Source organism: Oreochromis aureus, linkage group 12 (assembly GCF_013358895.1).
Source record: "Oreochromis aureus strain Israel breed Guangdong linkage group 12, ZZ_aureus, whole genome shotgun sequence".
NCBI lineage: Eukaryota > Metazoa > Chordata > Actinopteri > Cichliformes > Cichlidae > Oreochromis > Oreochromis aureus.
The window spans coordinates 10,422,778-10,711,135 of NC_052953.1; the positions used below are offsets into that span (position 1 = coordinate 10,422,778).

General features: G+C 38.7%; 11 protein-coding genes and 1 long non-coding RNA gene across 21 annotated transcripts; 6 read left to right on the forward strand and 6 right to left on the reverse strand.

Moving 5' to 3' along the window:
- Positions 1-620: 620 nt before the first annotated feature.
- On the reverse strand, positions 621-40,761 carry aacs (acetoacetyl-CoA synthetase). The gene is made up of 18 exons (XM_039621253.1): positions 40,623-40,761; positions 39,484-39,587; positions 38,670-38,790; positions 37,308-37,421; positions 30,040-30,137; positions 29,298-29,412; positions 28,968-29,049; positions 28,728-28,881; positions 26,216-26,296; positions 25,069-25,193; positions 15,313-15,377; positions 11,614-11,736; positions 5,417-5,530; positions 3,333-3,458; positions 2,997-3,066; positions 2,752-2,810; positions 2,236-2,438; positions 621-2,118 (listed from the first exon to the last, which is right to left on the reverse strand). Exons 1-18 carry the CDS (start codon positions 40,759-40,761, stop codon positions 1,981-1,983), a joined length of 2,031 nt encoding a protein of 676 aa, XP_039477187.1. The 3' UTR covers positions 621-1,980.
- Positions 40,762-54,092: 13,331 nt separating this feature from the next.
- gak (cyclin G associated kinase) lies at positions 54,093-82,254 on the forward strand. 3 transcript variants are annotated; one of them, XM_031729684.2, is made up of 30 exons: positions 54,093-54,434; positions 58,924-58,985; positions 59,907-59,966; positions 60,383-60,497; positions 60,920-61,062; positions 61,276-61,401; positions 63,573-63,662; positions 63,831-63,966; positions 64,464-64,576; positions 66,349-66,427; positions 68,259-68,376; positions 69,199-69,207; positions 71,275-71,324; positions 71,474-71,622; positions 71,864-71,986; positions 72,096-72,229; positions 72,335-72,529; positions 72,639-72,756; positions 72,847-72,926; positions 73,115-73,308; positions 73,495-73,656; positions 73,780-73,946; positions 74,089-74,350; positions 74,447-74,641; positions 74,788-74,925; positions 75,041-75,127; positions 75,228-75,500; positions 76,448-76,596; positions 79,527-79,703; positions 79,908-82,254. In XM_031729684.2, the coding sequence occupies exons 1-30, from the start codon at positions 54,293-54,295 to the stop codon at positions 80,007-80,009; spliced, it is 3,948 nt and encodes a 1,315-aa protein (XP_031585544.1). In that variant the 5' UTR covers positions 54,093-54,292; the 3' UTR covers positions 80,010-82,254. The 3 variants fall into 3 exon arrangements, with proteins under 3 accessions (XP_031585544.1, XP_031585545.1, XP_039476542.1); XM_031729685.2 differs by lacking the exon at positions 69,199-69,207 and having other exon boundaries at positions 54,293-54,434; XM_039620608.1 differs by lacking the exons at positions 54,093-54,434; positions 58,924-58,985; positions 59,907-59,966; positions 60,920-61,062 and having other exon boundaries at positions 60,405-60,497.
- An 859-nt stretch (positions 82,255-83,113) lies between these two features.
- Positions 83,114-96,428, reverse strand: LOC116312301 (calphotin-like). 5 transcript variants are annotated; one of them, XM_031729679.2, is made up of 13 exons: positions 96,290-96,428; positions 96,140-96,195; positions 93,408-93,821; positions 87,970-88,017; positions 86,940-86,984; positions 86,179-86,559; positions 85,899-85,931; positions 85,698-85,748; positions 85,472-85,576; positions 84,558-84,656; positions 84,346-84,459; positions 84,092-84,191; positions 83,114-83,960 (listed from the first exon to the last, which is right to left on the reverse strand). In XM_031729679.2, exons 2-12 carry the CDS (start codon positions 96,182-96,184, stop codon positions 84,129-84,131), a joined length of 1,398 nt encoding a protein of 465 aa, XP_031585539.1. In that variant the 5' UTR covers positions 96,185-96,195; positions 96,290-96,428; the 3' UTR covers positions 83,114-83,960; positions 84,092-84,128. The 5 variants fall into 5 exon arrangements, with proteins under 5 accessions (XP_031585539.1, XP_031585540.1, XP_039476545.1 ...); XM_031729680.2 differs by lacking the exon at positions 96,290-96,428 and having other exon boundaries at positions 85,899-85,928; positions 96,140-96,279; XM_039620611.1 differs by lacking the exon at positions 96,290-96,428 and having other exon boundaries at positions 84,106-84,191; positions 96,140-96,279.
- Positions 96,429-103,804: 7,376 nt separating this feature from the next.
- On the reverse strand, positions 103,805-107,454 carry si:dkey-283b1.6. Its single transcript, XM_039620529.1, has 5 exons — positions 107,383-107,454; positions 107,138-107,303; positions 105,638-105,734; positions 105,172-105,436; positions 103,805-105,055 (listed from the first exon to the last, which is right to left on the reverse strand). The coding sequence occupies exons 3-5, from the start codon at positions 105,664-105,666 to the stop codon at positions 104,942-104,944; spliced, it is 408 nt and encodes a 135-aa protein (XP_039476463.1). The 5' UTR covers positions 105,667-105,734; positions 107,138-107,303; positions 107,383-107,454; the 3' UTR covers positions 103,805-104,941.
- A 4,309-nt stretch (positions 107,455-111,763) lies between these two features.
- erap1b (endoplasmic reticulum aminopeptidase 1b) lies at positions 111,764-122,289 on the reverse strand. The gene is made up of 19 exons (XM_031729678.2): positions 121,957-122,289; positions 121,140-121,650; positions 120,657-120,795; positions 120,328-120,462; positions 120,023-120,143; positions 119,534-119,688; positions 118,972-119,085; positions 118,629-118,760; positions 118,266-118,397; positions 118,051-118,134; positions 117,763-117,920; positions 117,110-117,189; positions 116,804-116,987; positions 116,386-116,542; positions 114,565-114,749; positions 114,315-114,476; positions 114,071-114,211; positions 113,692-113,773; positions 111,764-113,539 (listed from the first exon to the last, which is right to left on the reverse strand). The coding sequence occupies exons 1-19, from the start codon at positions 121,991-121,993 to the stop codon at positions 113,369-113,371; spliced, it is 2,880 nt and encodes a 959-aa protein (XP_031585538.1). The 5' UTR covers positions 121,994-122,289; the 3' UTR covers positions 111,764-113,368.
- Positions 122,290-125,245: 2,956 nt separating this feature from the next.
- On the forward strand, positions 125,246-134,370 carry naaladl1 (N-acetylated alpha-linked acidic dipeptidase like 1). The gene is made up of 19 exons (XM_031729709.2): positions 125,246-125,587; positions 125,751-125,923; positions 126,340-126,461; positions 127,981-128,100; positions 128,542-128,734; positions 128,882-128,975; positions 129,070-129,174; positions 129,442-129,527; positions 129,614-129,733; positions 129,811-129,896; positions 130,041-130,104; positions 130,361-130,428; positions 130,833-130,921; positions 131,501-131,594; positions 131,876-131,957; positions 132,223-132,396; positions 132,614-132,701; positions 132,805-132,897; positions 133,550-134,370. Exons 1-19 carry the CDS (start codon positions 125,388-125,390, stop codon positions 133,731-133,733), a joined length of 2,235 nt encoding a protein of 744 aa, XP_031585569.1. The 5' UTR covers positions 125,246-125,387; the 3' UTR covers positions 133,734-134,370.
- A 1,581-nt stretch (positions 134,371-135,951) lies between these two features.
- LOC116312298 (protein FAM214B) lies at positions 135,952-164,282 on the reverse strand. Of its 3 annotated transcripts, none has more exons than XM_039620914.1 (12): positions 163,887-164,282; positions 151,694-151,873; positions 148,059-148,247; positions 145,556-145,734; positions 145,085-145,315; positions 143,356-144,664; positions 141,879-141,937; positions 141,052-141,151; positions 138,936-139,094; positions 138,116-138,184; positions 137,734-137,939; positions 135,952-137,423 (listed from the first exon to the last, which is right to left on the reverse strand). In XM_039620914.1, exons 6-12 carry the CDS (start codon positions 144,508-144,510, stop codon positions 137,270-137,272), a joined length of 1,902 nt encoding a protein of 633 aa, XP_039476848.1. In that variant the 5' UTR covers positions 144,511-144,664; positions 145,085-145,315; positions 145,556-145,734; positions 148,059-148,247; positions 151,694-151,873; positions 163,887-164,282; the 3' UTR covers positions 135,952-137,269. The 3 variants fall into 3 exon arrangements, with proteins under 3 accessions (XP_039476848.1, XP_039476849.1, XP_039476847.1); XM_039620915.1 differs by lacking the exon at positions 148,059-148,247 and having other exon boundaries at positions 163,887-164,050; positions 164,163-164,280; XM_039620913.1 differs by lacking the exons at positions 148,059-148,247; positions 151,694-151,873.
- Positions 164,283-165,982: 1,700 nt separating this feature from the next.
- On the reverse strand, positions 165,983-171,629 carry cenatac (centrosomal AT-AC splicing factor). Its single transcript, XM_031729673.2, has 11 exons — positions 171,374-171,629; positions 169,951-170,117; positions 169,293-169,391; positions 169,145-169,211; positions 168,764-168,826; positions 168,392-168,459; positions 168,168-168,282; positions 168,020-168,050; positions 167,424-167,525; positions 167,065-167,197; positions 165,983-166,347 (listed from the first exon to the last, which is right to left on the reverse strand). Exons 1-11 carry the CDS (start codon positions 171,488-171,490, stop codon positions 166,239-166,241), a joined length of 1,071 nt encoding a protein of 356 aa, XP_031585533.1. The 5' UTR covers positions 171,491-171,629; the 3' UTR covers positions 165,983-166,238.
- Positions 171,630-171,755: 126 nt separating this feature from the next.
- On the forward strand, positions 171,756-176,245 carry LOC116312296 (zinc finger protein 180-like). The gene is made up of 2 exons (XM_031729672.2): positions 171,756-172,496; positions 173,066-176,245. The coding sequence occupies exons 1-2, from the start codon at positions 172,325-172,327 to the stop codon at positions 174,001-174,003; spliced, it is 1,110 nt and encodes a 369-aa protein (XP_031585532.1). The 5' UTR covers positions 171,756-172,324; the 3' UTR covers positions 174,004-176,245.
- Positions 176,246-177,415: 1,170 nt separating this feature from the next.
- LOC116312295 (zinc finger protein 37 homolog) lies at positions 177,416-183,331 on the forward strand. Of its 2 annotated transcripts, XM_039621188.1 has the most exons (3): positions 177,416-177,681; positions 178,340-178,421; positions 179,305-183,331. In XM_039621188.1, the coding sequence occupies exons 2-3, from the start codon at positions 178,400-178,402 to the stop codon at positions 181,782-181,784; spliced, it is 2,502 nt and encodes an 833-aa protein (XP_039477122.1). In that variant the 5' UTR covers positions 177,416-177,681; positions 178,340-178,399; the 3' UTR covers positions 181,785-183,331. The 2 variants fall into 2 exon arrangements, with proteins under 2 accessions (XP_039477122.1, XP_031585531.2); XM_031729671.2 differs by lacking the exon at positions 178,340-178,421.
- A 1,979-nt stretch (positions 183,332-185,310) lies between these two features.
- On the forward strand, positions 185,311-235,457 carry LOC120443159. The gene is made up of 3 exons (XR_005615199.1): positions 185,311-185,677; positions 226,629-226,725; positions 235,335-235,457. It is a non-coding gene; the product is annotated as an uncharacterized LOC120443159 (long non-coding RNA).
- Positions 235,458-247,183: 11,726 nt separating this feature from the next.
- On the forward strand, positions 247,184-249,397 carry gas1a (growth arrest-specific 1a). The gene has a single exon (XM_031729670.2). The coding sequence runs from the start codon at positions 247,774-247,776 to the stop codon at positions 248,548-248,550; it is 777 nt and encodes a 258-aa protein (XP_031585530.1). The 5' UTR covers positions 247,184-247,773; the 3' UTR covers positions 248,551-249,397.
- Positions 249,398-288,358: the final 38,961 nt, after the last annotated feature.

The following is a 288,358-nucleotide window of genomic DNA, read 5'->3' on the forward strand; positions in this document are numbered from 1 at the left end:
AAGTTGTTTCTTACACAAATATTCCCTTGGAAAACTCAACAAAGACAAGGTGTGCAAATAGCGTTCACATTCACACAGCTCGAAACCAGACCTACAGTGACCAACGTTATCCTGTTATCAAAAAGGACATAAAACCTAGAATATCGTCCAAAACATCTGTCATGTTTGATTCTTGTATTCTCAAATGAAATACACACAGTAAAAATGCTTTATCATAAGAAATATTTGATGCCTAAAGAACATATATATTACTGAAAAACAATGCAGATCTCCAATGTTCCACCTGATTTCACTCAAGTGCAAACTGTCCAGTTATTTATGATTCTTGTCTCCTATAGGAGTAAAAGGACTTGTGCATCTTTATGAGATGAAATAATTAAATTAAATTGTCTACATACAAAATAGCAGGATTCCAATCAAAACTTTGCTTCCTGGAGCTTTTGTTCGATCTAGGCAGTGATTGTCAGCTCAAAGATTAAACGCACATGTATCCAGTTAAATGGTTTACAGTTATACCAAATATTTAAAATAATCATAAAGAAAAGAAGCTTAACACACCAACTTATACAGGAAACCACACACACACACACACACACAATAAGCCCAAGGAGAAAATGGTCCCTATTTTTTCATTTTTTCAGTTTAATTCTTATCCATAGATCAAATGGCTCTCTGACATCTGTTCCTTTGCACAATTGACACTCTGGTCAGGTATTTGCTTCTCATGGAAAATGGAAATCAAACCCAAAGGAATTGTGTTTTTTTGCTCAACAGAGTTACTAGTGACCAAAACCACTACAGTTAATAGCATCAACTAGGCTACAGAATTTGTTATTATAATTAGGAAATTTTAAATAAATAACTAAATTTTTCTATGTACAAAGTACAACACATGCTTTTCTTAGCGTTGTAACAATCATGGAACATAGATACAAATGTATACAACAGGCTTCTGCGGTGAAATGAACATGTGCATCTTGACTGAATTCTTGGTACAACAGATTGATAGATAACGACCTATTCTGGTTTTGGATGGGGGGACAACACTGAATAGAGGATTTCGAAAACAAAGGTTCAGAATCAAGTATGAAATATGAGATAGCTTTTTAGGCAGAAAAAAAGCTATATTACTTATTAGTAAGCTATATTAAATTATATTATATTAGGTTAGTTTTCTAGGCTCCCTTATTCAAGAATTAAGCAAACTAGAACTGTTACACCAACATAATACAACTTCCATGACTTTGGTTAACAAGTTTGGGTGGCTATCGTTAAAGGCATAACTGTAAAGTCAACACAGTTTCACAGTCCCAAAATATATATTGATATACAAATATATCCACATTAAGATAGCAAGCCACACCACATAAAAATGATTTTGTGATATGAGCCAAAGCTGAGGCATAACTCCAAGATGCGTGGGTGTATTTATCTACACACCTCCATGGATTTTATTCAGGGACCCACTCAAGGTTACAGGCAGGTGACAAAGGGAGATATGGTTCTTCAGTAGCTGATAACAATCAAAGTGTGAAGCCGAAGCAAAGCACTTTATGCTGCGTTTCATTTCTTCAAGGGCTTCAAAGCATGATCTTATTCACAAGCACTGCTAAACACACAATATTATACCCAAAGCCTCCTTCAGTGTTCCATTTCCAACACTTAATTGTGCAGTATGGTAGACTATGAGCAGCTGCTTGATGACTTGTGGAACACTGTGTCTCCCTGTCTGCCTGATATCATCAATTTATTAATATAATACATCTTATATGGTATTGTTATATATTATTTTGACACACATCATCACCTTTTTGCCCTGTATGCAGCGCATGGTGCCTGTTTAGGGAACCCATGCAGTGAACTTTGCACATCACCCTGTACCTGTAAATTTACATAAAGTTAGTCTAAAAATCAAAGCTAAAATCTTTTCAGGCTACGTGTCTTTGCAGACCCTCTCTTCAGCTCTGTGAAGCCACATCTCTAATAGTTTTGCAGTTCAGGAATGTTTTTGTAGAGGTCCAGTGAGTCAGGATTGGAGAATGCTCCTCTTTGTGTCACCTCCCGACCAGCAATCACTTGTTTTACAGCTACCTCCACCTTCTTACCGCTGATGGTATACTGCAGAGGAATGAAATAAGGGCTGTCATTCAAGGAAAAAATGATTTTTCTATTTGCAGCCTGACAGAATAATATAAAGTTTTTTCATAACTAACTGATAGATTTTTTTTTTCTTACAGGAATGTCTCTGGTCTCCAGCAGCAGGGCGGGTACGTGTCGGGCAGACAGAGCTTTTCTAATGGCTCCTTTAATCTTCACCACCAACTCTGGACAGAAGGGCTTACCAGGTGCCATCTTTAAGAACAAAATAACTCTCTCTTCTCCGTCAGCGTTGTACTGCGGAACACAAAGACTGTCTGACACTTCCTCAAACGCCTCCACTGCATTGAGGAGAGGAAAGGAGAGGGCAGAGGGCAAAAAGGCAAACCAAAAAAGATGAGACAGAGAGAGAAAAAGATGTGAGAGGTGAAAAGAAAATGAGAGTAAAGATTAAAAGAACAGAAAAGACAAAAAGTGTCCAAACTAAGCAGCGTGAGTGCGTACGGAGAATGGCAAGTGGGCAAACTTTAAAAAGTGGACAATGGGATGGCAAAATCGTATTTTTCCAGGAACATAAAAAGAACCATGACTCAGAACCATTTTCTTTTATTATCTTACACCCACACCCTACTCCATCTGCAGATAAAGACTCACCAATGTTGTAGATCTCTGAGCTGCCGAATCGGACTCCGTTGGGGTTCAGCGTGCCGTCACTACAGAAAAAACAGACTTTCTAAATTCAGAGCTAGCGTTCCTGTAATTGCGAGCCATTTTGCCACAAATTTCCACAGGAAAAAATTACTCTACAGCCTAGAGTTGTGACAAAATATCAGGCGAAAGTACATTTAAGCCTGTCCTGATGAATCAATAAAACTTATTGATTGCAGTTAATGGCTGACCTTCTGCCCAGCATGACAATGCCCCCGGTCTTTGGATTGATTTTACAGTAGTCTCCGTGGGCCCACACCCCTACAGAATGAGAAAAGGAAAAATTAGACTGAAACTTTGATTTTTTTTTTGTGCATACCTGAAGAACACATACTGAAAACAAACATAAAAAAATGAAGGAGCAATAAATGCAAAGAAAAACGGTTACATAATATAAGCACAGATAAATTTAAACTGGGCGATATTCCTTAAAGGGTAACTGTACAGCAGGGGTATTACAGGTGTCTCTTTATGTACATGTAAACTGTAAATATGTTTCTATTTTTATACAACATTTGTGTGGTTACCGGGATACGTAGAAAAGTATGCTTTATGATATTTGCTCCGATTCTCGTCATTCCAGAAGTGTGTTGGCTGGCAGGGGATTGGCTTCAAGCAGACAAGCTCCCCACTCTCTCCCCACACAGGCTTACCTGTTAAAACACATATTTCACAGGAACAAAAAGTTACGGTGTGTGTTTTCCTGCAACACATATAAACCTGGGCACACATCCATATGCACAAACACAAAAGCGTATAAGAGACACAGTATAAATCCTTCTCTGATAAAAAAAGAGAAAAGAATGTATCGCTCTCAGAGAACCTGATACCTTTTAGTGTGTGGTTTCACACAACCCTAACAGCCTCCCTCAGGACGGTGTTATAGGCTTAAAGACGGACTAAAATAATCCCAAACTCTTTCTACAAAACTGCCTTTAAATTATCCTTCAATCCACTCTCCTTTGAGGTGGTGGAGACATGCCAGTACAGCCTGCAGCAGGGAGCTGGGGAAAGAGGGACTGAAATCAATGACAGAAACCTAGAGGGCTTTGAAGACTTCCACCATGATAAAAAAAAAAAAAAAAAAGAACAACACCCTTTTTATTTGGATTAATAATTTTAAAAAATGTGTTTCCCTAAAGTTGGTCAGTATATTGTTCTAGGAAAGTTCACAAATTTCTTCAGTTACTTTTTGGCCTGACATATATATATATACACACATATAAGCTTATATATATATATATATATATATATATATATATATATATATATATATATATATATATATATATATATATATATATATATATATATATATATATATATATATATATATATATATATATATATATATATATATATATATATATATATATATATATAGATATATAGATAGATATATATATATATATATAGATAGATAGATAGATATATATATATATATAGATAGATAGATATATATATATATAGATAGATAGATATATATATATATATATATATATACAGATATATATATATATATATACATAGATATATATATATATATATATATACACATATAGATATATATGTACTGAAAGACAGCACAGAGGCACTAATCATGGCAGCACAAGAACAAGCTCTGAGTACAAGATCCATAGAGGCTGGGGTCTATCACACCAGGCAAGACCCCAGGTGCAGGCTGTGTAAAGATGCCCCTGAGACAATCCAGCACATAACAGCAGGGTGCAAGATGCTAGCAGGCAAGGCATACATGGAGCGCCATAACCAAGTGGCCGGCATAGTGTACAGGAACATCTGTGCCGAGTATAACCTGGAAGTCCCGAGGTCAAAATGGGAGATGCCCCAAGGGTGATGGAGAATGACCGAGCTAAGATACTGTGGGACTTCCAGATACAGACGGACAAAATGGTGGTGGCTAACCAACCGGACATAGTGGTGGTAGACAAACAGGAGAAGACGGCCGTAGTGATCGATGTAGCGGTTCGAATGACAGCAATATCAGGAAGAAGGAACACGAGAAGCTGGAGAAATACCAAGGGCTCAGAGAAGAGCTCGAGAGGATGTGGAGGGTGAAGGTAACGGTGGTCCCCGTGGTAATCGGAGCACTAGGTGCGGTGACTCCCAAGCTAGGCGAGTGGCTCCAGCAGATCCCGGGAACAACATCGGAGATCTCTGTCCAGAAGAGCGCAGTCCTGGGAACAGCTAAGATACTGCGCAGGACCCTCAAGCTCCCAGGCCTCTGGTAGAGGACCCGAGCTTGAAGGATAAACCGCCCGCAGGGGCGTGCTGGGTGTTTATATATATGTATGTATGTGTGTATATATATATATATATACACACACACATATAAGCTCCACCTTCAGTGACACGTAAAATAAAGGAAAAATTTCTAATTTCCTTGGTAAAAATGTTTAAATGTGCTTGTGATTACTTTTACTTATTAATACAGCCTGAACCTGAAACTTATTTAAAAGCTGAGCACAATCCCTTGACTCTGTTGCTCTATTGTCCCCATACAGTAAATCTCTTAATTGCTACTGAGGTTGAATGAAACAGAAAGTGGTAGGAGGGATTATTAAATTCTGAAGAGATTCACCCAGAGTCTTACCGTCAGGGCTCCAGGCTTCCACAGCCATGCCGAGATTTCTTGATTGAATCTCACCTCGATACACTGGAACTGTTGGGTTCTGGCCCATGAAACACGACACTATGTCAGTGCCACCTGGAGTTGAGAGAAACAGGGAAGTTTTCCATTATATTTCTGCAACAGACATGTAATTTTTCTAAGAAGTTAAAACTGACCAGCTTGTGTCTTAAGTTTTTGTCATTAACGCTGTCGGAGGAACCTTGACCTACAAATAAGACCGAGCAATGAGAAGTCTGTTAACTCTGTAGCATCTTAATAAATTCATTGCTTTGGTTTTCATTGTACCCTGAATAAAGTCAGTGAACCCTATAACAGTTATAGCAAGGTTTTCCCATTATAACAGAGTACCATCTGTGTTTCAAAGAGGTGTTCTTTTCTTTAAAAGCAATTCTTGTTAGTTTTTTTTCTTATTCCTCAGTGAACACACAGCTGATGAGCAATTCTAATTGTGATTTCTCCTACAAGCACTGTTGCTCGTCTACATGTATTTTAGCAAACTTTATGCTGGCTTTTTTATTTCTGTTTTAAAAGTGGAATCTCCTCAGCTCTTCTTACAAAGAACCTGGGCCAAACATTACTATTGCCCCTGTCCTCTGGATCTTAAACTTTATAAATAATAGTAAGAGCTGTGGTAACAGGAACAGGAAGTTGCTTTGGTGATTCTTCTAGTCTTAACTTTGACCATGTTTGGCATATACTTATGACACCTATGATAAAGACAATCGTTAGTTTCCATATTCTACTTATTTATCACCATTTCTGAGGGGTACCAACAATTTCCTTTACAAATTTTAATTTCAAAAACTTTTCATGAAGGCGTAGACCATTCTTTAATCCTTTGGAGTCAATGGATGTGCCAGTTTAAGATGACCGAGCAGCAAGACGCAGCCTCACTGAGTCTCCCTTTTAACTTATATTGAAAGTGCAGACAAAAATAGATTGAAGCCAACAAAATAGTGACTATTTACACATTTTACTGTAAATAGTCATAAGCCTTTTAGATATTTTATGATGTGATAATGATAATGAATCACATTTAGTGTTATATTTTATATAATTTCAATATATATTTGGGATTCAGGTATTTGTTTTTGTTTGATATTGCAAAGCACCATTTGTGAGGAAAGGTTGTCTCCCATACTGCGTGGTAGGACTAGGGTTAGGGTTAGCACATATGATGACTTAGACTAAACAGTTAAACTGGTTCAAGGGAGCCAATTTGTACATTTTTACCTTATTTCATTTAGTTTGGAGAATGTACAGAGCCATGCCCATATCAGGTAACTACGTAAAATATGAGCAAACACTGACCAAGAGACATTATTACAATTAATACCAGTGTCTTGTATTTTTTTCCTCCACACACAGGCAGCATTAGCTTGCTGCTCCACCTTTGTTGACCTATATAGGAGTTCCTTCCCTTTGCAGCACTTTCCTAAAACTGTCATGAAGACACACACATCTATTCATCTCTTTCTACCTTCCAATCATATACCATTTCTGACACGTTCTATTCATCTCTCTTCTTATTGTTTGTTCTCTACCTCCCTATTTCGTTCCACTCTGCGTGACAGATACCATCCATCCATCTTGTTTGCTTTCTCTCAGTTGCTCTATGCCCTTCTACTGCTCCTTCCTCCTTTCTTGCATTTCTTTGTTCTTTACACTCGTTTTCTCCGTCTCTCTTTCTGGCAGGTTCTTTATTGAGCTCTAATTGGCTCCCAGGAGGAAGTAGAAACTTTGTCTTCTGATTAAACACACACACTTATAGTGGGACGATACGCAATTAGATTAATATTACATTTACCTTAATAGGTGAGTACAAACACACAAAAATACATACATACACACACACACAGAAGCGCATTTACGCCAGAAGTCAATGTAGTTTTCTTGGGATGCCTTCCATCATCTGACATTTAGTGTGCATGTGTGAGTAAGGTGTATATACACAAGAGTGTAACTTGTCACACTGATCTGATGCTCCTAACAGCAGTGACTATTTTGAAGTGAAGAAAAAGATTTTTTGAACTCCCCAGTTAGTTTTCATAGATTTTTGCACATGTGAGTGCGTGCACGCACATCTTCTTTCATTTGTGGAGGTGTTACTACTTTGAAAATCTACCAGCACAGTTTGAGGTCAAACAAAGCCACCAACTGAGACAAACCAAGCAACCTACACAGCTAACCTACGCATGAATTCATATATCCAAAAATGAACTGAATTGAAACCAAAAATGAAAGGAAAATTTAACCAAAATTGAAAAGATGACTTGGTAAATACTTCAAAATTAACACACAGACACACAGAAGAGAAGAGAAGAGAAGAGAAGAGAAGAGAAGAGAAGAGAAGAGAAGAGAAGAGAAGAAGCAAAATGGGTGTGGAGAACTGACATATGGAGAGTCAGATGGAGGTATATTAGGATTGAGTAAATCCAGCAGTGAAAGTGTTAAAATCACCCACTGAAGAGCAACAGGGGTCTGAGGTCCCTGCTGAACAGAAAACAAACAAACACTCTCCTGATATACACAACAATCTCCATTAAAAGTTCCAAAACCCCAAGTACACTTTAACTAAAGCACATGTTTATGCACACACAGTGACACAGGGTAAAATCAGCAAGGGACCAGCATATATCAGCATTTAGAACACACACACACAAACAGCATTGACCTCATGGGTCAAGGTTAGGTCGGTTGGCAGCCAAAAGGCTTGCAGCCCTCTGTTGCCCTTGGCAGCAAGATGGAAAGTGACTGGGGCAGGACCTGCTGTTCCGAGTCACACATACATTCACAAAGAGGCAGCGCTATAGTTCCAAAAGTCCAGATGAATAACAAATTGGGTCTTCTTCACAATTCACCACTTTAGCTATCATTTTGTTCAAATATTATAACACTATACTGTCAGAAGAACAGGACAGGAACAGGTTGAGCTCTTTGGAGAGAAAGTCAGAGAGGCAAAGCTGAGATGGTTTGCACATTCGAAATAAAACATGTTTGATGGCCAAGCAGCAAGGTGTACAGGCACCTGAAATCTTCTACTTTTTCCCCTCATACTTCTGCTGTGGGAGTATGGCAGTCCCAAAACCTTATGGTAAAATATAACGTAATTTGGCACAATGGCTGAACTGATGCACCTCAACGGCACTGTTGGGCATAAACTCATTTTTCTAATGCCAAAAGCTACAACAGTTACAGAACCACTGTTTCCATAAGCCATTTGACTCATTAAAAAAACCTTTACAAAGTAACTATAAAGGATCTTTAAAGTGGAAGAAGAAAACTGTTTTATCTGTTCAGCAAACATGGTTTCTCAGTGACTCTCAGTGCCTCTATTATGTGATAACATTTAATACTGAACTTGTTTTATTGACTTACTAACGCAATTAAAAAGGGGATGGATACAGCATTGTATTGACATGGAGCTAAGTAAAAACCTATTTTTCCTTGATTCGTTCTATGTGTTTGTCTCATAAAAGTTGTTGATGTGTGTCACAAAATCGTATGAGTTGCAAAGGATAGACCCTAACAACCTATAATGCAAACAAACAAAAATGTGTAATTGCCATGACCAACTACTTTTGAAGTTTTCAGTAGCCATAAACATTCTTAAGCCTACAGCAAATTTTACACAGACCACCTTCCTCACTAAACAGATTTTTTTCTTCACTTATCTTACAGACTCTGCAGAGACACAGATATTTACGACAAAAATAACCTAAGAAAATCTGCTTACAGATTTCTTCTGTCTGTTTACTTTCCATCTCTCACCAGATTTCTGCCTGTGATTGACATTTCAGTTGACGCTTGTGTCCAGCATTTCGACTTACATGTCATTGTGAGCATGTGCAACTTTGCATATGTTTGCTTGTGTATTTGAGGCTATATGCTGTAACCATTTGGGCTGTCATTCACAATGGCTGCCCGTATGTGTATGCAAGCGTGACACTCCAAGCTGCTTCTCAGTGTGCGTTTGTGTGTGTGTTTTTAATACGTCAGTCACCCGAGCTCTGCTAAATGTTAAACGTTTCAGGACTCACAGAAAGAGACAGATAGCATTCTACTGGCCTGACAACATCACAATGGGCTGAGAAGTACTGTGTGCGTTAGACCCGTGCGTGTGTGTGCATGTGCGACAGTTGTGGGTGGTGAGGAATATGTAGCCTTCTATACAATTTATTGTTTTATTATTATGCATCAGTCCTTTTGTGCTTGTGTCACAGATGCTTTTCTGTTTTAGCTTTAAAATTTCAAAATACAAATACAGTATATATTTTAAATGTTTTAAAATAAGTTTTTTAAAGTTTAAGTATCCGGTTTCTGTCATAAAGACATCAGAAACCAAACAATTTGTTGCTCAGACATCACATTATGCACCAGAATCATCTTGGATATAAATATCTCGATTTGTCAATATATAAAAAAATAACATAAGTTTAAATATAAGTAATCTTACATTTACATAATCCTTCTTTTCTTTCATTTTTGTCAGGGATTGTCCGTTTTAGGCTAACTTATTAGTTGTTTAAACACGGGAGAAAAAAAAATCAAAGTGGTCAACCAGCCTAAATTAAAGAAAATGCTCAGAACACATCTAAAACTAAACAATCTAATGGACAAGGCTAGACATTGCATTTGTATTTTGGATCAACAGTCTTGCTAGTTTTGCTAGTGCATGTGTATGTGTGTGTTCTAATGTGCTCTTCTTCAGTTTTGTGAAAAGCACTTTAGGGGGAATTTCAAAAGGTCAATAAAGCTCATGTTTCAACGACACTGAAGTATTGTACAGTTATGATAAATGTTAAACTGGCCAGTTCACACATTAATGTTAGCTGTTAGCTATTAGCAATTACCCGTTAACCAAAAACTTCGCCTTAGGGTGTCACAAGCTAGTGCCAGTGTTGGTCCCAAGCCCAGGTAATTGGGAGGGTTGTGTCCGGAAGAGCATCTGGCATAAGATTTTTGCCAAACCAAATATGTGGATCCAGCTGCTGTGGAAACCACTGGAGAAACAACAGAGCAGCTGAAGTTACCTTTATCCAATAGCCACATTAGCCATCTGTTATCATTAAGATAGTGGTTAGCAGCTATGGCTAATATTAAAATGATAACATTAATGTGAGAGCCAGGCAACAAACACCATCAGTCCTGTCTGCAGAGTTGTAATGGATGGTGTTAATTTAACAGAATAAAACAATTACTTAAGTTTGTCAAGTTTCTCTTAAAGAACCAGACTGAAACTGAGAAAAGTCTAGACACAAGATAACAGCCTACCTGACCAACTCTATTTGATCAGTAATTAAAATGTGGAGCTAAGTCACCAGATGCACAGAACCACAATTTTTTAAGTAACTTAGAAATAGTCATCTCTGATAATATTTTTTGAATCATTCTAATATTAATAAAATGCACTAAAAAAAGTCTTGTAATATAACCCTGTAGTTAAAAAAATGTTATCAAGTATTGAGTAGATTCTTGGGTATCAGTATATTGGTAAATTCAAGTATCATGCCAACCCTAATGCAAACTTAATGCTAAAGCTAGCATATCACAAGTTATCCTCAATGTAGCTACAATGCAGCTATTACTCCTAATCAAAAACAGGAGAAAGCTGAAATGGAGTATAAAGGATACTCGATGGCTGAATCAAATTAAAAATAAACATAACTTGGTTTCATTTGTTAGTGAACAAAACAGACAATAGGTCTTTAGCAATAACTGGAGGAAGAAAACAACAGCTGGCATGATTAATCTTTGCTTACTGCGCAGGTATTTCATGCATCATGTTCCTGGTTAAGTAGCTATTAATTTGAAGCGCCAGAGATTGTCTGTCAAATTTTTATAAAGAATATATTATAGACAATAGTTTTTTTCAACCACAATCTGATTAGCATAAAATGCAGTAATATGCACCTGTTGAATATTTCATTCATTAAAAATGTATACTATAAATTGTTCTCATTGAGTAAAAGTTTGACATTTTTAAATCAATTAAAACTGTAATATTAATGTTTAAGACAAATATTTAGCTACAGTGCTTATTAATGATTAAATGATTTTGTGTTATAATTCTAAAAAAACAATATGTTTTTCTTAAATTCTTAAGTATTAGAAAAATAATATAATGTGTCCTAGCAGGGTCTGTGTTATTGAGTCACCTGAAATGGAGCCCAGCAGCACGGTGCTCTTTATGCAGCGGTAGACATAGTCGTAGCTCTGAGGTTTGAGAGGAGATCCAGTAGACAGGATAGTGTGGAGAGACTGGAGATTGTGTGTTTCCGCTAGAGAAGGAAAACACAAAAGATAAAAATAAATACATTGGAAAAAATAGCAAAAGAAGACGAGCAATAGACTATCTAGTTTAGTTACTATTAACACATAACTGTGTTTGAAGTCGCTTGTTGAATACATCCTAAAATGTTGAGTGTTAAAAATTCAGTGAGTTCAGGAAGTACAATAAATTTGGATTGATTAACTGGTCAAAAACAATGTGGGCAAAATGGAAAATCTGAAAAGATTATTTGGGATTCTCATTTGCTTAAAGACTGAGCAAATAAGCTGGTTTTTGGTTTTTGATCAGACTTGATATGCAGTAATATCCAGCTTGTATCGAGACAAGAATAGTCACACTTTTATAGCGAGGCTGCACAGTTTTCAGAAGTACTGGTCTGGGATCAGTTATCACACTTGTTAACAAAAAAATAAATAAAAATTTTTAAATAGATAAATAAATCAAACCTAACCAAGTTGGGGTCACCAATCATTTGAAACAAATTAGTAACCCAAACACATAAAATGAGTGTTCACATTTGAACAGCTGTGGCTTACTGCACCCCAACTTGTTGTGTTATTGCAGTTTGCCACCCTGATGTGACAGAGCATGCAATGCACCGCACACATCGCTTTAGCCATCCTCAAGATCCATGTGCATGTTCTCTGTCACACACATATGCCCAAACCACAAGCCAATAACAGTCTGGGAGCTAATAAGCTTCCAGCAACTGCCCCTTGTTCTGCGCACACACACACACACACACACACACACAGTTGGGCTTTTGCTGCCCCCCACCATGCCTCCAGGTGTCCAGTCCAAATGTCATCCTAGGGAAAAGGGCCTCTCCGCTGGGGCAGCCAGTGAAGAAGCTCCCACTATCCTCCTCGGGCCAGTGGAGGCATGCGCGCACACATGCACACCAACACAGACACCAACATCTCCCTTTGCCACGCTCTCTTTCTCTAATAAGCATCCAAATGCACACACACAGTGCCAACTGGATCAAGTGGCTGGCTGACTAATAGGGGTGGGGCAGCGAGCGAGAACAAGAGAGCAAGACAAGCACTGAGACACAGCAATGTTTTATTTTTTTATGCCTTTCTGTTTAGTATTAGAATTAGGAATGGATTCAGCTCATTTAAAGTTAAAGAGAGATGCACAAACAATGGGCAACAAATGCAGATTTGTGGCTATTATTAGGGTACACTGAGCTACATGGTGACACTTGGTGTATGCAATAAATGTTGGGTTTAAGTGCTAACATTAAGTTAATATTAAGGGTGGATAGATAACTTAAAACCTTTTCAGATCAAAGAGTTATAGAAACTCCCCAAGGGGAACGGACCAATGGGGAGGTCTCTGAGAACTACATACATTTTTTTCCTGTTTGCACTTCTGGCAGAAAAATTGTTAAGTCTGGTGGCTGCAATTTATCCATACACTACAAATGCTATTACTGTAATGTGTGTGGATGACACACACAGAGCTCTTCACACACACAGCTGGTTTGGTATTTTATTTTCTTGAAATCCTATTTCAGTATCCCACTATTCCCTGTACATTGCACTCCTGAGTGTAGATGAACAACGAAGTAAATTTAGAGTAAACTCACATTAAAACCATTATATTTTGATTTGTTTAACATCATGTAATGTTTCTGATATGCCATAGAAGCTTAATAAATCCTGGACTTCACTGTCAATCCATTTCTTTATGTTTGTTTTAATCTTTCCAGCTGGTAGCTGATGTTTACATCCATCAATTTTCTTCCACAAATTAGGATAACAGTTGGGCTATAGCCTATCCCAGCTGCCATAGGACAAGAGGTTGGGTATGGACCCTGGACACATTGCTAATCTACTGGAGAGTTAACACAGAGAGACAAACAGCCATTTCCGCTCACATTCACACCTATGGCCAATAAGAATGTCTTCAGGCTGTGGAAGGAAGCTGGAGAGAGAATCCACGCAGACATGGGTGGAACTCAGACAGCCTGTGGATTCGAACCCAGGACCCTCGTGACCTGTGAGGAAACAGTGCTAACCACTGTGTTACTTTAGAAGTGGCAAAAAGTCTCCCCCAAAAACACGAGTGACTGTAGTTTTGGTAGAGCAGTTCATCCTAAACTGAAAGGTTGGTGGTTCCCTGGCTGCTCCGGTCTGTATGCCCAAGTATCTTTGCCCAAGATACGTAACCCCAAGTTGCTCTTTGATGCAGCCTTAAGAGTATGAATATATGTGTGAATGGTAGATAGAAAGCACTTAGGCATAAAAAAGTGCCTGTGTGAATAGGTGAATGAGGCAAGCTGTATAAGGTGCTTTGACTGCTTAGTTGGAGTAGAAAAGCACTATATAAGAAGCAGTCCATTTACCATTTACCATATTTCAATGAATTTTGGTACTTTATACATAAAAAGAAGGGACTTCTCCAAGAGACCGCTTTCATTAGTTACCAGTGCTGATTTCATGAAGATTAGAAGGACTATTTGAGAGTCTAAATAATACAAAGAAGAGAAGCGCACAATGAAACGTCGAGCAACTGTAACTTCAAAGCTTTGACATATCTATCGTAGTAGTCAGGAGGTGGACCACAATGTCAAGCTCAATGCCAGCCCACATCGATCGAAGGCTAATTGGAAAATCTAATATATTTATATCAATATAGTTAATCTGCTTCAGGCTGCCTACAGTGAATGCATATCTGCAGGTATCCTTAAAAACCACCTCCACCACAGCTCCTTCTTTTATGCTGTGTTTCACTTAATCAATGTGATATCTGTTTTCATTGGTGCTTGCTCTATTCTGTGCTAACATCTATGCATGTGGAAAGGCTGGGAGGTGTGCAGTCCCAGAATAGAGGCATCAGATATAAATTACTGCAGATGGAAATAACTGTGTCCCCGTGACTACAATGTTGCTGACTAAAATATGGCTGTGGAAAACTATAAAATAAAAAAATAGCTTAACTAATTTAACTAGAATTCCTGTTGCTTTCCCATGAAATGAACACCTACAATAATGCGAAACAGGTATAAAATCTGGAATTCTTACAAATAAGAAAAACCTGATGGAAGTTACTCTATAGCAAAGACTAACAACTATGCTGTGATAGTGTTTTGTTCTAACAGAATACAGTATCTAATTTATTGCTGCACAAGTTCCAAAGAGTAACCACTGCATGAAAGCTAGCAGCAAGTCAAAAAAAAGAACCAGCACAGCTCTGGTTATCTGTCCAGATCTTTTTCTTTCTCTAGAAAGTTGTGTCACTAAAAGCAATTAGGTGGACCTATCCATGACTCATATGAAAAATCATAACAGCCTTTTTATCCTTTCGATTCAGTGTCAAACTCCAGAACACAGGGCAAACTGTTATTTCATCCAGTTAATGGAATAAAGGACATTCAGAGTCAAACAACATTACTATTATAATCATTATTGTGTCCATCTGCTCTTATTGCTACAGATTCCATTCTCATAAAGTAGGTGTGTGTATGTGTGCATGTGTGTTATTGTGTCTATATGTCTGTGACCATGCTCGCATATTTTTTTTTTTTTACTCTTTTCTATCCATGAACACAACTTACAGGGTGTCAGGTTCCTCTCCTGCAGCACAGACAGCCACTTGGCCCCGGTACCAAAGATAGTGATGCTGATGAAGAAAAAAAATAAATAAACATTATTCAGTTTGCCAGAAGTAGAGAGTGTTCTCATATACTTTTAAAAGAAAAAAATAAAGAAGAAAGAATTTGCGTCAGTGTTGCCAACACTGACAGTCATTGCAAAAGGCCTCCTACATACATGTACTATATTCTGCATTGTGACAGCAGGAACTCCAAACAACAGAACCAAGCTAGCAGAGTTTATGAGTGGGGGTGGCATAAATATTGTTGCCAAGTTTCACTGCAATCTGGCTGGCTATTTTGGAAAGATGCTGCTGGACAAAGTGATGGATGAATAAGTGATAGATTCATAAAGCTACCAATGATCCTTGTGACATCACAATCTTTACCATCACTGGGATATTCCTGAGTGTGTCAATCACAACAAAACATACCCTGTTTTAGTCCCTGGATGCTTTTGATTAATATCATTAAACAAGAGACGTGGTGAACGACTGCAAATATTAAGAGAAGCATTTTTAAATTCTCAAGGAGTTTTGTATTTAAAACCCTCACAAATCTGTGACACCTGTTACACCTGTTACATCGACAGGCCAGTGACCACTCTTTCAATGATGAGGATATATACATCCTGGACAAGGATTTTCATTTATGCGAAAAGGGAAAGACCATCTCTGAATTGAGGAGAGGGCCTAAGGGTACATCTTTCACCATCTACAATGCTGTGATTGCAGTAATTCCCCAACTCTCTATGAATGGTACTCATGGCTATTGATCAATGGTCATTGACCAGTGGCCATGACAATTTTCATATTATTGATCATGAAACTGACCTCATGGCCCATTGTGGTGCTAGTTTCAGTCATTATCTAAATGTACTGTTTAAAAGGTTGGGGAAACCTGCAAGTCACTTGGATGAGTGACGGAATGTTTCTCCCACTGAAAATGCTGCGTCCAGAAGAAGAGAATCAATTTTTTGTCTCACAAATTTGAATTCTAAAAATGTGACATTTTAGATATTAGATAGTATGAAGATTATTTAGACACAAAAACACTGTATACTGTTTTAAACCAACATTTCTAGTTAAAAAAGGTTAAGAGTAAATTCAGGTAAAATTTATTAGTCATTAGTCAAGTACTGTTGAGTTTAGTTTCTTCGTAACATTTGCCAGATTGTTTGCCAGTACTTTACTTTTTTTGGGTATTCAAAACATTTTTCAGTTGTCCTTTGAAAACCATTGACAACAAACACATACATGAGTGCAATAAAGCCCCTATATCTGTATTAACATCACTGTACATTACTATTAAGCCAATGGTCAAGTAACTTCTGAATACAACATTTGTGATACTTGAAAGACCTGCCAGCCTGCTTAAGACTTTGGTGCTGAGACTGAACTGTAACGCGGCTTCACTTGTTGCCCTGAATCTATGCCGACAAGGCATAATTTCATTGTATCTGCTCTGAATGCAAAAACATAAAAAAGGGCAACAGTTATTCAGCAGACCTTTGCCCTTAATCCCATCTGCTCCAGTGGAGCTGCTCAGTAGTCTGGTTGGACAAGGAAGCTCCCAGCGGGGGAGTGTGTGCCACTGTGTAAATGTAAAGGAAGGTGATGTTAAAACAGCTTGTGTGCTCATCCTTCTAGACAGATAAAATTTTAAAAAGGAAAGAAAGGGGGAAAAAAACACTGGCAAGGACAACTTTCAACTGGGCAAATACAAAAGAGAGCCGAACAAAATAATAGACAGCCGAGAATACAAAGACAAATTGCTTCATTTTTAGATGTTCCGCAAGAAAATTGTTCAGATGAGTATGTAACAACACAACGGTTGCTTACAACAATCCTGGGAAAAAATAATTTTAGAAAGTTTTGTCTGCGTGAATTGAAGTCACCCTGACAGCTGACAACAGTTGGAAAACATGTGGATGGGAAGAAGCGACAAAACGTCACTTTTGTATTCCCCTGCAGTTTTAATTTTAAAACAAAGGGCCTTTTCAAGCCTGTCTGTGAATGGGTTTATTTGTGTCTCAGTCTGTCTTGCTTTCTTAGTTATTTTTGTTGACATTAAATCAATCAAAATCCATCCATTGCTATGGTAACCATTTATGTCAATCATAAAAGGGCTGTCTCTATAAGAAAAAACAACAGCTTGATGAACAATAATGAGGAATTGTTTTCCAGTGCAAGATCCCCTTTGCTCTCGGTCGCTCATTTTGATTAGTGGTGATAGGGGTAAATGAAGAGAGTGAGGATTTGATAACGGTCTCAAGATGCAACATGAAGTGTGATTACGCAACTGTTGTCAGTGCTGTTTCTGCCAACTCACACTGAGTCAAGTGTTTTATCTTGTTTTACCTTGTGTGTCTAATGTTATATCACACTATGTGTAACATTAAATATTAAACCTATCTGACGGTGATCAGACTTAACCAGACTTGGATGGCCATTTTCTGCTAATCTGGGAAAGAAGAACTGTGACCAGTAACAGTGGTTTATGACATTCATACAAAAACTGTTTTACTCGTCATCTGAAAGCATGCCAGTGTTCAGTGTTTTGTGGACCACCCATTTGGCACAGCTATAATACCTCAAGGGCACCAACTGTACACATGATGGAAAACCAAAATGAATGCTAAATTTTCAAAAGGTCCTTCTCCACCAGCATTTGTACAGATGATTTAACATGGAAACTTACAAGACTTTGGGAAGACAACAGCGTAAAGTATAGAAAGTACAAACGTAGAACTATAGTGTCTAAAGTGCTTACGCCTTAGACGTGTGCTTTCAAGCTCTCCTTCTCATTCACTTACAGTGTGGTTCATAATAAGGTAATAACATATGTCATATTAGAAATCTAAGAAGATTCAAACAGAAGAAAATATTAGAAAACAACATACTTTATAATACTTAGATATTATTTTGTCAGTATTTAATTAAGTTCTTTTAAAAATAGATTTTAATCATAAAATCTGTACTTCATCAAATGAATTTACAAAATAATTTCCAGTGATATGCACTGCAAATGTATTCAAATCCTTTTAATATTAAATATAGTGTGCTTGTTTTAGTGTAAAAGAACAAAACAAAAAAAAGATCACACACCAAGCAATTTAGACATATCTTTAGACTGATGGATGTTTTTTCTGCATTTTGCATGCAGACCCTTTTTTTGTTATCTAAACCTACATACAGACAGTCATTATCCATCCTACCTATCATCTCTGATCCGCATATGAATTTGTTGGTTTCTGGCTACCATGGAAACAGTCGCTCTATTCTGATTGGAGGCAGGTGGCCAGGTGTAGCTGCTAATTGGGTGCTTAGGATGGAGGGTGGAGGAGAAGCTGTGAGTCCCTGTTTGTCAGAGTGTGTGACAGCATGTGCAAATATACCCGTGTCTGTTTCAGGGAAGACATGTTACTGGAAGCCACTAAGTCAATAAAAGACACTCAGGAGCAATCAGACACAAGAGCACCTCTGAGCAATTATCATGGTAATGTGTCCCTACGCGTGTCGTGATGTAGCAATTGAAGCTCCACTTGTCAGTGGAGTTTACAAATTACTCTCACACTTGTTCTCCATCACAGTGAGTTGTTTGAATATGTTGGAGATATGAAGCACTGTCCTCTTCACATGTGCGTTAGACTAGAAAGAACAATAAGTAACTCCTGTTTGACAGTGCATTTGTTTATTCAAATGTGTAATTGCTACAGTTTACAATCTAAAGCTGCTAAATCAACATAACCTGGTAACCTGGGTTTCAAAATTAAAGTTGTGACATTCTTTTTAAGGTAAATATTGCATTTTGGATGTAAAAGCATTGTTAATTATGTTAATTAATTATGTTAAAGATTTGAAGATACCAGAAAATCCCATTACAGATAAGCTTTGAGTGCTCAAATAGAACAGAAAGCTCTGTATATGAACTATTTACCATGTACCATAGATAGATGGATCCAGCTTGAAGAAGTGGATATTTTAATTGTTAAGCCCACATGTCTAAAACTGTAGCTGAGCTGGCAAGATGCAATCTGTTAAACTGTCTGTACTGTACTGAATCTCTTCCAAAGAATAAAATTAATAAATAACTGAGAATTTCATCTGGCAGTAATTAAAGATAAGACTTCCACACGGCAGTCGTTGGCACAAGAGTGGAGGAGGGGTTTTCCCGGACATATTAGTTCAAAACATAATGAACAAAAGATTGAGGGGAAAACCCTTGAATAAATCTTGTGGCCACTTCATACATAGAACCCATTGAATAAAAATGTATTTTTTTGGCTCTCCTCAGAAATACTGCTAATTTAATTTTTACTCTGGCTGGTAAATCAACTAAAGTATGACACCTTACTGTAATACATTTAGTGACTGACTTTCTTCCTTGAAAGATTTGGAATGCCTTCTATTCAATTAAATGTTTGTATTTCTTGCTTGTCTGAATGTTTTAGTTTAGAGATGACATCCAAAGGAACATTTTCCATCACTTGGTCCCTTTAGGTATTCAGATCCCTTCATGGCTTTTGGCAGCTTTTACCATTGCCAAAGTAAATACAGCTTTCTGCTTTTCATCAAAGCCCCATTGTGACCCATTACTAGTGGTAATTTTCCCTTCCCAACTCTAAAAATTCTTGAATTTTATTTCATTTCATGACCATTGATATTCTGATTGGTTAGTAACCCAGCTGCATAACTGCACACCTAGAAAGTTTGATTGCAATCAGAGTATTACCTTTGGATTAAGATAGCAAATGTGATACTAGGCTATGAAGATCTATACTTGGCAAAAGATCTTAGAGCTAATTTTTTTTGTGTGTGTAACTGCCACAACTAAAAGATAACATGAATAGCTTTTTAATAAGAATTTAAATGTCTCTGATATTTGCCTGAATCCCAACACTGAAATTAACTCAGAAGCAGAAAGAGAAGACTTCTAAAAATACTATTATCTCTAATGAAGCTTACAGGATGTTTCTGAGGGACAGCTGCAGGGAAGAAAAGAGGAGACATGAAAACATAATACTGTTTTAATAATATTGTGCGGTGGAATTCAGCACTAGTCTCCCAGCCTTGTCAACCCTTTCCAGTTTATCTAGATGTTGCCTAGCAACACAAACAGAAATTTAGAGGCCCAGAAACAGTTTCATGACATTTAAAATAGGAGACTGAGATCAAAATTGAAGTGAATTAATGACTGATACTTTTATGTGATTTATATGTGGCATTTTGTAGGCATTTTGTGGACTGGATTGCAAAGATGTGGTCCTGAAGTATTGGTGGTAGATTTTTCTACCTCATAACCATAACAATTTACTTGTAAACAAAGAACTAGTAAAATGCCTAAAATTTGTTATGGATAATCTCAAAATCAATATGTGCAACCAATTAAAATAAACATCTCTTCAGAGATGCTCCACAAACCTCAGCCTCCCCTCACCTTTTGTTTTTTTTCTTTCCACATCATCAAACACAGCAAATGTGCTCCAACTGCTAATCTTTTCCTATAATTTAAAATATTTTATTCAGCATAAAGTCAACTGTTAAATCATTATCATGAAACACTAACCAATAAACCTCAAGGCAAAATGGGGATGCTTCAGTGTATGTTCCACACTTCCTGGGGCTCTAGCAGATTTAGTCCCAATTAAAATGTCCACCTTGAATTGAGAAGATCAATCTGTGAAAGAATTCATGTCAGTCTTTCCCAGAGGATTTTTGTTTTAAACATAGCACTAGAAACTTGCTAATAGCGCTGACATCAGCTCTTAGCTGATCTTCACACAGTTTAAAAGGTTCTATCCATCTTTCTGTCATGGTGATAGCCTTTCATTAAATTATGTGGGTATTTTTGCTAACAGCACTCTTACCTTGCTCATTGAATAGTTCCATGACATACAGGGCCATAAGCATCCGGACAATTCTACTTTTTTGTCATTTTGCTTCTTTTTTCCCCAGAACTGTGCGGACACTTTTTGGAGTTTTCTGGCAAATTATAATCTGCTCTTCTTGTTCTTGACTGTAACCAGTGGTTTGCACTCTATTTATAGTCATTAAGACATCCCTTGATTGTAGATCCTGACAATGATACGCTTCAGAGTATTCTTGATTTCGGTTTTCTTAATAAAGGAAATAATTCTGCCATTATCTGCTTTAGTTGTGTTTTTGTAGTCTTTCAGGCCTTTTGCCGTTAAAAGTTTTTCTCTCTCTCTGAGGGCCTTCTTTAATTGCATCAATCTCTTTAAACCTAATTTCCAGTATGCTACAAATTCCACACTTTTGAGTCAACTCCAGATCTTTTATCGGTTTAATTTGTGATGGAATAATGAGGGCACAGGCCTCATCTGGCAATGAAACTGCTTGTGCGTCAATTGTCCAATTACAACTATGAATAAATATGGCTGCAATTTCTAAACAGTTAATGCAATACATTTGTTAAAGGCTCCTGAATTAAAAATTAAAATCTGCACATATACAAGCTATGTGTTGAAATACAAAGGCAACTGCCTCATCAGATACAAGAAACTGGAACAATATCTACGATTTCATCCATTTTACCAAGTAGCCAATCATCATTTGAAGATCCTAATATATTTGATCACTGAAATGACTACTAACAATGAAATTTGGTGTCAGGACCTACATACTGATCCTGTTAATAGTTTCAGCAGGAGTACTTTTTCTTGGCACTAGAGCTACTCCCCATGTGTCAAAATGTTCTCCCCATTATTCCAATTCTTGCTGAAGGCAATATGCCATCTCTGAAGATGGGTCTGCTACCTTAAAGGGTTTTGCTTTTGCTGACCACAGTACATTTCTTTTCATAATTTAACCACAGCTTGGCTGAGCATATAAAATGATGCACAGTTACAGTCAGGAGCCCCACATAACAAAACATACGGCTGTCGCTCGAAATTGTGCAATTGCTCAAAAATGCTAAATACAGGCTAGTAAATATAGGCTACATTGTTTTTTAATTAAATGCAATTCACAATCCATGTAGATGCCAAGTATAAGAAAAGCAAATATTTCTGGTGTAATAATAAACCATGAAGTGTTACTGGGCATTTCTTTGGGGAAAGTTACATAATACAGTTTATTCTATCATCTTTATCATCTCTATATTTCACTTTTTGAACACTTTCTAACTATAATTTCAATTCTTTAAAATTGTGGCAGTAGGTTATTACAGAGAGATCATTATCATATATTATTTTTAATGAATACAATCAGAATCCATCAAAAATACTCCATATCAGTTTTGTTTCTAGTGGATGATAAAATATACTGCTGGTCAAAATAGCATATCATACTACTGCTGGAAACTTGTATATTGTATTTTGCAGGCAATTATCCCCTGCTATTTTCCACTTTCTCACAGACCATTATGCCATGTCCTAAAACTAAAATTTTAATTGGAAATGCTATGAGTATATCTACTGGTGCAGAGCACTTGCATAGCTTTTGAGAAACAGACTACATAGCAAACAATGAGGAAAAATATGTGCTGACCATCTTCTCTATCATATTTGAATCAATTAATTGCTTCTCTACATGCACACTTGAATCCTTGACCATTTGGTCTTTATCCCTTCTGCAGTCAAATGATAACAGAGGTTTAAGGTTGTGCTGGTGGATGATGATGTCAGGGAGTAACACAGGTCAAAGCGATTGGCAATTTATGCACTAAAATAACATAAATATTATAAGATTCATAATAAATTTCATTTGCCTTGCTGTAGTTTCATGTTGCACATCTACAAATAACTGATATGTGCAACACAGATGGATCTCTGTTTGCACAGACACCCGCAGACACCTTAACAACTTCATACCCAGACTTCTGCATGCCTTAAAATCAATGTTTAGAGTGGAGCAGCAACACCGATCAATAAACATCATCATCATTATAATCATCAAATGAGAGAGAAACAGAAGGATATTTCTGACTGCTAGTTTGATTTTTAAATTGGAGTGTAATGTGTTTGTAGATTTGCAGAAACATCTGTTTATCACTCATCTTCACCATTTTTTTTCACCTAGCATTTTTGTCATCAAAAAACTCTGCTATGCATCAGGAGAGTACAATGCAGAGTGGAGGACAGACAGATGACATATTTTACACAGAAAAAAAACTAAGTTGACAATGTAGTTGTTTATGTCTAAGGGAAAAGTAAAGAGCGTGCATAAAAAGGCTTAAGGTGTTAGACTAATCAGTGTATGTTAACGTCTCTGACGCCAATCCTATTGGTCATCACTGATGTCAAAGGCCAACGACAGAGCAACTGAACTACGAAGGATCAATACCCAGTTTAACATTTAGTATTTTTGATTCTGATAGTGGTGGTGGGAGGTGTGTTTAGGACATTTACCAAGATAGAGGATTTGCTGGAAATATTGACTTTGTAGACTAGACAGTTTAAACAATGTCAAACTCTCTAAACCCAGTAGCAAATTCACCTTTAAATCTTGTTTTGCATTATCAATTTATTTAGATGAAGCAAATTTACAGTGGGGAAAAAAACCCACAATCTCTGAATTTGATAAATCTTGACAAGCTAAACCATGTTTCAATGCGGGCATGATATTCAAAAATGAAATGAAATTCCTGTCTTAATATGATCCACATTGTGCATCTTATGAGGTGAACGTCCTCTGAATTGAATACCCAGATCTAGGCTTTGGTATCTGTGGTTGTCTTGCATGGGTTTTTAGGTTCATCCAAATGAACATCACCATCAATCTCCATATCAAAAAGCTTAAAGGACTACTGACCCTGCTGACTTGGAACAGTCTGTTCAGCTGAGCGCAACACTTCACTGCGCACTTTCAAAATGACAGCAAGGCAGCTCATTTGTGGCAATCAATAATGGAGTTCAGGGTGTCTTTTGTAAGTTTGAGCTGGTTTCTTTTAGAGATATGTGAAACTACAATTATGTTCATTCCAAATGCCAATACATCATACGGTAAAACTGTCACATAGCTGCTGCCTGGTAGCTTGTGACATGACAAGTTTTGGGAACTTTTAAAAATCTGTTTAATTTTTTGTTTTTCAAACATATTTCTATTCATATAAATTTGTTTAAAATATTCCAAAAATATAACAAAGTTATCTCAGTTAACCACTATATGTTCCCTTCATTTCTTCCATGTCCTCCTTTACAAACAATCCATCATTTTGATGATTTTCCCTTATCTCTTCTAATTTCATAAGTAATATGTTAATGAGTGAATAATAAATGTCCATTGTATGAGCATTTACAAGGGTCCTAAAAAACAAAACTGTATGATTTTTTCTGATTTTCTCAGCACTATACAGTAAAAGGAAAACTCTAAAACTTATCCCTTATTAAGAATGCTGTGTTTCCCAGACTTCAGTTCCATTAAAGCTACAATAGCTGTCAGTACGATCTATTAAGAATTTGGAGTGTCCATTTTTTAGACAATTAAGGCACAATGGAATATCATTTTAGAAGCCCTGGTGCCAAAACCTAAAGCTTCACTTACTAAAGTACAGTCTCAGCAGGTCAAAACACTGAAAACTCTAGGAAAATATAAACAAACATGTTAAAAACAACTTGTATAATAAGTACAAAGAGCATATCCTCTTTCAGCACAATTAGCCACTGTCATTTCCTTTTTTTATCCTCCCCATGCAGTGTGTGTGTGTGTGTGTGTGTGTGTGTGTGTGTGTGCGCACACGTTTGTGCGGCTAACTCACCCCAACTGGTCTGTCAGGTTCCACAGTACATTGGGAGTCGGCATTAGTGGTGAACCGTCATACAAAACAACAGAGGCTCCCACTGCCAGTGCAGATACCAGCCAGTTCCACATCATCCAGCCAGTCTAAGACCACACGTGCAAACACAGTGGTCAGTTTATCTGGTATAAAACACCTTTCGTCTTAACACGGATAAAGCAGAGTGTAGCAAAACGGACATCTGCAGCAGACTGTGATTCACCTGATTATTTTTCTCATTTTACTGCATGCTGAGATACTGCTTTGGCACCTGTCTTCACATGCGAATAAAGTGAATTTTGGTTCTGCTGCACAAAAACTGTCAGTGAAGAGACTTTTACAAAACCGCTGAAACTGCTGAAACTCAGTGAATTAATCAGTTTAAATAAAATGTCTCAAGAAGTTTAATTTATTTCAGGCCGGTATTGCCAAACATTTGATGAGTTTAAGCTTTTCATGATGTTTATCTTCTGACTTGCTCTAAATAATTATCATTTGTCTTTCTGACTGCTTTTTAGGAATAAAACAAGCTATTCAGATACATCGGCTAAAGTATGTTATGTATATTTCAACAGATTACTTGAATCCAATAGCTGGAACTCAGAACAGAATAAAATCTGAAAACACCCTTATACATTGCAAATGAATGACAGGTTTACTTCTAATTCAGGGAAATTTAAGTTGATGCATGCTTGGACACCACATCAAAAAAACCTGTCAGATTTTCACATGATCCAAGGAATATATTAAAAGAAAAACATGAGTAAAAGAAAGTAATTTTGTAAAAAGGTGTTACAGATATAAATCCACACGTTTAAAATCTTTGAACGAAATCATTCAGAAGACACTTGAGTGGACTTGACCTATTCATCAGAGGTTTTGTTCAAGTAAATCAACTGCTACTATCAACTAAAACTACCATTGGTTAATGCAAAATAGAAGGATTCACTGGTAATCTCAGCCTTTTTACCTGACTTGCAAATGAAAAGTTAAACTTTTAAACATTAAACACCAGCTGGTATTTGAGGTATGGGAGAAAGAGAGTGTGGGGACCTGTTAAAATACATTTCTTAAAAAGGTCTTGGAAATATTCAAACAGTGTGTCACTTTGAACAGGTTGTGAGCCTACCGTAGTGTAGTAAATGATGACATCACTGCTGGTCATATTGCCATGGAGAATGTGTTCTTTCAGATGCTGGATGAGAGAGCCCTAAAAAGACAACAAGTATTAGAGACTGACGAGTAATCTAATGGATTTATCTCATTATTATCTGTCAGTAAAGTTTAGTTCATTTGAGCTGACACAAATTTGACACGTGTCACTCATGTTTAAAAAATTCGATGCAACAGTTCTGACAAGGCTTCGACACATGACACTTTATTTTTAGACTAAAAGGGGAGTTTGTGGTTAAGTGTGAATTCTCTTACAGTCTCCAGCATATCACAGCTGGGTACATTATTATTGCTGGTGAAGGGTACGCACGTATCTGACCGTGTATTTCGGTTTTGAGCCCATCCTTACATAGATACAGGTGCTCCAAGTATTCGTGTGTTTGTGTGTGCATATAGTCTTTAGCTGGACTCAGCTGCCATACCCATCCTTTGGTGCGTGCCATCTTGTTACTGACAGCATGTTAACAGAGCCGTAACAAAGCAGAAAGCACAACAGTACCCAGGCTAATTGGCTGAGCCAGAGAGGACTGCCAGCGTCACAGTACGAAATGTTTTCACCAACGCATTACTGTCCAATTATCGGCTGCAAGGGGAGAAAGGGAGGGGGGGGGACAAAGGAAAGAGAAGGGGACAGAGTGAGAGACAATAAGGGAAAGAAAGAAAAGGAAGCTATACTGTAGGAGAGAGAAGGGAAAGCAGAGGAAAACTAACCTGATGAGAATCTTAAAAGAAGAACTTAGAAAAAGGAATGCAAGTTTAGAGTATAAAACCAATGTGAAAGGAAGGTGAGAGAGTAAAAGCCAAGTTGGAAACAGCAAAAGGAGGAAAGGAAAAAAAAAAACTGGGTGCAGAGAGGCAAAGTATGAGCCCATTAAAAATCAAATTGAATTTTTTTCTTTTTTAAGAACCGCGCAGCTGTGTCTCAGGTGGTAGAGCGGGTCATCTACTAATCGGAAGGTCAGTGGTTTGATCCCCAGCTGTCAAGTTGGCCTTGGGCAAAATACCGAACCCTAAATTGCTCTTGATGCACCCATCAGGGTGTGAGTGTGTGCATGACAGCTAAAAGCCTTTAAAGAATAAAGTGCTGTTGGAATGTGGCCTGTAGTGTACCTGAGCCCTCAGTAAGAATGCTCTTTACCTTTCACATTCTCTCAGAGTATGCTTTCCATTTCTTATGGTCCATATGCTGATCCTAACTCACTGTTGTATTCTTATGTCGCAATTATTTTATTACAAGATAACTGAAAAAGTCCTAAAAAAAAATCTGTTTTTTGGGGGAGACTTCCCTCAGACAGACAGAGTGCAAGACCAACTGTTTAGTGAAAATGCCTGAATGCATTTGTTTGAGTGGGTTAAACCATTTGAAATGGTGAGTGCTCCAGCTTTCAAAGTCCAGTGGTCTTTTTGAAATCAAATATTCTTCTCACACTATCCCTACCTCTGATGTGGTGTGTTGCAGGAAAATGTCATTCATGCACTCTCTGGAGAGCAAGTAACCTTTTCTAGGATCTGCCGATGGAGGTCTGCTGCCATCTTGTGTTGGGAAGCGGAATGAAACAGCAGACCATTTCAGCAGATGTCTTACTGGAACTGCTTTGTTAGGATACTAAAAGTGATCTCAGTAAGATGTTCAACAGCATTAAAAAAAATTAATTAATTGGATTAATGCCCTTTCAAAAAAGAACAATACAGATAAGACCATGAAGTAATCTCCACTCACACAATGGATATCATAACATTAAAAAGCCTTCATATTTTGCTAAGTCATAAAAACAGGTTTTTCTCATATTAAACAGGATGTGTGTAATCAAGGAAATTTTATTTCTATAGCACACATCACAAATCATCCAGCAACTAAATGATTTTTTTCCAACTTCTGTTTTCAAGGTCGGGAATTGGCTTCAAGACTCAGCATAAATGAGAAATGCTTTCAATGTTGACAAGATGGAAATCCAGCAATCCATAATTTCATGACAACTGGGCATCAATCTGCAATCTGCTGACTGATGCGACGATGTTTCACTAATGATGATGTGATGTTTTACTAAACAAATGCTTCCTTAAAATTTTCCCTATTTGTCTTCCTGAAAATATGAATCTAGTCTTTTAGAGAGGATCAGACTCTTTACACATGGGTCAGCCCAGGAGAGCTTTGCAAACAGATGTGACCAGAGTGGGTTTTTTCTAAGTAAGTGAGACAGCTGCCTCTGCCTCTACCCCTTGTGGAGCAGTAACAAAGCATGAGCTACAAAAACAGCAATTATGTTTTATGTTATACAAGGACAAACAAGCATACACAGTAACCCATGGGCTTTAATCAGTGATGGCATTGTGATTTTTTTATTATATAAAGTTATAAGCAGTGTGTGTGTGTGTGTGTGTGCACGTGTGTGAAAAATACTGTGTATTTGTGTATTTAAACTAAAGTCTTTTAATTCAGAGCAAGTGCAAGCCATTGAGTTTCTTACCCCAGCAGAGTGGACCATACATTTAGGAGCTCCTGTGGTTCCAGAGGAATACATGATGAAAAGAGGATGATTGAAGGGAAGCTGCTCAAATTCCAACTGAGGGAACTGGTCACCCTCGCCACGCCCAGATGCCAAGAAGTCATCCATAAATACACTGTGGGGAGAGTAAAATAGACGTAGAGCATGTCTCTTTTTGTTTCTCAGTTTAAAAACAGTGTCATTTTATTTACAGACACACACCTGTTGGGGATTTTGGAAAGGTCAGTTTCATGTTTGGTGCGAGCGTAAGGAATCACAACAACTTTCTGCAAGTCTGGCAAACCTAGAAGAGAGCGCGAAAAAGGCTAAAGTTTTATGTTCTCTTTCACCCTCAAACATAGTTAAAGCCAGCAAGTTGCACAGAGTAATGTCAGTGTTATGATCATGTCATTAATTTCTAATTATTGTCAGTATATATATATATATATATATATATATATATATATATATATATATATATATATATATATATATATATATATATATATATATATTATTTGCTAAATGTCTTTCTCCAATATGAAAACCAACCTTTCACAACACTGATTAGCTTTTCCATGTGGTCGTGTGTTTTCCCATTGTACACTACAGCAGCAACAGAGAAGATCAGTTTAGGCTGAATTTGAGAAAACCTGTCAAGGACGCCCTAAAAAAAAGAGAAAGACAGAGTTCAAAATTAGGAATTTAATTAAGAACAAATATATAGAAAACCCTTATATCTGAGAAAAACACACACCTTCAAGAGAAAACAAACAAACAAACAACGCCCCCCCCCCAAAAAAAACCCAAAAAACTCCACACATACACACTTTCAAGATAAACCTAGAATAATAACGGAATACAATAATAAAATGGAATAATAAAATACATAATAAAATAAAACCATTTTATAACAAAAAGGAAACAAGAGTGGAGCAGAATCCAAATCCACAGGTTATTTCATGGTAGCAATGGTAATTCTCTGATCTGCCAGTAGGGGTAGTAGAAGATCAAAACATGCTGAGACCAAAGGCAAAAAAAGACTCGGAAAGAAATCTTAAAGGCAAAGTCTACTCCCCGATCCTCCAATAAGAGCTGATGAAAGACCAAGAGGAAATATAATACAACAACCCTAATACTACTACGGGTATACTACTACCTAACTTACATCCACAAATATATAAACTACATCTAAGATTAAATACAGCTGGTTTATTACAGCTTTAATTCAGCAGAGGAAAAAAAAAGTCAGACTCAAACATATATAAATTAAGAAATAAAGGAAAGTCCTTACATTGACTCCAAAGTCAACAGATGTTGAGCTCCAAATAGCTCCAATGCTGGCTGCGGCTAACATTGCCTCCACTGCATGGATACCATTGGGTAGGTAGCCTAACACGGGAAGGGAGAGGAGGATAATACAGTTCAGTGCAGAATTTTAAATAAAGGTTTCCTTATTAAAAAATTAGCATGAATATGATGACTTTTAAAAATATAAAGATATAGAGTAGTAAATAATAGAGTATTAATAGAAGTAGTAAAAGTACACAGTAACTCGTTTAGAACACTTCAGAGCCAGAATGCACATAGATTAATCAGATTTCAAAGCAGCAAAAATTTGCTTTATTTGTCAGGCTCTGTAGTCATATGCTATTCAAAAGTAGTACAATAAAACAGCTGTGCTTTTGTAGTCTTATCTGTAGTCATACTGAAAAAGTTCAGTAGGGGGGAAACTTAAATGACAGAATCTTGGAAAATATCAAAGAAACGAAGAAGAAATACATGTAGAGAGAGAGACAGTGAAATAAAACAATCTGGATACAAAGAAGAGCGAGGAAATACTCAGGAATATTTCATTCTTAACAAGTTGAACTGAGACCATAACTACTGTCTTGCAGTGACATATTCCTGGATCAATAAGTGAAATGGTGACCAAGGCAAGCAAGCAAACAGAGAAAAGTAAAGAATAATTAATAGCAAGGTGGGCGATCGTGGCTCAAGAGTTGGCAGTTCGTCTTATAGTCGGAAGGTTGCTGGTTCGAGCCCCAGCTCGGACAGTCTTGGTCGTTGTGTCCTTGGGCAAGATCCTTCTCCCTACCGCCTACTGGTGTTGGCCAGAGGGGCCGATGGCGCGATATGGCAGCCTCGCTTCTGTCAGTCTGCCCCAGGGCAGCTGTGGCTACAACAGTAGCTTGCTTCCACCAGTGAGTGAATGAATAATGGAATTGTAAAGCGCTTTGAGGGTCTCGAAAAGCGCTATATAAATGCAATCCATTCTTATTATTATTATTGGTAATTCTTTCATAGAGTAAACTTAAATTATAATTTTGACCTTGCAATGTTACAATGTCTCTAAGCTTATTATACACTTATAAGCTTATGCTGTGCCAATAACACATATATTTTAGACAATTAACTAATAAGTTGCTAATATGTTGCTGATTCAGCACAGTCAGACCTTTCTAGCTAACCCTGTTTTGTGTTTTTGGGACAATCCCACTGTAAACTGTTCAAATTAACTTCCCTCCAGCCTCCAGTCATCATAAAGGGGCGATTGTGGCTCAAGAGTTGGGAGTTCGCCTTGTAGTCGGAAGGTTGCCGGTTCGAGACCAGGCTCGGACAGTCTCGGTCGTTGTATCCTTGGGCAAGACACTTCATCCGTTGCCTACTGGTGGTGGTCAGAGGGCCCGGTGGAGCCAGTGTTCGGCAGCCTCGCCTCTGTCAGTGCGCCCCAGGGTGGCTGCGGCTACAATGTAGCTTGCCATCACCTGTGTGTGAATGGGTGGATGACTGGATGTGTAAAGCGCTATACAAATATAGGCCATTTACCATAAAAGTTCCGAAAATTACCAAATCTACTGCATTTGATTTTTGATTGATCAATGTTTCATTTGAGCAGGAAAAAAGCTAGATCATTATGACATGCATGACAAAGTCGTAATAAACGCATGACTGGAGCTACCATGCTACCTTTAAACATAGAGCTGTTCATAATGTGTCTTATCTAAACTAATAAAGCATAAAACAACTGGTAGTTCCTGCTAGACAAGCTGACTGGTCAAAGGCAAATAGCAACTATATTGATAATCCCTATGTATAAATTGATTTTTATGGTTATTATGCATACTCTTGCTGCAACAAGGATGCTGATACTGCCTGATAACATCTTGGGCTGACAGATCACCACCCTGCTACGCTGGCTCCTAGACTAATATCTCCTTACCTTGGCCGGGAGCAAATTACGTCACGGATCGTAATCTTACTACCAAAACCTGTTTGACGGCCTCTGTGGCTGTTATTATGAAAGACTAATTTGTTACACTGTGAGAGTATTGCTTACGCATCAGTATAACACACTGCCCTACCAGTTTATTCATGAATGCTAAGGTGTCAAGTATACGTGCATGTTGGCAATGAATAAGAGACAAATTTCTCCTCATGTTGACAGTAAGCACTTTAGTGTGATCCAGTTATTTAGCCACATTGGCTACTATAATTCGATAATGTTTTTTTTCCTGAAACAAACAAACAAAAAATTAAGTAAATACCTACGTAAAACTGAAAACTACATACTGAGCCTGCAAGGTTTTAAATAAGCTGGGAATTACTGAGTGAAGTGATTCCCAGCAATGACCCTTTTTTAAGTTTTAAAGTGCTTTTTACATTTATTTTATTGCATCAAGGCTTTTTGACTTTGTCAGGAGTCTCTATTTAAACTTTATTTAAACAAAACTAAAAAGAAAAGAACAATTTCATTAAATTATAAAATCCTCTGGTGAAAATTAGGACATTTATGTTGTTGGGGTCTGTTTTGAACCAGTTATAATATAACGCTATAAAACAATAAAAGTGCTAAAACTGAAATCATGAACACACTCTGCTTACCAACACTGTCAGAGAGAAGTTAGGGGCTTCTCTATTTACCTGTTTGCCTCCTTCCCTGAACAAACAGCCCCCTTTATCTCCACTGCCTCAATGAAAATGGATTTTAAATGAAAGCTCTGGATCATATCTTCTGCATCAACAGCATAGCAGTATGGATGACCCTCTTTCTGAGAAGGACGATGATATAGATAAATATAGATACATCTGATAAGGAGGTAACAGGTGCTGAAGCTGCTCCTGCTTCTGCTGAAACATACAAATCCAAAAGTGGTTATATCTTTTGGAGTCCAGTACCTCCTGGCTTACATGGCAGGGCAACTGCTGCAAATGACCCCTGGCATTACCCAGTTTGCTGTGACAAGAATAAGTGACACCAAGACGTGTTTTGATCGGTTTATGCCATTGTCACTAAAGAGAGTCATCATTGCTATCACAGACGTTGGAAAAAAAAAAAAGTAAATGGCGACATTTGGAATGACAGTGATGAGGAACACCTGGAGCCCTATACTGGTGTTCTTCTTGCTAGAATGTACAGATCCAGCAACAACAAAACTGATAATCACTGGGACACATCAACAGGCAGAACTATCTGGTCTTTAAGTTTGAGTTCATTATCCGTTTCCGGGTCCAAACTCTGCTTCAGGTCCCAAAGTCAAATGAACACCGCGGCATCACTGAGAGTTACAAACTGTCTAAATTCTTTCATCTTTAATAAAATGATCAGTGTGGCTGCTCTACCAATCAAGTTTAACATCCAGGCATCCACGAAAACAGAATTTATGTAATTTAACAGAGTTAGAAGTTAGCAGGGAGTTAGCTCGCTAGTTTTCACCCAAACATACCATTTTCTGACTGAGGGATTTCTGAAAAAATTAAAACATACAGCTCTGATACTGCTTCCGACATAAATGAAGACAAAAAACTAAACATCAGTGACGTTGTGTAGGGTTACTGAAGTTGGGGTAGCTGGTCTATAATGATGTGCTACATGGTGGATAGCTACACAGCTATGGTAAGCATTAATATAAACACAGTGAAGCATGAGGATGAATGCTAACTTTTTTCCATTCAGTAAAAGTTAACGTGAGGGTTCCCGATGGTTAGGGACAAATGCAATTGCATGGCAGGAAAAAGATGCTGTAAACGGACTAAACTTCAGTCAGGAGAACAACTGAGATAATCCATCCACAATACGAAGTCAGTCATTCATTTACTGCTGCATGGGCTGGGCTGTAGTTACATCGTAAGGTTTTAAAAACTGAGCTTTAAAATGAATAGTGGTAATAAAAACCGAGAGAGGCCGACAATGATTACTGCCTTTTTAGGGGCTTGTTCAGATTAAATAGAACAAGATACAAAGCATTAAAACATATTAAAAACACAACAACCTTAATAAACGCAGAGTAGTTTGGACCCAGAAGCAGGGTTCATACATCATCACTTACAGACCAAATTTCCCAGGAACAATATCACTTCAGACCTTTTGAATAATATCAGGAGTCCTCAGATTTTACAACAGCGATACTAGAGCAACATCTGACATAGGGATATATGGAAGAGATGGATCCAGCTCCTTTCACTGATGTTCAACCCAGGGGCAGAGGTGACAGTAGATGAATGTTTTGCCCCTTTCCATGGAAAATGCTCCTTCTGGCAATACATGCCCAGCAAGTCAGGCGAACATGACATAATGTGATGTGAACCAGCTATGCATGGAATTGAAGAGTACTGGAAGTTTTGGAAAAGGCAAACCTGTGAGTGTCATTCCTTGAGAAAAATAAAGGAAAACGTCTAGTCCTTGATATGACTACTGGACTGCAGGGGTCACAATATCACATGTAACAATTTGTTTGCCATCTATGATGTTGGACAAGATCTTCTCAGGAGGAAACGTACCATGGTGAGCAAAATAAAAACACAACAAAGCAAAAATATTTAAATCTGAGCTGCCCCCTTTTTTTAAACCCTTTTCTTAAAGTAAATATGCATGAGTCAAAACTGATCTGTAAAACCAGAGATGTTACTATAGTTAACAATAATAAAATAAAAAATAAATAAAACAAATTTTATTTTAGAGATGTGATCTAATACTTCTCAGTAATAGTAAGGCAACATAAGAACCTTTTATTTTTTTAATATTAATATTAGTATTAAAACCAACCAAATTAAAACCAAACTTTTCTTGGACAAGGAAGTCTAATGGGGGTAGCCAATAGGTAACAATCAAATTGGATGATAAACAATTTCTTTTTTAAACCTTCTGTTCCTTTTAGCTTAATACATAAATGCAACTACTGCTGCAATTGCTATAACTGAAACACACGTATACTCCGTATACTTAGTTTAGTTTAAGTATGTGTTTAAATAACACAAAAATCAAAAGAAGTAGCGGCTGAATGGTGGTCAGGCAAGATAGAGGCTTCTTAACAAGGTGTAGGATTATGCTGAAGTTAAAGGGACCAAGGAGAGCAATGAAAAGCACGTGAACGGGAGAATACATGTGTATGTGTGTGCGAGTTTGGCCCAGGGTCCACTACAAAGCATGCCAGGCTTCATCAGCTAAGTGCTTATATATCTCCTGGATTACAGACACTGACAAGACATTTCAGCTACAACTTGGGGGACAAGGACGTTTCTGTCTTAAACACACAAACACACACACACATTCGTGTTTAGACATGCGAGGAAAGTAATTGGGATAAAGGAGAAAAAAGGAATGATGTAGCTGGTCTCTCTCCTTTTCCCTGTTTCTCTAGCCCCCCTCTGCCTTTCTCCATCCTTCTCGTCTTTCTAATGAGATTCCCACAGAGAACAGGTCATTTAGCTAATGGATCTCCCTACCGCAATATTCATCTTCCTTCTGAACACACATAGCCAGAACCTTTCATATACACCGTGACCATTCCTCAACAGACCCAGCTCAGAAACCAAACAATAAGCTCATAAACAGTCTTAGAGATTTACCACGTTGTTGCCTTGTAACAAAAGCAGAAACCCCTCCTTGATTTACTTTATGACTTCGGATTCTAGCACCCTACTGACGATGGTCAGAATATTTTTTTATACATACTAAGATCTGAAAAATCTTAGTGTAACTGAACTCCCTGATAATACCACAGTATAGACATGTCAATAGACACTCACTTCATTTGTCACCTGCATGTCCCTGACATCTCCCAGTCTGCCACATCCCAAACATCCCAAAGGTGCTCTATTGGACTCAGATCTGATCTGATGTGAGTACAGTGAACTTACTGTTATGTTCAAACAGGCTTAGATTTTTGAGCTTTGTAATATGGTACAATATCCTACTGGAAGCAACCATCACATAATGGGTACACTGTGGCCATAAAGGGATGGACACAGTCAGCGACAATACTCAGATATGTTCTGACATTTAAACAATCTTCTATTGTCCAATTTTTGTGAGCCCGTGCAAACTGCAGCCTCAGTTTCTTATTCTTAGCTTCCTTCTTAGACAGGAGTGGTACCCACTGTGGTCTTCTCTTGCTGTAGCCCAGCTGCAGGTTCCACATTTTCACAGATGCTCTTCTGCATACCTTTGTTGAAATAAGTGATTATTTGACTTGCTTTGCCATCAGCTTGAAGCAATCTGACCAGTCTCCTCTGACCTCTCTCATGAACAAAGCATTTTCACCCACAGAAGTGACGCTCACTGGATGTTCCCTTTTTCCCCCCTTTTTTTTAAAGACCATTCTCTTTGAGATGGTTGTGTGGGTGAATCCCAGGAGATCAGCAGGTTCTGAAATACTCAGACATTCTCAGGAATACCTTCTGGCACTAGCAACCACGCCATGTTCAAAGTCACTTAAAACAACTTTCTTCCCATATCTGATGCTCAGTGTGAACTTCAGCAGGCTGCCCTGACCATGCCTACGTGCTGAAAAGCACTCAGTTGCTCCAGTGTGATTGGAAGATTGATTAGATATTTGGTTTAATAAGCAGTTGAACAGATGCACCTAAGAAAATGGCAAGTGCCATGTCATTGTTGGATTTTTGTCACATACCACATAATGAAACAGACAGTGACTGATAAGGCTCAGTGTTGTGAACCATGCATCACCTTTAAAGTATGAACCCACTGCAGGTGAAGAAATCATGAACAATTCTAAAACTTTATGGTGGCAAAAAAACCCAAAACAAAACAAAAGGTAATCTCATTATTTAATGATACTCATCTGGATCTTGTAAATGTAATTTTTTAAAATTAATCATAAGTACTACAACAACTATAATCAGACTGGAATGATGCTGATAATAAGTTCGCCACACACCAAGTTCACAGTCTGTGCTTGAAAACTCCAACGTATCTAATCGCCAGATAGCCCAGTGTATGTTTCCGCAGCCAGCAGCAGACTCTTGACTCTATATGAACAAACTTAATGGTGGTGGCTGGAAAAAAACCAAGCACCTCCCTATACAAATATGAACTTTGAAAAAATAAATGGCACCATTCAGAAAGAGGCTGCAACCTGAGCCAGAACAGCCAGCCGACCTTACCAGTGAGTACATGGAACACACTGACAGAAGTAAGGGATGAAGTGAAGAGGTTGTAAAGGACAGGAGTTAAAGGGAAACAAACTAACACATCACAGTGAACTAAATTATGAGCTATTAACCAGCGTGTGGCTACCAGGCTTTAAACACGAGACTCACCTACGACCCTGTCTCCAGTCTGGACTCCCATCTTCCTCATGGCTGCAGCAAACAATGCAACATCACGCCTCAGTTCTCCAAAAGTCACCTTCACAATTTCCTCATTTGCCTCCTCTGATAGATAAAAACACAGAGTAAAATTAAGACACCTAAACAGAAACAAAAATATATTTGTAAAATCCAAAAGGTTAATATGGAAATCAGTAAAAAGGAATTCAGTCACTTGATTTTTCTCTGTTGGTAATCAATTTGTGAATTGACGCTCCTATCTCAGGTTGTAACATAATGTTGTTTTGTTGGATGGCACTTGTGGCTCTCTTATTACACAAAAGATGTGTTTTGATATTGCTGCAATAAAGTTGCAAGAGGAAGGGTGAACATATTGCAGGTTTATCAGCTTCAACAGCATTTTTCTCCCACTGGTTGAGTTTAAGCACTAAAAACTACTTGGTTAGGTTTAGCCCCTTAGGTTAGGGTAGAAGAAGATGATCATATGCCACTTTGCACCTGTTATCCTTCTCATTTAAAAAAAAGCAAGTTGGTAGTGACAGCACAGTGTATCTGATGTCATAACCTGGCATCTCGCACATTGCAGAAAATGAAGTTATATGGGAAAGATAAGATTTTTAACAAAGAAAGAGCAACGTCATCCAGTACCACAGACAGGAAGAGTCCTCTTATCTCTCTAAGTAATAGTTTACTGACATTTAGAGGCTGCACAGCATTGTGACCGATGGGGCTTCTTATAATTGTGTTACAGCTCCTGAGGGAGCTTGCACACAGGAGCAAGGGCCCACTTTGCCTCATATATATACACACACATAGCAATAAAAGCAGACCTATCCATTATTACCTGACAGAGAACCGTTAATCTAATAACAAAGTGACGTATGAAGCCTCATGCACAACAACGCATCAATCCTGTGCCCAACTACTCTCCCAACTCTGCACTAAAAAAAAGCTCAAACAAACATGAAGATTAAATAAATCAGTAAGTAATTACAATCTGTGTGGCACAGGGAAGAAAAACACAAGAGACAGCATTGCACAATTAGTGGTGGAAAAAGCATATTAAAATTCACCATTAAAAGAAGGACTAGTAATAAAAACAATAAGAGCTAAAAAACTGAACAGAAATCCAAACATTATATGAGCGCTAAGAGATATGTTTATGATGGAGAATAAAGAGAAAATGAGTGCCTTGTGGTGTCATTTTAAAAAATTCCCATTAACATGTGTGGAGTTGGCTCCAGGATTAGGGAAGTTATCCCCCATTAAAGCATCATAAAATCAGGTGCAGAACTGTCCTTTTTAATTTCTTATACCTTCATCAGCACAATATACCCTTAAGTATATACATACTTGCAGCGTAGAGAGCCACTTTGTCATGGTCTGCATGTTTGAGCAGGTTCTCAGCGTAGTTGAGCTGAGCCCCTTTAAACCACTCGGGAACATCTGAGATGCGTTTGGATACATCCACCACCTGATAAAAGCACACAGCAAAAACACACAGAGGGGAGTGACACATCAGAGAAGCTCTGATGCTTTCTATCGTTCTCGTGAAATTGCCCAGACAATAATTTTCCACAACTGCTATGCTCTCCTTTTCTGCTTTTTACTGTATTTGCAACAAAATTTAAGAATTAAAAACAAAATTTTAAAAGTAAGATAAACAATTTCCTAGAAAACTCCGAGGCAACACTGGGATATAACAGTGCAGCCCACAGTGCATGACTGTAACAAAATGCTTGATTGACTGGCTAATTGTTTGCCTGTCCTCTATTTATTGTCTGCTTAGACAAAGGAGTGAAGAGGAAACATTAACCATGTGTACAGAAGGGGCGTGTGAACTACACACTACAGTGTGAGACACTATTTATTACCTCACACACCCACGTGAGAGGGTATATCCTGGAACTAAGCAGCATTAGGACGATGAAACAGGAAATTAAATAATTATCGTTATTTAAAATTGCTGAACCCTTCTTCATTTCTAGTTGGGTTTTCAGTTTAGCATAACCATTATATTGATGTACAGTAAAATATTAAATACTATATGTTTTAGTGACCTAAACTGTTTAGAAATGTAGTCTTTGGCTTTAAAACTGGGATAAGAAATACACACATTTCTCTATTCCCATTTTTAGGTTATGACATACATGAAGGTTGGACTCACCTCTTCATATGGCTTTGAGCTCACGACTCCACAAAAGCGCCAAACCTCTCCCCAGAACTCTGGGTAGGAGTCCACTGACCACTGGTACAGGTCACTGTAGTTGGCTAGAAGACAAAAGATTGGTCATTATTTGAGAACAAAAGTTTTCAATTACTATTGTAAAAATAAAGACTGTAGAGATCAGAGCAGACATTAGTATAAGCACCCCTTAGGCCAACTGAAACATTTTGATATGAAACATTTTGGCATCTCTTCTTTCCTAAATCCTTACTCAAAATAAAATTGCAATTTATCTGGGAAAACCTTCAGCAGAGGGAAGTGGTCCTTATTCCTGACAGCCAGATCTTTTTATTTACAGGAAAAGTTTTGCTCTCCATGAGATCTACTTAATCACTATAGGAATGTAGGAACACTGCAAGGATCAGAACACCTGGTGAAATTAGGAACACCAGATTTAAGAAAATAGAAATGTGGATATCAGCACGTTGAAAATAGGATGATACTATTTTTATTGTTTCAACCACACATTCCCTCCGGCTATCTACACTGATGCACCAATCCTTCTATCTTCGTCTCCTCTCTACTTATTCATTAGCCGGCTGACCATGTTTGTCAGCATTCCTTTAAAATCCTGTTTCTTTAAAATGTCACGGTACTAGAAAGACAATTAAAACAGGCCGCTCTCTTCCATCCTGGCAGCTCTGCAGGCGCACAGTCTTTCAGTTCCGAGCTGGAAGTAATCAAAACATGAAACCACAGGCTTGTAAACGGCTAATTACTGAACAGGGAGTGGTTGAGTGGTTGTAAATCATCCTTAATAAAACTCTTCTAAGACAATAAATTCGTAGATTTGTTTATGCTGATTCACCGCCTATACATGTTCTTTACATGTGTTCAAATGGTAATAAGCTAGCTTGAAATGCTCCACAGCAAGCCATCACTACACTGTGCCGATTGCGAGGTATCGTACTGCCTTTAAAACATGAACTGACACATAGCAAAAGGGAGAGATGCTGCTCGTTTCTGTTTTTCTATCCAGCTGAGTTATGCAGCTTCGTAGGCACAATAATCCGACTTGTATTCTCTCCAGCACACCTACTCTGGAGCCTGTCTGGCTCCCTCCCTCCGACCCCACTCACCCAGATTAAGCCCGTAGTCCTGGTTGACCTGTATCCTAAACTTATCCATCTGTGTGTTCCTCTTAGAATCCGGGTACCACAGAACCTTGCTCTCCATATCCATAATTTTCTCACTCTTTCCTTCCGTGTCTTTGGACATCTTTGTCGAGTCCCTTTGTCGCCTGTCAACAACGAGTTAAAACGAGTCCCGAGCGTCTTATAAAAGCTAAGTGCTCCTGAGGTGACTGCTCCGGATAAATTAGATCACAGGCTAGCCTCTCAGATTGAATGGCACCACACTCCAGTGCGTGACAGTTAGCTACGCTCACTGTCAGCGGAGAGCGTGGAGCTGCCTAGGAAAACTGAGAGGCCACGCCCCGGCGTCGTCACGTAGCAGAGCAAGTTCGGTTCAAGATCGACTTTGGTTGACAAGTGTTTGACAGTGTTACGAAGAATGCAAGCAACAGTTCCTAATTTGTTTCTTTCAGACGTCACTATAGGCATATATGCACACTTTTAATCCTATAATCTTAAATAAATAACGATGATTCTGAAGAAGGAGGCCTTACACCTGACCAAAATATAATATTTTTCATCAGTACATGTTAAATAAAATGTTGATATGATGCAAATATGCAACGGTAACAAGCAAATTCTGTAAAGAGCAAAATATTGGAGATCACCTGTAATACATCAACATTAACTGACTGTATTTATCAGACTGCCACGGTCCTTCTGCTGTTGTTCATGTTTAATCATTTACATTATTGTGTTGATATTTTTTTAATAATGCTGGCAGACAAAATTCTGATGCTTAATGAGATGATGAAGGAGGTTGAAGAGAATCAGGAGAGGTGGAGGTATGCACTGGAGAGGAATTTAAGTCACCTTTTGAGAGCCAGCCAAAGATCCAAGGAGTAAAATTAGTAGAAAAATTATCTTAAAGCCATTAATTCCACCATTCAAAGCAATAGACAGTGCTCAAGAGGGATACTGAAGAGACAATGGGCAGGGTGGAAGATGAGTGTCAAGGGGGATTTGTGATAGAAGGATAGCACCAAGGGTGAAATGAAAAGTTAACAAGACATACTGAGACCTGCTATGGTGTATTGTTTGGAGACAGTGTCACTAACAAAACAACAGGAAACAGAGCTGGAGGTGGCAGAGATGAAGATGTTAAGATTTTGTTGGCTGTGTGCAGGACTGGGAGAATTAGAATTGAGTATGTTAGAGGGACAACTCGGGTTGAGCAGTTTGGAGTTGGAGAGGCAAAGCTGACCACCACCACTGGCCCTCTATGCCTGTTTTCATTAAAAGTTATCATTCTTTAACCCGCGCACAAAAGCTACGGTTGCAGAAATCTTGAACATCTCCCGCACGCAAAGCGAAGGCTTTCGATTGGTCCTCAGCGCACTGGCTCCACATCAGCCGACGGATCGCTCTATGTGGGAGGCGCATAGCTGTCAACGGACTGGCGTCTAGGTTGCTCAAGGGAAGGCTGTCTGTTAGGTTCACGGTGTGGTTTAAAAAGCATGTGAGCCAGTCAGAGAGCAAGAATGTAGGGGTCCGGTTTGAGGGGTGTGCCCAATTAGAAACGAGAAATAACGACCCTCCTTATTGCGTGGTGGTGTCATCCAACCTTGTTTTCATTAAGTGATGGAAAAGCTACCATATAGTTGTATCATGTCCTGACTGTTCTAGTCTAGATTGCATAATGTACCAACAGTTTTTTTCCGTTACTACATTAATACTAATTTGTATAATGATATTGATCCCCCAAGCCCAAAATGAATTGTAATCCACTGATATCAATCTATAGCCTTAAAATATCCATGTACACATGATAGTGAGCATGGAGTCAAAACCTCTAGTTCCCTTTGGAGTCACTGAGTCCAGATTATAATACCAAAGGCCTCATGGCCTTTCTAACTAGAGAAATATAGAGCCAACAAACACAATAAAATACTTGAGGAGCTCCAAATAGCCCCACTGTGTCTTTTGATTTGTTGCATTTATATCTCAGTCTCTTAGCAACATGCCTCGAGTATACCTTGATAAAAGGAAAAAACAAATAGGGAAGGACGTATGATACAAATTCATAAGTCTGATTAAAGGATGTGTTGCTGAATTTACACATTTTGAGAAGCATGGATATTCTTTTTTTTTTCATGGCAGTTTACAATTAGCAAATGGACGTTTTCACATACTTTTTCACACAGGCCTGGTTAGGTTTGGATAGATTTTCCCCCTGGATAAATGAAATGTGCACTTTAAAACTGCATCTTGGATTTACTTGGGTTGTCTTTGTCTAATGTTGAAATTTGTTTATTGATCTGAAACATGTAAGTGTGACAAATGTGCAAAAAAGAAAAACTATTTTAAAAAATCAGGAAGGAGGGAAATTTTTCACTGAACTGTATAAGACTGAGATTCGGCCGGCATCGTGGATGTATATTAATGTATTCATAAACCAAAGTGCTTTCTTCAAATATCCTAGCATGGGGAAAATACATGAATCAAAGCAATCACATAACTTATATAAACATTCTGTAATCAGGGGTTGCTATTCAGTTGAACATATTACTGGTTTGGGAGCTTGACTGTAGTAGAATTAAATGCATAAATGTCACTGCATTTGGAGACAATTGTATTTAGATGTAACTTTTTCAATATTTTCATACTACATTGAAAAACTGATGTCTAAAAACCCGTATAAAACATATATGTTCCATAAAAACTTTAATATCTCTCATTCATTTTTTAAAATAAATTATATCAAATCATGACCCATGGCGAACAATTTCATTCAAACTTAAGAAAACAGTCTCCCAACTTCTAGGTAGTTTTCATTATCTTCTTTTCTATTTATTTTTTTCATTTGCTTGTTTTAAAGGTCAAAATTCACCATCAGGTGGATTCTGACTTTGAAGTGGATTTTGTCCATTTGTAAAATATTGTGCCAAGATATGAGATTGCCTTAAAGACTTCAAAAACTTGCCCTTTAGGTAACTTTCTGTCACTGAACTGGACTCCTGTCAGTGTTTCCTTTATCTACGTAATCACATTCTGGCTCTGTATGTCTAACATGATCCAGCCATATTTTGTAACAAGCTATATATTAAACACATATTAAACATATTTGTTTAATATGTGCATTGAAGGACATATCCTGAAAAATGAAAGTGAAAAATAACTCCAAGGTTCCATACAGTGTTACTGGAGGCCAAGGTAATGCCATCCAGAGTAAGAATCTGGTTAGATACCATATTTCTAAGGTTTTCAGGGCCGAGTACAATAACCTCAGTTTTATCTGAATTAAGAAGCAGAAAGTTAGCAGCCATCCAGGTCTTTATGTCTTTAAGACATTCCTGCAGTTTAACTAATTGGTGTGTGTTATCTGGCTTCGTGGATAGATAGAGTTGGGTGTCATCTGCATAGCAGTGAAAATGTATGCTATGCCTTCTGATGATACTGCCTAAGGGAAGCATGTATAATGTAAACAGAATTGGTCCTAGCACTGAACCCTGTGGAACTCCATAATTAACCTCAGCGTGTGAAGAGGACTCTCCATTTACAAGATTTTCTCCATTCAAAGCAATGATTATCAGGGATTGTAACATCTAGTCCTTTTACTGGAACAAATTGGAGTCTATTAGATAGATATGACACAAACCACGGCAGCGCAGTACCTGTAATACCTACAGCGTGCTCTAATCCCTGTAATTGCTCTAATAGAATATTATGGTCGACAGTATCGAACGCTGCACTGAGGTCTAGCAGGACAAGCACAGAGATGAGTCCACTATCAGAGGCCATAGGAAGATCATTTGTAACCTTCTGTTACGTGTGCTGTTGGTTTGTCTGTTTCTTGATGTGTGTATGTAAATTCACCTGTGCAGGGGCTCGGCTGTCATTGGTGGACCTAATGAACGGCCTGATGTGACTGGTTCCTGCGGTAAACGTGAACTATAAAAGGGCGTCTGAAGAGCTGCGCTGGGGATGTGTGGCAGACTTCCCATGCACCTGCCTTTGTTCCAGATGGAGCGGCTGCAGCTATAGTCTCTTAGTTAAAAAGTCGGGCATGTGTGTGAGGTGCGGAGTAAGTAGGGGTGAGCTGCCGATTATTTTGGGATACCTTCTTTTCTCCTGTGTTTTTAGACCAGGGAGGTCAGTCTGTGTTATTTCTTTGTTTTCTTTTCCATGAACAGGTCAGAGGGGAACCGAAGCCTAGGTTGAGTTTTGTTTGTTGTGTTGGCCTTGGCTCACCCCGAAAGTATACACTCCCCCCATTGTGCCATTAGTGTGAATAAATTATTGTTAAAAGTCCAATGCTGTGGCTGTGTCTGTTTGGGCGTGGGAAGTCGCGTGACATCCCGCTCTGGTTACGGTCATTTCGAGCCGGGTCGTAACATTTTTGGGGGCTCATCCGTTTTGTGGTCTGTGGTTTGTTCGGTTGGCTTTTCTTTTGTGTGTGGGGGAGCGGGAGGTGTGTGTGTATGGGAAGATGGAGTTTTCTTTAGATGATTTTGTTACCGCGCCTTCCTGGGATAAGATAGAGTTGTGTCGAAAGGCGGATTTGCTTATTATAGCGAGTTTTTTTTATATCAAAGTGTCCTACAATGCCCGTAAAGCGGAGGTGAAGGCTGCTTTGTGTGCGGGTTTGGTGGAGCGGGGCATTCTCCCTTCCCTGAGGGCAGCTGTAAAGCAGCCTGGCGGGGCCGGCGTGGAGGTGGCTCCGGTGACTGAACCGGAGCCGGCTGCCGAACGGCCTGCTAATGTGTTTCCGGCTGAGGTGGAGTCGGATGCGGCTGAGGTGGAGTCGGATGCGGCTGAGGCGGAGTCTGATGCGGCTGAGGTGGAGCCTCAGGCAGTAGGGTCTACGGCGGACCTCCGTTTGACCCTCCGTATTAGGGAGGTGGAGGTGCGCGCTAAGGAGCTTGAAGTGCAGGCTATGCACCTCCGTGTTAGAGCTTTGGAGCTGGAGCGCAAGCCCGCCGTTGTCTTAACACCTGTGGCCGCTGCCTCCACGCCCGTCTCAAGTCACCCTGACACATCCACAGTTTCTTCACCAAGTTTTGATATCACCAAACACGTTAGACTAGTGCCTCCATTTCGGGAGGCTGAGGTTGATACCTATTTTAGCGCTTTTGAGCGTATAGCAGCTGCATTGAGTTGGCCTAAGGAGTTTTGGGCGCTGCTACTCCAGTGTAAGTTAATCGGCAAGGCTCAGGAAGTATGTACTAGCCTTTCCGTTAACGACAGCCTCCAATATGATATTGTGAAGAAATCAATTTTGTACGCGTATGAATTAGTTCCTGAGGCTTATCGACAGAAATTCCGTAAGAGTGAAAAGACCGCTGAACAAACCTTTGTGGAGTTTGCCCGTGAGAAACTTCACTTGTTTGAACGCTGGATGCAAGCCAGCAATGTGAAGGATATTGAGGGATTGAAGGAGTTGGTTCTTTTGGAAGAATTTAAAAAGTGTCTCCCGGATCAGTTGGTAGTGTATTTAAATGAGCAGAAGGTGACGTCCCTGGCAAAAGCAGCAGTTTTAGCGGATGAGTTTATCCTCACACATAAAGTCATTTTTTCAACCGGGGCGGCACGAGAAGTGAGGGGAGTGCAGGAAAAGAGACACAAATTCCCTAAACAGACCCAAAGGGCGAGGGAGGAGGAAACTGACAGGCGGGAATGTTTTTATTGCCGTGAGTCTGGTCACCTGATCGCCAGTTGTCCTGCGCTGCGCAGAGGGTCTAAGGGACCTGTGGGGCTCTTTAAAGTAGTTTCCCCACCTATCTGTCCTGATCAGATGCAGGGGTGTGACCCAGAAAGGGAGGTAGAGTCACGTTTTAAACCATTCCTTTTCCAGGGCTTCGTTTCGGTGGCAGGAAAAGAGGAGGACAGGGTTCCCATCACTATTCTCCGAGACACTGGGGCGCACCAATCTTTTATGTTAGATGATGTGTTGCCACTGTCGGATAAAACCGCCTGCCACACGGATGTGTTAGTGTGGGGAATTGAAATGAGTGTTCTTCGGGCCCCCCTCCACAGAGTGTATTTACACTCACCTATCACAACAGGACCTGTGAAGGTTGCCATAAGGTGACAGTTGCCGTTTAAACGTGTGTCATTTATCTTGGGCAACGATCTGGCCGGGGGGAAAGTGTTTCCACCGCCTGAGGTGATGGATACCCCTGTGGCTGCCTCAGATGTTACTGATCCAAAAGCGACAGTTTTTCCCGTTTGCGCTGTTACGCGGGCGCAAGCGCGCAAATTTGCGGATGTCGTTAGTATCGCAGATATGTTTGTGGCTGGGGAGCACAAACCTTGTGTTGGGGAGAGAGAGAGTGTGGGGAATAAATGCAGTGTGCTAAATTTAACACCGGCATTAAGTGGAGATGTGAATAGAGAAGCTTTGGTAAGCGCTCAGGAAAATGACAGGTCTTTGAGTCCCTGTTTTGCAGCCGTTGCCACGGCTGGGGAAAGCATCCTTCCCCGTTTTTTCCTGCAGGATGGCGTGTTAATGAGGCGGTGGTCCTCTGATCAGAGTGGCGCATCAAGTGTTACACAGGTGGTGGTACCATCTCAACATCATGATCAGGTGCTAAGCCTAGCACATGATGCCGGCATGGCTGGGCATCTCGGAGTAAATAAAACTTATTACCGAGTGCTGCGTAATTTCTTTTGGCCTGGCTTAAAAAAACATGTGGCTGCTTACTGTCAGTCTTGTGCCACCTGCCAGTTGGTGGGCAAACCTAACAAGCCCATTCCACCTGCGCCGTTAACACCTATCCCAGTAATGAGTGAACCTTTTGAAAAGGTAATACTGGACTGTGTGGGACCATTGCCGAGAACAAAAGCCGGTAATCAGTACATTCTTACTATAATGTGCTCAGCAACGAGATTTCCGGAAGCCATTCCGCTGCATACGGTGAAAGCCAAAGCGGTCATTAAAGCTTTGATTAAATTCTTTTCTGTGTTTGGGTTGCCGAAAATCATTCAAACGGACCAAGGCACCAACTTCATGTCCAGAGTCTTTGCGCAGGTTGTTGATGAACTACATGCTAAGCATGTTACATCCAGTCCATATCACCCCGAAAGTCTAGGTGCTTTGGAAAGGTTCCACCAAACTCTCAAAGTTATGTTACGTAAGTTTTGTTTGGAGTCTGGTAAAGAATGGGATGAGGGGTTGCCCCTGCTGTTGTTTGCCATTAGAGAGGCTAGACAGGAGTCGCTGGGTTTTAGCGCCGCGGAGTTGGTTTTCAGACATGTGGTCCGAGGCCCTCTCCGACTTTTGAGGGGAAAATGGCTGTCGGAGACTCCGGAGGAGCCATGTAGTGTATTCGACTACGTAAGCCGGCTTCGAGACAGGCTTCGCCTGGCGTGGAAAATAGCCGGGGAAAACCTGAAGCAAGTGCAAACTAAAATGAAAGCTCGTTTCAACAAAAAAGCGGTGGATAGGAGTTTTCAACCAGGGGAGAAGGTGCTGATGTTGTTGCCCGTAGTGGGGTTCAGTTTATCAACACAGTTCGCTGGTCCTTACAGTGTTGAATGTAAACTCGACGACAATCATTATGTGATACGCACTCCAAATCGGCGGCGAAAAACCAGGGTTTGCCATGTCAATACCTTGAAACTGTTCTATCCCCGTAAGCAAAATACAACAGTGCCCCTGGTGTGCGCTGTTGCCACCCTTACCGCTTACAAACCGTCGGATGACGGGTTATCTGGGAAGGAAGATGCCTTAGGTAGTGGGCTGAAAAATTCAGTAATTCTAAATGATCTTGAATCATTTGTTGCCGATTTACCTGAATCTGCTCAAACTGACATCATTACCCTGATAAAGGACAACTTGTCACTTTTCTCTGATCACCCGCGCCAAACGACAGTCTTTTGTCATGACATTGATGTGGAGGGGCATAAGCCAATTAAACAACATGCGTACCGGGTGAACCCAGTAAAAAGGGAAATAATGCAGAGAGAAGTTAATTATCTTTTAGAGCATGGCTTGGCCGTTCCAAGTGCTAGTGCGTGGAGCTCACCATGCGTGTTAGTGCCCAAGTCAGACAATACTCCTCGATTCTGCACGGATTATCGAAAGGTGAATGCGGCCACTAAAGCAGACTCTTTCCCATTACCTAGGATGGATGACTGTGTTGATCGGGTGGGGTCCGCTACTTATGTGACCAAATTGGATTTATTGAAGGGATATTGGCAGGTTCCTTTAACTGCAAGAGCATCTGAGATCTCTGCATTCGTTACCCCCGATCACTTCCTTCAATATACCGTGATGCCCTTTGGCTTGCGTAATGCACCAGTGACTTTTCAGCGCCTGATGGCTAAGGTTTTGGCCGGGGTCCCAAACTGGGATGCCTACTTAGATGATGTGGTCATTTATTCTGCTTCCTGGAGCAGTCATCTCCAAACTCTCTCAACTGTTTTTAAGTGTTTCGAGGAAGCATCGCTCACTGTAAACCTGACTAAATGTGAGTTTGGAAAAGCCACCATCACCTACCTCGGAAAGCAGGTGGGTCACGGGTGAGTGTGACCTGTAACCGCAAAGGTGGAGGCTATTATTGAGTTTCCGATTCCACAAACAAGGAGGGCGTTACGCCGCTTCTTGGGAATGTGTGGTTACTACCGCGGTTTCTGTAAAAACTTTGCCTCAGTAGTCGCTCCCCTGACTGACTTAGTCAGTCCAACCAAACCCTTCACATGGACTGCGGCGTGCCAAACTGCTTTTGAGTCAGTGAAGACTTTACTGTGCAGTGCCCCAGTTTTGGCAGCCCCTAACTTTGAATCTCCTTTCAAGTTGGAGGTGGATGCCAGCGCTACTGCAGCGGGTGCGGTTCTGCTGCAGGCAGATCAACACGGAGTGGACCGTCCGATCTGCTATTTCTCGAGGAAATTCAATAAGCACCAAATGAACTATAGCACCATCGAAAAGGAAGCGCTTGCATTGCTGCTAGCCTTGCAACACTTTGAGGTCTACCTGAGGTCTAGCGCTGTGCCCGTTCAAGTTTTCACAGATCACAACCCACTTGTGTTTCTTTCGCGAATGCAAAATTCCAATCAGCGATTCATGCGCTGGTCCCTCCTGTTACAAGACTTCAGCCTACAGATTAGTCATAAAGGGCCTCGATAATGTCTTCGCTGATGCCCTATCTAGAGCAGTGTAAGCGGATAGGAATTAAATAAGCAAGGAATTATTTAATTCTTATGGTGGGGGGTGTTACGTGTGCTGTTGGTTTGTCTGTTTCTTGATGTGTGTATGTAAATTCACCTGTGTAGGGGCTCGGCTGTCATTGGTGGACCTAATGAACGGCCTGATGTGACTGGTTCCTGCGGTGGACGTGAACTATAAAAGGGCGTCTGAAGAGCTGCGCTGGGGATGTGTGGCAGACTTCCCATGCACCTGCCTTTGTTCCAGACGGAGCGGCTGCAGCTATAGTCTCTTAGTTAAAAAGTCGGGCATGTGTGTGAGGAGTAAGTAGGGGTGAGCTGCCGATTATTTTGGGATACCTTCTTTTCTCCTGTGTTTTTAGACCAGGGAGGTCAGTCTGTGTTATTTCTTTGTTTTCTTTTCCATGAACAGGTCAGAGGGGAACCGAAGCCTAGGTTGAGTTTTGTTTGTTGTGTTGGCCTTGGCTCACCCCGAAAGTATACACTCCCCCCATTGTGCCATTAGTGTGAATAAATTATTGTTAAAAGTCCAATGCTGTGGCTGTGTCTGTTTGGGCGTGGGAAGTCGCGTGACATCCCGCTCTGGTTACGGTCATTTCGAGCCGGGTCGTAACACCTTCACTGAAGCTGTTTCTGTGCTGTGCTGAGCTCTGAAACCTGACTGAAACTCTTCAAATAAGCCATTCCTCTGGAGATGATCTGTTAGCTGTTTGACAACTACTCTTTCAAGGATTTTTGATATGAAAGGAAGGTTGGAGATTGGCCTATAATTAGCTAAGACTGCTGGGTCTGGAGATGGTTTTTTAAGTAAAGGTTTAACTACAGTCAGCTTGAAGGCCTGTGGTACATAGCTGATTATTAGAGATAGGTTGATCATATTTAAGATTGAAACATTAATTAATGGCAGGACTTCTTTGAGCAGTTTTGTAGGAATGGGCTCTAAAAGACACGTTGATGGTTTGGAGGAAGTAATTATTGAAGTTAACTCAGAAAGATCAATTTAGAAAAAGACAATGAATATCAGTGGTACTGAAAGTAGCTGTAGATAATGTTACAGTAATGTTTCTGTAAGCCTGGCTACAGTGCTGACGAGAAACCTAGGGTTGTTCTTATTTTCTTCAATCAGTGATGAGTAGTAAGATGTTCTGGCTTTCTTATAAAGCAGCAAACTATTTCTCCAGGCTAAATGATGATCTTCTAAATTTGTGACACGACATTTCCTCTCCAGCTTACGAGTTATCTGCTTTAGGCTACGTGTTTGAGTCAAGACTTCTGATTTGAGGCCTTTTTTTTCACAAGCGCTACAGTATCTAGAGTCATATGTAGTGAGGAGGCAAAGTTATTAACAAGATAATCAATCTCTGTTGGAGTAGCATTCAGATAGCTGCTCTGCTCTGTGTTGGTACAGGGCATTGAAGATGATAACAGTGGGCGGATTATATTCTTAAACTTAGTTACAGCACTTTCAGAAAAGCATCTACTGTGATAAAGTCTACTCTCCACTGCTGTGCAATCAGTTATTGTAAATTTAAATGTTATCAGGAAATGATCAGACAAGAGAGGGTTTTCAGGAAACACTGCCAAATATTCAGTTTCTATGCCATATGTTAAAACAAGATCTAGAGTGTGAGTAAAGTGCTGGGTAAGTTCTTTTACATTTTGAGAGAAGCCAAATGAGTCTAATAACAGATGAAATGGATGTTAAAATCACCCACAATAATTATTTTATCTGAGCTGAGCATTAAATCAGATAAAAAGTCTGAGAAATCAGACAGAAACTCTGTGTAAGGCCCAGGTGGACAATAGATGATAACAAATAAGACTGGTTTTTGAGTTTTACAGCTGGGGTGGACAAGACTAAGCATCAGGCTTTCAAATGAATTAAAAGTCTGTCTGGGTCTTTGGTTGACTGATAGGCTGGTCTGAAAAATTGCTGCCACACCGATGCCGGTGCCTGTGCTTCGAGGTTTCTGATGATTAGAATGACTCAGGGGTGTTGATCCATTTAATCTAACATAATCATCCTGCTGTAACCAGGTTTCTGTAAGGCAGAGTAAATCGATTTGTTGATCAATTATTAAGTCATGTACTAACAGAGACTTGGAAGAGAGAGACCTAATGTTTAATAATCCACATTTCAGTGTTTTACTCTTCGGTTCAGATGTGGATGCTGTATTGTTTTTTCTTTGTGATTTTTTATGTTTAAATCGTTTTTTGCTGGGTTTTAGTTTGTTTTTTGTCTGTTTGGGAGCTGACACAGTCTCTATGGAGATGGGGTTTTGGGGGGATAACAGGAGGAGAGAAGCTGCAGAGAGGCGTGTAAGACTGCAACTCTGCAGACACATCTGCTTACCTGTATCTTTTGCTTGTTTCTCCTCTATTTTTCTGGGGGGGGGGGGTTCTGAACTGAGGACCTGATGGCTTTGACCTTTTCTTGTCCATCTTCCATCAGTAATTTTGCACTCCAGTATCAACACCCACTAAACTAAGACCTACACCTTGTATAGTTTTTTTCTTCTTCTGGGATTTCACACAACCCAGGAAAAATAATTAATACATAATGGGCTAGGATTGATGAAATTATGAAAAGTTGTGTGTGAGACTTCAGCACAGCAGCAGGTAGGCCCTCGCGCTCACTTTTATATGTGTGTGATAGAATTTAGAAAACACATCGGTGCAAATTATAAGTCTATATCATTATGTTAATCGTGATGACGTTGACAGTCCTAGTTTGTTGGTTTGTTTTTATTTTGCGAGCTGGTTATTAGATGCCACTCCAGCCAGCCAGAGAATCCCCCGCCCATCTCCTCCCTGTGTGGCAAGGCGCAGGCGCACCTCGCAAACGGAGGGCACCTTTACTCCCCGCAAATGGGCAATAGAAAAGCGATCGGTGCCCATGCAATCCCCATAATGCGCTGGGATGATGTCGGGGCAGCATGGGTGCGAGAAAAATTTTTTTTGCCGATACCATGATGCCGCCCTGGGCAACCGCCATGTCGGCCATATCAAAAACCGCTACTGACAACGGAAAGTGCCCCTCTAACTGGAAGCATCAAATTCTCCCACCTTTTTCTCAAATGGTAAATGGTAAATGGCCTGTATTTGTATAGCGCTTTACTAGTCCCTAAGGACCCCAAAGCGCTTTACACATCCAGTCATCCACCCATTCACACACACATTCACACACTGGTGATGGCAAGCTACATTGTAGCCACAGCCACTTTGGGGCGCACTGACAGAGGCGAGGAACATAAATGGAACATAAATGTAAAGAAGTGCCACCTAGTGGCCAGAAATAACACGATGACAAGACAACAATTGTCTAAATTACATATAGAAACCAATGGGCTGTAAAAAAGTAACAAGGTATAAATATTGTTCAGTATTATGGAGGAAAAGTGTACATTTTGTAGTTTTGGTTGGCCTATCCCCTTTGATTTGAAAATAAATGACGTGTACGTGCAAGTGATTATGTGTTTTCTGACCTATTACAATTGGCAGCATTTCCATCAATTTAAACGTGATTATTGTTTTGTAGGACTCCATATTAAGACAAAATCGTTGTTAATGTGTTAAAATATCCCTCACATTCCTTTCCAAGTTTCACTTAATTTTACCACATCATTAATTTTCTGCATCTTGTTTAACATAACCCTATGGCACTCTGAGATAAAACAGCGAAAATGCCTTTTAATAAGCCTGTTTCACGTAAGGTTGATTTCGCATAAACTGTGAACGAATACGAAACACTTTATTATCTTAAAAGACATTGCTCCAGTAGATGGCAGACTAATATCATGAAGTTGTATCCAATGATAATCGTATTATTGTATGTGTGAATAATATTTATATATCCCTTCATATTCATGTATATTTATACATTTTCCCCTAAAATTAATTAACATAACCTAATTTAATAACTTAACAAAGGCCTGTTGTGCATACAAGAAGAACATTCTAAAGGAATTACTTAAAATAAGCGTAAATAAGATTATTAATAGTTTTGTTTTAATCATTGTTTTGTTTAACTTTCACAGTTTTTTCGCCTCATTTTGGAGAAAGCTACGTCTTTTAACCTCTTCTCTCCACTTCTCAAAACTGTAATTTCTTCATGCAAGACGTTTAGGGACAGTTTTTTAATTGATTTATACGGGAATCTCAAAACTATATAAAATATTTTTCCATTAAAATTTAAACAAACGTTCATTTTACCAGTTCTCAAAGGTTGGGACATGCTTACGATACTCAAAAGTCAAACCTACCATTATTTTCCTTCTACGTCATATGACTGAATCGTGTCTCGACGTCATCACCGTTCACGGAAGTCGGCGATGTGATGATGGTGTCCCCGTTAATGTAGCAGCAGGAAGAGGATGTTTGGTTCCATTGAAAGAATAATATCACCTGCTTATACATCTCTGTAACGTAGTGAACTGCTGTAGAGTTTTTGTGCGGACCCGGTGAGGATTTAGACAGCTTACTCCCTCTCCCGGAGGCGGCCCGAAAACATGTCCCTATTCCAGTCGGCACTAGATTTCCTAGCCGGGCCCGGCTCCTCCGGAGCGGCCAGTCGGGACCAAAATGATTTCGTCGGACAAGTCGTTGAACTCGGTGACATGAAGCTGAGGATCAAGAGGGTGATCGCTGAAGGTGAGATAAGTGCGCGTCACAACGAGAAATTTCGGTCACGTCTTCAGCGGCTAGTCATGCTAGTTAGCAGAATTTGCTAACATGTTAGCATTTGTGAAATACCTCTACTGGAGTCAGTGATAATATAGTTAGCAAGTGCAGGGCAGTGAGTCACCGAGCAAACGCCAGGAGATAATTTGGTTTCGACTGTATCTAACAAGCGCTAAATCGGTTTCCAGAATGAGATGCTTGAAGGAGACGAATAGGCATTTTCAAAGTTAAACTTGACGTGTCTGCTTTGTGTTACCGCTTTAAATCTCACTGAGGGCTGTGTGTGTGCACGCAGAGCTGCGCTTTACGTGTCCACCTTACAGTCTGTCTTTCTTGGAAACACGGCACTTTTTGCTTAATGAGAAAGACTTGATAAAAGTGTGAGTCAGGCCTGCCCCGAAGATATGAGTGATGACGGTGTCGTTGGTTACCAAACCAATTGATTACCTGTAACAGCGTAGGCTGGAAACGCTTTACAAGTTTCAGTCGAAACAGAGCATTAGAAAAGCTATGCTGGATTGTTTCTTGTGACGTCAACAAGAGCGGCATTCCTGTGTCAGCACTGGTACCTGCGTTTTTAATTCTTTTTGTTAAGTATAAAAATATCCTCCCAGCTTTGTGGTTAGGGCTGCAGTAGAAACAAGTGAATACCACAGATGCCATAAGGAGAAACCGACTGGTCAGGTTTGTGACAGCAAACAAGGATCTTGCTGCATGTATTGTTGCTTTTTGAGTGAATAATAAATGTTTAATATCAGACTACCCCCCAGTTATGTACCAATTTGGATTAATAGTTTGGCATTACAAAGCACTTAATTTGGTAATTGTCAACAGTTTAGTATTATCTGATTAGTCAATCAGTTTTTTGTTTTTTTGTTTTTTCAAAAACTAAATTGAAATTGTCTTCCAAGGCAAAAAGGAAGATGCTGATCTGGTGTTCCTGATTTTTAGAGGTATCACTGATTATTTGCTTTATGCCATGTCTGCAAGTGGTATATTCTGCTTCTTGTGAGCAGGTGAGAAGAGAACATGGCATACCCTGTCAGGTTACACAACATGATCTACTCCAACATTTCACACAAACAATCAAGTAATCTGTGTAGATCTATGATTACTGGCATGATCTCCACCTGGCGTCTTGCAGAAAAGCGCTTAAAAATCTTGGCTGATTATATCTTCAATCTCCCAACTTCAGAATTATAACCTCCAGGTGGAAAGCCAGCCAATTTCATTTCGTCTATAGCAATTTTCCAGACATCCAAAAACCCTTAAATCTACCTAGGACATGTTTTTATCTATATTGAATACACTTTTATATTCTTGAAAGTGTCCCGGAACACATCTCTATATAAGTGTTTTAAAAACCTACTCTAGCTGAGTGGTCATGGTATATTATTGCATTTTCTATTATGCCCCCTGTAAGCTGCTATGAATTCAGAAACTGTAGAAAGCAGTTCACTGTAAGAGTTAAGGGTGGGGTTCAAATAAACATGCTCCACTTTTCCTTTAATTATCTTTTCTTTTTGTCTTGCCTCACGTATGGTGCGCACCAGCATCAGCCAAACATGGCTATGTTAGCAAATAAGATGGCATTTACTATGGTCTACGGCTGACTTTTACATGTTTTGTCACGTCGATTTTAAGTTGACTGAATGTGCAAAGCTAGTGTGATAAAAGACTTTAGTTAAGTCGTGTTTTTTTTTTTTTTTTTTTTGGTTCTTATTGTTGATATTTTTTTTTTAATAGAAAACATGCAAAATTCACACAACCTGGAGTCCTCTGGCTGTGAGGCATCAGTGCTAAACACTGTACTACTGTTCCTTAGATATTCTTTCAACTTTCTCCCTTTATTAGTATAATTAATGTTGTGTTTTCACTTCCATGTCCACAATAGTTCGATTCAAACAGGTTAAAGAAGACACATAAGACTTTCCAAATCAAAGCAAATGGAGTGGAGATCATTTTACACTAAAACTGCCTGTTTCAAACTCCCATCATGCAATTTGAAAGGTGTCTTTGTTGGGACCTTTCGCTGAGACAAAGACAATGAATTGCTGTAACCAGATGGTTCTGGTTTTTGTTTTGTTTTGTTTTTTTTATTCTACCGCAACAGCGATAGTCCTATATTTGTATAACCGAAGCACAACTATTGTTTCAGAGTGAGATTGAATAAATTAGTGTTTGATAAACAAGGATTTAAGGTATTTTTAAATACTTTTCTGTATTTTTTTTTCTTAGACTCATTTGGAAATTGGAGCAGAGGAAATGGAGCTTTTCAGCTTTCAGTCTCTTACCTTCCGTTTCACAAAATAGTGGAAGACATTTGATCTCCACAGGGAGGTTATCAAAATGAGTCTCATAACACAACATAACCTGTAAGAGGCAACACGCTTTGTTGCGGTTTGATAGTCAACTGGAATGTTTTGTGTGTGATAGAGTTGAAGCAGTGTGTAAGGCACAGGCAAAAAAAAGTAGGCAGGCATGAGGTTGCTGGTTGGAGTCCCAGGAAAAGAGTGTTTATAAGAACTAGGGAAGTGACCACCATACGCACATGGGCCTATGCAAAGCAACCTGTTGAAGATTAAAAGGCTGGTAGTTGATTTACTCATCTCTGTGGTAATCTTGGCATTTCCTTGTTTGACTGAGGCTTGGTAAGTAGAAGTATTTGACACACACAGAGCCAGACTAAAGTTTCTCCTTTACTAGTCACAGTGGCTCGGGGAAAAGAAAATCAAAATAATGCAAAAACCGCCCCCCAAAACATTTTTCCATGAGTGCATCTGCTGTTTAGACAGTTAGCTTTTATTAATCCCAGATTGATAATGTTATGTCAGTTTAAGGGACTGGCTTTAAGCAGCACAGAAGTGTTTTGCGAAATACATTATGATGAGAATGGTGTTGTTCCCCATGACATTAGTATCTACAGAGTGATATACTACGAAGGAAGTTCAACACGGTCAGGCTTTCTTAGTATTAGCTGGCTCAACAAAACCTAAAGCCATAGCTGGAGATAACGGGTCTCACAACAGTGGTTATCAACTTTCTCTTTTAAGCAGACTTTCAATTTCAGGCTCCGTGTGGGCTCGCATAAAAAGGAGTGTTTTCATAGGTCATGACTCCTCCACACAGTCAGAGATCCTATCAGATAAAATAGTAATCTATAAAGAACAGCAATAGATGAACAGTAAATGGATAAGATAAGATAAGATAAACCTTTATTAGTCCCACACATGGGAAACTTTAAATTGCAACACTCTTGAAAATAAGACAAGAAAGTATTGCTACTGAAAATAATTAATCTGGTGACTTTGCGCACAGAAAGCATTTTAATTAGTTTTATTAGTTATTAACTAATTATTATAGTGCTCAGCATGCGCTCAGTGCTGCTGGTTATTTCTAACATGAAAGGTGCTCTTTAGAGCTCTAATAGTTTAAACTTGAATACATTTAAACATGAAATGATCTTATCTGACAAAATTAGTTTGTCAGCACATCAGATTAAAATACATTTTCTTGATTGAATAAGTATTCTTGGTGTGTTTTCTGTTTTATAATTGCTGCAATTCTAACAGTGTAAAAGAGAGTTAGCAACAGATTATAATCAAGGATAACAAGGTGCATTTCCTGCATCACCAAATGAGTACATGTTTCAGTGAGAATGCAGGTGTCCAGTCTGCATTGCTTTAACTTTACAGCTGGGCTTCATTTTTGATCTTACTAAGGTGCAGCTTAAAAAACTGCAGAAATGAAACATATTCCCATAGGAGAAAATCTATATTACAGTTAAAACTTGCTGTAAATAAAAGAATAAGTAAAAACCTGGAAGCCAGATAACTTTAGACCAAAACTCTGGATATAACCTGTGCCACTTTTGTAACACAGAAAACTCTGACTCATAGCTCTTAATGTTTTATTAATTGTAATTCATAATACAGCCCTCAGCTGTGTAGATATGGATAGTGCAAGAGCGATTATCCTAGAAAAATGGATTTTGACCACATTATAAGCAGTCAAGGTTTTAGCTGCATCTTCAATGAACACGATACCCAGTAGGGCTTACAGGCGAACCTAAAGTTTAGAGAAGCAAGCTTGCGAAACATAACAAGTGTTATGTTTGTTTTTTTTAGCAGGGAATTTAAGCTTGAACCTCTCCCCTGTGGTTGCAACAGATAGGACTGTGGTTATGTGTGACTTATAAGCCTGATTTACTGTGGACATGCAGAGCAGGGGATTGCTGATGTGTTCAGTATTTTATGTGTTGATGAGTTTATATAATTTAGACATTTAGAAGTTTGATAATAATCCAGGACACCAGCTAGACAGTATTACAATATATCCTGGTCAGTATCACACAATTCTTTCAGTATCCTGAACATCTGAGAATGGTGATTGAGAATCATATACCCAACACTAAATCATGAAAAACTGTAAATTAAATCCTCATCTTTTTTTTTTAAAGGTGGATTTGCTTTTGTATATGAAGCCCAGGACATGAGCAGTGGTAAAGACTACGCCCTCAAGGTAAGATAAGGTGTACTGACCCACACCCTCAACGTTAAAAATGTTCCACTGTTACAGTTTGGCTGTGTTGCTCATCACTGAGCATGTATTTGTTAATGTGCGTGTCATTGTGTGCACTGTATTACCCAGTGCATTAAATCAGGCACATTAGCTCTCCTGACATTGATTTTTGCATTCTTCAGCACATGCTTTTAATATGCAATACAGAGAAAGTACTACAGGTTATTAGTACGTGCACTTCTCAGCTTATGAAATGCAGTATTGTCTGCATTACACCGCTGAATCAAAACATGCAATTGGACGTGACCCTTCACTAACAAACAGAAAGATTTTCTCTTTTATCTATACAGTGCTGTACTAATGAGACAGTAACTGAAAAAAATGTAGGCTGAGGAATGTGGACAGCCGCTTACCAGGTAGTTTGTTGTTCATGTTCAGGAATTATTGCAAGTCATTTTGTAGAGAATGATGAAGCTCCAAGCAATTTTGTTTGCATCATTTCCTACTTACTGAATTGTATTCATGCTGTATCATATATATTTTTATAGGCTTCAAATTTAAATATAAAAACCTCAAATGCTGAGTAATTAAGAATTTAAGCAAATGGATTCAGAGATGGCTGTACCGCTCCACTGTCAAGTTGCTCTGTTAACTGAAATTGAGCTTTTAATGCAAGACAAATGATAAATGCAGAAATCTCCAAAAGTGTCCTGTGAGTGTGTTTATCAGATAACGAGACAAATTAGCTTTAAAGTAATTGTTATTGTTATTTTCTTATCATTATTATTATTTTTTATTTATTTTGTTTGAAGCTAATGCTTTATAGTTCGTCTATTGCATCATGTTAGTTCAGTCCTGTTAGGCTTGTATTATGTTGCTCACAGAACACAACAATGGTCTGTATGTATGCTTTATTTCCAGAGGCTGCTGTCTAATGAAGAAGAGAAGAACAAAGAAATCATACAGGAAGTCTGCTTCATGGTATCCTTTAATTATTTATGAGTAAAAGACAAAAGTGTTTCTGTAAAAAGTTGTTTTTTGTTTTTTGGGGGTTTTTTTTAAACGTCACAGCAAATGTTAATATATAACTGACATGAAACACCCATATATTATCTGCCATAGCTTTCTATTCAGGATCTATTTTGTCATTGTGTCTCTCTTAAAATACATCTGGTTAATTTTTTTCAGATTTTGAGTAGTTCACTTTTTTGACACCTGCTGTTCTTTAAAACAGGATAGGCTAAACAAAGTAGGCAGATATGCGACAGGTGAAACCCAGCAGCATCTGCCACTAGAAACTGGTTATGATTGTGATTTATGAAATGGGAAATTTAAGGCGAGGCTTGTCACAACAGCAGTGTTTATTCTGTATGTTCCTTCACCTGCTGGCTCTATAGAAAAAGCTGTCAGGTCATCCAAATACGGTTCAGTTCTGCTCTGCGGCCTCCATCAGTAAAGAGGAGTCAGACACCGGGCAGGCTGAGTTTCTGATCCTCACCGAGCTGTGTAAAGGTAAAAACACACACTGCTAGACACAGAAAGGCACTTTACTCAGTTTTGTTTCTTTAGTGCTGAATCAGTTCTTACTCATTCATCAAATGCACATGCAGTAATTCGGGGGTGCTGGAACTGTTTCCGAGTAACTCCCACTGAAAGGCATTCGTGATGAAAGTTTCCCGTCTGTAGCCTTTATGCTTCCTGCTCTGCTTCCTTTTTGTGTAGTTACAGCAGACAAGGTTTTTTCATTCAGCAGTTTTTCTGCTTTCTAAGCAAATACCTTACTACTTACCACAATAAGTGTGTTAACAGAAATAAATCATTTGTAGGATGTGTGAAAAGCACCTTTTCTTTAATTTTGTAATTTTATTACTAAATACAAGACTTTTATCTACAGGTTTACGTTCTTTTATATTTTTGTACCTCTTCCACCTCAGGTCAGCTGGTGGACTTTATAAAGAGGGTAGAGCAGAAGGCTCCTCTATCATGTGACACTGTGCTAAAAATCTTCTACCAGGCGTGCCGTGCTGTTCAGCATATGCACAAACAGAAGCCTCCCGTGATACACAGAGACCTCAAGGTTTGTCTGCGTCTGGTATTTAAAGGATGACTGATGTGTCAGAGGGGAGAATAAAGAAAAATGCACAATATACAGTGCAGTTATTTAGTTGGTGCTTTTACTTATGACCACATTTTCATAGTATCATGTGCTGCTGCCCTTGTTCTGTCTCAGAAGTCTTACTTATGGCAATTAAATGAAATGCTAACTCACTGCTTGGTTGATGTGTTGCAGATTGAGAACCTCTTGATTAGTAACCAGGGCACCATCAAGCTGTGTGACTTTGGCAGCGCCACCACAGTGTCACATTATCCAGACTACAGCTGGTCAGCACAGAAGAGGTCAATGGTGGAGGATGAGGTACCCAAGCATGCAGACAGTTCTTGGTGATCTTAACACTGACCTGCTTGTACAGTACATGTGCTGTTAAGCTGTATTGGGTATTATATGAGATGATATTTTCTGAGTTTCATTAATATTGAAATCTGTCTAAGATTATCTAAGATTTTGAACACATAGATGGATTAAAATATGAATTCTGAAGTTATTGGATTCAAGTCACTTATTATAAAGCATATTTAAAACAACAGGAGGAGGAGCCACCTCTCATTTCCTGAAATTTTGTTTCCATGGAGCCAGATTTTCTTTTAATTTTTTAAAGTGATCTTTAGGAATAGTTCTCTACAATAGATCTCCAGGCTTTCTGAAGGCCTGTCTTTGGGAATTGGCTGCTTTCAATTGGAAATATATTTTTATGCCACTTAACACTGATCTATAAGTCATTCATGCATAAGAAATTACTTAAATCAATGGATGAACCAATTTTGTGTCTACACATAACTGACAACTTAGCAAAGAATCAACTTAGGCACTTTGTTACTAGCAGCCTGTCTCAGTAACACATCATTTGTTCTCATTTCTATAGTTGCATCTATGAAAAATTTCAAATATAACACAGTTTGACAAAAAAAGTAAAAAACAAAAAGCTATCTTCAGGAGATGAACAGTATCTCAAAGTTGTGTCCTTGAGAAATAAGAAAAGCCCTTCCACAGGACCTGAGAGATGCATCTGTCTCCTCAGTTGATCTCTCTACTGTTCAATTAAGCCTCATCAGAAATGGTCTCAGTGGAAGGGTGTCTGTCAAGAAGCCATTCTTAAGAAAACCAGGAGAAAATGGCAAATTAAACAAGAACTAGACTGAAAATCAGTGACAACAGATCTTATGAAATGAAAAGGCTAGAGGAAAGGTACAGCAATGAGTGTCATGGTTTGGCCCTGCATGTCAACCAGTGGTGTTAGGGGTCTTATCAAAATTGATGGAATTATGAAGGAAGAACAGTATGGTCAGATTTAGATTCACCATGTAATACCATCTGAAAAAAAACATGCACTATAACTGGAACACTATCAGTCATAGCTTGGCCTCCCCAGAGCCCGAACCTTAACATTATTGAGGCAGTGTGGGATCCTCTTGACAGAGAACAGAACAAAAGGCAGCCAACATCCAAAGAGCTTTGGAATCTCCTGCATGAAGCCTGGAAAACCAATCTTGAAGATTTCCTAATGAAACTTGATAGCATAAATAAAGGTGGTCATACTTTCCATCTAGGTTTGCACATGTTTCAATAAATTGCTATTCAAACATGTGCATTTCCCATTTTCTTAGCAATGCAAAGAAATGACGGTAGCTCAAAACATTTGCACAGTACTGTAAATAAGGGAAGGAATCAAAAGTATCCTTAAAGTTTAAAAAAAAAAAACATGACAGAAAAAGAAAAATGCTATTAAAGATCCTCAGAGTGAACTAAAAGCAAGAGATAAGCAGCGAATAAAAACAGTAAATAGTAATTCCATCACTGATCACAAGATTGTGTTAATACCCTTGAATATGTGATTAGAGATTAAAGGTTGAAATCTGCTTCACAGGATGGCATTTTATATGGTTTTAATTTGTTAAAGAAAACATTAAAAAAAACGCAGCCACTTTGATTTCATTTTATTTCCTTTAGTTGCACTGTAAAACGTAGGATGATTAATTGAGAAGACAAAAATACACATACAAAGACAGAGTGGGTCAGTGACAGTATTGATATGGTGTTGAGCAGAAACCAGAAACCTTTAATTGGATTAATAGCCAGAGGTCCAGGAAGCCCTGATCAATCATGTAAATTATATTTGTACCATAACCACACAGCTGCCCACTTACACACTGGAGCTTTGCCACAGATGAACTTCGAATGCAGAACACCAGAGGTCTTAGCTTGTAAATCTAATAGACTTCTTGTTTACCAGGCACATGTTGCACATAATAGAATAGAATAGAATAGCCCTTTATTGTCATTGTACATGTACAACGAAATTATGGAGATGTGAGTAATGTACTCATCTTGTGCACTTCTTGTACAGAGCACATGGCTTTTTCAGTTCTGTCTAATCGGGAGAAAGAAATTTTACAAAGATTTACAAACATATGATTTAAGCTTGATATTTGCATTGATGTCAAATCATTTTTAAAAATGTTTTTGTGTAGATAACAAGGAACACCACTCCTGCGTACCGAACGCCAGAGATGATCGATCTCTACTCCAACTTTCCCATCAATGAGAAGCAAGACATCTGGGTCAGACATTTTCAGACATTAGTATACCTCCATTTATAATTTAGACACAACTGACTTTCTCTTCTTCTGCCTTTGTTTTGATCGTCTTTTGATGCATGTTTTTGTGTGTTTTTACTGTAAACAAAGGAGTTTGATTATTGTACTCATCATGTGTCGTCTCACATGCAGGCTCTGGGATGCATCCTCTACCTGTTGTGTTTTAAGCAGCATCCATTTGAGGATGGAGCCAAGCTACAAATTGTCAACGGAAAATACTCCATGCCTCAGAACGACGTGAAATACACTGTGTATCACGACCTCATACGTATGTACTGCCCGTCAGGGAGCCAGTCCATTTATTAATCGATACCAGCTAAATACCCACAAGATAAAGCTGATGCTTTAAGCCACATTATACCTTTATCAGACTGCCAGATGTTTAGGATTGCACTTGTAACAATAGCATTCATGTAGAAATGTCATGCAATTCAATGCAGTACAAAATGCATTAGTGATTTAAAAACTTTTAACTGCGTTAGTTTGGTTAAGCAACAAAATCTGTCTGTCTCTGAGTCTCACAACAGTATACAGTTTAAAGTAAAAGTCTGATTCTTTTTCTTTGTTCACCTTGATTTCTGTGTATGTGATTGATGACCAATCGGTTATTAATTAATTTTAACCAGCTTTCTGCCATTTTTATTGATGTTTTTACAATTGTGTTGTCCACAAACATCAGTTATGCTATCATAAATCTTTATTTGTATCTTTTTTTATAATCATACTAACTTCAACCCACATTCTACCCATTCTCCTCCTCTTCAGGTTCCATGTTGAAGGTGAACCCAGAGGAGCGTCTGTCTATTACAGAGTTGGTCAACCAGCTCCAGGAGATAGCAGCAGCACGCAACGTCAACCCCAAGTCCCCCATTACTGAGGTAAATACGTGTTCTAAAAGTACTCTCGTCATTGATGTAAGAAGTTATACTACGGAAAAAAACACTTCACATTTACAGTAGTTATGATAAGGCTTGCATGTCTAATCCTTTAATACGTGTAAAGTAGCTCTTGAATCTTCATCTTGAGTCCATCAGAAGAGTTGGTAGCAGTTGAATCGTTTCTGCTCCAGGTATCGGTTTTGAGTCGTCGACAGCTTTTCACAAGTATTTTAGAGTAAACAACTTGATTGGTTAAGGGCACTGGGGCTCATCCTCAGTTTGTGCCAGCCTGTGAAGAGGCTATTGACAGGCCAACCACACGGCTTCTTCCTCTGTGTGTGTGTAAACGTGCACACATACACACACAACTTGAACACTCTCAAATTGCTGATGCGGTTACATTTGCTAAGCCTCACATACACCACACACAGACGCACAAACACACAAGCACAAAGGAGTCTGTATTCTCTTTCCCAGCGGCCTCTCTTGCCAGCTGGTAAGGTCTTAATGGGCCAAAAAAGAGGGAGAGAGACACACAGAGGTGGAGACTGGGAGAACTGAAATTTAAAGCAAACATGAAGTGATACCAACAGTTCAGTGGTAACACTGTGTTTTTATTGGCATGGTCAGTGTTATGGCAGAAAACAGCTTTTTGTCACCTACCACCCACAGTAGCTAATTGAGCACAATCAGATTTAAGATTTAATCAGGGTTTTGGAACAGAAAATCATTTTACGCTGCATGGTGGCCGACCATGACCAACCTATCAGCCCCATTCTTACAGCAAATCCTTAAAAATCCAGGTACTTATCACTAAATCCTCGGTCATTGTTGTGATTTACATAAAGCTGCTTTCGGTTTCAACATTTGCCAGGTTTACACTGATTTCATTGCATTTTCCTGCAGTCTCTCCCTGCTTGTTTTGTGCTGAATTGGTCAGTGTCAGTACGCTGAACTAAATTTATATTAAAGTACCGTTTAATCATTAGGAAATTAGGAAATCGAGGCAGATAGACTTTTTTTGTATTTCTCCAAATTTCTCACTAAACTGAATCCTGATAAGGCTGGTAAGTGTGTGCAGAGTGAAGGCAGATTTGGCGATTGCTGATCTGATTAGGGTTAAGAAGGGGTTTCCCTGCTGGATGTAAGGAGATTATAATCCTCGGACTTCTCCTCCTCCTCTTCCTCCTCTCCCTGCTGCAGTTCAGGACAGACATATGGAGAGGCTGAGAGGAGGGAAAGGAGAAAACTTGTGAGGGAAGTGAGACACTGAGAGGGAAATAAGCTCGACAGTTACGCAGAGGCTGTTTGGCTGTTGAACACAAACCCCAGATCGACAGCTATCATCCGACACAGCCTGTTTTTAATTTGTTGTAATTTATCGACTTTATGGAGTTACAGATTTTTATTTTATTTTTTTCCTTCAGGGACCTGACGTGTGCTTAACACATTTTTTCCTACTCCTTTGTTTAAGGGGCTCTAACTGTTCATTTTCTATCAAGTTCTATTTTTATTTTATATATTTAAAAATTGTATATTTTTGGAATTTATTTTTTTTTCTCTTTTTGGATATTTTTATTATGTTTTTCTTTCCCGGGGTGGTTTAGCCACTTTTTTTTTTTTTTTTTTTTTTTTTAACTTTACAGACAGTCTAGGTCACAGAACATTTTTTTTCATCATAACTTTTTAAAAATATTGTTGACCTGCTCGTTGCAATGTTAAGTACGTACTACTGTTGGCGTCCAGTGTATGATGGATATGAATGTCTGCAGCTGCTGGAGCAGAACGGAGGTTTTGGCAACAATGGAGCACAGCCATCCATGCAGATCCACAACAGCCATAACAATGCAGGTAAATTGTTTTTTACATTTATTTTCTTTTTGTTGTTGTTGTTGTATGACAAAGGTTTGGGTCAGTGTTTGTTAGATTGTGTTTTTATTGTGTTTATTTGTTTCAGGTGTTAACATTAACGTATAAGAGACTAATACTGAAGTTCTTGAAAACACTATTATTGATATTTTTATATTATAGATATTTCATTCTGTCCTAAATGGAAATGTCACAACATCTTTATTTGCACATTTCATATTCATTATCTGTATAACCAGCTGTGCAGTGCATTTTAGTAGAGTTCCACTACTCATTTACTTAAAGCTGAGTTCTGGAGCACATAATGCAAATCAGTAATGACCTACATACGTCAACATGTAGGCAATCCTCTAAACTACCTGTTGCTGATTTTAAAACAAACACAGATTGAGCACCTGCGTGGTTTCTTTAATTCCTTTTTTTAAAAATTATTTTTAGAAGCAACTTTGGCTGGATTGTTTTTCTAATAGACGTTCACAGGCAAGCCAGTTTATTGGTTTATGTTTGAAATCCCTGCACAAACGGCCCTAGCAAAAATGTACTCAGGTCTTTGCCTGATTGTAGAAGGCTGAGAGAAAGAGAGAGCACCTGTCAGTCGCTGTTTAGTAGAACACCAGTCAAATGTCTATCGGTGAGAAAATGCGTGACTCCTTTTTGTTGAAAAATGCCCCTGTGGGCAAGTACCATTAGAAACTGCTAAATCCACATCTGTCCTATAAAGTTTATCATTGAGCTGTGATTGAACATGACATTTAACTTCTCGACCGTATCCCTGAAAGTCACGCAATAAATACGGTAAGCTGGTATGTTAGTCACCATCCAACTGTTGACACATGTCAGCTCTTGCATATACAAAGTCCTGTGAGATCAGTAAAGGTTTCCTCCTTGTCTGAGCGTGGGCCCACTATGATGTACTGTCAGGAAACCAGTTATTTTTAATGGTAGAACAAATCCTCATATTTGTTACAATTTCTGTTCAGGTTCCTGGCATGATGAGTCAGACAGTCACTATAAATGTTTTGCAACAAATATTTTTTTTCACTCTGTAACACACTAATTTTGATGTATCATTAGCCCTAACCTGCTAAGAGGTTGGCGTGCTTCTTGTGTAGTATAATTAGCAATGTGCAACTGTAATGTTTATTTCACGGCTGATAGCGGTGTGCTCAGATTTCAAGTTTGTTTTTTTTGTTTGTTTTTGTTGTTTTTTTTTATGTGAATCTGTTGCAAAAAATAATTTGATTCAAATGCACCTTTGGAAAAAAATAAACATTGCATAATCAGACCTTGCATTAGTATGCAACAGTGTGACTGTCCCACCATACAGTACGTCTACTTCAAATGAAGTAAATCATGAAGGATATAAAAATAACTACGGTAATTTGTGTGGGTTTTGGGACACACACACAGACCTGCAAGCTGTCTCCTGTCCACTCACTAAGAGGATTTCTGCAGTGCCTGTCAACCATCTGTCGAAAGCCAGAATATGTTTGCTCTTTCCTGTGAGGAGCGGCTCCGACTGCCTGTTGTTGCACCTCGGCATCAGGCAGCTGCATTGCAGCTAAAATAAACTGATTTTATCTGAAACATTTATTGGTAAAACGCTTCCTTTTGAGCCCTTTTGATGAACCCCAGAATGTAATTAAGTATTTATATGTGCATGATCATTTGTCACAAGTGTCATTCCTCTTGCAGCTAATAGGTGCTGGGGGTGCTTTCACCAGCTAAACTGATTGTAAGTGCTTAATCTCTGGCATTGCCTCTAAATTCATTATATTTACCATATTCTTCTTTTCCTCAACATTTTTTATAGGTGTATATGACCCCGATCAGTCTGGCAGTGGCCTGTTTGACATTTTAAAGGGAGGAACAGAACGCTTCCTGACAAACATAAAGGATACTTCCTCCAAGGTCATCCAGTCAGTAGCTAGGTAAGAAGCCTTTTGTTATCAGGAGTATTATTGTTACATTTATTTATTTATTTTGCACTTTTAGTCATATGTCTTTCAGTTAATCTTCATCATTATGTATGTATTTTTCATTTTGGGAGTTAACATACATTTCAGTTAAACTTTTCACATTTGACATTGGTTATTATAACTTAAAATAGTTCCACTGCGGTATTTACTTTGGCACTGACAAATTTGAATTTCCCGTAATGAAAGTATGCACTTTTGGTCCTATAACAAATTTTTAATTCAGACATCCAGCAAATGGCAACCATTTTTAAGCAATACTGTTTCTCAGTCATGTCATCATCTCAGTTATCATGTTTCATCATAGTTGCAAAGGCCTAATGTGAAAGCAGTTGTCTGCGTATGTCTCATTCTCACTCATACCCTGATCCCAGATTTACCTTTAAAAGGAACATTTTGTTGTCTGCTGGTCAAAAATGTGGTTCTACACTCAGATTTCATGTGTATGGTCCCAGGAAATGACAAACCTTAGTTCATCTGTCCTCCTTTTATTGACCATTGCTATACAAGCAAGTCAATGGATTTTCTGGGCCGCTGCACTGGCCAGTGAAAATGGTAATGATTGTTGAAGGTATAGAAAGATTAAACAGCAAAGTGTTCCTTTCATAGTCCCGTTATCCACATCTTTAAAAATTTGCTGTCTCATTTGGTTTTGTCATTGACTTTCTCCTTTTTTTGATGATTTTGTTTTGTTTTTTTGTTTTGTTTTTGTTATTGGTTTTTTTTCTTCCTCTCTGTCTCAAACTCTCATGGTCCCACTATGTGTCCATCTCCTAGCAACCCAAGGTAAATATGGGTCAGCGAAATGCGTCAGTCCATGCGTTACTCTGTGTATTCTGTAGTGTGTGTGTTTGATTTAGTAGGAAAACAATAAAAAAATGTTGCACATCTTCTGTTGCTCAGTGCCCACCATCCTAGCTTTCTGATCCTAACATCGCACATTCAGTAATTCAACTGAGTGAATGCAGAGCATGATGTGAATGGACAAGCTCCCATACCTATTGGTGAAATAACTGGCAAATTATATCAGCGAATGACATAGTAGGGCAGACTCACTGTCCGTGAGTTTTCCAGGAAACTATTTTCTGCAAATGTAAACTCATTTTATGAGAACTTTGTTTAAAGATAACTAGAATTGGTAGCATAGCAGTGATGGCCTTCGATTAAATGGCCTTTAATATAGTAATCATATTTCTTGCTATAAATTTTAAAAAAAATGTATTTTTCTTTTCTGTCTGAGGGAAGCAACAACCTTTTGATTTTTGCTTGTTATTTTTGTCAAATCAAGTGTGATAGCTCATTTAGTTATTTGCTTTCTTACTTTTAGAAAACTGTTAACTTAAAACTGTAACATATCCATTAAAAAAAATTCACATGTTAAAAATTACTTAATAACATATCTGTATAACACTGATGCCATGAACTTAACATTAAGCAATAATTAAACAAACAATATAGAGCTTAAATGACTTGTTAAGCCTTTAAACCTCGTGACAACGCTTAACTATGGACTTGCTAAGTAACTATGTCTGGAACTGAAGATAATGAATCCATACAAAAGTAGGTCAAAAGAAGCATTTGAAATATTCTATTTACTGAAATTTAATGAAGAAATGACATTTAAGGAAGGTAAAGAAAACCGTCCAATAGAACTGCATATCTGCTGGAGAACAAATGCAAAGTCACATGACTGCAGGAAGCTTTAGTTTTGACACTGAAGTGTTGGTGTAGCTTGACTCAGCGGAGCTTTTATGGTCTACATAGAGAATCTCATGATATCCAATATTACTTTTAGTTTAACTTCAACTCAAAATTCAAAAAGGCTGTTTAATTTATGTGTGACTGTTTTCATCTGTTTGACCTTTTTATTACATATTATACGTACTATTATACACCTTTCTCTTTTCAAACCTCTTTTACCCATTTTAACTGCTACATCTTTGAATCATCACATTTAATTAACTTGTGATTCAGTTGCATGCTTTGCTTTTGTTTTTGTTTTTTGGCTGTCTTTTTCCTTTTAGGGTTTATCTTAACTCAGAATGTCCATATTGTTTTAATTAAAGTAGCTTCGGCATGGGTTGAAAATGTAGAATTGCAATCGCAACTTTATATGTAGACTGTGGTATACAAGTATGAGTGACTGTTTGAATGAGTGTTTGAAGTTTTATTATGGTTCCACTACTTACCAGATAATATTTTCAGTTATATATTGTCTTAATTTGCATCATCTATTTGTCCTAATACCGATTAATACAGATTAATGTAATCATCATAGATAGCTCAGTTTCTTTGCTTGGCCTATGGTTTGTGTGTCTGTACTAAACTGTGTGCAGTAGGAATCAGGCTCTGTTGTTTTACCTGTTGTCATTCTTCCAGTATGATTGCATGTGCAGTAAGATCCAATGAAACCTAACTACATAAGTTTACTGCCAGTATTACTTAATACTCACTACTATTTGTAGTAATGAATGTTGCAGTAATGAATGCTGACAACAAGCATCTGCCAGATGCTTGTGCTATAATAAAGACTCAGCGGAAGGATAAACTGGGGACTGTCTTAATCAATTTTGCATAATTATTGAGGCAATATTCATCAAAACTGTTTAAAATTGTGTACTGAATGGCTGCTCTGGCAGAGATGAATATTTTCAGTTGATAATATTTCAACATCTGAGATTCAAAACCAGAGTTGAAAAGTTTTTCTTCAGCTTACATCCGTTGGATTTTTTTTTTCAGTCTCCCAGACATTAATCACCAGTTTAATTTCCTCTATTTTCTTAAATGTATCATTTATGCTTCTAACTTGTTTACATACTGCTTTTATAACGGCGCTTGTCATTTCTGTTACAGCTATGCCAAAGGGGACCTGGATATTTCTTACATCACCTCCAGAATTGCAGGTAAGTAAAGTGCCCAAACACTTTAGGATTCATTGACTATTATTTGATTGTCAAGTAATTTAATATTACAGGACAAGCATAGCATCATCGGTTACCCGATTCAGACATGCCTGTAATGAAAGTGTGTGTGTGTGCGTGTGTGCGTGCAGTCATGTCTTTCCCAGCAGAAGGGGTGGAGTCTGCGATAAAGAACAACATTGAGGATGTCCGTCTGTTCCTTGATTCACGTCATGCTGGCCACTACGCTGTCTACAACCTCTCCAAACGATCATACAGACCTTCTCGATTCCACAACAGGGTATGCACTTTGTGATACAAGGTTGTGTCGGTGTGGGAAATGACTTAAACCAATGCTAAATTATAGCTTAGTGTTATACTTTGTTTACTCTCAATGATAACAGGTATAGTAGTGTTTATCTGTGCTTTTGTCATGCATAAGCTTATTATTGCCACAACAGTAGCTATTGTTGAAGCATGTGTCCTTGTTACGTCACTATTTCAGTAATTTGTATTATTTGTGTGTGTGTGTGTGCGCGCAGGTTTCAGAGTGTAATTGGCAGCTGCGCCGTGCCCCTAACCTCCGCAGTCTCTACAGCGTATGTAAGAACATGCATCTATGGCTCAAACAGGACCAGAGGAACATCTGTGTGGTACACTGTCTGGTAAGTAAGTCAGTCCTTTGTGCCTGCTCTTATAGAGAGGAGTACATGGCGTCAAATTGAATGGAGTGTCACCTGTCATAGCTTTAATGTGTACCCTTTCTGTGTGCAGGATGGCAGAGCAGCATCAGCAGTGGCAGTTTGCTCCTTCCTGTGTTTTTGCCGCCTTTTCACCACTGCTGAGGCAGCAGTCTACATGTTCTCAATGAAACGCTGTCCACCAGGCATATCACCTTCACACAAGAGGTATTGAAAAATATTCAAGTTAAAATGTGTAGAAAAGAGGACTGGTGTGTGTTGGTCATCCTTAGTAGGTCACATATCAAATACTACATGATCTCAATTTTGCAGGTATATAGAGTATATGTGTGACATGATGGCAGAGGAGCCCATCATCCCTCACAGCAAGCCTGTAGTTATTCGCTCCATCATCATGACACCAGTGCCACTGTTCAACAAGCAGCGTAACGGGTGCCGGCCATTCTGCGAAGTCTACGTTGGGGACGAGAGGGTGCTCACCACATCACAGGAGTATGACAGGATGCAGTAAGTTTGTGTTTTTGGTCTCTACAAGGATGGCCTGACAAGTTTCCCTTTATTTTAACAATCTAACATGTATGTTACTCTTTTCCTCTCTCACAATCTCATGTTTCAGGGATTTTAAGATGGAAGATGGGAAAGCAGAGATTCCTCTCAATGTTACCGTTCAAGGAGACGTACTGGTGGTGATCTATCATGCAAGATCTACGCTGGGAGGACGTCTGCAGGCAAAAGTATAAATACAGACACCCTTGCTTAAAGCCTCAAGGTGGCAATTAATATGAAGAAATGCACTTTTCAGAGCATTTATAATTGTCTTTCAGATGGCGTCCATGAAAATGTTCCAGATCCAGTTCCACACAGGCTTTGTACCAAGAAATGCAACGACTGTCAAGTTTGCCAAGTACGTATGTTGCCTTATCCATAACATACTGCTGCAGGTTATATTTTCTTGTTATTTATTAACAGCTGAATGTGGTCTTCATTGTTAAACTTTTACAGCTGCACTGTTTGTAACAAGTAATTTAAACTGAAAATGCTTTCAGTATACTTTCTTCATTATTTCTTTTTTATCTGCTTGTTGTTTTTCAGGTATGATTTGGATGCCTGTGACATCCAGGAGAAGTACCCAGACTTGTTCCAGGTCAACTTGGACATTGAGGTTGAACCCAGGGAGAGGCCCAGCACCAAGACTCCTCCATGGGAGGGCTTTCAAACCAAAGGCCTCAACCCCAAGATCCTTTTCTCCTCTCGTGATGAACAGCAAGAGATCCTCAGCAAATTTGGTACATGGCTTTACGTTGCCTGGATGTTAGTTTAGTAGTGGAGAAGCATTAGCAGAAAGTGTTGTCATCTGTTTATTTTATTTTTATATTAGATATTTTACTTCTTATGTGGCTTTAAGGTGCTTTTAAGTTCTTCCCAGTTTGCTTCTACAGGTGAAATAAACTTGGATCCTTTTATCACTGCAGGTAAGCCCGAGTTGCCTCGTCAGCCAGGTTCTTCGGCGTTTTATGACTCAGAGTCGCCCCAGCCAGCTCAAACCCCAGACACCTCCAATGCAACAGAACCAGAGTCCCCGATGAGCAATGATACTAATTCCAGCAACTTTTTCCAGACCCTAGACTGGGAAGGTAATGCACTGTTATATTCTGTTCCGTTAATCTGTAATGTGTAATTCTATTAATCCGTGTAGCATTTTCTTAACAAACCTTTCTCCCTGGAAAATCTCACTGACTAGCTTCCTGTGATTATAGATGTACGTAGCGCTCAGGATGCCTCAGACAGTCAAGAAGGAGGATATATGAATGAACAGGAGGATCTGAGTGATCAGTCAGAAGGAGAGTCCTATTCTTGCTCTGCCACCAGTGGAGAGCCAATGTCACGTGACCACAGCGAGCCGCTGTTTGATTCTGACTTTCAGGTGCAGAAAATCTTTGACTGGCTTGTATTATTTTATCAATAAACTATTACCCCGTTTATCACACTGTTAATTACTACCAAAATTCTTTATTTCTTGCGTCCATGCATTTCTTTATTTTCTTGGTTTCCTTGTCTCCTCTCAGACGGCTTCTCCTGCAACACAGGAGGCTCCTCCTGAAGACACAGCTGACCTCTTGGGGTTGAACTCTGACCCTCAACCTCCAACCATGTCCTCAACTTCGTCCTCTGCTCCACCACACGGAGACCAGGGAGGAATGAAAGCTGCCTCTAGCAACAGCGACCTCCTCAATGACTTATTTGCACCTCCTGCTGGTCAGACTGGAGCAGTGCAGGAAGACTTGTTCTTCAGTGGGCCAGCCAGTGGAGCCACACCAGACCAAAAACGTAAGGGCTGAGGCTTCACACATGCTTACTGCATTATTCTGAGATTTCTTCGGTTGCACTTAATAGATATTTCCTGTTACTTTGCCTGTGTTGCAGCCATGGGGGATCTGTTTGATCCGTTTGGGATGGGGTCGGGTTCTGGTGTTGGCTCCAGCGTTGGTTCATCTCGACAAGCCTCTGGACCAGACCTGTTTGGAGACTTGTTGGGTTCTGATAGTTCAGCAACCAGTGGATTTGGTTCAGCTCACAGTAACGCCACTCCTGCTTCCAACACCAGCCTCTTCAACCTCAGTAAGTACATCAGTTCCTGTGACATCAGTCATAGTTATCGCCCAGCTATCTTTGAGCTGGATTTCATATTCTTTCTTCTGGTAACATTTTGTATTTACACTGGAAAGAGTCCATTGTTGACACTTGGGATGTTTGTGTTATTACAGATAAGCTTGTAAATGATACCCCTAAAATGACATCATCAGCCAGCCAACCAGACCTGCTGGGTGGGTGGGACAGCTGGGCAAAAGGAACCACTGCTGGCATGAGCACCACTGCCAGTAAACCAAGTTATACCAGCACAGGTAGGAGAAACCTTTCTTACAGATCTTTTGGTGACTGAAAATTTTTGAGATTTAAAGCCAAAATCAAAATTGAAACTAGATAAAAGTGTTGACTTGCATATTTTGATCATTTTAGCTTCTGGTATGCCATCCATGTCAAAGGCCAAGTCTCAGACCTTTGATCCTTTTGCTGACCTAGGAAACCTGAGCTCCAACTTGCCAGGTAGGAGCTCATGTAAGCTGAGGACTTATTCCCATAAAAGAGGAAGACTGTCAATCTTATGAGCCTTTCCATTTATCTCATCTCCATCTTTTTCCTGCAGGTTCCTCCAGCAGTAATTTTTCTGGGCCATCCTTCGTCACAAAGGGTCCTTCTTCCTCTTCTTCCTCTGCTAAGCCTCAAACTCAGCCATGGCAGTCTGCAAGACCCACCTCAGCCCAGAACAAAGCTTGGATTCCTGGATCTGGATCTGGCCCCAAAGGATCTTCAGCTTCTCAGCCTGCAGGAACACAGTCCTCTAAACCCAACTACAACCTTAACTTCTCCAGTGTGATTGGTGGGAGAGAAGAGAGAGGAGTTCGTGGGCCTGGATTTGGTAAGAGAGACATGATTACTATTATACTTATACTAGTAACCCCTTTGAAACCGGTCGGAGCAGTCATGCTCCGTTTTGCGTAACAATTTTTAAATCTCTGTAGAACTGGAACCACGTAAGCTAGCGCAATAATTTTTTTTGCATATGAAACCGGAGGAGTTGTACTTACATCTTGTGCCATTAGCTTGTCCTAGGTCACAGTTTCCTTCCACATATAGCTTCCCAAAAATTGCATAAAAAGCGCTTGCAGCAACAAAAACATAATATTCCAGAAACATTTTTGTTTTGTTATTTTGTGCAACTTTTTTGTATTTACAGTTTTGAGGGATAAGCCTCTTACATTTCTCTAACTAGAAATATATGTTAAAAAAAAAAATTCAATTTTTTTGTAGTTTATTGCACTTCTTTGCAATTTATATAGTTACTATGGGCTTAATGCATAAAAATTATTAAAATTTGGGATATAACGGTTGTATTGATGTATAGCAACTTGAAATGCTCCCACAAATGACACTACAGCATGTAAAAATATAAAGATAAGCTTTGGCGGACTTGGTTCTATGGTAGGTCTTAAAGGGTTAAACATTTGGAACAAACAATACCAGTGATATTAAAAGGTTAAATTAAGTTTTTACAATTTAGAAAATTAAAAATGAGTAGAAAACAGATCGATTCAGTTAGTTTGTCCAGACTTTTGCCTTGCACTGTATGTGATTAACAGTAAGCAGGGGAGACCATCAGCAGCTTAAAACAGAGGCTGGAAACTAAAAAGATGGAATTGGGAATATTTATGTTCATTACTTTGCTGATTTTCTGTTATTATTTTGTATTTCCCTGGTCTTGTCATAAAAGGCTTCTCATTGTATGACTAAACCTAAAATCTTTTATATGCCCATAAAATTTCCATATCATACATAATTTTTTTAATCTGTGCTGCTGACACTCAGGCCCCAAGCCAAAGGTAAAGGAAGATGATTTCGAGGATCTGCTCTCAACTCAGGGTTTTGCTTCTAAACCTGACAAGAAGGGACCAAGGACCATTGCTGAAATGAGGAGACAGGAGATCACAAAAGACATGGATCCTCTCAAACTACAGGTAGGTAGCAAACTGAACACATATGTGAAGTCACTTTTATTTATATGCCACATTTAAAAACAGAAGTTTTCTCAAAGTGCATTAAGATATAAATAAAATCTAAAACTCACATAACCATGACTGCAACCATAAGAGTTAAAAGGTAAATTTGCTAAAAACATGGTTACAGTAAAAAGGAAGGCAAAAATTAGAAGTGAATAAATACATTTACAAAAACATTCAAATATAATAGCAGAGTAAATTATTGAAAAATAAATGAATGCATAAAATTGGAAACAGTAACCAACTAAGTTTTTAAAACATCAACAAAAACTATAGAGACTTGTTTAAAGGCAGCAGAAAACTGGTAGATCTTTAGAAATGGCTTGCATTTTTCAAATGTTGAATATGATTTATTATGTTTCATCTGTTTCATATCTGCAGACAACAATGAAAGTCACTTTTTAGGCAGTAGTGGTGGGCTAATAGGAGACGATGGGAGGATGAGCTAAGAGAATTGTGGCAGAATATATGAAGGGCATGTTAGACACTTAAAAACACACAGTGTGTGGTCAAGGAGAAAAATCTAATCCTTGTGAAAAGAGTCACCATTGTCCACCGACACAAAAAGCCAGCCAAGGATGACGACCAAGAATCTCGGCTTCATAGAAAAAAAAGAGCCGAACATTGATAATATAAAAAACAACCAGATTTCCCAGTGTTTCCAATGTCATCTCACCTCAGGGCTCGCAAAATCGCTAGCCCGACGTCCCGGGGCTAGCGATTTTTCCAGTCGGGCTACCAAAATCTATCTCTGCCCTGCCCGTCGGGCTATCATAGGAAGGAAAAATATATGTCAATGCTTTTGCCTTCTTTCGAAAATGTAGCTGAGTAATTATGTCATTGGCATCGGTGAGCCACTGTCAATATGTGACATATTGAAATCGCGTTTGAATTTGCGCTCGTTTTTTGCTTTCACTTTGCAATCGCATGAACTGTTTATAGAGAGCGACAGTACTGATTGGTGAGTGACGATAATTTGCGCACCAATTCCTCTGACATCGTCTTATCAATCGTTAGCTTACTATGCAAACGTGACAAGTGAAATCTCCCACAGCAAGCTTAAACATGTGAGAGGTTGATCGCGCAGAGAATCGCTGAGCGTTATGTGAGTGCGTGTGCAAAAGCAGCAGGATATGTATTTTAGTTCTGCTGAGCAAAATAAGACAGGTCAGGGTGAAGAAGTGACAGCCAAAGAAAAGCCTACCACAAAACAGAAAAGTTATGACAAATCAGACTATAAGGCAAAAAGAAAGTGCAGCTTTATGGTGTTCTGTGGCTGCAATATGACAAGCTAAATAACCAGGGGTGCACATAAGTGGTCCGCAGGTGCGCATTCGCTGTCAAAATAAAAAACGCGCACCAGATAAGAAGTTGCAACGCGTGTTTTTGTACATAAGATTTTCTGGAGGAGGACAGACATTTGTTTAGAACTCTTAAAGATGAAGAAGCAAGCTCCTTCAAGCAATTACTTTGGTGTTCCTCCACCTCCAAAGAAATGTCAGAAGGAGTCCGAACCACAAAAGAAGCGCTTATTCTCGGAAAAGTGGTTGCAGGAGGTGAGCTGGCTTCAAACAAATGATGAACGCACAGAGATTTGGTGCAGAATGTGCCGTGAAAATCCCACTCTAGCGGACAAAAACAGTGCCTTTTTATATGTACGCAAACACGCGTTGCAACTTCTTATCTGGTGCGCGTCTTTTATTTTGACAGCGAACGCGCACCTGCGGACCACTTATGTGCACCCCTGTAAATAACATAATGTTCTGCCGGGTGTGTTGTTGATTTCTGAGTCGACAAGCGCCTTTGTTACTGGGACCAGTAATTTTAAGAAAGACCCCCATTAGAACCCATGAGAAATGCAAGAAATGCATTATTGCTCAGTCTGCAGTATCTTTCCCAGAACAAACACCAATTGCAAAGAACATACTAAAAATAAACCTGAAAAATCTGTTTAGAACAGCGTACTATGTTGCACAGAGTGAACTACCACTGGCAAAATTTAGCAGTCTTTGCAAACTTCAAAAAGCAAATGGCCTCGATCTTGGTTCCACTTATCTCTTACCCGTGACTTCAGTGGAAATTTCAAATTGAGGATCTGACACAGACTGATTCATGTTCTACACAGTTCTTACAAGTTCATAGAAATTTCTGTTAAATTAAAACCAAGTATTTGAGTTGATAATTGTAATTTTTATACAATGTTGTAATTTGTGTTTCAACAGTCTTTTGATTAATGTTTTGTTTCCGTTACAATATTATACTTTAATGTATAATATTTTAAAGGAAACAAAACAGGAAACAATACATCAATCAAAAAATTGCTCTCTTTTTTATTCGGGCTACTTAAATTTATTTTGGGCTACCAAAAACTGAAGAGTCCCTGCAAGAAGGTCTACCAGGGATTTTGAAATTTTGTGAGCCCTGCACCTATATGCAATATCTGTTTATGAAATGCAAACAGCAGTGCACTACTTTTCTCCAAATCCTCATGCAACATGCCTGAGTGAAAATTGTCCCCTTACTGGCGACTTTTCCATCTTTAGCCTGTGGTAATGCGGTGTGTACCGTGAGCAATCAACTGATTTCTTGGAAATGTGGTGAAGTTTTGTTTTTTGTTTTGTTTTTTAAATTACAAAATCTGTTTGCCTTGTTATTAATATAGAGTGATTCAAAGAATGGTCAGAATTGGACATCTCTGAGTTAATGAACATTTTGGGCTTGGCCAAGTTTTTGCATACTGCGTCACACATGTAGCAGGTGATTTTACTAAACAACAATAAGATTGAGTACAGCTAGGATGCCTTTTGGCAGGTGAAACTCTGCTTTCATCAGCTCACTCATACAGTAGCTTCCAAGTAGTAAAGATTTGTTTTGTTATCACGCTGTAGATCTTGGACTGGATCGAAGGGAAGGAGCGAAACATCCGCGCCCTGCTGTCAACTCTACACACAGTGTTGTGGGAGGGTGAAATGCGCTGGAAGCCTGTGGGCATGGCAGACCTGGTGTCAGCTGACCAGGTGAAGAAATACTACAGGAAGGCTGTGCTGGTTGTCCATCCTGATAAGGTACAGTGTCAAATACTGCAAAAGTGCTTCAAAACTGCATTTCTTTTTCCAAGCCACAAAGATGCAGCTCCTCTGTTTGTGAAAAAACAGGAAATGAGATGAGTCTCGATTATGAATTTATGGTCTTCTTTGATTCAGTATGAATGCTCTTGTTTTTCTGTTCTTAATTCAGTATTAAACTGCAAACCTTTGAATTCTCTTCAGGCAACGGGCCAGCCTTACGAACAGTACGCTAAGATGATCTTTATGGAACTGAACGACGCCTGGTCAGAGTTTGAGAACCAGGGATCCAAAGCACTCTTCTAAAATCCTGGCCTGGATTCCAGTTAGACCAGACCAGACCAGACCGGACCAGGCCGGACTGGATTTGGCCTAACAAAACAGGAGACTGGGCCAGATTGGACAGGACTGAGCCCACATTGGGCCTTAGGGGCAAAAAGCCTCTGAGAGGTGTCCTCTCTTCCATTCCCTCCCTCCTCCTTTACTTTTTTCTGTTTCTTCGATCAAAAAAAAAAGACCTTTTGCCTCATGTCTGGCTGTAATGAAAGTTTCCTTGCTGGTCTATAAACAGCCAGTTAAATAAACATTGTGATCGGTCTTAAACTCACTGCCTACCTGCATGACTGCCTGAGTGGTGCTGCAAACATCAGGAGGAAGGATTAAACAACAATCACTGAGAAGACAAAGTGGGAACAAAATCAGATAATACGAGGACTCCTAAAATTATCAAGATGACTATCATGATAGTGGTATTCAGATAAAACACCCCAACACTAATAAATTAGCTGTGGCTGAATAGTTAATTCATTTGTGCTCCACACTTGTGCAAACAATCGGTCCTTAACTGAGTGGCAAACCTAAACTGAGTGTGGCTGTAAAATAGATAGCATGTCAGCCAACGTGAAAGTTTGCAAAATGTTGTCCTGAAAAATACGTTTTTATGTTTAGTTGCCTCAAAAGAGCCAATGCTGCTGATGAATCATACTTGCCGTAGCAGGGATTGGATTTTTTAAAAAGATCCTGCAGTAATGCAGAAGTAGGATTTAAATCTCCCCAGGATTTTTAAACACGAGATCTATTGAAAATAAACTGTAATACCTGTACTGCTGCACCTTCAGGGGTGAAGGCTACTTTGGGTTTGTTCTCCAGACAATTGCCTGCTGAACACTACTAGTGCTGCTTGTACCATTCTAATTTATTTTGCTGCACACACTCCTGAGATTGATGTTAAATCATGCTATAAACCCAAGTGAGCAGTCTGTTGTTTTTGAAGTGCTCTTTTAATCCCTCCCACTCAAGCTACACCATGTAGCTAACTGCATGCTCTCCTACATCAGACCTCTGAACAACTTGAGGTAGTATGTTTGATTTTTTTTTTTTTTTTTAAACCAGGATAGTCCAAGTGGGCAGCAGCTTTTTTTCTTTTTCTTTTTTTTGGATGAAGTGCTCTTTTTCTTGTAGCAGAAATGGAGAAGGGATCTCCATTGTAACTGTCATTAAGCCCTCTCTGTCTCTTTAAACTTCGCCCGCCTCCAGCATTTAGTTTTGTTTTTTGCAAGAGGAGTAACTGAAGGATCAAAAAAGAGAAAATGGTGATTGAACCTAGTTGCTCTGTGTTTTCTGTTTTCTTGTTTTTTGAGGGTCCATTATGTGTCTGTATTAAATCTGTTTGTCAGTTAATCATCACTTTAGTGTAAATATGAAAGTATTATCCATCAGGTGGTTAAGAGAGCTGTTTTTTGAGCTTCATGGCTGGTTGTGTGAATGGTTGTGTGTGGGTGTGTTGAACATAAAGAAACCTTGTTGGATAAAATGCTTTCTTGTCTGCAATCACATTTTTCTTCTTAATTTAATTCTCAGCCTGTCCCGCACTTTGATTATTGTGGGTTCACGACTCTTTCCAACTCATTTTACCTTGTTTTTCTTTTCTTTTTTTTTTTTTTTTTTTTTTGTATTTCACATTTTACCTCATGGACCAATCAAATCACCTGTTTTCTTATTTATTACTATGTTTTTTGGGGGGAGGGAGGGAGGAGGGGTTGGTGACATGTATTCATGCATACGAATGGCACAAATTGACCTAATATATATAAGTGGAATGTGCTGAGTTGAAATGGGAATGTGGTTATTTGATCACAGTGAGCCTCTTTGTTACTGTCATTCCAAAGTATCAAATATCATACGAATGTGCTTTTACAAATATATATATATCCTCTCAATTGTTATGTGCTTATCAGTTGTCCATTCATTTGCCTTTTTTTTTTCTCTTAAAACAACTGAAATTTTTGCTTCTGTTTTCCATTTTGAAATTTTGTTACCATTCAGACAAGGGGGCCAGCAAAATGAAAAGAGGTAAAAGTTATTTTGATGCTTGAAAGTTACTTGAGTCTCTCATCCACAATATGACATAACAGTGTAAAGAGTGTTGATGGCAAAAAAACAAAACAAAACTACACATGGCATCGGCAGTGTGCTGTACCAAATTACATCCTACTAATATGAATGTAGATTTCATTGCAAAAACAAAAAAATTAAAATCATTTTGACCTGAGGCAAATATTTGGTTGTTTTCTTTCTTTTTTTGGTGGGGTAGGCGGAGCCTTCACATTCAGAACCAAATAGTCTTCTAAATTAGGAAAAGCTCATAAGTAACTTTAATTAGGCCTTAGTAAAAATATGTAAAATAGATCATGTAAAATATGTTACTTTAATAGTTTTGGGGTTGTTTTTTTTTTGCCTTTTCTCAGCATAGTGGCAATATTACTGTCTTTGGAATAATAGGTCAAGGATTCAAATCCTACCCAGGGCATCCATCCAGGAAGGAGCTCCAGGAAACACAAGTGAAAGATATTTAACTGAAGCCAGGATTTTATCCTGTTGGAAGAAGCCAACAACAGAAGATAGAAGAAGGGATCCAGGCATGATGGATCCATTGTTTATACCAGATTTTACATGTTGCAGCAGAAATTGAGATTCAGCAAACCAGGAGGTGTTTTTTCCAATCTTCTGTTATCCAGTTTTGGTGATTGTGGCCTGTTTCCTGTTCTTATTTGAGTTACTGTTGAGTTACTGTTGCCATGTTCAAAGAAGTGCAGCTCAGGTTGAAGTAGCATGCAGACTTCATGCTATTTATTGCAAATAATCTTTCACATCTTCTGGCCCAAATGCAATTTCTGAAGCTTTAGTCCCTCTGTTATTTGTCTTTTTCAGCTGCACTCCCAAGGGATCAAAAAAAGAGTTTTACTAATAATTTTCCAGAGAATACAGGAAAACAGGCATAAAGTTCTTTAACAATCACAAAATAAAACCCTGTACAGAAGTTATGTTTTTGGAAGTTTTTAAAATTGAAGTTCTTGTCAGTCCAGCACTGACTGATTCTCTGATAATAAAGTAAAATGCAGACCCCTACATCCCAATGAGGTACAGCTTTATTTCAAAGTTTAGGTATGCCCATCAACAGCCCAACAGCAACCCTACTGTATTTCCCCTCCAGAACACAGATTCAACACGAAACAGTAGCACGTCATGTTGTCTAAATACGATGAATTACAAATAGGAAAAGGTGAAAAAAGAAAAAAAATCAGAAACTGTCCTCATCCCCTCAAAATCTGCCAGTGTCCAGTGGCCATGGAACCTAAAACTGTAACTTCATGTAGTTTTAGCATCACACTAACCTTAGCGCTGGCACTTATTTGAGACAGAGACAGTTCAAGGACAGAGAAAAAGCTGTATGTATATATCACATATGGTGGAAAAATATTACTAAGCAGTAAGTCAGTGATTTTGAAACAAGTAACAAAAAACAACATGTTTTGAAAATGGGCCTAAGTAAAAACTGGAGGCGCATTCGTCAGTGCTACGGTATTCACATGCATGTGTGGAAGCAGATGTTCTACAGAGATGGGGACGTGCTGACAAATATCAGATCCTGTCCAGTATGATTTGAAAGAATCATCATCTCTGCGGCACTTCTGCTTCCACTGCTGAAACAAAATCATTGTACGTGGTTTGGGGGGTAAATTCTGTATAAAAGGAGCCACAATATGTTTTATTCTTCTGCTCCCTTGAATGCAGACATTTTTTGCATGTTGACATCTGGTTTGATGTTATAACAGAAACCAGGGCAGGAAAAGGCACTTCAAAGTGTGGATGTCTCTTCGATTTCCTGGCAGTTCGGTCCTAAGCCTTAAAAAATGAAAAGGTCAGCTGGTTGCCTCCCTGCAAGCTTCGAGTCCTCCAAAAGACAAAATGGGGACTCTGAAAGAGGCACAGACTGTCACAAACAGTGTAAACTGAGTCATTTGAAGATCAGAAAGTAAAAAAATAAAATAAAAAGAAACAATAAGAGTCCAGGTTCTTTGATTAATGATGTACTGTGAGAGACTTACAAATAAAAAAAGACCTTCTGAGCTCTGTGATGTGGCTCTAGCCCTCAATAGAGACCTCTGGAACAATGTGTGCATTTAGCGCCGTCTCCACTGGCATCTCCTGTTGATAGCATTGACAAGACAATATTATTAATAACATTAAGCTATCGCTCATCTCTGAATACCTTAGAAACACCATACTGGAAATGTCTATTTTTTAACTTTAATTCTACTCAGTAAATTCACAATGCTCCTTCAAAAAAAAAAAGTATTACCACTGAACTGAGCTGCACAGACTCCACAGAGATTTCCATCTGACATTCCACATCACAGATTTCTGACTTTGACGCTTCTGACTGCCTGTCCAGACATTTTGGCTCTGCGGCATCCTGTAAAGGAAGAGAAGGAGAAAAACTAAGGGAAGTTCCCGTAATCTCTTCGTGCCATACAAAGCTACAGTATATGAATGTTAAGAAAGTATAATGACCGTGTGTTCTGCAGGTGCAACAGCAGGTTCAAACTCAGAAGTCGTCACATCCACGGAGTCTGTGTGGGCACTCGAAGTGTCATTCACGGGTAAAATTTCCTAAATGCCACAGAAGAAGATGGTTAGATGGTTACACAAATTGAGCTTCTGAATGAAACACAGTAAAATCCTCCTGCCCATTCCATTGAACAGACTAAAAGAGACAAAATACTTACAATGACAAGAATGCATCAGGATGGAACCAGCTACCCCAATAATTTAAAACTCAAGTCTAATACACTCCAGCTGGGCACAATTTTAATTCAAGGAAGAAAGCATCCTTGTGACGTGGTGTTCAAATGTAACAACAGGAGCAACGGCAGTTTTTCTCTTTTTATCATGAACATTATACTGCAGGTTTTTGAGCAACTGCTCATAATAGTTAACAAAAAAACAATAATTTTAACGTTTTTTTTTTAATCCTTGTATTATAATTTAATGTATTATTTTAACCATATATTTTTATGTTCTTATTCCTTATTTGTTTAATTCTGTAGTCTCAAGTGTGTAGATACGATTTCAAGAAAGACTTAAATCGGACCCTAAATGTCCACCGATTGAAAATCTAGGGCAATTTCATTACCTGGAACTACACGGTACAAAGTGCTCTATAAGCATTTAAATATTTACTACAAGATACATTTAAACTGCACTCCAGCAATGACATTGCTACATATGATGGAGAAACATATCCCCACCTTCTTTACCATAAATTCCACCCAGGATTAATCTATAAATGTTTGCCTTTCCTTCTTGTGTCAGTCACTTGTAAGCCTCCTTTAATTTCAGGTAATTCATTTGACCTGATCAACCTTCAATGATTTTCTGAACGGTTCATATGTACACTGGTAAATTCCTGTTTGTTTAGCTGTCACCTGCTGGACAGCAGCAGACTCAGTGGCAACTTCTACTGGCGAGACAGATTCTGTCACAACAAACTCATCAACTGGCGTGGCATCAATCAGCATGGCCACAGCATCCTGAATGTCAAAGGAGAACAAGATAAAAGAGAAAAATGTTCTTGTAAAATAAAAAAATCATGATTTTTAGCATATGAGTAGTACATTTCTGTATTGAGGATTAAATTTAAAATCTTTTTACCTCTTTGGGTTTAGCCTCTTGTGCTGTAGCCTCAGGGCTGGTCTCAGGTACCTTGTGAAACACAGGTGCTGATGTCATTGCTATATCATATATGGAGATTGTACTTTTTTTCCATGCAAAAGCTGCCAAATAATCTAAGACACAAGTAATAAGGGAATTTCTGCTTTACTTTTTTATCAGCAGAGAGGGAAAAATACTCACTGCAGCCGCCTCCACAGAATTGACAGGAGCCTGCTGATGTAAACAAACCAAAACAAAAACAGGACAGAGTGTATCTTTAGTCTTTGCTATTAAATTTTGGAAAAAAAAATACCTTACCCTTGTGATCATTTGTTCTGCTTATGACAAAACTGTCATTAATATTTAGGCCACATGCTATGTAAGCAGAAGATGGCTGCAAAATATGAAAAAGTCAATGTATTCTCGTAAAGACTAAAAACACAAAAAGAGAGAAGAAGAAAGTATTTTCATCAGGTGTCACCTCTGTTTTTATAGCAGTCTCAGCAGGGACTTCGGGTGCATTCTCCTCCGCCAACACCTCTTTACCATCTTCAGCAGCTGGGGTTGCAGGACTGACAGCCGCTTCAGTCACTCGTTCGTTCTCAGGTACGTCTGTGACAACCTCCATCACTGATTCAGCAACAGTCTCTGTTACCACCTTGCCCAGAGGAGGCTCTGCTTCAGCAGAAACTTGGCCACCGCTAACTGCATCTCCCACTGTTTTTTCAGAGGCTCGTGTCACAGGCTCTGGTACGGCAATATCTTCTGTGACAGCCACCTCCACTTCGACCTCAGTCACAGCACCTTCCTCTGCAAGGGCCTCAGCTCCCACTTTTTCCTGTGTCTCACATTTATCCTCTGTCTCCATGTGCAAAATCAACCCAGAACACATTAAAAAACACAAAACACGACACCGGAGAGAAGAAACAGTGACTCTTGTTTTTTTTGTCAGTTTACAAGAGTACAGTTCATACAGAACAAAAGAACATTTACTTAAAATATATCATCATTTTTGTCTTTATGATGATGCACTGATCACCACCTGCACTCATGTACATATCTATCCTCTTAGCACTTTTAATTCTTATTTTTATGTCTATTTAAGAGTTGTATAACAGTATGTTTGCACTAAGTACCGCAGCAATTTCCTAATGTTGTAAACCTGCTCAACATTTGGCAATAAAACCCTTTCTGATTCTGATTCTGATTCTGATGCAATTTTAATGTCAAGACATGTTTTACCTCCTGAGTCTCAGTTTTTATGATCGCAGAATCAACTGTGTGAATCTGGAAAGGAGCCAAGAAAAGGAAACTTAACAGCCAACTTTCATTATGAATGACTGACGACTGAATTAATCAGAACATGGTTAAAGGTTAAATCTATCACATTTATCATAATGTTTACTGCTGCAGTTCAAATGAATAGTTACAACTGCAGTGTGTATGATATATAATAACTGCAATTTTGGGTTGTTTTGATTCACATTTTCTCATTTCTCAATTCATTTATATCTTTCGTATAGTAAGCTGTTTGCAGATCAATGAAACTGTAAAGAAAAATACTTTGAAAACTCTGAAAACTTTTGGAGTTCTTGAGCTAGATTGTGATCTGAGTGCTTGCATAAGAGGAAATTGTCTCGAGGGAAAAAGTGTAGTTGCTATTTATTTGATGTGAGGCTTAAGTCACAGGAATTCTCAACACCTTTCTGTTGAAAGAATTGTTTCTTGTTCAGTGACTGCTGCTATGAACTTGTAAAACATGAGTGGAAACTGTGCGTCAGACTGTTTTTATGCATGCCATCATTTCTGCAGCTGTTTAAGTGTCAGCAAAACCAGCACATACACAGATCTATGTTTCTGTAAAATTTAAACTTTCTATTTAATCTATGCATTTTACTTTTTAAACTATAAATTTTGCAACTAATTAACAAAACCAGTGTGCTTTATTTGTCCAATAAAATTTGACAAAGCATGTTTGTGTGTGTTTTGTTTGTGTGAAAAATGCCTCCAGGGAGGCCTGTAACGTAAGAATTACATTTCCACGATGTGCCAATGCTTTTTGCTCCCACTGAAGAAAAATGTTCCATAGTATCTACATAAGCAGCGCAAAAATCAAAGTTTAGCTCACTTGTAAATCATCAAGTTCAGCTTTTGTTCAACTGCTACATGATTAGTCTGCTTCTGGCTCAGCCTAAAGATACAACACACTAGTGTTTGGTTTAAATGGAGACAAAAGAGGGTGTATGTGAATAACAATACACATTTGATTTACCTCAGTTTCAGTGGGAGCAACCACTGGAGCTTCAGGTGAGGGTGTGACCTATGAGCACAAGAGGTTAAAGAGTTTATTCACAAGTTAGCAAAACATTCATGAAAATACACATGCTTCATCCAACAAAAAAGAGTGTAGATAGAAAAAAGAACATAACCTGAAAAAAGGCACTCTGGGATACGTTAACAAGTATATCAGGCAGTTAAAAATATGTGCTTCTTGTTCCACTGGAGCCAGTATTGACTTTTTAAAGGTTGAGCTTTGGGAGGGGCACACACCCATATGCAGCAGTACTAAAAATGTGCCCAGAGCCAAATAATCTTCTATAAAACGGTTCATGTGGCAGATCTGTAGCTGTGATGGGCCTGAGGATAAACTGCAGCTCGAGTCTTTTCTGTATCCAAAAATGGAAATATTTACCAAAATTAGAAGTGGAATTTGGACTGGCTTTCTAAACAAACACAAATATACGCACTCCCCTTACACTTTGTGTGAGCATAGCTGTAGCTGGGCAATTACAGGGGTATTACAACCCAATGCCATGAAAAACAGTTATTTCCTCTTTTTGCTTTCCTCTGTATATCCTGCAACAGAAAACACATTCACATCATGAAATCTGTGTTCTCCCTCAAATCCGTTCAATACAAAACCACTAACATGTTAAATATTAAAAATGTTTGGTTCCATCTTTTTATTATAAACTACATACTGTGAACATGTTGTCACTGGAAAAACAATCAGATATTTTTAATACTGAAATGTGTTTGAATGATTACATGTTTACCAGAATATAATAAATGTCTTGCAGTTTACACTGATTTGCAGCCATTTATTATTCACATCACAATATTGTTAGTATTACTCATAGGCGTGGTTATTTTCCAGACAATGATTCACCAAACAGCTCATATAGTGATAGAATTCATCCATATTTTTCCATCTTGCAGCCATGCTGCCAATGGCCAGTGGCACACCAACTGTGCAACCAAGTGTGTTGAGCTATAGTGACAATCACAGAGAGCGCGTATAAATAATTTAAATCTTCATAGTCTGACTCAATTATTTAGTCTGTCTTGTGCCAGTTCTTCTTCAATATAGGGCAAAGTCTACTGCAGGCTGCTATTGCTAATCAGGAATATGAGTGTGTTTTTTGTCCAGAATCACTCAAACTGATCTATTTGGACATTGAGTGACACACGACAACCTGATAACATTCAAAGATATCTGACTAGCTCCACGTTTTTCTCCATCCTCCAGGTACTGTCATTTCTTTAACTTTTTTAAAAATGTTATTTCATTAAAAAATAATTTTGTACTCATGAACATACATTGATAAGTGTATAATTATGTCCTTCAAGAAACAGATGCATGCTCATAAACTCTGAATGTATCTATTAAAAATACAAGGGAACTGGCACCGGTTTTTGGAGATCGCCATGTTGCCCCGCCCCATATGGACATTGTGTTTCCATCTAATTTATATATGTGGCTAGAGACTGGCCACATATGTCGTACGCTAAAGACAGAGGAGAAAAGAACTCGTATTTGTTTGTGCACCTTCAAGGCAAATTTTAATTCATATTTCTATCTTCAGACTCAAGATATGAAGAATCGTACCTATCTTTTACCGCCTTAGAAGGGGTCCCCTCCACCAAAGAAGCGACAAGATGACCTGCATAAAATGTCACACTTCTTTCTCATCTCAAGCCTCATCTCCTAAACTGGCCAGCACTCAAACGCACAAAAATGTGCATTTTTATGTGTGCAGATATTATAATTTCTTATTGTCAGCAGATTAGTCTTTGGACTGTCTTTGGACAGCTGACAATAAGCCAGGTAAACAACAACAGCAGCTGGTTGTAAACTAATATTATCCAAGTAATGTCCAACAACAAGTCCAACAATCATAGATCCACTTCAAACAAAATTCCACTAACAGTGGCAAATACAGCAATGCTAACGAACAGAGAAGTTCATGTTCATGCTAACTCACCTCAGAATCACTATCATCAGAGAGGAGTGAGCTTCAAGTCATATCGGACTCCTTTTACAGCCTCCTCCACAGTAAACAGACATAGGCACCAGCAGAGGTAAACAGGGAACTGACAGCCTATGCTCACTGCAGATGATCTACTGCCAGAGTTGTTTGTCCTACAGTGGCTACCATAGCTAGGATTATGCATTTGAATTGGGAGAGGTAAGAAAACAGAATTCAGATGACTTCAGTCTCCATTTTACTGACATCTAGTTGTGAGATTTTAAACACAGTAACTTTAACAATTTTTTATCAATAGATTATCAACTTAGCCTCTGAGGAAAGAAAGCATTGGTTACACAGTGTTTATACACGCCGAACAATTTGTTCCAGCACCAAAACAGCAAGTACTAAATGGATTTGCACAAAGATCAAATTCAACAGTCTTTCTAAATCAATTACAAATGATTCATAATAGAGAATGTTTATTTTTTGGAACTGTGAACCATGCAAAACATCATGGAATGAAAACATGAAGTTAGAATTGAGCCTAATAGGTCCATTTACAGGGGCTGGGACATTTGTATGTACAATATTTTCTTCATTTTAAAGGTCAGACTACACACATATACAGACACACTTCAAACAGAAAAATTTCCTCTCAGCACTGAATTAAATATTCAGTATTCTCCAGCTCTCAGCCCACCCAGCAAAGAATCAATTAGACATGGAACATGTAAAGGTTCAAATCACACAAGTTCATAAGGGATCAAAGCCTGAGACAGAATACTAACAGAAGTCAGGAGAAGTAGCACACAGAAAGAAAAGGAAAGAAAATGAGAAGGAGAATAGAAAAGGCAGAAGAGGATGAGAAATAGTCATAAAGAAAGTGGTGGGAGGCTAGAAAGTGTAGAGGCAAAGCAGATTTATGAGGAAAAGAGGGGTAGCAGATTGGACAGGAGAGGAGTGGAAGAACATAGGAGAGGAACCAGGTACAAAATGTTCAGCCTCAACAGAGGGTGAGTTGCACTGACTGTTGCTTCAGGCCACAAAAATATAAATGCACTCAGCCAGTCTGTAGAATCCGCTGTGAGTTTATACTTTCTGCAGCCACATCCAGAGGTGGTGGGGCACCTCTTGGGCCCAAGGGCCACCTGAGTTAAAGCCCCATTAAACCTCTTGGTCAATCAGCTGACCAACTGTCACCATCTGTGGACTTGTGATATTACAGATAAAAGTCACAGTTTTAACAGTGCAAGTGCAAAAGCTGTCTGTGAACAAACATTGATAAATCTCAACAGAATAACTTGCAAATTGTCTCAAAATTAAGAAAAGTTCATAATATAGACATTAAATATTACATTATAAGAATTAGAGTCAATGATGATGCATTTAAAATTTTGCATAAATGTTCAGTTTTTGTTATCTGACCTGAATCTGACAGAGAAGCAATGAAGACAAAGAAAGTGGGATTTTTTTGGACCTGCACACAGATCAAGTAGAAGTGAGTGGCATGGTGAATGGAAGCAAAGTCCTGAGACAGTGGAAATGACCACAGCACTACAGTATAAATACACAATGGCAGGCAGTCATTCTATAGAGATGTCTGTATGCTGCCTGTAAGGTTCAGTGGGCATAACCCATAGAGATTAGGGTTTACAAATAGAGCTCCTAACTGAATGGCACAAGTGAACTGAGTAAGATGGACCCACTGGAAAACTGGGAAACAGTGTTACACTGAGTGAAGTCTTAACAAAAGGCCATGCTATAAATACTGTAGCACTGCCTCTCTCCTCTTATTTTAGGCTCGGCACACATGTGAGCATATACATGTACACCATTGGTTGTTGTCTATCCAGCCATTTTTTTAACTGCTTATCTAACTAGGGTAGAGTAGGGCTGAAATCTATCCCAGTTAATACTGGGCAAAAGGTTTTGTTCAGTTGCTGGAAGAGAAGCCGCACAGATTTGCATGTATGTGCAATTTACTGACTAAAACAGAACATCCTGTTCACAAAATATGTACAAGATGGCTGCAAGGCACAAAGCTCAACTTACAATTTAAAACTGCAAATAGTAAATTATAGATGAGATAGAAACAATGTTGAGAAAACATTACTGCATAGAGGAAAACTGCAGAAAAAACTGCAACTATTTAAAATTAACTGACAACAGCCATCCATTTCTTTACACAGAACACATGATATACTGTAAGCTTTTTAATTATATCCACAATCTTCTCTGACTCAAAACCACATTATCTGATGGCAAAGATAAAACAAATGCACATTTACGATGTAATGTATTAAAGATTTTCTCACAACACGATAATAACCAAAAATAATTAACTGATAACAAACTCAATATCTGTGATAACAAATAAGCCTGTTCAAAAAACAACAACCAAAAAACATGGATGCTCAGAGTCACTATTTTGTTTTAGTGTAGGTGATAATGGCCATTTAAAAAGTTGTTCCCATTGTGCCACCGATGATTCTTCCAGTCTCTCTCCTACTTTCCACCTTTTTGCTAAATGGAACATGTTGTTCCCTCCGCTTCACTACCTCCAACAATTCCAGCTCCCTTTTCCCATAAGGCCCCAGACACAGCAAATACTATTTGACCTGGCAACATCAGAGAAATAGAGAGAAACCATCTACAAAAACAGCCTCTTTCCATATAATCTCATACAAACAATATGTAATTTTGATCCCAGTGACATTCATTTAAAGGAAGCATTCATTCACCTATGAGTGGACTTCATTCACTCATATGTCCATAGAACTATATTTCTAACGAAACGTGCACACTGGCAAATTTGATTCTTACTGCAACATACCAGGTTTGTAGAAGATGTTGGCAGTTGCTGATTGCTAAAGCACCATTCACTCGGGCCTAGAGATTGGTCAGCAACTCCCAGACAACTGCTGGCCAGTAGAAAAAACCTGTGTGTTCTGCAACCAGTTGGCAAATGGTTGCTGGCAATGGCAAAGAGGTATATGGTGCTCAACCAAGATTGTTTTAGTCTCTAGCAGATTGTCAAAGCTACTAGCAGTGTGCATAACGATCACTTGTTTGCAAACTACTCACCAAGCAGTAGTGAAACTAAAAAGTACAACACAACCCATTCACCTTTATAGTAAAAGTTTTAAAATTAGCAACCTCCAGAAATCGCTTTCCAGGTCGTTAAACACAAATTTTACCCAAAGTTGCCAGAGGGTCTCGAGGCCTATGTGACTGAGGCCTAATGTAGCATGTCTGATGTTAAAACCAGAAAAGACAAACGATCGATCTTTCCCTAAGGTGGGATAGCTGCAGTAGCTGAGGCAGTGATTACCATGCTGGTAATCACTGTTGACTCTGGTATGTGAAATGTTGGAAATATTTGTAGACATGATTTAAGTTTAGATTTGTGCATACAGAAGCAAATGGGAGACTTATGGCTGCAATATCTGTTTCTTACCTCAGTTATTGGTTCTGTTTCAGGAATCTTGGGTTCAGGCTCTTGCACTACATTAGCTTCAACTGTAGAGGGCTTCACTGATGGAGTGTCAGCAGCTCGTGCTTCTACAGTGACAGGTGTTGGGACTTCAATCTCAGCTGTCGCTGGAGTCTGCTCCAACAACACAGCCTCAGACTGTGGTGGCTGTACCTCATCTGGAATGGGCTTTGCAACAGGTTCTGCTTTTGGTTCTAATTTGGGAGTTTCTACAGTAGGGATAACAGCAGGAATGGCCTGTGAGATCTTTTCTGGAGGTGGAGCTTTAGCCGCTTTTTTTGTGGTTCCTGCAGGGGGTGCACTCACTGCAATCCCCCGGCTGGCTTTCACTGGCGGATTGGCAGCATGCTGTTCTTCAAGTGCTCTTCTCTGGGCTTGCTGCAGGGCAGGAAAGACATCTGATTACCGTTCTGATATTAGTATGAGAGGCATTATTTAAGTTTTTTGGCATACAGTTATCTTAACCCTGACATGTAGTTGGTTCATGATAACATGAACTGATATTTTCTATCAAAAAAGTGATATTTGGAGAATACAAAATTTGCAAACATTTGCCTTCCCAAATAAAACAAAAATGACACTTCATTTATAATGGCTTCAAAGACATATTCAGTATGTAAAACAAGACAATAAAAGATAAAAGTGAAATACAAAGGAAGGTGTATGAGGTATGGATGTTCTTGAAACTTTATCATGTTCAGATACTAATGTTATTGTCAGTCTAGCACCCAGGAATACCAGGCATGCCATACCAGCCACGTCCAACATATTTTTCAGCTTTGGACAAAACCCCCTCAGGCTTTAATAGAGGTTTTAGGAGTACAGACCACTAAAGGGAGGGGGAAACTGGGAGTAGACACAGCAAAGCTAGTTAGATAATGGGAGCTAATTAGTTGAATCAGACCGGTCCTGACAGGTTTGGTGAAGCGGGAACGGAAACCGTGCGAGTCAGCAGCACTGATGGGTGCCCCGCGGGCCAGACAGTGGGGCTAATCACATCATAATCAGGTTATAATCAGGTTACAATCACTCCCTGAAAATGCTTTTGTTAGGCTGAAGGCCAGTAAGGTATTCGCAGTGCGGCACCCATGCTGTAAGCCAAAAGCTCATGTGTGTGAAAGCACATATATCTCTGAGTATCTAGCTAGACACAATCAAAACAACTTCTGATTTTTGCCCATAAATCACCTGTAAACATCCCTATGACAAAGTAATACATTGTTTCCAATGATTAAAGTTTTAACCATATTTCTCAGACTTTGTGAAACTGACACACATATATACACATATAAAGGCATATGTGACCTGAGTATCATTCAGCTATATGTCTGAAAGTTCCAAAAACACATTCGCTTCCTGTGCTCTGATACCCCTCAGGTAAAAAAATGATAAAATTGAGTTGTGAATGACTTTAAGGGTCATTTTCATCTGTCACTGCCAGACTGTGGAAGAATGAGAGAGACTGTGCAGAGTCCACTCTGGCTAAAGTGGGGCAAGACATTCCTTCAGTCAACACATTACCAAATACAGATGTGTGGTGTTCAGAGTCATGCACTGGTCAGCCAGCCAGAAGCTTAAGTTTGGTGGGGGTTAGGGGCAGAGGCAATGAGGAAGGATGCCAGAAGAAGTCTGCACTGAAAAGGCTTACCAAAGCTGGATGACTGGGCTTCAACAGTGCATCAGTGCATGCTTTTTTTTTTTTTTTTTTTTTTTTTTTTTTTTAATTAATATATAATGTTAATGATTAAACATATGTTAAAGAACAGTATTGGGTTATGGAGTATGGCGTTATGGAGATATGTGTGTGATTTTCTCATTGATCTCCCCCCACACCCACCCCTCCAACACACACACACACACCTTTTCTGCCACACCCCTTTTCCTCTGGGCACTGAATGTTCAAAAGTTACATTTCTCCAGTCATTCGGCTGAATTTGCGTACAACTGGCAAAGCGCGTTCATCATACTGAATTATAAAGAACAGCACTGTATTGAAGTACACTCTGTACTGCACTGCACTGTGTGGCCTATTGTATTTTTGGTCCATAACATGAAAAACAGGCTTTAATGTAGAAAGTGGTCATTTCGTAGTATATTTAAAAAATACTAGAAAATGGAACTTATCGCATTTTATGATAAGAAATTCAAGATGTGCATAAAGGTTTAATCTCTATCCGTAACCATTTAACAGAGCGCACCGAGAACATCCATGGCGCACAGGAGCTGAGCACAAAATTAATAATTTCTCGGTCTCTTTCTTCTAATATAGAAACCAGAAGCATGCTCGTTGAAATTTAAAATATGTGTGAAATGTATACGTTGTTTATTTAGGTCCAGTTTTGGTACCTTTTTGGTACAGTCTTTTGTCGTTGCCAGATTTTACGCACGGGTTACGGAGCGTCTGAGAGAAGCAACGACAAAGTGGGAATCTGCCAAACAATCACCAAACTGACTTAAGTATAACAAAAATAAAATAATGCGCAAAAAAGGAAAGAAAATGTAAACGAAATTTGTTTTACAATTGAAGCGCTCGCTTCATTCATTTTTTCACAGAGGCAAAAACGCGTATTTTACATTAAAATCCATGTTTTTGCAGACCATTGTTTTACAGTGAATTGAACAAAGAAATCCCATAATACTCTATACTTAATTTAAGAATAAACACCTGACGGAAAAGTGCGCATGCCACCACTTACCACCCTTCTCATGCGACGCTTGTTCTTCTTCCTCTTGCTGGGCATCTTGGTGCGTGCTGAGGAGAACGAGGATAAATCAAAGAAATGGAATAAGCAGAGAGGCAGAGTGAACAAAGTGGATGTTTATAAAGCCGACTGTCTTTCTGTTACCTCTGTACCGAACCTATAGGAGGACTTGGATGAAAGATAGGGGCGTGGAGAAAGAAAGAGAGAGGAAAGAGAGAGAGCGCGCGCACGAGAGCTCAGTCAGTTGTTTGTATTGGAGTTGGTCTGCCTAGCTGGATGTCGAGTTCTGTTATGTAACCACTCCATCAGAGCAGAGAGAGAGGAGAGAGAGGTGCGAGGTTGTGTGGTGCCACACCCCCTCCTCTCGATTTGTTAGAAATACTTTGACGCAAATGGGAACACCGACGCACTTGATCTACAGTTTTCTGTACTATTACTCCTGTGAGACTTTTAATGTGTCGCTTTTGGAACTGAACATAAACATAAAAAGAACATAAAACACGCAATCATTATAACCTAAAAGCCATATTTGTTGAGAGAACAACCACAAGAGGAAAATACAGTCAGTCTTGTGCAGAAAACAGTGAAAACAGCCTCTGTCAGTCTTTTTTTGAATACATTAAAATCATGAAGCCAAAGAATAGTGTTCATTGTGCTCGTTTTTCATGCAGAGAATAAAGAGAAACAAAGCTTGTACATGTGTCTATGCCCACCACCCCCCTGGTCCCTGCATCAGTTGTGAGAACCCATTGTTTCCAGTTCCTTGTGTAGCGTTTGTGCCAGTTATTGTCCAATTTAAATAAATACATAAGTTCCATAAACATATTTTTATACTTCCCGTATGTTTTACAGTGATGGGGATGTTTGCGTTCAGTTTTCTTATCTGAGAAAGATTTTAGTGTTTGGCCGATGGTAATAAACTGATAAAGCAATTTGACAGCATACACTATGAAAGTTTTGCCTGAAGGCTTGTTGCTTGAGTTATTCCTCAACAGTGTGCAGAAGAGTGCAAAAGGGCAACAAGCAAAAAATTCTTTTATTGCCAGAAGCATGCCTATGCTAATATTTCCATTCAAGTTGCTGTAGCTTTGGAAAACCTCAGTCAGTAAATTACTGAGGTGGATTTTCTCGGCCTTTGAACAGGAACCACCAACCAAGTCACCAAACAGCAAATCTTATAATAATATGAGATTATTAAGTGTAGGTGAAAGTTTATTACATTGACTAAATTATATATATATTTAAAAGCCCAAGGGAATAATACATATGCTGTGCTTTTCTTGTGCGTTTTATTTTGGGTTTCTTTTCCATTGTCAAACAAAAAGTAAGCTAGTTTGTAAGGCAGATGTGCAGTCAAATCTCAGGAGATTTTGGGTTACGGTCCCATTAACACTGGTCAATTGTTGTTCAGTCTCGACAAGAAAGTGATGAAGTGGGCCGAGTATTTCCAGACAGCATACAGACATTTCCTCTCTCACCCCTTAGACAACTAAATGTTTCTCAAGGGAGAGAGGTCATGAAGATATAGTTCTAGTTATACTTTCTGTTTCAAGTTTTAAAATCAACTCACACTTAAAACCACAATTAAATACACTGTACATTATATAAAAACTGCCTCCAAAAGCTACAAAGGGAAGTGATAATTGAGGTTGCCAAAGTAGATCATCTGCCTCCAGCTCACCCTATCTCTAGCGTCCACTTCTGTCACACCAGTCTTCTGCATCTCCTCCATCACTGCATCCATGAACCTCCTCTGTGGTCTCTTCATCCTGAGCCTTTGTCCAATATATCTTCTCTCATGTCCAAATAATGTCAGCTTTGTCTTTATAACTTTGTTTCCAAACCTCTTGACCTGAGCTGTTGTTCTGATATACTTGCATGGTATTTGCATGCTTGATCCCAGGTATTTGAATTCATCCACCTTCACTTTCTCTAATACTTGCATCATCACCTTTCCACCTGCCTTCATCTCATTTGCACACATGCATTCTGTCTTGCTTCATTCCTTTTTTCTCTTTAGCACACCTCCACCTTTCCAGGCTCTAACAGATTAACACAGACATGGTGACATTTTGAAGACTCTGCATTTTATGACCACATTTGGATGATAGGCTTACTGTTACGACCCTCCCACACCAATGAAAGCCATGGTCCGCTGTTGATTGGCTGACATGAGAGGATCAGCTAATTTGTGTCTCCTGTGTCTTACAGACTATAAAAGCTGGCCCAGATAACCTGCTTAGTCTCTCTCTTTCACTCCACCTTACATCAACTTATTGGTGATCTTTGTGTCTTGGTTAGGTTATCTTTAATACGTTATTTTATATTTAAGTGAATTTCTTGTGTGAACTCCCTCCTCGCCACCAACTTTAATCCACTATGTAATACATTTTTAATTTTATCATTTAACCTTTATTTATATAAAATTAACAAGTAACATACACATAAAATACTCATTAAAGCCAAAGGACAGACTTTTTGGACAGGCTGTTCTTTGTCTATAGTTTTATTAAAGTGGTCTGCAGTTTTTTGGTACTTCTCCAATGGCTGAAATTTTCATCCCTAAAAGATGCCACTTGATTCAAGTTTGCTGATTGGAGTTCCAAAATCTTGCAGTGTCATCCACAGGCAAACTATGACTGCAGGAAAATGGGATGGTAACTCTCCGTTAAGGCAGACGGGGCCCCACAACAAGGGCTGACACACTTTAGCTATCAGCTGGTCAGAAGTGAATCACCATCTTTAAATAGATTCACAGTGTTTACCTGGGCTAAACTGGGTTATCATGTCAGCATATGCTTGAATGTTGTGCATCAACAAACAACCCTCCGAAGCTTGGCTCCATGGTTACAGTCCTGTACTATTAATGAAACTAACGCATACTCACATGCAGAGAAAGACAGCCCAATGCTATTTTTAGGTTTGGGAGTTTCACCCACGCCCCAAGAGATATTTTTGGTTACCAGTTAGATAAAATAATGCAGAGTTATGTACAGATACTTAATTGAAGCATGCATTTAACATAAAAATTAATTTACATTTAAATGGGATTCAACAAGGATTGCCATAATTTGTTCATAATTATGATTCTTTAATCTTGTATTTGATGTAGAACAGAGAAGATTAATTTTAACAATGAAGATAGTAAATAAGTAGCATAACAATAAAATAACTCAGTTTGCCTTTCAATTGTCAGCAACTCGAAGGGAATTTCATAGTTTTATAGAAGTGAAACTGAAAACTGAAAGTGCAGGACAGACATGCTGTATATCAAAAATTCTGTGTTGTGTTCTCATACGTATAAATGTAACTTTTGTAACTGTCATGCATTTCAGGTGTATTATTGTAGGGTCTTTACCTTACAATATAAACCGCCTTGAGACAACTGTTGTTGTAATTTGTTGCTATATAAATAAAACTGAACTGAATGTTAATTTTGTTTAAGGTGTGACTTCAAATGCAGGTTAGGTTTGGTTACATATCAGCGATTGGTACAATAAGTAGCACTCTGGAGTTTTGAAGCAGATCCAGTAATGAGTGTTTGCCTGAATTTGGTATTTTAGCATTGTTGCTGTGAACAAAGGGCAGTTTTATCGTTTTGTTAATCATGAATTAATCATACATTCCCAAGACTGCTGGAGGAATTCCATATGAGCTGGTTTTCCCTTTGTGAAGCTTGTTTTATTCTTTTAGATTTTTTTGCTAACTTAATTGGACAGTGGAGCCATTTTTGTCGTCTATTTGTTCATTGATGTATCATAGTAATAGAACTTTAACCAGTATGCTCCAGCTTAGAGTTTGTTGGTAAATTTGCTAAGTCCACCTTACAATCATTGGTTAATCTCACATGAAGAAGAATACAAACAAAAACCAGAAGTTTGGCAGCTGAATTTAAAAAGAAGAAGAAAAGAAAAGAAAAGAAGCTTGAAAGGGACAATGATCTCCTCCAACTCAGTATCCTGGATCGGAGGTGGCATGTGTCAGTGTGAATGTCAGTTACTGTGATTAGCAAACGAGTTCACAGATAGTGCAGGGAGTGTTCATTAAGAGTTACAGTCCACTGATGACAGAGGCCAGACAAAGATAGCAGCACAAGGAAAGACCTGACAGAGCAAAGCCAGGGACTCTCCAGTGCATGTTTGAGAAGCAGCAGATAAAGAGAATGAAGCAGGGGGAGAGGGATACAGTACACGACTGTCAGTCATCACAGAATATTTTCTTTACTTTCTCTCATACTTTTCTTTAGCGGTTCTCTTGCTCTAAACTTCTGTTCTGCGGCCGACACCGTCACATTCACAGATCTATCCCCATGCATTCCTTTTTATATTATCTGCATGCTCCTCTCTGTCTGTGCAGCCTCAAGGGAGTTTCTTTCTGTAAATCCATCCCACATGTCTCTTTCAGAACAAACAGTGTGTAGACTTAACACAAGTGGACTGAAACACTTTTAGCGGATTTCTTTGCAGTTTGGCTGAAGGACCGACCTCCAGAACTGCCCACATGTCAATTTAATCCAATTCTTTCAATTCAATTTTATTTATATAGCACCAAGTCACAATAGAAGTCACCTCAAGGTAGGCATGTAGCATGTAGGGAGGCTAAGAATTACTTAAACCAGCAGCTGAATTCCTTAAATTGTATTTCAAAATTGTTTACTAAACAAGGGAAGAAAAAATACTGTATTTCTCATTGTCTTTCAAATAAATTAAATGAAAGCTGAAGGGCACATCATATTACCAAACCCCATAGGAAGTTAGTTTAAAATCTGGTAAGCAATGGCAGGGTTGAATTTCACAACCCTGCCATTGTAATTACATACACTTCTTCCAGCGTTATACTGGGAACAGATATGTGTGTGATGCTCTTACAGAGAAACAGTAAGCTACATGATGTACTAGTACCTGATTCTGACCAGTGGTGGATCAAGAAAATTTTCTTAGGGTGGCATTTATATCAGATGGTATGACATAATCAAAGCCATTTCTTTACACATATACAGGTGTTACATTCTGTAATATGTACTATATATGGCTAAAAATACATCAAATTCAGCAGGTACAAGGTGCAAAACTAGGGTGGCACTAGGGGTGGTAAGAGAATATTTGAAGGTGGCAAATGCCACCCCATGCCACAGCGGTAGATCCGCCAATGATTCTAAGTGTGCTTTGGAGAACAGTTAGCAGAAGAGCCACAACAAGGCCTGAGAAAAGGACAGATTAGAGCTTACTTCATCTTACTGAACAGAGTGTTGTAGCTTTCATTTCAGAGAGTGTTGCACAACTTTAAGAATTTTTCTATCAGAGGAGCATAGAGAGTGCTTGAATTCAAGTTTCTTTGTTTTGTTTACCCCCTTAGGCAGAGTTAGTATTCAGTAGACAAGTCATTTATCCTTTTAATATGTATTCTACAAATAAGACAGACAGCTAATCATGTAAATATGTTGCAACACAGAAAAAAAATCCACTTTGCTCTTATGTATTTAAACAATGATTGGATCTACACGTTATTGCTTTTTGAATGAAGAAAATAGTAAAACATGGCACTGTAAGTATAAAGGAATGAAAACAATAACAGAGACTGAGAAAAAGAGAAAAGGTGGGATTAAGTACACGGTGTAACAGCAGGAAGAGAAGCAGAACTTTTTGTGGAGGTTATTGTTCGGACTCCTATCAAGGCTGAAAGAAATGTCAAAATCTCCTCCTTTAGTGTATTTCTCCTTGTGCAATCATTTATATCACTCATTTAAAGAGATATGTCAGTAAGTGAACATACAGGGTTTTCTTTTAACAATCCATATAGTCTAGCAGTACCCCAGCAAACGTGCCTTAGCAGACCTAACAGTGGGTCAACTGTGGGGCTGTGTGAGCAGGGCAAATCCACTCTCACCCATGCAGGACTCAAGTAGAAGTGCCCACACAGGGGTCAAGAGCAGTTTTGCCTTTTGGGGACCTTGTAAGAGCTTGACAATACACATTCCAGGTGTTAATCCTAGACTGCTTCCTTCAAAGTCTTTAATAGTAAGAGGCTTATTTAATACTTCTAGTAAGATACTTATTCACAAAATGCAATGCGGTTGTGCAGAAAGTAAAAATAACCAGAGTAATATAAACCTTTAACAGATCTGTGACCATGTGTTTAACAAAATTACATAATTATAACAAAACAGATAAATGTACGTTTAGCAAAGTAAAGAAAGACCTGAAAACTACAAGATGACAAAAAAAAGAAGAAGAAAATAAGCATCAGTGTCTACACGCTTGGAGTGCCCCCTGGTGTTAAGTTTGGTCACTGTTAGATTGGATCGTTTGACGAGACACTCCCTATGTGATATTATACTGTCATAAAAGAAGGACTTTGCCTTCTCCTGTGATTATGTGATTAGTCATTTTGCTATCAGGAACTCACAGAGAATAGTTCGTGCAGCAGGTGAGTGGGTTGGTGCTGTGAAGTTTTAAAAGCTGACATAATGACACCATGACTGTAGTTGATATCCCAAACATATCAGAATCCAAATAACAGAAAGGAAAGTGAGTTTAAAAAAATAGAAAAGAAAACTAATCATAAAACTTTGGTGTATCTAGCATTACATTGTATGCGGTTCTGTGTAAAATTAAACCTAACCAAGTGTCAAGAAGCATAAGTGTTACATATTAAAGGATTCATTGAAAAAAGTGAACAAAACTATAATTGTCAGGCAAAGTTAGATACATAAGTATATGGACAATGGCACATTGTCTCTGTACACCACACAAATGGATTTTAGATCAAATAATCAAGATTTGAAGACTTTCAACTGTAATTCAAGGGGGCTCAACAAAAATAACTGTTTAGGAATTGCAACCATTTTTATACACAGGACCCCGTTTTCAGAGGCAGTCCTGTTATTCAATGACAAATTAAGCAGATGAAAGAACCTGGAAATGTGTTAAACGTGCATGTGGTAGTTTTTGACTGCAGCTGAGATGCAAAGAGATGTCAGTGCAAGTGAAAGGAAGCCATTATTAGGCTGAAAATAAATGAATAAATAAACCAGTCAGAGAGATAACAAAAACTGTTGGAGTGGGAGAAAGAATAATTCTTTCTTTGGTTAGAAAAAACCCCAAAACATTCACAACATCTAGCAAAATCAAAAACGTTCTCAAGGAGGTCAGTGTGACTCTCCAATCAAGAGATGACTTCATGAATAGAAATGTAGTGGGTTTACGCTCCACGGTGTGTCTTTTGTCCCGTCTTCTTCCTCTTACCCCCATCTGGTCATGCAGATGGCTGCCGCTCCCTGAGCTTGTTGGAGGTTTCCTCCTGTTAAAATTGTTGTTGGAAAAATGAAAATATTGAATTGAACCCCCAAACCAAACCAAAAACTAATGGCTACACTCAAAAAAAGTAGTAAAGGAACAGCTCTTTGTTCAAAGCATACCATATCATCTGTCAAACATGATGGAGGCAAAGTTATGGTATGGGCTTTTATGACTGCTCAGATTCAGCCAAATGAATCTTAACTTCAGAGGATAATGACTCAAAACCTGCTGCAAAAGCAACCCATGAGTTTCTTAAGCCAAAGAAACTGGAAATTCTTTAATGTTTTAAGTTGCACTAAAGTGAATCTTTGTAAAACATTTTTAAACTTTTATTCCAACTTTGTTAAAATTCATGACAAGCTTGATTTAGTGTTTTTCTTTATTTAAACGTATCCACAATATGTACATGTGATATAATCATTATTATTAACATATATTTACATGGAAAATTTCCTCAACATTGAAATCTTTTTCTAACCTCTGTTTCCAGGTTGATATTACAGACTTTGTTGGAGTCTTCAATCTGTTCAGAGACCTTTAAGTAGACCAGCTACTATAAATATCATTCACATTTTTTTTTCCTGAGAACAATTTGAACAATTAATTTGTGAATTTTGTCTATTTACACATTTCATTTCAAGTAAAGTGACTGTTTCATGAAAGTCTTAAAGAAAGTTTTCAGAAATCACAACAGGAAATGAATGGTACATGAACACCTGTAATAAATAGCATTAACTGATTGTTCAGCCATAACCAATGGCTAAACAATCAGTTACACCTATGCAGACCCTGTCATGAGATAAAATGTCTGCTGTGAAAAAGGCCTCTTCTAGCATAATATGACTACAACATTACTGCAACCACCTTATTACAGTCACATAAGTTAACCGGCATACATATATAAAAATACATGCTTGTCAGGCTTACTTCATTATCATGCTGTGCTTTCCAAAATAGCCATCCAAAGCTAATATTTTGATGAAAGAATGAATAGCAAATATTTAAATCCTTTGAGTAAATATACAGAGTGTGAACAAGCAAAATGCAACCATTTCAGCTTCTCACAGTGTTGTTGTAAATGCCATCAATGCCATCCCTTTACTGTCTGTTGAAATGAAGTCTGTAAAAGTGGTGAAAAAAAATGCATCTCGTCCTCAAGATGTTGAGCACAAACCAAAACAACATGTATTTCAGTTTAGCTCTGCACTAAATGTAATAAATACCTGATAGGACACTTCTTTGATATCCTGCTAATAAACACAGAGAACAAGCTGAACCTGAAACACGTTTACAATGTTGTAACTTTAAACCTTTTTAATTTCCGCAACTTTGATTCTCTTCGTGCCATCATCACATGCCTTAAAACAATAAAGAAAATGAATCTAACAATAAAACCAACCCTTAAAAGATTAGAACTTCTTGTTACTTATGTCCACGAGGCAGTGCAATATCGTGAGTGTCCGTAACTTCGACACTATAATGATTTTCCTTATGGTTGTCACTGTGCCTGTGGTTGAACCATGTCTGGGTGAGGCGGTGGGGGTGTTACGGGATACATAGAAATGCTTTGTTCATTGTAAGCAGGTGGGAGATCATCAGGCTTAAATTCCAGCTGAAATACATAGAGAAAAAAAGAGCTATAATTTAGCAATAGGCAAAATGTACTGATATATGGGTGCATTATTTTGTTAGCACAACAGGAAGAGATGCAGAAAAAATCATAATCACCTCATTATAGGCAGGTGGGGGTCCTGGGTAAACTGTTGTGCTGTATCGTGGTGGTCTCATGGCATCACCACCTTGATCTTCGCTGTCCTGCTGTGATATGCTCCTGGGGAAGGGAATGAAATATATGGACTGCGGGAGCCTGCCCTGGTCACTATGTCTTATAGATCCCCGTGATATACGCTCCTCCCTTAGGCGACTGCATGCTCTGCAGAAAGTGGTGCAGAACATGATGGCAAGACCAAAACCCAGGACACCCAGGAAGATCCTTGGAGAAAGACGAAGATGTGGAGAAAGCAGAGAACAGGTTATCTAACAACTCTGGCACAGTTTGAAAACTCTCAGCCTTCCCTGGTGGTGGAAGATGTTACCAGTTTATTAGTTTGCTGTTTTAATAAGATCAAAGACACTGGGGGAAAAAAAGAGCATTTTTTCAGCTAATGTATCAATGAAAAGAAATGAGTCTTACTCTAGAAAGGTACCGTAGTCCATAAACATCCTTAAACCTGGTGGATGAACTCTTAATGGGCCAAAATGACAGTGGAGTAACAAACCACTGAATGAACCTGAAAGGCAAACAGGTAGAAAAATAAATAAATAAAGATTTTTATCATCAGTGATCTAAAAAAAGTGCAGTTAAAATTTAAAGATCTACAATATTCTTGTTATATAGACTTGCTGACACATTTCAATCAAAAATTTCCATTTTTAGATCTTTCCGTATCAGTTGGAAAATGTGTATATTGAACTTTGTATACTGAACTTTAAACCCAATTTCTTGTCATAGGTACTGTGAAATCTCCAAGAAGCCTTTATTGCCTGTCTTGGTTGTACTAGGATAGATAAGAGGTTCTAGAAGCGCATTTCTTATAAAGCAACACATTGTACTACAGTAGCCTCATATAATTTGCAGTCATTTAGTTTAGCTATTGCTGTCAGTGATATTACACAAAGACAGGATGACTGCGCTTGTTCCATGATACCCATAAAGCAATCAGGTGACGACTTGGAATATTAAATTGATTACAAATAGGTTAGAGGTATCAATTTCATAGCCTGATAGCAAATCAAATCTTAGCTTATTTTAGGCTGTTGACATATTAATGAGCGTGGATTTCAAAACTGTGAATCAGAGAGGTTTGATGGATGAGTGATTCCACAAGTTACCAAATTCTGACTTGTGGAGTCATGTTAAATGAAGTAAATGAACTCAGAAAACATTGTTTTTATACAACATGATTATAAGAATGAAGTGTCTGTCAAATAAACCTTGAATTAGATTTGTGACAGTTCCTTTTTCCATGAGTAAATCTTAATATTAGACCTGTTTATCAAATAATTAGGAATTCACTATCAGATGGAATGGAAAGACAGATATATTATCAAATTATTTTCCATATAAAGAGGCTTAAAAAACACAAAATACTAATACAGCTGCTGTACCAAGCCAAAAATCAAATCAAGGTATCCACAATAAGAAAGGTCTGTTTAACTGATTCGCAGCCTTGAATTGAAAAAAGTAGGTCACTGTGCTAAACATGGCTTTTAAGGCTGGCTCTGTTGCCAAAGTTAGGGTTTTCCCAAAATTATATTGTTATTTTCTTAAATGTAAAATGCTGGGAGGAAGACAGATTACAAGATTTTCAACATAATGAAACTGTGATAGTAAAGCCACAAAAACTCTGCTCGTACTGAGGTGATTTAGCATTAAGTTTTTTTTATATATATATATAAATTATTAAACAAAAGCAAACAAAAGAACCCAAAACAATCACATGAGAAGTAGGAGAGGTGAGCACATGATCGGTAAGCACAGCGGGAAAGCGGCCTAGTCTGTGCTTCTAAAACAAACAGCTTCTGGTATGTTCAGATTTTCGTTATGAGATTCAGTTTTATCAGCTTCCCATAACTGAGCAGAATATTCAAAACAAGGAATCAGAAGAAAAAAAGGCCAGCTCTGTGCTCTTACCTTCGATCCAGCCACAAGTTCTCTCAGGTATGAGACTGGGAGGGAAAACTCACTGGAGCAGAGTGCAGTTTTTATTATGAGTGTCCTGATAAGGGGCGGTGTGTACAGTCTGTTTAAGCATGGGGGCGAGTGCAAAGAAGGCACGTTTAATAGCACCTGAAATACACTGAGAATTGTAGTATTTTTAATTGTTAGCAGGGTTTTCGCCTTTGCTCATTTTACACACAAACAACAAAAATGTATACCTGTGATTATGGGCAGACTTGTATGAATTTCTGTATTTGTTTCCTCAGTTGATCAGTGTCTTTTATTAGTATGTACGGTGGCCCTGAAGTGCAAACCACAAAAACAAATCACAAAACGCACAACAAATTGAAAAGCGCAAAAACAAATTGAAAAGCGCAAAAACAAATTGAAAAGCGCAAAAACAAATTCACTTAACGCAAAAACAAATTGAAAAGCGCAAAAACAAATCACAAAACGCACAACAAATTGAAAAGCGCAACAACAAATCACTTAACGCAAAAACAAATTGAAAAGCGCAAAAACAAATTGAAAAGCGCAAAAACAAATTCACTTAACGCAAAAACAAATTGAAAAGCGCAAAAACAAATCACAAAACGCACAACAAATTGAAAAGCGCAAAAACAAATTGCAAAGCGCAAAAACAAATTGAAAAGCGCAAAAACAAATTCACTTAACGCAAAAGCAAATTCACTTAACGCAAAAACAAATTGAAAAGCGCAAAAACAAATTGAAAAGCGCAAAAACAAAAACCAAACCGGAAGAGGTAGGTACCAATGCTGCAACAACAGGCATCACTGAGTGGATGATGGATCCGGTAGCCTTTTGAACCGGAAGTTGTTCTGTTCGGAAGTTTGGTGACTGCTCTACCAACTTTTTTCCACAACTTGGACAAAACATGTTGGCTGTATCCCAATTCAGGGTCTGCAGCCTTAAAGGCTGCATTTTAAGGCCGATTACGTCACAGCGGCGCGCCGAAGGCTGTCCCAATTCAAAGGCTGCTCGAAATGCGGCCCTCAAATTCGGCCTTCATTTCCCTGAATTTTAAGGCTGTGGCGGTGTAGACTTCGTGGCCCAACATATCCCACAATTTATAGCGCGGCAGTCACTGTGGATAATTTTGCTGCAGACGGCAGAAGCGTAGCGGCCGAAGAGTAAACTGTTAAACGTAAGTACTGAATATGATGTCACTTTTTATGTGCAAATGTTTAATAATGAGGAACATTAAAACATTACTGTTGGCCACATGTCGGCAAAGTTATTTGCCATTAGCGATGTTTTTGTACTTTCAGCGTTTACTTTGTTTTAAAGCATTTAAAATATAATAATACAATAGTTGACCTTAATCTTACAGAGAATGTGATGATTTTATGGATAATTAAAGTCAGTCATATATCTACAAACACAACAAGCTGAAAGTCAGTGATGCTGCTCGGTTTGCAGTCCTGAATATCACGGCACAAGCAGGATTCACTGCACTGTTAATGTTAGCTATGTTATATTGCTAGCTATGTTATATTGCTGCCTCTGTTCGGTGGTGTCGAGCCAAACGGACTTTAACGTGTGTTTGAACGAGCTGACGGTTCACTCGTTAAGCTGAAAGAAAGATGCTTTAATCACAGGAGTCACACATGTGTCCACTGCACCATCTGGGAACTCTTCTTGTTTAACACTTGTAATAACACAAACACTAAATCCTCCTTCTCTTGTGCTGTTTTGTAGCAGTGTATACACCTGAGACTGTCACCTGTCTGTCTGTCCTGCACTCTCTCTCTGTTTCTTTCTCTCTGATTGTGGAATAAAAGTATGAACATGTATTTATAAGTTACACTTGTGTTTGAATCCTGCAGCTTATCACACATTTGATTTCCATGTGTGACAACTGCAAGTGTCCAGAGTGAGGACAGACTGAGGGACCCACTGCTGCACATCATCTGTGAGGCTTTGCACCCTGATGATCCACCAGGACAAACTCAGCAGTGTGTGAGGAAGAGGAGGAGGAAGAGCCAGCAGCAGCTGACAGATGTGGAGAATAGACATACTGTTCCTGTTTGTGAAGGACTGCTAGAAACATTTAAAATAACTAATTATCTGTCCTGAATCATTATTAGGTAATGTTCAGATAATTTGATCATTCCAGTGTTTTCAGTGTGGGAGAAAGTACTCAGGGCCTTCAAGTTACACACTATGAAAGGCAGCACCAAGTTTAATATTCAGAAACCTAAAGTATGTATCAGCAGCAGAATGGAGCTAAAAATAAATGTTTGTTTCAGTTCTATGAAGCTTTGAGTATTTTGGATTAGTAGTACTGCTGTGTTTGTTGCATCATATTGCTGTAATTGTTTATATGCTTTATATATTCTGAGGTAAGTTGATCTATAGTGTTACATCATATTCTATAAGGATGTTATGTGTTTGTATACTTTCTGCCCAGTTTGACCCATTTAGCAGAAGTCAGCCTGTTTAAGGCTCTGATATCTATTCTGTATGACTTAAAGCAGTTATGACATGGTCTGATTTTCTCACCCAATAAAGGGATATTTAATGTATCAGTCTACTCTTCATTCTATCAGACACAGTTATCACAGCTCGTACATTTTCTATTTACACATATATGTAAGCATTGAGCCAAATTTAGTAATGCCAACATATTACACGGACAATATTTGTCTCTTATATATAATACATCTACATATACACTGTCAAAGATACTTGAGTGTCTTTGAGTGAAGATTTAAGGTGATAGGACATATAAATAACTGCAACTTGAATCTTTACTGAAGCTCAGTATTAGACACAGAGTTCACTCACATGAATTTCACTCACATGTGCTGTACCAGTGTACCTGCACATGTGATGTGACAATAGAAGTGATTTGATTTGAGAGTTCAAACTCACTGCTGTAATAACTTATGATTAATATAATAACTATAATATTGGCCATATCATATTTACACTGACTTTAGTCTCATGAACAACATTAGCTAATTGTTATTTACTAGCTAATCTTAAATGACTGTTCAGTACAGATATGAAGGCCAGCAATCATATTTTACAGTCCTGTGGTCTCAGCCTCAGATACGTATTAAATCACACAAAGCTCGTGTAGAAACAAACACACGAACAAAATATGTTCTCCTTCATTTCCGTCAAAGCTGTATGAAACGTTTCCAGCGGTTGGTGTTATGGTTGCTAGGCAACCTGGGCAGCGCGACGGAGGCTAGACCGTCCCATTTCACAAGCCTCGCACTTCCGGCCTTAGCGGTCTTTGAGTACGCGGCCCTTGAGGATCGTTGAGGCTGCGTACTTAAAGGCTGCAGACCCTGAATTGGGATACAGCCGTTGACTGCTCTTTCTCATAACCACGTTCGGCAGAACAACTTCCGGTTCAAAAGGCTACCGGATCCATCATCCAATCAGTGATGCCTGTTGTTGCAGCATTGGTACCTACCTCTTCCGGTTTGGTTTTTTTGTTGTTGCGCTTTTCAATTTGTTTTGCGCTTTTCAATTTGTTTTGCGTTAAGTGATTTGTTGTTGCGCTTTTCAATTTGTTTTTGCGTTAAGTGAATTTGTTTTTTGCGTTAAGTGAATTTGTTTTTGCGCTTTTCAATTTGTTTTGCGCTTTTCAATTTGTTTTTGTGCTTTTCAATTTGTTGTGCGTTTTGTGATTTGTTTTTGCGCTTTTCAATTTGTTTTGCGTTAAGTGAATTTGTTTTTGCGCTTTTCAATTTGTTTTTTGCGCTTTTCAATTTGTTTTTGCGTTAAGTGAATTTGTTTTTGCGCTTTTCAATTTGTTTTTGCGCTTTTCAATTTGTTTTTGCGTTAAGTGAATTTGTTTTTGCGCTTTTCAATTTGTTTTTGCGCTTTTCAATTTGTTGTGCGTTTTGTGATTTGTTTTTGTGGTTTGCACTTCAGGGCCACCGTAAGTATGTGCTAAAGGTCCCTCCAAAGAATTTATGGCAGCATTAGAAGTTTTAAAGAGAAACAGACAATTTTATCTACAAGGTCTGAGCTGAAATTTACTGCCTAAGAAAGAATGAAAGTAAGGAAAGCAGTGGAATAAAAGATTTTTATAATAGGATTGTGTTTCCTGTCACCTGTGGGCAAGAGAAGTTAAATCTGGTGATTCATTAGTCGTCACTTTAAGGTATATTAAAATATGCACTTCTATACTATGAAAGATTTTGGTAACAATTTGTAATTAATCTGGACACGCTTAGCATTTGATTTTTCTTTCACTATGCATTCAGGTGCTGTGTCACGATGAGTCTTGTTAAAAGGTTTATTCCAACCATTTAATTTTACACTTCTATATAGACTCACCGTTGTGTGAGTCTTTCAGAGCAGCAATATTAGCTGTTATTATAGGCAGGATCAATACACCGCTGATCCTCATTTATAAAATCTTTTTGGTGTGTGTGTATGACTGAGAAGAAAGCCCAGAATTCAAACTGGAAACACTCCCAAACTGGAACAACACCTGCTGATCCGAGAGATGAGAAGATACAAAGGTTATATCCATAAAACTTACAGGGACCGAACATATAACCCTTATCAAACTACTAATAGAAATAGAACACTGTTCTGTGAGAAAAATGCATATTAGTTCAAAAGAAAAACTTTATTTGTCCAACGTTTAATCAAACCAACACACATCTTTACTTTTTCAACAGCAGTTTTAGTAACAGGAGCATAAAAATGGAAATATGCTGCTCTGTTCAATAAACCAAAAACAAAACACACACACATAAAACATTTTTTCTTACAGTGCTTTATGTCCTGCCAAGCTTACACATTTAAATAAACTGTACCAAATCACACAGCAATGCTGTTGGAATCCATGTTTATCTTCTCAGTATTGAAATTTACCCAAACTGTGGAAAAATACTCTCTGATATAAACGTACAGAAGTGTAATCTAATCTTTTAACGACAACCAATAAACTGTAAAAATATATTAAGCACAGTGAACTACATTGTCCGTTTCATTGGTTTTGCAGCATTCACTCACAGACATGCCCACATTTTTAGTTTTTTTTCAACAAAAAAAATAAGTCAGATCTTCAGTGCATTTCTTTTGCACTATTTATATCACATTGTATAATCTTCATGCTGCTTCGCACTGAAGCAGAATTCAACATTTACTGTTAAAAAACAACAACTGTGACTTCATCCAGCCAAAACACAATTTAAACTTCACAGCTAAACATGCACACGTGCACAAAGACATACTCAGCACACACAAACGTCTCTGTGAAAAAGACCAAGATCTTCAGAAAAAGAAGACTATTACAAACAACAATAGAGGTTCATTTAAAAATTATGTTATATGCTAAAATTTCTTTCTTTTTTTAAGGTGCTAACTAAGGCTGCTTTCCCCTTACTGAGGACTGTTACGTTAGTGTACTCACATGGTGTTTTGCACCATGCCTGTGCACGGTTTGACCCCCAATGTTCTGACTGCTTTGATCATTGTGTAACATTCCCTGGCACACTTACACTGTTGAATGAATGGTTGAACATACTGTGCCTGTGCTCACTTTAAGAATTAGGTCCCAGATCTCACATGTGATTTAGTTGGACTCCTGTATGATTGGTAACCATGCAAAAAAGAAAAGTCCCCTATTAACCCATATAAACTTTAAAATCAACTTCATTGTGAAACCTTTTAGAAAGCAGGTGTGCTTGAAACTGAAAGAGGACAACATAAACACACACCAACAGATTTAGGGAGAGAGATGCTGAAGCAAACTGAAGCAAACCTGGGCACAGAGGGTTAAATGCAGTTGGACTGGAGAGCAAGGCGACTTTTAGGACATTCTTAGAATGGTTCATTAGTTTTGTTTGGATCTGAAATGCACCTGTTTAACAATTTTTTAGGCTGTAGTTTAAACAAGTGTAATTAAAAAAACTCACTAGTGTGGTCAGTCAGTTTTAAGGGTATTAAATAATACTTATAATGACCCACAATCTTTCCCAAAGCAAGCTCATTTTTTTGTAAACTTGTGGGACTGGGTAGAGATTTAAACAGTTTTTGACACAAAAACCTACCATCCAATTTAAGTCAGGACTTATTGCTATTAAAGACAAATTTGAGCTGAAAAACAACCGTCATCGTGATCAACTTCAACTATTTTGTGGTTTGAGTTCACACAAATTTGTTTCTGTTTGTAATTATTTACTATTCCTTATTTTAACCCTCCTGAAGCTATAAATCCTCGTGAGACACTCGACGGTTGCGCTTGTCCAGCCAAGCCTGCAGAAGAGGAAGATTTTTGTCCATCCAGCGAATGTTATCCTCAATGGTCTCGTAGGCCTGCTGGATGCACCTCATCTCTGAGCCCGTCTCCTCTGTCAGGGAGCCGAAGAAGTTTCGTACCTAATACGGTTTAAAGGAGGGAGACTTTAATCCACATTCTAGATGCAGCATCCTTAATATTTAGATCCAGGCAATATTCTTGTTATCCGAAATACGGACATGCCTTCTGATCGAAATAATGAACAGCCATGTAGACATGCAGCCATACTTACCTCATCTAGCATCTCTCTGGTAGAGTACTGGTTAGTTACCCCAGTCACCAAGTGTGATATAGTGCTGGAGCCAAGGTCAAACCTGTGACATCAAAGCAAACAAACACAAAAGTTCAGATTTTTTTAACCAGTGATAGAATTCCCTATTTTGTTAGGGAATAATTTCATATCAATATATAAATAAAAAACAAACAACATTTTTTGTATACAAATAAAGTTAATACTATAGGCTATTCTACCAATTTTAATACTCTTGGCATAAGCAGTGCTCTCTCCTGGCTAAATAAAAGTATCAATATGTGCAAAACTGACAAGACTGAGGACGAAGGCTGATGGTGTATTGTGGATGATAAAACGTGTGTGTGATGGGCTGACTGACTTCTTGATCATAGTGTGCCAGTTGGCTCTGAGGAAGTCCCAGGCCAGCTGGTAGCCATGGGGGTTCTTGCTGACAGAGACGACCACTCCTGGGAGGTCCTGAGTCTTCATTATCTCACCGATGAGGCTCTGCTCCATCATCCTGCAGACAGAAAGGGAAGAGTAAAGGGACAGCAGAGGTAATCATATCCCCTTAGCTTTAGCTAAGAAATACTGATGTGTCCCAGTTCCCATAATCTACACACCACTTGAGCTTGTCCTGCAGTGGGCTAACAGCCATGGCAGTCTTCATGCGGCTCTTGACCGACATTTGCAGTGAATGGCGGTACTTCTCAAAGAGGAAATCCCAGCCCTCTGGCATTCGAGCTCCAATCACAAACACAGCCATTGTGATATCAACAGGAAGGCTAAAAAAACAAGGAGGATTTTAGTTCAGATGTATATACATAGTAAAATCAGATTTTCTTGTGCTATTTTTTGACTATGACTCCAAACCTCATGGTGCCATCAGAGTCCTTCCACTGGTTAAAGAGCTGAGTGGCTTTGGTCACACAGGGAGCATAGTTCCTGACACAGGCAAACAGCAGCAGGTAACTCCTCAACACTCGCTGAGACACGGAGCCGGAGTCATTCCATTCCTGCTGGTCAATCAAATCCTGGAACAAATCTACAATATAGCTCTGAAAAACAAAGAGACATTAAATCCTCCTTAGAGAGTATACAGTTACACTCCACATACTGTATGTTTGTTTTTACACGGTTTTCCTGCAAAGAGGAACATCAAACACCCCTCGAAAGATGTTTGAACCAAAAGAAAAACATTTTTTAACCAGTTTTTCTAAATTGGAGTTTTATTATACAATCATAATGGGCATTGTTGAAAATAACAGGAAAATGCATTTAAGGTAGCATAGATTCACTGCCTTTAGTGTATGCAGTAATACTAGCGAAATACCTCAGGGGTATACTAGCAAAGTGACACCTGTGTATCACGGTTTTCCTGGTCCCTACTTTACCTGCAATTTTTAACAGAAGATTAATTCTAGTAGTCATTTCTGAAATAGAAAATTATCACTACAAATTCATCCTAATAATGGGGAGACATAAATAAAAAGAATTAAGAAGCGAAATGGCTCTTAACAGATATTAAATATGATATTTTTGTCACTAATAAATCAAAAGCATGACTTTGTTTTTCCTCGATTTTTTCACATTTCAGTATTTTTGAGTAAGGATTAGACAAGACTAGACAGAAATCAGCTGCTTCCTTTAAGGTTTGGCACAGCAGACCATCTGCCTCCATCTCGTGCTTTCCCTAGCATCTTCCTCTGTCACACTAACCCTTTGCATGTCCTGCTTAACTATATCCATGAATCTTCTCTGTGGTCTTTCTCTTTTCCTTTTGCACAGCAGCTTCAGCTTCAGCATCTTTTCTCCAACATATCCACTATACCGTCTGTGCTCGTGTCCAAACCATCTCAGCCTTACCTTTCTATCTTTGTGTCCAAACTGGTCCGCCTGAGTTAAGCAGTGAAATTTCTAAACCTGTCCATTCTTCAGCTCCGCCTCCTGTCTTTTTTTTTTTTTTTTTTTATCAGTATCACCATCCCCAAACATCACTAACATTTTGTAACCCTCCCCTTCCATCCACCCTCTCGTCTCCATTTCTCCTGCGCCCTGTCCATTGCGTTGGATGGTTAAATGGCTTTAATGTAGTGAGATGAAGATGTGATTTAGGGATCTGTTAAGTTGGGACAGATATTTATCAATATGTGGGACATTTTATAGACTAAATAATTCATTTAGAAACCAAAATTCTAACAAACTGTAATTATAATTATAGTGTGAACCCTGCTTCTTAGACATTTCACATTATAAAATAAATTATATACAAAATGAATCATTTATTACACTGATTTTGGGACTGTAATTTTGTTTTGTGACTCAGGTATTCAAGATAACTTATCTTGAGTACTTGAGTCCTTGATAAATTTCCCAGACTGGACAATAAATTATATCATAATATTTCCTATCATATTGTACCCGGGGCACTCTGGGGCTCTCTGCTTATACAACATGTGCAAAGTCAAAGCCTTTTTATTCTTTTTCAGTCCATTGGTTGATATGCGTGGAACACCTGAAGTCAATGATTCGGATGGGTGAATGTATAGTTTTACCTTAAACTACTGTAAAGGCAAAGGTTTTTGGTTTTTTCCCCCTAATTGGGGCTGTGCTTTGTTGAGCTTGGTCACACTATGCCACTCGCATATGTTGGTTTAATGTGCCAAGTTATGTGCAATGTGCCAGCAAACTAACCTTCATCTGGTTCTCCAGCACCTTCATGTCTCTCTTTTCCATCAGTTTGTAAAGCGGTACAAGCTCTCCAAAGCCCTGAGTCACAGCCATGATCTTGGTCTCTCTGGACAGGTAAAGCGACAGCTCCAAAGCCGTGTCGAGCCTCACCTTCTCTATACTGCAAGACAGACGTCAGGTCAACATCCTGCTGCCCTTTTCTCCTTTCTAGCATACTGTGTGCTTGGATCTAAACATAATTTTAGCTGATACATTTCTTGGCTTTAGAACAAAGAGTAGGGAAACAGCAATCCTGAAATGTATAATACTTTGTTTTCCTGCAAAGCTTATATTTACTCAATATATCAGACTGCTTCACTAAAACTAGATACCAAAGGATAAACAGCTAATTTTGCTGTTAATATGCAATGTTTAAACAGACCTGACAAGCTGGAAGACATTGTGGATGAGGTTGGCACGGTCATTACCGCTCAGGGCTGTGTGATTGTGTTGCAACAGCTTGATAACAGAGTTCCACCCCTCGCCTGCATAATGAACCATGTAGTAACCACTCATGTCCACATTGAACTTCACCCAGTCTACCTCTTCTGGCAGGAACAGGACATCTGAACAAGACAGAAGAGTAAAGAGAAGCTTTCAAGTGATGATGACTTGTGAAATTTAAATAAATATTGCAGTTTAACAGAAAACCAAGGCTTAATATCACCAAAATGAGTAAAGTACTCACCAGTCTTTGTCTTAAGCAGAAAGCGGTGGACAGTGTTGGAGGCACTGGTCTTGTACGTCAGCGGGATCTGCCACAGGAATCTAGACACACAAAATGATGATTAATTAACAGTAATGTCTTTATTTAATCATGATTAAATCAAGATAAGCAACTGTCAAACTGTTTATTATAATAACAAAAATACTGGAGACCGCCAGGGCGATCCCTCGGCCTGGTAGTAGACACACCTATGGTTTCAATTTCAAAATCCTACATCGCCTTGTTCTCAAGTTATTTCATTCATTTACGGCTAAGGGGTAAAGACATGAGACTATTGCTGGCCAGAGAAATAAAAGTAATAATTTTTCACTGTAAATAAAATACAGCAAATACAGCTACAGAGTTACAGGAACTGTTCAGTAAACTACAGTTTAAATATTGCGCGCGGCTTCCTGCACGCTCCGCCTAGGTGCCACCCTTCATCGGAACCACACTTGGGATTTTCAGAATTAAGAGTGCATCTGACACAATGGCATAAATCTCCTGCTACATGAGAAAGGAAATCTTCAGCCGAGTCTGGACCTGATTCTCTCAAAATTGTCCAGAGTTCAGGGCTGAAGACAGCTTAATGCTGTAAACTTGTATTATAACAGAAAACGCTCCTGACAGCATACCCTTCACTCGGGGAGGGGTCGTCTGTCTTCAAGTAACGCTCCTGACTGAGCCTGACTTCCCGACCTCTGACCTCCACCGTGACCAGTGGGAAGCCTTCCTGCAGAGTCCAGGTGTCCATGATGGCCCTGACATCTAGCTCATCACCAGAGTACCACTTCTGTGTATACAGACAAACATAATGTTGTATAAATGCAACAACATCACAGGAGTTAAAAGAACTAAAATATGTTCACAATCAGAGAGTTTTGTTGAACAAGTTTGCTACCAAGCATCAAACAACAACTTACCGAGACTCCAGACTGAGTTTTGCGTTTAGAGCAGAATTCTGTGTGTTTCAGTCGACCTTCATCCAGATCATCTGAGCTGCAGATCTGAAGCACATTTAACAGAGACGTATATCATGATGAACAAAGACACATTCAGCATTCACAGTTACATAAAAAGAAAAATGACTGATGAAAAATCAGTCCTCTAAAAGAAAGACCGCTCACACATCACTCACATTGGTCAGGCTCTCCCACAGGTGGCTGTTCACAGTGTTTTGGTAGCTGTAGCGCTTCAGGTATCGGACGATGCCAATCTCAAAAGCCTCAGGAGTGAGGAAGTCCCGCAACATATTCAGAATGCATGCACCCTGAAAACAAAATACATCCATGCTTTTAACAAAAAAGGAACAATATGAAACGTAGATAAGTCCTTCAGTGTTTTGATTCAATTGCACAGTGTAGGTTCAACTTTGGGAATATCTAATTTATGTCAAATATTAACTGATTTTACTTGATGATGAAATACTGAGATGATTGTTAGTTTAAATATCCTACACAAGTACAGAAACATGAAACAGAATGTAACAGGTGAGGTTTACCTTGTCATATGACACATCGTCGAACATCTCCTGGATCTGTGTGGGGTTTTCCACAGGGGTGGAGACTGGGTGGGAGGAGCTGAGGGAGTCTACTTCCATAGCCTCAAAACATTTTGCCAAGAAGAAATCATCCTGGAAGAATGAGAGGAATCATGTTTATGCACATCTTTGTAGCCTTATCCAGCAAAACATAGGAGTTGTTCAGCTAATGTACACTACTAAAACTACGAGACCGTGACTTTTATGTCCTTCTGGTTTTAAGTAAATCATTTTAACTGATCTATATGCTCCAATAGGACCTAGGATTAGTCAGTTTTAAATAGAGTTTTAAACAAAGTCTCACCACATGAAGTTCTGGGTACGTGATGTCGAGAGAAATAAACTCCATGAACTTGGCAAAACCTTCATTGAGCCACAAGTCATTCCACCACTCCATCGTCACCAGGTTTCCAAACCACTGGACAGGTAGGAAAACATGCAAGAACAGCATTAAACAAGCTCTTTCACCTTTAGTGTTGTTATACTGTACTAACGACTGAAAAGTCAAACAAACCTGTATCTACTGCACATGCTACGCTCAATCATACTGACAATAAATTTAAGCAAATTTTCTTTGTAAAGCTCTGACTTGGAAAACTTGGTACAGACTGATGAACTCTGACACTAATGAGTTATTTTTATTTATTTATTTATTTTTAGATTTTAAGCCTTTATTGTGACAGAACATTGAAGAGAAAAGACAAAGCTGGGAGAAAGATCAGGCGAAGACATGCAGTAAATGGCCTCGGCACTGATTCAAACCCAGACCTCTGGATTAGCCTTACAGTATATGGGTTGTCTGCACAGCCAAGCCATCCCCTAACACTTTACTTTTAACTAAAAACAAACAGAATCAGTGCAGCTACCTGGTGCGCAAGTTCATGGGCGATGACCTTGGTGATGCCCAATTTGTCCGAAGCTGATGACTTTTCAGGGTCAAAGAGGAGGCCGGTCTCTCTGTAGGTGGTCAGTCCCCAGTTCTCCATCGCACCTGACTGGAAGTCAGGAATAGCTGCCAGGTCTGCAGAGGGAACACAATCACAAATAATATGGTACAGTCATGTCACCTCACAGTTCGAGTAGGTATCGCTTACGTTCTCCTCTGATACATCTACAGAGCAGTCTACACCTAAATTTACATATTTGTCCTGTCAAAGCGTTGAGATATGAGGTATCATGTGATCCTGAATGTCTGCACAAAGCACAGTTTCCACACAGGGGAATAAAGGATCACAAGCAGACAGAGACTTATGACCCATCAAGTCTTTTCTTGCTGTTGTAATATGTTACAAAATAACAACTGCTACACCAGTGTCTGTCTCTTAACATGGAAACACCATGTGATTTCCACTGACCCTGTTTGGGAAGTGGGTAAGGAATGTCAAAATAGTCATCATAGAAGTCCAGCAGCTTGACAGCAGCATCCAGTGCAAAGGCTGTCTGGTCGATCTTCTCAGGGACAGCATAGATTGAAATCTGAAGGCGAATCACAGTAAAGAACAAAGAACAAGCAAGTTTTCTCAGTTAGTACAACAGTCGTTAGATAACACGTCTTATATGCTTTACACCGTGTAGATGTATACAGCACCTATGCAAAGTATTTTAGTCAAACTGCTGACTAAAATAAGTCTTTTTATAAGAAGCATCTGGTGTGCCTCACCTTGACACCATGCTGAGTCGTCTTGCTCACAGACTTGAAGTCCGACACAATGTAGGCAACCAGGTAGGTGCTCATTTTCACAGTGGTGTCGAAGTGATCCTCAAGCAAACCGCCCGGCAACTCCACAGTTTTAACCTGAGAGATGCAGGTGTGTTTTAATAATTAAGAAAAGAAAGGAGAGGTCCATAATATTGCAGATGTGCATATATAGTTGTATGTATATAAGCATGTTGCTATTTTGTTCATATTCTATTCTATTTGTAATTCATATTTCTGGCAATTACTCATTTGTGCTTAAAGTAAACTGGGACTGGTCAGTCTACATTTACCATTGGCATGTTGGATATGGCTATGTGGCGTGGCTCTCGAATAATTCGTATGGTGAAGTTTGCTTTGAAGGCGGGTTCGTCAAAACAGGGGAAGGCTCCACGAGCAAAAGTCGCTTCAAACTGCGTGGATGCCAGGACTCTGAAAATGTAATTAAGCACAAAGTGAAAGTGGATTAAAGCTGGTGTGATTTGGAGTTTTCAGCACCAAATAATCTTTTTTTAGTGAAATTTAATCTTTTACTTGCACTTTTATAGCCAATTCTAAAGTTGCACTACATTTACAATAAACTCTTTGTTTTCTGTTGCAAAAAGGAAGATTTTACTTCAGTATCCGATAACAGCCAATAAAATGGAGTTGAACAAGGTTGCCATTCATTTTTTTATCTTATGTTCTTCAGTTATTTTAGTTATTTGTCAAAAGAGAAATTTAGTATTATTAGTAAAATAAACACAGAGAATAATCAAAATGGTTCATGGCCTTACCTGACCTCCCCGCTGCTGGTGCGGTAGCTTCCCTTGTAGAAACCATGGAAACTGTCAGACAGGTTGGCAGCAAATGCCAGATGAACTTCATACTTCCTACCTTTGATGAGCATTGAGTCTGACAACAAGGCTAGCTGATGGAAGCGAGGATACTCCAACACCTGAAGGCGCTTAATGCCTTCAGGTGCCAGGAGGAACACATCGGATATCTGCATTTGCTTGGCATGGAGAATCACAGTGTTGGTGTCTTCATGCACATCAAGCTCAATACGAACAACGCCAGTGAAGTCCAGGGTGGTCAGATTGGGGTGTATGGCCAGGTCATAGTGGAGTGGAGTGACGGTTGTGGGGAGTCTCATGCGGTCCCAGGGGAAGGGCTGACCATTGGTGGCAATAGGGAGGTCTTTGGCCTTGGCTTGATTTGGTAACTGTGCTCCAGATGAGGGAGAAAAGGGAACGAACAGCACCAGCAGGAGAGGAGCCACTAACATGGTGACAACAGAGGCAGGACCTGAAATACAAACACAGAAAACTAAATGCAATATTTCTCCGCTTACGTGTAGTGTGACACAGTAAACACCTAACATCTCAGGGATAGCTGGACTGTTAAACAAACTACTGCTTCTCATGGTACTTTGTAATACATGACAAAGGACCGGGAAAAGCATTACTTTCGATTTCACACAAATGGATTCGTTGTCTAATCACGCATTACAATCAAAATGATTCAGATTTTCAGAAGCCATAAAACATCGTATCTTATATTCTCATTATTTTAAAAATTATGTGAGCTATATGTAAAAAATTGCTAACTTACCGCTTCGTCCCCTGCACGTAGCTTCAGCAGAAATCATTCAAAAATGAAAGTGAAACACAGAAAGGGGGAATTGCATGCTGGGAGAAAACGAAGGAAAGGTTCACTAAGCTGAGGTGTCAGTTTAGGTAATTTCACTTACAGCTGTGGCTGTAACTGTGAGTCTGTAACTGTGATAAGACGTTTAAAATTCAGGGTATCCTGTCATGTCTGCAGCTCATGCGCACATTCCAGCTGTGAGTTATGAAAACATAGCGCCTATTTTTTCTTTATCAAACATTTCTGGTGCACATTTTTAAACTACTGACTGTGTTATTCCACCATCACAATAAAAGTGGACAAAACGCACGCGCAATTTGTATAGGAAATGGACGGAAACAGGAACTTCCGTGTTTACAGTCCCCGCAGTAACTATATTTAACCACTAGAGGGCAACGTTGCCTCGATTAACGGTTATTTCCGTGCACTTACTGTCTCAACTCTCTTGTATTTTTGGTTTTTAGTTGGTCCTCATCGAACATTTTGCAAGAATCCGAGATTAAATAACGTGTTAAAGTTTATTTCTTTTGAGGAACACCGATCCATCCTCAGTGAGGATCAGTTCCAGATAGAAAATAGTAGTGTACGCTTGGCTCGAATGCCCTCACCTACAGATCTACAGTTATGGACCACATGTACCCTCCTTTGGGTGTCAGTGTATCTCACTGACTGACAGAAGATAAATCTTTCATTACTGTAAGGATTTTTCTGGTTGAACATAACAAGTAAAGTGAATGAGTCATGAATACTAAAATTAGTTGAGCTCAAGCTCATGGAGTGGCTGTAACTAAGGAGGTAGAGCAGGTCATCTACTGATCAGACAGTTGGTAGTTTGTTCCCTGGCTGCTCCAGTCTGTATGCTAAATATCCTTTGGTGAGATACTAACCCCAAGTTGCTCTCTGATGCATTCACCTGAGTATAAATGTGTGTGACTGATAGATTTAAAAAAGCACTTGAGCGTAGAAGAAAGTGCTGGTGTGAATGGGTGAATGAGGCATGTTTAAAGTGCTTCAAGTGCTCGGGGAGAGTAGAAATGTGGCTACCTAAGAATATTTATATTTACCATATGCAAGCTATTTGCTATCTGAGATTAATGTAGGAGTTCTATAGGACTGTGTTGAGTCACCCTACATATCTTTATATTTTGTTTCCAAGGAGTCACTGGTCTGCAGCAATAGTTCTCCATGCCTTCAGAATGTCTGTCAAAGTTTTTCAACAGGTATTTGATGCTGTTTCATTAATTTTCAGTCTGCTGACCATTTTCAGACGAATGTAAGCACTGAACTTTGATGTATGCACATAACAGACAGCTTAATAAAGAACCCACTGCATCTTTAGGCACTTTGTTACTAGCTTCTTGTTACAAAGTTGCACATTTTGTTTAACTTTCTTTAGTTGAATCAAAATATCAAACACAACACAGTTTGACAAAAATGAAATATTTTTTTTTTGCACAAACAATTGGCATATTTTAGCACAGTGTGCAGCCTGTCCTTAAAAACCAAAGAAGTGGCAGACCTAAAATAGTATCTGAAAGCCATGTCCTTAAGAAACAGTAAAAACTAACAAAAGACCGAACACAGGACCTGAAAGATGCATCTGAACCTTCAGTTGATCCATCTTGTCTTCACTGAAGCCCCATCAAAAATGGTCTCATGGAAGTAAAGAAACCATTCTTAATGAAAGGAAACAGGGAGAGAAGACTGAGGTATGCCACATTCCCCAGAACTGGCCTGAAAATCAGCGGCAGCAGATCTTTCAGAGTGACAAATCCAAATGTGAGATTCTGTCATCAGTATGTACCGATGAAGTCAGCACAGAGGTACAACAGTGAGTTTCTACAACAGTCTGTAAAACACAGTGGAGGCGTTTCATTCGGTATTTCAGCCAGTGATATTTGGGATGTTGAAAAATAAAGGTGGTTGTACAAAAAGACTTTCAAGCTTGTCAGAATAAACTCTGGTTTTGCCTCATAAACTGTACATAACTCCAGTTATGTTTACCTGTCTCAATAAATCACTGCACTTATTCACATCTTCCTTGCAAAACATAAAGAAATTGTTCAAGACTTTTACAAAGTAGTGTTGAAAATAGCCTGCATGCAAAGCATGTTTAGTTAATGTGTTGCACGACAACATTTAAGACTGAAGGATTTCTGCATATCTTTGACACACATTTATTTCTTTCCTTACCTCTGAATTCAAATGGTAAATCCAAACAGTGCTTACTGTAAGATAGACTGAGCATTTCAGGCTGACTTACACAGATTGAAAAGAAAATTTTTTTTATTGGCCTTAAATCAGATGTAGTGAGTATCACATTGTCTTCAGTTCTGTAACATTTGAATGCTCTGTAAAATTTTAAATATGATAGTTTAGCTTCATGACTATGTTATTGCTCCTATAAAGATCATCTGAGAAACGAATCAAACCATTTCACATCTCACATGCTTTTAAAATAAAACAAAGCATGCAAAAGGTTCAAGTTTATTCTAGTTCCATGTGACAAATTTCCTTAATCGGTCCACATTATCTGTGTACAAGTGTCACTTTTTTTTTTTTGCCACCCTTGTTCTCCACATAAAATTCGATTCTTTCAGGTTCCTTTTTTGGTGCTATCATGATGCAGTTAAGTAACAGGAAGTCATGCATGAAAGTCATTAGTCCCAACAAAGATTGTGTTCATTTAGTACTGATACAAAATAACTCAACGTAGTCTCACAAGATCCATTCATTCATTATTTATAGACACAGGCAACAGTCTCTGATCTCTTGCGTATTAGGAATATTTGAACATTCCCATTTTGGTACAATTTTTGTGCTAAACTACTTCGGTTATTAAATCCTACTTGGATATAATGATTTCAATTGATTTTCCTTTATTAGTGATATTTTTGTCTTGTAATCTTTATATTGTTGATATAGTTTTTAATTATTTTTTAACAATATTCGAACTCTTATATATTTTTTACTTTAAGAATTTTTAAAAATATAAATATACATACATAAATTAACTTGATATTAAGTTAAGAAATTGGGAATTGAGTTGAAAATGACATGTTTAAAAAGAAAAGAAGAAAAGGAAAAAGGTGTGCAAACATTGAAAATAGATGATTTTCAGTCCCCTCACACACTTACACATGAAGGGATAAAGTCCACCGCATCTGCAAACATTAATGAGTAAACTTTACAATGACCATGTCTCATGGGAGGAGACTTCAGGGGCTGCACTGTCATTATGTTCAGGAATTAACAATGCTGTCTTACATAAGACGGGATTCATAAAAAGCTCACAGGTCCAAAAAAAAGATCTTTGGGGAAGGCTCACTGTCAGGGTTCAGGTCCAAAGAGAAAGTTGAACTTTTTCACAGGAGGATCTCATCTCAGGGAGGAGTATGATAAAACTGGTGATAATTGGGGTTGTGTGTGGTGCTGCCGCACTGACCATAGGCATCCTAATTGGTCACTTTGGTATTTCCAAGAGCGGGACCTCTGCACCATCGTGGCTGGAAGATGTGGCGAAGGATGTGGATGAGAGCCTCATTGAGAAGTTCATGTCGGAGGTGGACAACATCCAGATTGAGGAAAATCTCAAGTCAGTTTCCTTATTTTTTAAACAATGTTATAAAATCTCACCAGCACCTCATTTAAAGTCCAAAGAGTATAATTTAATACCATTACCATTCATTTTTGAGAAGTATTTCAAAGGCTAAATTGCCATTGAAGTTTTATCTTTTATCTTTCATCTTCCTCCGCAGGAGCCTGACAAAAGTGCCCCATATGGCTACCACGGCTGGAGATGAGGAGACTGTACAGATAATGCTTAAGAGATGGCAAGACCCTGAAACTGGACTAGACAAGGCCTGGAGAGAGGAGTACTGGGTCTACCTGTCCTTCCCTGACAAAAATAACCCTAATAAGGTCACTGTAGGTGAGTGAAATGCTTGTGAAATGCATGATGACAGAGGGAATGGTTACATTATCTTGGTCAAAGTAAACATTACAGTATAAGAATGAATGGTTTAGTTAGCTTGTGCTGTATGATTAACTGCAGTGAAAGCTGCTCCATCAGCATCCATAGGATTATTCCATGGAAGACAAAATCCTTTAAGCACTTTTACATTGTTACGTTTTGGTTATATTGTATAATTTTGTCCATACATACATATTTTGCCTTTTAATAAACTTCCACTCCATACTCAATCCAACATACCAAGAAAACTGGTATTAAGCTAAAACTATCCACTCTCTGTATTTAACACTCTTTCTAATACTGAGAAGCTCTTCAATCTGCAAGTGTCCTGATGACTCACAAGTAGACCTTTCACCATGACTTGTTAATTTCAGTGAGCCCAACCGATACGGTGCTGCACACAATAAGAGAAAAAGAAAAGCCTTACACTCCGGACCAAAGCGATCCCGAGGTGGTTCAGCCGTACGCAGCATACTCCCCTGCAGGACATGTAAAGGTAAAAAGCTACAGCCTTATGCATCAAGCACTAAATTTAACTTATAAATGCAAATCACTCAAATAAAACTGAAAACACATCAATTATATTACATTTAAAATAGCACCTTTATTCTCATTAATCAAACAGAGTTGACCAACACCTTTCATCCTGTTCCTGAAATGGGAAAATACAGCAAAACAGTCCTCAAAGAAACCTCCAGTGTTTTATTGTGTGTTTGTACACAAACACTGAAATATTCTGTGCCTATGGAACTCCTACACCATTTCTGACCATTAAATTACTGAAAGAATGATAAAATAATAAAATCACATGATAGTCATAATTAGCTTACTTGTTGTAACCTTTGAGGCTGTACATTGTATGCTTACTGAAATACAGTCAGTATACCTTTAACTGTTGCAGTTGCTTGACTGTATATTCAAGAAAGATGATAAAAACCTCTGCTCTGAACAATTATTAAGTTGTCGTGCAACAAAAGCTAACAGTGTTGGGGTTAGTTCACATAGAGTGTTCATGTGAAAACCTTAAAAACAAACAGGGAATGAGTATTATATGAGTATTATACACAAATACCTCAAATATTTCCCGGTGTAAAAGAGATGGGATTTACTTCTGACAAAAACTATGAGAAAATTTAACATTGAATGGAAAATAAATAAATGAATAAATGTGCTGCAATCACAGTCACAGATTATTTTAGTGCCACACTTTTCAGTAAATTAGGCAATAGCGCTCGTTTATTGGTGCCATAAACTTCTCAACATAAAAGTCAACTCCAAGGCTAAAATGTCTTTCATAGACTTGCCAAGTACTGATAATTTTACAAGTTATGATGTAGACTGCGTTAGCAAAACGTCAAGAGCCAGTCTGTAAAGATATGTATCACTGTCAAACTTTCTCATGGCAATAAAAAAATGATACTCTGATTAGGAAAATAGACTGTTCTAGCCCGACTCACTTTATGAATGCAGAACACACAAAAAAATAACTTTCCTCAGAGACAATACAAAATAAATGCAGGCAAACAAACGCCAACTGAAGGTGGCAGCAAAATGCAAAGCATAAGTTCCAGTGAAACTGAAAAAAGTAAAATTAAGGGAAACTGAAGCAAAGTTTAGATAATAGTAAAAATTGCTCTAAAACACTTGAATGCAAAGAGCTACATAAAGGTTCAAACAGGGACATACAGTGATTCTGTGAAGTACACAAACTGATTCCTAACAACCAGATTGATACCAGATTGATATTGATGATATCAGTGTTCTGGACAATCAGAGCCAATGAGGGGAAGGCAGACAATGACTAAAGGGTAAAAAAGACAAAGACGGGAAGCAAACTAGCAAAGATACACAATGTAAGTGGCAAATAAAAGAGGAGCATAAACCTCAGATCATTACATAAACATTAGATCTTTTAAAATTTGGTTACAGAAAGATTTAAATCACATTTTCTTCATATCAGTTCACTTTTTGAGTTTCTGTTGTTCACAGAGCCTTTATATTTCTCATGGTTTTAGGGGAAATTGGTTTATGCCAATCAGGGGAAGCCAAGTGACTACAGCGAACTGAACAAGGCAGTGGACCTCAGAGGAACTATTGCTATCACCAAATATGGTGGAGCAGGAAGATCGGCTAAAGTGAGTTTCAGAATGCATCATTAAATCACTGATTTGTACACTTTAAGCCCAGTTTTGTTTGGTTATACGCAAAAACCGTCAACTAAGCAACAAGGTTAATTCTTATTGCCACTAGTTACATGTTAGTTTGAACTCTTACTTTAACAAGTGGCATAATTGTTTTATCTAATCTACATAAACACTATTCTGTAGTCACAAACTTTTATAATAAGATCAAAAATATAATACGCTGACATCACGTGAGCTAAATAAAATGAAGATTGACGCCACACACTTCTAGTAAATTCTAACTTTATTAATATAGCACTTTTCATAAAATTTTGTATCTCAAAGTCCTCTAGAGTGGACAGGTTTAATGACAACTGAAATGTAAATTATAAAAGAATAAAAGTGTAAACCAACAAATTACTGTTTACAAAATCCATTATGTGTCTCATCCAGGCCATCAATGCAGCACCATATGGCGTCGTTGGGGTGCTTGTCTATACAGATCCTTTGGACATCAACGATGGTCTCATGTCAGACGCCAGTGAAACGTATCCTCACTCCTGGTACATGCCACCCACTGGCGTGGAAAGAGGTTCCTACAACATCGACTTTGGAGACTTGCTGACACCTCACTTGGCTGCCAAAGGTTAACAATTGCACTTCTCCACACTCCAATAAGATACAAGCTATATAGCTTCAAACACATACACTATGAAAATTCAAATCATGTTTAATTACTTTTTTATTATTTAACTTTTGTATAAATTCTTAAATGTAATCATTTATTTTACAGAGGAAACATACAGAATCAATGCCACAGACATTACAGGCATTCCTCCTATTCCAACTCAACCAATCGGATTTGAGGACGCCTATCGATTAATCTGGTTTGTGACAAGATAGATCTGCATGTGTAACTGATACACCCTAACACAGGTGATGATTACTTTAGTAACATATTTTTTCCATTGGTCATTTCAGTGAGTTGGGTGGAGAACCAGCTCCAGATGCATGGCAAGGAGGATTCAACTGTACCTACAATTTTGGTGGTCCAGGGTTCAAACCTACATCCAGTTTCAACAACAGGTAACCAACAGTATAAGTAAAAAGTGTAAAAAAGTAAAAAACCTTACAGACCTTTTCAACTTAACTATTTTTGAATAATTCAATTAGATAATTTAGAATCAATGTAGTAAAAATTGAATTGCCAGCCAACTTGATCATTTTTATTCACTATACAATTTTATGTCAGATGGTTTACACTTGAATATCCGATTACATTTACACAAATACATGTTTCTGGAGCAGCAGTTAAAGCCTCTTTGTCCCTTTTCTGTGTTGCCTTAATTTCAGTGATGTAAAACTGGACATCTACAACTATGAAGAGGTGAAACCCTCCTCTAATGTAATGGGTTTTATCAGAGGAAGTGTGGAGCCAGGTGAGACTAAGGTTGGATCGGCAATTTAAGATCAGCTGTTTTAATGTTGAGATTATTTTGTGTAAGTGGTGTGTTTATATCCACAGACAGGTATGTGATATATGGCAACCACAGGGACAGTTGGGTTCATGGAGCGATAGATCCAAGCAGCGGCACATCAGTCATGCTGGAAATTACCAGGGTGCTGGGCAAGATGGTCAAACAGGGTGAGGAGGAGCTGGAATGAATGACTGTTTGCATAGAGTTCTAGATAAAGACTGACCTCTGTGGCTCTCTATTGTAGGCACCTGGAGGCCTCGTAGGTCCATTATTTTTGGAAGCTGGGGAGCTGAGGAGTTTGGCCTTATTGGGTCTGCAGAATACACAGAGGTGATTTGAAATTTATCCACAAGGCTACCCTCAACTCCAAGCAATATGTAAAATGGCCATGCCATTTGTGTTAAAGAAAGTCTATATATGAGATATAAAGTGCACATTCTTCTACACTTGACCTTGTTCTTGTTTCTGCTCCAGCAATACTTTGCAGCACTCAGTGAACGAAGTGTTGCTTACATAAACGTGGACATTGCAGTCTTTGGTAAGAAGCTCCACACTGCACCTGTACATCAGAAGTAAATTTAAATGTATTCCAATCAGCCGGTACAACACAAACAGCTAACAGAAAAAAAAAATGCTCCTGGAGTTTTTGAAGAAATGTTAAAAATATAAACCTAAATCTAATTCTTTTGCACATACTCTGCATGAAATGAAACACTGTGTTAACACACCTAAGATGAATTTACAGGTTTAATAGTGATGCTCTTGCAAAACAGTTGTTGTCTTGCATTTTTCAGCTAATGCTACTCTCGGAGCTTCAGGCATGCCATCAGTGCAGAATGTCATCTTTAAAGCTGCACAACAGGTGAGCCCTTTGACAAACTACTATCTAGACAAAACCAAGACTTTTACTGCTCAGAAGTGTGGTTTTTAGCTAATCTGGATCAATGAAGAACCAATGAGCTTATGTGATAGTGAGGCGTCAATTCCGTTATTCACAAGAATCGTTACTGTTCCTCGTTTTGGTTAGATTTTAGTGAAACTTGAACCCAATAAGCATCGAATAGGTCTTCGTCCAAATTGTGCCCAAGATCAAACTCATATTGGTCCTATTTACAGGCACTTTTCCATTTTTACAAAAATCTTTACTCGTCCTAGACTACTCTAGAGTATCTTTCCGACTTTACATTGCAATAGTCTGTGAATCAAGATGGATTATTTATCATATGAATTACTGCAACACTGACCTTTCTTACCTTTGTTTTCTAGGTCAAAGCACCTGGCCACGAAAAATCTGTGTATGACAACTGGTTACAGTACACAAACAAAACCAGCCCCAGCCATGGATTAATTCCCAGGTAATAAACTGCAGCCACATCTTGTTAATCTTGCATTAAATCTTAAAAGAACAGTTGTCTGGGATTCTATTCAAAAGCACTTGTCTCTATTTGAAAGTTTAAAAAAAATTAGATATTATATTGACATCATAGATTTTATTCTGCATGTTTCAGATATAAACTTTTTAGTTTTTTAATAAATTACCAGTGGCCACAGTAGTGTTAGCTGGTTCATTGTTAAAATGTAAAAGACTTGTAAAAGACAATCTGAGCTTAAAATGCTCCTCAGAAAAAAGCCTAATCAGAAGCAGTTGAGATATGCAATTTGCATTATGTTGTGTATTCACAATCATGTATGAGATACAGAATTAGATTTTTTGTTTAGTTTTATTGGTAGTATGTCATCATAATCATTGAAATTATCTAACAGACGGTTGGTTTGGTTGGCCAAGTCCTACTTTCTTTGTGATATGTATTTTCACAGAATTTTGCAGTGTTTTCATTATATATTCATATTTAATTCTATCCTATGTCTCCCTGCTGAAATACCTCAGAATGTGCTCCCAGTGAAACATGATGTTTTCTGTCTTCTTTCAACAGGATGGGATATCTAACAGGAGCAGGGAGTGATTATGCTCCCTTCAGCCATTATCTAGGAATCACCTCCATGGACATTTCATACACATATGACAAGGTACTAAAGATGTACTTGTAAACTCACGATTTGACACGTAGACAGAATAATACTGAACAGTTTTGCTTTTAGAGCCTTTTTGTGTAGTCGCAGTAAATGTGCTTTAACTAGCGTGCACTGATTGTGTATTAAAAATAAGGATGGTAGATACAGTTAAATGCTCTGGCTGCAAAAAAGTGTTTTATTTTGGCATTCACATATATTAGGAGAAGGCAGGTGTTAACTGAGCTCATTAAGATAATATTGTAACTATTATTGTATATATATTTGTCTTCACACAGACTAAAACAAATGCTCGGATTTATCCTGCATACCACACAGCATATGACACTTTTGACTATGCTTCAAAGTACATTGATCCTGGTGAGAAATTATTTTTTTTCCTAGTAGTCTACTTCTTGCACAGTAAGAAGAATAAATGATTCCTCATCTAACCCTTTTCCTGTGATAGTGCTATAGATTTTGCTAGCAATGAAATATAGAAAAAGAAAAAGCCTTGCATTTCTCAAGCAAATATTTTCTAATTTGTGGTTTTTCTGTTGTCAGATTTGATCACTGAAAAGAAATAATTAGCTGAAAAGAATCAAATTAATTCCTTTATAACATTAGGGTGTATCTTCTCTTGTAGGCTTTGTCGGTCATCAAGCTGTAGCCAGGACTGCAGGAAATGTCCTGATCCGACTGGCTGATAGCTTGATCCTGCCATTAAACTGCGCTGACTACGCTGAAAGTCTGGAGGAATACCTCAACACTGCTTTGAACCTATATGAGGAGAAACTTAAAACTATGAAGATTTCAATGGGTAAGTACAGGAGATCTTTTGAGAGATGTGGGGGGAGGGGATCTTTTTCTAGCTAGGTAACACATCTTATACTTTAATGATACCCTCTGAAAGTGTCTTGTGTATCTATGTTTTGTCTTGGATATCTATGTTCTACCCCAATAATCAAGTGTAATTAGAGAGAATAAAAGAATACAATCATTACTGGGTGACTGCAATCATCTGTATCTTGTTTCAGAACCCCTAAAACATGCAGTGACCAGCTTTCGTGCAGCAGTTTCTAATTTGCAGAAGGTGATTCAAAGTCCAGACCTGGCAAATGAAACGTAGGTGCACACATTACATACAGTATGTGAACAGTCATATCCACATCCATCCAAACAGAAATGAATACCAGCCCCCTTTGCTTTACCATGTCTCTTTCCTTAGGCCGCTTAAGGTCAGATGGATCAATGACCAACTCATGCTTCTGGATCGAGCTTTCTTGAACCCTCTGGCTTTCCCAGATAAATATGGATTTAGGTAAGGATGTGGCCCAGTGGATTACACAGAGATTTCTGTGGGTTTAGAAAAAAAAAAATTATAGTGCCTAGTGGAGTCTTCTGTGTCATACAGGACACTGTACACAATGAGAGAAGAAGGACTGTGGGGGTTAGTGAAGTCCCAGTGTTAATAAAACTTGTTAATCAAGACATGATTACGATGGTTATGCCTACTATCTTAAATAGGACCAGAATAAGGCCTCAGGCCTTAAAAAACTTTTTAACCTCCACAAACAGCAAAAGTTTATGGAGCCACTGGAGCTGGCATAGTTGTTAAAACCTATAGTAAAAGAAGTAATAGTGATACACAATAATGGAATGCAGCAGTACGGCATTTCTGGGGCAAGGAGCCATTGTGAGAAGCTAGTGAACAATATGCAGAAGGTAAACACATGGAATAAAGGAGCATCCGTTAAGACAATGTGTTTTAACAGCACTAGTGATTTGAATATGGCAGTGCCAGTAGGTTCAATCTTGGCCGACCGCTCTTACGCTCTGTTGATTGTTACATGTAATAGTCTTTTGACAAGAGATACCAAGTGTAGTGACAACAACTGTTTGTTTCATTGTAACTCAGAAACACACTAGATAACACTGTTGAGCTAATCTTTATTTTGTTGTGTGTTACACAGGCATGTTATCTGGGCCTCAAGCAGTGCTGGCAAACGAACCTTCCCAGGTCTAGCTGATGCCTATGCTAAAGCTGAGTCATCAGGGCAGGCCAGCGACTGGGACAAAGTTCACTACCACCTGTCAGTATTAAGCCAAGCCATACTGGGTGCTGCCAGCACACTGACTGATGACATGCAGACTTAAACTTGGAGGAAGTAACTGCACTAACTCGGGAATTTAATCAAAATGCCATTGGCTTTTAGCAAGATTAACTATACCAGCTGTTGTTAATAGAGGTTGGTTTTGTTTTTGATTACTTTATGTAGTCTTTCAGAAATGAATGAATAAAAATGGAGGAAAGAAAGCTTGAAAGGCAAATGTGTTTGGGGCACTAGTCACCATGAGGCAGGAACATCTTATCAAAGGAGATTAGACCACAGTTTTAATTTTTCTCTTTTGTTTACAAATGTAAAGATGACTTTGGTTTCTTTGGTAGAAAACTAGGTCTTGTACCCTGTAAATGTATGATATAAATGTTGTCTTTACTTGTCAAAAGAAAGCTTTTGAGTCTTGAGCATATGGTGCTACGTTTCCCCACACACATTTGTCAGCAATATTTTCACAACAGTAACAGCTGAACATATGTAATGAGCATGTGCCAAGACTTTATCATTTGTTAGGAGCCCTATGAAGTTGTACCTCTGAACTTCTCAACTGTCTCATAATTAGGAAAAACAAACATACAGAATGCTGCATTGTGAACTGGCTTTAAGGCCCATAAATGGTTATGCTATTGGATGGTGTAATGGCATATGGAGCAATAAAATTTTACTTGGAAACACTGGTGCAAAGGTTTGTGTGATGAATCCCTATCAGCAACATAAGAGTTATAAAGGATTTTATGGCAATCAGCATAAAATAAAAGATGATGATCTGAGTTTTAAAGAGGTTACATCATTTGTACGCAAGGTAACAGCTGCAAACCCCCCAAAAAAAAAAACCCGCTGAAGTTCTCGACACGTGGTTCAGTTTGAATCGCATGGACAAGCTACAAGTCAACGAAAACATGAGCACTTCATAGGCCTCCTGCCAGTGCCTATGGTGGAAATGCAGTACGGACTCCTACCAGCAGGGGTCAAAAATACTTTGACACTTGACCAAAATTTGGTCAAGCGTTTCAAACCCAGTCAAACAGGCTGAAGAGGCACTTTCACGTTCTCCTTGAGGGAATTCTTCCAGGAATTAATGCACAATGCAAAATTAAGCAAATGTATTAAACAAAAAAGAAAATCAAAGAAGTCTCTTTGAAAAGAATTCAGCCAAATTATAAAATCTGGTTAAAATTTAAACAGTGTTATTCACTCTCATTTAATCCATCCTATATGCTTTGTTGTAAGTTACACGGAGGTAAATCTAATTTGTCTGTTTTGTGATGTTTAAAGATGCATTCAAAGCAACGTGGAAAAGAGGCAAGCTGCCTTTGAATCCCCCACATTAATTTTAACATATTTATTGACACCGTAAGGAAGGATTAAAATCTCTGGAGATCTACCTTTGGCAGCCCATCTTGGGAGGGGTGATGGGCAGTAGCAGTAGCACAAATAAACTCTTTAGGTACAGACACTCAATGTTTTCCTGAATAAGGTGTAGGATCACTGCATACTTTTTTTTCTCCTCTCCAAAATCTTCCCACACTATAACCAGTGTATTTCAGGAATGACTGCTTGTATTGTTGGTGTGATATATATAGAGGTTCTTCAGTATTTTTTCCAGGGGAATACTTACAGGCCATGGATTTTTCTTCCTTCAGTAGTGCTGTGTGAATAGCATTCACAGAGTTTGACATTCATATTTGCAGAGTTGCCCAGAACAGCAAAGGCAGTCTGTTTTTAGCCACTCAGCACATTACAGCTTGAAGAATTCTCTCATGCAGGATAGTAAACACTTTGCAAGCATTGGATTCAGATGGATGAAATAACTATGCTCAGGCTTTGTTTTGCGACCTCTACTCAGCTTTTTCCCCGTATACTATATACTATATAGTATACAGGCATTCCCGGACATTTTTTTCTCAGAGAAATGCTCTTTTTCAGACCACTCTTCATAAACCCTAGAGAGGGATCTGCCAGAAAGTTGAATACTTTCTGCAATGCCAGTTGAGAGTAAATATTGAACAAATGACATGCAGTGATAAATCCGACAGTATTATCAATGAGTGCAACCCCTTATTTAAACATCCCATTTGCATTGTGACTGATGAGGAAAACTACTTTTGATATAGACTGTAGTTACATCACGACCTCTAACCATTTCACATGGCAAAGTCAGTATGAGTGCGAACATCAGCCATAATGTTATAAAAAGAAGTGTCTTCGCAATGGCATTCAAACAAGGAGACAACGTTGGGATTTTACTTGCCAGTCGCAGAGTTTATTATTTTAAATATACATAGACTATCCCGTTCTCATATTAAATACCCCACAACCCGTCCTCCCTCATTATCCCTCCCCTCCCTCACCCTCATTTCTCTGCTTTCTTTGTTCTGCCTCCAGAGAGAAAGCTTGTCTGGCTGAAAAACACACTCTACTTTGTGCAGCATATTGCTTATTAAGACATTTGCGAAAACATAAATTAAAAAAAGAAAAACAAAACTACAGCTTGTCTTTTTTTTTTTTCCAATTTCTGCTCCAACATCTGACTGTGGAGAACAGAATCTAAACAGGAGGAAATTAAAAAAAAGAAGAAAACAGCACAGTGTCCCTCAGTCTGGCTACATACAATGAAGTGGATTCCCAAGTTTTAGTTTTTTCATTGTTTTTTTTTTTAACTCGCATGTATACACAGTGGTCTGTACCGTGACAGATAGACAAAAACTAAACAAAAAAAAGAGAATTCCTTTCTTCAACAAATGTCCTGAGTTTGGTCAGATCATGTCGCCGTGTTGTTGTCATGTCGTGTTGTATATAAGACATCCAGTCAAGGTGGCTGATTCAATTTCAGCCCTTGCTTTCACTAGTGTTTGTGTCTCTGTTCATCTCCTCTCTGCTCCTCAGAAGGTAAATAACCCCCACAATCAGGGGATGGGACTGTTGTTTACGGCTTTCTTTTCTTTTCTTTTTTTTTTTTAAATTGCTGTTACAATTATTGGTCCAATGAGGCAGTTGGAGCTGCAGGCAGAGTGAAGGACAGTGTGATACGGCACTAGAGGAAAATTCAGGTGTTTAAGTCACAAGGCATGCATGTTAACACTGAACTCAGAGTCACCACCAGAAGTGTTTCTGCTGTTATGCTTGTATCATGTCCCGGGCATGAGTCTTGTCAGTCTGTTTTGGTGTGTGTTTGTGTGTCTGCGTCAGTGTTTGTGCATTTTTTTTTAAACTTTTTTCTTTTAAACAGATTAAGGTCCTGGAAAAGTCCTGCTTTTAATACCATCCATGCTAGACTACCCTGACACCAAGATTTCATCTTTTCAGCAACTGAAGGTGCCCATGCTTGTTCCTGTGACATTTTCGATCTGCATTTAGGCTCTCAGTGGAGAATAAATGCATAAAAAGCAGGTCTTTTCCAATTACCAACACTGTGACATATGTGCACATGTGTCTTCTGTGCTTCTGGTATTTCTCATGAGTCTTTTGAAAATTTTATATCCAATATTCTAGAAGTCGGTTTCCCTTCTCCTCTTTAGGAAGCACACGAGGGACTGCGTTGGCATTACGGAACGTCAAAAGGTCAAGCTGGGATCACACACGGGGGGAGTATTTTGGGTTTCTTGGCACCTCGGTGAAAGATTTCAGCTCATATGGGATCCCTGTGTCCACTTCGATGGATTTGCGGGAGAATAGCAGCCGGATATCGTTGTGCAAGTATATCTTTCCAGATTTGGAGCTCTGGAATCTAAGAAAAATCAGACCAAAAACAGAGGTTGGCTAAATAAATAAATAAATAAATAAATAAATAAATAAGTAAATAAATAAATAAATTCCACTTGAGCCAAGAATATCACTAAAAGCACAAAAAAAACTTTTAAATATTCAATGAAAAATTTATATGACACAAAGTTTTATTAACGTTTTAGTTCCTCTTTCTTAATATAGACATTTCAACTAAGCTTTTAAAGTCACATGATAATGGAGCATTTTAGCCTTTTCTGGCATAAAATGTAAAAAAAACCCAAAGCAAAACGCATATAAAACCTTAGTTGTACCTGAGATGTATAAGGTAGCAGAGAATCTTCTTCCTATCTAGCATTTCACTTCCTGGAGACGCCTCGCCTTTCCCCTCAGCTCCCTCCTCTACTGGCACCAAGAAGATGCGGTGTCGCAGGAACGTCATATGATTGACAGGCATGTCGTTAAAGTTGTAGGTCACGAGGAACATCTTCACCACAGTTTTGTTGGGATTAAATAAGGTCTGAGGACACAACAGGAATAGATGAGATAGCTCAGCATGATTTAAAATAAATTAAATGGTTTAGCTATAATAATGACAGATATCTGACCCTTAAAAGTATCAATATGACAGCATCAAAATGTTGCATTTTTAAAATATATATATTTATGTATAGGTAAAGAATGACATAAAATTACCACTTGAATGGTCCCTGCTTTGGGTATGCTGTATCCTTTCTTTCCAAGAGGTTCGAGGGATATTACCCCCTGTGAGAAAAAGGAGAAACAGAATACATATCCTCAGTCACTGCAATGATGAAATAATCTGTAACATTTTAATACTTAAGATCTACATGAAGACTATGCGCCATGAAATAAAACGTAGGGGGCAGCAGTATGACAGCAGTAGTTTTCCCATTTTCTAAAACAGATGAGATCATCTGCATATCTGTATTGATAACACATGTAAAACACAAAAAAATAAAAAAAATCCAGAAGGGAAGTCGATGAACTCTAAAACTACGAGCGCAGTTGTAAAGGCAGCTGCATGGAAAGTCAAATTAAGAGTTCAAAGAAGTGAATCAAAGGAGGCCTGACCTTCACTTTTATACACAACAGATCAAAGTAGAAATGAGGAATTAATCTAAAAGTGAAACAGCTGCTTTTCCATTTTTCCAGCAGGATTAAAGCTGTTTACACATCAGGGCTTCCTCATAACACTGCTAAAATGCTTTCTTGGCATATGCAATAAATGTACAGTATTTCCCGATGAACTGAAGAGATGTGAAGAACAGCTTCATAGCATTTGCACAGAAAGACATTTTCCACATCTGCTTGTGAAGAGGCAAATCAACATCAATCAGACACACATTGTTTTGGTAGTTCTGATCTCTAAATTGGGTTTATTTTTTCCCCAACCAACAAACCACAGAAAACATTTCGTTTATCTTTTTTTTCCTCCTGACTAACGATATACACAACAACACAAAAACATGGCACAACACACACACACACTGACCAGGAAGGGTGAGGGTGCGCTGTGCTCTGAGATGTCATAGTATGTAACCTGCACAGGCAGGGTGACGTGCTGTGGGCAGTAGGAGCCGCTGGCACCGATCTCTGCTGTGAAGCCTTCAATTCGGCCTGAGGGGGAGAATCGCCCCTTCAGAATGGACTCCTGGGAAGCACAACAGAAGGTGAAATGGGTTGTAGGCATAGAGAGTCTATTAAAACTGTAAATTTCAATTTGACTCAGAGTCAAACTGGCTGGTGAATCAGAAAAACCTATGACTGTGAAATCCATAAAAATCCATATTTCATTTGTTTATTTTAATTGAAACCAAAGCTCAGTTGGACAGTGTTAAAATATGCATCTGTTAGCCAGCAACACTGTGAGCCAAAAAGGGATCAACTTTAAAAGCATAAAAGTGTGAAACAGCAATATTTATTTATTTATGTATTTGTCTGTTTAATTAACAAACGAAACTCTTGAGATTGAGAATCCCTCTTTTTAAGAAAATCATCATTTGCTACAATTGTTATGACTATTTTTAAAATCTTAATATGTGAATGAGGTTAAACATATTTTCAACATTACAACAGTAAGTCTCGACTGTGGAAGTATTTCTCTTCATTGACAATTAAATGTAGAGGCTGTAGTGAAAAACAAAAGTAACATCTTGACAGTGTTCTCACGAGAACACCTGTCATCGTAAACCAGCTTCTATCCTTGTTTCAACTGTCTAATTGGCCAAGTCCTCTTACATGCAGACAATCAAACAGTTAAAAAAAAAAAAAAGTGCCAATAATAAATCATAACTGTCTAAACAGAACCCTATACAGATTACAAAATGCAAATGATCACCGTATTAGGTGCATCAGTATGAAAAAAAATCCACTGTCAGAGCATAATTAAAATAAATTTTCTGTCATTGCAGTCGTGGTAAAACCTAAAACCGGAAGGTCGAGGGATCTTATAATTCTTTTTACCCACTTTCATATCAGCACTTTCAGCACTCTAGAATCAGTTTCAAATTGGAGGTATATTTATCCATTTCAGTATGTCCCGTTCAAAATTTACTTTCTTCTGGTTTATTATTAATTCCAGCTCATGTTGGATTTAATTAAAGAATAAATTATTATATGTATTTTTTTTAAAGATCACATTTTCCTTCCCCCAAAGTTGTCAAACATGACCTTCGGGCTGTGACTGTCGGGTTGTCGGGTTTATATTATGTGGATTTTACATTTTTGAAAGCTTTAGTCTGTCAAGGCTGAGAAACCTGGCTCCAGTCTAAGGGGAATTCAGAATAAGGAAAAACTGTTTTGGCAGAGAGCCATACTTTTAAAATGGCCATGCCCTGCAGAGGCTACAGCATGTGGACGTCCTCCCAAATGCTCCTAAAAACTACAGGTGTTTTTAAAAAAACAAACAAACAAAAAAAAAAACCTGTGATACAAACACTTTCCCCCAAATTGTGTAAATGAATGGGAAGGAAAAATATCACTAAAATTCTTGTTTTGTTTTTCCAAATGGCTTTGAGTTGGAATTACAGGTTAAAGTTGTACTGAATTACATTACATTGCAAAAATGTACCTTAAAGGTTTCTCCAAGTGTACCAAGAACCAAGATTATCCCCATCTCCATGTGGAACACATTACACTAGTTAAAGGAGACCTATTATGTTTCAGCTTGGTTTTTGTCATATATACTACTACACAGGTGGATAATAAACATGGCTAAAGTGTACGCTCAAGGAATTCCTTTAAGACAAACGTTCCGAGTGTTCTTTATGCTCATTTTCAGAAAAAAAGTTTTCTACTCTTGGCTGTGTAGTATGCCAATAAGTGCAAATATCTTTAATATGGTCATCTTAGGCATACAGCTCTCGCTGTAGGCACAGCAGCCCCCTCCCATATGAAGCTCAAGTCTTGTTTGTGAAAGGGAAGCAGTAAGAATAAATGGTTTAAATGGAGGATACTTTTTAAGTGAGAAGTGCTAAAACTGTTGCTGTCAGATAGAGAATGAGCTGACAGGATGCATGAAGATAAGATAATGAGACCTATTATAACAATCATAATTGGTCCTCTTTAATGTTTTGTTTTTGCTGCAAGAAATAAAATAAAATTCGCACCTCAAAGTTGCCGAGGAGGGATCTGCTGATGGACGATGTAGGCCCACTGGAACGTGTGGAACGGCCGGTGTCTGTGTGACTGCCGCTGCGCAGCTGCCGACTGAATATGACCATAAACACACACACACACACACACACACACACACACACACACAAAAGTGACCGGTGGTTAGTGGTTAAGATTACACTAATTTTGTCTTAACCAATATGTCACATGCCTCCGAGTGTGTCTGAATATTCGAGTACAGGCACAAACCCTTTCATTTAAAAAACAACAGAAGACCTACTCTAACTCCCACTTCCTTTCCCAATGTTGATTTTGGTGAAGTCAGTATGACATTGGCTGAGAGTTTTTCTATATAAGTGCACCCATGTGTGTAGGTGGGTGAAAACAGTTAATAGAGTCTTCAGACCAAACGTGAAGTAGCGCTGTGCATTTACAAAGTCTATTGAGAGATGCCGACTGACACAAATTTGCATCAGACATTTTGAATAGAGGGAAATATCCATCAGTGCAAGTTCCAAATATTGTGAAAGACTTTCTGCTCAGTTTCGGCCATAGACTGTGGATTCTCCTGGCAATCAGAAATGGACCTAAACCTTATTACAGTTTTTGGGCAACTGCAGCTGTATGATTCTACTTTGGGACGGTGAGGAGAGGCCTTGGAGCAAAGTGAGCCAAACTGCAGGACTCTCACGCACAAATATTTGTGGATTTCCAAAAACACTTTTCTTCACGTTCAGTCTGAACACAGCCCAAATTCATTTTTAGTATATGCTGTCTTTTTAATACTAATATTCGAGTACAAATAGAGTGGATTACTCACCTTTTTAACCGCAGTCCATTCTTTAGTCGTCTTCCTGATCTTGTGCAGTCTGTGGAGGTCTAAAAAAAGCGAAGACAAATAGAGGAAACAGTATGATTTGTTTTTTTCCTCTGTTAACATCCTGACTTATCATTAAGCTACTCATAATCATAAAGGAGTGCTTGTTTTTCTGTGGTCCTGTGAGCTAAACTGTTAAGTGTAATTACATATTTCAGGTGTCCTTCTACTTACTGTGCACTGACTAGTGGTTGTTGTGTCACGCATGCATACATTCCCCATTTCCAGGTTTCCGCTGACCATAAAGGCCACCCTATTTTCAGGTGACTCGCCACTGGCCAAACCCATGCTGCCTGCTAGCCATTTTCTCACAGAAAATCTCTCACTCATGATTAACTTATCGTTACTAGCTAGCGACTAACTTCAGAGCTAGAAGTTCTTTGTCAGCTTGTCAGCTCGTACTCACATTCGGTTAAATCCAAAGACAGCATTTTGAAAATTATCTTGTCCCACCGTTCCGTATGACCTAAAATATCTTATTTCCAGCCTTTATTTACTGAAATATTGCCTGTGACAGTCTATCCTAGCTGCTTTTCTTTAACTCTGCCTCATCTGTCACTGATTCCCTTTCCCGCTTTGTTTTGTGTTTTCTTAAGTCTGTTTCTCCCTGCTATTCCCTCACACAAACACACTAATCACTTGCAGTCACAATGATCCCACCACTGCATGAAACCAGTGAAACTAGTGAACCCTATTGTAACCATTAGCATACTCGCCATACCACAAACTCAAAGCACTTTCTGGCCTCCCAGTGTTAAAAAATTCAATTCCAGAACCATTTTTAAGCAGGATGTATGTATACATATGTGCATGAGAGACACAGCATACTCATGTGGGGGAACAATGGACCCTCCCTGAATGGGCTTTATTCTGGAGCTGCTCTCCCTGTTCCAGCGTGGCATGATAATGAGCCAGCCATCACCTCATTCTTTTTACCTTTAGTTGTTCTCTCAGTTTTTGTGTTTTTAATACCTCAAGCCCTTATACAGGACTGTCAGGACTAGCAGATTTCTTACCCATACTTATTCAAATGCATTTCATTATTCACAATTCAAAGTCTCTGATGGCTCTGCATACAAGTTCTACAGGTTTCTGGTTTAAAACGATGACATTTTCATGTCAGTGTGCCACTGCTGCTCATTAATGTGTGCTGCATTAAAATGACCACGAGACTCTTTCTTGTGGTAGAGAATTAGACCTGGACAAGCTTGTTTCCTCAGTCCCAATTTGCTTACAATTTGTGATTCATATTAATCATCATATGGTCCTATTTTAATTTGGTGCTCTTTAACTAAAATTAATTCATTATTTTTGAATATGTGACTAGTTGTGTGTGAGAGGTGTTTGAACAAAATGCTAAGGCAGTTGTTTTGGTGAATTCAATTACTCAAAGCATATGATAAAGATGATGTGTGCTAACCTTAGGCCGGTCCCAAACAGAGGGCAGCAGGTGGTTCCAGTAAGGGGCAGCTTTAGCATCAGTGCTACGACATGAAGCGGGCCCCAGTCCTGGAGCGAGCAATGAAAGCCTGCTTCTCTTTGATGTGGAGGGTCCCTCATCTTCTGAACACGAGTCCCCTGTATCACTTGGAGACAGCAACCTCTTTTTGGCAGGCCAGTGGCCTCCAGAGAAGAGACGGTGGCCATTAGTGCTAGGAGTTTTCTCACAGGAAGCCAGGCCGTTAGAAGAGGTGGCAGCCTGGGTGGCACTTCGCTCAGGTGGGGAGGATTCAAGTCCAACTTCCCATTCTGTTGCCTCCCCTGGTTCCTGCAGCTCTGTATGGTGTGGTGGAGAAAAAGGACCTGGGGGACTGGTTGGGCTGGCTGGGTTAGGAGTTTCATATGTGGACATTTCATACAAGTGGGGGCTGGGCTGGCCTCCAGATGACCCATTACTACAGCTGTCATTTCCAGGGCTACCTAGTGAGTGGGTCGGTGTGCGGCTCCCATTAGGTATCTCTGTCCTAGTTGAGCTTCCAAGGGAATGACCCTGGTCACACGTTGGGGCTGATTTAGGTGAGAGTGGAGCAAATACATCAGGAAATGGCCTATCTTGATTGTACTGAGCTGGGCGTCGGGAAGGATTGTGGGTGGGGGAAAGGGGTGGAGACCTGGGTAACAATCCCTCCTCTGGGTCTTTATGCTCCATCTGCATGCAAGAGTACAGAGAACCAGATCCACTAGGCCCACCAGCTAACCCCATTCCTGCACCTTGAGCTGTGGCTGGCCCACACAGCATCCCTCCTTCTAGCCCCTCCCTGTCTGGGGAGTCCCCCAGGTGGGGGCGCTTATGAGTTAACTGAGGCTCCTCTAACCCCCTTTTCACACCTGATCGAATAGGCCTCTGCTGGGCATCAGTGTGGGATTCTGTGGAGGTAGTAAATCCCCCCAACTGAGAGAAAATAGAGAGCTGGTAGACCTTTTGGAGTCTCAACTCCTCCTGGTCAAGGTGCCTGGGTGCCCCCGGTCTGACGCCAGGGTCTAGGCCCTGTGAAGAGGGAGGCAGGTCCCCCTCCTGTGCTGGAAGCTCTAGTGGAGCCTTTTTGTGGGCTAACTCAACGTGAATGTGCCGCATCTTTTGACGGCTCAAGGATAAGAGTCTAAACTAAGTTTTGTGCAACAGGGTCAAGTAGATCCTCACAAGTGCAAGAGCAAGATGATCCACAGGGGTGGTAAGTCCTACACTTCTTGCAGTGATGTCAAACACAGGGAACTTGGCCACAAAGCTCCTGAGAGAAACAACAGACAATTTTACAATTCAGGAAAAAGTTTAATAAAGCAGAGATTATTTTGTAATATTTGTCATTTAGGCTCTTTGACATTTGTTTTGTTATATATGTATATACATATATATTTGGCCGACTACTTCAAACAACAAACAGGAAGACTTAAAACTTACATTAAACTAATTTTTTTAAAAGAAATGATTAAAAGTCTCAAGTTTTAAAAGAAAAACAGTTAAGCAGGGATGCCAAAAATCCCATCCTATGTTTTTTACTTACTTTGGCTACATGGAAAAGGCATGCCTCTAATAGTTCAGACACAATGGCTTAACAAAATTTAAAAGAATGTGATTACTGTCTTAGTTTTAGTCAGCTAAGGTTGCCTGCCCTGCCACCAAACCAGATGACTTATATTCAAGCCAATACCTGAGATCAACAGCTCATCTCTGTGCCTGTCCTTGTCCAATTCTGCCTGTGTGGACAAGCTGTATCTGGCACAACATCGGAAAGCTGTATCTAACAGCATACTAAAGGAACCCATCTAACTCCATGGCAGCTCTCAAAATAATTAAGCCAGTATCCCAGAACATGTGAACAGGAAACACCAAGGAGTCCAGAACAAATAGGAGCGAAGGAGGTAGGCACAGGAGCCAAGACCTGAGAGAAAATACAAAGGTCAGTGTTCTTGTCAGTGACAAAAGAAATCAGCACCATTACAGGTATATGTTTGTATAGTCAAAGTTGCTGATTCAAATTTATGAGGATAAAAAGTTTTTTTTTTTCCCCTTTTCAGTACTACAACCTAGCTTCAGAAACCATGTTAGCAAATATACAATGAACCACTTAAAGCTTCTTTGTATGCAAAAGACATAAGATTTGGATTGAGTTGAACTTTACCAGTGGTGGAGAGTGTCAGTGATGTAGCAGGCTCTTGAGAAGAAATATCTCAAAGTTGTTACTAATTCTAATGGGCTTCCCTCTGTGATTGGCTGAAAGCCAGACACGCCCTCCTTGGTCACCTAGGCGTGAGATGTGGCATGGCTGAGGCATCATGACAGGGTCATTCCACCCAGTATCTGTGAAGAGGCAGGACACCAAATTAAATTAAAGATTTAAGAGCGAGAAGGACAGAGAGTGAGAGAGAGAGTGAGAAGCGGGTAAGTTAGAATGTCAATATTTAAGCATGAAGCAATTAAAAAGCAAGCCATTTAATATATTTCACTATTAATTTCATCCATCCATCCATCCATACTATTAATTTTATGTTACCAAAAAGTCAACAGATTAAAAATTGTCTCATCACTCTCTTATCTGTATTAAAAAAAAAAATCCCATCTCAGGATGAAATGAGGAGGAGTCATTCGTAGAGCTAACGTGACACTAAATGGTTCTAGGCCAGGGGAAGCTCTTTCCAAACCTACTTGGACTACAATTTGGGAATGTGGGGGAGCGGGGGCACAGTGAGCCGTCACCATGGCAACCAGTAGTCCAAGGATAACGACTCCTTTGTGCTTGGCCACAAAGAGGGAAAAAGACACACTGAGCTAGAGAGAGTGAAGGAGACAGGGTGGATGGTAGGGGCTGCAGGGGGGTAAGGGGGTGCAAGGGGGTAGGGGGTGGCGGGGGTAGACTAAAGATGCTCCAAAAAAAAAAAAAAAAAAAAAAAAAAAAATTGTGAAACATTAGAAAATAGCAGGCTTCCATTAAATGTGTCCAGCCAACTAAAAATTTCAGGCCACTGTGACGCAGGCCTATGTTGTATCAAGCTATCAAAAGGAGTTCAATGAAATGCTTAGATATTTTATTCAAAGCTTGAAAATGAAGAACACTAATCTGACTTTCTTCCCCTGGCACTCATATAAAAAGAGAAGTATAGTTGGTTCCCATTGAGACCTACATTACAGAAACCAGGTACTTCAGCTTTTTTTGCATTTAAAACATTATGATGAAACTGCGATGACGCAGGCAGAAATCTGTAACGTGAAAAGAAGTGATGACACAATCCTAAAGATCAAGCAACAGAAAAGAACTGGAGTGTTCATGCATATTTTCCACCACAGGCAAATACGGGTGTAATGTTTCCAATGCTGGAACTGGATGCTGAATAAAATCCCCCAAAGGCTATACTATTTAATGACATGACTGGCTGCACTCTTCTTGACCTTCAGCAGGTGTTTGAATTACTGAACAAGAATCTCCAAAAGTTGAATCTGTTCATCTGGACGTAGCGTTTTGTGGGAGAAACGTTTCGTCACTCATCCAAGTGACTTTTTCAGTCTCAGCTGACTGCAGGTTTCCCCAACCCTTATAAACAGTACATTTGCATAATGACTGAAACCAGCCCACTGAAGGAACAATGGGCTGGGAGGTCAGTTCCGAAACGTTTCTCCCACAAAACGCTACGTCCAGATGAACAGATTCAACTTTTGGAGATTTACTTTCCTGGATAATTGAGAATGCATCAAGACATACTGAACAATAACATTTATGAGCATGTACTGTATTAAATTTCATATTGCTCTAAAAAACAAATTCTACATTCAATAAACCTTCATGCTGTGTTACATTACAAGATGTTTATATATATACACAAAACGTCTAATCTAATGGCATACATAACTTCATACAACAAATCACATGGTCAGGAGTGAAACCTTTGTAGTTAGAATGGATTACTTTACTTTGGAAAAAAAAAAAAACCCAGGATGCAAATCAAATCGGAAAAAAATGGATCAGCTCAAAGACAGAAATTATATTGCCAACTAGTGTTTTGGTAGTGGCTGTGCAGAACAATGTTGGCACACTATACACAAGTATGAATGCTTGTAACTTTATTGGCCGCTTATGTAAAAGCTGTAATGTCGCCTAAGTTCAAAAACAAAGCATAAAACACAAATCTAGGTGACAACACCACAAGAATAAAAACTCTCTCTTAATGGCACTACAAATGTTAAAAAATATATTTTATGTAACAAATTATTAATAAACAGCCAATATGCTGCTAATAAGCATGTCAGTAAGAAACTACATAAGCGGAAAGTGTTTGTAAACACAGAGGTACACATAACAAAGAGGTAAAGTTCATTACAAACTACCCATACTGGTGTAAGATTTCTTAACTATAAACAGGAATATATGAGCAAGAGGGACCATGACAGGACATTTCCAATATAAATCCTGCTACCCAAGGTCATTCAATTTTTTGTTGATATTTGAGTTGGGAGTGCCAAACCAGACCTGGTGTTTTTACCAAGTAAGATAAAGAGACATCATAAAAGTTCACTGCGAGTAATTATATCACACATAACTATACCCACAGACACACAAATACACACACAGCAATTGGGGGGTGAGAAGAATGAGAGAAGAGTCAGCAACAGTATTTATAGTCATAGCCTACTGTATAGCCCAGTTGGCTCTATGCAGGATCCCACTTGATTTTTGACCTTATTTTGAATGAGCAGGAGTCTGGCAGATGCTGCCCAGCCCTTCTCAGGCTTAATCCAGTAACCAACAGGAGGGAAAGGTCTGGCTTCAGCCCAAAAATGTCTCAGGTTCCTCGATATGGTGCCAGTTCAGATCAGAGAACCTATGAAAACCATATTCACATCTACAGGTTAAATCTGATCTGCTTAAAATTCATATGACCTATGCAATCTGAACTGTGTGCTTCTCACACAGTTCAGATTGCAAAAATCTGTACTTATAGTGACTGTAAGAGCCCACGTAAAGTATATGCAATTTATTATAAAATGTCCAAATTAACTCTTATCCAAAATATAAGCAAATTCAATAAATTTTTATCACCACACAAGAATTGTTAGATTTTTATTTATTTTTTTTAATTAAACTTTTTTTTTAAAGAACTGCTTACATTTCACTAAGAATGCATTGCTAAAAGTAATAAAGATGTTGCCTACCACTGGTGAGCCAGTTGCAAACAACATAACCTGTGCAGCATTGACTATATATCTATCTGCATTCAGAAACAGACAAAAGATATTGAAAAGGCCAAGATGAAAGATAAAAGACTTAAAAACACCTGACAGCAACCAGCGGTCAGAGAAAGCAAAGAGATAAAGGATGAGGGGAACCGAGAGAGGCTACAGCCAAGCCAAAGACCTTGAGGAAGGTATAAATAGAGCCCCACCCCCAAGTGTCAGGGGCAACCTGGCATGTTCATGGCTACATATTAACGAGCAGTTATGAGGCCAGTTGGTTCAGAGCATATAAAATGGAAAGACAATGTTAAAAAAATAATATTCAAATATAATTTTTTAATACTAACAACACACTCCTTGAAAATGGAGAAAAATCTTCCAACATAAATATTGCACAAATAAAATAAAATAAAAACTAGAATAAAATAAAATTGAATATCTTTAAAATAAGCTAAAAAAAATTTTTTTTGCCTATTATTAAAGCAGGAAATAATTTTCCAATACAACAAAAGGACAGTGAGACAGGATACTCACCGATCCTATTAATTTTGATAAACAATTGGGATCCAGAGTGAAACCTCCTGGAAAATTATCATTGTCCAATGTTTCAACCTAAGCAATACTCGCATTATCATGTATTGTTATTTAGTGTTTGTATTAAGTTTAGTTCCTTTGAGACATTTCGGTTATGTGTGTTGAAATATGTACAAGTATGTGTTCATTGGAATGCACAACACTCAACACATAGGCACGACTGTGTCAGTCTATGAGCATCCTCCAGGGCAAAGAAGATTGTGGTCATGAGGTTGAATGCCAACAGTGTTGGGTCAGATGACTTATAGCCCATCAAGAGCCCCAGAAGAGTTTAACTCGATCATCATGCGAGCTGGTGTTAGGGATGTGGTAAATGCTAACGGTAAGGCATATGGCTTACACATACACTCTTAGTTCCACTTTAATCAGAGCTTATGAGACTAGACACCCATCAGTAATGTGGGTGGCAACTACTAAACATCTGCAAAACAGGCAAAAGCACACTTAACACCCTGTGGCTTCTTGCAAACAAAGCTGCACATGGATGGACTACATCCTTGAAAATGCACTCAAGCTATAACAGTCATGTTCAAAAGGTGGGGTGGGCATTAATGTTGGGACGTGGAGCCACTCGTGGTAAGGTCAAGACAACCCATAGAAAAGAAAACATGAATTGAAGCTAAGGTGAATAAACTATTTTAGAGAAAACATACCAATAATAGTTTCCTGATGCAGCTCAATATGGATGTTTTTTTATTCTTAGAAACTGATAAAATTGTGGAATTTGTGGCTTGAATTTTTGTGTGGTGAGGGGCATGAACTGTTTTTGGCCTCTAACAAGGGGGATGTCAAACCACTGGGCTATACATAAAGAAATGAATGCAGAAAGGTGTCATTAAGAGGTAAGTGATCATGTAACCGAAAAACAGTTCCCAGTTAAATGTATGGAGATGTCAAAGATCAGACTCAAAACCTAGCAATTTAATCCTGCAACGGCTTGGGTTTGTTTTCAACCCTCAACTGATTTGAAGAACAACAAAGCTACTGTATACTTTAGATATTTTTACTTCATGCTCTTTGACAGTTACAATTTCTCATAGGTGGAGTCCTCAGATGAAAACAGCTGACCTTCTTACGGCTGCGAAGATTCACTTCTTTTAGTATAGAAATGCTTTTATTAGAATACAAACATTTTGTTAACTGGGAATTTTTGCAGGTAACACAGCAAAAGCACACGTTTTGGTTTTTTAGCCATCCATCACTTTTTTCTATTCCAGCTATCATAGAGTGAGAAGGGTCATACACCACGGACAGGTCGTCAGTCTATTGCAGTGCTAACATAGAGAGACAGACAACCAGTCACACTTGAATTTACACCTACATCCAATTTTGAATCACCAGTTAACCTAAACTGCATGTGTTTAGACTGGAAAGAAGCTGGAGCACTCCGAGAGAACCCACACAGGCAGAGGGAGAAGACACAAATTCCCCACAGAAACCACACTCTTCGATTCAAACCCAGGACCTTTTTGCTGTGAGGCAACAGTGCTAACCACTGCACTGCTGTCCTGCTCCCTCATTTCATTCATTCATTCGGATTCAGAGAAAAGCGTGAAGCAAAAAAATAAACTGGGATAGCTAATGGTAAATTTATAGTCTCTCTTCTTCCAGAGGCAGACAAAGACTTCACAGTGGCATTATGCCAACTGTGTAAAATCGATGATTTTTTTCCCAGCTTACAAGATTAAAAAAAGACCATGGGATAGGGTTAATTGCCCACCCTTCTAAAGAGGTGAAATAGTTTGTTTTCAGTCAGTGACATAACATCTTTGGCTTTTGTGAAACCCTATCTCTAGGTGGTCAGATGCACTCTGACCTCTTTATGTCCTCGGTCAATCCTCTATAGAAATCTAGAGACGTGATAGCATCAGCATGAAGTTAGCAGCCTCCCAAATGTCCTGATTGTCTCACCAAGTTTTAGCAGATCCCCACCCAAACTACTCCCATGCCTGTAGTCTGCCTGAAGGCTGATAAACAAACACAGAGAGGAGAAAAAAAAAAGGAAGAGGAAAAAAAGCACCACAAGAAAAAAGTTACTGGGTGCTTCTACAAACAACCAGCTGTTGATTAGATTATTATAGTCTCAGTTCACAAGGGACTGGAATGACAGCTCACTAAGTCTGTGAATGTGTTTATGTTAAACAAAAGGCAGAAGACAGGAAGTGGCAAAGAAAGACAGAACACAACAGAGAGGTAAAGTTCAGTGAAACTGATAAACGAGAGTGAGAAAGCATTAGAGTTGACACACACACAGCATTCTGACTGAAGAGTAATTGCAGTCTGAACTAAGCTGGCTCAGTGACATAGTTGCTGAGAATGCCTTTTTGACACAGGGTCTGTTTCTGTTTCTCCCTCCCTCTGCCTATCTGTCTGCCTGCCTTTCATGTGGCCATTTTAGGAGACATTTGAGTCATTCGAGCCCAGCTGACAATATGACAGCAATCAACAGGAACAGCTTTAGTACACTTGACTTGACACCAAGAGAACTTGTCGCACTCACCCTTGCAGAAAGATTATCTCGCTGTCTCACTGGGTCTTTCTCCTTCCTTCCTCTATTTCATCAGGTGTTCTTGAGGGGCGACTCTGTTGTCTCTTCTCTGTGTATTTCTGTTTCTACTAGATTAGGGTGCCTTATTGGTCTCAGCTCCCCGGCTTCTCGTCTGTCTTTGCTTCCTTCCGTCTAAATAGGTAATGTCGAAAGAAAGACAAGTAGTTTTTCTGCATGCACTAATGATCCCACTCCCTATGCATCCTGTTTTCTTTCAGTCTACCTCTCTCCACTCTCAGTCACACATACACAAATGAAAAACCCATCAACAACTCGCAGCCCCGTTGTCTCACTGGTTCCCTCCCTTGCCTTTTCTCTCGAGTCCTCCCTTTTCCCGTTTTTTTCCCTCTCATTCGCACACCTCCAAAGTATCTTGAATACAAAAGCGATTTGGCATGCTACAGACCCTTCTCACCTCCCACTTCTCCTCTTCCTCTATGTACTTTCAGGCCCCTCCTTTTAAGCTTTCTAGCTATCCTATCCTCTCTGTTGTGTGTGTGTGCTTTTCTTTCTGTTGGTTTCCTCTCAGCTGATAGAGCGAGGCATGCTTTGCTCACTCAGCAGTGAAGGCATACAGGGGAGAGGAATGGGGGGGGGATGCTTCCAACTGATTGGCTCACCAGAAGGGGGGTCAGCTGTAGTGGCTGAAGCCCTGATTGGCTGGAGGAAAGGATTGCAAAGAGGGAGGAGGTGTGAGTATCCATAAGCCCGCCCACCTGCTGAAGCTTTGACTGTTCTGCAGAAGTAAAGTGCCTTAAGAACACTTTGCGAAAAGTGTGTATTAAACCTAAGTCATCTCCAAGCATGTTTCTCTATACAGTCAACCACATGTAAAGTTGTGCATGTGTGCTTGAATTGGTTAAAGAATAACAGTTAATAAAAGAAGTTAATGTCTTTGAAAATAAACCTGCTAGTAACTATGCAATCACTCCCTCCCCCTTTCTCTGCTGCCCTATTTCTTATAATGCTCCTCTGTGGAACATTAAAGGCAGGCATGAACTACAGCCAGCAAAAAGCAGAAGGCTTATCTGTGGTGGGACTGATATAGCAATAAGTGAATGTGAAAAAGTTTATCAGTAGAGGACCAGGAGCAGCCCTCAGCTGTGTGCTTATGAGTGTGTGTGTGTGACTATTGCAGCATCTGTGAGCTAATAAGGAGCAGGATGTCGACTACCCGAGAACTACTTCAGTTTGGTGTTGTTGAAGTCCACACAGCACGGTGCATTACTGACACAAGCACGCATACAGTGGGTGGAAACTGCACAGAACGTTGTCCACAACATACATCTTTGAGGCTGTCAAGCAAGCGCATATTGAACACATATTTAGGACACTTCTTTCTCCAGTGCTCCTGGAGATGCACACTCACACCTCCCTGTAGATCCTTTATTTTTTTTTTTATTTTGGAACACTGGGTTGACTTTTTATCAGATGTGCGCTGGTTGAGACATGCGAGACCAACATACTGACAGCTACTTGTCTCTTTAAATTTCATTCACTTTCTGTCATTTTCTCTCTAGGACTCCTGATCTACAGCATGTCTACCTCCAACTCAGTTTCCATCTGTAACATCCTTCTTCTGTTTCCAAAACAAGATGGGATATTTATTCCTGCCAAGTTACTGCTGAGTTTCTGTATTGTCTCTGTTTTACAGGAGGGTGGACTGGGCATAGGTTTTGTGGTGTGTCTTTTAACAAATTAGGTTAAGGTTAAGGTTAAGGCTCCTAAACAAATGATTAATGCTTGAAAAAAAAAAAAAAAAAAAAATCCTCGTACAAAATAAAAATCTCTATCACACACATAAGATTTGTTCCTACCTGCCACCAGAATAAATATGTGCATATACTTGCATACAAAATTAATCTCTACCACTCTTGCAGACAAGCATCCTAGTTTACATTAACAAGATTAACCATTTTGCCTCATAGACCATGTACTGACATGTACTTATTCATAGGTGGATCCTTGGCTGAGTGATAGTATGGTTGCACTTGTTTTTTTGGTTTGTTTGTTTTTGGTTTTTTGAGTGTGTGAACAGTAAAAGTTAGCAGAGAGGAGGCTTGAAAAACAAGACACGTCTTCAGCCACATAGCTCCAAATATAGAGATGTGGGGATAGGGGTGAGAGCGAAGGAGCGGAGGGAGGTAGACAGAGGAGGAGGAAGCAAAAGAAACAGAGCAAGACAAACTGACAACTGAAGATTGAAATGAGATTCAGGTGATTTGTCTGCTACTCTTCACGGAAAAGCTGGTAAAGAAATCTAATAATGGGATTTTATGTTCCTACATAGCACTTTATTTAAGATTCTCAGTTTCAACGCAAACAAACGAAGACAACTACACGCTGCTGTCCCTTTAAGAGTGAACGGTGCTTTCCATATTTGGCGATAAAGGGGTGTGTCTTCCCTCTGAACACCTTCCCCCATTCAATGGCATTGAGTGGAGCCAAAGAAAACGATGCATTGAAAACACACACTCACATTCCAACAAAAACTCACACTGATGCAATTTTGACTTGAGCGCATGGCAGTGTTTGTTTTGATGTCTACATGGCAGCGTAGGGGGCTGGACTTTCAGCCTTGATATGAGAAATGCTGCTTGACACGTCTTGTTTTGTAGGCCCCTCAAAGTGACACCAGCTGTGTTTATTCCATTTTGTGGATTAAACGGGTTTCTATAGGTTACATGGCTTGTAATATAGTCTCAGGAACAACATTTACAATACATATCACCTGCATTAAAAAACAAACAAACAACACGTAAAAATAAATAATTGGTGTTTCTAAACCAAAATATCTAAAACAAGCTCCTTAACTCTCTCACTCAAACTGGGACTTAATAAAAGGAAGGATTAATAAGGAGAGGTGCAGGAAGGGTGGTAGAAAAAAGTGTGTATGTGTGAAGAGAAAGCATGGTGCCTTTGCAATAATGAGCATGTTTAAAGACGCACAGACCCCTTCCTGTTTTGATATCCATGTCTGTGTGTGGAAGTAAAGCCGTTAAGAAGCAATAAAGCTAAAAAAAAATATTTACAAATAATATTTGCAAGGGTATTACAAACACCGGTGCATGTTGATGATTCACTTCTTTAAATACACTCAAACTTCATGATGCAATGCCTCTGATTTGACTGTAACAATTACATGAATATGTCTGCCAGTAAAGAGTAAAATAAGGTAAATATATTGTAGGGTGGCTGATAATTACTATCACACTTTTTGTCCTCTGGTGAAATGTGAAAGTACATTTAAAGCAATTTAAAACTTTTTTTTTTTTTTTTTTTTTTTTTAAATACCATCTCATTTTAAGGAATTTAAGAACTTAAAGAATTAAATTTTGCAACTGGAAAGTAAAACTAATGACCTAATTGGTATGTAGATACAATTAGCTCTGCTTTCATACTGTGAAGTAGACCCTACGATGACACAACAGAGAAAACCCAAGCAATCATATGACCTCCTATGAGCAAGCACTTTGGCATCAGTGGGAAGGAAAAACTCAGGAAGAAACCTCCAGTAGAGCCAGGCCTTGGGAGGGGCGGCCATCTGCCACGACCAGTTTGAGTGAGGGTAGGAAGACAAGATGATTCAATGCAGAGAGGTTTATAAATACATAGTGGCAATAATAGGTTTCTTATTTTCAAACGTTTCAGCTCTTATTTCAACAAGCACTTTTGAAGGAGGTTTTTACCTGCTCAGTTGAGTGCTATAATTCCACAGCAGACTTTACCACAGATAGCAAGTTCAGGTACAGGTGCTTTCTCTGTTTGTAGGGTAATCAATTGAATTTATGCAAATAGATCTAGCAAATGAGCTAGATCTATATGACCAATTAAACACAATGGTTCGATTATACAGTTTACAGATTATACATGTTGCCAAACAATTGTTATCGTCAAAAAGTAAATATGACAATAAAGGATGATGGAAGCAACAGGATTAAAAAAACAAAACAAAAAAAACAGATGTGTACAGGGGCAGTCTGTTTACTCAAGTCACGTATTGTCATGTAAAAGTCAGGCCAGACTGACAGTAGAGAACCCACAATAAGAAAGAGCTCATTGATGAGTGCAGGGAAGATGCAACATGTCTTTTAATGCCAGTGGGTCAAAAACTTGAGAAGCTTATTAACGCTTTAGGATATTTCACAAAATACACCCATGTTTATCTGCCCAAGTAGTTTTAAAGCATTGACATTAACACAGCTATACTGTATGTTGATCATTCTTATTCTTAATGATCTTTGTACACATCAGTGGACTAATGAGACTGGGCACTTCAACGAGGTGTCCACTTTTTACATTCAAAGTAACTGAACTGAAATCCAGAGCATGTAGAAAAAATGTAAGTTTCCCAAATAAAATAAATAAACTATAGACTAAATACATCATTCCTGAAATAACATTAGTTCCCTTTGTTGGTTTGTTTGGCATTTTAAAACCAATTTCCATACCCTGTGTATCAATCGTACCGCATTTCAGAACTCTGATTATATTACTGTGAGATAATGTAAAAAGTATGAAAGGAAAGAAATCGAGTGGATGGGGAAAATATGATGGGGAGGAGTGTGGCACCCTGAGTCTTGGTGACAGGCTAGGTCAGCTCAGAGGATGGAATGTTCCAGAGAAATATGTTGCCTATTCACACAGGACAGGAAATATGTATGTGTGTGACTGTGTGTTTCTGTCTCCTCCTCCTCCTCCTAGCCTTCGGGTACTTTTTTCCTGTCCATCCTCTTTCAGTATGAACAAATTCGTTTTTTGCCTTTCGTGCTTAGGAAATTCACACAGCATGGTGGTGTTGCACCATTCTGACTGGTAGTACCATCTGGGCAGTGAAAGGAGGGGGGGTGGGACAAATACCATGTAGTTCATCCAACAATCATACTGTCACTATTTAACCAGTTAATCCAACAGATAACTGGTTACTAACCAAAGCGGACGGCTGAGAAGATTACGATGGCACTTAGAGGTCATTGACACCCACCTTTTCCAGGAAGTGTGTAATCAACAGCAGAATAAAAAGGAAAACACAAGCAGCAAAGCTTACAAACGTAGAGAAAAATGTTGAATTCAGAAGCATAACAGCATGTTGGTAGACACACATTCACAGGACGTCTCATCAACTTAAATGTTGGTGATGTTTCAGTGTAAAGTAGAGAGTGACGTCTGACTAGGGTTAATCCTGAGATCCATTTAACACACATCCACACAAGCACTTGCGGTTATTAAGCAGAACTTAATAATGAGAAGCTTTGGCACTATAACTGTTGCTCTCTGTTTTAGGCTACACCCACCCTAAGATACTTTAATTAAAAATAAACATGATCTGGTTCCAAAAAATCTCTCTACACTGACACACTTGTAAATCCATTTTACATTGACTATTTGCGTACATCGGGTCTGTGGTGTTATAAATAGCAAGCAGCAAATTTCTTTTTTGTAAAAACACAATATGTAGGTAGAGCAGAAATGAGCAGAACTATGAGCAAAATGTTTTTTTTCCTCAGGCCAATAAACAAACTCTAACTCGAATTATAAAGCAGTCAGGGCAGTGGAAAAAAATATTGTGAATATTATGGCACAAAGTAAAAATATGGCGACATATTAGAGTTGTATCAGGATCATTATCCATCGCCAAAGAAAACCAGGCAGTGGGAGAGGAGTGTCTATAGAAAACTGACCAAACATACAGTAGAGGCACCCTGATGGCTGAGTAAGTCACAAGCTGCGTCGGTTTGACTCCTGGCTCAAGTTTACTGCACGTCATTCCTCAGCTCTCTCCTTTGCTATAATTCCTGTGTCCACTTCAGCCTAATTGGTGGCTGCTTGTTGCATCAGGCTATACACAGAAGGGATCCTGCTCAGAACTACTATCAATGCAGTGTGGAGAAAACAAAAAGGCTTTTTCACTTGCTCTGGTGAAACATGCAAGGTGAGCCAGTAATACACACATACAGACAGAACATTTGTTTCATGGCATACCAACACAACCAAACCATTAGTACACAAAGTCAGAGATAATCACTTATAGGCCTATTTTAGAAATACAAACAACACAAAGTGCTATAATGCTTTCAAGGCTGTAAGAAATACACTATTGTGGATATTTGTTTAATGTTGGAAGACCTGAGACTTGGTAGGTGATGTACAATAAACTGTTTAAATTAAACCCTACCTACTTCCAATTATACTATACAGGTATACTGCAAACATCGGCTCTGCGTCGCTGCCTTGGAGTCATTTTTTTCCATTTAGTGTAAAATTTCATGTAAGTCAGGCGTGTCCTACATACCCAGAATCCACAAGACAGATGGGAGTATGTACTATGCATACATGAAGGGCTTTGATGCTACACTTGTTCCCTTGAGTAATGGCAACACAGTAAGAACAAAATGTAAAGCTCATAACTGACCAATATAATGCACAGAATTACACGTCTAACTCACTAATTCTAGACTCACTAACTCTAGAGTGTATGAAAAGACTACATTAATACAATGCATTTAGATGTTTTGTTCAAGGCGACTTATTTATAAATGCTAAATGATAACTCATTGGCCACTTCTTTAGGTATAGCTGTTCAGCTACTTGTTAATGTAAATATCTTATAAGCATATTTTACGGCAGTTGGGCATGAAGACATGGTCAAGATGACCCGTTAAAGTTGAAATAGAGCAACAGAAAGGTAAAGGAAGGTGATTTAAGTGACTCGTAATATGGTGATGCTGTTCGTGCCAGACAGGCTGTTCTGTTATTTCAGAAACTATTTTCTACTGGGATTTTCAAGCACAGCCACATCTACGGTTTACAAAGAATGATGAAAAAGCGAGAATATCTAATGACTAGCAGTGGGTACAAATTTGTTGTTCATGTCAGAGGTCAGAGGAGATTGCTTCAAGGTAATAGGGCAACAATAACTCAAATAACAACCAGTACACACAGAAGAGTATCTCTGAATGCACAACAGATCAAACCTTGGAGCAGGTAAGCTACAGCAGCAACAAAATCCATTATTCTCCTTCAGACCCTCATGAGGCTCAGCAGTGGCTGCAGATGACAGGATAGGATCCTATCCTGATTCAATCAGTTCTTCTTTGTATTGCCTCACCTCATGTTTCAGAGGATACTGGGGATGGAGCCACCAGCTCAAAACGATACCGCACAGGACCAGCTCAGCCAGACTGTTTTAGATGATTAATCTGTTTCACTGGTGCCTTGCAGCTTTCTTTTTTACTTATGTGGAAGAACATCGATTTAAATCCTCATAATATTTGGGTCAAAGATCAAGACAAGTTTGACACTTTGAGCCATATACAACAATGAAAAAGATTTAAAATGTCAGTATTGGTGAATTTTTGCCTGCAGTGAAAGCTCTTTTGATTCCAATAGCTCATTCCACCACCTTGGACCGAGAACAGAAGAGGGTGAAATGGTTAAAACTCAGAACAGTACATAAGCTTTGTGGTAACAAGGAGCAGTTTTCCTTGCTTCCTTTTAAGTTAACATTTTTATTAGTCCTTTATTTATTCAGGTAAAAATCTCATTGAGATTTAAAATCTCATTTCCAAGAGAGACCTGGCAACATTAGAGTTTTAAACTAGATATAGGCAGAAACAGAACGCCTTTGTAAAGAACAAAGAAGTGCTATGGAGAAACATGGGAGGTTTAATAGCAAAAAGGCAACACTTTACTAGATTAGTTGTGAAAGCCTGATGACACCTAAGCAACCTCCATTGCGAGGAGGAAGGCAAATACATCAACAGGAGTGGCCTGCCACACCAATATTTGCAGAGCATAACAATCTATCAATACCACGGTCATTCCTAGGTCACTTATCAAACTTGGCAACACAATTGTGTTGTCAATGGTCTTGAAAAGGTCTAGGTTAGGAGATATTTTCCTCAGAAGGAACAAAAGTTTGAGCTTGTCTTGGTTGAGCCTCTAAGATGTAAAGCAAGCAAGCAGCAATGTGGGATGAACAGCTTAGAGTAATTTACAAATGCTTCAAGTACTTTAGATGATGCAATACCATCATGGAAGCTTGTGACTTTATCCAAATTCAATCTGCAGCCAGTGTCATAAAAACTATGTTCAGTGACAAGAAAAACAAAGTGTTCTGTAACAGATGGATAAGGCCTAAGCACTGATCTCAACATCATGGAGTTCGTTTGAGTTTACCCTAAGCCAAAAACTGAACTGTGTAATTCTCCAACATGTGTCGAAAAACCTACTGAGTATCCTGAATTCCCATTATTGCTTAACAGACTTTTTGTGAAGTTAATTGACAACTATTTAAGGTAGTTTTAGAATGCATCATTATGTTTCTTCTAGAGCTGTACATACCGCAACAATAATTTTTGGTTTGTCTATTTGCATAGAGTTATTTAGAATGCCCATATAAAACCCATATAACACACTTATACACAGAATTGTGTATACGTCTGTCATTTATAAAAGATGTTACATACTTAACTTATATCAAGCTGCTTCAGTGTCTGCTCTAACAAAAATACATGTATTTGAGATTATTTATTTATTTATTTATTTTTAATATTGATCACCAGCAGTTATTTCACTCATAGTTACTTGAAGTTGTGGAATGTAATTCACTTTGCTCTACCATATCACTGCAAACTGCTTCCAGTGTAAATGAAACCTTAGATCTGTCATTCAAACCACTCCAGCATAATACGCAGTATCTTCCCTTTACAAGAGGAATCAAAAGTAACATCTTAGATTGACAAGAAGGCAAATTGGAACATGTGAACACTTTTAGGCTGTTTGAGCAACTTGAGCAACATTTAATATACACTTCACCTGTTTATAATTCCTGAGTCTTCATTATTGCAAAGCTGTCACAGTTCTGACTATCCTTGACCACCATTGTAACATTGCTAACTTGTTCCAAGGATCATGGAATTCTTTGGCATTTTCTTCAATAACCTCCACATCGATTATTCTGAAAACTACAGTAATAGAAACATAGGGACACTGTATGATTGCAAGAGAACTAACCACTTCCTCTTACTGGTAGACTGTTAGGAGGACTGTGTGACCTTTAATGGTAAGATTGAAGCTAAGTTTGGTTAATGTGTGTACCAAGCCCTTTTTACACATGCTCTCTGGACAAAGTCAGGTAAGGATATTTCCAAAGCTGGGGCAAAGGCATGTTTCTCTACTCTGTTGCATTAATTCTTCTTTTTACAACACTTTGTAAATGTTTGGGAAATGAGGAGCCCAGCTGCTGTACATTTAAAAGCAAAAATGTTTCCTCATTCTGAGTGAGGTTGTACATCATCTTTATGCAATACTGAAGGCCTTCCCTGAAAGAGATATATGGATGGCATTAATGGTACCTTCACAGATGTGCAACTCACCCAGGCTATATGCACTAATATAGCCTATATGCACTAATTGATTCCTACACTGTTACAGACTCTGGCTTTTGAACTGTGGCCTCTCCTATTAAGCCTTGGGAAAAATAATGACCGACTTCTAAAAAAGAATGAATACTTTGGTTAATAAAAATCACAGGATAGTTTTAAACTTTGTGTCAGTCCCTTATAAATGAGGTCAGTCCCAGAGAAAATCTTGTTTATGCACATTTTTTTTATTGTTCTTTGTTTTGACATTTTCCTGTGTTTTATTCTATTGTTAAGTGTTCTTGGGTGTCTTGAAAGGTGATTTTAAATCAAATGTATTATTATTATTGTTTTCTTTTGCATGGTAGAATTGTGACTTCAGATGTAGCGATGAATCATGTTATACTGATAGTGGTTGTCAGAAGTATTCCCAAGGCTATGCAGTCATTTCCAAAGTCATATGTGCCACCAGTGCAGTGCTACCTGACGACCTGAGATCACAGAGATTTCATCCTTGTTTTTGATCTTGTCCATTGCATATAGATTTTTTGTTTTTTAATTATATTAAGTAGAATCCCAAAGTAGCACTGCAGAAAAGAAAACTCCATTCAAAAGACCCAACTGTGTAATCTCCCTGCATGAGAAACACTGTTCCCGTCAGCTGATCACTGGTTTCTGTGGTTTAGTACAAAAAGTTACATCAAATTCTTGTGCATACTTATTATCTAAATTTATTTGTTGTATTCCTCTTTTCTTAAAGCTAACCATTTATGCCTAGTATTTTTTGTTTATTGTTATTCAATAGACATAATTTAGCTCCCATAAGGATAGAAGCACAGTCGTGCTTGGGCACACTCAGTCACACATACACACTAGAGATCAATATAGCCCCAGAGCAGTGCTGAGTACTCGATCTAACCCACACAATCATCTGTAATCTCTGACATCAAATCCTGCCGAGACACACTGGAGGGTTGACAACAAGCCTTCATCAACAAGCCTTCATCTGCTCAAAGCTTTTAATAGCCACCCCCACTTTTTACACAGACAATCAAATTGCTGCCAGGTAGAGACGCTAAAGAACAATCGCGATCAAAGACGAAAACCACCATAAGACAAAAGTTATTTTTGATTTGCTCAAAGATAGAGTGTATGCAAAAGTCTGTATTGTTGTTTTTGTGGACTTTATTTTATTCTCTTCAGACAGAACCATTCATTCCCTTAGCTTAAATAGATACTGGTGGCCCTCCAAACTACCATCGGAAAACAGACTGTTACTCATGATCCTACTCTTGCTTAACTCAATGTTCTTGCCTGCTTAGTATGCACAGAAACATGCAATTTGATTTCATTTAATTTGGCTGAATGTATTGGTTGTTATATATTTTGAAGCAGAAAAAAACCCCAACAACACGGTGGGGGTTTTCCTCTGGCTATTTTCTTTTCATGCAAGGAGGTTGATACACTTATCCATTCTTGTATTTGATCACTCCCTCTCTTCCTTTTCTTGGAATGTGAGAGGATTATCCAAGTTTCTCTATTTCACCTGAATAGACTGAATTAATTTTGTGTTTTTTTACTGTCCTTGTGTGCCCTAGGCATGAGGGAACTTAAGTAAAAGGTGTTTAAGCATGGGACAAGCCCAGACCCAGGCCTGCTGAACAACATGCATCTTGCCTTCGGGGCTGGATACAGCAAAGATCTGCATGACGTCACACTCAGCTGAGGACAAAAGCCCACTGCTTTCTCCCAGACAGAATAGTGGGGGGTGGCTGTCAGAGCAATGCATGGACAAGCAAGAGAAGGAGAAGAATGAGCCGCAGCTGTATTTGGTGCTGCAGTGTGTGCTGCATGTGTGTGCAAAAATCTGTAGTTTACCTACATGTAAGACAGCTGCTGTTTTCCCATATGCACGTGAGCTATATAGATGATACAGTGTGAGACTGCACACAAATGCCTAATGTGTATGTCATTGCCTTCATGCTCTGCTTGTCAGGACAATGAGAGATGGTGCACTGCAGCTAGCATATTAACAGTGCAATATAGGACTCATTGATTTTTTACATTTATTTCTTCTTCTTTTTTCTTTTTTTTTTTTTTTTGCATATGCATGTGACAAAGGTTCTGTGCCATCATCAATACTCTCTTCAATGCATGATGCAATGCAACTCCCAAGTGCAATCCAAGGGAACAATACACCCACTGCACTCACTTATATCCCCTCTCCTATTAGCTGTACAATGTTCATCATCACTCCACCCGCTGAGCTACAGTCATAATCTCACAGATATACCGCTGCTGGTTGATCCTTCCTTCTTGCCTGGCCCACATATGCACAATCCCAGGAGCACAGTGTGCAGTTACAATAATTAAAAAAAAAAAAAAAAAAAAAAATCTTAACCATTTTATCTCATAACCATTTTAATGCCACACACACTATAAATTTTGATTTATGCATTGGGATTTCATTGGGAAATTCTAGCACTTTGTCCCCAACCAGTGCAGACTGTACACACATAAAGAAAGTGTGAGGAAGGCAGACAAAGCAGGGGAACGCCCCCTATCTCATGCAAGCTACTGTCAGGTCATCAGCTGGCTCAGGCTGGATTTCGCTCATTCTTCTGCCAGACTCACAATTGTGATAAGGAATCTCTATGCATGATCACAATGCAAAAGATGTAACTTAACCCACTTCAACACACCCCTACCTTTAAAGTACACACAATGCAGAAGATTAAAGGGAAGGTAACCAGCCAAATTTCAAGATTTCGAAGTCTACTCACCTCACGAAAAATATAGACTCAGATCATCAAACACAGCCAGGCAGTCTGAAGTGACGTCCGTGTAGTCTGGGAGTTTGGCCTTTCTGCTATCTGTCTGCCGTGTTGACTGCTGCGTTGTCGGTTTCTAGGTAGCTGATGTTATGGGCCGAAAATCGACTTCGAAGCTAAAAGAGGTTAGCAACATTAACCGTATATCAAATAGGTAAAATATTCGGGCAGTCTTAATCTCGTCCTCTCACTCTATAGTCCAAATAGTTTGTTAGCTAACAAAGCTACCTCCCTTCCTCTCTGTGCCAGTCTTTTTCGTGCACTCCCAGCTGTTTTCGGTGTTTCAACCTTTGCCTTAAATTCCTCCTCTGTCCCTTTAAGTAACAGGATTTCCGGGGTTTGCGTGTAAAAATACCAAAGGCGGGGCTTATTCACCAGCTGAGCGCCTGTCATTTAAGTGATTCGCCGCTTGGATTCCCCTTAACCAATCATCACTTGTAGTTTTTTAAACTATGCAGATTTATTCAAAAATACTGTTCTCTGATTGGCCTAAGGATTACTTCAAGAGCCGCCCAGTACACGTGCATTTTCTTCCCTCCTAGTCTTCAGTGCCAAGGATAGCTCCGACAGTTGCTTTATCGATTAATGTTTAAAATAATACATGACAGGAAATTAAAATTAAAAAATAAGACTTTAATAATTACTGTCACGGATGCGTGGTAATTTATTTAGTTATTTTTGTATTTATGCACTGGTTAAATTCACAGTACTATAGGTAACCCCCTTCTTTTCCTTCCATTTGCTCTAAATCAGCTATAGCCATGTTGTCACAGAGCTAAGAATAGCTCAGCAACATGTCGTATCCCCATATTGCCTTGCAGCTGCACTGAACTCCACGCCCATCTACCCAGAGTACACTGGGGCCTGATTATACTGTGCTGTGACGACGATGCAGCCTAAAAAGATAAAAAAGACTGCGTTTAAGCTCTGTGCCTGGAATATAGGATACTGAATTTAATGCTCTTGGCTGTTACTTCTTAGTACTTTACCTCTTAGTAATAAACCCAGTGTCTGTTTCTGAATAAACTCAAAATTACTAAATCAGTCAGTCAATGAGTCATTTATTCTTATTTTAATTACCACACAATTCTAATCTGTCAAAAAATAATTAATGCATGAGTTTAAAAAACGTATACCACCTAATCACATGTGTTGAGGAAAAGTGGATTACTCCCCGTTGTGTATGGCGAAGAGAAAATGTCCTTTTCCGAGTATCATATCAGCATTCCTATGTTCTTTGAAAGTTATCTGAACTTTATGCACAGGCACACAATAGAGATTTCTTATTGTTCATATATTACTCTCAGACCCAGCGTACACTTGATAGGTATTATGGTGGTAACCACATAACAACTCATGTTATGAAACCGTCACAGTGCTCTCTGTTCTGCGTTAATAAAAATGATATTTAATATTGGTGTATTTATAATGCATTGCAAGAGGAAGTGCTGCTGTATCAATCATTTGTTCCACTTCTTTTTGAAATTTCCCATTAACAGAATATTTTTGGTGCATGGTTATTTTTAGTTTTGGCCGTGGGACCACAAAGGTGGAGTCATGACAGATTTTTTTTAAAGATATTTATCCAAAAGCGACAAAATTTGCATGTGGTGTCTGCAAACATTTTCCAGTAATTCATTCTCTGAAAAAGGAAATGAAACCTTATTATTTGGTAAAAACAGCTGTTATTTTTCACAGTTGCATTGCTTCAAAAAGCACAGTAGTATTTAATCACATACGTTTTCCTGTCACATAAAGACAGAAAAGAACCATATCATTAAGAATGACAAACTGCACCATGCCTGTGTTAGCTTTATCTTGGCACACAAAGGTGCTTTTTAGTTTAGCTCCTTGCGCCCCCTTCTGTTTACTTGCTGTAACAGTCGTATTGCCCTCAGATCTAAGCATAAGCAAACTGCTGATCAGAAACCAGGACTTGATTAAAGTCTTTACAGTTGATTAAATAAGCACTAGTTGCTTTCAATGTCCTGACTTATACTATAAGTGCAACATGCAGCTTATTTTTTGTTAAAAAATAAAACAAGAAACAGAGCTTACTTTTCTTTAATAAAGAATAGCCAATATTTATAATACAAAATTAATGTCTTTACAGCAATACTTGAAATTTGGGTTTTTGTAAAGATGTTTAAATACAATTACATGTACTGCCATGCATGTACAGGTGTCTTATCAACCTAAACATTTCCAGTCCAGCTCCTTAAACACTCAGTATAACCATAAATAACAAGTCACACACTATATACATCACTATCACTTCTCTATTCTCACACGCCATGCTAAATTTTAAGTGTTCAGCTGATCAGTTGTTTTTATCTTCTTTGACCCTTCTGTGCCATGTTCCCTCCTCCTCTTCTGTCTGTGCTTCTGCCCTTCCTCTTGCCTGAACTGGTGCCTGTTGTGGGAAAAACAAAAAAATATTCACATGCATTGACAAGAGAAGCTAATTTACTGAGTTGAATCTCAAACACCAGGGACAACAGAAAAAAAAAACCTATATAGACAAATTTGGCTCAGCAGTAAAGTGCTAAACTGTTTCAGGCTTTTTTTGCAGCTTTCCTGAGTTTCCAGGCGATAAAATACAAAATTACACACTAAATACAAAATGCAGAAACAAAACTTAGTATTGTCTGACTTGCAGTAAATGGCGTTAGTATTCAACAATGATAAGATGACGTCCACTGAAGCTCAGCTTTTCCTACATCACCGGTCATTTTGGCATGTGACTGTCATACTTTAAAACGTTTAACGCATCAGCCTCTTGCAGACAAGAATCCGGTGGATATTAAACAATATTATGGTCTTCTGTATGAATCTAAACAGGAGGGCTAAATTTCCCTTGTGTTGATGAGATCTTTAACATTTAAAAAGTGATCGCATGATTTCATCCCCATGAAAGCAAATTTAACACAAATATAAACACTGTTGGTACCATAGATTTTAGACACATTGATGATCATGTGGCCTACTGGCTGGCAGTGCAGACAAACATAAAACACTGAAAATATGTGAATGATATTTTCTCCTGTCTCTGTAGTCATTCCTCTGCCCAAACATGTCCCAAAACACCATATATGGAAACCAGGTGCAATGAAGAGCTTTGTCAACTAACCTGGACTGCCAGCGTCGACCGCTGTTCCACACTCTACCAAAGGAAGGAAGCCAGTTGGCGTCTGTATGTGAGCTGTGATCGAAGTTGGCCCCCACTCTGTTCGGAGGAAGCTTCCTCAGCTTCTCTTGCTCCTCTGCCAAAAGAGAGATGTCATTATACTCCCATTACAGTGAGATTTTTTTAACTGGTTTTATACAAGTCTATGTGGATATGTTATTTTGAATTCCTCAGACTAACTCCAGCAACAGCAGCTTCATGATTGTAGCTCTAGTGTTTACAAAAATGCTACTTATAAATGACAGTGATGCAACAAATGCTTGACACTGCTACATGTCATTTGATGATAGCATCCTCCTTACTATGTTTGAGGAACTCGTGGAGTGATGGGCCAATCTCTGGCTCTGCAGCAGTTCTGGAGCTCCCTTCTACAGGATCATCTTGGAGCCAAGGAGGGACAGCACCTACAGCACACACAGGTTAAAATGCTTCATCAAGCAGACCAAAGAGTTTCATGCAGAAGCTTCAGAAAGGTTGAAAAACACAACAGGAAACCAGTAAACAATGTATTAGCTTAACAGAAACCAAGGTTTGTCCACTGATACACATTGCAGTCAGGTCAACATCATTAAGCACTTATTTTTAATCCATCGTGCAATATGACTAAGCAGATGTCTGATGTACAAGTTTGGGGACAAGATCACAAGATATCATGTCAATATGGACCAAAATGTCTGAGTAATCTTTCCAGGACCTTGTTGAATCTATTCTACCAGGAATTAAGGTACTAGCATGAGAATCTAATAATGTGCCCAGTGAGTATATATACTGAATTTATATGTATTCATTTTATAAATAGTAGGAACAGTAAAAGTTCTGCGTATCTCTCAAAAGCAGTTGTTTTGCACAACCACATATATGTATTTTTTTCACCACCACCTCAAATACATCACAATACCTGTATGAACGTTTCCACTGTTCGATGAATCCTGTATGAGAGAAAACAAGCGTTCATGTGAGGTCATTGCATTTGTATGATAAGATAACATTGCATATATAAATGTATAGATGAGGGAATACTTTCTGAATAAAAGCTGCCAGTCTACCTGATAACCTATGAATGTCAGGCCGTGTCCTGCTGGAGTCCACGGCATTTCACCCATCGAGTCGACAAAGCTGCTCCCCGCCTGCTGGTCCGATCCTTGACACATAAACTGTGAGCTGTTGCCCAAAGGACAAGGTGATCCCCAAACAAAAACACAAGTCATTTGAAGTGAGACTGGTGAGAGTGTAGAATAGCTACAGTGTTGCAGATGGGACAATGGTTTACCTGACAGAGTTCTCTACAGACGAGTCTGTGCCGTTGGGTCCGTTCAACAACTCAGGCTCTGCATCACGCTGATATTGATTCAGGAAAAGCCAACAGTGGTTCACAGAGGAAGTCTGACACCTAATCATGTTTCATCTCAGCTTTTATCATCACAATCCTTACACACAACATTACCCAAAATGTTAACATAAACCTCGTGCCCTTCTTCTTACCAAAAGGTTAACCAGCCACACTATTCTTTAAGAGTTAAACAGGAGCTTACAATTATTTAGCTGAAGAATTTAGCTGAAGGAATTTGCAATCTTACATGCAAACAAACAACAGTTAATGCCACAGTGATGGATACTGCCACTGCATCGTTGGAAAACAAACCTCTAAAAGCGACTGTAAGACCTCCTGGCGATGCTTTTCCTGGGCTCGTATATGCTCAGCATGCTGCAGTCACAAAAAAAGAGAGAAAACAAAAAATAATTACCAACAAAATATTTCAAACCTGGATAATGTACCATTCTTTAAGACACTAATAATGCTGAAAAAACAACTATGGATGAAAACAGTCTCTAAGTAACTACATCTGCATTTCAGAGCTGACTTTCAGATGTTGAGATGCTAGCTAAATTAGCAATAAATTGAACTGAAAATTTAATTCACCTCTATATATGTAACTATATTAGCATTTATCAATACTGTGCTTCACTACTCCAAAAACAGCACGCTATATGTAGAGTTCATTTAAAAACAATGTCACAATACCTGTTTAATGTATTCATCCTCCTTCTCCACAAATGATTCCAATGCCTTTGCCACCTCAGCTTTAAACCTAAAGAAAAATACAGAACAGTCAATAATTTTACAAACAAACTTTAATAATGTCTGAATTCTTTTGGCTCAGTAGGTCTACCTTTCCGTTTCCTCTTCTGTGACGATGACTTTGTCTCTAAACTTCGGGTCAGCTTTATTGTCCCACCAGAACTTGTGTGTATTCTTCCTGTGTTCTGGGCTGAAATCAAATATAGTTGAAAAACTTTAAATACACTCTCATATAAATTTATATGAAAAAATAAAGCGGGTGTACTATATTAATTCAGCAAATGTTTGAGAAATGTATCTTTCGTGGTCAAATGGGTCTTGGTGACCTCCGGACATATTACATATTTTTGTTGCATGTGTAGGTTTGGGAAACATCTTAAAGATATTTTAAAAACTCAACTTGCAAGTTGGCACATAAACAGGAAGAAATGGAAACAGTAATTCAGGCGTCAGCGTTTTCTTCCTGATTGTGTCTTATCAGCCACTTAAGGATCTTTCCTGTTTCATCACACGTAAGCAACTAACCCTATCCTTCTTGTTTACAACAGTATGTGTATACACAGACAGTTAAGTAATACACATTTAAATGCAGTTTATATGAACAAAACTGTTTTTTGAAACTGTGTTAAAACACTTTTCCAGACATGGATTGCTTTAAAACAACAAAGGAAATTGAAGCAATCTGAGCAATCAAAATGGTTCCAGACAAAACAAAATACAGTGAATAAAACCTTATAAGTAAGACTCACGTGGCCATGTGTTCTAACAGGCCTCCATAAAGGACAGTCATGTTGCCATCTGTAACGTTTTTCTCAATTTCACACCCACAGCAGTAGCACCAGAATGTCTGCTTGTGCTGGGTGCAATCAAACTTTTCTACTTCGGGTTTCTTAAGTGTTCGACGAGCTTCCTTCACCTGGGAGACAGTGGATGAAACAGACATAGAAAACTGACAAAGTTAGACTCTGATTGGAGCTAAAACAGTTTCACACAACTCTACTGTTGTATTTAAATATTACTTTCATTAAAATAAAATATATATATATAATCAGTTTGGAGAGTGTAGTTTGTGGTGCTGTTGAATTATATAGGGTTATACATTTATATATATGTTTACAAAACAAAAGAACTAAAAGAGCTGATTCAGGAAAAGCTGACAGTAGTTCACAGAGGAAGTTTAAACAGCTCAGATTGGCCTTGTTGACTCCCATCTCTAAATAAGATGACATTTACTAATGGCAGTATGTCAGTGTTTATCTGTTGTTTTTGTGTTGTTTCAGATCAAGGCTGCATTGGCTAAATACAAGATAATGTGATAAAACTCTAAAAGACTTGAAAACAACTTTATAATGAGGATGTATTTGTTTCACTGGTAAAAAGGACAGGAATAAATAACAAGAAAATCCCCAAACAACTGCTACTAACATGTGCAAATCTCCAACTACAGCGTATATACAAATGAAACAGACAAAAATTACTGACATGCAAAGACATACCATGCAAGTATGCACATTACAGTATTTGAGGACATATATACATGAACTGTTTAAATATTTGTTCAAATACATTGTTTCAGGGAACGAGTCTGAATCCTTACTGATAAAGAAAAAAATATGTAATATACATGATAATAAATCAGACTATATTACTGTCTGATTTCATAGAAATATAACAGTAATATTATAATGATATAGACAGATGTTGTATATCGAGTACAAACAAATTGTTAAAATATATAATACACAATCAGAAAAATATAATAATAATAATAATAATAATAATAATGATGCTTTAAAGTTATTTAAGTTGTATCGTCCATTAGATATTAAAGGATGATCTCAAGCTACTTAATCAGAAGCAGGGGACATTACGCATGGCGTGCTGGTGGTATTAAAGTTATGATTATCATGAATACTGACGCACCTCATGGTGGCCGTTCTGTAGACTTAAAATCATATACATATAATAAAGAAGATAATGGACTCACAATATTTCGCTACACAACTTGGGAATCATAGTTTTTAATGTTACTCAGAAGGAAAACAGTTCAATCTAGGATTTTAACAACAGTTTGCCTCTATCGTTTCTACCAGGGTTTGATCATGCTGGACAAAACACAGACTACTCTCAATATCAAATATCAGTTAAAAAAAAAATCTATGATCTGCATACCTTTTCTGTGAATTTAAGGAGAACCACTCTGAGTCTACTTTGATGAGTTTTTCCGAAAATGTGTCCCTTCCCGTTGAATGTTGTTTGTCTACAAATGGCACAGTAGTGTGCACCCATTTAGATTCTGTGGAAGTTACCAAACATATACCGAAACCGAGATGAAACCAGATCGGAGCTAAAACCAAACGTAACAGTTTTATCTTTGTTTATCTCGTATCCCCCTTCACCACAACAACTACCCCTCGTTAGCTTAGCGTAAGTTAGCCTTTGCTACAGGACGTAGTTCCGTCTCGAAATACTTCCCCCTGGAAGCAGAGGAACGGGCTTTGTGTTAAGACTTTCAAAAGTCTTTGAAAAGACTTTTTTGGGCGTTAGCATTTATTTTTTTGGAATTTAATGTTAGTACTACGGATATTGGTCATATTTAAAGTAGACTATATACCAAAAGCAGAGTAAGATCATACATAGTAGATGCACAGCCTTCTTGCTAAATGAAAAGAAAACAAGTCAAGCCGGAACGAAGAGTGCCTGACTTTCAGTGTCGGAACACTGTACGAGCCAGTGGAAGTAACGTGGAAGGCTGAAAAGATCAGTGGCAATCAGACAGCAGCAGTATGAATTCATGCTCGGAAAGAGCACTACTGATGGGATATTTGCTTTGAGTGGATGCTCAGGCATCTCCACCGTTACATTTTAAACGAAACTACCTCGTGCCAAGTGCCTTAAAGATACATAATATAATTACGGCAGCGCAGAAAAAATAACTAAAAGTCCCCGTGAAAGCGACTGGAATAGATCAACTACTGGGGGAGGGAAAGGAGTGAAAGGGTGAACTCGCTTCCAAAGCCGGATCTTAAAGTGTGGCACCGAGCGGAAGTAAACACAGAAACTGGGCTGGTGGCGTAAACATCGACTTGTGCGTGGGAACAATATATATGTAACAAGGCAATAATGCCTTCAGTTCAGCATTTTAGACAGTTTTTCAACGAGCGACTAGCTGCTGCTGCTGAAGAAATATTCAGCGCTTTTGAAAAAACTATCCTCGAGTACGAAGAAGAGATCAGCCGTCAGCGCAGGCTGCTGGACATCGCCTGGAAACCTGCGGTGAAGTTACCCAGGATAGGTCCGCAACACCTTAATTGCACGTTTGATATAATTTGCAGTTAAATAAAAGAGGCTTTAGACTTATATTAGATCCTGTTCGTTTAAAGTCCTATTAGTTTGTTTTCTTTATCCCAACAGGATTGTGATGATGGGAATATGGACGTGCCTCTATTACCACAGCACGTGTCGAACCGAACTCAGTCTATAATCTTTATCAGTGTGAGAGAAAAAGTGGGAGTCGGTGTTTGCTAAGCAATTTTTTCAATTCTTAAATGTTTTTAGTTTTTTGATCAGTCAAAGCGGAAGAAAATCTGAAGTTTATTCTACAACATTGTTTAAAATATCAGATTTGGCAACATGAAATTGAGCGGCAACTACAATGTTATTTATTTGTATCAAATCCCTTCCACCTCAAACGTGTTTTATTGGGTAGTTTTCTTTATTTTACTTTTTTTCTGTTACTGAGATTGGATTACACACACCAGTATATGGAATATTTATGAACTTTTTAGGTGGGTAGCAAAATCTGTGTAGTTTCTGTCAGTGTGTAACTTTTTGTTTGTTTGTTTGTTTCACTTATCCCTCCAGAGCTCCCCCATCAACTTGCCTGTAAAGAGGAGGAGGTTCTTGCCTCTGACCAGCAGCCCATTTTCCAGGAGAGGAACCCCAGGTTGGATCAAGAGGTTAAAGAAGAACTCTGCACTAGTCAGGACAGAGAGCATCTTGTACTGAAGCAGGAGACTGATACTTGCATTGTGCCTCTTACTTATGAGAAAGGTGACAACACTGAAGATCAGACTTTGAGATTGAATCCGAGTGAATTAGTAAGTGCAACAGAAAAACAGTCCTTAGTCAAAATATCTATTAAAACCTCAGAGGAAGCAGAGCTAGATACCAACCACCAGCTCTTTTCTCACAGTTCCTATTTATCTAAAAGCCCTGACAAAGAAGACGAGCCTGAGGATTGTATGTCAACTGGAAATGCAGAGACAAAACCACAGAAAATAAGTCACAAAGTCAATCATATACATAATCCTGCAATGTTGATGAATTACTGTAAAGCACACGCAAGCAAAAAGTCTTTCAAATGTGACACTTGTGGAAAAACATTTCCATTTAATTCCAAATTAATCAGACACCTGCGAATCCACACGGGCGTGAGGCCATATTCTTGCAACATCTGTGGTAAAAGATTCAATCAGACATCCATACTGAAAGTTCATAAACGAATCCACACAGGCGAGAGGCCGTATTCTTGCAACATTTGTGGAAAGAGATTTAACCAGACGTCAATACTGAACGTCCATAAAAGAACTCACACGGGCGAGAAGCCATTTTCTTGTAACATCTGTGGTAAAAGATTTAATCAGAAATCAATACTGGATGCTCATGTCAGAATCCACACAGGTGAGAAGCCCTTTTCTTGCAAAACATGCGGGAAATGTCTTAGAAGTCGTTCTAGTCTGTTGGTTCACATGAAAAAAACACACGGGCGAGCAACCGTATTCTTGCAAGTCCATGTGTGAAGCCAGACGTTTGCCAGACTATCTGTAAAAGAAACAGCGCACAGAAAATCTGCACAGGCAATAATTTTATAATTTTGTGTGCAGCAATTATGTGAAATGATTCTTTTATGCATCGAGTTTGATACGGTATCTAAGGCTGCATTCGTTCGACTAAGTGTTTGTATATGCAAATTATACAATATAGAGTTTCAGTTTTTCCCTTCAAGACTAAAACAAACCAGGAATATTTAATTACACCTCAATCTTATACTTCAATGCTTACATTTGATAATAAGTGTTAGGACCTTATAAAAAGCATTAACCTGTTTAGGGGATACACAGATAAGGCAGAACCATCAGCTGTGGGCACAAATGGGTCATGACACACTCATTCGTTAAGCACAGATGGAAAAGTCCCACTTATCGAAAACTACATTCGGCTGCTCCATTGACACAAGGCGTAGTCACAGCGGATTTTTAGAGGGGACTGTAAAAGGGATTTATGATTTGTTTTTCCCCCACGCTCCCTTGCAGATTGGTTGTGGGGGTCTGATATATCAAAAGCTTCTCCTCCTTGTCTCCAAACACGTCTTTGGTGACTATAGCTGCTAAAACCCAGTTTTGATTTCTTGACCCAGTCACCACATGACTTCTGTAGATGTTGACTTTTGTGATGAGGGTGCACGTCAGGACCATGTTGGCATATTAGGTCTCAGTGATGCATGATGCTCATTCACCCACGTGTCAGCAAAACCTTCCTGCAGCTCCTTTTCAAACACATAAGGGTTTGGAATAGTAGATTTTCATGCTTGAAGTGCCTTCATGTCTTTATATCCATCGTATCGTATTATACGTATATTGCATCGTATAAATTCTTTTTACAAGTCTGTTCACAGTATTTATCAGCTGGTCAAATTTCAGCTGGCAAACTAATACCACTTGCTGCTTCGGCTGGCTTCGAAGGCCTAGAGTTCCTAAAGAGATGAGCCTTTACAAGAAGACATGCATATGCCACAGTGTCTGTATTAAATAAAATATCTCTAATTGTAACACTATACGCCATTTTCCTCTGTGCGCCTGAATATTTGTATGCAACTGTACGTCTTCTTTGCGACAGCTCATGAATATTTGTTTTGTAACTTTAACAAACAAACAACACCAACACAAAAAAGCAATAAAGTCCAAAGGTAAAAGTATCCAGTAACAGTGTTGCGAAATACCCATCACAATTTCATACAACTCCAGCTGATGTTTGGAGATATTTTATTTTGTTTAGCGAGGAGCAAAAGTGTGCACAGTTCAGTGTGACACAAGGTGATTGGATTGAAATGTTCCCAGTTAAAAGTTTAGGAGTTAGAGTCAGACTATGTTTGGTGTTTCTCATTACAAAAAGTGACTGTTTAGCTTACTGCTCCTGATTATTGATCCATTATATCATTTAAAAGGAAATGCAGTACAGCAGGCTGTTTCTCAGTGTATTTCTGCTGTAATTGTGAATGAGATGCTTTGTGGAACTTTTGAAAGCACTGAAACCCTCAACATGAATTTGAAAATTACAACATATTTATATCTGGCTTTATTGTTATAATTCTGAGGCTGCTCTACATAGCTCAGGCCAGCCTAGCATTCATTAGGTTACATGTGTATGTTTCTACTTTAAGGTAACACAGTGAAGAAAGCCTTTTACTGTATCAGCGTTACAGTTTCCCTGTTAACAAATGGTAGAAACAAGAAAACTGAAATACTTACAGTAGTTACAGTATTGTTTGCTTATTTTTTTTTTTTAGCTTTTCTCTTCTCTTATTGTATACTGACGTGCAAATTTACTATTACATATATATAGCAAATAGCAAGGTCTGATTTTAGATAACCTCTTGTCATGTCTATTGTAGAGAAAAAGAGTTAAGATACATGATGCTGGATCTAAAGGTACAACATGTTTATGTCTTTATCAAACTTGCGTGTTGTTTAACTAATGAAGGAAGTTAATAGTTGCTGTTTAAAATTAGTTAAGGGGATTGATTTATTGAAGTAACAATAGATAATAAAGGTGGCATTGCCCAGTCAGTATTTTAGGTTATATAACTTGTTTTACTGTATTCACTGCGTTTAAAGATATTTAGATACAAAAAAGAATCCTGAGAGCCATCTATGCAGTCTGAAAGTCTGTGGCATTGTGTTTATTTTGTTCTTTGCAGTATTTGTTGCCCTGAAATTATTATATAACTATGTAATGTTACATTAAATGCTCAGTTTGACTAGATCCCTTTGTGCGTTTTGCATTTTTATCTCACTCACCAAAGCACTGTTATCTTTCCATAACATCAAATTGTTCCTCACAGCAACAGGAATTGGTTTGAAGAACTATAATATTTAAAATCTTTGTACAAGTATTTCTTTCTCTGTCTGCCAACTTGTCCTACAAGCTCAGGATGTGATCAACCAAACTTGACCCACAGATACATATTAGGTCCTTCAAGGTTCTTATGACCCACAAAATGACCTGTTTTTAGCATCTGTGCACCTATAACAACTTAACCTATGCTTGCCTTTATGCACTTAAAACACATCAAAGCATCGTGTTTTAATTCCACGGCCATCAACATGACCAGTCCAAACAATACTGTAGTATATCATATAATATAATAGAATATCATATCAGGTAATACTGGAAAGAGAAACTCATACGTTTAATTATGGGGCGATCGTGGCTCAAGAGTTGGGAGTTCGCCTTGTAATCGGAAGGTTGCCGGTTCGAGCCCTGGCTCTGACAGTCTTGGTCGTTGTGTCCTTGGGCAAGACACTTCACCCGTTGCCTACTGGTGGTGGTCAGAGGGCCTGGTGGCGCCAGTGTCCGGCAGCCTCGCCTCTGTCAGTGCACCCCAGGGTGGCTTTGGCTACAACGTAGCTTGCCATCACCAGTGCGTGAATGGGTGAATGACTGGATATGTAAAGCGCTTTGGGGTCCTTAGGGACTAGTAAAAAGCGCTATATAAATACAGGCCATTTACCATTTATTTCTTTCAAACTATTTAATTAAAGCAATCACTGTATCTATCGCTTTATATATGTAAATATTGATTATAGTACTCTTTCCAGTTCCATAGGAAGAATTTCAAAAGTACATAAAACAGTGTTCAGAGGTTTTTTGGGGAGGAAATATGAGATCACTGTGTGTTTTTTGTGGTCAGCAGTGTGGGCAATTTGTTTTTCACATAGGGCCAAGTAAGTTTGGAGACCTTTTTTTCCCTTAAAAAATTAAATAATCATTGCAAAACTGCATTTTGTATTTACTCGAGTAATTTATTTAAATGGTTTTTCTTAATATTAAAAATTATTTGACTATTTGTAGCATGTCAGTGTGACATATGCACGTATGCATGCCTTTAGCACGCCGGGACAGTAGGTGGTAGCAGTGAGCTGGTACAGGATATATGTGTCTCCCAGTATCACTCGCGGAAATAAAAAGAAAAGTGCGCAAGTTTAGGCAGCTTCGAAGTTAAAGCGTCTACATTTTAGATGTAACAATGTATCCCGTTCAAAGCATGCGTAGGTTTGTCTGTGATCGACTAACAGCGGCTGCCCAAGAAATACTGGGAGCGTTTGAAAAGAGAGTAGAAGAGTACGAGTCAGAAATCGCACGTCAACGCAGACTGCTGGATACGGTGTTCACACCGGAGATTAAGTTGCAGGATAAAGGTCGGTCAGATTACCTTGCTCCTCAGTAAAGAATCCTGTTATGTCTGAAACGATAACTGGTTAAAATGAATCAGTCCTTGGATATTCATTTCTTAATTCTGTGTCACTGTGTGGTCAGACCAGTGTGACAGGTATAACGTACCATTTGGTTCCCACTGAATTACACAATTATTTTTATTTTTAATAGCTGGGTGTTGTACCTCGGTAATGTAACAAAAGCTGACACAAAGTCCTCAAATCCTCAGCTGAACCAAAGATCAGTGTAATATAGATGATGCATGTGTTGGGGAAGTCGTCTCATGTCACGTGTAAGGTCGAGCGGGTAATGAATTATGGACAAGGCAATCATTAACAGATCTGTGTCTCAGCAAGCAATGGTAATAAATAACCAAGCGGAGTTATTGGATACAACACCGAGATACAATTTTTAATCAAAATTTTGGTGACATATGACTTCAATACATTTTTTGCATTCAAACTTCCCAGCAGGTTTCAGTTTAACAGCTAGAACAAAATTCTTCCAGTGTCTTACTATTATGTGTCTCAGCTGGCGTTAATGATGATGAGGACACATCCTCATTAATTATTAGAGCTGTAATTTGCACGGTCTCTCCCTGGACTGCACAGGACTTGTCCTGTTCTGTGTTCTGCTTCTTAGTTCACAGATTAATGATTTGATCAAGTCCACAGGATCAGACGAGGAGATAAATAACTTTTGATGTGCCAAATAATGTCTTTAGGTGAGGTTGCATTGGGGTTGCCTTCTACATTTTTGGCCTCTATCTTTAACTTCACAGAATAGTTTTTAGTGTGCTTGGTGGTGAGTCTGGTTTCCCTACACTTGGGTGCCTTGTAGATTTTAAAGAGGCAGTTTGTCACCCGTAGCTTCCTTCCTATAGTTTTAAATTTAGATCTGAAAATGAAAGTCGGTTGATTTTTGAGGTTGAGGTGAGTTGAATACTGCAATTATTGTTTTTGTTTTATTTTAATCAGTTCTGTAGATAGACTTTAGCTCTAAACACCCACGTCCAGGTCTCTGTCTTAGTCACTATAGCACTACTGATTCTTGTATTTGGAAACGCTTTTTACAGGATGAAACTGTTTTTGCTCCTTTTTCAGAAACCAATACAATAATTAATAATGTACAACTCCTTTAAAATTTAATTCGATTTTATTTATGGAGCACCAATTCACAACCAAGTTACCTCAATGCGCTTTACATTGTAGGGAAAGAGACTACAGTATTAGAATGCAAACTGCAACATTTAGATGTCCAGCCAAAATTAAATAATTACTAATGACTAAATGTGATACATAAACACTCAGAGTGAAGATAGGTGAGTCAAACAGAACTGCTCAGTGCATCATAGGAAGTCCCCCAGCAGTCTAAGCCTATTGCAGCATGACTAAGGTACGGTTTAAAAGCATGTTAGTTTTTATCAGCAGTTTAATCTTTATAAGTTGCCACAGAGATGAATGCTGTCACTTTCAAGGTGATGCACGGCTTTTAAATTCTATCACTAATAAACAATGCACATACAGAAAGTGTCATTTTTAGCTAACAGCTATAAGCCAAAAAATAGTATTTTAAACACTGTCCCATTCTTTCCTTCCTCCCTTTAGATCTTGCAAAGACTTCTTTGAGTCAGCAGCAGAGTAACAGTGAGAGTGACTCCACTGTTCAGCCTGATATTACACGGATTAAAGATGAGCATGAGGAAATGTGCATCAGTCAGGAACGACAGCAGCTCACACAGCAGCAGGCGCCTGCTGCTTCTAAGGTGACTCCAGCTTCAACTGATCAAAGTGCCCGCAGTGATCAGTCTCAGCCTTCAGGTCCTGACCAAACGAATCCTGCAGCAAGTAATGATCCCAAACCCAGAGTCTCTAATGAAGATGAACGTGACAGAGAGAGTTCTCCAGTACCACCTCCAGATGATGACAACCACTTCTTCTGTCACAACTCGGATGAAGGGGAGAGTCAAGCTGACATAACTTGTAACTATGGAAGTGAAACACCAACAAGAGGCGATACGGACACATCATCAGCTATTACAGCAGCGCAGCTGTTAGATAAGGAAAACAATGATGTGGGCAGCACAGCAAACAGTGGTACAGAGGAAGGACAGGTGTGTACCAATGAGAGCAATGAGCCAGCATCAGATAGAAGATGTAACATTGAAAACACATCATCAACCAGTAATTCTGAGTTAACACCTACTGTAAAATGTAATAGTGAGACCACATCAGCTATGAGTACTGAGCCAACACAGAACAAGAAACGTATAGATGGAAATGAAACGTCAACCGCAACTGCTGGCCTAACGAGTAACACAAAACAAAATGGTGACTACACAACATCTACAAAAAGCACTGAACAAACACTAACAAAGAGCCCAACAGAAACTAGATGCCCCGATGTAACGCCACATGAGAAACGCGATCAAACGAGCCCTCCGGTAGGGAACGGTGAGCCAGCACCACATAAGTCAAGTCAAGATGGGGGACCAAACTCAACTGTCAGCCTATATGAAAAAAGCAGTGATAAGAAAACATCAGCTACAAGTGATGAGCATGCATCTAGAAAGAAACGTAGCGATGAGAAGAAGAAACCAAGCAGAAGTACTGATTTAGCTGCAAGTAGGAAACCCAAAGATGGAAAAATGTCATCAAGTACAACTCCTCAGTTAATGCCAAATGAGAAGCATAAAGACTGGGACACAAACGATGACACTGAGCCTTCACCAGACTTTACATGTCACGACATATCAATGGAAAATACTGAGCCAATTCAAAATAAGACTAGTGACCATGAACAGGTAGCATCAAATGGAAGTCCAGATCAGGCAGAAAACGGCCAATCCACTGAGGGGAACACATCCTCAATTTCAAGTTCTGAGCTAGCACAAAAGAAGCAGAGTGAAGGAAAACTAGCTTCACAAAATAAGAATTCTAACAGTGACGAAGCTACATTGGCTGAAAGTACCGAAACAACGCCAAATAAGATGCCTGGTGATGAGACTACAAGTACTACGTCAACCTCAAGTAGGAAACATACACATCAGAGAACATCATCAACCAGAAGCAGGGATTTAACAAAACACAAGAAGCATAGACATAGAGACACAAAGTCTTTAAGTAGTAAGGAAGCAGGACTGCTTAAAAGACAAAATGATGGGAGCGCAACATCAGGAGGAAGCACCAACCCAACACAAAGGAAAAGACATAAGGATCAGAGTGGGGAATCCACCCAAACTACAGAGGGAAGACACAGTGAGAAAAACAACAATGGGAGCAAAACATCAAGTGGAAGTACTGATCCAACTCAAAAGAAGAGACATAGGGAAAGTGAAAAACGCTTAAAAGCATCAAATCAGAGTGATGGTGGTAATGCCAAAGATGAGGAAAATCCTTACAAGTGTGACCGGTGTGGCAAAGTGATGTCCAATTTCAAAAACTACAAATTTCATATGAAGAGCCACACAGTTGAGAAGACGTTCAAATGTGAGACTTGTGGCAAGATGTTCCGGGAAAGTTGGGATCTAAATAAACATTTAGTGATTCATTCAGCCGAGAAGCCCTTCAAGTGCGACGTCTGTGGAAACGGGTTCAACCGACGTTATAATCTCGACCTGCACGTCAGGGTTCACACTGGGGAAAAGCCCTACAAATGCAGCACCTGCGGGAAAAGCTTCAGCTCCTGTGTGAACATGAAGAAGCACATGAGAATCCACACCGGTGAGAAGCCTTACACTTGCAACGAGTGCGGTAAAGAGTTTGCGGATTCTTCTGCTTTCAAGAATCATTTGCGAGTGCACACGGGGGAAAGGCCCTTCAAGTGTACCTACTGCAAGAAAAAATTTGCTACCAACACGACTTTGAAAAGGCACACCAGAACACATACAGGTGAAAAACCGTATAAATGCACCGTATGTGATAAGGCGTTCGGTCACAAAACCGACCTGAAAGGACACATGAGGATGCACACTGGCGAGAAGCCCTACAAATGCACTAGTTGTGGGGAACAGTTCTCCACCTGGTTAAAACTTCATAAGCATAAACAGCGTGCACATGCAAGCGAATCAGAAAAACCCGCCGAATAACTGGTCCGTATGCGGTACGTCTTACCAAATGAATTAACTTGTTTTTGCTTTTCGGTTTTTTTGTGATTTACTTCATAGTTTTGAATTTTTTGGACATTCCGGGTGGTGAGGTCAAACAGGGTTCTACTGAGAGGTTAAAAATCAATTCAGGAAGGTCAGTTTGAGGAAAAGATCTGCAAAGAGCTATGCTTTTCAAGGCTTACCAGCAAATACTGGAAATACTACAGGAAGCTTTACACTCTCACACTGATGACAGTTTGTTATTTGTGACAAAAAGATTGTATGTTTTCCCTTTCCTTCTTGGCTTACACTTTTCTGTTAGAAGTCGATGTGAGAGCTTTTTTTGCTTTCCATTCTGTGTTATTTTTGTCTGCATTTCTCAGAGCAGGTTGCACTTTTGCACTATGTCATTCTAAATACGGCCTTAACCCAGGCCAGTCTTATTATGGCAACTCAAAAAGAAAATTCTGTATCAGAACTGTTAACCCCTAAAATGCTGGCTTTACCTGGACCATTTTGCACTGGACATCATTGTCGTTTATTCCTCACAGAAATTTTTGATGGCTGGACTTTTCCATCTTTCCGGGTTGTTGGCAGTTTCCATTTTTGTGCAATGGTGGCTGCAAACTGCTTACAGGTGCATTACCACCACCTTCTGGGAGTAAAAGCACATTACATCCTGTGACTGATTTTAAAAACGGGAAACTATATATTTCAGGACAAAAACCATAGTCAGTCAGTTTTATTTTTATAGCAAATGTTAAATTATTTGATAAACATGACTATTAATTACTAAATGCAATGTAAATATTATATAAGATCCAACTCTGCAGGGAAAGCTGACACCTCTTGGTATTTCCTATAAAAAGCTGTTGCATTTTTTTTAAGGTTTTCTATGATAGTGAACTTTTAAGTATTTATAATTCTGTACCATTTTTTTCCCCAATTGGGAAAAATCCATCTCATTTGCTCTTAAGCAAATGCTTTGGTTTTTGGATTGTTTTTACATCTGTAAATATTCTTGATAAAAAAATCTGGGAATTACATCAGACAGATCATAGACAACAAAGTCAGATGAATCAAAAGTCAGTGGTTGTGACTTTTGAAGAGCTTTACCGTTGTTTAAATACAACACACAGAAGTGCTTCTTGCCACAAGAATGCCTTCAATGCCTCAATGTGTTAATAAGGTGTTGTACTAGAACAGCAAGCAAAAGGAACAGTGTGTTTGTTTTGGGTTTTTTTTTTTTTTTTGCCTTGTTGGTAATGGTTTTATTTGATTTTATTTCAGTGTTTTTTCCATTTTTGTTATCAGATCATAGACTTGTAAAACAGTCGGTGAATGTCTTATTAATGGGTTTACAATAAACCAGCATGCATTTTGTAATTGTCAATAAGTAATGTGTGCTCTTTCTGAATCTGTAGGATCCACATTGATTTTCGTTAAATTATTTGTGATGTATTGAGAGAAAAAGAATTAAAAGAGATTCCTTTTTGTGTAAGTGAAGAAGGAGAAAAAAGTTACAGTGCAATAAATTCAGCTCTTATTAAACAGGTGTTCTGATGATGATTCATTATTTAGGGCATATTAGTAGTTTTTAAGGAGACTGCTGAAGTTGCTTTTGAAGCCTGAAGTCATGAAGGGATGGCCTTGGTCATCAGGCAGACTGGCAGTTAAACATTGCTCAGCTGGTATTAAGGTGTACCAAGAATGACCTTGTGCATTCAGAGATTTTGTTTTGGCAAACCTTTGCTATTTCTCTTCTTTTTACTTTACTTTAATACTATTATGTCTTTATTTTCAGTTCTAAAAATGTTATAAATTAAACTGATATTTTTATTGTTCTTCACAAAAGTACATATTTGTTTGGTTAAAGGGTTAAAATGTAATTTGACAGGCTAACAAAAACATGGTAATTTGAGATACATCACATGGTCACGTAACAGTGAGTGGACATACAAAAAAATTGATTACTCACTTGTTCTTTCAGTCCCATTCTGCCATCATGTGGTCCTTTATATTTTTGGCTGCATCATTAGAAAATATGATTTAATTGATTTGAAAAAATCTGCAATTTGAACTGCTGCTTCCATGCTGCTATCAACTATCCCAGTATTGTATTTTCTATTTTTATCACAATATTTGTCAATGAATTTCTTGAAACAGCTAGAAAACAGCTAACTGCTATAAACATCTGTAGCTGATGACAGAACAGCGCTCAGAGAAAACTCTCAAAACAGTGGTCAGTAACATCACTGTCCCCCAAAACAAAAGTGTACAGGTGCGATTTTAAAGTAGATCACAGCAGAATTAAAGAGCAGAATCTGGAATAAATAAATAAAAATATTAACAAACAAAGGTCCTGGGAAAATATGATATACAGTATGAAGCTAAAACAGTTGTAGTAAAAATAAAAGCCCTTTTTTGGTCATTGTTTATCTATTTAGCTAAGAATGAGGCAGAATATCCGGAAAACATCTTCAGATTTTAGCTGAGCTCGCAAAACAGTCTCGCTGTGGATTTGCTTCTTTTCCTTCCCTTACATGCTTTATCTCCTCACATTTCTCTCTACACTGTTATAGTTACACAATAATCAAAAGTTTAGTCAGTGCAAAAATATTATTTTAGTGCAGAAGTTGCTGTCAGTTGTGCATTTATATAGTTGCATATACAGAGTGATAAGAAATTGACAACAGATTCTTAAAATGGAGAGCATCGCCAAGACTACCTATCTATCTGTATAAGAGACCACCCACCTGCCTCTTTGTACTGTATATTTATCAGGCTTTGTTGCACTGCTTTATCGGTGACTCAGAGTTACAGAATCACAGTGGGTCCAGTGTCATTTCAGACTATTAGTAACTCACAGGTGGGTTCATGAGTCATCCAGACTCTGTTTGTACAGCTGGCTGCACCCAACCCCCCACACACACACACACACACACACACCAACCGCAACCATATCAATTTCAAACATGACTTGTTACGTGTAACAATTCATTACGTGATTGATGGAGCGCTACTGTGACTGGGCCTGCCGAGGGCACAAACAGAAAAAAGACAAACAACAACAAACAATCAAACTGCACTATTTTTTAATTGCCCCAAGAAAAATCACCTTAATCATAATTTTAATCCTCCATTTAGAGCACAGTTGTGTTAACAAATAGAAACCCCCAGAATCCGAACGATATCTTCACTTTCAAACAGTTTAACCACAGGATATAGACCAGCAGCACTAGAAGGGGCCACAGCTTCACTCCCCCAAACTGTCTGTCATACCACCGAGCAGGCCACACACACCGTTAGATACGCCATTGTTTCACTGCCTTCTTGTTGTGTGTGTCGGTTAGTATAATCTGTTTGCATTTTCATGCTTCTCTGCGTCAAACATCTTAATCTTTCTCAGAATTCTAACTCGGATCTTGCAGTGAACTTTTTTTTTAAAGCATACTCTTAAAACTTCATCTAATTAGTAAGCCATTATCATAAGTTATTATCCTAAATGACAAAATAAACCCATGCTTGAACTTTTAATTGTAAACATTATGCCTTAAAACCTCTTTATCAGAAGTAGCATTGTGGAGCACAGCTTGCAGCTGATGCTGTAAACTCCATTAGCCTGCAACATCGACACGAGGGAAATCCTCTTCATTACACCCAGACACTGAACGCACCTCTTCACCTTTGCACGGCGTGTCATTTGATCTCCAAATGCCTCTGCAGATTATTGTACTCCAATACTACTACACGGCACCTTTGCAAACGTTATGCTCTCAGCAGTATGTATTACATTGCATTAGAAAGGTTAAACTATCAACAAACCGAACGTTTTAATCATAAAATACATCAGGCACATTCACGCCCAGCTGCAGGCCTCCTGCTCATTCAAGGTAAGAATTGTGTTAATATGCAAAATGTGAGTTTGTGATGTCACATCGGCGCTCTTCGGTCAGTTTTTGTGCTCGTGGCATGGCGACAGGCGTCTTAAAAGCCGAGGCTGAGGCTGAGGCTGCAGCTGATGCGGGCTGTTTAATGTTCTGGGCAGATTTGCTTGTGGTTTCTTTGTTGACATCTGGCTGGCTGCTAATTTCTGCTCTTTGCTGCTGTTGCTGCTGCCATTGGGACTGTGATATGTTTTCATGGGTGCTCCACATGAATTTAACCACTTCATTGTTGTTTGGCCAATATACTGTATGAATGATAGTTTTAACAGAAAAGGTTTGGTAGCACATTTTTCCTCCTAAGCTGCTTTTTTTTTTCTTTTTTGGTGTGTGTGGGGTATTTGAGTCTATATTATTTCAATATGTCTGCTGTCTGCATGTATGAGTTTATTATTTCAATGTAATCCTGAAAGCTCACATTTGTTTGTTACATGCTTGAGAAGCAGTGGCTTTTAAGGTTTCTCCCACATGATATATTTAGCTAAGAATCACACTTACAGAAAGACTTCAACTCAGGGGTATTTTTTTCTTGGCTTGCTTTAGCTTTTTCTTCATCTCATAATTGCATCTTAACTGCAGAGCTCGGAGACAGTTGTTTCATGCTGATGTTGCCTTTGGTTCTAATCTGCTGCTTAGTGTGCTGCACAGCATCAAACTGGATTTTATTACCAGTTACAAAGCCATGGTTTATTGTGATCTTAAATTTGATTTTTGACTTTTTCTGATGCACATTCATGATAAGACCATATTATGTAATTTGCTCGTGGTGCAGCGCTCATAGATTGTCTGATGTAACAGTGCTGCAAACACTTGCAGACAAAGTATCTGTCACCCACTGTTTTCCGATTATTTTTTTTAACTGACTATGTCATCTATTAAAAATAAATCGTGCAAATGAGGATATTCTGATGAAAGTTGAGGGTGATGAAGGGGTCCTCTTATTGTAATCAAAAGAGCACAGCCTAGTCTCACAAATTCAGGGAGTCATGTTAAATTCAATTCAGGAACAAAGTGCAGTCAAGAGCAGTCTGACAAAGATGTCAAGAAGTATACTTGTTAATGTTTCTCTAATACATGAACACAATAAACAACCTTATGTGTTACCTGTGACAATTACAAGACATCTATGTGCAACACAACATGTACACTTCACAGGACCACACATTTGTCGTCTAGGTGCTATCAACAGCTTCATGAGAGACTTTAACCTAAGCAAGAACAGCCACCAAAGCTGAAAGAACATGAAGTGGTTGCTATTTTCCAAGAAAAGAGTACAACTGTAATTTTAATCTTTTAATGTTGTTCTTTTGAAAATTTCTGGCAAGCATGCAAGCGTAATTGTCACATTACCATTTTACTGCTTTAATATTTTTAAGAATGCAAAAACACTCAGTGGTGTTTAAATTATATTTTAATAATATAATGCATATTATAGTTGTCACCAGAGGACAATTAATTGTTTTGTTTTGCTGGGCAGTTGAAAGGGGTTATTGTGTTTAGCATTTAATGACATCTTTAAAGTTAGAGGCATAATTTATTAAGTATGTTAATTTGGCAATATCCACAAAGACGCCATTTCTGTTTTTTTAGTCTTGTCCACTTTCATTTTAGCCCAAGCTTTCTAATCTGATATTTTTATTTTTACATTCTTTTTTCAAATTTCAAAGGCATTTCAAAGCCTTGTTTTTCAAATGCCATTCAGAATTTTACTTCTTTTCAGTGCGTCTGTTGAGTTTTTAATCTGTTTTATTGCTTGCCGATAAATTATCTGATTCAGCTGTCTTAAAGACAGCCTGTGATCATTGTCATTGTTTCAGAATCGAAGAGGCTATAGAGAACTTTCTTTCTTTTAGTCATTCAGTCTTCCACCAGTCCAAAGCAAGACTTCAAAATAAGGGCCTGTGCTCCAAATGTGCAGCCCCAGATGTGGAGCTTAGAGGAAATGCTTCAATCACAAGGATATCTTTGAACGATAGTCAGATATTTAGCTTCATTAGATCAAATAGTTACATTTGGTTGTTATTTTGGGCTATAGTACAGGTATCCTTCTTTACATACTTACAGAAAACTCGACTCTTGATTTCATTAACAGCTCTGTGTTAGTCACTGCCCATGCTGTCTTGCTGACAGTGGGGAAAATTGCATCAGACAAGTGGTCGCAGCTGGAAGCTGAGCTATTCTCTCAAACTGGTGCCAGCAGAACACCATAAAGAAAACATAACAGACAATGTTTGGTTTTTACCTTCTGTCACTCAGCTTCACTCTTTTTCTTTGTCAGCTTGACACACACACACACACACACACACACACACACACACACACACACAGACACACACACTGCAGAGTTCAGGTTTAATAAAAGAAGTCCATCTCAATATCATATTTTCCACCAACTTTAGACAGTCCAAAATGGACACATAAAAAGATAAAAAGGATTCTGTATATTTAACCAAATGACATAAAAGCTTAAATGGATTTGTGATGAAACCCAAAGCTCAAAAACCATGTCTGCAAAATCCATCATGGTTTTCACAAGCTTTCCCAAGCGATTAGCATTGGCTGGAGTGTTGGCATGTACTCCAAATCAAAACCATATTCATTTTGGCCCGACACACTTGTGTGCTTTTAGGAAGTGTGTCTGTTGCTAACCCGGTGATTTATAAACGTTTATCTCACCACAGTGGGTGAATCAAAGGCTTGGGGAAAGGGAACAAATTAACAGAAAGGTTTTTAGCTTTTCTTAGGGACCTAATTTTAAAAACCACAGTATTCATAAATCCACAGTGCATAATTATGTTTTTATAGCTGTATAAACTAAACTAAGTCACCTTGCAATTTGATGGTTACAAACATAGCAATTTTGAGACCCCAGTTTTGTTTGGGCTTTGTTTGTTTGCGTTTTTGTGTAAGCATTTATGCATGCTTTTTTAAATGTTATGTCTAATTTTCACAGGATGTGGGATTTTTCAAACTGGAGCAACAGGTGTGCCATGGATGTTGGCACGAAGGCTTGGTGACTCATAGGCCTAAAACGATTGTTCATATAGTGACTGGCTGTGCCTGGAATTGGTGCTGCATTCAGACTGTACCAAAGCAAAAGATTTTCTTCCATCAAGTTTATGTGAACGTACATATAATCGATGTTAATGTTAACTCATGTAACGGATGGTCACTTTATTAGGTACACTTGTTCTACTGCTTGTTAATACAAAAAGTATAATCAGCCAATCACATAGCAGCAACTCTGCATTAAGGCATGTAGACATGGCTGAGAAGACCTGCTGAAGTTCAAACAGAGCAGGTGATTTACATTTAGGCAGACGTTATCTTTGTAATTTTGCCTCTGAACACCCACCACAGTAGATTTAAATCACACAATCAAAGGCAGAGTTTCACCTTTATTAAAGGGGTTTTACAAAAATTTTGCATTTTTATATGACATTTAGTGGCTCATACTTGGACAAGCAAATATAATTTTTAATTGTAAGAATTGTTTTGAATACCTTTATCAAAAATCATTTGCAGTCAATGACTCCCTGAAGTTTAGAATCCATGGACATCATAAAAATGATGTTTCCTCTCTTGAGATGGTCTGCCAGACCTTGCTGCAGTCGCTTTCAGTTTCTCTTTTGTTTTTCTTTTTTTGCATTTAGTTTTGTATTTAAGAACTGAAGAGCTATTGCACTTAGATCAGGTGCTATCGAAGAATATCCCATTTCTTCGCCATGAGAAACTCTTCACTTGTTTTTGGATTATACTTTGGCTCATTATCCATTTGCACTGTGACATGCTATCCACATCTTGGTTTCATCTGACCAAATAATATTTTTCCAGGACTGTGCAGGCTCTTTTAGATGTCTAGAAGTCTAAACTGGTTTTCCTGTTCAGGAGTGTAAACAGTGCTGTTCTCTGTATGCTGTTCAGTGCTGCATGAAGGCATCTCTTGATTGTAAACCTTAACAATGATAAGCCGGTCTCCTTGATGATATTGTTTAAGGTGGTTTGATGCTGAAAAGTTGTTTTTATTTACCAAGGAAATTATTTTATCGTCATGCACTTTAGCTGTGTTCTGTGCATTCATGCTTTTAAAGAATATTGATCCAGTTGCACTGAGATCTCTTTAGGCCCTATAATTAAAATTACAGTGAAAAGCTATAATATACAAGTGAAACAGTTTGAATCAACTTCATTAGTCATAAATGACAACAGAAGAGATTTCACCTGTCCATAAAATTGTGGGACTATGTATAAAAATGGCTTGAATTCCTACATAGAACAAAAAAACCACCCAAAGCAAAACTCTGAGCTGAATGAATGTACTCCAGTCAACATTGATTGATTGATTTTAAATACCACTGTGGTGGTTTACAGGGGCAAAACTATAAAAATTGTCTTTTTCAGCAAATTATGGACTGTAAGTGACTTTAAATGTGGCATGGTTGTTGGTGCCAGACAGACTGGTGAGAGTATTTCAGAAACTGCTGATCTACTGGGATTTTCCTACACAACAATTGGGTTTACATAGAATGGTCCAAAATAACAGAAAATATCCAGTGAGCAGCAGTTCTCTGGATGAAAATGCCTTGTGTATGCCAGAGGTCAGAGGAGAATAGCCAGGCTGCTTCAAACTGATACGAAAACAACAATAACTCAAAATAACCACTCTTTATACCAAGGTATGCATGCACAACAGTCTGAATGTGCAACGTGTCAAACCTTGTGGCAGATGCACCATCTGAAGTGAGCTAAGAACAGGAAACTGAGGCTAAAATTTGCACAGCCTCACGAAAATTGGACATTAGAGATTTGTAAAAATGTCTGATGAGTCTCAATTTATGCTGCAATAACATGATGATGGATCCATCCTGCATTGCATCAATGATTCAGACTGATGGTGGTTGTGTAATGATGTGGCTCATATTCCCTTGGTACACTTTGGGCCCCTTAGTACCAATTGAGCATCATGTAATCACCACAACCTACCTGAGTATTGTTGCTCAATCCAATAGAGCACCTTTGGGATGTTGTGGAACAGATTCACATGCTGGATGTGCAGCTGACAAATCTGCAGCAACTGGGTGAGGTTATCATGTCCAAATCGACCAAAAGCTCTGAGGAATGTTTTCAGCACCCAGTTGAGTCAATGTCATGAATAATTCAGGCAGTTCTGAAGGTAAAAAGGAGTCCAACCTTCTAATAACAAGGTGTATCTAGTAAAGTAGCCAGTGAGTGCATTTTCTCCAAGTTGGTTATATTTCCCATCTTACACAAGCATCAAAGGATGGCTGAAGCTCTATTGTTCTGGATTGTGGCTCGCATAATTTATGGTGGCGGCTCTCGGGGAAATGCTGACAGAAGTTTGAACTCTAATTCTACAGTCTGCGTTACATACTGGAAGTGCCTTTACAGGAAAACAGTTTAAGCAGTACCAAAAGCCAAGGAAATATTTCTCTTACAGTATTCCCATGACCTCAGTATAATCATTTAAGAGCTCAGAAAATAAATAAAATGTAATGAAAGGAGGAAGCCAGCAGTTTAATGGAAACTTTGTAGCAGAAAGCAGAGTGGGAACAGATTGTTTCAAGGTGACACGGTGTGGAAATATTTGACGAGATGACTCCTTGGTGTTTAAAAAGAAGCGACTGCCTGATCACAGCAGGGAACTATAGAAGTTATTTTTCCAGTGCAGAGCCAAAAAAGGTAGTTAGAGTTGTGTAATAGTGACGTTAATTCTTTGGGCCTCAAACTTTCGACATTTCCCTTTTGGCTGTGGGTGACAGGTGCTCTAGTTTCAACCGGGCTTCCTGAGATCTACATAAATAATGGCCTTTAACTACTGCTCAGTTGTTGCAGTGATTTAGACTGGATGCAGTGAGATCTTTTTTTCCAAATAGAAATAAATGTGGGCTCTAAATTGCCCTGAAATCTGGGTAGGCAGGGTTGCTGCGGAAAGGAAAGCAGCAGGGGAGGAAAATTATTCAGCCAGCTGTTAAATAATGCAAATAAATAATTTATATGTGGATGTGTGGTACAGCAGGGTTTTGCTGTCAGCACAGTTTAGGATGAGCAATAGATTTGTTGCCATCCATGTCAATGTGCATCATGTCAGCGTGGTATGAATATTTCCTCTATGAACGCTCATTTTAGTTTTCTTTAATTTCTTTTTCTGCTGTGAAATTGTTTTTTCAACTTATTTGAAGATATTAACTTTAGAAAATTAGAAAATGTTATATTTAGAAAATACTTTGGAAAAAAGAAAGTATACGCAGCCCTGAAGGTCACACTTCTATAGAACTGGTTAATAACAATTTTCCACAAGGTGAACTACACATTGAATAGTTTGTCCAAACAGCAGTCCAGAACTCAACAATATTTAATTTATATCACATAAAAGATTTTGTAATGAAATATCTTAATTAATGGTTTATTACTGGCGTATTGAATAATGGGGCACTCCTTCCTTTGTCAACTAAATACAGATTACATGAATAATTTAATTATGGATAACACAAATTTCTAGTTTAGGTTAGTTTCAATATCAATGTATTATTTATTTAAATGTACTTGCATTACATATTAATACATGTCCAGATGCTGACAATAACTGCGGTAATCAATCAGTTATGCCATTTAACTAAAAATTTACAGTCAGCCATGAACCCAGCATTTCTGCCAGGTCAGCTGTATAAGGAGTAGGAACAACTTGACATGGAACACTATAAAAAAAATAGCTTTTGGTACTTTTATATCTGTAAATCAAATAGTTTATTAGAAAAATAATAATGTTGTTTATCACCTTTAAACAGGTGTCTTGCTGGCGCGGCTCCGATCAGGTGGCCAGCAGGGGGTGCCAGTTCACTTCTTAATTGTGCTTTAAGTCCGAGTCTAACACTCAGGTTTCCCTCTGTTACTATGGGGAAGGTGTTCATAGCATTTGTCAACATGCTCACATCTTTAGGAAACAAAACTTGGCTTCTTATCATTTCAACTTCTTGTGTTGGAACAACAATGTATTGGAAAAAAAGAAACAAAGACAGCTAATTGTTGCAGCTGTAAGAAACTAAGTAAAAATAACACATGTATAGGTTATGCTAACCAAGCAAATCTTGTACTCTGGATGAACCATCACACTTACTAAATTAGCAAGGTGATATTTTTGGCGTTTATGTGAGCCTTTATGAGCTGTGTGGCTGTCACCAGCAGATAGTGCTGAAGCAGCTGTAGGAAAGCAGAGGTGAGCAGGACAAGCTGTAAATCTTCTTCAGGCCACAAAAGGATTGGCACACAGACCGAGCGACACAACTTCAAAGAAAACCCCTGTCTCCAATGAGCTTCTTGCCTTCACTGATACAGGTTTAGCTTGGCCAGCTGTTTCAAGTGTTTTGTTGTGAGAGTGTCTGAATGAGTTGTGTGGGTGGTTTAGTCTGGAGATGGACATCATAAGGCCACCAACCAAGAGCAATGATTGACACCCTTTGGTTGAAGTTTGAAGTGTGTGTATGCTTGTGTGTATGAGTGTGTGTTGATCTTTCTAGACCCATCAAGAAGCTACAATTTGTTTCCTTTGCAAAAACAAAATCAATAGATGACTAAAATTGTTTCACATTAAAGCAGCAACACAGAAAATTAACAGTTTTTAAGCAAACAACTACTGAATCCAGCTTCTCTGATCTTTAACTTTACAGCTTGTTCTGTGATAGTATGAATATGTCTGTGGACAGTTGCTCTGCCTATTCAAAACATTTTGAATATGTCATCTTTGAAGGTTGACATTTGATGAACCAAATAAAACTATTACTTAAAATCTGGCAAATTAATTCACAACAAATATACCATCAGATAAACATGCAGCACATTTAGAGAGGTAATATCATTAATAGAATAATTTTTCTATTATCAGAATAACTTTTTTCAGCTTGTTTTTCTCTTTGCAGATAAGCTGTTGGCACAGGTCAATAAAAAATGTGATCTGCAGTGAATCAATAGGACAGACAAAAACACATATTGGATTTTACATTTATGAGACAAAACTGTATTTTTGTTGCAGAAATCTGTCTCCAAATGAGTAACGTGAGTTACAAAAAAATGAAAATAATATCTACAAAGAGGGCTGCACTAAAAAGTCAGCTGAAAGTCTGTTTGGCTGTTTTAGCTTACCTTTTTATTTTCCTGAGAAAGCTTGAAGAGATTATACTAAAACTATACTAAAGCACAGTCTCTTCTGACTTATTTAAAGAAAGAAAGTTGCAGTTTGCAGTTATTAGAGAAAGTCCAAACACCCCTGTGGTCACAAATTACATATAATAAAGGGGCTGATGTTTGAAATTGTTAATATTACTGCCAATGGGACAATGACTCTGACTCTGTCTGGCTTTCGTTTGCTTTGAAAGCAGTTAAGTGTGATTACATGCGCTGACTTCCAGTACCTTTCTAACGTACCTTTTCTTTTCTCTTCTTAATGGAATCCATCGTTTTTATAACTTTGTTCTTTACCATCGGCCTTTCGCCCATCTCCTTCCTTTTCCTCCTTCCTCCCTCTCTTCCCATCTCTCTTGTTGGTTGTCTTTCCGTGTCAGAGACTAAGCAAACATAGTCGTGTGTAAGTGGCCTCATAACTCCACGTTCCTGAGAGACTAGGAGCTCTCAGATGAAGGCAGCTGTGTCTTCATTTGTCGGCCATGTTCAGCATTCTCTAGATATCTCGAGGAGGCTCCCTGTCTTTTTCTGTGTTCTGGTTTGACCTAGTGCCATATGAAAGGCTGTGTAGAAGCCCTCAGATGCATAGATACATGAGATGCATGATTTAGAAAAGCTTATTTTTAGGTATGTACTACATTTCATAATGGTGTTAGTGCCTAGAGGCAGTTAAACAGACATGCCTAACTCATCTAACTTTTTCTGTGTGCCTTTCCTTCTTCTGTAAACTCTACCTCACCTCACTTAAATACTATCACCAGTTATGCTTCTATCAGTAACAGCAGCTTTCTTCTTAATCATCTGAGTGTTTGGTGAACTCACCAGGATTTGGGCTCCAAGGATCTGCTAATTTTTATTGGCTAGAACATCTTCTTTCACTAGCTGGGACCACATCCTCATTTTTGGTTTGACAGCATTTCTAGTAGATAATGGCAGATGGCTTGAGCATGGATTGAGACTGCGGTTTGGGGAAGGCCTCAGTGGGGACTGGCGGCAGCTCCCGGGCCGGGCAGATCCCCATGTACTAATGAGAAGTGAATGAATTTAAAAAGGGAGGGAGGGTGGGGCAAAAAACAGCTTTAAGTGCCGGGGGCGGGGGGGAGTCATATATAGACGAGAACCACAAGGGTTGTGTTGGGAGATGTGGTCCCACTCTTGAAAATCAGATAAATGATCTCCAATAGATGTGTTTGTTGTTGTTTCTGTTACTGATGCACAAACCTAAACTTTCACCATTGCAAAGAATTAAGTTAAAGGGAGAAATAACAGGGCGGTCATTTTGACATCAGCCTGCATCTGTAGCAAACTTCTTTTCATGAAGAAGTTAAGTTGTTAATTTTTATCTAACTTTTAGAAATACAAATATGATTTTTAAAAAAAGTATTTAAGATACGTTTTCACGGCTTTATAATTAACTTTTATAACTTTGTTGTAGAAGTACAGAATCGAAGGGAAAAATGAATTTTGTTACACTAAAATAAAAGTCCAATGTGTACGCTGCCTGGATGGATGAATAGATGGATAAAAAACAGAGCAAACACTGGTTGCTGTGCTTAAAATTTCGCTCTTTATTTGCTTGGATTAGTTTTTCTTCCTCTGGATGCTCATCTGTTCGCCTAACGTTCCCCCACTGCTCTGCACAGCCAGCAATCTGCCCAGTTATCCATGCATCTTTCATCCACTCTGACCTGCTCTGCCCCAGCTCTTTCACCCATCTCTGACCCATTGAGCCTTGCAATAATTATTCATCATCTATCTATCCACAGTCTTGTAACAATCACATCTAACTACAGTAGCTTTGTCCCAAGATATAGCAGCCTTCAAGCGGTGGGGTTTTCATTTTAACAGAATTTCGTACTTGATTTTAAAATGCTTAAGGAATTAAAATGCTTCCTTTAGCTAGGGTCTAACTCAGCACTCATACGATTCGATCAAATAAAAACAGACTATATCACAGAAAGCAGTTCATTCAAATCACCTATTTAACATTAGAAAGCTGAGTTAAAAGACCTAAGAATGGACATGTAACACAAACTTTGGAGAGAGGAACAGCCAGAACAACTTTCTTTCGCCTGCCAATAAGGAAAAGGATTTGCTGAGGGGGTTAGTGATTCCTAAAGTGAAGGGAACTCCTAAAGTCCCCTTCGGTGTCCCTTACAGTCCATTACAAAAGATCTTGCTGCTGTTCTGTGATAGTGGATAGTGGATCCTCTGTTCTCTATTTCAACTGCAAATCCTTTGAAGTCCTTCCTTTATGATGACACATTGCTCACGGTGAAGGCGTAAGGAGAAAGAGCCAAGTGCTTTCTGAAACATTTTTTATATTTTTCCTAATATTCCTGTTGGCCTCCCTCTCTCCGCCTTGGTTTCTTGCCCTGTGTGATTTCTAAATGCTGAAGTTCTGTTTTTTTTCTGTTTTCAGCATGTCATGATTTTGCATTTTCCCTTTATTCATTCATCTATCTATTCATTCATGTACTGAATTTTAATACCACCACCATCATCATCATCAGAAGATGTTTACAAGATGTCACAAGAAGGACCATCATGTGTTTTGTTTTGTTTTTCTACAGCTTGGCCAAATGAGGTTCACACGTCATCTTTTTTCTTTTCTCACCTCCTTTCTCCTCATCGCCGACTGATAGTCCCTTTCACCTCTCTACTTATTTTCTTCACCTGGCAGGTGTGAATCATCAGACACACACACATCTGTTTCTTCTCCGCGCTCTCCATCTCCTTCCTGCCGTGCCTTACTCCTATTTTACTTTATCAGGCTGCTTTTCAAAATCAGTCTCTCTCTCTCTCTCTGTTACTCTCTCTCATCTGTTTTCTCCTGCATCTGGCGAACATGAGCCGTGGAAAGACAACAGACAAGTAATGGGAGAAGTGTGTGTATGTAATATGTGGGGGCGGCCTTGCCCATCTGCATGAGTGCACATATGCCCAGATGACAAAGGCAGCTGCACGTCTTTGTCAAAAAAAAAAAAAAAAACCCATCTGAAAGTATTTTCGGAAGAGCTTTTGGTTCTGTACCCACACTGAACTGACACCCACAAAACCACTGACACTCAAGTCACTAAGCTGTCCAACGTCAGCTGCTGAAACCTCTTTATATGCTCCAATCCATCATGATATCAGAAACATACTCTGCATTTCAAAAGCTGACAAATGTGCCTTGTGGCAGCAGAGTTCATTATGTAAAAGTAGGATCGGAGATTCATCAGCAGCAGTGTCAATCTGTCTTGGTCTCAACAGCAGCTGGAATCAAACAAGAATGATTATTCTGAGTATTTTGTACAAACCTCGCACAGTTATCCAGATTCAGTTACAGAATAATTTCAGTTTTGGTTAGAGTTTACTGATTAGGGAAGCGTTTAAAATATTTGCTTTAACAAAAACAATCCTTTTCAAATTCTTGATTTCTTTTGATTCTTTTATTGAATTTCTTGGTTCAGTTATAATGCACAGCTCATGTTTTTATATAAAAGTAGAGATTGGGATTAATCTGCCACTGATGACTTTTTTTTTATAAGGTTGAGAGATGCAAAGTTTGGTAAAAGTGTTAAAAACTTTGGTTTCTCCACATGGACTGGACGCTAGACTTGCATCCTTTGTTTCAGTGTCACAGAATTCATGGGCTTGATGATGCATTAAATAATCAGCAAAGTTTCATAACATTTATTTGAACCATTAAAAAAAACTATAACTGCCATTTACCTTGATATTTCCTTACTCAGTGCAGTAAGTTTCATACATTTATCACTGAAATGTCCAAATCTTTCTTAGAGACATTGTACAGTATGTCCTGATCCTCAAGAGGAATATTTTCTTTGAAAACAAAGCACTTCACTCTCAGACTGTTGAGTTCTTCTTCCTGTTAAAATTGAGTTTTTTCTTCCCACTATTGCCAAGTGCTTGCTCATAGGAGGCCATCTGATTGTTGGAGTTTTCTCTGTATTGTTGTAGGGGCTTTACCATATAATATAAAGTGCCTTGAGGCGGCAGTTGTTGTGATTTGGCTCTAGATAAATAACTGAACCAGAAGAATGTTGTATAAAAGGAGGGGCAAGGCTGCTAAAATGGCTTGGTTCAGGGGTGAGGTGCTGCTGCAAAGGCCAGTGTAAGGTAAATCAGGATTATTTTGAACTGCGAATCATGCAAAGCTACTCATGTGGAGTCCAAGAATAAATGTAATTTTGGAAATGAGCGTTATTTAAATATTTAATTAATTTAATTTTCAATAATTCTCTCTTAGTCTGCTAAATAACTTACCTTTTCAGACCATTTATTGTTTTGAAAATAGATACTTTGCATGGCAAAAATCCTGTTGCATAATAATGTTAGGAATGTAGTAGTCAAAGCCAGTCTGCTTACAAATGGAATATTATTGGAACTTATCATCTTTATAAACAAAATTTGGGTTCCTCAGCACTCGAGGTTGTAGGCCTATTTTTATCAAGTATGCTTAATTATCACTGAACACTGTTTACTGATGAAACAAATGGAAGGTAAATGTATCCTGAAACAAATTCCTGCTAAATCCTGATACTGTTACCTCTAAGTGCTGCTGTACTTTGTATATAAACGTTCCACTGCCATGTGCTGCTAATGAATGGTGGGTTTGTGGCTCAGACCACACAGATGCCAAGCTCTGGATGAGCAGTGCCAGTGACCATTGGTTACAACTGTAAGTAATATGACAACCTGCTGGTGAGCTTTACTAAGAAGCAACATCTGTCAACCAAGAAAAAAATATAATCTGAAGTGCAAACATATGAAGGTTGTGTTGGTTACTGTTCGAGGCACTCTAGTGGTTTTGTACTTTCAGCACACCTACGAAAGAGCGCAAACCATTGACCACATCTCTTCCATCTCTGGCCTCACTTTGCCTGAGGTTTCTCCTTTAAGTACCTTTGCTAGCACCTTGCAAGCCACAAAACACAAACTGACTTGGGGAAGTGACAAATTGAGAGGGTTTGGCAATCTGCTGGCGGTAAAACATGCCTGTTTACATGGGAGGATCCCACAGAACCACAGACATGTCCCTGACAGCCAATAAGGGAAGAGGTAGGAATGATGGGAAAGCTGTGGGGAGAGGGAAGAAGAGGGAAAATAACAGAGAGAGAGAAAAAATAAACTGTAATGGAACATATTTCCAACAAGGTGGAGATGCACATTTGTCAGCAGGTCAAGCACAGAAGCAAACATCATGCATTGAGGGGAAACTACATGCTCAATAAACCAGCTGTGGGAACCAATAGCACATCTCACAGTATGTATGTAGACTATATTTAAGCATATAAGTTTAGTTTGCACATTTGTTTGTTTGTACATAAAAGGGTAGTTCTTGATAAGTGTTAAACTTCTACTCTTGGAATTAAAACATTTATATACCTTCATGAGTTTTAGTATGTCTGATACTAACCTCATTGATGTATATTGTTTTTGTATTTTATTTTTTATTTATTTGTTCAGAATTACCGGCCAACTAACCAACCAACTTAACTTTTTTGTGCTATTTCTGCATCTGCAATTCCCAGAATTTATAATATTCTAGTAACTTGAACTGAATAGTGTTTAATCAATAGCATTTATTCTCATTGCCTCATAGGAGTGGAAATATGCACATTGATCACATTGACAGCTATTGGATGAACTGTCATGTCAAGTATCATAGAGATATTCACTGCTCCAAAATGATACGTCTTAGAGTGTTTGATGATCTCCTAAATTTCCCTTAGTACTAACAAGATGTTAACATCTATGTTTTGTGGCTTTAATTAGAGTCATCAAAAAAAAAAAGTCAATCTGTAAATTTGCTTAAGTTCATTTGTTTAATCGAGTCTCTCTTAAGATGCACCATAAAAAAACATTGTTAAATAGATAAATTTTAATTTAAAGACATTCCCATTAACGGCAGCTGCACTTTGCATTTAGTGGTTATAAACAAATGTTTCCATGCCAGCACACTAAAAAATGTTGGTGAAGATATAAATATATATAGCTGTTAAACATCAGTATGTCAGTATTATGTTAGAAGGCACTGCTCTCCCTCATCATAGCCCAGAGATCTGTTGAGTGTAGCCTCTAAGTCTTGTTAAGTTGATTGAAATCCATATTTAATACAGTTGGCACCAAATTGTGCCACGTTTAAACACCAAGTGCAACTGTTCCTCTTCCATCAGACTTTAACTTTTTATGGCTTTTACACCAGACTTCTTCAAACCCATAAATTACTGACAGGCATTGTCTTCGGTAAGTGTGTTGATCTGCCTCTGGAGCAGGGCTCAGATTTCTTGGCCAAGACAAAACTTTAAGACACTGACAGAAATGTCTGAGAAAAAAGAAACCCTATTCTCCGCATGTCTTTGTAATTCAGGAATATTATATGATTTAGAGGGTGGAGAGCATCGGGCTATGGAAACACAGAACTCAATGGCAGGGAACACAAAGGATGTCTGTTCTTTCACAATGGAAACCTTGTTGGCATTTTCTCCGTGCCCTGGAGAAAGCTGAAGAATAAACAACACTTTGCTGTCCCTCATGTCCTTTGGGACTGTATCTTTGACAGCCATGCCTAAATGGAAATAGAAGGGATTCAGATTAATCTCAGACAAATCTCAGTAGGATGCATTATTAGATTTATCTGGTCAGCTTATTATATGCCTTCATTGTGAATCTGAAACTTAAATCCACAGTATGCACCGCAGTTGTTGACAACAGAGTGGGTGAAACTCAAATCGGTTTATGTGCAATCTAAATGTAATTTTCAGAAAGTGACTGCAGTGACTCCACTCCCTATTCTGCTTCTACCAGACACAGAAATCCCTTCACAAAGTGTTTAACCACAAATGGTAATAATTTGACATTGTAAGCAGATTTTAGTGTTTGTCCACTTTAGGTAACATTTGTTTTGGTCATTGTTATATGTTTTGCATGGCTGACCTTAAGTATTGTCACAGTTTGACAGTAGACGAAAGATGTTAACCGCTTAAAATGATATGTACAAACAGCATATGAATAAATAGATATGAAGTAGAAACTGAAACTGAATGCCTGCATTGTAAAAACAGCAAGTTTGGACTGCCAGTGATGTAGGAGACTTCTTATATTTAATACGCAAACATCTGAAAGAAACCAGGAGGCTTACATGCTCATTTGGCTATTACTGATCTAATCAGTATTTTTATATTATAATGGTGCAATGAAAAAGGAGCTGTCAAGATCTCTGCAGTTAATCTATATAAAGCACAGCATTATTATAGGCTGTAGGCTGTGCGCTGCCATAGCCAGTAGTAAATCCAGTCGATACCAGAATGCTGTAGATTTAGCAGCATTCATTGTATCAGTTCATGGAGACTGAAGCACAGCTAATAGGACAGTTAATATTAAACGATATAATACGATATATGAGTGTGGCTCATACATCATATCAGACATCACTGGTGGTTTTAAACAAGGAGTCACTAGGTAGTGTACTTCCAGAGCTGGGATAAATGAGAGGATTGTGTCAGGAAGAGCACCTGATGGAAAATCTGTGCCAGACCCCTTGGGAAATTGGTGAGCAGCTCAAAGTACCTTTGCATGAGTATAACTTCAGTGTGAAGGGTTGTAGCATCATCATGCTTCAATTTTATGCGTGGAACCTTGTTTTTGTTATGCGCCTGTGTTAAGTGAGATCATGAACCAGTGTAATGTGTACACTTTGTTCCACTAACCCATCCCAACATTATAGTTTTATGTGTATTTCTTAGTCATGTAATTTAAATCAAAAAATGATCCATATCAAGTGTTGTTTCTGGACGTGTTTAGGTCTGACACCATTTCTCTAGGTAACTTATAAGCATAAATGAATGCTGGAGAACATTGTGCTTGAAAGTTGTGGTACAGTTGCAGTCTGCAGTAGTAAACATTCACTACTCCAAATTATTTCTTCTGCCTGAGGCACTAGAGGAGTTTCATTTGAAGAAAGATCCATGCGAAATTATTTAGAGACGGAAAATGTAGAAAAGTTTCATATGAGATTCTCCAGGCCTTTTTTTCCCCCCAGGAAGTTATACTAATGCTGTACAAGTGTGCACGGCCTTAAACATCCTATTTATCATCATTAGAAAAGTTCAAAAGCATGCAGGAATGCCACTCTCACTGACATTTCTTTAAACAGCTGGATACGCAAAACAGCTTCTCTTTGAAAAGTTATCACTAAGCAAACAACATGTGAGCTGACAAAGGCTTATGACTTTTGCAGCTCACCTCAGTTTTCCTACAGCTGCCTTTACACACTCTGCAGGTGATTTCCCAGAAGGAAAGCCAGGAAAGGCTGACACACGAAACACAAGCATTTACTATCATCCAAAGTAATGGTAGGTCACTTACAATGGCATAGAGAAATTATCATGTGTGGCTGAGGAATCAGTCTTTCTCTGAATGGAAGCTTATTTTGTCCCAGTCAGAAAGGAGCAGGGCGTTTTGTTCTTGGTTTAGATGTTGCTTCGTTAATGTGTTTTGGAGCACATCACCGTAAAGAACACAAGACGATCAGTTGAGCAGGTAGTGCATTTGAGCATGCATTAGTGTTAATTCCAAAAATAGAAAAAAAGGCTTTCTTATTAGATTTTGATTTGATCTCTTTATAATTCAATTTAGATTTAAATGTGTTCTATTAAAAAGGAGTTTGTAACATAGCAGGATAATTTGTCGTGATAATGAGAAAAATGTCACACCACAAAATTATCTGAAAGAAATTCTCATTAGAGCAAAACCTGAATATTTATTTTCTTACTGTGAATATAATATGCTTCTGTTGTTTCCAGTGTATTGCTATATGCTTCATACTCGACTTCACACAGTGGAGTAGAATAACAGAAACAACATGATTTTTACCTGAGCATTTAATTTCTTGTGCTTCACAGCAGTATAGATGGCTAAATATTTATTGAAGGCTCAATTCCCTCCAAGGGATTATTGCTGGGAATATTAAATGTTTTCTTTCTTTCTTTTTGTTTTGTTTTGTTTTGTTTTAAAGCAATTCTTGCCCTGGAACAAAGGTTATGGTACATACTGTTGTAGTATGTATATAATATGCCTAGTTTATCAACCTCAAGAGTGAGCTTCAAATCAGAAAGACATGTGAAGTCACACATGACGTGTATTTCTGAAAAACTTTCTTTTTTCCCCCTCAATGATGGAATTGTTCAAACTGAAGGAAACTTGGCTTCATTCAAAAGACTGGCTAGGGTTTAATCAATTTTCTGCCATCTTGATTATCTGGCCAAACTGCCCACCACTCAGCAGCAATTAGGCTGTCCTGGAAAAAAAAATCTCCTCCTCAACCTCAAATGTGCATTTTGTCCAACTTATCAGTCTGGTCTGTGCATCAGTGGCAGGGGCCCATTCAAATTCCTGTGATTACCTTTGGCGTCATCTGAGCCGCTATCTCCTCTCCTGTGTAGTGAGGCCAAAAATGTGCAGGCATTGAAGGGGGACTAATGGTCCAGATCGTGAATGGTCCAGATGGCTGCAGAAGAAATCGGTCTAAGCTGACAGTTTATCCAGGCATCCGACAATTACAGCCTCCTACTGGAATAAAAGGCAACAGTTGGATATTTCATTTAGATCTTAACAATAAAAAGGAAATGTCAAAACACATTCCCACACACAAATGGAACCATATGGCAGCCATCTTACCTGGGTTTGGTTTAAAACCTGCTATTAGAGGGTATATGGAAAAAGCAGCATCTGCAACATGCATAATTATTAGCCTTACTGTGAACACAGTTACGCAAAATAGCCACAAGTATCCATTAACTGTTTTTGGCCGACAAATGCTAGACACCAGTAGAAGTGTGCTCTTCATTTTTGCCCTGTAAATACACAAACACAGTGTCGCGGTGAGAAACAGTTACATTAAATTAATTCAGTTTTACCATCTATGTTAAAGATTTATGTCAATGTTCTTAATAGGTTAAAATAAAGGCAACAACAACATTTTGCAAAGAAGACCAACGATCCTCCGGTGATCCTCTGTAAGTTAGCATTTAATAGGGCTGAGGATCTAGAAGTCAAGGGGTGAACTGTTAATTCAAAGAAGAGCTTTGAATGTCTTTCATAAAGCCTGGAAATATAGTATATATTGTATTTTCATTTCTGTTTTCACAATAAGTCAATGCAAATATTTCCCTTTATCCTAGCAAATGTAAAGAACCGAGTGGTTTCACAAGGCTTCTGTACAATATCGTAGCTTTGGGGCATAAACCTCACCAAAAATGTTTGTGTTTTTTTTTTTCGTGTAATTTTCTTCCCAGTCTATTCTAAAAATACAATTACAGAAATGTAATGATACCACATAAGACACAAACCGCAGTCCTCTTGGTGAAAGTTTTTATTTGACGTATGCCAACACCATCGACTCCTGGTGGAGTTTGTAGCTTTTTCTACACTTTCCAGAGAGAAAAAAAAAACTTCAGAGTCATGTAATGTTGACGCAGGCCAGTAAAACATATCTACATTAAACTTGTGTGGATTTCCAGCTTTTGAAAAGGCTGGAACTCCACACAAGTTTGCATTAAAGCTGTTTATTCAGCTAATTCTTTTATGAGAGACAATGAATATCTTCCTGGCTCCAGCATCCCTTTTGTTCAGTTTTAGGTCTTCAGATTGATGGCTTCAGATATAAATGCACTGAGCGTGTATTTAGAGTGTATATAAATATATACATAAAGCCTACAAAAGCATGTGGTTAAAGGCTGTTATGCCCCAAAATATAAAGCTCAGCAGAAAGCTTTCATATCCCTCATTAGTTTGGACAACTGGCAAGTGATAAAAGATTCCAAACATTCATTCTGAGCGTGTTCAATTCATAGAAAACAAAACAAATGAAGAGTGAATGAATAGCAGATGGTTTGGTGTAATACAGAATCAATTCCCACACATCTGCTGCAAATAAACCAAGGAGACATAGAGAGAAATAATAATTATGCGTGCAACTCAAATACAAACTAGATCAAAGCTTTGCTTTTCTCTAGCAACATAATGATACAATAACACATTCACTATTCTAAGTTGGACATCATAACCCCTACATGATAATAAAAGAATGACTGCAGGATTTCAGCATTTCAAGAAGGGAATGGCTGTGTGCGTCCACCTAAACGATGGGTGTCTTAAATAAAATGCAATAGTGATATTGATGGAAGGAGTTACATGTTTAGTTTTGGTACATGTCTTAGTCTTCATGCACAAATGACTGGATAGGATGACTGGTTCTTGGCAGCAGGTGTACTCATAATTCAGAGTCAAGCAAATGTTAATTTATTATTCTGTAATACAGCACACAAGATGGGACATGCTTGAATTTTTTTCAGTTCAAACTGTATTTGTTACCACTGAATCAGTCGTGCCATTTTGCTGATCAGCAGAAAGAAGAACTCTTGCTGAGAGCCAAAATAATCCTTGGAAAAGACTGTAATATCAAAGTAATGAACTTCATGGACAATTTGATTCCAAGTACATGCTGATCCATAGCAAAAAGTGATTTTCATGGATGAATAATACAACTGCGTGAGATAATGCTCAAGCCAAACTGATCCCTCTATCTGCATTGAGAGTTCTTCAAATCCTGGCAACCCGGACTCAGAGCGAGGTGTCCAAAAATAGAAAGACAGATTTATTGCACCCCAGATGTGCCTGATTTATGACCATTGTTTAATCTGCAGATTCCAACCACATGAAGGTCTTATATTTTGAACCTTAATTTATGGAGCTCAGAGAATGCTGGCTTAATGTTTTCTCTCTCTGTAGAAAATGAGCCAACACTGTGACTCAGGCAGATAAACAGATGCTTGGATTAACACTGATCTTATAAACATATGTGGAGAAAAGGTTATCTCTTAAACAAGCTCCATTTGTTTTGGTCAAATACAGAAACATGGGGTCTAAACCTCATCAAATCAACCATGAAATTATTATTTGTTTCTTATCAAAATATATACTTTTTTTTTTTAGGTTAAAATTTTCTAAGAAGAAATTTAGAAGCCGTAAAGAGTCCACACCAAAACTTTCACTAAGCAGGATTTTAGAGCTGGTAGGAGGCAGGACTGTCACACAAGTAATTATACATCATAATATGTCTACAATTTTCCTTTTCCCACCCCTTGGCGTCATATGCAAGTTCTCATTACCAGATCGACTGAGCTTACAGCCCCAGGCGGACGATTTTTTCCCTGCGAGCTGGGGTTCTTGTGTTGTGGTGGGAGGGTCGGCAGAGGCGACATGGGCAAATGTTGCTGTTTATTTCCATTCTGTCATGTGTGTGAATCTGATTACAGGTCGCTAAGTCAATATTTAGCTTCTGCGGACAGCATCATCGTCGACCAGTTTATTTTTTCTGGGCCCCGCCACATCTGCTGCCAATGTCATGCGCGGTCGCCAGCGTTTGCTGCTACCGGGAAGGAAAGCAAACAATGAGTCTGCAATCCTGGTCAAGTGAGTCAGGCGAAAGAGTGGCGAGTGTGAAACCATGATTTGCAGCTAGAAGTCAGACTTGTTGGTGCTTCAAGCAGTTTGAGGGAAACCTTAATGGATTTGATGAGGGGTCAGAGAAGTCCATGGTAATTCACAAAACGACATCTTTCATGTTTGGGGGGAAAAAAATGAATAAAGCGCACATAGCTACATATAGCTAACTTGCATAGACTATTTAAAAGTATGTTCAAGTGAACACTTTCATTTCACTTGTTTGGAAGTAGAAGCAACTCGTACTCATATGCTTTTATATTGCAGAAGCTGCGGGGACAATAATTACATTTCATGCATTTTTCATTTGATTCCTCTTGTCTGAGAGTCTTGCATGGGGGCTGCCACTTTATTAGGAGCCAAGAGGAACACTAGATTGAGGCTTCTTTTCATCTCTCCCTCAGGCAAGAAGGATTTGATATTTATTAAAAATGGAGAGCAGTATTTTTCTTCCAGTCATGACTCTAGGTTATTCCAGTGAGGCAGACCACACACAGTCACTAGATCAGAAACACCTCCTCTGCTTGCCTGACCTAGTATGTAAATTTTAGAAGAATTGTGGACTTTCTGCCAAAGATGTGCTGCTCAGGACTTCATTAGACTATGAACTGATTCTGGCTGTTACTTGAACTAAGTTGGCAATTGTACAGTGTGTGTGGACTTGCTCTGTTATTTTGGCTGTATTAAGTGTATCTGCGTTTGCGTTTATCGTAACTCGTAAATTATGCTGCTACTTTTACTGCTGAATGCTGATAATGTTCTTTAGGAGATTAAAGGCAGAATCTCTCAGCAAGACTTTGGAGTCTTTCCATGCATAGGGGGTCTATATGACTCTTTTTTTTTTTTTTCTAGGTACATATATGCATTACTGTACAAAAAACGAACAGCTCCTCACAACTGCCAGCATCCCTCCACCCTTTAAAATTCACTTTCGTCTGCAAAACATCTGGAATTCATTGAGTGGAGGAGGCTGGGGGAAATGAACTTCGACAAGAGTCTGTAGATTTGGGTACAGCCCCCTTCTTTAGGTTCCCTCAGATGTTGAAGATAGGTTTACAGACAAAAACGTGCCACTCTGTCTCATTTTGTTGTAACAGTTTAAGAATAAAAATGATTCTATTACAATTTAAGAATGCAAGAACTGTAGACATCAAGATTGAATGGTAGTGTTAATGATACTTTTCCTTTGATTCAAAGTCCTCTGTTTGCATGTAATGAATTGACTTGGGGTGATTTGTTACAGTAACTCATTACTTTACAACACCACTGTAATAAAAAACACTGTGAACCTCAAAGACTTGTTGGATATCCCTTTTAAAAAGTGAGTCATTATATTAGTCAGAGTGACCAAAAACAAAAAGCTGGAAAGCTGGCATCCCCTCGCTTACAGATGTTATTGGTCATTTTTTCTGTCTGGGAAAAGAGCTTGTACACTTGTAACAGAAGTGAAGTGTCCAAATGCACAAGAGTATCCAACAAAGTAACAGAAATCTGGTAAAGTTATTCAGATATCTGAAAGTCAGGGTAATAATTATTCAAAAGCAGATGATTCATTACATAAGCCTGTGTGTGTTCACATGATGCACTTACAATATGCATCATCATAGCAGGTCATTTAGAGCTATGGTAGACTGGAAAATTTGTTTCAATGTTACTATCAATAATTTAGGGCTGAAACAATCAAAACTCCCCATGCCTTCTTCTCCTCTCTATCTCACTTGCAGCACATGTTCTTGTGTTACTCTAAAGACATACAAAGACTCCAAAAGCAGAATCATGAAGAGGATCAGGTCTTTCCTAAGAAGTCGATGTTTAACTCTCCTACCAATATCATCTATTTTCATTGGTGGTAGTTTTCTCAACTTTGTGTTACTATATTAGAGAATCCTATGCCTAGAAGCCCTTGTTAAGAGAAATCTACATGCTGCAGTGCCTGAAGCAAATAGTTTCTCAGTAATACTTGTGTAGAGGCTGCATGGTGGCCTCTTCGTGAACAGAATTACATCTGCTTTTTGTTGGTCTGAGACATTAATTATATCCTTCTGGAGCTGTCTACAGGCTGAGTTGGTGTAATTGATAGTAAGACAAAACACTGCATGCAATACTCACTTTTGCTTTTATGTTGTATTCACACCAACGTTTGCGTTGTATGCCTGTTTGCTACTCATTTCTTGATTTAAAAATGTAAAGGTCACAGCTGTAGTGTAAGGTGTTTTCCCAAACTGCTATGATAAATGGACTGGTTCTTATGTAGTGCTTTTGTACTCTTGAGCACTCAAAGGGTTTATACGACAGGCCTCATATATCCATTCACACATATTCATACATGCACTTTTCCTCTGCCTATGTGCTTTTTAAATTTCAAGCTCCAGTGAATGCATCAGAGAGCAACTTGCCTAAGGATACTTTGGCATGCAGACTGGAGTAACCAGGGATTCAACCACCAACCTTCCAATTAGTAGATGACCTCCTCTACCGTCCAAGAAACAACATCCTGTATGGTTAATGAAACAAATCTGTCTCTTTGCTTGGTTTGTTGTTTACCTGATTTTACCTGTAAAATCAGTCAACTGACTCCACAATGTCAGTTGAACTGTGATGTAGCCCTGCAACGATTCCTTGATTATAAAAACATCCTTGCTTTGTTGTTTTCATGTAACACACAGTTCTGGAGTGCTCAGTTGTCACCATGTAACTAATTATAGAGTTGGAAAAGAAACATATCCAGGAGCAGCCATGTGAATGCAGAGTATGACAACATTAAGCCCACTCAGACCCCAGTTTTTCAACAAAAAGACTGATAACACAACAGCAGTGGTGATGATGATGTTGTCATAGTTTAACATGGAGTCTGTCTACACACACGGCGAAAAGCAAATACGTTGGGTGAAAGAAAGCAGCAGCTCTGTTCCTGTAATCACAATTAAAATCTTTACTGGGAAAAAGCCTAGTGGGAGTCCTTCATCAAAGCTTCTGATCAACAAACTCTGACATGAAGAAAAGTGAACTTTGTAGCTGCGCCATCCACCACTGTTTGTTTTACACAGTGAAAAACCTCCAGTAAGGCTACAGAATTTACATTAAAATATGCAGATGAACTTAGTCTGATACCGTGTTTAAATTAGGCAGCTTGCTGAAGGCTGATGGCAGCCATCGTGTTTTCAATCGATACCTGAAGAAACAAAGGGGAGTCTAAAGGGGGGCATGAGGTGTACTACACCATATGTCAAGGCTTTTGTAACATTATTTTTCAGATTTAATGTGAAATAAAATAAAGTTTGTCTTTTAAACTTAGTAATATTTAAAAATTTTAACATAAAAGTTTTTTTGCATTTCAATAAAAATGTACATGAGCCAGTAAAACTCTGAAGCACTGACCTGGGGCCGTTATGTTGGACACTGAATTAAGATTCATTATTAACATTTACACCATCATAATGCCTTGTTATAGATGGAATACTAGGCTACTAAATAGTTGGAGTCCTACTATATCAATCTGAAGTTTGCTATCCTATCACCAGAAACAGCTGGTAATAAGAGTGAGTTATTGCACACTAACTATACAACAACGCTTAGTGCTAACAAAGCTTATGACTACATTTGAGCTTCTTAACTGACAGCTACGTGATCTTTCTCTGAACTTTTCCCAAAAGTAAAACCAGACTGAGTATTAAAAATGGAGATCTGTCAGGAGTAATTTTAGCTTTTTTTGGCCCATTAGAATTTCACTGAGGACATTAGCCTTTCTACTGTTTTGATGTTCGTTATCTTTAGTAGGAAATGCACCAAGCAATCCGGGTTTAACAAAATGACAGATAAGCTGCTATAATAGCACTAGGCTTAAAAAGATTTTTCCTCATGGAAAAACTAAATAAACTACTGTTTGTTGGCTGTTACGTTGGGGATCTGGAACTGCTGCAGTAGCAAAGGTGCTGTGTTTTCATGTAGGCCTGAAATTTCCTCATGCACGCAACTAAGGATAAATGTGCCAACAGAGTTCCTGTTGATAATCAGAAATATTAAACAATTCATATGAATGTGATTCAGCCTATTTCTAATGGAAAGTAATAATATGACACAGGAACAGAAAGGGCGTGATGCACTCCCAAGAAACTCCTCTGACTCAAGGTTTGTTTCTTGTCACCACTGACCTTCTCTGGTCCTCCTCCTGTCGTCTTAAAGTTTTCTTTACAGGGAAGTTAAGAAATCATTAGTACACTAGGGTAAACTGTGCAGTGCTGTCAGTTTGAGTTAGTTTATTGCACAGAGAGTTTAGCAAATGAAAGGAATGCATCATCAGCAAGATTAACAGTGTTTGAATAGCACAGGTGAGATCCTCAAGGCCAAAATTCTTGCAGGCTGTTCGTCCATGATGCTCAAAGACAAATGCCTTGTCAAAATTCCTCCTCATCTTACCTTTACATGTCATCTGTTCTCTACCCCCCCTTTGGATATTCTCTGCTTTAAGATTCAGTTCTGCCACAAGCTGCAAGAATGGCAGGAAAAACCTCTGCAAGCTAAAAAAAAACAAAACATCACTTTTCTCATGTTTAATTGGTTTTCACGTCTGTTCCAGCTAGGTTGTAACTTTTAAACACTTTTCTGTGTTTGCTTCTGTTTTCCTAAAGCAGCTGTTGCAAGAAGTTATGAAGCGTTTGAGCAGTCGTCAGCTCTCAGTAGCTTGGAGGGTGGAACTCTTTGGATTATCGTCTTAGCCCTCAAACAAGGCTGATAGCTGTGGAAACAAACTTGCTTTTTTTTCACACTTTCTCAATGTGCTGTACTTTTTGGCCATGATACTAAAAAATAAACAACGGGGGAACTGCTGTTGCTGTGCTAAGGATTTAAGATTTATCTATCTATAAACTTTTGGCCCTACTCAAAAATAGTAAACAAGGAACAATTTTAGTCTGGTTGTCAGCCAAGGCAAATGGTTATATTATGATAACAGGCCTATTTCCTGCAGTTAAGATTTTTGTTTAACATTAAGCCCTATTCTCAGCCTGCAACTGGCAAGGAGCAGTGGCCCAGTTTCGACACTCTTAACCTCTGCCTCAGCCGTCCGACCAGATGTGGGTTCCCTTAAGCAAATTATTAGCAGTTCCTAGTACACGCAGGTTCCTTACTAAGTGTTTCCAGCTCAGATTTGGCAGGACACAGAGGAGACATTCCAATGCTACAAGATCATATTTTCCCTTTAGCATAGCCACAGTAACTAATTATTTATTGTGAAAAAAATGCATTTCTAAACTCAGCTAATGTGTTATGGTTTCTTATTATTTTTTTGGATCAGAATAAAAAAAAAGTTTTTTTTCCCCTCACATTGAAATAGTTTGGGAAAATAATGGTACAAAGTCTCCAAATGCTTGGAAAGAAGGCAAGAAGAGTGAGACTGTTCTATGATTAGTCACACATGTGTTTTCTTTTTTAAAGAAACATCTGATTATAACACTCAGGTCCTATTCTGGTGCACGTTATCCTAGAGTCACTAACCTTGTAATGATCACAATGAAGGTATTTCTTCTACATATTTAGAGTACAGTCTGCTCATATAATACATTTGTTCTCATATTCTTGTACTTGTTGCTTCATCACCAGCTACATGGTATAAAATTGTTACAATATTAAGAGAATTTTTTTTAGAGAAATCAGCTGTTTGTAGTACAGGTGCATACCATAAACTTTGCAATCTAATGTGCACTCTTATGGTTTAATACAGTTTTTTCTTTTTCAGTTACGTCAGACTTGACGGTCTAAAAATGTATAGAGCAGGACTCCAACTTAACTGTTTCTCAGTATAGTTTCCACCACCTCAACATTAACCCTTAATGCCTGTTGTCCGTCTGTCCAGCCATCCTCTTCAGCTTTCTCTGATTCAGTCATGGTGGGACTGCCACAGGGCAAGAGACACAGTACACCCTGAAGAGGTGCCTGGTCTGTTGCGACTTAAAATGTGTGGGGTGATCGTGGCTCAAGAGTTGGCAGTTCGTCTTGTAATCGGGCAAGACACTTCACCCGTTGCCTACTGGTGGTGGTCAGAGGGCCCGGTGGTGCCAGTGTCCGGCAGCCTCGCCTCTGTCAGTGCGCCCCAGGGCAACTGTGGCTACAATGTAACTTGCCATCACCAGTGTGTGAATGGGTGGATAACTGAATGTAGTGTAAAGCGCTTTGGGGTCCATAGGGACTAAGTAAAGCGCTATACAAATACAGGCCATTTTAAAATAGTTGTTGAACTTAAAGCAGTAAACTAGTTTACTGTAGATGACACTAGTAGGGAATAACCGTAGGACCTAGAACCCAGAGCATTCAAAGAGAAGTGTTCAAGGCTGTTACTTATTTATATCACTGATTGGGTCACTGTCAAGTTCCAAGAGGCTCAGTCATCACCTTGTTTGATGTTGAATTGATTACTGTGCATTCATACTGCCTTCACATCATCTCAGATCAATCATTTGAACTAACCAGTTCCAATGCACCTATTTCTTTCTCTGTATAATCCTCATCCAGATGTACAGTGTTTTCGCTGACTGAAAATCACTCAGTCTGACAAGTAATCTTCAACATTCCCTGATGTACTGCATCAAACGAACCACCTCTGTCTAAATCTGTCTGAGCCCTCCCTTTTTTTTACTATGTCAATGCTGGCAGGGAGGGCAGCCGACAAATGCATAGCTAAGGAAATATTTACAGTAAGAGAACACTCACACATGGTGGTTCTGTCTCTCTTGCCTGAATTGATGTCGGTTGAAGGTGGTGGGTCTCCACAATGAACATAAACAATCAGATGGAGCAGAAGCCTGCCTGGTGCTAACGCCAAACCCTTCAACATATAAACAGATATCATTCAGCTTTGTGAGTAAGTGATCATATAAAAGTGAACGACGCCAACATGTGGAACTCGGAAAGTTATGTTTTACGGTTGTGGTCTGTTTCAGCATGTTGGTTAGCAGCTCTAAAATGTAATGGTGAAATCAGGATATAGATGGCTCTAATTATGAGAAGTTAGCTGATAACTTTCACTATGTTCACTTGATCATAGCTAATGTTAGTTTCAATAACACAGCATTAAACTGTTCCATTCTGGTTGTTACTCACTTTGGGGTATTAGTCCCTATTATTGAAGAAACTACATATGAGTGGTCTAAGTAGGCTATATGGTGTGTGTGTGTGTGTGTACGTATATATATTACATTGTTCAATGAAAATAATAAACAGCCCATATTTCCCTCCTATTTCTTGATGTGAAGAGTAGTCATGTTCACAGACCATGTAAGGAACATCTTCAGTATGATCAGGACTACATCTCTGTTTTTTACAAAAATAATTTCACAACTGTTTTATTGCTCTAGTAACTAAATATACAAGATGATGCATTTTGGAGATATGTCAAATCTTTTACTGTGGTTGGCTGTGAGGTATTTCTTCTGTTTGACATTATAGATAAAGATGCTCTTGCTATGTTTTGGAAAGGAAAATTCCCCCAAAACCTGAACCTCCTTTTCTTATTGCACTCTTAGAGAGAACTTCCTGTGGGGACTCCTTGAGGGATGTTTTGGTCTTGGTCTTGACTCTTTAGATGAGCCCAAACCCAAAAACCTCAGCACTCATTCTTCTGGCTCATGAAATATGTTTTGGACTGAAACCCCTCCCTAACAGATCATTAATACAACACTGTGTCTGTGCTGCCAGCATTCACTTATAGATATTGAGTTTTACAGGAACACAGCACAGAGTTAACATAATCACTGTACAGGAGGGCTAGCTCAGCTTGTTCTGCTTAAACAAGATGAAACGTTTACTCTCTTTTCACATCGCTGTTTTCATTTTCCAGTCAGACTCTGTTTGCATAACGTAGTATCAAGCTATAGAAATTGTCTGTTTTGTGCAATTTCTCGGTTTCAAGTTTTCAAATTTGCACAACGCTCAGTTCCTATCTACATATTTCACTAGCTGCAGACAGACTCCCTGTGCAGTCAGTCACTTGGCTCCTGCTCCCTGCCCTCGTTTGTTCTGAGAACACAGTGAAAGCGCAAAGATAGATTTTCATTGTCAGGTTGTATTTACATTTAAAATTGTTCTGAGCACTGCTTGTCTCAGAGGCTGCCAGGAGTGTATACTGTTTAATCCAGACACACCAGATAAATTGCAGGCAGTCTGGACAACCACCCTGAGCATTTTCTAGCAGGATCAAAATGACATCTATCAAATGGACAGCGCAGGACTGGATAATAAAGGCTTGTTTATGTTCCCTCCTGTAAAAGAAGAAGTCACTTCAGTGTTACAGGAAAAGGTCAGAAAATTAAATGACCAGTAAAAGAGAGAGATCATAAACAGATTTTGGATAACACTGGATATTGACAACAAAGTTTTTCTGTAGAAACTAAAGAATCAGTGATATGGTGAATTAGGGGCAAGTTTATCCAGTTTACTGTGGAAAAATGTCTTTTTTCTTATCAAGATCAAGCTATTATATATCCCTTTCCTACAAGACTACTCGAAGAAGTTCTATCATTAGTTAATGCTTCAATATTACCTAGAGTCAGTCTATTTCTATTAATGGGCTACACACAGGCCTTTGAGGTGACAGTGATTAAACAATCACTCAAAAAGTCATCACTTGTCCCAGCAGTCTTGACTAATTATAGGCCGATCTCGAACCTTTCGTTTAGATCAGAAATTCTTGAAATGGTAGTTGTCAAACAGGTAACTGATCATCAGCAGAGGAATGGTTTATTTGAAGAGTTTCAGTCAGGTTTCCAAATTCAACACAGTATAGAAACATCTCCAGTGAAAGTTACAACTGATCTTCATATGGCCTCCAACATTGGACTCATCTCTGTGCTTGTCCTGCTAGACCTCAGTGCAGTGCAGATGATATTCAGCTCTATTTATCTGTCCATGAAGCCAGAAAGCACACACCAATTTCTTAAAGTGCAGTCTTAAAAACACGAAGACCTGGATCATAATTTCCTGCTTTTAAATTCAGATAAAAATGGAGGTTATTGTACTAAAAACCTGAAAAACTACCTGAAAAGCCTTCTGGTGATCCAAATTCTGCAATAAGAGTGCTGAATGGGTCAGAAATACAAAGCATATTTATCACATATTGGCTTCTCTTCATTGGCTCCCTCTTAAAGCCAGAATTGAATTAAAAATTCTTTTTCCTCACATAGGATCTGATTATTCAACACCTCCTATCTTATTTTAAAGACCTCACTGCTGGTTTACATGTGGTTTCTAGGCTATTTAAAAGTAGAATGGGAGACAGAGCCTTCAGCTTTCACTCTTTAGTGAAACCAGCTCGCAGTTTGGATTTAGGAGACCCTCTCTACTTTTAAAAATATTCCTTGGAAAAAGGCAATTCTCCCATAGTTATGCTGCAGTTGACTTAGGCTTCTGCCTGTTCCCATGATGCACCAAGTTTTTCTTTTTTCACCTTTTTTAACTCACTCTGTGTTTATACACCATTCTGCATTTTCTTCCAAAGCATTTTTTCCCCCGTCCCCCTCGCCTCACCTCCAGCTGGTCACAGCAGATGGCTGCCAATCCATCAACTTGTTTTGACAGAGGGTTCTTCCTTTTAAAAGGGAGTTTTTCTTCCCCACTGTTACCAAGTGCTTGCTCTTAGGGGTCATCTGATTTTTGGGGTTTTCTCTCTAATATTGTAGTTGCCCTACAAAATAAAGTGCCTTGAGGCACTCTGTTGTTGTGATTTGGCACTATATAAGTAAAATGTATTTGAATTGAATTATATAGTATCTTGGTTTGCAGAGATTTCTGTGCATTTATCTGAAGAAACTACTCTTATGTTTTCTCATTTTTTAGATAATATTTAAAAAGGTTCAGGGATTTGTACATGGATGAAAACTGCTTTAGATCAACAATTACCTTCCTGCTGCAGACTTGTCATTTCATTTTATAGCCCACTTATCATGTTTCAGATGTTTAATAGATGCTGTTACTCTGATGAAGCCAAACATTATGTTTCTAACATTGAGATTTAAGGAAGCCAGAGAGATAACTCTAACTTCGATACATAAGTCAGACTGCTGCTTTATATAGATACCAACTAGCATCCCTCTAGTCTTTTAAAGACTACACTAAAGTGAAGACAAATTGTTATACAGTTATTTCTATCAAAGAGTTATTTTAGACATGGACATGGGGAACAGTGATAGCACTATCAGCAATGGCTTCGATTAACAGACCAGACCACCTCTCAGCATTCAGTGAGACAAGAAACACAAAGTGTTACTCAACATTCCAGCTGTCTAACAAAAGAACAGAGCTTATTTTTTTTAATCTTTAGGTGGATTTAGTAATGCAGTTTCTAAATCTAGTGTGTTGTTTGAATTATTGTAGATAAGTTGTCTTCTGTGAATTGCATTGGTTTGTTTCAAAGTTTATCAACTGTGGGTTTATCTACAGAAGATTATGGTATTCTGGACTTTGTTGTACAAAATGTTGTATGTCTTTACTCCACCTCATTTTTGCATATGGCAAATTCTTGACTTTGTCCCTTTTTCTTTATTGTTTTATGCTGCTTCAAGCTAGCTTTGAAAATACAGCCTAGCATAAAACTAGAAACAAAAACAAATGAATAATCAAACTATACAATAATTAAACTCTTTTACCAACAAAAGTGTGTGCAGAAAGACACAAATGGCACTAGCTAATAACAACAATACGACAATATAACATTAGAAATGTGTTAATGGAATTTATAATAATTATATTAAAACTGCTTGAACTATGCCAAGTGATTCTTCAGTTAATCTTCTATAATCTGTAGGGTTGTTTAAATTCACAACAAAAACTATTGAAAGTGTTTGTGGTTATATTGTATCCTCTGCCAGTTTTCTGTCTGCAGCTAAATCTGTCCTCACAGTCAACCCTGAGGCAGCACTGCACTGCATAACCATTCTTGCAATAACGAATAAAACTGAAAGTAGACATAGAGGGAAACACCTTGAAAAAAGACAAAGTCACCAACTGGATTTGGAAATGATTTGTTGCACTATCCTTGATAACTTTTATTTTACTGTAGGCTAGAGAGTGCAGACGTATAATCTCACACCTCCTGATAGCGTGCAATTTACTGGTCTTAGATTGATTGTTTAGATTCTTTGCTTTTATACTCACAATAAAAGCAAAGAAAATACTGCAGTACTAAGATTGTTCAGTGCAATTTTGTAGCATCCAAATGTATTTATTTGGCTGCTGTATACCTAAAACCCCAATAGGTAAAATCTGCTTAATGTAGATTTTAAAAAAATATTTCAAGGTACATTCTTGATTATTCAGCAAGACGAGGTTGCATAAGATGCTGTTGTAATCCCATGCTGCTCACAAAATCACGATACAAGAGTAAAAATGAATAAATGGAATCAACAGAAGAAGTCTAATACCAAATTTCTCTCCTTATCTGTTGTTCTCATTGCTGTTTTCTATCCATACTGAAGGGTAACCTGAATGTAAAAGAGTTAAGAGAACTTAAGGAGGCCTCTGAAATTTATTCAGCCGTGTTGTACCGACTTAGGTTCAGAAGTTTAATCAAAATGTTATCTTAAATTTATCATATTATATATTATTATTCAGATCTAATTCTTTACTGGAGTTGACACTACTGTTTGATTGAAAGGCTTTGAGATTACTGCCACATATTAAAACTGAGCCTTCGTTGTGAATCTGCTTTTGGGTCTGGGTTTCTCATTGCTGGCTACTGAGCCTTGACACAGAGTTATAATAAATAAAAATACACACTGTGTTTTTTCCTGAATACTATCATCATGTTTACTGCGAGGAGAAATGGTAAAAACTGCATTTTCCAAGAACAATGCTCGAAAGCTCTGCTTGCAAGCAAAAATCCCCCCAAATAAACACTCATTTCCTATTAGTGGAAAAATGTACCATGTCGAGCAATCAAAAACTTATATGGCAACATGTGGAATTTGGTTGTTTAGGAAGAGGGGAAGTTTTGGGAGTGATGGTGGCGTGAGAGAGAGTGTGAGCAAGCGAGCGAAAGAAAGAGAGAGATGGCAAATACTGGAATACTGTTTGGAGTGTAGTTAGTGTGTTGTCTTGTATAGTTAGTGTGTAGTGTAGTCGTTTGTTTTGTTTTGTGTGTCAAAACAATGAGGCGACTGCTGAATGTCACAGGTGCTGCTAAAAAGCCACCAAAGGCAGACTGCAATGTAAACGCTGTCTCCAGGTGGAAAACAGGAAGAGTGATGCACCTCCTGTTTTCAGGCCTGCAGGTATCAGGCTTGTGATATGCTCCGGTGGCTTATAGTGGACAGAAACTGTTGTTTAGAGTGGCAAAAATAATTTGTGTGGCATCTTATTTGATGCAGAACCACCTGATTGTTCTGTAAATAGGCATTTTTTTTTAAATAACCATTTAAAACTGAGGCATTGGCTGCATTTTTAGGTAAATAGTTGCAAATAACTTTGTTGTTTACAAAACTTGTGCATAGGTTTTTAAAATGTACAATTTATATTTGCATTTCAAGTTATGAAAATGATTTGTTAAACATGTTTGTGGTTTTTAACAGTAAAAATATAACTTTTCTACTCTGATGTTATATTTTTTGTCTGATTTTGGATCAGGTGTGTTAATAAGTGTAAATTCGCGGCATGCGAGGTTATGCTGAAAAGAATGACACCAAACAAGGAAAGGTGAACAGTTTTTAAAGGTGAACTGTAGAGGTAAAATCAAAAGTGTTCAAAAACGGCCAATTACATCCTGGACCCCGGATGGTGAAACAGCTCTGGAATGGCTTGCTCAGCAGTGAACTCAGAGCTTTTAGTTGTAACAACACCACCTTGTTTAGTCTTTAAACATCCTGGCTTAGCAGCAAAATTTTCCTGCTTGTCATTAACCAGTCTCACAGACATTGCCTTATCTACTGGCTCCAAAGCTGAAGACATTGTTTTGTCTTCGGCAGGTGCAAATACATTAAACTGAGTTTTATCATTAGCAGGCTGCAGAAAGCCAGATATTATTTCACCACTGAAAAACTCTAAAAGGAAAAAATCTCAGTTTCACAAACAGCTGGCTCAGACACACCACAAGCAGCCTTAAAGTCAGCTGGCTGAGAAGCATGAAACAAAGTCTGAGTTGTGGCAGGCTTCTGAATTAAAAACTGAGTTTCATTATGTGCCAGCTGGAAACCAGAAAACTCAGTCTTTAAACAGGTTGGATCAGGAACAGAAAGCTCAGTCTTACTCACTGGAGCAAGTGTTTCAGTAGACCTGATGGTGACAGGCGCAGGTGGAGATGCTGACTTTGGGTATTGGCAAGGGTGGAATCTGACGGGAGCCTCACTTCCTCCTGGAAGAGGGAGCTCACAGAGCTGGGGCAGCATATGCCTCCAACAAACTGTCTGGCTGTGTACGCTGGGGTTCGATCCCAGTACTCTGGATCAGCATCCAGCAACATACAGCCTGGAGCCTGTTCTTCAGGGCCAGGGTGCTGGCGGCGTCTGAGGAGATGAGTAGACAGACGAAGAGGCTGGAGAGGTTGGAGATTGAGCGGTGGGGGGAAAACTGAGACTGCCCACCTTCACCACTGGAGGTGCTGGCGGGGGACAAGCAGCGGAGGATGAGGTTTGGCAGCTCCGAGGGCTGCCTATGGCCAGACGAGTCCCAAAATAAGGCGACTCGTGCTCTGGCACATACTCACCCAGGTAGGAGGCAATTGCTTGTTGCTAATACTTGGTTACGTTTGCTGGGTCCATTGTGGTCACAGTCTTCTGTCATGTAAAATGCAGACTCACAGGCAAGATGGAAACTGAACTAATAAACAAAAACACAGCTTTATTGCTGGAATTACAGTTTACAAAACTAACATTTGGAATACACTAGAAACCTAAACTAAGAGGCAAAACACACATATGGGGAATAAGTGAGATCACAACACCCAACGGATGTAGATGCAGAGAATATATACACAATAGGGAATCATAGTCTAACTGATAAGACAGGAGAAGCAAACCTGAACATGATTTACGCTGAACAAGTGACTTATCAAAATAAAACAGGAACAAAGGATGACAAAGGATGTCACATGATTGATGCAAATGAAAATTATCAACTTACAGAACGTTGAATTCAAAGATACCCAGAAAATCAATGTGAAAAGTCTGAGGTGCAGTCTAGCAGCTTTGGATGAACCGGAATATAATATCCCGGAGGTGTTTTATTGGATTTAGGACAGACAGGTGCCATTGACTGGGGGCCAGTGAATAATATCAATTCCTTCATCATCCAGTAACTGCCTACACTCTCTCGCAGCATGAGACCTGGCATTGTTATGCACTAGGAGGAACCCAGGACCCACTGCACCACCTTAGGGTCTGATAGTGGATCCAAGGATTTCCTTCCAACCTTCCAATCTTTAACAACAGTCAGGATGATGTTCCCTAGCCTGTAGAGGTCTGTATACCCCTCCATGGATATATGGAGGGGTACTCACTTACTCACCTTCCATATTCACTTGTCTGCTCACACTACCTCGGATCTGAGTTACCCTAGTGGCTGCCTCCCGAGTGCTCTTCCAACCATTTTCAAGTAAGACCATTCTGTGAATCTCAAAATACAACTGTGATTCCATTGTGCTGCCATTCAGTCTCAGTCTTTGCAGTTCCTAGCACCCATCTCCTCTTCTTTTGAACCATGAATCCATGCGGCCAGTCTGACCCTGCTGAGACCTCCCTCTCACACAATTCCCTAGTGAAACTCTCTATTGTATTAATAAACTTTGTAAACTTTAAGTTGCTGTCTCCTGGGTCCTGCTTTAGAGTCCGCTTGGTGAACTTGCCTTTTAAGGCCATGGTAACTAGAAGACATTGGGCCCTTAGACCACCTTCATGAAGCCTGTTTCTGATTGTCAGAGACATTCACACCACTGGCCTGCTTGAGATCATTTTGTAGGGCTTTGGCAGTACTCATCCTGTTCCTCTTTGCACAAAGGAGCAGATACCAGTCCTGCTAATGGACCTGTCCAGCTCTCCTAGAATAACTACCTTTCTCCTGGAATGTCTTCCATCCTCTTGACACTGTGTTGGGGGAGACGGGACATATGGCAATGGCACCATATTGACATATGCCACTGAAAGGGTTGGACTACTTGTGCAACCTCTGTAGGGTCCAACTATTGCCTCAGGATACCAGTAGTGACACCAACTCTGGCCAAATGCAAAACTGATTTAAATATTGCCTGTTTTGTCTTTAATCAGTAATTGCATGATTCTTTTTTATTAGAACACACACATGCACACACAAAAAAACTGAACTTGACATGAGCAGTGAACAGAATCTTAAACAAAAGAAATTAAGTGATCAGTCAGGATGTGCAGAAATAACGGTCTGTATACTAAAATAAATTAACATCTTTTTCTATTTCTTGATGTTCCATCTGCACCATCATCATCAAAGAACACAGTTAATCGCCCATATTTTCCATGACTCCAGCTCTCATCTCTGGGGATCAATTATTTTTCATTTGCTCCCATGGTCTAGAAAGGAATAACATTACATCTTAAACACTAACATGCCAAAAGGGGGCTTTTGATTTAATTAAAAATGTTAATTTAAGCTTTTTGTGCGTGACTGCATATCCATGAGAGGCTTTATGTGCATTCCCTGCATGTGTCTAAGTGTTAAGATCCTACAGACCTCAGGAAAACCTTATTGTTCATCTTACTTCTTCTTCTCCTGTCCTGCTTCTTTTCTCTCTGACATTGTGAAGATACTGAACTACCTAGAACCACCTGAGACCTAACACACACTCACAGGTGGGAATAAGGTTTCACATTAAGTTGAAAGTGATTATTGTGTCTTGAAACAACCCTGTCTACACACTAGCATGTCAAATAAAGCTCAGAAGAGGGTGAAAAAAGCCAGCGTTGTAGCATTGCAGCGGATCCTAAAGGCCGCAGTAGCCTGGCTGCCCACCTGCCGCTTGATGTTTAACAAGCCGGTCATTTAAACACCGCTAATAAAACATCTCCTGCTGAGGGGATAGGCTCTTCATAAACCTTCACTTCACAATGTCGAGTGTATGCTTCCCTTTGCAGCAGCCTCTCTCCCTTTCTCTCCCTCTGACCAGTGAACATTCAAACAGGCACTTATGTAGGCGTCATGTTTTTAACTATAATTGGAGTGATAAAAGTGAAACAGCCACCACATTATACCAGCTGTAACTCATGTCCAGCCTAGGGTAACGTATAGAAACATTTACATGCTGTTTAGAGATTATTGCTATGTAAAGAAAGAATAATCAAAATTTACATATAATTTAAATATAATAGACACCAATATTTGACTCAAATGGTTAGTAAATGTTGTGGAATAAGCTTAATATCTTCCGGGTTAAACGTTAGATGAGATGATTGATAACATTTACACTAATTAGACACAACAGTAAAACCAGCTGCGTCCCTAATCCTAGTATTGTGTGGGTCCACCTTGTGGTGCCAAAGCGAACTCTGACCAGTTGAGGCTCCACAAGACTTGCCGAAAGTCTCTTGTGGTTTCAAGGACCAAGATGGTGGCAGCAGTTTTGAGATGGGGGCTCTGTGGATTTTTCTAAATGCATCCATTGATGCTCAATTGAATTCAATTTTGGAGAACCTGAAGCCCAAGTCAACACTGAACTCTTTTGTCATGCTCCTCAACCCGTTCCTAATAACTATTTGCACTGTGGCAAAGCACATAATCTAAACCCAAACCATGGTCTTACCCTAAGCCTAACCAAGTTATTTTTGTGGCTTTGCCTAACCAGACCTTAACCATAACATTGTCATAGCATTAAAAAATGTGGGCAAGCAATGATGCTGTTTAGGTTACCAATAGTGAAACTGCTTTTTTATATCCTGCTATTTGCATCTAGAGCAGCCTATAGAACTGTAGTGTACTAATCTTTGAAAACCGGTGCAGTGATTAGGGACTGTGACTCTGTCTGTATCTCAAACACTCTAGCACCATAAACTTCATTTACATCTAGAACAATATGCCTAAGTTTCAGAAATGAGATATATATTACATCCCTTGGATCAATACAAGCTCAAAGTGTTGAATTTTATGAAAGTATGGAAATCTCTTAAATCTCTTAGTTTCTGTCTCTATCTGGTATTTAGATTTGACACCAGCAAAGGTTTTTTTTTGCAGCAAGGTTGTCAAACAAGAAGTCGGCAGCAGTGCTTGCAGTGCTTTGATCTATCAAATTTGGTACATCTACTCAAGAGCTTATCATTGTCACTGCAATTAACATCTGCTTTACTCATTAACTAACTAACTGCCTGCTGCCTTCATCACTTCTTGCAGATATTTATTTACTGTTGTAACCCATTGCTTTTCCCATCTTTATTTAAGGCATATCTCATGCCGGCATCATGCCCCTATGAGTTGTAACAACGAAAGAACAACCGACATCATCATTCCTTTTGGAGGACTTGCAATCAAGTATTGAACTGAAAGTTTAAACTGGTAACATTAAAAACATTAACATTAAATGGTCAATGTCTGTAAAATAACGTGTGCTTGATAATCACTGGCTGAAAATGTATTATTAATGGCATAATGTATTTCAAAGCAAACTTATTCCTCTAACTATCAAAACTTACACAGAAATAAATGATATAGTCATATTTTTAGAAACAATCTGTGATGTGAAAAGGGCATTTGTAATATTCCCAAATTGAGTTCAGTGCAGTTTTCACTTTTCCCAGAGCTGTCAAAGAAGACAAACATGAGAAATGCAGAAGTAATCAAACAGATTTGGCTGAAGAGTTGATAAAATTCGTGTGAGTTTCTGGGTTCCAGGACTCCTGGGATTGACCTCCCTGAGAAACAGCAGGTCTGGGTCACATTCAGGGCAGTGAGGGAGGTTTCTCCTTTATCACTTTCAGCCTGTAATATCTCTTTCACCCCACTGTGGCTCCAAGTCCTAGAGCTTGATTTGAGATACTATCGTCTGTATTATTGTGCAATTACAGAAAAAAATGTCAAAGTTACTGGATAATGTTGTTGGTCTCGACTAAAGACTTAGGCTAATGGAAATTTCCCAGTGCTGCAAGAAATACACATACTTTATGATAATGTGAAATTTATAGCAAGACAATTGCTGGAACTTAAAGTGTAGTTTCATTAATGTGGAAACAAAGTCTGAAGAGCACAGTGCAACATAGCAACTAAGAAACTTTATTTTCTTTCTGTTGTATTCATGTTCTTCTTGACAACAGAGCTAGTACAAGCTATCAGGGAAGCACATCTTACAAATTTCAGTAATCAGTAGCTTATTTCTCTTCACAGACAGATAATCTATGACTGGCCTGAAGTAATTTTCATGTAACATTCCTGTACAACCAAAATTGCTGGTTTCATTAGAGTGTGGCTTTAGGAGGCTATAGCCTAAAACCCCTTGGGGCAGAGATATATTAGGTTTCCTCCAATCCAGATGCCAAAGTTCTTCAGTCATTGCAAACCTGCAGTCATTGGACAAAAGCAAGATTACAATCCTGAAATTTAATACACAATTGTTTTACACATCTAGTCATGGGAATCTAAATTTTCTTTGCAGAATGACAGAAACTCTTAAAATAGTGGATTCTAACACAGCACAATAAGCAGAGCAATAAAGACGTAAAGTTAAAAGTACAGGAAGTGGTTTTAAGGACAACAAAATGTCATCTGGATAAAAGGTGTAAGCTTTATAACATAAGATAAAAGGTTGGTTGAACACAAAGGAAAAAAAGTGATTTTATTTATTTAAAAAAAAAAACATGTGGGTATTTCAAAATGGCTATCATGTTGCAGTCAGTCTATAGCCTGCATCTGCTTCTAGACCCCTACCATCATGCAGCAAGGCTGCAGCTGCATCCCCCCTCTCTCTCTTGGCTCTCCATGACCAGCTGTCACCAACAGAAGTTTAGGTATCCTGTTTCCCTTCAAGTATTTGGCCCTTACTTTCAAGTCATAAATGTGAATTGATATTAACTACAGAAAATTCTTAAAACTTACCACTTCTCTAAATATGTACCAACAACTGACAATGGTGCAGTTTCCCTTTTCACAGCTCTTATTTTCTACTCCTTTGACAGAAAATCCAGTCAAAAGAGCAAAACCAACAAGCAGTTATCCAAGTAACTAGTATCATATATGGGCCCAGAGCCTAAATGCTTGGTGCCATGTCCAAAAACTATTAAAATACACACACAGGCACGCACGCATGCAGGCATGCACGCACACGTACTGATCACCCACAGCTTTGCACTGAGTGACATTTTGCTTCATTATGAGTAATGTGGGCAGTGGATTTTTTCCTGCTGCTATAAATGTAGTCATGTGAAAAAGAAGGGTTTTTACAGGGAATTTATGCAGTCTTATGAAAACCTAAGTGCACCCTATGATTCAGTAGCTTATAGAACCACCTTGAGCAGCAATAAATTGAAATACTCACTTTCTGCATGACTTTATTCTCTCACATCATTGTCTAGGAATTTTAGCAAACTCTTTTTTTTTTTTTTTTTTTTTTACAATATCGCTTTTGTTACTTAATGTTTGTGCGCATTAATTTATGTACAGCTGTGTTTAGGCCCACCACAGCATGTCAGTAATGCTGAGACTTTGAGTGGGACATTGACTGAAAAAGAAATAGAGTCATTCTGTTAGAGATGTTGGTGTGCTTGTCATCATTTTCTGATTGCACAACTTAGTTTTGACCAAGCTTTACCTGTTGGACCGATTGCCTCACATTCTACCACCATGGTTGACAGAGTCAAGCCTGAGATGTAGCTCTTGGGTTTTTGTTTTTCTGAGAATTGAACAGTCTTCTTCAGCTTTACTGAGATGGCCACACTTGCTGATGATCATTTAATCAAGTGCATTTGATTATCAGGAACTGGCTGTTTCACATGGATGCAATAATGGTGCACTTAGCTTTTCACAAGACTCCATAGAAAATGAGTATTCATCTTTATCTTATCTCTAATAAGATCTCTGTAATTTCTCACTGTTTAAAGGACCTCAGATTAATATTTTTTATTTGAGATAGTGAGAGTCTCAGTGCATGTTAGAGATCCCATATATCTCATCTGATTAATATGTTAATGTGAAATCTGACTTGTGAGTGCATGCCAGCAGCCTGCACTCCATCCTTAATCTCTCTCTGTCTTTCTGATTGATGCAGGCAGTGAATCTCTAATGGAGGCAGTTTCATGCGGGTGTGCAGCTGCTGGTAGACTGAAGTTACAGGTTGAAAGAGACATCGGTTGCAGAATAAGAAGGTACGGCATGCTTTTTTGTTGTTGTTCAAAGAATAAGCCTTCTTTGTGGTTTATTAGGGTGTCATGAAGTATAGAAAGAAGTTTTGTGGAGATACTTTGATTTAAATCTGTCAAATTCAGCTGAAGTGAAGAAATTCCAGCAGGGTTTTACCCTTCTGTCTGCAGTTAGTTGAAAGGATTTTCAAATGTTCTTTTTCAAACCCAACACCTTCATTTCTTACATTTGCTGTAACTTGTTTATAACTGACTTTTGCTAGGCAAACCCTAAGAGCTCATTTGGGGCGATCGTGGCTCAAGAGTTGGGAGTTCGCCTTGTAATCGGAAGGTTGCCGGTTCGAGCCCCGGCTTGGACAGTCTCGGTCGTTGTGTCCTTGGGCAAGACACTTCACCCGTTGCCTATGGTGGTGGTCAGAGGGCCCGGTGGCGCCAGTGTCCGGCAGCCTCGCCTCTGTCAGTGCGCCCCAGGGTGGCTGTGGCTACAACATAGCTTGCCATCACCAGTGTGTGAATGTGTGTGTGAATGGGTGAATGACTGGATATGTAAAGCGCTTTGGGGTCCTTAGGGACTAGAAAAGCGCTATATAAATACAGGCCATTTACCATTTGTTATGCTAAACTGTATTTTAATAAATACTAAAGTGATGTACATTACCAGTCAAAAGTTTGGACATATTTTCTCATTTAATGTTTTTTCTCTATTTTTACTACTTTCTACATTGTAGATACACTCTGAAGACATCAAATATATGAAGCAAGATGTATGGAATTATGTAGGAAAGAAAAAACAGATAATTAACTCTAAAAATGTTTTATATTTTAGATTCCTCAAAGTAGCCACTGTTTGCTTTGGTGACAGCGCTGCAAACCCTTCTCTTAATGAGCTTCATGATGTAGTCGCCTGAAATGGTTCTCACTTCACAGATGGGCCTTGTCAGAGTTCATTTGTGGAATTCCTTGCCTTGTTAATGGTTTGGGACCATCAGTTGCATGCACAGAAGTCAGGTTGGTACACAGCTGCTAGAGGGGCAACTGTTAGAATTCCTATTTTGGCAAGAACCAATCAGCTACCTAAAGAGAAACAGCACTCTATCATTACTTTAAGAACTGAAGGTCAGTCAGTCGAGAAAATTGATAAACCTTTGAATGTGTCCCCAAGTGCAGTCGCAAAAACCATCAAGCGCTACGATGAAACTGGCTCACATGACGACTGCCCCAGGAAAAGCAGACCAAGAGTCACCTCTGCAGCTCTAGCAGACACATCTCTACATCAGCTGTTCAGAGTAGACTGAACGAATCAGGCCTCTATGCTCAAATAGCTGCTAAGAAGCCACTACTAAGGAAAAGCAACAAGCAGAAGAGATTTGTTTGGGCCAAGAAACACAAGCAAGTGATGAATGGGTTAAATGCAGAGAGTAATTTCCTTACAGGGAAAGTATACAACAAAAAAAAAAAAGAAAGAAAAGTAAACTATTTCAGGTGACTACCTCATGAAGCTCATCGAGAGAATGCCAAGAGTGTGCAACTGAAGAACCTAAAATATAAAACACAAAATATAAAGACATCCCGCATTTCTTTATATTTTACTTCCACGGAGCCAGACTTGTAAAATTTTGGAAGTGGTTTTGAACAACGGCTCTCTGGGCTTTCTGAAGGGCTTTCAAAGTTTGTAGTTAGACATTGGCTGATTTTCATTCATTTTCAGTCATGTCCTTGTACCTCGGATTTATGTGCCACTTGATAATGATATATGAATCATTAAAGAATGAGAAGGCACCAACAGATAACATACTAAAGAACCAATTTTAAATGGTATCTTTTGCAGTTTTGTTGCTATCTGCCTCTTGCAGAAACACATAATTTGTTTCCATTTCTTTAGACCAATCTATGAAAAATGCCAAAAAAGAACAAAAATGTTATCTTTGGCATTTTGAACCAATGAAGTAATTCCAAAAAAGCAGTCAGCTGAAATCTTGGCATAAGTGATGTGAAAGCTGCTGAAAATCTGAAAGCTACTTAGCTACTAGCAGGCTGGCTGTGTTGTAGAATAAAGGTGGTCATACAAAATATTGACTTTCAGGCTTGTTAGAATTGTACAAACACTGTTTTGGCCTTATATACTACGTTTACATTTAGGGAAATAAATGAAGGGAGTGTCAAGGCTTTTGCACAAGACTGTGTAAGCTTTTTGACTCATTTGAGTCTTTAAGAAAATGTTCGCTCTATCCTTTTCAAAGAAAACTGCTTACAGAGTTTAGAGAAGGATTTCTGAATCTGCCATGAAACTACTTAAGCTTAAAGGTGGTTTTGGCTGCAGAGATTCTGCTGTTTCTTTCAGCTTTAACAGTGCAAGAACTTGGCTTATGGAAATTTGAGAAAGGTTCAATATTTAATCTAGTTTTCGTCTATAGTGTCTTCTTTCAGTGCACTATAAGTACAGTTTACTTTTTATGGCCCAGTCAGGGGCACCGTATGTGCTCTCACAAAGCATGAGCTATGTAATGCTGCACATTTTGGTGCCATACAGTCTGCATTTTTACTATATGTGTGTGTTTGTGTATGCGCATGCCTTGTTTTCCTTGTAATTCGTCACATCTAAAGCAATTGGCATTCTCATAGCTACTCAGATTGTAATCTCATCATGGCCATCATGGTAAGGGCATTACAGTAAATCGCTCATGTTTCAAGGGCAACACACCAGATTACAAGAAAGCAGATATGTTGTGCTATTATCAAAGAAGTGCATCACTCACCATAATCTGCAGCAATTTTATGTACTTTTTCTAGTAAATTTTGTTTTTCATGTGGATTTTTAACAGTGGGAGTCTGATTGGGCAGCTACACTTGAGTGCTCTGGGGACCTATGGCCAACACTGTGCGCTTGTTTTTCACTGTGAGAACTGTGTTCAAATTGACCCTTGCCTTTTCAGATATTTAGAAACTCAACTAAACGGCTTAAAAGCCTAAGTAAAATAGTATATGGTAATCCAACTGAACTTGAATCAGTAGACCCCTCACAAATGGTTGTTTGGCTCCATTTTTTAGATGTCGCAGCTAAATTTCGTCAGTCACAAAGAGGCTTCTATCTAAAACAGTTTTTAAAGATTTAAGGTGACTCCAGGAGTAGCTGATGCAACAAAAGAGTTTTTGACTTAAACCTTGTGTTGGTCCCTGCTGGAGCCTAAGTTCTCCCAGAACAGGCCCCTAGACTAATTTTGATCCAAGTAGGAGAGGAAAGCAGACACAAATCTGCCTGTTAAAGTTGGACTGTGAAACGTTCACTGTAACTTTACTGTTAAAATTGTTTTTAAACTTTTTTTTTTTTAAATCAACTCAAATTACTGCAATATCTTGCCATAAAAAGCCGCTTTCAACGTTAAAGACAAAATATATTCAAACTTTTGACATTTTCTTTCTTTCTTGACTTTAGAATGGAATAAGTAGAAAATATGGGCTAAGCCAATTCCTCATATTTCTGTTGAGGTATGGAAAAATATAATAAAAATAATTTGAATGTGCTTATGGTTTAGGTTTGGAATTTTCCTCGCTATTACAGTGACAGTGACACATTTATTTTGGAATCGTTTCTTGTTGACCGAAATGTGTACTGTGCCTATCTGCACATCAAAACCAGGCCCTGAAATCGATGCCAGAAGTTCCCTTGCAAATGAGTCCCATATGGTTTCAACCAAAACAACTTTCTTGGCCTCGTCTGCATTTATACAAAACTGCAGTATCTTTGTGGACTACACAGTAGTTTGACTACATGCTTGTTTATATGTGTTTGTCTTAGCATTAACACTCCTTAACAAAGCCATTTTTCGCAAGTTATTGTTTTTTTTATGCAAAAGTCTTGAAGTCTCATTGTCTGTGGTCTCTAGCTGTTTGGCATTTTCTGATGACTGAGTCTGTTTCCTAGAGTTTCAGCTTGTGCTACTGGTTCAAAATGCCCAATTATTTCGTTATATGGTTATATGGTTTTCCAAGCGCTAATTTATACGATCTGTTGCAGCAACTTATTCCATGTACTTCCAAAAATGATAATTGACTCAGTTGCCCTAACTTTCTCAGGCTCATGTTTTATGCATCAGTGCTTGCTGTCTGCCTGCTTTTGCCATTGATACTGAGCATGTCCTGCTGTGCTCTGCCTGGAATGGCAAGAAGGGTAGAGTTCCTTTCCAGCACATCCCCAGGCCATTACCTAAAGGACTGTACAGCTCATTCCATGTCCTTAACAAGACCTTGGAGGTAGGGGGTTGGCAGTCTGGCCAAAAGATCATATCACAATCTTTTTTGGGTCAAATCACAATCCACGATGCAAATCACTATACTTCTGATTTAGTTAGATTTATGTCATAATCAAATTAGTCGTGCATGGGTCTCTTGCATACAAAACCATCTTGGCAACACAAAGGTTTGTACTGATAAGTCTTTGCGTCCTGCTCTGGCTTCCCATCTTGTGAGGAAATTTCAGGATGTTGGACTATTTGGTTCTTTGTCAGCCATAACGTCTTCTGTTTGCAAACTGTGTCAGAGTCGGTGACCCTTTTGCTTAGTTTGTGTGGAAGACAAGTTTGAATAGCGATATTATTTATTTATAACAAACTCTGTTTAGATACCTGCAGGCTTCGTCAAGGTTGATTTTGTGTTGGTCCCCAGTGTCATTCATTTACCTCTCATCTTAGTACCTTGTCCTGTGGATTGTCCAACTTCTGCATTTTGCACTGGCAACTTTGCTCCTTGTTCATGCAGTGAGTTATATGTATGGTATTTGTGCAGCCAAAATGTTAGGTTCTGGTTCTCTGCATATGGTGTTGGGAACTCCGAGGGGGTTCCCTGTGTTATCTGGTACCAGGCCACTCTCTGTGTCTGTATAATACTTGTAGGTTTATCTGTCTATGTATATTTGCATATATATGTGTGAGTCTTTTCCTGATTTAAGTGACTACTAAATTTGTCAAGTTAGTAAACATTCCTTTTATACATAGATACAACCGTTTAGGATCTGCCAGTTTCAACTGATAATATAGGGGAGAGACCAACAGAGTGAATGCTCAGTGTGCACAGGTGTACCAGCCTTGGTAAAATTAGAACATCATATTGAGCGTTGACAGAAATGGTGAGAGCAGTGCAGCACTGAAGGAATTTTGGAAATGACATCGTCTATATGTCATGAGGTGCAGCTGCTCCTGTCAGGTAGGGAAACTGGAAGATGTGTGAATCAGGTTTTGCTTTTCTAAAACTCTAAAACAGAAAGTTGAGTGGAGGCTAATGGAAAAATCAGGTCACTTAGAAAGAATGCTTTAGGCTCTGAAATCTTCATTCAGGAAAGTTTGCCCTGTAGAATGAATTTTAGATTGTGAAGAGCATTATAATCAAGATAAATTGCACCATGATGTGGCAAATTGGTTAATGTTTACTATGTTTTTTATGTGAGTGTGCTGATGCTTAACATCTGTGGCTGAGCAAATTAAAAATACAGTGTACCTAATCGTGTTTCTTTTCCATAATGCCTGTATAAGACAAAAAAAAAAACAACATTTAGAAAAGTGCTTTGTGCTTAACTGCCAAATGTTTCTTATGCTTAATTTTATTTTGAAGTAGAAGTGCACGCATACACACACACACACTTGGCACACATGTGGAGACCATGTTATCTGAAGTTCAAAGCAAAGTCCGGGTATCTTTCTTCCTCTTTGAGCAGACTTACTAAACCATAGAAAATGCTTTTATGATAAGACCTGAGTGTGGTGCATATCAAAGATTTAAGGACCAGGCATGCTGACCTTTTCTGTGTAAGGAGGAATTGATTATAGTGTTTAGCTGAAGTAGAACCAGTCTTTTTAAACTTAAGGCTATTCACCAGTTGAGTGTTTGTTCAGCATATGTGGAAAAGTCTTATTTCTTTGTATTTTTGCTTTCTCAGAATTTTTTAAAGTGGTCTTGAACAAAAGGCATCTTAAAGTATTTCTCAACATTATCAAAGCAGTGTGAAATTGTCCCTGACAGAAAACAAAATAAAACAGCCAACGAAAACTCTTTTTTTGTCTTATGTAATGTATTTTCATTTGTGTTTGCTCATGTTTCAATAAATCACTGCTTATATTTCCCATTTTCCTGGCTAAATGTAAAAAATGGTGCTTGGCTCAAGGTTTTTGCCTAGCAGTGTAGATAGATCATTGTAAAAAAAAACAAACAAACCTGAAGACAGCTGAAACATACAGTTAGTTAATTTTGCTGGTTCAGTTTTACTGTCTTTTAAGCTTGTGGACCAATTTGTTAGTGAATTGGAAGCATGCAATACTCCAATGAAATCAGCAACATCCATTTGCAGAAATGAACTGTCACTATTTCAGCAAGTGATAAGACACAAATTGTGACAGTTTCCGACTGTTGTACATTAACCTGTTTTTTGTGTTTTTGTCTTGTGCATGTTTCGTAAAGGAGATTAAACTGATTACATGGTTATCAATCTGCTGACTGTGCTTGGGGAAAAAACTCCAAAACAAAACAAAAGCTGCCACTGCATGCCAGATTTGTCAAAACACGTTTGTGAGATTCAGCAGATATCGGATGTTACATTAACACATCTCTAGCATGAAGAAGAATTGATGCCAGTTACAAGTAATATCAGGGTAGCTTTATTTAATCACATTTTTGTGGACTGAACTGTGCTGATTGACATCAATTAGGCTAATGTGACAACTAGCAATTTCATTTTCTCCCTTGTGTGTGATAAATTTGTGCATGTATCATACATGCAAAAAAAAATAAAAAATAAAGGTCCATCATAAATATTGTGTTATTTACTGGGCCACTGTCACTAAAACAAATTTAATTGTCAATTTGCACAAGTTTACGTCTGTGGAGTTTGAAAGTAAAAAAATAAAATCAGCTCTTCACTGGATAGCTGATCTGTGGCCCTCTGGTAAAAAGTAATGGAAAACTGTATTTCACATTTTATAATATGATATCATTATTTGTATTGATCAGCAAACATGCCCAGGCAAAATTTGATTTTAACACTGCAAACAGCTTTATTAACTGAAGCCTATAGCGATTTTTGTATTATTTTCCAATTTAAACAACCTGACTGTGGACTCTCTGGCATTCTTCACATGAGAGATCCCTTCAGGCATCTTCTAAGAACAAACTGTCAGCTTATTTTTATAGTTATTATCACAGGTTCTTCTGCAGTAATCTAAAGTCCACGGTTAGCCATGTTGTTATAGTAACAACATCAATAGAGACCCTTGAGTACTAACTTTGAAATTCTGGCCTTATCATTAGTGCTCTTGAGTATTGTCAGGAATATGTCTGGAGGAGATAGATTAAAAGAAATCAGCGGGGGTAGAGAAGGGTCTTCAAGTTGACATTATCCAGGAATATTTAGAAGGGACTTTCAGATAGTTCCATGTTGACTGATAAATCAGGCTGTGGTTTTCCCCTTTATCTTCATTTGGGGTGGACAGATTGGAGGAGAAAATATGTCTGGACAGGGAACGCCAGAAGAAGGAGCAGATTGTTCAGCTTCTCTCACAGTTGGATTAGAGGTCTGCTGTGTGTTGGATGGATGTGTGTGCTTGCACTGTCTATATGGGCCCAGACTGCCAGACTCCATGTATAGAGACAGCCAGGGTGCAGGGTTGGGTCCAGGAAATGGCCACAATTATGCCAAATGTCCCCTTTGCCTCAGTGTCGCTTGTAATGATGGATATTGTATTTAATAGAGTGGAGATGTGGCCTCGCCATTAGTCTGCATCCTTCTATCAGTTGTTGTTGTCCCAAGAGTCTTTACTAGAAAATGTCTGATAGTCCATTCTTAATATTAATGTTAAGACTGGCCCTGAATTTTAACAATCCAATTGAGTTAGGCTGTGTTCCTTAAAGGAAAAAGCTCCTCTGCTAGCAAGAGTGTTACTCCACCTCAGGTTTCAGCTTCTCTCATCAGTTAATCACAAGCCTTATCAGTTAAACAATAAGGCTTGTGGTTAACTCATATTTAAATCCAAGAACTATATCCTTCTGATATTTATATATTCTGTGCAAATGATGCACTTCTATGTTTTTTCTTCTTTCAATCCAGGCCAGTACAGTTCTTTAGTGTTGCCAACTTTTGAACTAAACACATGCCATTGGACCTTATTACTCCTAATTTAGCTTTTATGTGGTGTTTGATTTACTTTTAATAGTTTTAAATAGTGATTTAAAGAGTTTCCTGACTTAATTTAAAGACTTTGTTCCCAGAGACATAGGTAGTGGTTCATTTTTTTTCTTTTTGTCTCATAAAGGGTATTCACTTTAACTGAAAAACCTTGGCTGTTACACATCCCTCCCAACACAGAAAAACTTTATTCTTTCTGGCGTAATGCTCACCAGGATCTTTTCAGTTTTTTGCTTTGTTCTTGTTTCTTCAGTAATCAGACATACAGGAATGTCATACCGTCATAGTGCAACTTCCCTAAATGCTCTTAAGAACCTTAAATGGAGTCAGTCAGAACTGTTTTTTTAATGATAATACAGTATTAGTGTATGTTTATGTGCAAAGCACATGCACACCTGTTATCTTCTTCTGCTCTCATTCTCTATATGTCTTATTTTCTTTCTTTCAGCACATCTTGCCAGTACCACAGTCCCGCTCCCAGATAAGTGTTGAAACAATAATGAAGCAGAGCTCGGAGAGCTTTTCTTGGGAAAAGCACTTTTGGGATGTGTCCACTTAGTACAGAAATACCCCCCCCCCCCCCTTTTCATAGAAAAAAATAGAGTGCCACTTCTTCAACTGTAAGGTCCAGCAGGTCTTCACTGGTGAGGGCAGCCTAACCCTTTCATTTAAATACAAATAAATTTTCAAGTCATAAATCCACTGCAGTTGTGAGCTGCTGCTACAGCTAAACTACCAGATTAGTTTGCATGCCGTCTTACTGAATGTGAAGTTAACTGAAAATGTAAAGTTAAGTGCAGCATTTTTATCCTGAACTGGATGAAAAAATAAACATACTCCTGTATTTGACTGTATTCTGTCAATCATACATTTTGATTATGTTTTGTTAATATATGGTTTCAAGATCAATTCTACAGAATACAGTTTTGGAAATGTTTTATTTCATTTGGCTCTCAACTGTACATTGGCTTTTGGGCACGTGCCCATTGAGTAATCTGGCTCTTCATCTTAATAATAATATCCTCATCTTGCAGGATCATCCCTATAAAGCATGTTCATAAATGATAAATGTTAATATATGTTGGTTCTAATGGCACAATGTGGCATAGCAGTCTATATTTTCTGCTTTTTGTTGTTTATAAATGCATGCAGAAATAAAGCTCATAGTCATAGCAGTATTTTTCAGTAGGACTTCAGCTGTTTTGTGCAGTGACTGTTACTAAAGCTCTTAACCCCTGCTTACATTGACAATGTAAGTGAAGTTTAGTCAGATATAGCTAACAATGTAATTGTCAGGGGTGACAGAAATCATTACCTTCTGTATTCACTTGTCCTTGGTTAAGCTGTGCTTGAGTCTTTGAGACTGTTGCTTATTATCACATGTTTATATAGTACAAATGAAAATAAATATAAATCAGTGTAGCAATGGTTACAGTAAGAATGTTTAAGCAGTTTAGCATGAAATATGAAAATAATTCAAAACACATTAGTTGTGTTTGCACATGCCTAATGATTATATGTTATGATCATGTGTTTATCCTGCAACAGTGCAAAAAAAATATTTTTTTTCCATTGGATTGTGCTAAAGTAGCTTTGTATGATTCACAGTTTGAAATAATCCTTATTTATCCTAAGGCTTTGGTGCAGCTTCTCAGTGCATCTGCTCTCTCTCACACATCATTTCAGTTTCTCTTCCTAGGCTGATGTGATCATAGCCACAGATTTAAGCAGAAGATGGCTATATTAAGGGTATCCCTTTCTCTCATCATAAAGATCTAAGAATAGAAAAGCTGTTGGGAGCTGTGTCTTATGTGAGCTTATGGCTCATAGGGATTGCAAGTTGACCTCATTATTTGAAACCTTGGCTATGTTTAATATGTGCATCTACCATTGTAGCATAAACTACCAAAAATAAGGAATAATAGGTGAACTTTTGAGAAAAAACTTTCTTGCTAGAAGATTAAATATGGCTTGTTGGTCATTTTTCTCTTGCTACTGATATAAAGGTTCACAGAAGACTTTTTTTCTAGATTGAACTGCTGCCTAATTCTTTCCAATCATTATTGAAGGCTGTGGGATTTGTTTGTTAGGAGTTGCTGTGAGCAACTGAGATGCAAGAGCATGGGATCCTCCTCAGCTCATATGGCTCACTTAACAGCCATGTTAGGAGTTGCCCAGAGTGCTGAGTAATGAAGCTGTTGAGTGGTTTACTTTTGTCAGTTGTTCCTGATATTGAAGTCCATTACCACATCACACAGCACACTCATGAGAGTAAATGAGAGCATTTTCTCCTGGGAGCAAATGGGTGCTGTAAGAGAATAATAGCAGTGATTTAAACATTCATGTGTGTAACCTCTTTTACAGATTACACATACTTTCATGCAAACCTTTATCTATCTTTAAGGGTTTCACTGAACTCTATTTTATCAAGGGACAACGTGTGCACAGGGCTAAATACTTGGAAGAAGCCGTAAACTGCATCAGAAGAGAGATAACCTCTGCCTGAACTGAGTGCAGGAAAAAGTCAGACTTATTTTGCTCCTACCTGACACTGCTGAATTAGCTCCGTGCCCTGATGGATTACCTGCAGCTGACCTGGGGTGTTAGTTGTGATGAATCTGTCCAAAGCCATCTGGGGGCCCCTGTAGAGTTATTGCCTGGCTGTTATCGGCTGAAAGCAGATACTGACGGAGGATGTTGTGACAAAACATCAGCACTGAGGTGTTTTTTGTTTAACATTTGCAAGTGTGAATTCCTACTCAGAAGAAAAATGCTGAGAAACCTATGAGTGGGCCTTCAGGGTATACGAATGACTCATCCTGATGTACTGGATTTTAATCCACCTTATCTTAGATATTTTAGATTTCACAACCAATGTGCTGAACCTGTACTTGAGAAATGATTTAATAAAGTACTTTTGAAAATCCCAGTCCATTACAATGTGTGTGTAGACTGTTTTGCATTAATATTGAAATCTCCTTTTGCCAAGACATTACATTTTGAGGAAAGAATTTCACATTACTGTATGTCTTCTTAAAAAAACACAAAAACTGATGTAGTTATGATTGCAGAGCTTTGTCCCTTTGCTGTTTCACAATCCAAAATACATCTCACAGGGTGCTGTGCGAACACAATCTCGTGTTAGAGATTTGCTGTATTTGACATTTGGTTCAGCAGAGTATTTTTTACAATTTTTTTGTTCTGTTCTTCCTACGGCTCTTGTCTAAAACATGTCATCTTGATGAGCTGTCTACACTAAACCCTTAGCCAAAGGCCAAGTTGTTTATCAAGAACAAAAAAGGAAGGTGAAAAAAGGGAATTTGTGGATTCAAATCCTGTGTACTTCAAATAGCCACAACTCAGCTCAGCAGAAACTTTGCAATTAATAGTATCTTGATTGTCCTTTAAATGGCTGCTTAAACCACATGTAGGGAGTAATGCATAGACTCAAGAGAACGGACACAGTTTATTATTTTGAAAATAGTGTATAATTTTCATTGTAATTTTAAAGCCACAGTAACTAAAGCATGAATACAGTTTTTCTAAAACAGGAAAACAAAAAACGCCCAAAAACATTCTGCTAAAGGAAAGGCTATGGCTTTTAATGAGAAATAAAATCAACTTACAAAGTACAAGTATGGATTTTGATACTCCAAAATATCTCTAGTGTTTCCTCAAAGTATGCAGTACGTGGACTGATCACATCATTCTTATCCACAGTAATCCCCACAGAGTCAAGAGTTCACAGAGGATTGATGCCTCTCTGATGCTATGTCAGACATATGCTTTTTATTTGGTCACCAGGCAGCAGCACTGCCTTATCAGCATAGCAGAACCAGCTGGGAATGCACTCTTGCACTATGGGGACACTAGCAAACAGTGGTTGTAATGTTGTGACTTTTAAAGCACACTTCAAGCTTAGTTTTCATAAATACGTTTGCTTATCTTTTCGGTAGTTTTCAAGCTCCTAACTTATTTTCAGTTACAGGTATATTTCCAGCCAAAGTTCCAAAACAAAAGAAATTTTTATTTTTTTTCTACTTTTATTTGCTCCAGTTTGTACGTTCGCTTCAAAAACGCGATTGTCTGGAGTAGGTCATGAATTACTACAGAACTGAAAAAAAATCAGGTCAAGCAAAGTTTTCTACATCTGGTAATTAATTTCCCCAAAAGGAGGAGGAACAAAGAAAATATCAGTAGAGAACTGAAAATGTTGTTGACTAAATCATGAAATAGAGTGGCTAATCTAAGTTCTGTGTTTCATACATTATGTTTCTGAAACTGTTCAGGGACTGCGTATTTAGGACAGTACAGTTTTCTGCTGGTATGTTGCTGTGCAATATATTTATTTCCTAAGATCCTGACAGTTTTTCACTTTTATTTGTACATCGAGGTAAGTTTAGATTAAGATTTATTGATTTATATTGTACAGGACCGATGGAAAACAGATGCACTGAAAATTTATACTGATATGCACTAACAAGTGTATGTGCATAGATATTGTATAGATTTTTTTTTTTTATTAAATCACAGAATATGGCTTAAAAAATGAAATTAAAGTAAATGAGACTGAATTTGATATTGATTTGAGTTCCAGCTTCAGTTTGAAGCAGTATTATCAGGATTTCTCCCTCTCTGAAACTGAAACTGAGTTGTTGTAGAGTAAACTGCTTTTCACCAACCGTTTAGAGAACTTATTATAATTTTGACCAGCCTCAACCTTTTTGATATCCACAAAGTAATCTTTCACTGAGAATTAGATTTGATAGAAGTCCAGTGGCAGCAGGATTGTGGTGAGTTCATTTCCTCTATGTGCAGCATGGGGGAAGGAGGTGGAGTGGTGGGGTATTTTAAAGGAACTGCAGAGCCGCAGTGGTCCTGCAGGAGTTAAGAATGACACGCAATTAATCAGCCTGAGCAGACGACTAGTATCACTTCACTGTGGAGGCTGGAATAGAGGGCCGCTTGTACTGAACAGCTGCATGAGGAAACCGGCCCTTTGCCTTTCTTAGACATATGGATGGAGGGTGGACGAGAGGGTGAGAGTCCAAGCGAGAAAGTGAGTGACCGGGTGTGTGTGTGTGGGGGGGGGGGCAACATACAGATGGGATGGAGGAGGGGAGAAAGACATGCAGAGGAAGAGGAAAAAAATGAAGGTTTTAACAGCCTGCCCACATCTGTTTATTTAGAAAAGAAACCATTGTGTCATTCAGTTATTCTAACAACCTACACCAGGGCCAGTGTTAGTCCCACAATGACGGCTTTTTAAATACACAGTTTACACTCCTATGAAGTGGCCTCATAACTGTGTTGGAGCCTCAGGAACGTGCCAAATGGGGAACATGCTAAGGTTTCACATTCCCTCTCGCACTACTTGACGTCTCTATAGCAGACTGCGATGCCAAAAGCTATGCAGGGGGAGATCAGGTGGGGGCCATTTGTCTTGGTCTTGTGTGCTTTTTGTGGGTCTAATCTCTTAAATTGGACCACATGATTTGGAGGCCTGCCAAAGAACTGCATGGGGTTTGGTGATGGAAAACTGTACAAAATGATGAGAAGATATACAGCTATGTGTGTTACAGTGTTGCATTGACTATGTGTTTAAAGAGTGGTTAACCTAAATGTAATTTATGAACAGTGAAGTTGATTTTGTTTTTATTAATTTCCCAATCTAGTACTGTAAATTACTTAATATATATAAAAAATGCTTTTAAAGTCAAATGAGAATAATGTTTGATATTAAATAAATCTCTGTTTCAAGCATCTCTACAGTAGTAGGATGGAGCAACTATACTGGAGTATACCTTTAGGATCTGGTCAAGGTAAAGCATCTCAAAAACTTGGCTCAAAGGCTGATGGTAATTTTACCAATGCCAGTGGACAGTGGGATACAGTGTGTAACAAGGTGAAACTGGTTGCTCATTTGATCACCACTCTGGTACAGTGGTGTGGTGGTTAGCACTATAACCTGCCTGCAAGAAGGTTCTGCATTTTTTTGTTTGTTTGTTTGTTTGTTTGTTTTTTCTGTGTGGACTTGTTTCCATGAGCCCTTTGGCTTCCTACAACAATGCAAAAAAGTGCATTGGGTTTGGTCAACTGGTGATTCTAAATTGACCACAGATGTGAATGTGAATGGCTGTTTCTGTGTGTTGGCCCTGCAAGGAGCGGCGTTCTGTCCAGAGTGTACACGCTTCTCCCCCTATGTCAGTACTGAAGAGAAGTCGAATTTGACTTAAAGCATTATTATACAAGTCTGCAGTCCACATCAGCTTTCTGAAACTTTATAAATGGTTTTAGTTCATGGTTCGCTGCTCTGACCAGCATCATTACCGTGGCAGCTTATATAGTGTTTGTGGTTGCTGAACACTTCTCATTCTGAAATTTTGGAGCAAAAAGCAGGAATTTTCTCTGTCAACAGCTATGATTTTTTTTTAAAGTAAGTTGGTGGAAACAAAACATTGATCTAAAGGAGACAAATGTCAGGGCATGACATTTGTGCACTTGCTGATGTAAAGACATTAAAACATTAAAACCAATAAGTTACTTTTGAATACAGGAGTTGAAAAAAGTGAAATTATTATCAGTTTTTTTCAGCGTGCATTTACAACTTGCTTACCTGCAGTCAGTCACATTGTTTTCTTCTACTTTCTTTCTTTCCTTTTCATTTATTTGTTGTTGTTGTTGTTTTTTTATTGAACCAAAAAAATCAAAAAGAAGCATTTTGGATTGACTAGGTTGCAATAATAATGCAGTTTTGAAGTGTGTCTTTTGAAGTTTATCACTTACTACAACAAAGCTAAGCATTTCATCAACAGCAGATCAGGAATGTTTAGAACTTGTGGTGAGAGTGATTATGTGTAAGTTTGCTTTGTTGTGTTTTTACATTGTTAAATTCTTTCCTGCTGCACTTCGCGTTTGGGAGATTAAGGTCATGTGTCTGTGTCGGAGGTTAGGGCTTTATTGGTTGGTCCACATGTGCTAGTCTTTGTCTGTAGTGATATGAAAGGCCTTCAGGCCTGTTTAAACAGCCGCATGTACAAGCTGATGGCTGAGCAGCATGTGTTGCAACAGCTGTTTGTGTGATGTGTGGTGTTTGGAGGCTGTGAGGAGAGGTCTTTCAGGGTAAATACTGTAGAAGTTACCTGGGTGCAGTTACAGATCGAAATGTTATTACTTGTATGTAGTGGTCTACTTGTTGTTCAAGATAAGAAATACCATCATGGTTAAGGTGATTAAGTCTGTTAGGAGGTCAAATGATAGACCTCACAATCCGTCAAGGCTGTTTGCAAATTCCACTGGAGTACCACCTCCTCCTCTGGAAGGTACCACCAGTTATTTACCTGCTGCTTGGTTTGCAGAAGTGAATAGTTTTTGTCTTTGGAGCTCGCAAACTTTAATCTGTGACCTCCCTAATGCAATAGCACAGCCAATACACGAGTACATTCACCTCTATAAGGTTGCTGTCATGTCTGTTCTCCCCTGCATGATCCATCCAGGCAGGTCCTTACTTAAACTACACAGATGTGGACTATATCCTGCTGTGTTATTTAGTCATTTCTCCCAAAATTTACTCAAAATCATGTTTCAAAATGGCTTTCAGTATATTTTAGTTTTGGTCAAACTGATACAATAAAATCAGCAAGATTGCATGTAATCCACAACATTCGCTGTCTTAAGTCCTAAAAATCATGGAAAGAAAGTATGGATGAAGTCTTAATTTGAGTGTTGGTTTCTTCCAATGTGTGCAGTCCTGTAGAAATTATAGTGCAGTGGACTGTGTGAAAAGGGTCAGGAGGATCTCTGCCTATTTCACTTGATGGATGACTTTAATTTTACTGATTAAAGGAGCATACCCCCATAACACTTCATTTTAAAATTTGCCCATTTAGACAGATTGCAAAGTCATGATCCATCTTCTCCTTTTAGATACTTTGAAGCACAATAGGAAAGAAAAATGTGAATTTCCAACTCCCACTTCTACAAGTTCTAAAGATATGTATTGCTGTTTAGGTTTATAGGAAGGTCCATAGTGAACACTGTGATGTAATTATTGTAACTTATTGCTGTTTAGTACTGCTGGGGATTTTCTATTTCATTTCAAGGGATTTACAACATTTGCAGCCACGGTATTCTAGAAATGGTAAAGCTGGGTCTTGCGTTTATGACTTTCTGCCATTATCTGTGAAGTGGTAAGAGTTTAATCACTTGTGTCACTCTAGAGTTCTTAACAGGAAAAAAAAGCAACACTAATCCCCGGAAGAGGATGGACAAAACAGAGGCAAATTAATAGGCAGACATGAGGAAGGAAATGAATCTGTAATCTTATTTGGAAGTGTTCCAAATAACTTATCATTTGCCATTATCACTTCTCTGAAATCCCAAAGAGGAAGCAATTTGAATGGATAGTTCCTGCCAACTCATTTCCTGTATTCTGATATTTCCTTTTTCGGAAAGCACAGCGTAGGCCCACTGCTGCTGACCTGCTGGGACTTAGCTCACTCAATAACTAAAAAAAAAAAAAAATCTTCACAACAACACAACTCACCCCAACAACGGAAATCCTGTGGCCACTAATGAGCTAACGTTCAGTGGATGAACTCTCATAATGTCTGTTCTCTGGCATCAAAAACACATTTTATCTTCTAGATTTATTTTTGCACAGGGACATTACCGCACATAGAAGCAATAATCTACTTCAAGAATTCAAGAAGGTCCTTAGATTCTAAAATAGTCTTGTGGACATTTATAATGAATTGTGAACTCTGTGAAAAGATAGTAAGTTGCAGTCCTCGAACCATCAGGTAAAACACAAATTACTGAAATGCACTCACATCAGTTTTACTGAAATATATTCAAACTTGTCAAAAGCACAACTTCAACAACACCGGTAATCCTTGGGTGCTGTGTGGAAAAAATGATTTCAGCCAACTGCATAGCCTCATGCGAGCCTCCCCAAAGCGTTGGTCTTATTTGCTCCGCGTTCTGAGCAACACATTTGGTTTGTCCCTTAATTGGACTTTTGCGGCAAGAATATGGGTTTAATTGATCCTTCAAAGTAATAGCGCTCAGTTCTCAGTGCAGCACATCTGGTTTAAGCATACAGCTGCTGGCAGAGACAAAAGTGTTTGATGATTCAATACATTGTGTTTTTTTTTTCATATTGTAAGTGTTTCAGATGAAATATTTTTTATGTACTTGGTGAAATTTTAATGAGTTCTTTTTACATTTAAGCCCTTGTCAACATTACGGACTTAGAACCACAGAGTCGTGTCTTTAGTTACATGAATACAGTAAAACATATATAATATTGATTCAATAATTTTTCCTCTATTAGAGTTTGCAGTGACGAAACAGTAAAGATATTAGTTTTTGGAAAGCTTGTGTTGCAATAAACAATGTTTCAATTCTTCATGCTTTAGGGAAAACATTTTTTAAAAAAGAGGAGAGAGACTCCTGAAGTATTGAGTTCCCTGTATCCATCATTTTCGACGAGTTAGGACCTTGGAGTAGCACCAGCAGCGGCTGTGCTAGCCAGCCGTAACTGACATTGAGTGCATTGTTTGCAGTGGGAGCTCATGGCTGTGGCCTAAAGGTACATTCCTGAGATCAGAATGCTGTTTGAAACACAAACAGCCTTTGTGCCCTCACTGCTCTCTTTCCCTGACTCCCTCATCCACATCAAGCCTCAAGAACTAAACTGCCGCCTCTCGCTCATGTGTCAACATGTGGGCTATCATTTTACTCACACCCACACACACTCACAACCATGCACGTATACACACACACACACACACACACACACACACACACACACACACACACACACACACACGTGTCATTTTGATGATGTCCACGCAGATAACTTTCTAAAGCTATCTAAGATTTTGGGGGAAAAAAGGCAAAGCCTTTATGACATAAACGGTTTGTATTGTTCTTGTAAACCTTTGTGATGATTACAGTAAAGTCATAAAAAATATCAACATTTTAAAATTTCACATTCAGGGCTCCTTAAAACGGTCTGCAGATGTTAAAATTTGGACGTTACAGCATCAGTTTTAGCTGTTCATCTCATCATCTTTAATATATATGTTTTGACATTTGCTGATTGATGTTGCTCGTTTTGACCAGAATCAGAAGATACAAAGGAAACCTTAATCCCAATTTGTCTTGATTCACATGTATTGCAGATTAGTCACAGATTCATTACATAATTAAATTATTTTTAAACAAAAATGTCTTTTTTTCCCCTCAATTGTAGCACTTTCCTTGTTTTCATGGTCCAATTTTTGGTCTTGTTTAGTAATCTGAATATTAACTAAAAATGATCCAAATTGTTTTTGTCATTTTTGGGCTGAGGTTGGTCAGTACCAACAAATATGTAGAAATGTCCCCGCTTTTAACCAGAGATTTGTGTGAGACAAATGCAGGAACTTGTGTGTGTTTTTTTTTAACCTAATGCATTAACCCTAATTCTGTAAATTTGTTGTCACTTGTGAAACAGAAGACTTTTAACTCCAGAAAAAAAAAACTTTTAAAATGTAATTTTTTTTCCCATGTAGCTATCACATTACCTTACTGTGAAATGGAAAAAAAAAAGAGTTATAATTAAAAAGACTAAAGAAGCATTACTTTAAAGGGGAAAAAGGGGCATGCAACTTTTTGTGTAAATGTTGCTTTTCAGGGCTTGCTTTGTTGTTTGCTCATGAATTAATAAAAGCATGCATGCAGCTTTTCATAGAAGAAAGGTTTAAACTCTCAAACTCTCAAACCTTTATAGCTGTCTTCAAATTTTGGTCTTCATCCCTCAGAGTTAAGAAGCCACAGACACTCTTGACTCTTATTTGGAGAACCATTAAGTATTTAAGCAATGAAAACTCCATCACAGAGGAAACAGAGGTTTCCAGATATGCCACAAATATCCTCCACTGACCAGACTGCAAGGCTGTGTGAAGATATTTGTTGTGATTTACATGCAAGTAGAAGCACTCACTGAAAAAATCTACAGCTTGTGTTTCGGCCTACCCACATCTTGATATCTAATTTAAACTATTAAGCTGTTGAAATAAAGGATATGAATAATCAAAACTTGACACAGTCCTCACTAATGAAAGAAAAAAGCACAAAATGATCAAGCTGTAACTTCATCACAAAGTTGAACTGATTGATGAAATATGCCTGAGGTTCACATTAATCAACCAATCAGGTTAAACTGATGTAATTATTAATGTATAACACTGCTAATATAAGAAACAATCATCTGATTCATCAGCAAAAAGACTGATATGAGCTACTGCAATGGCATGAAGAAATTTGTCTATAATGAACGATTAGAGTGAATTATGTTCAATGAGGGTCATATTATACCTCAATTAATTTGTACTCAACTGCTCTTCTGAGGGAGAGTTTATAGGATGAGGATGATTAAATCAGTGATGATGCTGCACAGATAATTAGCACTGCAGGCATGGACTTGTTGCATGGCCTATCGATGCTTAGTAGGGGAGTCACACTGTCATTTCCTCTTATGTGTAGGATATTGTAGCATAAGAAGTTGGGTAAGCTGGGACATTATGATGAGCTGGTGTTTGAAGCACATAAAGGATACTATTATTACAACCCTCTTTCTTTCCTCTCATTTTCACCCTGTGGTTTTCTTTTGGAAGAAATAAAAATAAATGATAATAAAAACCCTTTAGTGAAATATTGAATTAAACAATATTACCACTTAAAACTCAGTAACCACTGTTCAAAATTATTTGAAAGAAGTAAATTAGTTACTTTGGTATTATACAGCTTCTCTCTGCTGAAATTTATTATCACTTTACAAAGTGAAAGAAACGACACCCTTTCCCCTCGTTCCGTCTTTAAATTGGAATATGTAAATACTGAAAACAATATTTGTTCAACATATGTCCAAATCTTTTCTCCTTTTTTAATGATGTATTTTATTTTTCAGCATGTCCTAATGGGGGAAAAAATCATGGGTACCAACATACTGGAAATTTGAAATTAAAAAGACTAACCAAAGTTGTTGATAAAACAAATATTATTTCCCTGAAAAACTTGCTTTTCCTTTAGACGTTGCTGTCACGTGATTTTGTAAGTTGAGTGAGCATAAAAAAGGGTCTTAAAATAATTTCCCTGGATAATTGAGAACACCGTTGCCTCTACTAAATCTTCTCTCCAAAGCATCAATCTGAAGTTTTTTCCCAAGACCATCTTCCTCCCACCATCAGCTCCCGCCCACCGCTACGTAGAAACCCTCAAGTGGCGAGCCAATGAGAGCCACTTCGCTAATGTATGTGGAGGGGGCTGAATAACCGAAAGACAATTGGTCAAAGGGGAGAGAGTAGAGGACCACTTTGCGACCCACAAGGATTGTTGTTTTCCCCGTGCAGTGTTTGTTTGCACTTCCGTGCGCACACGGACTGCTTAAGGACCCGGCGCAGTCCACGTAAGGACACTCGGGACTTCGCTTGGCTTGTTGGTGGAGATCCGCAAGGGAACGCAACGGGGAATCGCTGAGCCCCGAATCACTGCCATGGAGTGAGACGCTGCAGAAACTATTATGGACAACTTTTCTTTTGCTGTGTATTTTACTTTGAGTAACTGTTTCAGTTTCCATCCCAATCATGTACGGATAACAGACAGTTCGCTCAAGAATCCGGCTCAAGTGGATCAGCACTGACGGGTTTATGGAGCCCGGATTACGCATTGCCAGCCTGTTGAACGCCTACACACGGGCCTATAACACACCATCTGCCTCAGAATAATAACATTATATAATAAAATTCTCCAACGAAGACAATATCCATGGAAGTAGTGTAGAAGTTTCACATATGACACGGCTGTGAGTTTTATCGTTTTTTTTCTTTGCGGCCATAACAATGGCAAACTGGTACAATGGTACACTGGTACAGAGCGTCTGCAGAACTGTTTGGCCTCTTGGCTGCTTGATTTTGCTTTGTGGCTACTTATCCTTGGCTTCGCCGTCCCATGGTCGGCGACTGATATGCTGGCAAGCCATCATGAACTGCCAAAGCGAGGCTGAATGCAACTACGCGTACGAACACTACATTCGTGCTTGTCAACCAGTGTTGAGTGGGGAGAAGAAGAAGTGTCCCAGCCACTGCATCGCCTCGCTCATCCAGCTCAATCTGACTAAAAGCGGGCCGGCTCTGGAGGACTGCAGCTGCGGCCGCGATTCGATGTGCACAAATACCAAACGGGCCATAGAGCCCTGCTTGCCAAGGACTACCAGCACCGGTTGCACGGAAGCCCGGCACCAGTGCGAGAGAGACCCTCAGTGCAGCTCGGCAATGACCGAGTATTTGAAACACTGCGGGAAACTTTTCAGCGGGGCAGTGTGCACAAACGCATGCCTAAATGTGATCGCGAACATGCGTAAAATACCGAAGGGTCAGCAGCTGGAAACGTGTGTGTGTGATGGCACAGAAAGGGCCATCTGTGAGTTTGTCAAGAACAGCATGAAGGCGTTATGCTTCGAAAGGCCCGATAGGTATGAGGCTAGTGGGTCCTACGAAGATGACGAAGACGGGTATACGGATTATACAGAAGAACCAGAGAGCGGAGCCTCTCTCCCAGCTGCCCAGTATGTTTTGACCCTGCTGCCACCCATTTTAGCTCTTTTACCCCTCTTTTAATCCCCGTTTTCATAAACTGCCCCGTCTATTGTCCGGATAAAAGGCAATCTAAACTTTTGTCACTCCTTGACCTGCTTCTATAGTGAAAGTATAGAGCCTCAAAGATTAAAGGGGAGTGCTTTTGGCACAAGCAAACCTTCTTTGAAACGAGTTTAAGACTCTGGAGGATATCAAATCGGGATATTTCTATGCAAATGAGGCCAGAAAGATATCTAAACTGTTTCTCTTATCAAACCACACCACTTATGACTCTGCAGCTGCGTTTTGTTTGCGTGGTAAGCTAAATAGAAATGCCCACTTTCTCTGTCACAGACTGATAGTAAAGTTGTCACAAAAGAGAAAGAGTTGGCTTGTTTTGGTAACAGTATAATGGTATCAGTATAATCAATATATGCTTTGCACTGCCAATCTTTTTGTGTGTGTGTGAACATTTTTTAGGACAGGCCATTGCCCCTTGGCATCAGGCTGATTCATTTGATTTACACATATTTAATGTTGGAATCCAGTGTAAATAGATTAGGTGTTAAAGTAAAGCTGTAGCCTAATTTATTACATACCACCTAGTTACATCCAAATCACCATCATGTGAATAAACACAGAGAATTCCAGCTTTAAAGGGAAGTTTTTTTTTGTTTGTTTTTTTTTTGTTTTTGACTGAATATAGTGTACATTGTATATATTTGTATAGCCTATATAGATTTTTTCCCCAGAGAATCTTATATGTTTTAGGCTATGAGATGATTTATTCACTGTTTATAGCCCAGAGAAAGAAATGTCTAAATCCACTGTATGACTGCCTTAATGAATATACCTTTATAGAAGGCATAAAGGAAACTTGAAGATATCATTCTTGACTGTGAGTGTTAATTTTGCAACATTACTTCCTATACGGTATTGTGCCTTAACTCAGATAAAAGTGACATGGAGTCTGGTGACCGTTATCACACAATTCTTTGATCAGTTTCAGATTGAACAGTAACAGTGTTATTTTATGACCCAAAATCCATTATGAAAAGAGAAAAGTATCAGTTCTTTTAAAAAAACAATCCCCAGATGACACCCCTCCACCTTTAAGTTACATCAGTTGGAGTGACTTGCTTTATGCCTACTTTTCTGTAATAAGTAAATAAAATTTTTATTTTGCACATTGGTATTTTTATTTCTATAAATCCTTTTCACCTTTGCATAATAATAAAGGTTGAAAGGGCACATTTTGATCATAGATTGATCTATAGCTACATACGTTGCTATTAAGAAGCTGTATTCAGTTTATTTGGTATAATAATAAAATGTTAAGTGATTTGGTAAAAAAGCTCAGGGCTGTGGTTGAGCTGATTACATTTTTTTTTTAAAGATTTTTGTCTCATTACAGTGATCAAACCTTAATAGTTTCATTTTAAAACCAAATGCAAATGTGTAACAAACCTACGTTTCCCAACTTCAGTTTGTGAGATGACGGTAAACTCATCTAAATGCAGGCCATCTTCCTCTGCTGACTGATGACCTGCTATGTCTTGATTTAGCTGCCTGTTGTCAAAAGCAACTGTCGCCATAAATCAACAAAGCACCCTCTCCCTCCAACAACACCCGAGGGCACTAAACTCAGGTGTCAGAATTTACTGGCTGTTAAAATCACAGTCTATATTCTTTTTTTTCTACTAAGGACAGTTTACAAATAGTCATATATTTTGTTTTAGATTAGCATTATATTCAAGCCTGAGCATTGCTTAAAAAAACTAACACGTTACCATATCAGAAACATTGACTATTATGCTGTTGTTATTTTCTATTTACAGTCATGTCATTGTGACATTACTGGCATATTTAAGTCATGTAGAGAAAGCGTATTGACTATTCATTAATTAGCTGCAGTTCCACAAAATTAGCAGAAATTATACTTATTGACCTTTTAATTTGAATATCACACGTGTGGGGGTATGCACTGTAAGCTCAATTATCATTAGTAGTAGTACTATTTGCAAAAATATTTTTTGCAAGAGATATTGCAGATCTGCCATGCCTCTCTGGTCGGCTTTGGGGACTTTAAATCAATGATTTGCTGCAAAATGTTTTATTAGAGGGGGGACAAGGGTACTCTAGCTGAATGGATGGAGGAGAAGTCGAGTGGCATCTTTGTCATGGAAATGTTAAGCACATAATAGTTGGATAGCACAATGGGGAGGCACTTCATTCTTTCAGGCTGGCTTGACACCTCTGGAGAGCTGAACGACGGGGAAGCATGTGGGAACGATCTGCTGCTGCTTGGGTCTCAAACCTCCACTGTAAGAAGAACAGCAGAAGAAGAAAACACATGACAGGCCTAGTGAGGGGTGTTTTATCTTGAATATGCATGTAATGTGCCCTGTGTATTTTTGAAGGTGTTTTTTTTTTTTTTTTTTTTTTTTTTTACCTGCTTTGTTTACTTTGATACCTAAGCTTTAAGTAAATTATAAGAATACAGCATTAATGCAAGAAAAGATTACTTGCAATCTTTTAGATATTACAGAAGAAAAGTGACATTAGGCAGAAAAAATATGCTGTCTATATATTTGCTGCTTGCAAAGAGTTCCCCAGATCCCGTAGCGCCTAAACGAAATACCTTGTCAGTTTCTTGCAGTGCCGGTAATGTGATCCACCGTGCATGAAGCTTTCCAGGCAGGAGAATAGCTCTGTAGCCCAGCCTGTCCTCCCCTCCTCCCCCTCCTTGTCTTTCTTTTGCCTCTCGCATTTGTTCAGGCAGTTTCAGCACTTAGAAAAGGCGCAGCATGCGTTGATTAGGCTATAATAATGTGCAGTGTGTGTGAATGGATGAATGAAGTGCAAAAAATCTCACGAAACTTGCCTGCTTGTCAGAAAATGGAAGTGATCTACGACGAGGGCTTGAATGTATTTCATAGTGTTTAGCTCACAAGCCAAAGTTTATTTATTTTTTCTGTGGTTTTAAAGGATTATTGTAGTTAAACTAAATAAATTAACCAGCCACAAAAAGTGCCTCAGAAATGGAGAGTTATCACAGCTGATTCTGTCGTTAAACACTCCTCTCTTGCTCTCTCTCGTCCTCCGCATACATAGAGCAGAGTGTGTGTGTGTGTGTTGGGTGTGGGGTGGTGGTGGTTTTGGGTTTAATTTACAAACTGTGGCTGTTTGTGTTCCAGCTCTTTGAGAATGTGTAAGGTATCTCTGCCATCAACTTTGCTTCAGTGAGCTCAGTTCACTTCCAAGCTCTGTTTCTTTGGCCTCTTGAACAAAACGGCCCACACTACACCCCATGCAGATCCCTTTGCCCCTTCACCTCATGCTTATCACAGCACAATGTTTACAAGGAGCAAGTCTTTCAACCACTGATGCTGGAGATTTGATGTTTGGCTGCCTTTAATAAAACTGATAATAATTCTTAGAATATATATATGCTGTCCTTTCTTTTTTTTCCCTTTTTTTAATTGTTTTAGCAATAAGTTTCTACATTTAATTAAAATAAGTCTTTACAACTCTTAGGGATATATATAAACATATATATATATATATATATATATATATATATATGACCTTAAGTCAACCTTAAGTCAACTTTTCCTAGCAGTGTTTTCAGTTGATTCTTGGCACCGGTTGTGTTTTTTCATGGAGAGATAAATTGAAAACCTGCACGCAGCCTGTTTAGTTTCACCTTTAAAAACCCTAAATCAAAAACAAGATGTGTCAGTGTGTTTTTTTTTAAACAACTCTTTCGGTCTTTATAAAAAGGTTTGGAAGGTCTGAAGCGTATCCTTCCTTCTTTTTTTTTCTTTCTTTTTTTTTTTTTTTTTTAACACTGACTGTATTCCAACAAATTGCCAGTAGTTAAAATCCATAAAAATGCCGGTACCTGTAAAAGTCCTAGTGCCTGATTTTAACATCGATAAAAACAATTGCTTAATGCTTTTTAAAACCTTGAAGCGAGCTCTTTCCTCCGGATGTCCCCTCACCATTTTTCTCAGAGGCATTTGGTTTGGTCTTGGCTCCATACAAGTTTGTGCAAAAAGTGATGTAGAAACGGCTGGACAGTCGGAATGGCTGAGACAGAGGAGGAGGCACTGAGATGGAAAGTTCATTTGAAAGGATTTGGAAATAATCCCTTGAAGTTACCAAAGGGTATCTGATGGAGTGGACTCCACCTTGACTTCCCTCTGTGCTGCAGCCAAAGCTTAGGCATTTGCTGAAAAGATGGTTTAAAATAGGTGTTAGTTGTTCCCTTTTCATCCTTACTTGGAATTTGTTTTTGTGCTGTAAGTTATTTCAGCTCTCCTGGTTATGCTCTCGTCTTTGCCTTTGGTTGGGGATTCTCTGAATTCAAGTTCTTTGCGGGAAACGCCAGTCACATAGCATAGCAAAGATCATTGATTTTGCATCTCTCTCATTAGCTGTGTTGCTGATGCCAGGAGACTTTCAGGAAACCCTTGTTATTTTTCTCTGTTCTATTTCAGCTGCCACTTTGATTTCATCATGCAAGACCTCTGCTGAGTTCACAACCCTTTGAAATGAGAAAAAGGCCTGTAATCCAGTTACTCAAGCTGCCGCGCAGCTCCTTGGGTCCTGAGAGAAAACCTGCAGCACTAATCCCACTGTCACCAAGAGAACGCCTTGCTACCTGACTGTTTGTGGCAGCCATTTGATATATTCACTGTTTAATATGTTGCTGTTGAGGATCTCTAAAAGAAGGTCACAAAGTGTTTCACACTGGTTTTGTTAGTTGTACTGCAGTAGGTACAAGGCTGGTGTAGTGTCGGAAAAATCTAAAAGATGATGCAAAAGAAAAAAAACACCCTTAGTGGTTTAGCTGCAAAAGAAAAGAAAGCCACTGGATGGTTTCAATGTGTTTTTAAGGCTTGAAGTGCTTTGAACACAACTCACATCCACTGAGTATGCAATGAATAAAAAAACCCCAAAACCTATGTATTCAACAGGACTGATAAGATTTTGGAAGGATCCTAAAATGTCTTGGAATAAACATTTGATTACAATGAAACAATGAAATGTTCATGGTTTTTGTAGAGAAAATGAGTCCCTGTCAAAGTAAAGTCGTAAAGTAGTATAGAGTGAGTATACCAATGTTGTTGTTACTTTGTAAAAAAAAAAACTGCTTTGGATATGGTATTACTACTAAGTCTAGACATAATGTGAGTAAACATTAGTGTTTGGACACTGACAAAATGAAATAAAATATTCGAAAAGTAGTCTCTTGCCACACGTATAGTCAGAAAGTCCTCACAAGAAATCAGCAGCTGTCATTTCAACGTTTATTTGCAAATGAAAAAGCTCTAAAAGTAATATCAAGTATCTCAGAAGAAAAGTCCATGCATGGTTATAGGACGTATGCAATCGAAAACCCTTGGGAAGATAAAATTTAAGTCCATGCCGGACTGTCCAAACCTGTAGTTCCCTGAATAGCCACTTGAGGCTGGCTTCAAATCTCCCAAATATTTGGGGGGTTCGCCACTTTGGGTGACAAGTTGGTGCTGACACAAGTGGCCGAAGCCGATAGGTGCACCTCAGCTAACTCAAGTCAATGAACTTCACCACTTTACTGAGCTTGTGGCCTATTGGAGGAATCATCTTAGACTTAACATGATTGGTTGTCTGTGCAGTGCATTTGTATGCTTTGTGGATGTGCCTTAGTAATCTAGGTTACCCGCATTATCTGATAACTTAGCCCTTCTTGCATCCAAATATGGTTCCTTTGGGTTATCAAATACACAAGCTACTGGTATCCATGAAGATAAAGTCAGAGTGCAGTGGGTGATGTTAAGATGGTTACATCCACCTTTTATATACAGTGTATTGGAACACATTCAAGTGCATTGTAGCCTAGCCTTATAGAGTTGTTAATAAAACTAAATCTGATTTTCTTTTCTGCCTATCTGGAAAGGCTTCTGTGTTTAACTGCTCCTGGAAAGCAGCTTCAAGCAATGTTGGTTTTTTTTGGGGGGGGCGGCACTCTTTTGTTATCTGAACAATTCTGGACACAAATGATCATCAACTGTCCTCAAATATACTGTGATTTGTGGAGTTAATTACTCAGTAATAGCTCTCTAGTTGACGCATTTAACAGTTTACTACTGTCTGTTTGTATGGCTCCAGTGGCCCTTCAGCTTTCTTCAGCTAGCGGGTCCAGCTGCTCTGCAGGCTAGGGGGACGTTCCTTGCATGTTCACACATCACTGGAGGAGCTGAAGTGTTTGCCTTTCACTTTGACCACAACACAAACAACTTGACCCACAAATAAACAAAACACAAGGCAGAGGCCACAAGTGCAGCAGGACACAGTCCAAGAAGCACTGAGACAACGAGTCAGCGCTGGCTCTGTTTGCCTGCTTGTCTTTTTGTTTACACACGTGTAGGTGGGGTGTGTATGCAGATATTTTCATTTGCAACCAACAGTGTGTCTCTTAGTGGAAGTATGCTGGAGGAATTCATAATCTTCAGTTTCCTTGTTAAATAGAGAGGTTTTTCATATTTTTTTCCTTGCATGATTATCCACTCCTCCAAACGCACCCTCAAGCTATGCACTTTTTAGGGGCCCCCACAATTTACGGAAGAAGCGGAGACAGGGAGAGGAAAGGGGGGAGGGGTGGGGACTAGAGTGGAAAATACAAAACTTGCTGACACGGGGCATAACTTAATTTCCACGGTAGGGGGACAGCTGTGCAGTGTAATCTGCCATGGCAGCCCATTCAGACTTCAATGGCAGGCTTGACCCGCCAAGGAAAACTCAAACTGCAGCTAGCCCCTTCAGAATGAAGGAGGTGGTGACCGGGCCACCATTTATGGGCTTGTCTTAAAGAAACATACCCTTCTCACTTGTTATTGATAACACCCCATATACTCTCTCTCACACACACACGCACACACACACACACACACACACACACACACACACACACACACACACACACACACACACACACACACACACACACACACATAAGTTGGTGGGATTCTTATCTCTTGCAACATCTTAGGAGGCATGACATGTGAAGATTTAGGAATGCAACAGTGTCTGAAGTTGTTTTCCTGCAGAGAAATCTCTGCTTCCTATGTATCCGCACTTGTAGTAGAAGTGTATTCATTTTTTTCCTTATTGCCACAAGCTTTTTGTGCATGGTGTTGTGGGTATGTCTGATTGAGGCTGTGAGGAATGTTAGTGTAAAAAATGATGTGAAGTTTGTCTGACTGACAGACATTTAAGAGACTGATGAAACCGTCACTGAAAAGGTCTTTTGACACAGTTCCTTTTCAAAGTCCCATCTATATAGTCATATCCAATCTAGTGGATGTCTGAAGCAGAGTGGAGTTCTGACTGGAGCTTTACTGTTTTTTTTTTCTAGAAGATGTAGTGCTATATTAAATCTTATGTTCTACCAGGATGTTAGGGGACTCTGGCCACCAAAGTGTTTTTCGCCAGCTGAAAACACGAAGAAAATGTCCTGCTGAGAGCACTTCAGTGCTTTGGAGGCACACATGTTTTTCAGCTGAGACATGTTTGCTGCTGTGATGTTGAGTATCAGCGAAGGTAATGTAATGTCAGAGTCTGACTGACAAGAAAATAACAAGTGTGGAGAGCTTAGCAATGGCAAGAATCTTATCACATTAACAAAGCTTCCATTGGAAACCAGTCTTTGTTTGAAAGATATAGGCCAAGCAATTAACCAAGAAATTTTAATAATACATTAAGTATCAGTTACACCCCTAAGACACCCATCAGTGACAGTAGAATTTGGAAGTGTTTTTTTTTAATGCAATTAAAATAGACAGAGATGGACTTTATTTAATCCTGCACTAAGAAAATTCACTATATCAGACATAATCAATTTTAGTGAGAAACATCATCATCTTGACTGTGAAGCAGTTATTTTCAGTAATAGTTAATTTGACTTGAGTGGGACGGTTTGTGTGACCATAGTTGTTCAAACCCACAGTGATGTGCCATTTTAAAACTGATTTTTATACCAGTTTTTATGCTTTCAAAGCCAATATATTAATATTGGTCCTACTCTGCAAAATGATGCCTCTGCTAACAAAACATAAATATACATCACAGAATATATAAACAGGAAATCTGCTTTCACACTGAAATGAATAATGAGGCTGTTGCTTGGGAGTTGTGAGGAGTTAATAGTTTGGCAGTGGAAGTCAATAGGAGCTGGGGTCTCACTCCATTAAGCTGACCCCCAGGGCCACGTATTCATCCCTCACACATTCATTTCCTCTTTTATACTCCCCCTCTTTTCACAGAGGGGTGAAGGCGGCGGTGTGGGCGCATGCAGAACAACCTCGGTACAGACTGTAGGTCATAAATATATTGTTCAGAGTGAGTTGATGTGGCTTTGTTAACTAGAATACAAACAGGAGGCTTCAGAGTAATTAATGCAAAACCAGGCATGGGAGAGAGGGAGCCATGAAAGGTAGTGATAGTATATAAGCTTAAAAATGTGTTTCTTTTATATAACATCCAATATGTCAGAAGTATCACGATGCATTTTAGCTTCTTGATATATTTATTTTGTCTGCATACAAACAATTCTCAGTGAAAATAAATTCTTATTTATCCAACAGATTAGTGAAATGATCCATATAAGCTCAGTGTGTCACTGAAAACACAGGGTTTGATCTCTTTTCTTCCTGTTGTGCTTCCTGCAGAGGCATTTGTAAACATCTTCAAGTGAAATCCCAAGAGCAAACACACCCAAAAGCCTTCAGCAGGCTGCACTTCACCCCAGCTCAAAGAGGTTCAGAGCAGAGGACGTCTCTGTTTGAAGTCCAACAAGTGGGAGCAAAAGAAGTGCCGTGTATAACTTGGAACAGGAAGCAATTATTCGATTAAAGGGAAATGTACAAAGTAAACAAACGAGGATTTGGGAGTTTTTTTGTTTTGTTCTTAAACTTCTTATTAACATCCACAACACTATCATCTCATTTTAAAAAATGAGTCATACGGCATTGATATCTCTTCCCGTAGTTCGAACTCAAATTGTGTCCTGAAGGTATAAAAAGAGAGAAAAGACGATGAGTCTGCAATAAACTGGGTTCACATGAGTTAAACACATAATGATGTGCAAATGCTGTAAACACAATGGTCTGCTTTACCAAACCAACTGAGGGCACGACTGGTCATTCAGGGTCATTTATAGAGCACTCTTTGTTCTTCACTTCATGATGTAACAGGAAGGTTTTCAGATGTGTCTTCATTGTTTTGGCATATATTTGAGTTGTTCTCCGTGTGTTTAGGGTAGTGCACTCATGAAGCTTGTTAACCTGCTTCAACATAATAGAAGCACTCACAACAAAGCAATGCTAAAGCATGAAGGGTTACAGACAAGATAATCCTCATTTGCAACAAGCCTAATGGTTGCTAAACATTGTCACAATGCACTCCGAGTTAACAAGGCAGTCTAAGCAAATATGCAGAAACATATGGTGATTGCATAAATGCTTATGGTTATGAACTTTAAATGGAAACTGGTCATGCAGGTAAAAGTAACATAACAAAAAGCTAGAACTGTTCTACCACAGTTCTTTTCTTGGCTCATTTTAAGGCTTTTTCTCATCACATGGAAATCCAGATTAGCAGCTCCCTAGTGAAGACAGAAAGCTGACTGAGTCTTTTCCTGAGCTGCTCATATGTCATGTTAAGGACACAGCAGAAACGGCAGGAGGAGGCGGGGCATCCAATAGAGAGTAAAGCAAGAAACAAAGGCGTGTGTGTGCGTGTGCACGTGTGCATTTGTGTGTGTGGGTATGTGTACGCATGCTTTGGGGGAGGGTATTGCTGGGAAAGCCAGATTGAGAGGGAAAGTGAAAAGGCATGGAAGTGTGAGGTTTAGTTAGTGAGACAGAAGCATTACATAAAACAAGAAAGGGTCTTGTTTTGTGTGAAACCACAATTAGTTTTTACATTTCACATGAATTGTGAATTGTTACTTCCAGGATGATTTTGTTATTCGTGAGGAAGCTGTTTCCCTTTTTTCCACATTTTTTTTAAACACTGTGGTAACCTGAGCTGCGTCTGTGTGTTCATTCAGTGTGGAATATAAGCGCATTTCTCAAAATGTGAAACAACGTTAAACTAACTATATCTTCTAATACAAAGCACTACACATGAAAAAAGCCCCAATTTAACAGGTAAAATAAGTCTTTGATTCCTTGGCCTTCCCATAATGCCAAAAATCATGAAACCGCTAACTACTGGTTTTTTTTTTAAATGTGTTATTTTTATATGTAATGAGATGATAATGTTATTTCAGGACTGAGGCCCCTGGTGTGGATTAAACAAACAGCAGGAAACAGTTCAGAGCTGGCGGCACTCAAGGTAGACACTCCGTTAAACCTCTGAGAGGGCAAAATCCGCTGTAGCCCTCCAACCCTCTACTTAAAAAACAAATTACCTGAACACACATGTCACACGTTTAAAACAAAAATAAAAGTAGCTTGTGGCTCCACTCTAGCAGCAGAAAAGTGTTCATTTTAAAGCTGCTTTTGAAATTAAATGTATAACATGCTTTCATGTTTGTCCATAAATATACTGCTAAATCTAGTAGGGTTGTGAAAAAAAGGGGCTTCCCAGACACTAATTGAGACAAAAAAATGTTCTCAGATTTAATGTTAATTTGCAAAAACAATTTCGCACAGCACCAGCCATGTGCTCCTCCTCTCATTAACAGCTAAAGTAGCTGCTATCATAAAACTGAACAAACTTTAGGAGGATTTCAGACATAATTAATTGTGCCAGTATGTGAAAACCTGGGAGTGAGAAAGAGTTGGATTTTAGTATGTGTCAATAATGGATTTTGACTTGCAAAAAAAGTCTCTGCAAAGGTCTCCCATGGCAACTCCTCAGTATTATTATCATCATAGTTTATGATGTGATCCGTGTATGATATGCCCAGGATCGTGTTGTTTGTGCAGTTTTGTAATCTTGCACTAATTAGTCTTTTGTAATCGGAAGGTTGCCGGTTCGAGCCCTGGCTCCGACAGTCTCGGTCGTTGTGTCCTTGGGCAAGACACCTCACTCATTGCCTACTGGTGGTGGTCAGACGGCCCGGTGGCACCAGTGTCCGGCAGCCTCGCCTCTGTCAGTGCAGCCCAGGGCGGCTGTGGCTACAATGTAGCTTGCCATCACCAGTGTGTGAATGTGTGTGTGAACGGGTGGATGACTGAATGTAAAGCGCTTTGGGGTCCATAGGGACTAAGTAAAGCGCTATACAAATACAGGCCATTTACCATTTTTACCATTTTTGTCAAAGACAAATTAAGATTTCTGACAGAATTTCTGACAGAGAATAAGTATTTAAAGTGGTTCACAGGATACAATTTCTAAGTTGGAACTAGATGTTCACTATCCTACTTGGTGTTTGTCATCAGTTCGGTTTTCCCTTTCCTTATTTTCATCCCAAACTTTACAGATGTTTGAGGTTGAGTCTGACATCAGTTCCCACTCTTGTTCAATTTTGGCCATTCTAGCAACATCATCAGGAGACCACAAGTTGGTGATTTACCCTCCCCTTGCTAATAGTGCTGTGTGATCTTCCAGGGTTTCTGCTATTATCCTTTCCAGGAAGATGTTGAACGATGTAGGTGAGAGGATACAGTCTTGTCGAACACCAGCTGACTTCATGGTGGGTCTACAGTAACAAATAATTTACATTCTATACCGTAAAGCACAGTGCTGTCAGCGTCGGTGGTCTATCTTTTCAAAAACATAACATTAAACATACAGCGTGGAATCCTCCATCGAGCTCTAGAAGCATGTTTATGACCACCACAGGCTTATTGCAGGGTTTCCTCTTGTTAATGTGAATGCTCGCACCACTGAGGAGTCCAACACTTTGTTGACATCTGGTAATTTGTTCCAAGGAAACAAATGTCTTTCAACTGTAGAAACTTTGACTGAAATGATGATGGTAATCCCAGTGCCCAGGGTCCAGCCTTCCAACGTACTTCCTCTGCAGCAGCTTCCCCTGATGCATTTGATTATGGTCCAGCAAGCACTCAACTTTATTTATTTTGCATTTGCTTTTTATTGACAGTGACTGTGGCTTTTTTTTTTTTATTTAAAAAATCATCCGTCTGCTTTACATGAGAATTGACTGCACAGTTTATGTGCTTTCTCTTTCTTCTTCAGGCCTGCATAAATCCATACTCAACTCTGTATATTAGTTATGACTGAAGTATATCAATATAGTCTTTATCATGTTGATTGTACAGTGCTTTGTGACTACATGTCTGTGAAAAGCGCTCCATAAATAGAATTTCACTTCTTTACTTACAATGTGATCAAACTATGACAGAATTACATAATGGCAGCATTTTTAGGAGTCAGTGTCAATATGATGTGCTATGAGAAAACACGATGCAGTATCTGCATGACAGTGGAAAAAAATATCCCTGTCTAACTCCAGGCAAGAATGCTAGTCATTTCTCAAAATGTCATAATATTTCCAGAAAATATATGGAAATAGGAAAGCAATATAGACATATACGCTTCTATAAGATAATCAGATAACCCAGTACATTATCAAGCGACTGTCAGCTGAATTAAGTCAGTGGCATCTATCCTAGGCACTCGTGTTTTTGAGAATGCCCAAGTTGTTTGAAACAGGTGATAAGACGTCCCCGAAGCGCTCCAGAGAAGCACAAATATTTCTTCCCTCTCTCTCTCAAGTAGGAATAGATATTGTTTCCCTTCAATTCCACAGTGCAGCTTCAAATACCCGCCACATTTGTCTATTGTTCTGAAAGCCCGTGGACTCCTCTACTAAAAACAACTATTACAACACTTGTGTCAAGCTTGTGGTCGGGTTCAAAAATTAATTTAGCTGGCGTGGTCCGACATGGCAACACAGTAGAGAATTATGGACTTCTGTTTGACTTTGAGCCACATAATTATTTACTGAGACAGTCAAACAACCCCCTCCCCCAAACTGGATTTGTAGAGAGAAGAATATAAATATTTAGATTAGTGTCTGACCTACGGCTGCACCTCAGGCAGAAGTCTGAGAGATTGCATCATTTATGCTGTAAAGCTATTTTTTCACAGTTTGTCTTGAACAATCAGGATAAAGTCAAGGCAGTGTTGCTGCAGCAGTAAAATATCTTTCTCAGTGCTTTATGACAAGGGTTACAGTGGAATTTATGAACCAGACAATCAGTTCCAGATTTGCAATGCCAACCTCTGGAAAAAAAAAAGAAAAGAAAGTTTGTTTATTTGCAAAATGAAAATGGCACCCTTTTGGTTTGGAGACATACAACCCCCTCCCCCGACCCCTCACCCCCCAAATTATTAGCTGTGAAGTACGACCACAACACAATTTGGGAAATTCTCATTTGTGCGCCTCACTTTCTGTGCTTTTCTTCGCTCATTTGTTTGGTGCCTCCTTGTTGGCAGCCTAGCTGAATAAATTAAGCATTCTGTCTGATTCTGCACGCAAGTTTCTTAACTTTTTTTGTTCCCCCCCGATTAATGCTTGAAACGAAAAAGGGTGCCGTTTCATATCCTCTTCACACTGAACCGTCTTTGCCCGAAGCAGCAAATTATCATGGCTTTGAGAAGAACTGACTCATTTCTCTGTGCCCGTTTCAGTTTACAACTGCCCCTGAATGGCGTATCAGCTTCCACTGGGTACTTGGCCTTTGTTTGGAGAAAAGGAAACAACAGCTGTTGCTTTCACAGGATTTTGTAACCCCGGGTCCTTGGAAAGAAAAAAACCCTCCCTTTTATAAAAATTTGAACAAAAAGCAAAAAATCCCCTTGCCAAGGAAACGGCTCCAAATTGATCCCACCAGTTAGACCTTTGTCTCCTTTTCTGACACCTACACACTTTATTTTATGGAAAAGAAATACAAAAAAAATATACAGTAAATGTACATGTTTGTATGTCACACAGGATATTTAACAAAGAAAGTAACCCAATTTAACATTTTGTTTTTTTCATGCAACATAATAATAAACATTAAGCATGAAAGACAATCTATGAAAATGATTATTATCTTAGACTTGTAGATGAAAGTTACACTTTTTTTCTATTTGTTTTCCATATGGGGACGCTCACTTGGAAATTATTGTGTTCTCTGTGTGCAGAGAGGAGGGGGTGGAGAGGCAGGAAAACTCACAGGTTGAGCTCCTTCTTTCACCTGTCTCATTATTAGCGGTGATGAAGGACAGAGTCAGAATTCCCTCCAATTATTCTGTCTGTGTTCTGCCTCTTTCTCTGTGTCCACCTGTTGACAGAGCTGTTAAATGAGTCCCGGCCAGGAATGTTAATCATAGAATCTGACAAGCTGCTGGAGATTTGGCCTTCAGCCTCTCAGTGGGCCTCTCAGACAGGTGGCTCTGTTACACTGGAGCAAAACTTCTGACAACTTCATTTGAAATTTTACATATTTAATTTTGTAGCATCTCATACTCACAATGAAATGAGCAACAATCATTGATAAAGACGGCAACAAAGTCCAACACATATTGATTTACAATTCATTATAAATAAACTTATAAATATGTAACATCCCTTTTTTAAATCAGAGGTTCCCCATATGGAAAAAAAAACTTGAAAAAACTTGCAAAAATAAAAGACTTGCATAAGATGTGGCCTACTTCATATAGTGAATCATATAAGGCTTATATGATTTACTCATGAAAGTGGCCACTTTCTCATTACTTTCATATTTTGTTTTAGTAAGTATCCAAAACATACAAGTTTCATTTATATAATTTTTTAAGGGATCTTATATCTGTTTTCACTCTTGTATGCTTTTCATACAAGTTTCACACAAGACAGGTACAAACTTTATAAGATTTATATATATCTTTTCCATATGGGTCAGATTCCCAAAAATAGCCCTGAAGACCAAGTACAAAAATCTGTAATAGAATACCTAAATGTGGAAATAAAATAAACAAAAACATAGAAGTTAACTTTAAAAAAGAGTAATGTACTTTGCAATTGTGTCTCAGGCTTTAGGAGAATAGAAGACTGTGCTTCATTCACTCCCTGGAAGGCTGGGACTGCTATTTCTTTTCACCATAAATCAGTAAAATCAAGCAAAAACAAAAAAGATAATTCATTAATTAACCGAAAACCTTCACTTCCAAATTCTATTTAGTATTATTATCTCTAATTAATGCTAATGTAATATGTAATTTAATTAACAGTAGTGTGTAACACTGTAGAGAAACATCCTTTGATTCATTTGTTTGTGGTTTGGCTATCAGAAGAAGTGCGGAGAGCTGATGATCTTTTATACAACCTGGGAACCTGTAACTTGTTTGTGTTGCGGTAGACTGTAATAAAATGGTGATGAAATGCAACTTTTTTTTGTGCCAGCTAATAAGACATGTGGCATGTCACAGTGAGGGCTGCAGCTGGATGATTGAATTGTAGGATGAGGTTAGTTGGACATTTTCATCATGTATCTCAAACAGCCTCGGGGCAGACGCGATCATCATCAAACAAAACACAAGCTAATTGCAGAGCATTATAGGGCAGGTTGAGTAGCAGAGCTGTTTGAAGTGTGTGTTTTTCGGTGTGTGTGTGTGTGCACGTGAGTACACGCACATGCTCTGTCCTCATTTTAGGGGTAAACCACAATGTTTAATCTTAACATTAGTACCTCTTTAGCAGGCATGAAGCCAAGCTGTGTATGTTTGGTGGTGGTTAACCAGCCAAAGAAAAGATCCTAATGAGATACCTGTGTATACTCACTGGCTGAGCTTAGCCAAAACATTTGTTCAGCCTGAGGGGGAAAAAAAACATACTGTAAGTTAATGATATTGTAAAAATACACTCACTGGTGCGTTCAGTAATAATGCTTTTGCAGAAAAGTCTGTCTTAAAATATAAGGGGCAATTTTCCTGAAATAAAGCCCATTTTCATTGATGCCATGTGTGTTTTAGTTGAGCGATTTTCAAGTTGAACTGGCTAGATAGCTTGCCTCATAAAAGCTCTGCAAATTGAATTTCCATTTCTGTCTCTGCTTTTTTCTATTTCTTTTCCATTTTTGTAGCTCTGTAATGTCACAACTTTCCTTTTCTTGGTCATTTTTAAACACCAAGGCTGCAGCAGTTTGCCCAATAACTCACACTTTGGTCAACAGAAAATTAATAGGAAATGAAAACTTTAGATTCTATAATTTGGGAACTTGCAACTTTTTTTTGCATTTCATTAAATTAAGTAAAAATCTTTTCATTTTTGGACCTGTGTTAAAATATATAATATTTATTAATCTTATAAAATATAAAATATATAATACAATCCATTACTTTTGAGAATCAGTGTGAAAATTAGTTAAATGCCTGTCGAGGATTAAAGTGCAGGTGCTCGTGTATCTTGGAAGGCACCATCATGACTGGATCCAGTTTATTTAACAGGATGCTAATCTAAACCTAATGATGACAGTAATTCTCTCTAATTTAGTGTGTCTTCACTTAATAGATCTGAGATGCTCCTATGAGGGCATCTTAAAATTCTAACTTATTCTGATTATGTGTGAATATGCCAGCTGGCTGCTATCAGCTGTTCTGCATGATTCTTCGCTCTGTTGGTTGTAAGGTGCTGACATGCTACATTTGCTGAGAGCTGAAGTTGAAGCCATAATTTGGCCATAGAAAAATCCTTCCCAATTTATCTTTTGTCTGACATGGCACAGTTTGCATTATGTGACAAGTGAAGCATTACAGATGAACAACTTCTCAGAAATAATTGTACCATTGCTGATTTTCCAATTGTTTGCTGATCAAGCTCATATGCATGATTTGTCATCAAAGCTTTCTTGAAACCACCTAAAAGCTAAGCTAATTAAAAGCTAATTTTTAATGATGTTTGTGCTTCACAGTGCAGATTGTTCAGTTCTAGATTTTTTTTTTTTTTTTGGTTGCCTTTTACTGTGTTGAAATTTAGAAGTTATACAAAGTTATCTTGATCTTCTCAATATGTTGTCATGTGCCTTTGTAGTTTCAATCAGACATAGATGATTTATAAACTGGAGCTACAAAAGTCACTCACTTAGTTTAAACGAGTTAATAATTTAAATGATTGAGAACCAGATGCTAAACATGTGACCAGAATTTGCTGGATTTTTTTCCTGCATTTTATTTTCAACTGACGAGGTGTCTGATTATTTTAACGTGACTCAGAAAATGAAAAGAATATGTTACTTTACTGCATATACACACTCATGGTATTCTTTATCTGGTAAACCTCAATTCCTTAATGTTTTGTGATATAGATTCAGCAAGGCGCTGCAAACAGCCCTCATGGTTGTTGTATGAATCACATTGTTGCATGAATGAACTCACTGTTGTGTTCAAGAAGTCATTTTGAGATTATTTGAGTTTTGTGACATGATGTGTTATCCTGCCAGAAGCAGCCATGAGAAGATGGGACATTATGGTCATGAAGGGATGGACATTGTCAGTAACAATACTCATGGAGGCTGTGCCATTTAAACCTTACTCAGTTAGAACTAGGGGACCAAAAGTGTGTCAAGAAAACACCCCCCACACATTATACCACGAGCCTGAACTGTTGATCATTATGTTCTTGTCTTTAGCTGACAGGAACGGCATCCAGTGTGGCTTTCTGCTGCTGTGGCTCATCTACTTCAAGGTTTAGTGTGCTGTGCATTCAGTGATGCTCTTCTGCATACCTTGGTTGTAACAAGTAATGTTGCCTTCTTATCAGCTCGAAGCAGTCTGGTCATTATCCTCCGACCCTTGACATCAGCAAGGCATTTTCTGAACTGCTCCTCACTGGATATTTCCTCTCTTTCTTTTTCCATCCTCTGTAAACTCTAGAAATGATTTTGTGGGAAAATCCCAGCAGATCAGCACTTTCTGAAATCCCATCTGGCAATAACAACCATGTGACATTCAGAGTTGCTTAAATTACCTTTCTTTCCTATTCTGATGCTCAGTTTGAACTTCAGCAGGTTGTTTTACCTACATGCACTGGCATGCTGCAGTGTGATTGGTTTATGGATTATCTTGTCTATTACTCAAACAGGTATAACTAATGAAGTGCCCAGTAAGTGTAAATATTCTTACCAAGTGTGTAAAATTTTTAGTTTTAGTTTGGCATTAGCAGTTTCAGTGTTTGGTGAATTGATTTTTGTCCACACATTAATGGTCATCTCAGATAAATGTGAACATTATTTTCTGTTTCATTTAGCTCAGTTTTTAGGTCAGAATGTTTTAGTTTGTGGTAAAATCAATGAAACTCCCATGAGCCTCAGCTGTGTTTCAAGTTAGAGTGAAGACTGTCACCATTAAAGGATCACATGGTTTCTTGCATAAATGGTTCAATCTCTTATGCTTATGTCTTCTTCAGAGAATCGTTTGGCATATATCAGAAAGAAATGTACACATTTTGTCACATTCCGGTGAGATTTGTTGAAGAAAAGCAACACATCCTCATGTCAGGGAAGATAGAACTAGTGAATCTTTGAAGTCAGTTTTTCCAGCACTAAGTTAAATTAAGAAACGGCTTCAACTTCCTCTACAAACCTACAGCACAAATGCTGCTTTTTTTTCTTTTCTGGAAACACAACATCATCCTTGACACTCAGCTTACCCTCCCTCTTTAGCACCTCAAGAGCTTCCAGGATCCAACACTGTTAAACAAACAAAACCTCAAGAAGAAGAGCAAAGGGCACAGAGCCACATTTACCGTTCTAACCCTCTGCTTGTGTAATCTTAGCCCCTCTTAAAAAAGACCTTTAGTTGCTGTGTTTATCCTTTTATTCTTGATGTAATTGTCTTGTGTTTGGGTTTCACAGCCATTCAAAAACTAGCGATAACTTCTATTTGGTGATGCCTCAGGTTAGTACATGCAGCATGACATGGATTAAAATGATTTCAATGCCTTCAATCAGCAGTAACTATCAACTAATGAGCAGCTTTTGTGTGCTTTTTGTCACTCAGTTTATCAACAAAGGAAAACATGTTAGTGGCACTCAGAGGAATTAAGTCCAATCAAACAAAGTGACCACGATGGGAAAACCTTCTGATCTCCTTTCAAATCCCTGCTTTACTGTGCTCTGCTACGCACTAGCCAAAATAAACTACTCTCTTCATGCACCTTTAATGGTAGCAGCACCCTCCAGATCCCAGTAAATCTCTTTGTTTGTGAAGCACTTTTAAATGGAAACTGTACTGTAAAAGATATGCAATTATCCAAAGCTGGCTCATAAAGAGAGAACACGTTTTGCTGCAGGTGACCCTGAAGGTTTGTTTGTGCAAGAAAGTGTGCAGACATTTTGCAACCAGGTGCTTTTAGGCGTCTTTTGTAACACAGCATTTCAACACTTACTCGTTTTGTTCATTAGAAGATGTGTGGATGAATGCTCTGTTTTCCCCTCTCATGCACATAAAATCCAGCATTTATTGTCATGTTATTTCAGCTTAGGGTGCAGTACAGTTGTGACACACAGCCTTTGGAAATTTCAGATTTTTCTTTCATTCAAATTCTTCCAAGTTGCATCTATAGTAATCAAATTAATTCCTGGCAGTAAAAAGAAAAATATGTAAATACTGATGATGCGGATTTCTCTAAAGGCTAATATGGGTCAAGTGTTCCAGCTGAATCGATCAGATTGGAAGTGGGTGTGAGTCTTCTCATGGGTTGGTTGACCCATGCCTTGCGATACTATCACAACAAGTTTTAGAAGATCTTTAGGAGAGACACGATGGAAGCATGAAGCTGAAAAAAGTACAATAATATCCTGCTTATTTGTCAATGCAAATTCCTGTTAAAAAAAATGCATGTTTGGATTAAAAAAGCAATATGCACAAGTAACAAAATTGTGAAGAATGGTGAAGTGAGCATCATGATTTCAGTCATATTTACTGCTTTAGCAAATAATTACTATTTAGTATAGTATATAGGTTTTACATATTACTGATTAGTGCAATACATTCTGCACAGCCCTTGTTGAAAATAGTGTGGATGAAGTGGTGTCAGCCCACCGGTGCCCTCTGCAAGTAATGGCCCTTTGCCTCACATTAACAATTTTAGAAATATCCTTCCCCGAGTTGCACTCTACAGAGTCAAGTGTTGGCTAGGAACAATGACCCATTAACACGCTCTCCACTCAGTGCAAATACGTATGCTTTATTGGATCCTACACCTTATCTTATGGGGCCATACCATGAATTAAAATGTCAGAAAATGAATGTGAGTCACAACAATTGCAAACATGTTTTAGAATTTTGACTTTGATGTTAATGACGTGTGGCCAGAGGTAATGAGGTCTCTGTATTAAAAAAACCCCAAACACATCATAACTCAGTCCACATGGATAATGCCTTCAGAATGATGAGACGATCATTCCACCTGTATTCATTTATTTTGAACATCACTCGATTTACAATCACTATAAATACAACTGCTGTTGCTATTTATCCAAGCACTTTTAATGCTACAGTAGAAGAACGTAAACTTTTATGCTGCTTTATTGTATCATGTGTCTTCCTCTTTGGCTCCTGTCATAATCAATACTGCTACTAAAAAAAGTTTACTTGAATGTAAACATATGTTTTTCTCAGTCTTATCCTGCTATTCTTCTTGGAAGGCCAGTCTATTAGAATCTTCTTAAAACTTCAGCCTTATAACTGCAGCTCAGAAAACCAGATGGCTTACAATCGTTTTTTTTTTCCTGCTGGTGTCCCCATATAACCAGCACAGAAATAAGTTTTCATCAGCCTGGGAGTTCATTTTTTGTCTGGTTTCTTTGGACAAAAAGACTCAGAGCTGTGCCTATCTTAATATTTGTTTTTAAAAGTGGACTTTGCTGTGGTCAGTTTTCCCACAAAATTATCACTGGTCACAGAAATGATAAACCACTGATTAACCGCAGCTTCAAATCCACTTAAAATTCATGCTCTGAAGCAGAAATATTCAAGTCCTTTCAGCAAGCCAGAGTAAGACAGGAAGTTGGGGCAGGGGAGAGGTGAAAGAGCACAGAGAAAGGAGCAGATGTAAGTGAAAACTGAGCACAGGTCTGCAGCGGTTTGCTAATATCAACCCTGATGTAGCACAGAAAGATTCTCAGAGTGGAGAGTCCCTTGATGATCAATCCCAGTGCATGGTGCAGCGCCACAGGAAATGGCCATGGCCGTTAGTCTGGCTGGCGTATGGCTGTATATTCCATCCTTGTGTTGGCCAGAGGCCTTGGACAAAAATGTGAAACACTGAAGCGATTGTGCACCGCAAAGTTGTCGGGGGGGGGGAAAACATGCTGGCATACAGCACTGCTGAAGGCTATACACAGATTCACAGCACACCAGGAAGAAAAGATTTACACACCCAGTGAAGAGGGAGACAGTAACATGTTCTAGCCAAGGCAAACCCACACTCGTGTTTATGGACGTTTTTTCTTTCATAGACCACAGGCTTTCCGGTAGTGGCTTTGGATGTGTCCGTGAGAGAGTGCGTGTGTGTCTGTCTGCGATTCCCAACAAGAGTTTTTCCACCCTAAATCTTACTGCAATCAGTATTTTAATTCTAATTGTATGTTTAGATGTTTTGGAGGGCTTTGATGTTTAAGTATAGCACGCTTTGGGGGAACAAGCTAATTACAAATTTACGATTAGCTAGTAATCAGGGCGTATCTTTTCTTGTGGTCCACTCTCATGAGTTAGAAAGTCACCTGCAGTAACACACCATGGTACGCTGATCAAATGTATTTTTGCTCACTGGCAAGGCATTTTATTGTAGTTTTATTTTGAACAGTGTATTTTATTGTTAATGTGAGTAATTTATGCACGATTTTGATGGAATTTAAGCAGTGATTCTTTTGCGAGTTGTGCATTTAACTGTTAAAGGTAAATCGGTAGATCATCTGCATCTTTTTTTGCATATTTTTGAGCATATTCATACTGCAAGCATTTTCTCATCTTTATACACTGGTATGGAAGTCATAATAAGTAAGTAAAAACATGCCTATTTTATCGTAATCAGTTAATATTGAAAACGGTGACTGCTGAGGCATGTGGAAAATCTGACTCAAGTTCTTAGAACTAAAGACAAAGAAGGGGTCTTGTCCAAAGTGTCTCGAAGTTTTGGCTCAATCCACAACAGGAAATGTGTGACAAATAATTGTGTTTTGTGTCACACAGAAACAATAATTTCAGAAGTATTTAAAAAAAACATTAAAAAGTGAATCTGATCCTGATGATAGCCTTAACTTGTGGGGGACATTATGTCTTCATGCTTTGTAGTGTTTTTGCAGATGGCCAGCTGCTAGTGGTTTGGCCATCCATGGGAAATCTCCCTCCCATTAGCTTGTCTCCTGCCCTTAGTCATCTCTCTTATCTTCTGGCTCAGCCCACTGAGAGAGCAATCCTCTGCCAAATGGACAGAAATATTTCCCCATGAATGGAGCCATAGATAAAATCTTTCCCCCATGATACCCTAGAGCGTAGTCCCTCTCCCTGGGTGCTACCCTGAACTATCAGAATTACATTCAGGCCTTCCAGCTACTAAAGTATTTTAATGAACACACAGAGCAGCCGTGGGTCAACTGAGGGCTGAGACGTTCACTTGTCTAGAAGTCTGACATCAATTCAGTCTTTGTACTTTTATGACAATTAGCTGTGCAGGAAATTATGTCTGGAAGTGTTACAAATGGGGAAGAATTATGGTGAGCGTGAGCTAGACAAGTTAATTCACAAGTAAAGTCATTCTATGTGGTATTCAGTAGCAAACCTCACTGTCCTGCATGGATTATCCTCTTAAAATATGTTAGAGCTGTATGATTAATTTAGAAATGAAATAAGCATTCTTATAATTTTGTTAAACAAGTCATTTTTGCTTGTACCATCTTTTTAAAGATTGTATTTTGTTTGTCACATATGACACTTCATTCAGTGTCATCAGCCAGGGCTGACATACCGTTGGCTTGTTATGAGATTGCACACAAGTGAGTGTCTCCAGCATCCATATCAGCTGAATTTTCATAAACCTTTTCTCTGTGTAGATGAAGAGCTACGAAAAGAGACACCAGTGCAGGACAGTCTGCCTTTGGAAGTGTTCTCACCTAACCAAATACAATATTTGGTTAGGTGAGGGGTGGTGCCTAAGTAAAGGTGCAGGAGGCACAGCAAATGGTGTCCACTCACATGGTTTGTATCTTGTTTACTCAGGAGCAAACCTGGAAAATATTAAGACTTTGTACTTGCAGCTTAAAACCAATTTAGTCTGACTATTTTGATTATTTGTATTCTTACATGCAGTTCCTTCATATAATGTCAAGAAAAGCTGAGTGCATGTGTGAAAATGACAAATGTATGTAATTTAGAAAATAGATCCCCTTTTACCTTCATGAGTACTTTTATTCATCATGGCATACTTGCATCAAAGTGGATGATAGCATCACATGGTTCATGCAAATTTGTTGTCTGCAAATCAGTGATGCAAATCTCCCGTTTATAATCTCAATCCCAACATCAACTAGATTGAGATCTGGCGACTCTGGAGATTACTTGAAACCAGTTGAAGCTTTGTGACATGTTGTATCATTACACCGTGGTCATAAAGGGATGGACATGGTGAATGGCAACAATTCTCAGGCAGGCTGTGGCTTTTAAAAATGCCCAGTTGGTGCTAAAGGGTCCAAAATGTGCCAAGAAAATGTCTCCCACACCCTTACACCACCACCACCACCACCAGCCTGAATTGTTGATACAAGTTAAGATGAATCCATGCTTTTATGTTGTTTATGCCAAATTTGACCGTACCATTTACAACACAAATCAAGACTTATAAGACCAAGCAATGTTTTTCTATTTTTTTCCCCCTTCTGTTGTCCATTTTTCATGAGCTTGTGCAAATTGTGGCCTCGGTTTCCGTGTCCAGGGGGTGTATGATGACTGTCTGCCGTTTTGGAAGTCCTGTATAAAAACAAGGCAAATACTAGCTGCTTGAGATACTACTGTATTTGGCGACATTTTGGAATATGCTCAGACATACATCTGACATCCAGCATAATGCATAGTAACAACTGTTTATCTACATTTCCCTGTTTACAAGGAATGAAGCTTGGATGATCATAAATGTATCTGTTTTGCAGTTTGATGTAGCAGTAGTCTGCAGCTGGTGGTGCAAAACAATTATGTGCTAACTCTTAGTGATGATCTAAAAGACAATTTAAAAATAAAACATGGCATTAATATTAACGTTTTGATCGGTCGAAACAGTGGATGCAAAAATATACCCACTTGCAAAATCTTATCTGAAATCAATGAGTTTTTCAGACTTAGATTTCAGACTGTCTGAAGTCAGCCCTCTTTTAAGTCAGCGTATTTTTCTGTGTCTTCTTGCTTGTACAACCTCCACCTGCACACTCTGACAACGCAGCAGACATTCTTTGCCATAAGTGGAAGACGGTACCAGCAAGAGATGGAACGATAAGGAAAAACTGTCATGACATGCATGTTGTCTTTTAAGTGAAAATTAGAGGCAGAAAATCACTGAAGGAATTTACTGTGTTAAGCATTTATAGAGTCAGAATAAGCTGTAGACTCTGTAGTGAGTTTTGAATTAAGTGAGCTGCCTTTGTTAAATGTATTTATTGTGCATTTCCATCATTGTCACTAATCAAAACTATCACAGATATTATATTCAAAGATCTGAATTTTGTTGTGATGCACAGTGTTCAGAAAGAAAAAACAAAACGGAGAAGGAAAGGGTTATCATGGTCTATTATAAACATCTTTTGCCTTGGGGACTGTTTGCCAGCTGCACTTCATAAGCATTCCTCTAACCAAAGACCAGGTTAATAAAAAGGTCTCAGACCGAACTCCTTCAGGTTTTGAATGCAGGCCTCCAAATGCCTGACTTCATTATTTTAATTTCCGCTGCCCCAGCTTGTATTCCTATTTTTCAATTTCCTACACTGAACATTTCTGTACACTCAGCAAACTGTAGGGGACATGGCATGTTGTTGGAGTTGTTCGTGATGAATGGTTTATACAAGCTAAAATGGTATCATGGAAAAGAACAAAAGAATTACTGTGAACAAAAAGGTTTCATCATTTTACACAAAGTAAAGTAAAGCAGGTACTAAAGCTTGATTTTAATCTGGTAACAAGAGCGGTGATGAGCAGTCAGGTGTGTAGCCTCCATTTCTACCTGTGCCTATTTATAAAGCACAATCACTGTGGACACAGCATTTTACTGTGACATGCTCTTTGTACTTGTTTTCAACTCTTTGGTATATTTGTGTTAGAATATGGGTTTGTACCGCTGTGTGAGCATGTAGCTTAAGGTTTATGTGCAAACTGGTGAACAACAATTGAAAAAGAAAAAATGATGAGTGTAAGAGCCATTGTACTTTATGTTCTTTCCTATAAGATGTTGGGCTCCATGATGTCATGTAAATTCTTTTGCTGGTGTATCATTTACTGGTGTCAGCTCTTATAATTCAGAGGAGCCAACACGCCTGATATCACAAGTGACAACCTGTTGATGTGTTTTGCTGCATGGCGATGGAGTTGCTAGGCGCTTTTTTAGTCAGCAATTAATTTCAGTCCTGGCCAACGGTGGGTGTGGCGTTCCAAATCGCTCGGAGGGTTTGACAGCCAGCCAAGAGTGAAAGAGAATGACTGAGTGAGAGAAAAACACAGGGAGAGAAGGAACGCAAGCAAGAGAGATTCCTTCAGCTGACTTTATTTTTATGGCCGGCAAACCACAGTAAACAAACAAAAAAGCACATAAATTGTTCATGGACTACCCTCGGAAACCCCAAACCCTAGAAGCAGCTCTGTAGCAAGAAGCAAGCCTCTTACATGACATACATACAGTGATTGATTTTAGTTGGCTCTTTTTTATTTATTTATTTATTTTATTAAACCACAGCATCTTTGTAGGTTGTACATACTGAAATTAAAAAGAAAAATTCAGCAACACATAATCCAGATTGCATGTCTGGTTTGTGGATTGACAAGAGCCAGACACTCAGCAGGAGTCATTCCACAACTTTCTGCACTGTGTTACTTACTGTGAAGTGTGTCTCTAAAAGATGATTAAAATGTCAACTTTACATTCTAGTGTGAATGTGTCTGCAGCAATGGCACAATTCTGAAATGTTAAAATACACAAGCTTGAAAATGTGATGTGTGTTTAGACACCACCGAAACAGGCTGTTGATTTTTGAAAATTCCCTTCTTGTTAAGCTTGAACGTGTGTAATAAAGGCTAGCACAGCATCAGCCAGCAAAACGGTGCACTTATCAAGACTGCAATATTAATAATGAGCTGTCTCTGTTTTTAGCCACAGTAGGGGTGGACAATATAGCCGTAAGACTGCATCATGATTTCTAACCAATTTTGCAATAATGATATTTATGATCATAAAAAGAAATACCGAGCAGTGTTTTATCGATTATTTATTGCAGCATGCAGCCAGCAGCGTTAATGCTAACAAAATGAAGAGCATTATCCATCCTTCTTTTCCAATGAGCTTTCCAACGACAGCCCAGTTCACAGTGTTTATCTACTGAAACAAGGTGCCAGCAGCAGCAAGATTATAGTGCAATAGAAGTGACACAGCATTATATACAGTGAGAATGCGTAAGTCATGCAAACACTAAGGTAGCTTCAGTGGTGTTTCTCCCTGGAAATTTTAGGCATGAGATAACAATAACTAAAGTAAGTTAACCTTGTAACTCCTCGGTTACCTGCATAATTTAATATTTTCACATATTGTCACATCTTGAGTGTTGTACTTTAGGTAAAGCTTTTTAACCAGTTGTTTAAACCTCCCCTTTAAAGCCATGTGAGCCCTCTAGCAATTTCCATTCATTGTTTGCTCTTGTGGTCATTTGGAGAAAGTGCATAAAAATAATCTATACATTTTCAGTTCGCACATCACCAGCTGCTAGTATCTCCCTCATGTGCCTCCAAGCCTGGTTGTACTCAAGGGTGTGCTTTTGCCTCAAATGGTGAAACAAGCACATGTGTTTAATAGCTTTACAAAACTAATTTATTTAGTTATTTTGTTTCCAGAATAGTGTAAGTTTGGACAGTGCTGAAGAACAGATAAGCAAATGGAAGAGACTGCATTCCTATGAAATTTGGATATCCTCTAAGAATGCTGTGCTTTTTCTACTATAGAAACCGTGGTTTTTAAGTTGACATGGTGTGCACGAGTTTTGTGTTAAGATGGACTTGTAAATGGTAAGTAGTTAAAATGTGAAATGTCAAAAGCCTGGAGTCAACTGTTAAAAATATTGACTTAAAGTAACTTAATGAAGACTGCATATCATAGTGTGTAAGAGGCTCATTTAAAAACAGTAGCTAAATCACTTTTTTTTTTGTCTTTTTTTTTTACATTGTCTTTATTTTCAGGTTATTTTGAGTTTGGATTTGACTCATTGTGGTCATTTACTCGCTGCTGTGACTTTAACTAAGCTGGGCAACAACATCTGGACTCACTAAAGCACAATAAGTAGCTTGCTTATAATTGGCCTTGGCCCCTTATTCTGAGAGGTCATTGGTCAGAAAAGGTTGGGTAGTTTAGGAACAGGAAAATTAACTTCCTGTTATTCAATGATAATGACCACATTAGGACGTTAGGTGCAAAGTTAACTAAAGGTCATTAGAAGGAATGGCACACAAACAGCTGCTGGGACTTTAAAAAAAAAAATATAAATGTATTTATTTATTTTAACATTTATATGAAAAGGTTTTTTTGTTGCTAATTAAAAACCCTCTTTGGCTGTTTGGAATGCATCTCTAAATGTGAACTAAAGCATACTGATTCATTCCCATTTGACGTTTTGATGTGGCCGGAATTTGACAAAGTGTACAAATAATGCATGAAGGACCATGCATGTATAAGGTAAACAGCAATCCAATTAACTTTAATATTAATTACATTCCATCCAAGTTTCATTGCACTTCTCAGGAATCATTATTAGATGCCAGCTTTTTTGTTCTTGTGTCCAAAAAACATAAACTTTGACTATAATCTTTGAAGCCTCACGCTGCCTGCAATGATTGGTCCCGTACAGAGACAAAACGGCCCAAGGCTTGCTTCTAACTAGCTCCATATGGTACAGGTCTGGACATCCAACTGACTTCTAAGACTACTGCAGACTAGTTCAGCATAAACTTTGCATCTCATCTGAGCGGGAGCCAAAGGCAAATCCCCTCACATGCTCTCAGGAGAAGCATCTGTACCCCATTGCTCCCAATATCAACCACACCAGTTGCTAAAGGCTCTGACAGTGAGGTGACATATGTTTGAAATGTTACACAGCTTGAAAAATTTTGTTTGCTTGTTTATTTAGTTCCATACAGATAAAAAAAATCCTTAATAATTGAAAAGGTCAGAAGCTTTAATAACTAATACTTACTTAGTTTGAACAAGCAGCACAGATAGGCTTCTTTTTCTGGTCTTTGTCAAACTGTAAGACACTTGGATCCTTCTTTCTGGGAGGAATTTTGGTTGAGATCTCTTTACTAAATGAGATGGTGAAAGGGACTGCTGGCACTGAGCGTGGATTGGTGAATGAGCATGGTAAGAAAGAGTACAACAGGTAACAAGGACCTACTGCTGAGAGACAGATGGCTGAGCTGCACAATAAGAGGCCCGCACACTAACGGGAAGCTCTGTGTGTGTGTGCGCATTAATGTCTGCACGTAAGACCCTCTTTTATTTGCTGTATGTCGATTTGTCCAATGAGCAATCAAAGAATGTTCCCTGAATGACTGTTTCACAGACCATCTACTGACATTTCTTTGCGGGTTACTCACTCCCTGGTCTCTAATGAGTGATGTAAATGAAGCTGCTTGCACATCACTATAGCTTCAGGATTTCCCTGGTTTCACAATGAAGAATTACATTTTTTTTAAGCAGCAATGAAAACCCATTTTGACTTAAATATTATAAATTATATCAACCAGCCAGGTCCTCTCATGCCACCAAAACAGTTTTGACCCATCAAGGGATGGACATGAGACCTCTGGGGGTATCCTCTGGTCTCTGGCACTGATCCTTTAGCTTTCTGAGTGTGTAAGGATGGGACTTGTTCCAGGCCATGCTCTGTAGGATTGGGATTTGTGGAACTTGAAGGCACCTTAAGGTCTTTGTCCTGTTCCTGAGTAGTGTTTGCGTTGCGGCGAGTTATATTCTCAAGCTGCTGCCAGTGGCGAATGTTAATAAAGCACAGGGCTGATCTGCAGCAATTTTTTTATGTGTTAAAGTGACAGAGACGTGAATGCCAGAACGGCAGGTTTACCAGCAGAGCACTGCGTTTGAATAATTGGATCCATGTGTAAAACTGATCAATGCAAAGTGACAGACAATATAGTGTGTAGCTGTTATTTGAATCTGCTTTGGAGTCCGTCAGGTCCGATGCTTCTTCCATCACTTTCCAAAAAGTATATTTACATTTTTCACTTTCAACCAGAGCAAGGATCCAACGTTGGGTTTGTTACTCCAGGGGCTTTTTCTGGGGACATTTCTGTCACAAAAGCCAAATTGTCTCTTCACTGTCTCTTACTCTGTGTTTCTTGATCACTATAAAATCCAGAGTCTCTGCAAAAGTCCTTTTTTTCTCAGTTGTGAAGAATTCAATTAGGACTTAATGCAGATGTTTTAGCTTGCTGTGAAATGCTCTACAATCAAACTCCATTAAAACTGCACTGGGCATACGGTATGTTCAAATCGCATTACATCATCTAACTTATCTGTGGGAAAGTACAACACTGTATAAAAGCAGAGTACATTACAAGCAGCTGTATTTAACCAATTGCAGGCCAAAAGAAACTCTTAAAGTAGTTGAGAAACTGGTTTTGTTTTAAATGCTTCATTCATTATATGTTCTTAGATTTTGTCAGTGGCTGTGATTGGAAATAAAAAAAGGTAACAGCAGGAAGTAAAATGACAACAGAATTTGTTTTTCTTTTGTTGTTTTTTTATCAGTAGGGTGATTACTGCAAGGAAACCTGAATATCAGTTAAATATGCAGGCATGGCATGGTTGAATCACAGAGGATCTTGGATTGCAAGGCTCCAGCCACTGTAATTGATAGTCAAACCACCATCCCCCCTTTGGGAGAAAATCTACAGCAAATAGTCAAACCACATCCAGTTTGGATCTGTGCCAGAGAATTATTCACTGCTTCAGTATCTGGGCCAGTGCAGAATCATATGGATTACACACTCCTCCGCTCACATCGGTGATGTTTCAGGGGCAGACTGAGCTATTTTCTGAAAGTGAAGTTGTTGGCAGCGGGGACTCTCCACACTAAATAGCGAGGCTAACCAGTGTTTGCTTTGTGGAAATCCCTTTGGCGTTTGCAGAGTGAGATGGGACAGATGGCTCACACAAGCCAGTTGCCCTCCTCTAAGTGACGTGTTGCATGTCGTGTCGTTAGAGGCTGTGTGTATTCAGCAAAATATGTAGCTACTGGGATGGTGCTGAAAAGTAAACATTAAGCTGTACACAACTGAATAAATCAGCGTTCTCATTTAGCATTAAAGAGCTACACAGTATACAAAATAAAAGAGGTGATGGTTTTGGTGGTGTAAGTGAAATAGATTTAGATCCATGTTTGGGTTATTAATTTCATGGTGTTCATTAAGAAGGAAGGTTTTATATCAGACAATATTAACCAGAGCAGTGATGGTGTATTTAGATAAAATGAAAGTCTTGGTGTGTGATGCCATTTTCAAGGAAAAACTGTATATTAAGTGTGGTGCTACACTGACTGGGCCTCCAAGCACAAGTTTAAACAGACATGGAGTGACCATGAAAACAAGCCAGTGATTAAAGTAAAAGTTAAAAGTAATAGATAAAGAGTTTAGTATATGTAGGTTTATAGGCTTCTACTGAAACTTGACCAAACTTGACCAAAACATGACTGGTGTATGAAAACCAATACTGTTTCAATACCCGCTTTTACTGGTTTTAGTGGAACTTGACACCCACTTTAAAACAAATTAGAAATCAACACATTGTTTGTGTTGCTTAGTCTCATGTGAATGGGATATGGTGGATCAGACTAAAAAAGGTGAGGACATTTGGTTTGTTACATATTTTTAACCCCTGATTCTCAGAAGATGGGACTCTCCCCTATTGAGATTTGACCTGGCAATCTTGTGGCCTAAAGTGAAAGCTGAGGCCCAGAGCGCTTATCATCTGGTTTCTATTCTCTCTGCCCTGTCCAATGAAACTGGAGCCACTTTAGAAGAGAACTGAATTATGGGCCCATCAATAAATACCATATTCCCCCTTTGAAGTATCATATGTGTTGGAAAGTAGTAGATGTCATGTGTTGAAGTTATTACCTAATTCCTTAGCGCTATTCTACTGTGCTTGATGTGTCTGAGTTTTTAAGACTGTTGTGACTTTATCTATTCTGACAGCAGCAAGACTGACCTTTTTTTTCTCACTATGCAAAAATGTCAGAACTTTTTTTAGTCTTCCTTCCACTTTTGCAACCCCCACAGAGCTGGCCTATTCTTATGGGAAAAGCAAGAGATGGGTGCATTACCGGCGATGATTGACTTTGAATGTTTCGTGACAATGGTGGATAATTTACCAGCTGGTGAATAGTCTGCTCTTGAGTCATTTGGAGGTGCCTATAAAGTCTGTGTGTAATCTTCCTGCCTCCCACTCTTTAATTGTGCCTCTCACGGAACAAGTTGCTTTTGTTAAAAGACGCGATTGCCTGAGGTCCTGCTGATCTACTTTTTTTGTGTGTTTTTGCTTTAATTGATATAGTGACAAAGAATGGTAATGTGCACTGTTGACATGCAAGAGGAGTCCCATACAAAATAAATACAATTAAAACCCACCATAAAGTCCTATGGCCCAAAAAAATATAAAACGCTGCAGTCTAATAATTTTTCTCTGTCTCTCTCCTCAGAAGCCTGTTAATTAACCTTTGCATGGTGGCTCTGTTTCAGAGCTGTAACACCGGCATCATTCTCCTCTTCAAATGGCCTCTGTGCCAGTGTTGTGACACTGCTGGGTTTGCAGTTGTTTCTTCAGCTCTTTGCAGCTGATAGACACAGACACCACTGACCACTCTCGCAAAAAATAAGGCTTAGTCCTCCACAATGTTCAGGCTGTCCTTTCTGTCATCTCCCTAGCTGACTTGCACATGTTCACTGACACAACAGTGAGACTGGACACATTTTAGTAAAAAGTTACCTATAAGGAACAATAAAAAAATTCAATTTTTTTGTGACAATAAATGAAACCAGGTAATAACATAAGTTATTAGTAGATATTTTTACAAGTTAACTTAATGACTGAATACTTAATTTGCAAAAATAATGCTTTATGTTACTCTCACAGCAGACAGGTATTGTGAAAATTACCACACCACACACACTGGCCACTGGCTAGTAGCTTTTTAGTAAGTGGTTAAGGGTGCTGTGTTAGTAGTTTTAAGAGGTTATAAAATTGGCGGTTATTGGTGGAAATTCTAATTGTGCAATCGACCATCAAAAGTTCACACAGCTAGAAACACTAGAAACTAAAAGAACAAAAAACAAAGAGGAGGGTGACTATTAATGTACTGCCTTTCCTGACAGGTGAGTGACATGTTGGGTTATCCCTGTAAAAGTGTATCAACAGTCTTTCCATCATGAATGAGCAGAAAATTAGCAAAGCCATTAGAAGCCTCTCATGAGCAGTGCGGGAAGAGAGTGAAAGATGAATGTGCTGTTACATTAGTACAAAATGAATTTAATTAACATCAACATTGACAATTATAGCTGTGAAGAAAAGCCGTCAGGAAGGTTGGTATAAAATAGACAAACATAAAATCAAACCATGCAGATCTTTATATATTATATTGCAGGATAACAATTTAACAAATGTTGATTTCTGGGAAATGTTATATGATGTTAGGTGTTGAGTTGACGGATGCCTAAAATCATGTAAATCATCACCTTATCTCTTTTTTATTAGGTTATTACTCTAGTTCCATTTTAAATCCAACTATTGCTGCAATATAATAACTTTATTGTTAACAGGTTGTGTAATTGTTACCAAAGTATTGCTGCCATATTTAAATATTCTCCAGCTATAAATCTTCGTTTCTGTCCCTTTATACACTGGTTTCCATCTATGATTAGCCACATTTGCAAAAGGAAAATAAAAGGTGGCTAATGTTTTGAGATTCTATTATTGGTAGTCAGTTAGCTAAATTTATATATCGTATGCATTTACTGTATCGTATATATAGTTGTTTCAGAACTGACTTTGTACTAGAGAGCATGTATTGCCTGAGTCATTCAGTGTTATATAGAAGGAGGTGTGAAGATGTTGTCAGTGATATTCATTATAAGCCAGCACATCAGCCCATCAAAGCTCTCTTTTGTGGAGGGGATCAAGAAAGAGGAAATCTAAGGCTTTCCACAGAGATGCCTGTGGTTTGCTCTTTCTCTTGGTTTCATCTTTTCTTCCACTGTTACCTACATACGCGTCTCATCACGAGGACTGCAAAGTCCAATCCAAATCTCTCTTAAAATGAAACTTTTCTTTGCATAAGACCAGGAATATGTAGCGTTAAGTTAAGTTGCCTAATGCAAGAGTTTGTTTGTCGTCATTTAAAAAGCAGAAATGTATTTGAAATTCAAAACACACAAAAGAGCCACACATAATAAGTAAATGGATATGGAGTATATGAAGGAAGACTTGCAGAGAGAGGTAACTTTCAGTTAGATGCAGGAATTTCCACTAAGTGACTAACAGCCTGCAGGGTCTTTTCTGTCCGGAGCAGGTTGTGACCCTGCAGGATAGAGAAACTGAAGAATGATCTTTCTGTTGAGAGAAGCCGCTGAGTCATCAGAGCTGCTGAAGACAGAAAGAAGCAGTCTAGAGACCTTTTGACAGGCTCAAGGGCAATTTCAACTGAGATAATCTCATCTTGATGAGCAAATGTCACAGTTTAAATTTTAGATTTTTTTTACTGTATTGAATAATTTGCCTGCTGAGAGGACTTTATTGGAAATGTTCAGACTTCTGGGACTGCTTGACACATTTTAACTAGTTTTGGTAAAATGATGGCGGTTCTTAAAGTTGTTCTGTTCATGCAGGACTACGTTGTTACCGCCAAAAAAGTAAAAAAAAAAATCAAATACAACCCTTTTAAAACATAGTTTAGCTGTTTACTTTCAATAATAGACTGATTGCTGTAGGCCAGTATGAAGGAGGAATATCTGGATCTGAATGGTGATCATCCAAACCCAATATGTTATGCTGCTCGCCTTATCCTTTCTTTTTTTTTATTTATGAAAAAGGTGAACATGATCTTTAAAGTTGGATGATATCCCCCCAAAGTTCTCTCGGACAGAATCCTCAAAGATCCAGTTAGAAAATAAGGAACACACTTTTGCTTTGGACTCACAGCAGGAATGTCACTCCTACCCTCCTTGCCTTCCAGCTCAGTTAGCGTCTCTTTTCCCTCCTCTGGGCTTGGAAACCATGCAGCAAGCTTCAACTTGTGCAGGGGTCGTGGAAAAAACAAAGTGGTAACTCTCTAAGTCATAAAGTTTCAAGCTCTCCCAACTATTCAGTGAGCTCAGATACACAATATTAGAAGTTATTTAACTACAAACAGGTTATAGCAATAAAACACTCATTCTCTTAGTTGTAACGCAGAAAAGTAATACTGACCAAACTAACATATGAAGTATATATAAAGAAGACAAAAGATTTGAAATCAGGGAAATAAAAGATGTTTCTCCTTGTCTTTCCAGATATTTTCCTCTATACTGTGTAGTTTTAATACCAGATGCTCTGGGCAAATTTGTCTTTTTTAAGGACCAGTGACACCTGTCTAATGCTCATTTAACACTTTTACTGACCATGTTCGGGGACAATCACAGTGTACTTTCTAACTCTCTGTACATCCCTGTCTCTGTGAGCAATTGGTTGCTACAGTTTTGATTTGAAAGGAAACTTTGACTCTATCATTGCTTGTTTCTGTTGCTACAACAGTATATATAAAATAGGCTGCGTGTTTTCATTTTGCTAATAATGTGGGTAATAATGCATTTCACATCTGAGGTTCAGTGAGAGATCAAGCACAGAGCATCTCAGACCTGAGATAAAGATTCACAGTAAACATCATTTGCACAGTTGTTACCAAAAAAGGAAATTGGAAGGAAATTTGCCATAAACATTAGAAATTACTACTGATATTTATACAGCATCCTTCTGTACCTATGAAGTGATAAAAAAAAAACAAAAGTAATTTGAACAGTAATTGCAGACAATTAAAAGCCACAACAAACACACACTCATGCATTAAAGCAGGATGTAGGCAAAGGCGTTAAAGGTTTAAAGAGGATAGAATGCAGGAGCAAAGCTGGATAATCAAATCTATAAATACCACAACATGACTTGACAAGTGAGACATGAGGGCAGGAGGCCAAAGGATATCAGAAACATGCATTCCAAAGTAGGGCAATTAGGTTTCATCTTCTTTTTAATTTACTTTTGTGTTTAAACTCAGCATGTATGGCACATAAAATCAAGCTTCTAATTTCTGTTAGACCTATAAAACATTTGCTGATATATCACATCAATTTCCATGTTAAATTAGTAAGCTGCCATGCCACCGTGTTGAGCTGAAAGTGGTACGTGTTTTGGACTTGAGCAAAACTCCTTAAATATAAATGAAGTGATTTATGTGAGTATAGGGGCCACCGGGGCTCCTTAATACTCCTTTTTTTCTCTCTTTGTAATGTAATCAAAGTTCCCAGAGGGGGGATTGGGGGTCTCTTGTGTTAGACAGCTTACTGCAATTAAATTTTATTTAAGGCTTACAAGAAATCCGTTCTCTCTTGCAAATCAGAGTGAATTCCTCTGACTCTGACGAGGTTTGCCCTCCATATAATTATCCAGCTCAACAAGGGCTGAGAGAGCAGCTCTCCTTTAACCTCAAAAGCTTTACACTTGTAATTAAATCATAAAATAACAACAACTGCAAATTCAGAATTTTCAAAACGAGAGCTATAACACTGTGATTTGAGGAAACGGGTGCATGCCAGATGACTTTATTGATGTCAGTTTTTAAACTTATGTCATATATCATTCTTTTATTGTGCACGCACTGAACCTTCAGTTCTAAGACTAAATAGTGAGACGCAGACCAGTACGAGCATCCTGTCACTGTGTAATGTGACACACATTAGGACAATACAGGTTTCAACAGGTTAACAGGTACAGACCAATCTCACAGTTTCGTTAGAGCCCTGCTGGCTCAGGCTTTCACATTTTTTAATGTTACTACAATGATCAGCATATAAAAGTTAGCATTATACCCTGACACTCTGACACGAGCTTGTCTGTTTCATTTTGTACTGCTGGGATTTTAATTTCACAATTGGCTTTGGCCCAGTAATTAAGATCAACGAGAAAAGAAATCCTTAAATGTAAAATCCAGCCTCACTCTCTTATGTGATGAGTCTTAAGCCTGTGTTGCGTCTTACTAATGTCGCGTTCTTGTTTTTACTTTTGTAAAGCTCTTGGTTTTGAACTTAGTCAACCAGGTATAGTGTTCGAGATTTCTTCCTAAGTCATTTCTGTGGGCTTATCTGACACTATGCCTGTTCTTGTCCCCGTAATATGTCTTTTGATTTGCCTCTGATTACTTTGCCCTTGTGACCGAGTCTTGAATTAAATGCCTAATTTAACATGGGCCTTTTGTTGGCCTTCTCATTGTTGAAAAGTTCTTTCTAATCGTCCAGCGGGGGATGTGCTGTTGTTGACGGCCGGGGGCCACTCAGTCCGCTCCTATTATGCCACGGTGACAGCGTGTCCTTGGGCAAGGCAGCAGAACTGTCAGGTCTCTCTGTCACACTTCTCTGCAGGCAACGCATGGCCAGCCCATGGCGCAGCTAGGGGTCCTAAAGACTGAGGGCAGTGCCGCTCTTCTCCAAGGATGCCTACCTTGGTTGTTTAGCAACCGCTTGTGGGTGACAGTGTTTGTTCATTTGTGTTTTGGTGCTGTGTGATGGAGCAATGGATGTGGGGGTTACAGCGAAACTAACCAAACAACACGATGGGTGCTTTTGTTGTTGTGCTAAAGAGGAGGAGCTATCAGGAGATCCCACAATGTGCCCTTTAGTGCCTCCATGTCATGAGTAGACCAAGTGTACACATACACACAAACGCAATATACAATGTAGAACTATACACAAAAAAACTTGTCAAAAACTTAAGTATTTAGAAGACATTTCAAAATAATATTGAACTGGTTACTTCAGATTTGATCTGATAATGGTGTAATGTTTGGGTACAGTCAGTGAATCATATATTGTTTTGAGAACACTGCAGAAAATGATGATGGAAAATGCTATGCAAAGACATTAAACCAGAACTGGTAATAATGTCATATAAATAAGTAAAATAGTAAGAAAAAGTAAGCAAACACGAAAATGCTTACAGTAATTTGTTATTTATCAAAGTAACTGTGAATACATTTTCTGATGTGACTATTCAAGCCTATTCAAGCCTATTCTTGCCAGCTGAAGGTTTCTACCAGAGCCTAAAAAATACAATTCTGACATCCTCCAAAATTTATGATAGACTTACAAGTGTAGCTGTAGCTTGCATGTACTGTCATGTGTTGACATGACGCTGCCCTAGATCCAGTGCTGGTAGTATCATGCGTGGGCTGTGATTCAGTAAGATTTAAGTTGGTCAATTATGCTTTTATTATTTTCTGTCTGTACATCAATTGTCTCATCATATTAGACATGGCCAGAGTTTGAAGTGACCTCACCTTATGAACAAGTAATCCTTCTGATTCAAAAGCTCAGGCTTCAGACTACTCTAAATATTCAGCTTCAGGCAGATTGTTTGAGGCTCTTTATTAAGAGAGAGAAATTCCTAATTTTGTTATCTTGAAGATGGAAGTCCTGGTCACCTGCTGTTTAAACTTCCAGTTTGGGAAGGACATCCACTGAGAAGAAATTTGGTTTATGCCACAGTAACAGTAGGGAAAACAGTGGTTGGAGACGGTGGCATGACCAAAATTATTGTGGCCACATGCAGTAAACTTGTAATCTCGCTATCTTTGAAATGGTTGCTTTGAAGATGGGGACCAGGTCTGTGGTCACTCACAATTACTTGCCATCTTCAAAGTGACTGTGATAAAACTGCAATAAAAGTGAGTCAGTCTGTTATCAGTTTGTGGTCAAATGAGGCCAGATTAGCAATTATATCCAATCTCTTTGTGATCATAAGCCAATTAGCTATGACAAATTGGCAAAAATGACAAATTTGTTACTTTCTGTTGCAAGATTATTATAGTTAACTAATGGTAAACTAAAATCAGATGGGAACAAATATCCATCCATCTTCATCCGCTTTATCCGAGGCCGGTTCGCGGGGGCAGCAACTTAAGCAGAGAAGCCCAGACCTCCCTCTCCCCAGCCACCTCCTCCAGCTTATCCGGGGGAACACCAAGGCGTTCCCAGGCCAGCCGAGAGATATAATCTCTCCAGCGTGTCCTGGGTCTGCCCCAGGGCCTCCTCCCGGTGGGACATGCCCGGAACACCTCACCCAAGAGGCGCCCAGGAGGCATCCTTGTCAGATGCCCGAACCACCTCAACTGGCTCCTTTCGATGTGGAGGAGCAGCGGCTCAACTCTGAGCCCCTCCCGGATGGCCGAACTTCTCACCCTATCTCTAAGGGAGAGCCCAGCCACCCTTCGGAGGAAGCTCATTTCTGCCGCTTGTATCCGCGATCTCGTTCTTTCGGTCACTACCCACAGCTCGTGGCCATAGGTGAGGGTAGGGACGAGATCGACTCGGTAAATTGAGAGCCGCTTTTACACTCAGCTCCCTCTTCACCACGACGGACCGGTGCAGCGTCCGCATCACTGCAGCCGCAGCACCAATCCGTCTGTCGATCTCCGGCTCCCTTCTCCCATCACTCGCGAACAAGACCCCGAGATACTTGAACTCCTCCACTTTGGGCAGGAACTCATCCCCGACCCGGAGTGGGCACTCCACCCTTTTCCGGCTGAGAACCATGGCCTCAGATTTGGAGGTGCTGATCCTCATTCCCGCTGCTTCACACTTGGCTGCAAACCGTTCCAGTGCGAGCTGGAGGCCTTCACCTGATGAAGCCAACAGAACCACATCATCCGCAAAAAGCAGAGATGAGATTCTGAGGCCACCGAAGTGAAGGCCCTCCGCCACTTGGCTGCGCCTAGAAATCCTGTCCATAAAAATTATGAACAGAACCGGTGACAAAGGGCAGCCCTGGTGGAGACCATCACCCACCGGGAACGAGTCCGACTTATTGCCGGCAATGCGAACCAAACTCTTGCAACGGTTGTATAGGGATCGAATGGCCCGTAGCAATGGGCCAGACTCCCCATACTCCCGCAACACCTCCCACAGGACACCCCGAGGGACACGGTCGAATGCCTTCTCCAAGTCCACAAAACACATGTAGACTGGTTGGGCAAACTCCCATGCACCCTCAAGTATCCTTGAGAGGATAAAGAGCTGGTCCAGTGTTCCACGACCAGGACGAAAACCGCATTGTTCCTCCTGTATCCGAGGTTCGACTAGCGGATGAACTCTCCTTTCCAGCACGCTGGCATAGACTTTCCCAGGGAGGCTGAGGAGTGTGATCCCCCTGTAGTTGGAACACACCCTCCGGTCTCCCTTCTTAAAGATGGGGACCACCACCCCAGTCTGCCAGTCCAGGGGTACTGCCCCTGATCTCCACGCAACATTGTAGAGGCGTGTCAACCAGGACAGCCCTACAACGTCCAGAGCCTTCAGGAACCCGGGGCGGACC

Coding starts and splice junctions, on each gene's coding strand:
- gak (XM_031729684.2), top strand. CDS start 54,293: ATGTCCCTATTCCAGTCGGCACTAGATTTCCTAGCCGGGCCCGGCTCC. Junction 59,967..60,382: donor TACAGGAAGTCTGCTTCATG/GTATCCTTTAAT, acceptor CTGGCTCTATAG/AAAAAGCTGTCAGGTCATCC. Junction 71,623..71,863: donor CTTCTCGATTCCACAACAGG/GTATGCACTTTG, acceptor GTGTGCGCGCAG/GTTTCAGAGTGTAATTGGCA.
- erap1b (XM_031729678.2), bottom strand. CDS start 121,993: ATGATTTCTGCTGAAGCTACGTGCAGGGGACGAAGCG. Junction 118,398..118,628: donor ACGATGTGTCATATGACAAG/GTAAACCTCACC, acceptor TTTTGTTTTCAG/GGTGCATGCATTCTGAATAT. Junction 116,543..116,803: donor AATGTCTTCCAGCTTGTCAG/GTCTGTTTAAAC, acceptor TCTGTCTTGCAG/TATAGAGAAGGTGAGGCTCG.
- si:dkey-283b1.6 (XM_039620529.1), bottom strand. CDS start 105,666: ATGTTTATGGACTACGGTACCTTTCTAGA. Junction 105,437..105,637: donor GACTACGGTACCTTTCTAGA/GTAAGACTCATT, acceptor TCTTTCTCCAAG/GATCTTCCTGGGTGTCCTGG. Junction 105,056..105,171: donor CCCCACCTGCCTATAATGAG/GTGATTATGATT, acceptor TATGTATTTCAG/CTGGAATTTAAGCCTGATGA.
- naaladl1 (XM_031729709.2), top strand. CDS start 125,388: ATGATAAAACTGGTGATAATTGGGGTTGTGTGTGGTGCTGCCGCACTG. Junction 125,588..125,750: donor CAGATTGAGGAAAATCTCAA/GTCAGTTTCCTT, acceptor CTTCCTCCGCAG/GAGCCTGACAAAAGTGCCCC. Junction 132,898..133,549: donor CCAGATAAATATGGATTTAG/GTAAGGATGTGG, acceptor TGTGTTACACAG/GCATGTTATCTGGGCCTCAA.
- LOC116312296 (XM_031729672.2), top strand. CDS start 172,325: ATGCCTTCAGTTCAGCATTTTAGACAGTTTTTCAACGAGCGACTAGCT. Junction 172,497..173,065: donor GGTGAAGTTACCCAGGATAG/GTCCGCAACACC, acceptor TTATCCCTCCAG/AGCTCCCCCATCAACTTGCC.
- aacs (XM_039621253.1), bottom strand. CDS start 40,761: ATGTCCAAAGACACGGAAGGAAAGAGTGAGAAAATTATGGATATGGAG. Junction 25,194..26,215: donor TCATCATTTACTACACTACG/GTAGGCTCACAA, acceptor GTGTGGTCTTAG/ACTGGCTGGATGATGTGGAA. Junction 5,531..11,613: donor GCTGCTGGGCTCCATTTCAG/GTGACTCAATAA, acceptor TCTCAACTCCAG/GTGGCACTGACATAGTGTCG.
- LOC116312301 (XM_031729679.2), bottom strand. CDS start 96,184: ATGCCCAGCAAGAGGAAGAAGAACAAGCGTCGCATGAGAAGGGTG. Junction 88,018..93,407: donor AAACAGAACCAATAACTGAG/GTAAGAAACAGA, acceptor TTGTGCTCATAG/GTCACACCCTCACCTGAAGC. Junction 84,460..84,557: donor TTGCACCTGCAGAACACACG/GTCATTATACTT, acceptor CTTCCTTTACAG/GATGCCGCAGAGCCAAAATG.
- cenatac (XM_031729673.2), bottom strand. CDS start 171,490: ATGGGTGCACACTACTGTGCCATTTGTAGACAAACAACATTCAACGGG. Junction 168,827..169,144: donor AGGATGAATACATTAAACAG/GTATTGTGACAT, acceptor TTGTGACTGCAG/CATGCTGAGCATATACGAGC. Junction 167,198..167,423: donor CCACGAGTTCCTCAAACATA/GTAAGGAGGATG, acceptor CTCTTTTGGCAG/AGGAGCAAGAGAAGCTGAGG.
- LOC116312298 (XM_039620913.1), bottom strand. CDS start 144,510: ATGCGGCACATTCACGTTGAGTTAGCCCACAAAAAGGCTCCACTAGAG. Junction 141,938..143,355: donor CTGTTTGGGACCGGCCTAAG/GTTAGCACACAT, acceptor CGCTTTTTTTAG/ACCTCCACAGACTGCACAAG. Junction 138,185..138,935: donor GCGCACCCTCACCCTTCCTG/GTCAGTGTGTGT, acceptor TTTTTCTCACAG/GGGGTAATATCCCTCGAACC.
- LOC116312295 (XM_031729671.2), top strand. CDS start 177,510: ATGTATCCCGTTCAAAGCATGCGTAGGTTTGTCTGTGATCGACTAACA. Junction 177,682..179,304: donor GATTAAGTTGCAGGATAAAG/GTCGGTCAGATT, acceptor TCCTCCCTTTAG/ATCTTGCAAAGACTTCTTTG.
- gas1a (XM_031729670.2), top strand. CDS start 247,774: ATGGCAAACTGGTACAATGGTACACTGGTACAGAGCGTCTGCAGAACT.